The 288,358-nt window shown below is 36.1% G+C and overlaps 3 protein-coding genes across 9 annotated transcripts in view; 1 reads left to right on the top strand and 2 right to left on the bottom strand.

The window, feature by feature from the left end:
* SpdS (Spermidine Synthase) overlaps window positions 1-84,362 on the bottom strand; it is a 121,010-nt gene extending 36,648 nt beyond the window's left edge. Inside the window, exons 1-8 of one of the 6 annotated variants that reach the window (XM_090408141.1) lie at window positions 84,288-84,343; window positions 84,102-84,165; window positions 64,623-64,782; window positions 63,809-63,968; window positions 28,031-28,163; window positions 19,781-19,901; window positions 17,980-18,072; window positions 6,063-6,216 (exon numbers count right to left, since the gene is read on the bottom strand). In XM_090408141.1, coding sequence (XP_090264267.1) covers window positions 6,063-6,216; window positions 17,980-18,072; window positions 19,781-19,901; window positions 28,031-28,161 — 499 coding nt within the window. In that variant the 5' untranslated portion in view covers window positions 28,162-28,163; window positions 63,809-63,968; window positions 64,623-64,782; window positions 84,102-84,165; window positions 84,288-84,343. Of the gene's footprint in view, window positions 1-6,062; window positions 6,217-17,979; window positions 18,073-19,780; window positions 19,902-28,030; window positions 28,164-63,808; window positions 63,969-64,622; window positions 64,854-84,101; window positions 84,166-84,287 lie in introns of all 6 variants that reach the window. The other 5 variants (XM_090408140.1, XM_090408136.1, XM_090408142.1 and 2 more) reach the window with 5 other exon arrangements.
* A 9,042-nt stretch (window positions 84,363-93,404) lies between these two features.
* LOC150096524 (SCAN domain-containing protein 3-like) lies at window positions 93,405-94,019 on the bottom strand. Its single transcript, XM_090408633.1, has one exon. It carries the CDS (start codon window positions 94,017-94,019, stop codon window positions 93,405-93,407), a length of 615 nt encoding a protein of 204 aa, XP_090264759.1.
* A 20,799-nt stretch (window positions 94,020-114,818) lies between these two features.
* LOC150096523 (glycosyltransferase 1 domain-containing protein 1-like) lies at window positions 114,819-286,507 on the top strand. Of its 2 annotated transcripts, none has more exons than XM_090408433.1 (10): window positions 114,819-114,979; window positions 145,339-145,475; window positions 167,073-167,230; window positions 170,895-170,934; window positions 198,883-199,023; window positions 213,523-213,572; window positions 221,369-221,412; window positions 251,659-251,779; window positions 268,287-268,385; window positions 285,189-286,507. In XM_090408433.1, exons 1-10 carry the CDS (start codon window positions 114,894-114,896, stop codon window positions 285,195-285,197), a joined length of 885 nt encoding a protein of 294 aa, XP_090264559.1. In that variant the 5' UTR covers window positions 114,819-114,893; the 3' UTR covers window positions 285,198-286,507. The 2 variants fall into 2 exon arrangements, with proteins under 2 accessions (XP_090264559.1, XP_090264558.1); XM_090408432.1 differs by having other exon boundaries at window positions 284,085-286,507.
* Window positions 286,508-288,358: the final 1,851 nt, after the last annotated feature.

The following is a 288,358-nucleotide window of genomic DNA, read 5'->3' as shown; positions in this document are numbered from 1 at the left end:
TTCTTCACCAAGCTTTTCTTCCACAATTCTTCTCAACCGTTTCTCAATTATACTTGCATAGATCTTGCCAGGAACACTCAGTAGGGAAATACCTCTGTAATTCTCACATTCAGTTTTATTTCCATTTTTATATATGGGTATTATTAGAGAGCTCTACTCCAATCTTTGGGAATTCGTCCCTCTATCCAGGCTTTCTGAAATATGCACTGCAGCCATTGTAAGACTTTTATACCACCATACTTCAGCATTTCTGGTCAAACATCATCTACTCCTGCTGCCTGTTCACATTTCAAGCGTTTGATGGCTTTTACTACTTCAAGTATGGATATGTATTCCTGACTGTATGCCTGTTGAGTATTTTTTACCACTGTGCTATTACAGCTTGTTTCATTTAGCAATTTTTCGAAGTAATTACTCCATACTTCAAGGATATCTTTTTCTCCCATTTTCATGTCACCTTTATCATCTCTAACTCCTCTTACAGCACTCTTTCCTCCATTTCTAAACTTCTGCAACAACCTCAAGAATATCTTACCACCTTCTTGATATTTATTTTCTATGTTCTTGCCAAAATCCACCCTTGACTTTTGTTTAGCTAGTTTTACCAGTGTTTCGCTCTCTTACATTTGTCTCTGTATTTTCTAAGAGCAAAACCTGACTTATTTGCCACGAACTTTAATATTCTTTCTTCTTTTCCTTCACTGCCTCTTTAACTTCCTGTGCCCACCATGGAGTTTTGATTTTTCTATCCTTGCAGACTGCCTCACCACATGCCTCTCTGGCTGAATCAATCATGGTTTTCTTCAAGGGTTGCCACCGAATCTCCAAGGTTTGGTTCCTGTTCTCAAACTCTTTCATTTATTCTTCAATAATCTTGGTGTATTTTAGTCTACAGTTTACATCTGAGAGCTGCTCGACTGTTATTCTCTTTAAAACTTTCTTACATGTTATTCTTTTCAATATGAAATTCAATTTTATCCTGCTCAAGACTAAATAGTGATCACTTCCAATTTCAAATCCTCTGTACATGCTGGTGTCCTGTACCAGGGAGAAAACACCACTATCAAAAATAACATATTTGTCAATGAGATTTTTTTATTCCTTGCTTCTTCTCTCCATGTGAACTTGTGCACATTTTTATGTTGGAACATGGTATTAGTAATAACCAGTCCATGTCCTGAGCAGTAATTTGAGAAGTGGAGGTATTTGCCATTATTATTAGCTTTACTCTTTTCTCCAAATTTTCCCAAAATATTTTTGTATGTCTCACAATCATTTCCTACTCTGCTATTTAGATCCCCAACAAGGACCAACTTTTCTTTTTTCATTGTGCCAGTTGCTTTTTCTAAAGCATCAAAAAATTCCTCCACTTCTACCTTAGTAGAACCTTCTGTGCGACCATAGGCACAAATTAAGTCTCATTGTCCAATTCCCCATTCTGATATTTGCCTACCTCACTCTTCTCGAGACTGCCTGCCATTCAAGAAGATTAGCTTCGTATTTTGTGTTGAATACTATGGCTACTCCTTTTCCTTGATTGTCATTTCCTGAATATAACATTTTGTATTTATTGCTTAGAAATATCTCACCAGTTTTTTGTCTTTTTTGTTTCAGTCACCCCTATTATGTCGACCTGGTACTTATCTAATTTCTCAGCTAGCTCGATTTCTTTGCCATTCAGGCTTCTTATGTCGATAGTACCGATCTTTAACTCTGGTGATGTTGAGTTGGGGTGTGCTTTCAGATTTGTTCCAGTAGCTGACTTTTCGCTGTTAGCCCTGGTTCCCTGGGGAAAACAACAGGAGCCTTGTTTAACCAGGCAACACCCCAGCCGGCATGAAATTTTGTCATGTTGTACCATCATTTTGTATTTTGGTTTAAGCCAATAAGAATATAATTTGGTCGGCTAAATCCCAAATTGCCAGCCCATCCTCGTTCATTCAGTATCCAAGTAGATACCCAACAGGGTGCACCACGAGAAGGTGAGGATTGGACATTAGGTCAGCAGCCCTGGCCGGTTCTCTGCATTCCTTTAACACGTTCATTGCCAAGCTGAAAATTGGAATTTCGTGTGGTGGCCAAATTTTTTTCATTTTTTTATTTAGTTTTTATTGTGCTCAAAATAAGTTAAATATATTATTTATATGCTTTTATTATTATGTACATAGGATTTATGTACTCTAAACATCTATTACGCGATATCGCGTGATATGTAATTCGGTCAAATAAGTTATATATTTTACAAATAAAAAACTTTTAAATATAATAATTATAACTTTAATTATCAGTCTTTAATAATCACATAGAATTTTTAGAAATAACGTACAAAGTACAAATAGAAAAAAATAATTATCAAAAATCAACATAACTAAAAAAAAAAAAAAAAAAACAATACTCAAAATAAATAAAAACCAAACTTCAAGCACGCTAAATCAACGAATAACTAAACAAAATCGTCGCGTCATCGCCTTGTCCGAACGGTGCCACTGTGCACACTGGCTAACATAAACAATAGACAATGGCTGGCGGCCATCCCCACTCCACGAAAGTCGATCCCTTCCCTAGTGGCCAATATAAATATTACGCGCCTTTTCGCTGTGGCCAATATAAATATTACGCGCCTTTTCGCTGTGGCCACTATACTATTCCGCTTAGAAACTTGATAGCGACGTCCAAGCGATAACGCGTGATTGGCAATGAACGTGTTAACGGCTATGTGGAGGTCTCCTCTCAGTTATACAGCTTTGACCCTTAAGCACCCTCTTAAATTCATTCACATTATATGCACTCATTACCCAAAGGCAAATTTTTCCACTCACTGCTCTGTGAGAGAAAAATCTAGCTATTACCTTTCTTGACTGTGAACAAACTTAACTTCCATGGATGCCCCTGTGTTCTCTCCCCACCTTCCATATAATGAAAAATTTCATCAGTTGATATCCTATAACACTCATTCAAAAGTTTAGAGACCTCTATCATATCACCTGTCTATCTTTCTCCTGTTAACCAGAGTCTGCAATCCAGATTACTTGCAATCTGTCCTCATAATCTAAATTCCATAATCCAGATATAATCTTTGTAACCCTTCTTTGTACCCTTTCCACAGCTTCTTTAACCCCTTGGAACCCGGGAGACCAAATTTGTGCACAATAATCCAGGTGTGGTCTTATCAAAGCCTTATAAATAGGCAAAATGACTTCCTTATCCTTACATGTCAAGGTTCGCTTCAACATCGCAATTATCCTATGAGTTATCTGTGCAACTTTTGCTATGTGACCTTTGAACTTCAAATTCCTATCCACCAATATGCCAAGATCCCCTGCCTCCTCAGTTTCTTGTAGCATAACCTTGCTAATATAATATGCCACTGGAACTCTAATCATGCCGAAGTGCATAGCTTTACACTTACTGACATTAAACTGACAGGCATTTTAGTTTGCCCAAATTTCCAGCCTATTCAAATCATTTTGTAAGTGCTGAATATCAGTAGCATCCCTGATTGCCCTACCTATCCTTGCATCATTGGCAAACAATTGCACATCTGATGTCATTGATGTATAGATTGTACAATAGTGGCCCAAGGACTGAACCCTGAGGTACACCACCGGTCACCTTAAAGCTGGCAGATTCACACCCACTGCATGCCACTTTTTGATATCTGTCTGTCAACCATCCAAGTCAAGAGATTATATTCCAATCCCATATTCTCCAGTTTATGCAACAGCCTTTCATGTGGTATTCTATCAAATGCCTTAGAATTCAACATTATCATAGTGTATCCATTCCCTTCATCTACCTCAGCCATAGCATTGTTATAAAATATGAGCAAATTGCTAAAACATGACCTTCCTTTAGTAAACCCATGCTGTTCCTTGCAGAGTATAGCATGTTTGTCTACCCATTTCTGTATGTGAGTTCTTACCAACTTCTCTAAAATCTTCACTACCACACCAGAGATACTGATAGGTCAGTAGTTATACATCAGTTTTTGCACCACCCTTGTACAATGGAACTATCATCCATTCTTGAGCTGAGACTCAAGTTATACCGATCTGATCCTGTGGCTTCTTCTCTTTGAGAGGTTTGCAGCTGATTACTAGGGAGATAGTGATGCAAAGTGGTTTCCCGTTGCCTTCCTTGCTCAAGTTATACAAACATGTAAAAATCATAGCTAATTCTGTTGAACATTCCTTTAGCAAACAAGTTGATATTCCATCTGTCCCTATTGACAATTCCTTATCCAAGTTATGCAACAGCTTGTCAACCTCATTTTCATGAACCTCTAACTCTTCATCCAATGTAGCAGTAGCACTGTGCACATTGCTACATACACCTGGTTGATATATCTTAGCAAAGTGAGCACTCATTAACTGAACAATCTCATTAGCTTCTGACAACAGAGTACCATCTGCATTCAATGAAGTTATTCTTCCAATTGCACTATGACCACAAAATTCTTTTGCGTTGCCTTTAGCTTGCATGGCCAATTTCTTTTCATACCCTGATTTAGCTTGCCTCACAATACTCTTTACTTTTCTAGCCTGAGCTTTATATATTTCATAACCTCACTCTTATTCTCACAATATTCTTTCCACATCATCTTCTTGTGTATCTCTTGGTTAAAAGGTTGCACATCCATTTCACCCCCAACCTATTTATTCTTTGGACACTAGGGATACATTCAGATACCACTTCATTCAAGCACTTTTTCAAAGATTCCCATGCATTGTTGACATCATTTTTCCCATTCAGTAACTGATACCATGGAACCAAAGATAGTATTCCCCTAAGTTGATCATAATTTCCAGCTTTGTAGTTCAGCATGTAACCTGTTTTAATCAGAGCTTCAATACAATTAGATACTTCCCAAGAAAGTACAGCATGATCACTGTCACCAATTGGTGACAAAATAGCCACATTCTTGACAGAGACCCCCTTCTGACACTATGAGCAAATCCAAACACTCTTTGACCTCAAGTTCCTTCTTTCAAATGCTGCTTGAGAAAGTTGTCTCGCAACAATTCAATAAATTCCTCTTTCTTATGAGATTTCTCTTCTACCCAATCAATATTTGGAAAATTAGTCACCCATAATGATCATTCGTTTGGTACCCATAAGGCTAAATTGGTGATGCATGTCTTTGTTCCCTGCAACTGAGCTGCCAGGTCTGTAGTAACACCCCCCCCCCCACCATATATTTCATTCTGTTAACCTCCACTTCACACCAAATACTCAAACTCACCACTACAATGTTACCATCATTGTTTTTCTTGTGTTTCTATCCTAACTGAACTTAGGTCATCTGATATCATTAGTAGCACTCCTCCTCTCCTATCTCTACTGTCGATCCCACTTACCATATCTGATTCTGATAGCCAGGTTTCACTAATACCAACAATCTTAGGCTACATCGTATTCAATAAAGCCACGAACTCAACCCCTTTGTTCTAATGCTCCTGGCATTTGTGTATAGACATAATAAATTACAACCTAGCCTATTCTTATAATTAGATATGCAATTCTTTGGTCTTGTTCTAGAGTTTTCTCTTTTCCCTCCCCAGACATACTTAAAAGGTCTGAACCCAAAGCATATTTTTCCACATACATAACCATGTTCGAAGACATTCATATCTTTATCACGTTTGCATACCATAGCTGAACTTTCACACACATTTTTCCAATTCCTCCCTAAAATACACAATTAATCTTTCAGGAGCTCTTACAGCATGTGTTTTCACCTGATAGGCTCGACATCAGCAACATAATATTAACGAAAGATTTCTTCCACTACAGAGGGCATTTATGGAGGGCTGTACTTAAGGGATTCCAAGGGTGGAAGAATAATGGACAGAGGATGCTCATGGTACCCTTATGAAGTATCATATGAATTAACGGTCTTGTTCTTATTTGATTATCAAGTATGATACTTGATAATCAAAACTGGCTACAATGAATTTCACTGATGCTACTGGATCTTGGATGGGACTTTTGAAGTTATCTGTTAGAGTGAATGAGTTTTTATAGTGAAAGTTGAATGTGTAATTTTGAAAACAGTAACTTGCCTTTAGGATCAGAAGAATCAGTAATTATAACATCAAATTCATGCTTATGATGTTTCACAAATTCTGCACCATCACCAATGTGTAGTTTTAATTTAGGGCTTTCAAAGCCTTTTGCCATATTTGGTAGGAACTTTTTGGAAACTTCAATAACTTTCTGGAAAGAGACCAAAATATTAAAATACACACATACTAAATAGCAAAAATATAGTCAAAATTTTAATGCAAGAAAAAAATATATTTCAGCATTATTTGCAGTGGATCATTATTTAAATTCAAAGTGATACATACAGGTATATAAAAAAAAAATTAAACACCAATACATATAAAATGCAATATGCAGCTTTGCAAGGTGATTACTAGTGAGAATTATGTAATCTCTTCTTGCCACACTTTTCACTCTACATATAAGCCGACTCTACATGTCTGAATATGAAGATCAATCACAAGTTGCAAAACAAATGCTTAATTCTTTCATTTCAATGTAGTATCAAAGTACTTATTCTGGCATAAGAAATCATTGAAAGACATCTTATCAGGAAATAATAACTAAACCTAACCACTGGTTGCAAATCACTTGCCAGCCAGGTGGTAAAAAAGATGTAATCAGTGGGTTCAAGATCTGGATTGTGCAGCTAGTAGTCTAAAGGAAGGAAAAAAAAAAAAACTCAGAACAAGATTGGATTGAGTACACATTCACAAAAAGAGCTTTCTGTATGAACTCTGATTAAGGCATCTGCAGAACAAAAAAATACTTGTGGTGGATTACCATGGACATCCAGGATGCCTTATCTTAGATATCCGTGCTACTGTGCACAAACTCACAACAAATGCATGCCATAATATATGATCCATAACATCTACCACATGGTGATGAATTTCAGCCAGTGCAGTATCCTAGCAGAAATCAGACCATGCTACAACACTTATAACATTTCAAACATCGTAGTTTTTTTCCCCCAAATTAATGCTACCATCTCATCTATATGATGGTTATGAGGAAACCACTTTCTGTAGATTTATTTTCCCATATGATGTGCTGTTATCTTATTTCTAAAAACTGAGTAAAGAAGCACTAATCTGGATTGAAACGAAGGAAAAGAGCAGATAATCAAATGTGCAAAGTTTAATATTCTGTATTGTCAAAAATGGTCCAAAGGGATCTTTCACAAGAAAGAATATCAGTTGGATTGCTCTGTTAAACTACATTTGTCAGCACCCATTCATAGTGATTTACAAAAGCAAAAGATTCTAAGCACATTAAGACAATAACAAGCTATCAAACTATCATGTTTTATATTAATGGAAGCAAACAGTGAATAAGTAAGGAAATGATGGTAGCCAGTCATCAAAAGGTAAGCATTGTACTAGCATTCTTATAGTGATACTGTGCATCATTATAACCTAGACTCATTTTGTCATACACTATTAACATAATTTTGTATTGCTAATTTTTCCCAGGGGTGCTTAAGGGTCAAAGCTGTATAACTGAGAGGAGACCACCACATAGCCTTTAAAGGAATGCGGAGAACCAACCAGTGTTTCTGACCTAATGTACAATCCTCATCTTCTCGTGGTGCACTCTGTTGGGTATCTACCTGGATACTCAAATGAGGATCGGCTGGCAATTTGGGATTTAGCCGACCAAATTGTATTCTTATTGGCTTAAACCAAAATACAAAATGATGGTACAACATGACAAAATTTCATGCAACTGGGATCTCGACCAGTTCAACAAGGCACCTCATTGTTTTCGCCAGGGAACCAGGGCGAAAAGCGAAAATTCACCTACTGGAACAAATCTGAAAACACACCCCAAATCAACATCACTAGAGTTAAAGATTGGTACATCAACATAAGAAGCCTGAATGGCAAAGAAATGGAGCTAGCTGAGGAATTAGATAAATACCAGATCAACATAACAGGGATGACTGAAACAAAAGAGACAAAAACTGGTGGGATCTTTCTGAGCAATAAATACAAAATGCTATATTCAGGCAATGAAAATCAAGGAAAACAAGGAGTAGCTGGAGTATTCAACATTAAATACAAGGCTAATCTTCTTGATTGGCAGGCAGTCTCAAGTAGAGTGATGTGAGCAAATATGAGAAAGGTGAACTGGACAATGAGACTTATTTGTGCCTATGGTCCCACAGAAGGTTCTACTAAGGTAGAAGTGGAGAAATTTTTTGAGGTTTTACAGAAAGCAACTGATACAACGAAAAAGAAAAAGTTGGTCCTTGTTGGGGATCTAAATAGCAGAGTAGGAAATGATTGTGAGACATACAAAAATATTTTGGGAAAATTTGGAGAAAAGAGCAAAGCTAATAATAATGGCAAATACCTGTTGGATTTCTACTCAGTACATAGACTGGTTATTACTAACACAATGTTCCAACATAAAGATGTGCACAAATTCACATGGAGAGAAGAGGAAAGGAATAAGAAAAGTCTCATTGACTATGTTATTGTTGATAGTGATGTTTTCTCCCTGGTGCAGGACACCAGAGTGTACAGAGGATTTAAAATTGGAAGTAATCGCTATTTAGTCTTGAGCAGGATAAAATTAAATTCCATATTGAAAAGAATAACATGTAAGAAAGTTTTAAAGAGAATTTAAGTTGTAGCAGCTCTCAGATGAGAACTGTAGACTAAAATACATAAACATTATTCAAGAAAAAATTAAAGAGTTTGAAAACAGGAACGAAACCTTCAGTGGCAATTCTTGAAGAAACCCTGATTGATTCAGCAAGAGAGGAATGTGGTGAGGTTGTCTGCAAGGATAGAAAAATCAGAACTCCATGGTGGACACAGGAAGTTAAGAAGCAGTGAAGGAAAAGAAGAAAGCATATCAAAAGTTCCTGGCAAATAAGTCCGCTTGTGCTCTTAGAGAATACAGAGACAAATGTAAGAAAGCTAAATGCTGTGTAAAATTAGCTAAACAAAAGTCATGGGAGGACTTTGACAATAACATAGAAAATAAATATCAAGAAGGTGATAAAATATTCTGGAGGTTGTTGAAAAAGCTCAGAAATGGAGGAAAGAATGCTGTAAAAGGAATTAGAAATATCCTTGAAGTATGGAGTAATTACTTCGAAAAATTGCTAAATGAAACAAGCAGTGATGAGAGCCCAGTGGTAAAAAACACTGACCAGGCGTGCAGTCAGGAATACATATCCATATTTAAAGTAGAAAAAGCCATCAAAGGCTTGAAATGTGGAAAGGCAGCAGGAGTAGATCATATTCGACCAGAAATGCTGAAGTATGGTGGTATTAAAGTCTTACAATGGCTGTACTGCATAGTTCAGGCCTGGACAGAGGGACGAATTCCCGATGATTGGAGTAGAGCTCTCATACTATCCATATATAAAAAGGAAATAAAACTGAATGTGAGAATTACAGAGGTATTTCCCTACTGAGCATTCCTGGCATGATCTATGCAAGTATACTTGAGAAAAGCTTGGTGAAGAACAAGCTGGATTCAGGCCAAACAGAGGCTGTCAGGATCAGATCTTCACTTTATGACAAATAGTTGAGAAATCATGGGAACATAAGATCTGTATTTTTAAGTTTTGTCGATCTGAAAAAAGCATATGACAAGGTGCCAAGAGAGAAGCTATTCAAACGCTACAGTTATATGGTGTCAATGGGGCATTATATCAAGCAATACTTAGTGTTTATTTGAGTTGTAAGTCAGCAGTTAGAATTGAAGGAAGTACAGCAAGATGGTTTAATGTTAAATCTGTGTGAGACAAGGATGTACATTATCCCCTCTGTTAATGTCAGCTCTTTGCTTTATGCAGATGATATTATACTTCTAAATAAATCCACTACAAGTCTGCAAGATTCCCTGACTGAAAATAGGCAGAATCGTTGAAAATGTCAAATGCGTTATGAATGGAGAACCGGTGGAACAAGTAAAACATTTCAACTAATTAGGCACGATTTTTAGTGAAGGTTGTAAATTAAATATGAAAACAGACAACAGAATCAACAAAGCTTGTGTGGTAGGATGTCAATTGAATAAATTCATATGGAATAAGAGAGAAATTAGTCTGAACAGTAAATTAGCTGTATACAAGATGGTGAAAAACAGTTTCAACTTATGGATCTGAGAGCTGGGTCAGAAGTAAAACACTTTACCAAAGACTAGAGACTGCAAATATGAGATTCCTGAGAAAGGTTAGAGGCGTAAACAGATGGCATCAATGGCAATATCATATTAAAAACGGGGATATTAGGAAAGACCTTTACATTGTCAGCATCCAGGAATGCAACAGAACTAATCTCAGGTAGTATGGTCACTTAAAACAGAATGGCTGAGGAAAGATTAGCAAAACAAGTCTTCTCTGCCAGGTTAGCAGTAAAACGACCCATAGGAATACCAAGATATAAGTGGATTGATACGGTACAAAGTGTCTTAGATAATAGAAATACAAGATATGATAATGTTGGAGTCTTGACAAGTAACAGCCTGATTTGGAGGAAAATTGTAGATAGGAAGTTAGTAATGATGTAAATTTTTTATGTAGTACTATCATATCCTGTACACCCCTTGAGGGTACATGGCAGGAATTTGATGATGAAGATGATTTTTCCCAGTGAAATGATCCAAATGAAACAATTTAAATAATGGCATTCTCAATACCAAAGTTTAAGCAAGAGAGGAATTTTCTGAAAAAATTATTTACTGGTATGAGATCTAATACAGATAGGGAAATGAGATCATGTGGGAATCTACATGTATAACAACTATGTTAATGATATCAATATGCTTAATCATGCAGGTGATTATGATGAAAGGATGATTGCGAGTTTGTCAGGTTTGAGCAGCATGTGAAAGAAGGTCTGCATAAGTGAGGCATTAGGTATGAACAGAGTCTGCAAGTTGCACAACTGGTTCATACAGACTATAGAGAAGTATACAAACTCCAGGAGATAACTCATCATGTCTGTACAGAAATGCAAGGAGTATCAGGAAGAAATGAGGTTTTTGATCTTGAGTCCTCAGAATACAGGCATTGGAGACCTGGCTCAAAGTGGCATATACTAACTGATACTAAATGTAAAGGGCACAGAACAGATAGACAAGATTGGGGGGGGAGGGGGAATCTACTAATGATATTTAGCAGACTGACCCATCCTATATTGTACCCTTTATGCAAAATATAAGTGAGCAAATTTCTGATGTGTTAAAATACATAAAAAAATTATTAAAATTTTTCATGCTTTCAAATGAATGTCTTTTATGAGGTTAAGAATCTCATATGTATGCAGAAAAGAAACTTAATTCAGCTGAAGTGCATAATTAGAATGTTATAACTTATGAGACCCTTATGAATAATATGGAACTCAAATTATAGACTGCTAATAGATCTCATATGTTCCAGTATGCTACTGCCTCCATACTGAAGCATTTCAAGGTGAATGTTATCTACTCCAGTTGACATTCAACACGTTTCTAATAGCTTTTTTCCTATTTCTAATACTGAAATACTGTAACATACACACTGGCTTGCTTGACCAAGTGGTTAGCATATCCGCTGTGGGTATGGATGTTAGTGACCGTCTTCAGGTAGGAGATGATTTCATCACCCAGTGTGAGACAACTGCCTTACTTATTGGAGGAGGCTGAAGTGGCTTGAAAAAGTTCCATGTCTGGTCTCTCTAGAGCAAGATATCCAAAGCTTATGTAAAAATAAATAAAAAGAAATTGCACACACACAGGAGGGTGGTCTGAAAAGTTCTCAGCCCAACAATGAAAACTGGATTTATAATTTCAAAATTATTTTTATTTTTCAACATAATCTCCCTTAACACTAATACATTTATTCCACCGATGCTCCAGCGCCATTATCCTGTCCAAAATATTCTGTAATATTCAATAATCCTGATATCCAAAATTTTACTGCAACTTTTGTTTAGTTACTGTTACACATAATTTAGTTCTACATTTTTCCTTTTTAAACTATCAGCAATTGACTCATTAGCCAGGAACTTTCCAATACTTTCATGGATTGCTTATAGAATTTCAGCACCTGCTTTCCTGGATGAGTAATGTTTTCTTCAGATGTTGCCATTCAGTCTGAGGCTTGGATTCTTGTTTTCAAACTCCACTCGTCTTATTTTACAGGATACCAGTGGTAACGCTTACTTCCATAGCAGCTCTAAATCATCAACCAACATTCTGGAAGGTTTTCTAGATGCCCCCTCCAGCAAGTCACACCAGTTAATCCTTGGCAAAGACAACCGAGATTTTCTGCTCCTGAAAGCAGGTTTCTAACCCTGTGACTCTGAAAGAAAAAAATAAAAAAGCTATAGAACATCTTTTTTTTCTGAGTTGAGCTTAGACAATTTCAAACCATAATATATTAGTTAAGGCACATACAAAATGGGAGCAGTTGTCTTGTGTCACTCTTAACTCTTGAAATCAGTAGTCCCAAGTTCAACTGCATGGATGACCAAAGGTAGTGATTTGTTACCTGTTGCTTTCTAACAGCTAATTAGGAATAATGGCTCTGTCTGATCTCTTTCAGAATAAATGGTAATAATGGATATTTAGATAGTATTTTTAGATCTGAATCTACAGCTCACATAAGTATTTCAACTGATTATTTTCCAAAATCTTGTAAGTTTTTTTTTTTTTTTTTTTTTTTTTTTTTTTTTTAAGGAATACTCATTATTATCCTGCTCAACACTGCATGGTGGCCACATCCTATTTCAAGGATTATTCTCTTGTATCTCCAAAATCAATTTGAAGATATCACTATGGATGCTAATAAGTTTTGTTCTGCACATATTTTTATCACATCTGCTTATGCACATTGTTATATAGGAATGTAGTGTTGTAACATAAGCTCATGACAAACATCTAGCAGATATTTGCCATTAATCCTACCTTTTGCAAATTTTCTCAGTTGTTAATTAAGCAATAAGCTTCAATGTTCGTAAATGATAATAAACAAGAAATTATATCCTTGTCTTTAATCCTTTCATCATCATTGACAATGGGTCTAATAGCCATTGAATGATTGTTTCACCATTCTTAGTCATTTTCCTTTGTCCATTGCCAGGTGACTCAAATTCTGAAAACTCTTTCCACAACACTTTTTTTACATTATCTACCCACTCTTGTCTTGGCCTTTTCTGGTTATACCACTGTACCAGGCATCGAGCTTTTGATGTTTCTACTGTTATCCAGTCTTCAGGTATATCCAAAACAAACTTTAGTTTCCTTCAATTTCTTTTCTGCATTAGATTCTCTTTTCACTTTATTATAGAGTTCTTTATTTGTTGCCTTTTGCAACCTAATTCATATAACGTGTTCCTTTGAAAGCCAATTTTCATATCAATCCTTGACCATCACCCATGTCTCGACCATATAGAGCACTTGTGAACATACACGTTTCCAGAAGTCAACTTTATGGGAAGGCTCACTGATTTACTTTCACTTTTGTCATCTAAAATCTTATCTCTTTCTTTACATGTGAAGTTCCTAACCTCTTCTAGTCTGTTGACTTTTATTTACTTCATTCTCTTCTCTCCAAATATCATTGTTTTATCGATATTCATTAATCAACCCATATCTCTTTCCTTCACTTAACTTCAGCACTGATTCCTCTGCATCTTCAATAACGACTCATCTGCAAATCTTAAATTATTTATTTTTGTACCTTGAAATGAAATTCCCTTTATATTATCCTTTATGACATCCATTGTTCTTTCCAAAAGCATGATAAAGACACTTAGGGATATTGGATCTCCATTGTCATTGATGTTCTGCAATAAACATGTCAGGTTCCTATCACTCCCTAAGATCAAGTGCAGCCCATGCCACTTTCTGATCTATATTATCAAAATGATAGTCAACAAAATCCTTTATCCATCTGTAAATAAACAAAGCTTGCATGTGGAGTATCTTCATGACCAGGCTACTTGTATATAGAACCAATTGCCTTCATATCAATTGCTTTGGTATCCCATAATGTACCATACACTTCCCACTGGATGTGAATGTTATATTGCTTTGCATTGTGGAAAGGGTCACTACTCAGAGTTTGACATTTATGTGTTTCAGTAGGAGATTGATATAATCTTATCAATGCTTCACTTTTTGACTTCTCATTTTAATATTTGACATTATTCTACTTGACACTGGCACAAATTTATTTTAAGGTTTTTTTGTAGGCTATTTTTTAATCACTTCTATGGAAATGTTTATCAGAATTGCCATCAATAATACCCACACCCTCTTGCAATTACATTCAAATGCATGCAGCAGCAGCTAATGAACACCCTCTCAAAGTTCACCTCCAAACCCACAGAAAAAATTTCTCCTCTTCTTCATTTATCCCGTCCACCACATGTTTCCCAAGGAATACAAACCCACAGCTTTTCAAATCAAATGTGAATAAAGTTCATTATTGCCCATCATTGTACTAATGTACTACAGGTTGACAAACTGCTCATTGATGGATCTTCCATAAAAATAATATATAAAATAAATATGGGGGGGGGGGTCAAAGCTGTATAACTGAGAGGAGACCTCACACATAGCCTTTAAAGGAATGAGGAGAACCGACCAGGGTTTCTGACCTAATGTCCAATCCTCACCTTCTCGTGGTGCACCCTGTTGGGTATCTACTTGGATACTGAACGAACGAGGATGGGCTGACAATTTGGGATTTAGCTGACCAAGTTGAATTCTTATTGGTTAAACCAAAATAAAAAATGATGGTACAACATGACAAAATTTCATGCCGGCTGGGGTGTCGCCCAGTTAAACAAGGCTCCCCGTTGTGTTTGCCAGGGAACCAGGGCAAACAGTGAAAAGTCAGCTACTGGAACAAATCCGAAAACACATCCCCAGAGTTAAAGATCGGTACTATCAACATAAGAAGCCTGAATGGCAAAGAAATAGAGCTAGCTGAGGAATTAGAAAAGTACCAGATCAACATAATAGGGGTGACTGAAACAAAAGAGACAAAAACTGGTGAGATCTTTCTGAGTAATAAATACAAAATGTAATATTCAAGCAATGACAATCAAGGAAAAGAAAGAGTAGCCATAGTATTCAAAACAAAATACGAGACTAATCTTCTTGAATGGCAGTCAGTCTCAAGTAGAGTAAAGTAGGCAAATATGAGAATGGGGAACTGGACAATGAGACTTATTTGTGCCTATGGTATCACAGAAGGTTCTACTAAGGTAGAAGTGGAGAAATTTTTTGAGGCTTTACAGAAAGCAACTGATACAACGAAAAAGGAAAAGTTGGTCCTTGTTGGGGATCTAAATACCAGAGTAGGAAATGATTGTGAGACATACAAAAATATTTTGGGAAAATTTGGAGAAAAGAGCAAAGCTAATAATAATGGCAAATATCTGTTGGATTTTGGCTCAGGACATGGATTGAATATGAAACAGAAATGCATATCTGTTGTCTTGAGAAAACTACATGAATAGTAAATTAAATTTACTTAATAATGGATCAAACAGAAGTAATCCCTTAGAAGTGTTTACCTTTAAAAAGTTACGTTTATTTGCATCTATGTGAAGTTGAAGTACCATATAGTACTGTATTCTGTACCATACAGTATGATACAGCAAATGAAGTACCATACAGTACTTCATTTGCTTCCTTTATCTTCAAAGAAAAAAGCTCTCTAAAAAATACTTTCTAGAAATTAAAAATATTAATTTCTAAAAATTAATATTTTTAGAAATTAAAATATTGCATACTCTTCCCTAGAATTAACCATTAGATAATTTCTTGCATTTTGCATAAAAGTTCAGTCATGTATTAGATATATAGAGTGAGTTAAACGACGTCCATTCTCCTGACTAATCTGATCTTTCCAAACTTCTCAAAAAATCGGTAATTCTGATTTATTTGAAGTTATACATCCAATATAAGGAAAAATTAATTGTGTCAATATCAGTTAGTTGTAGTTATGTATATATTATGCAAACCCTCATTCTAAAATCTGATTATCCAAAGATGGGACATCAGATATCATGCAATTATTATGGTGAATTATTTTTCAAATGCAGAGATAGAAAGAATACAAATCAGGCAATCAAAATATTAAGTTTCTCAATAAACAGTTACAAGATTTCAAACTTAACTGATATAAGCAAAACCATCACACCATGTTTTCCCATGTTTAAAGCTTGGTTTACACTCATGCTGCTGTTTAAATTATTTCTCTTTGTGCTGTAGTCTGTCATTAAATATTAGTATAAATGTTGTTTTCCACTTTATGTTGTTATTACTTTTACAGGAGACTATGTCTCTGTCACAAAGACAGTTGAAAAATTATGGAAAGATAACAAGGATCTGTAAGTTTTGTATATCTGGAAAAGACATGACTAGGTGTCAAGAGATGTTCAAAAAGCTACAGATATAATATAAATGGGACATCATATCAAGCAATGCAGTTTATATTTGAGTAATTAGAATTAAAGGAGGAAGTAAAGGAGATGGATCAATGGAGCATCATATTAAAACTGAGGATATTAGGAAAGAGCTAATCCCAAGTGATAGGGTTACTTAAACAGAATGGGAAAGATTACTAAAACGAGTGCTCTTTGCAAATATGGTAAGAAAAAGACCGAGATCTAGATGGATTGAAAAAGAAATGCCTTAGAAGACAAATATAATATCTGATAATATTGGAGTCCTATCAGATAACAGATTAATTTTGAGGAAAACTGTTGATAGCAAGTTAGTGATGTAACCTTTTCATGTAGCACTATTATATCCTGTATACCCCCTCAAGGTAAGTGTCAGGACTTTGATGAAGTCCCCGTCAGGTTGAAATTAAGACAGAATAACTGATATAATAGATAATTAAATCATTTATTTCATCAATACTGTAACCTTCATATTGGAGTTATTAACCAAGATAATTAGTTTTCCATGATGGAATGGCATACAAAAAGGAACAACAGAATAAAAAACAAAAATGATGAAAGCTAATATAACAATGCAATGTATTAAATAAGGGTTTGATATTAGAAACTAGTGAAATGCAAGGAATAAGACAAAAAGAAAATTAATAAATAGTGTGTGTGGGGGGGGGGGATATTTAGCAAAAAGAATGACGAAAGTAATTTTTGCTTACATATGGTGTGCACAATACAGCTTAATATTACATAAGCAGCTGGGAGGTCTCTGGTTCTGTTTAGAAAATCAGAGAGAACTAATGCAATCAACATAAACAAGTATTAATCCACTTAATACAAAACTTAAAAATACAAGGAAAAAGGAATAATTTTCTTTGTATTCAAAAAATATGGACATTGAAATGCTTCCAAGCACGATTTTCATGAAGTCAATAAATTAGCACACTTTTCACTGCAGTTATGGATTTCACTCTACTGGGTAACCTCTACTTGCTCATGCAAGTTCAAGCCATGCACTGTTGGGATGATGTCATTTTCATATAGCAGACGACAACTTGCATGGAAATTGAGACTATGGAATTCATTACAAGATATAAAAACCTCTTATAATTCATGAATACCTTAAAGGCCTAGTCGAGATAAATGATGCATTACAAGAACACAATTCACTTCAAAACTTCCTATCTTTTCCTGATAAGTATTTACCTGTTTCTTGGTTTCTTTACGCATTTCCATCACCTAACGATATCAGCCAATTGATCTCAGATGTTGTATTTGCACTAAATCAAATAAACTGAATGACTAATATGGTAATATAATGCAATCATGCCAACTCTAAGTCATGCTCCATTACTGGTGCTGCATACAACTGCAGTCATTTAGCATGCTTCCAATTTAATTGTAACTGAAAACACGAGTTTCATTACCATTAAGCACAGTTTTGAAAACTTTATAAAAACTTTTACCCCATTTAATACCATATTTTCCTTTAAATTAGGCCAAAATCTAAACAAACCTGGTCAATCTCACACATAGTTACAGATTCCACAGATGGATGCTTAACTACTTCCCTTACCACTCCACCATCTCCACCACCAATGATAAGAACCTAAAAAATTAAAATAAAGCATTCTGACTAATAATAATTTGAACAAAGATCTTAAAATTTATTACCAAGATCCAAATTCTACAGCACAAAATGCATAATAATCAAAATGTTTTGTAATGAGGACTTATTTTATAACTGGTGGTGATAAATCAAAAAAAAAAAAAAAGTAATGGCAAAAGTTTCCACTTTTTGAAAGATATTAATACTAGTTATTGAACACTACAAAGCTCACAGATGTAAATGCCAGCTGTCTTCAGCTGACAATTGCATGTGTGAACACAATCAAATTAACAATGAAATTATAAAGTAACTTGACATTGTTAGTTCAGTTCAAAAATGTGTTAGCAAAGCTAATCTAAAATGGTATGGCCACTTAAATAAAATGGGGAAGGAAAGGTTAGCAAAACAGGTGTTTGACAACAAGATGGCATGAAGGAGAACAATAGGAAGACCAAGGTCTAAGTGGATTGATTCAGTCAGAAGTGCTTTTAAAGCATGAAATGTTAGATATGACAATATTGAAGTGCTCAAGTAATAGACTAATTTTGAAGAAAATTATGGATAGAAGAGTAATAATAAATATAAACTTAATCATGTGGTGCGATCACAGGGTACATATCAGAAAATTGATGCCTTATATTTGCATATATAAATATGTATACCTATTTTACTGAACTGTTAGGTAACTGCTGTGGATATTTTGGTTAATTAATTTTTAATCAATTTCTTTTTAAGTAATTTTGTTATAGCTGGAATAATTTAACTGGCTAGAATATTTTAAAAAGTTTCTCTGTGCTGAGTTAAACAGTTGAGTCTGAAATTAGCAATAACTTTTCCAAAGGACAAACATAATTATAGTTTCATCCCTTCATTAAAAAAAATCATGGCATTATAAACATTACCTGAAGAGAAAGATGAGCTCCAAGCATCATTCTCCTCCTGTAATATGGAGAAGAATTCAAAATTCCACTATTCAAAATTAAACAAAAAAATATTCACTATTTATTGAGGTTTGAATCCAGGTCTTTCAAAAAAAAAAACATTCTTTTGTATGTATCACAAAGGCATCTTGAATCTAAACTGATGTGGCAAAAATGAGTACTGCAGGTGAGCTAAATGGATAATTCAGTAACCTGAATAGACTTGACCATCAGGTTTCTTCCAGCTACTTTAGGCTTCTAATAAGAGTAATGATCTCAGACTGGCCTTCTGTTGTGTATATGAAATAATTGTTGTTATTTGTATGACTGTGTTCATGCAAAAAAAAAAAGTCAGGGCTGTATTTAATTATATAGCTAGAATACATACATGCACAAATATTTTTTTAACTGAAAACAATATTAACAAAGAACCCTACAGCAAATTTCTCCTCCCATCATCTTGTCCCATTCACTCCAAATGTTATTTATTACTTAATTTAACTCCAGTCGTTTTTCCACCTTTTTACCTATTTTAAACCTTTCAACTTTATTATATTTCAACTGCACAAGAATATCAGCCAGCAAGAGAAAGATGGTTCTATTACACTAGTCATGAAAGAACAGTTTCATACTCTCAAAAATGACATTACAATAAGCAAATCAAACAGGCATTTTCAGGTAGACAGCTTCATTACTAGTGGTGCAGAGCTCAAATCGAAATGAACCGTTACCATAAATAGCAAGAATTGATTCATTCAAATTATTAAATTTTAAAGAACAAAATTTACCTTGTTAGGATGCGGGTGTGAATTTAAAGGCAAAAATGCCATCATTTCCTGATAAGAAAATTCATCCGCTTCTGTACACTGAATAGCATTATCTAATACAAGAACACGGCCAAACCTCTTACTGAAATAAAATTATGAATTACATTATACAAGTAAAGCCAATGAAGTCCAAGTGTAATGATATCAAATATACATATATATATAATACATTCATGGAGGTCTTGATAGCAAGAGTGCAGAGAAAGATCAGATTATTACGAATGCCTGGCGGGCTGGATGCAACTATTTCTACTCATTTAAAACTTTCAGAACTAAGTGTAAAAATAATAAACTATACTTAAGATTTCAATGCATGAAAAATCAATGAGTATAGCAGAGCAACTTACAGGGCTCGATAGTCCAATCCAGATACATTAATCACAGCTGCATAGGTGCAATGTTAAAGAAAATAAAACTTACAAAGAGAAATCACCTGAATACAAATAATGCAACAAATAAGTCTACACAACAGAGGCACATGTGCCTGGATGTGGTGTGTGGAATTCTGATAAGATTATATATATATATATATATATATATAAATTCTGATCACACACACACACACACACACACACACTTGATGCAATGGATTAAACAAAACAAAATGTCAGTTTTTTTTTTTTTAATATACACTGATCCTACACAGAAGGTTGCACATAAGTACTGCATATGTAAACATTTGAAAAATAATAAGACTAACAATTGTGTTCACTTGTAATAGTTTTGTTCAATAACTTGCATATAAACTTGAGTCATCATACTAAATGAGTCAGTAATAACATGTTCCCCTGTATGCATTAAAAAGTGATCAAGAAATGTTATGGAATGCTTATGGAATAGAAGTAATGAGCAGATTAATGGCATTCAGATGGAGAGATCTGATTATCAAGAAAGCTGATCAGTTGTTAAAACAGGACAGAAGATATAAAAATATTGTCTAGTTTGAGTGTGTGTGAATGGATTTACCATATTGTGTATCTCAATATGAGGTGTTTACATACAGCGCCTTTTTTTTTGGGGGGGGGGGGGTCAGTACAACACACCAGCACCTTTATTAACAGTGACATATGGATGTGGTACATTTATAAATTTTTAACTTTTACACATTTACTTAGTATTGAACAAGTTCTTTAATTAAATTTGCATTTTTCATATCTATTGTTAAGATTTTTGTTATATAAAATTTTTCTTTATATTATAAAATCTTTATTAATGACTATTATATGTTTTACTTATTTCTTATATACTTGTATAATAAATTTAAGTATAAATTTATTAAGTTATGTTATACACAGGTGGTCCCCAGGTTACAATGTTACGTACTCCCAAGGCTTCCCATAAGGATAATTAATAATTAAATTAATAATTCAGGAACTAATTTCTTCCACGTATGTACACAAACCTGCAAGCCATAAGTGGCTCACTGGTGCAAAATCTTTGGACCAGGGAGTCATTTCTGCATTTAAGGCAAATTACTTATGGAATGCATTCCCGCAAGCAGTTAGGGCTATGGAAGATGATGTGATGGCCTTGAGAGTTCTGGAAGAATTATGACATCTATGATGCCATCAAGAGCATTGTAATCCTTGGGAGGACGTGAAGCAATCAACAATGAAAGGGATGTGGAACAAACTGCTAACTCAATTCCGTGATGATTTTCGTGGCTTCACAGAAGCCGATATCACTGAAGCCAGAAAAGCTGTGGTGGACAGTGGCAATGCACTGCAACTGGACCTCAACAAAAATGATGCTATTGACTTACTCGAGTTCCATTCACAAGAATTAACCGATGTAGATCTCATGGAGACAGAGAAGCAGCTGATAGAAGCAGGAAGAATCAGAAGATCCAGGGCCAAGAAAGTTTATGACAAAAGAATTAGCTGAAGTTTTTCATCTCATTGAAGCAGGATTTGCTAAGCTTGAGAAGCAAGATCCTAACATTGAGCAGTTTACAAAAAATTAGTGAGCTGATCTCAATTAGTGAGATCAGCTGCTACTAGGCCATTTATAAAGAAAAAAGAAGGACGCTATGCAAACAACCCTAGATACCTTTTTCAAGAAACAGACTTCAGTGGTAAGCTCCCTTTCTCCAGCACCAGGTCCATTCTCTCTAGCACCAGAATCTGATTCTGATTCAAATCCTAATTCTCCAGCACCATCTCTGCCATCATCTTCTGTTATTTTAATGTTAAATGTTAGCCTACCATCTTGCTTCAAAAACGCCCCTCCAGTAAGCAAGACATCAATGCAACATTAGGTGAGAGTTAACCTTTAATATTCTTTTTTGAAATTTCTCCAATCTAAACTTTTTTGTACGAGTTTGTTTTTATGTTCTACTTGTTTGAATTAAAAGAAAGCATACAATAGTGTCTGTAACTTATTATTATAGTACAGGGATATTATTATTATTATACTGTATTATTATTGCCACAAGAGCCATTATAGTATTGTTATATTATTATTACCATATATGCGTTGTTCATCAGGGATCTGAAATAAAGACTTTCTCAGAAACGTATCTCATCCGTAACCCAGGGATTGCCTGTACTTAATTTGTTCTTATTCCAAAAATATCATTATCACTATCACATTATGAAGTATAAATATGATTAATCTCTGAACCACAACTTTCCTCCAAAGTAGTTTTTTTACTTGTCAGCACTCCAATATTGTCATATTTAACATTTCAAAGCATATTGTCATATTGATTCATTCCAAAGCACTTCTGAATGAATCAATCCACCGGGAGTTTGATCTTATTCTTTCAAGCCATCTTAGCATCAAACAACTGTTTTGCAAACCTTTACTCTCCCATTCTGTTTAAGTAACCATACCACCTTAGATTTGCTTACACATTCTTGAATGCTAACAATGTTAAGTTCATTTCTAATATCTTCATTTTTAACATGATTCTGCTGTTGATGCCATTGGTTCACCCCACTAATTTTTTTCAAAATCTTCATATCTGTAATCGCTAATCTTTAATCAAGTGCTTTATTTCTAAATGAACTGTCTTCTCCCTAACTTAACTGGTTTGAACACTGTCTTGTATACTGCTACTTTGGTGTTTTGGCTAATTTCTGTCTTATTCCATATAAATTTATTCAGCTAGCAACCCACCATACCAGCTTTGCTTATTCTGTTGTCTAAAAGTTACTTTTACACAGGCAACTTTTAGCTCTCTTACAATTTTCTCTGTATTTTTTAGGGCATCTGCCAACTTACTTGTGGAAACTTCTGTTAGTATGTAGTTCTTTTCTAGAACTGCTTCTTTAACTTCTTTTATCCACCATGGAGTTCTTATTTTTCTATTCTTACAGATAACTTCACATACCTCCGTAGCTGAATCAATGTTTTTTTTTCTTTTTTTTCGGAGTTTGCCACTGGGACTCCAGGGTTTAATTATTGTTTTTGAATGGTTTCATTCTTTCATAATAATGTTTGTATAGTTGAGTGTACAGTGTACCTGTTAAAGCTGCTCAACTTTAATTTTAAAAACTTTTTTACATACTATCTTTTCAATGTGATATTCAGTTTTATCCTACTTAAAAGTGACAGTAACTTCCAATTCAAAATTCTCTGAACAATACTCTTGAACCAACATGAAGATATCACTATCAACAATGATGTGGTCAATGAGGCTTTTCTTATTTCTTGTGTCTTCTCTCCATGTGAAATTGTGCAGATATTAATGTTGGAAGATTGTGTTGGTGATGACCAGTTTTTTACTTGTCAGCACTCCAATATTGTCATATTTAGCATTTCATGCTTCCAAAGCACTTCTGAATGAATCAATCCACCTGGAGTTTGATCTTATTCTTTCAAGCCATCTTAGCATCAAACAACTGTTTTGCAAACCTTTACTCTCCCATTCTGTTTAAGTGACCATACCACCTTAGATTTGCTTACACATTCTTGAATGCTAACAATGTTAAGTTCATTTCTAAAACGTCCTGACAGAAATTCAGCAAATACTCACCATTATTATTAGCTTTGCTATTTTCTCCATATTGTCTAACAACATTGCTAGATGTCTGGTGAGGTTCATTTCCTACTCTGCTGTTTAGCTCTCCAACAAGGACCACTTTTTCTATTTTTCTTGGCAGCTGCCTGTTCTAATGACTTAGAAAATTCCTCTTCTTCCTCCTTAGAAAAATCTTCTGTGGGACATTAGGCACAAATAAGTTTCATTGTAGATTTACCCATTTTGAAGTGTGCCTACATCAATACTAGAAACTGCCTTCCAATCCAGAAGTTTATCTTCATGTTTGGTGTTGAATGCTATCACTACTCCTTCCTTTCCTTGATCATTATTGCCTGAAAATAGCATCCTATACTTATTGTTTAGAAATATCTCACTTCTCTTTTTTTCTTTTTGTCTCAGTAATGCCAATTATGTCCACGTGATACTATTCCAATTCTTCTGCAAATCTGATTTCCTTTCCATTAATACTCTTTATATTGATGGTTCCTCTCTTCAATTCTTCTGATGCTAGGTTTATTCTTTTTCTTCTTCTGGATGTTGAGTTGGAGCTTGTTCCAGTAGCTGACTTTTCATTGTTCGCCCTGGTTCCCTGACGAAAACAGCGGAGGCCTTGTTTAATCGAGCAATGCCCCCAGCTAGCATGAAATCCCATCGTGTTGTACCATCATGTGGATTTGTGGTTTAAGTCATTAAAGTACAATTCGGTAGGCTAAGTTCCAAATTGCCAGCCCATCCTCATTCATTCATTCAGTACCTAGTATATACTAACTAACACAGCGCATCACATGAAGATGAGGACATTAGGTCAAAAGCCCCAGTCAGTTTTCCACATTCCTGAAAAGTGATCTTCAGGTTTCCTCTCAGTTATATAATAATGTCATAGATATCTATACTGGTATTACTTCCTAGCCTTCATTTAGTCTGAAGACTAATCACAGGAAGTTGAACACTCACAGGACACAATATCATATTTTGCCTTGAATACATTCAATGTTGGAGTATTCATCACCTGCACTGATAATGCATTCCACTCATTAACCACCCACCAAGCAACAAAAAAAAAAATCTCCTTTTCACTTTTTTACCCACATGATCTTTGTACAGTTTCCAGGGATAGCCTCTCATTCACATCAGCCATGATCCCATGCAATAATTCCCCTGATCTATTTGATAGGCTTCTCTCACCAACTTATGTTTCAATCATAGTACTCCATCTGCCAGGCTCTCAAGACCACATTCCCTCAATCTGTCCTTATACTTAATACACCCGAGTACAGAGATAGTGTTAGTTATTTAACTCTGCACTCTCTCCAATGTTTTGTTATAACCAATCTATACATAAATCAAAATGAGGCCCAATTAGTGTCTTATACAGTAGAACTATCACCTCATCCAAACATGACAGTGTTTTTTGCATTATAGCAGCAATTTTCTAGGCAATCCTTACAACTGTCAATGTGCCCCCTGAATTTCAGTTCACTATCCACCAAGATCCCCAGATCTTTTACTACCTCCACTTTCTGAAGCAAAGTTTCTCCAATATAGTAAACCCTCATTCCATCTTCTCTGACCAAAGTGCATAACTTTACACTCATCATAGTCTCCTGATCTGTAATTCCACACATGTCTCTTGTTCTGTAAGCTTGCACATACTTAGCCATTTCTCATGTCAAAATCACATGATCACTCTCCCCAACTGGTGGCAACACCTATTACCACTGTATGAGACGATGTTATTAAATCTAACACTCAAGTCCCATGTACTGCTTCAACTAAATGCTGCATATAATAGTTGTCCCTACATAGCACAGGGAATTTATCATCTTATTCACACATTTCCTGCTTCCAGTCAAAAGTTACCTATTAATATCATCCTCTTGATCACCAGTCTTATCTGTCTGAACATTTCAGAATCATCTTCCCTTTGCATTCACAGACCTGTAGCAACATCCCACTAAATATCTAAAATGTATGATAACCCAAGCCTCACATTATATCACCTCAAAGTCATTATTCATTACTGCTTTCTTCAAGTTCCACATTGAGAGGATGCAATCTTCTGAAATCATTAGTAATACCCCACTTCCTCTCATTTTTTCTGCATTTTCAAAAAATGCTATAACCATCACATTCTATTCCTCTGAATCCATCATCCTCAGTTAACTAGGTCTCACTAACACCAATGATTTGTGGTCTTGATGCTGTATCAAGGCCACAAAAGCTCTGTACCCTTATTCCTAATACTTTTTGCATTAGTGTATAAGTAGAGTAGCTTTTCTCTGGTTCCACTTTTCCCCTACAATTCCTTATCCTCATCATTCAAGTCTTTGAACTCCTCTCATTGAGGCCATCTCTGGATTCCCATCTGTCACACCAGTTCTGGTATCTTACACTCACAGTTCCACCATCTAGTTTTCATTTCTCTAATGTGCTACACACTTTCTGCATCCTCTATATATTTATTTATTTATGCTTTTATTTGATATTTATGTATGCAATTTCTGATTCAGTTTTTGTTATAAACCAGATCCCCCCAAGTTTTTACTGAATCAGAAAAATACATTTTAATGTGGAAATATCACAAAAAAAATTATTTCAACATGAGCAAGCAAAGGTGTTAAATATTGTAGGAAGATTACTTTTCACTGGGAAAGAAAATAAATTATACTCTACAAACATTCCTGTTTTTATTTTTATCTTTGCCAACCATGAGCAATCAAGTTTGCATGTTAAATATCTACAAGGCTACTTGCATAAAGAGTTGTTCTATCATCCCATAATGCACAGCACATTACCTTCAAGAATGTATAATGCCATATATTATGGAAACAGCCAAGACCAGTTTTGACCTTTGAGGTCTCAATCAGTTGGGAGCTAAATCCATGTTAATGCTGCCAACTTACCCAATAGCAAAGTTTTACTTTTATACACACAATGGAAGTGTATCACCATATTACAATACTATGGATCAGAGATAATTTTCGGGAGGTAGGGGAGGGGGACAAATTATACTTAAGAAATTACATTTTTTTTTCTCTTTGAAGATTATTGTAACTTGATCAGTGAAGTTGACTATATATGTTGGGGAGGAAGTGGGGAGAACATAACTTCAATTTTCCTCTATGTTAATTGTCAAGTACAATTAACTTTCCTTATCAGTAAAATAACTTCCTACAAGTAGATGTAATCCAGAATATTGTAATGATATGGCATTCATTTTGCATATGGAAATATAACATCTACCACTGAGATAATCCACTATTCTCATTGATTTAGAACCCAGTGATGAGACCACCCACACAGATGCCATACATTATTCCATGTCTGAGAACAGGATGTGCTATGCATTATGAAATACTAAGGCAATTGTCAACTGCTCTCCATATAGAAATAGCCAAATAATAATAATTCACAACTTTTGTGCTGATGACTTGAAAAAAAAATAAGAATGAAAACAATATAATTTCTTGTCAAGTAAAAAGTTTAAAAATATTTAAATCATACGTATTACCTCACTATCTTAATATCTCTTATGTTATTTGCCAACACTGTTGGCTAAGCATTCCTGCTCTTTAACCAACAAACTGTTAGTTTAAATCTGACTGTGATGTGGATGTTTGTGGAAGTGTTCAAACGAAAGACAATTTTCCTCAAGTGTTGCCTAGTGCAAAACCATTATCATATATATCCCATCATCCCTTTCATGTTAGGCTGAATGGCCAATCACAGTCAAGAAACTTGGATTCTTATAAACCTACTTACTGCTTATGATAGGGCACACAACATCTGCAAACTTCAGATGTTATTGGCCAGTTTGCTCGTTTCATGAGAGGAAAAACCCTGCTACTTCTGTATGTGAGACTGGCTAATTTGCCTTCACTTAAAAAGCCCTGATAAGTTCTTTTCCACCCTAGACAAGATTTAAATCTGTTTTGCTCAGGTCTTTTCAACTGAAAGACACTGTCACTAATGACTGAGCTACAAAGGCTCTGTATGTTTCACATACAGAGCCTTCAGCATACGTGTGTGAATTTCCTCTGAAAATGAGGGTGTCCACTATAAAATGCAAGCAGAAATTCCAAACAAAAAATTCATTTTTTAAATATTTGCTTTGAAAAGTTAGAAACTAAAAGTTAAATCATTTGAAGACAAGAATTACCCTACTTATGTACCTCATTACTCTTTCAATTAAAAGTAGATTATTCTAGAAGAAAATTTTAACTCACCTTTGAAAAACCAAAATTTCTTGATAATCTGAATTTTCGTGAAATAATACTTCATCTACTGCAATTGATAAATTATGATCTCCAGTTAATGTTCCTACTTCTGTGAACCATCCTTCTTTAAAAGCATTCATTCCTGTTCAAGAAAAAAAAAAAAAACTATTATCAGAAGTCAGCAGCATCCCAAATGAATACCACACCAATTGTTATATAGTGATCTCTCAATTATTTAATCCTTCAATAACTGGAACCTAAATCAACCAGTTATCTTTGAATGGCTAAACATGACAGCTTATTCCTGGAACTAGCCAAATATTTACATAAAATAATCATTCAATGTAATTGGAGTGATTATTTAACTATCTTCATTTTATCCAACCGAAGATAGTTACATTTAACTATCTTCAGTTATCCAACTAGCAAACTGATCTCCTACTATAGTCAAATTATTAAATGGATTATTGTAATTAAATTTTCAGAACACTCCTTAGTTCAATTAAAGTTTTTAAAAAACTGTTCTAATTGTACTTTTATTTCATAATCACTAGTCAGATGTAATGGTAAGTGTTAACTGTTACTCTGTGCCCCTCCCCCTTCTCTTCAATGATATATGGTAACATTACTTGTAAAAACCAGTAGGTTTAGCTGTGAAAATAAATTAGTTCATTTTGCGACTAATGATGTGCATGCATATGCACAGACAAATACTGATTTTATTGGAAAAATTTCTTTTATGACAGCTGCAGTAACCTGTTTTATCTACAGTGCTTTATATTATGAATTAATTATTTTTTTTTGTGAGATATGAAACGCTTCACGAAAGTTGAAAGATTTGTGGAAGGAGAGCAAAACTCATGAGACAAATCATTTATACAAGACTGGAAAATGAGTATTGTTGATAACACTGAAAGTGCAGCGACAGAAGTTCAAGAGAATGTAGAAGACCTAAATAAAAAAATTGCATGCTTCCTTCACAGTAAAAAGCACGAGATTGAAAGATTGCAGAAATGGCAAGAGATCAGCCAAAATGAAAACAGGAAAAAAACAAGGCCCAAAGCCAAAAAGAAAATTGTAAGAATAATTGAATGGGTGTAAGCAAATAATTATTTACAGCAATTCTATGATAAGGGGAGTTCATGAAAATACTATAAAATCTTGTTTCCCTAGTGCAAAAATCAAAACTATTAGCAATGATCTGCTTTCTGACAGCAATTTCTGCCTGTCAGAAAGTGAAAGAATTAGTTGATTTTTGGCTGGAACAGAAGACCTGAGAAGTATTATATTAGCAAAGATGTCAAAGACTTGTTGAAGAAGCAAAAAGAAGAGCAACAGGGTGAAGTCTGTGAGATTTTAGTATGACAGCAAATAGAGGTGAATTGAGAAAGAGTGATGATAGCTAATGAATCAATACACAGGTTGTGAGAAGGAATGTTGTAAAGTTTGTGGACCTATGATCTGAGTTTGACAGACAAAGATTTGTACAATGCTAATGGCCTGCAATTAAATGGATTCGGAGTTAGGTGTTGGGAGAGAGCTTTATTCAGTTAAAGCATGGAAGGTGCAAAGTCAGGAAAATTAAAGCAATTAGGGCAGATACAGGCGAGAGTGTGTGTGAAGGCACCATGAAGTGAGTAAGTAGGAATGAACAAAAAATGCAGAATCTAGTCTAAGGCAACAATATCAAATGGGGTGGTCAATTCAGAATGAAAAGGTGGTTGAGAAGCTAAGGGGATGCTAGAGTTTCGATATACTAATGCTAAAAGCATCAGAAATAAGAGGGAAGAGTTTTTGGCATTGGTTAGTGTAACCTTGCCAAAAGTCATTGGCATTAGTGAGACTGGACTAACAGCAGATGACATAGTTACAGGAATGGGATGGGATAGATTTAGTATTTTCAGATAGGACAGTAGATAGGACAAGGGAGGTGGGGTACTGCTGATTATAGCAGATGAATTGCAGCCAACAAGATAAGGACTCAATCAGGCAGACAGTTCATTTGAATCAGTCTGGTATGGAATTGAGGCCATTAGGGCAAAATATATGAGCCTCTGTAGTTCAGCCAGTATAGAAGAAGTGTTTTGGTCAGAAAGACCTGGGTTCGATTCCCATCAGTGACATGAGGAACCTTTATCTGTCTCTTTCGACTAAAGGTGAGTTAGCCAGTCTCATATGGAGGTAGGGGGGGTTTTTTCACCCTGAAACTTGGGATTTTCATCCTCTAGAACAGGCAAACCTGCCCCGTCAACACACGTGGATTACAGTCACAAATACGTCCCAGCCATATGCCAGTCTTGAGCCTGGATAAAATTTGGAGATTGGGGAAAGCAAAGGTGAAGTACCCTGTAAAAAAAAAATCTCACCAGGAATACTTTGTGGGCAATGCCTACAATACCTATGATCAGAAATGACTGAAAAGGAAAATCAGATTAGGGCAAAATATAAAACTGGTTGCTGCTATAGGCTAGGGATGATGTGGAAGACATGCATCAGCAAAACAGTACAATGAGTGCAAGTTGAGCAATTATTGGGGACTTAAACTTTGAAGACATAAATTGGAAGGAGGAACGATCACATAGCAAGAAGGAAATTGAATTTATAATATTAAGAGAAAATTACTTGAAGCCAAATGTGATAGAGGGACTTGGGGCATGAGTGTTGAATCTTGTTATAAGATCAGAAGAACTGTCTATAACTAAGGTTTCCAACTGGGGAAAGTAATCATGTGGTCTTGACTTGGGAGGTAGCAAAACATGGAAATTCCAGTTAAGGGGTATATGTGGAACTATAAGTTAGGTGACTATGACACACTTAGGAGACAGTACCATGGCATAAAAGGTATACAAGGAAAGGATGTTCACAATGCATGGGGGAGGGTCAAGGTCCATTTGGAGGGAACAATATCTCACTGTATACTCAAGATCAGGAGAGTAAGCTAGATGAGTAGCATTATTAAGCATGAGTTGCACAAAAATATGTTGTGGAGGATATATATGAAGAAAGATGACTTATTTAAAGTACAAGGATCAGGCAAGAAAGTGACCAGCATGATAAAAAAAAACGCAAAAACAGATGAGAAGAAATTAGCTGAACAGGCAAAATCCCAAAGAGTTTTTTCATTGTGTGGCAAGTAGGAGAAAGAATGACTATGGAAGGATAACCTTAATGAGTGCAGATGGTAGAGAGATAAGAGACAAATAAAATTGTTACGCTACTGAGCGACCATTTTGCAAGGGTATATCATCAAATGAAGATATTGTTATGACAGAGGTGACAGGAACATAGGCAAACAGAGATTAATGGATTGAAGGTACTGAGCATACCTGCAGAATCTGAATGCAAATACAGCTGTGGGATTAGATCAGCTTGCATTTTTAAGAAAATGCGCAGAGCAACTGGCAATGCCTTTGACTAGGATGTTTGATTTACGAGTCTTGCAAAGTCCAAAGAGAGTGGAAGGAGGGCGAAATAATTCCTTTGCATAAAGGAGGATCTAAGTCTGAAATAACAAATTATAGACCAATCAGTATTTCAGGAATGATGGTAAAAGTACTGGAAAAGTTGGTCAAAAAGAGAATTCAAGATTGGGTGGATAAGAATATGATATTCTATGAGGTGCAACATGGAACTCTGAAGGGTAGGTAAGGCCTTAGTAATCTATTAACTTTTTATAATACAGTGACAGCTGAGTGGGATAAAGATAATGCTTACATGATGATACTGCTGGATTTTACAAAGCCATTTGATAGGATACCACATGAAACTGTTATGCAAACTGCAACAAATGGGGATTGAAACTGGTGATATGGATAAAAGGATGGCTGATGGATAGATACCAGAAAGTAGTATATGGAAGAGCAGAATCCAGGAGAAGGCAGGTGACATGGTGTGCCACAGGACTCTGTGCTTAGACCACTTTTACTTAAGGAAGATATTCAGTTGTTTGTTGATGATGCAAAGTTGGGTAGGGTAATAGTTAATCCATGTGAGGTACAGAGCTTGCAGGATGATTTGAATAGGCTGATGATATGAGCAAAATAACAGATGTCAATTTAATGTGACATCTGTTATTTTGCTCATGCATTTTGGGATACAAAGATTACAAGTTGTGTACCACGCTGATGGACGTGTTCTCCACTTCCATCAGCAACTGAGGAAGCCAGAGATTTAGGGATGGCAGTAGATGAGAGTTGAAATTTAGAGGACACATTGCTAAAGTATCACATAGCTTACCAACTTTCATATCAATAACCCTAACCATATCTAAACAGCAAAAAAAAAAAAAAAAAAAGTTCTTACAGGGATCTCTATAAAAACAATCCCATCTACTTCCTATAATGGAATAAAAGGTGCTAGCTGATTTTTTTTTTAATTTGTTTATTACTAAAGTAGCCAGGATAACTTTTTATTATTACATAACACCTTCAGGGAGTCCGAAGACTCATTGAGGGAGGGCACCTACTCTACAACTCTATCTCCACCAACCGCAAACTACCTTCATCAGCTACACCAATGCCATATACTGCCGACCACCATCACCAGTGGTATTTTCACAGACAATCACAAACATCCATGCCCACAGCAGGATTCAAATCTGCAGCCTTTTTGGCTGATGAGTAAATACGCTAGCCACTCAGTTATTGAAAAATACTAACAAACAGATATAAGGGAGTTATAGTTATCATTCCTCTTTAAAAAGCCTTAATGCAACCACATGTGGATTACTGTGCTCAGGTCTGGTCACCTGGGTTTCTTCAAGATGAGGGAATGGTAGAGAGGATCCAGAGGCGAGTAATCTGAGGATAGATTGAAATAATTGGTTGATAGACATAAAAAGGGAGGATATTCCTTATGAGAAATAGAGCATAAATACTGTGGGCACTTTTAATATGTTAGAAGGAAACAATAGTTCAGGAGCTGTTGAAAGTCAAATATAATTACTAAATTAATTTCGATGGCATAAAGATGATGCTAAAAAAGGTAGTCGTTCACTGTTGTCAAAAGAATTATAGATTCGTTTTGTGTACTGTGCATAAAACTATTTCAGGTTTCAATCTTGTGTTCCACAAAGCAGTAATTTATTTAAGATTTTTTTTTCAAAAAATAAGTAAATAAATATGAAAAATGTCCAACAGTTACATGATTCTGTTCTTTAACGATATAAAGATCTGTTCATTAACGATATAGGGAAGGATCTAAGCGGAACAGTCCATTTGTTCGCTGATGATGCAAAGTTGGGTAGGGCGATAGTGAATGCAGAAGATGTCAAAATCTTGCAGGATGACTTGGATAGATTGGAGTTCTGGGCTAAGGAGAATGGATGTCAATTTAATGTGACAAAATGTAAGGTTATGCATTTTGGGGTGAAAAGATTGGCGGCAGTTTACTGCATTGGTGGAACTGTGCTCCAGGAAATTGATGAGGCACGAGATTTAGGAGTGTTGGTGGATAAGGAATTGAAATTTAGGGGACACATTGCAAAAGTGGCCAAATCAGCTCATCAAATCACTTGGTTGCTGAAGAATACGTTGACAAGCAGAGACAAGCAGGTTATTGTTCCTCTGTATCGAGCCTTGATAAGACCCCATCTCGACTACTGTGCCCAGATTTGGTCACCTTGGTTCCTTCTTGATGGGGAGGAGGTGGAGAGGATCCAGAGGCGAGTGACTAAGATGATAGCAGGTCTATGGAATGAACCATATGAGAACAGGTTGAAGATTTGTGGGTTGCAGAAACTAGTTGATAGGCGGAAAAGGGGAGATATGATTGAGACATTCAAATTGCTAAAGGGATTCTATAGGATTAATTCAGAGGATATTTTTGAGATCAGGACTGGTGGTGGGAGAACTAGGGGACACCTATGGAAGCTGGGCAAGAGTGTGGTTAGCATGGGTGTTAGAGCTGGGTTCTTTACTCTTAGAGTGGTAAATGAGTGGAATAAGCTGCCAGAGTCTGTTGTGGGTGCTATGACGGTGAGCGAGTTCAAGGCAAGGTATGATAGATACTGTGAGAATGTCATATAGTTGTGTGGACATTATGTTTAGGGCCTCCCTCGATGAGTCTAAGGACTCCCTGGAGTCGCCCGAAATAATAATAATGATTCCTATGAATTGAAAAAAAAAAATGTAAAGGTTTACCTAGGAAAAATAAAAATGAAATTCATGCAATTGCAATTTTATCATATGTCCAAATAATAAAGAACGTCATTATAAGATTACTTGCAATGTCAAAATACTGAAACAATCAGCTAAGAATGTAGGCCTAAAAAGTCACAACTAGTATCTGATTTTAAACTCAAATTTTTATAAAAACTGCTCAGAATGTGTAAATTTTTTCTAATCAATTGAAAGATATAGAAAATCTAATGGATTTGCTACCAAACAAACAAAAAAAAGTTAAAGTATAAATGAGTTCTTCAAACTTTAATATCACAGAACTTTAGCAATCAAAAAAGTTTTGCAGAACTGATTATGTAAAAATAGTAATGCAATATATAAATATACATAATTTAAGTTGCATTAACTCTTATTTATAATAATGATTTTAATTATGACTATTTCATGAATCCATCACAATATACAAGCAAAATTCAATTCAAAATATCTCATTCAAGTACAATAAATTATACTGCACCAGCAAAAACAAGGAATTTTATGTATGTGCAAGAAATTAAAAATATTAAGCAACTTTTATACTTTTTTTTTGATAGACATATTTTCAGTATAACTGATATTCTGCTGAAAATGTGATGTTTGTTTTATTCTTCAAAAATGGATTTCAGAAGTTTATAAATTCTACATGGCAACTTTTAACTGAATTTAATCTACACACACACACACTATTTCAAATGAAATATTTATGTGAAAAATGAAGTATGCTTACCTATAGAGGCAAGTTCAAAACAGTGTTTTCATGCTTCCATTAAAAGGAAGCCTTTCAATATATACAAGTCAATGATATTTGAATTATTCACAATCAGTATTTCACACAGATACACTGAAATACCTCAATATCTATAGAACATGTATGCCTTGGAAAGAAATTGTCATGGCACAATACACCTTGCCCAAGGCACACCCATGGGCAAAGTGCATTGTGCCATGTAATGATGGATGTGTTTGTAGCTGGTATAAATTGGATAAAAATGATGCTCCCAAGTCAGTGCAACTGTGTTGGTGAAATAGCTGTGAGAATATTTGGTGAAATAGAACTCGCGAAGTTCAAAAGAAGTGTTATGACAGGATGCAATGTTGCAGGCCTATCTGTTTGGCACATTGTTGACAAATTGGGCCATCCCAGGTCAAAAATTAGTGATACCATATGGAGATGGATAATCCACCATACTCAATAAATAGGACTGTAGGACATTATAAAGGATAACATGTAAAAAAGGTCTTTCATTGGCCAACATGTTGACCATGGAGTTCTGGGCATCTACTAAGAACACAAATCTGCACAAAAATATTTAGAACAGAGGCTCACAACATGGGTTTCCATGGAAGGATTGCAATATGCAAGTCCCACATTACTCAAACATGTCCCATTGTACATGCAAAGAGCATGTACAATGGGACATGGAAGCTTGGAAAGCTGTGTTATGAAGCAATGAATCATGCTACACCCTCTACCAAGAAGAGGATGAATGTAGCAGATGCTTGGAGAACATCTCTTACCAGAGAGCCTAATCCTAACTATGAAATTCAGAGGTGGCAATGTGATGGTATGGTCCTTTTTTTCCTGGTTTGGCCTTGGATCTGTTTGTGGACATGAACATCACCACACTTGACTGGCTCTGCAGAACCCTGATCTCAAATCTCACTGAGTATCTGTGGGAATGAACTAAAGCACTGGGTGAGGTCAAGGGATGTTTGCCCCACAACAGTCCAAGACCTCATTGTATACTTACAGAAAGAATGGTCCAAATTCCCATTGATCGCTATTTTATGCTTGTGAAAATTATATCCCATAGGATTGCTGCAGTCAAAGAAGGTTCCACATCTTATTAAGTAGGCACCATGGCTGTTTGTTCCTCACACTATAGTGTCCATTTGTGACTTCTTTCCAAGCAGTGTATTCATGCATACAGTATGACATTCTTCCAACAATAAATGCTGTTCCATTAATCTGATATATTTTTATCTACATGACATTTTTAAAATAATTCACTTTCAATAGAAGACAGGGGAGTTAAAATGACTATATTTCATTATTAAAGTAATGAAGGTCATTACTTTAATAATGCACACCAACTTTCAGGTGAAAAATATGATATATTTGTTCATAGTTAGTCATGAGATCAGATTACTAACTGCATATTCTTACAAAAAGAAATAATGAAAAAATTATTTAAGATAATCACAAAAAGGGTGTTTTTATAATAGCATTCTTGCATACTGACATCATTGATTTTGAGTAAACTATGATTCCAAGTTCTGTGGAAGAAGTGGAAAAGTATAGATGTTTACGACAGGAAAGGATGGAAGTCAAGTCCTTCCCATAATTATTACTATTATTACGGGCAACTCCAGGGAGTCATTAGACCCATTGAGGGAGGCCCCAAATCATATTCATCACAACTATTTGACATTCATACAGCATCTATTATACCTCGCCTTAAACTCATTCACTGTCACAGCATCCACCACAGACTCAGGGAGCGCATTCCACTCATTCACTACTCTAAAAGTAAAGAACCCAGCTCTAACACCTTTACTAACCACACTTTTGCCCAGTTTCCATGGATGTCCCCTAGTCCTGCCACAACCAGCCCTGTTCTCATAAATATCTTCTGAATTAATTTTATAGAAACCCTTCAGTAATTTGAATGTCTCAATCATATCTCCCCTCCTCCGCCTATCAACCAATTTTTGCAACCCACAAATCCTCAACCTGTTCTCATAAGGTTCATTCCAGACCTGCTATCATCTTAGTCACTCACCTCTGGATCCTCTCCACCTCCTCCCCATCAAGAAGAAACCTAGGTGCCCAAATCTGGGCACAGTAGTCGAGAGTCTTATCAAGGCTCAATACAGAGGAACAATAACCTGCTTGTCAACGTATTCTTCAGCAATCAAGTGATTTGATGAGCTGATTTGGCCACTTTTGCAATGTGTCCCCTAAATTTCATTCCTTATCCACCAACACTCCTAAATCTCATGCCTCATCAATTTCCTGGAGCACAGTTCCACCAATCTTTTCACCCCAAAATGCATAACCTTACATTTTGCCACATTAAATTGACATCCATTCTCCTTAGCCCAGACCTCCAATCTATCCAAATCATCCTGCAAAATTTTGACGTCATCTGCATTCACTATTGTCCTACCCAACTTCGCATCATCCGCAAACAAATGAACTGTTCCTCTCAGATCCTTTCCTATATCATTAATGAACAAATTAAACAGCAGTGGTCGAAGAACAGATCCTTGTGGCACACCACTAGTCACAGGCCGTCTTGTGGACTCTACTCCTGAGTAAACCACTCTCTGATATCTCTCCGTCAACCACCCTCCTATCCATCTCACCAACCCTATGTCCATCCCCATATGCTGCAATTTACTGATTAGAATTCCATGTGGTATCCTGTCAAAGGCCTTAGCAAGGTCCAGTAGAATCACTGTAAACCCATTACCCTTATCCAGTTCAGCCGTCACTGTGTTATAATACGTGAGCAAGTTACTGAGGCATGACCTACCCTTGTATTTTCCTCTTGACTATTTTCTCTAAGACCTTGATAATGATTCCTGTTATGCTGATTGGCCGATAATTTTCAACAGCAGCCTTGGAACCACCTTTGTGCAGCAGAACTATTTTCCCCTCTTTCCACCCCCTTGGGACTGACCCAGACCCGAGGCTCAAATTAAACAAAATGGTCAAGGGCACTGACAATTCTTTAGCCGCTTCACGTACGACACGAGCTGGTATACCATCCAATCCCACAGATGTATTGACATTGAGGTTCTGTAATAGACTAGTTACCTCTACTTCATTCATCACAATTCCAGTATAAGCTGTTGGTTCTTCCATTCCTGCAAAGTCACCACCTGGATGATATACTCTTGCAAAGTGCTCGCTCAGTAATTCCACAATATTGACTGATTCGGTTACCTCCCTACCCTCAGCATTTTTTAAGATCATTCTACCATGAGCATTTTTCCTTTTACTTGCAACATACTGAAAAAACTGTTTGGGATTCTCTTTAGCCTGCATGGCCAATTTTCTTTCATAATCCGCTTTTGCTTTTCTTACCACCCTTGTTACCATCCTGGCCTGAGCTTTATACTGTTCCTGCACCTGATTGTCACCTTTCTCCTTAAATTCCCTCCACAATTGTTTCTTTTTTTGCAGCTCAAGCTTAATAGCGTTATTCATCCATTTAACCCCTACTTGATTTATTATTCGGACTCTTGGTATACAGTCAACCATTGCCTCCTGCAAACACTTCTTAACCACCTCCCATGCACTATCAACATCCAGCCCTTGCAGTTTTACATGCCATGGCACTGAGCCAAGCACACGCCTAAGCTTGTCATACTTACCAGCCCGGTAATTCCACATGTGTATGATGCTTAGCATTATACACATCCGAAAAGTGGGTGTACTTTGCATTATAGGATACTAAGGTAATTGTTGCGAAGTCATTAGCCTCTATATGTAAGTAGCCCAGTTGTGAAGATACTTCATGCACCAACTTTGTTTGCTTACACTTGGATAAAGGAATAAACTGAAAAATACTTTCTTGGCATCTTTAATTTATAACTAAGTGAAACAGCTTTCAACATCTGTCAAATCAGTTATGATTCTATACAATTGTTTTGGGCCAAAAGATGGTAGGTATGATAGGATAACACTGATTGGTGTTTTCTTTCCACACCTTTTTCCTACTAAGCATATGCTGCATGAACAGTTGATTTTTTAGCCCTGATTTTTTTTTCACATGTTGACTGCCATATGCAGCAATGCCTTCATGCCGTATACACCTGAATAAGCGTATGAGGCACATACGCTTATCCAAGTGTAAGCTTATGCGCCTCACACACACACTTTCCACTACTGCCATATGATACATATCTGTTTTTCACAGATTAACTTGTCATTATTCTGCAGTGAAACAGCTGTGTCTCATAGCAGCTATTTGAATGCATGGGCTGTATATATGTATGCTCTGGTGCACTAGAAACCATACATGTCACATTGAATAAACGTTAAACAAAAAATTACTGTCACAGCACAGTTAAGTGAAATAATTACTAGAATATGATGATTCAGCATAGTGGCCTGTGAAGATGGAAAAAAAAAAATAGTATTGTGGCTGTTAACGTGTGTGGACGAGATTGTTTAAAAGAATGTAAAATTCTTGCGATTTTGCACAGTAGGATAAAAGTTACTTTTATACCATGTTGTCAAAGTATTATTTTAGAAATTTTGTCTGTTACATGTTGGATATAAGGAAGGGTTACAATACCTTTGTATTTGTTCTTGTTCATTTGTCTTGTCTGAGGGAATTTTTTTTTTAAGATTGTAAAAGGTTTCAACATTTCAAAATTGTTGGGATACTTAAAAAGTTAGCCATTCCTCTTCTCTATATTGCCAAAGATGTTGTAAGCTTTATCGTAGTATTTTATTAATTCCTATTTTTTTATACAGAGTGGTAGTGGGATGAGGCATAGAGATCTCCCAACTGTGAACAGGCTTTCTGTATATATTGAATAAATGAGTGTTCTCTTTACAAACTTCAAGGAATATGTCTATAAATGGTAGAGCTCTGTGTTTTCCAGTTCAAGAGTAAAATGATGAAATATATCATCTACATAACCAGAGTTTTGATTTTTCACAGTAATTTTCTGTGATGTATTTCTTTTTCAAATGATTTCATAAATAACATGGATGGGAGGAAGAGACATTAAAATAACAGGGGAAGTAAGAGAGAGCATATAATATCTCTAATAACAGAGATGGGATAAAAGCAGCTTTCTTCTATGCATGATCAGGATTTCTATACTCCTCAACATTTAATCCATTCCTTAAAAAACAAGTTCATGAAATTTGCCGTTCATGCAGCAGAGAACAAACAGAACAGTCTACACACACACACACGAGAGAGATTCACATGTCAAACATGCAAAAGATAGAGAAGAAAACAGAAATATCCTACATGGACCATAACTGCTTTATCAGAAAATTCAAGCAAGCCTATTTATAATAGGATATATGATTTTGTAATTATGAATTTGTTGACTGTCTGCTGTCTTATGCTATGGTGGCACTTTAAGATACTTCTGTTATCTGCATTTTGTGTTCCATTTGTCAATGTACTGAAGATGCCTTAGATATTAAGGCAAAAATTTTACATCTAGTAAATTCAATTTTAAACAAGTTTTAGTTCCATCTTTATTTTCAAACAGGTCAAGAGTTTGTTACAGAGTTTGTTGCAAGTATACACCTGGATACTTAATAAACAAGGATGGACTAGCAATATGGGACTTAGCCAACAAAGTCATATTCTGTATTGGCTTAAACCAAAAACAAAATGGTACAGTATAATGGAATATAATGCTGGCTGGAGCATCCCCCCCCCTTCCCACTTTTGAACAGCAAGGGGATATTAGATCCCACATTGTTTTAAAACCGAATAAGAAACTCAAAGATTGGAATCAGAGTTTCACGCCGAATATAGTATAAAAAACTATTGTAGTATTGAATATAGTATTGAAAACTTGTTAATGGAACAAGCTATGTCAACAGAAGTGAATATAGGCACCATCAGTGCAAAAGGTATTGATGGAAAACATATGTAACAGAATTAGAAAACATCATGCTTATATAACTGGTGTTACTAAGACAGGTGACAGTCAGCTCAATGATAAGATACACACACACACACACACACACACACACACACACACGGCAGCAGTAATCAGATAAAGGAGTAGCTATAAAATTCGATGCCAACAATAAAGACTTGTTGAACAGCAGGCAATTTCAAGCAGTGATATGGGCAAATTTCAAATTGGGTAATTGAACAATGAGACTTAACTGGTACTAATGTCCCACAATATGCTTAAATAAGGAAGACGTGGTGGAATATGATTCAGTAGAAAAGTCAGCTGACAAAAAAAAAAAAAAAAAAAAAAAAAAACCTGGTTCTTGTTGGCAATCTAAACTGCAGAGTAGGAAATAAATACAGACATACAGAAATGTTTTAAGAAAATTTGGAGAAATTAGCAAAGTAAATGTTGAGTTACATGCTGAATTTCTGTTCAGGATGTGGACAAACTAATAAGAGAAAACACAATAAGAAATCTTACTATGTTACTGCTGAAAGTGTTATCTTCATGCTGATTTAGAACACAAGTATTTGAAATACAAAATGATCATTTTGTTCTAAGTAGTACAAAAATTAAAGTTATCTTACTGAAAAAATATTTAAGAATGGTCTAAAAAAAGAATCAGTCTTTCAGAGGTGAATGGTAGATTCAAACATACAAATATTTCAAGACAAAATGAAAGGGTCTGAACACAAGAACCTAACTTAACCAAACATTGAAATGCTCAATAGCAAACTCTGAGGACCACATTAATTATTAATTCAGCAGTTGTTGCAATTATGGCAGAAGCAGGTAAGGATACGTAGCCTGTCTGTGTGTTGAGGATATCATGTTCGAGGCTTAATGGATTGTATACTTAATGGAAAGGTTTAAAACAGATTTTAATACTTCTATATTTTGTCTCAGTCACTGAGATATCTTCAGGAATTACAAACTAATGTAACATTGTCAGTGACTGAGACGAAATATAGGAAGTATTAAAATCGGTTTTAATCCTTTCCAAGTGCTGTACACAATCCATTAAGCCTCCAACATGATGTAGCCTGTGTATTCTCTTAACTGCTGATCTTCCCAGTTTGCCAGATGAATAACCATTTCCAGAAGGAAAATCTACCATCTCCAGATAAGACCAGCTAATTGAGCTTTAGATTAAAAAAAAAAAATTAAGTTATTTGGATCCTAGGCAGGATTCAAACCCAGATATTTCCATCTAATTTGCAGGGAAGCATGTGGCAAAATAGTCTGCAAGAAGAGAAAATCCTGTACTTTGAGACAGGCTCAAGTTAAAGAGCCAGTGCTGGAAAATATATAATCATATCAAAAATTCCTGGTGAGCAAATCAACAAGTACTGATTTACTTATCAAGCATAAGAAAGATAAGCTGTATGTAAAAAGGTAGCTACAAAAAAAAGGGGGAAGACTGAAAAGAATATAAAAAGATAGTGTTTTAAAGAAGAATGTGTAGAATAAAAAGTTCTTGACTTTTCCCTTAAGAAAATATATAGAAATAAGGTAGTTATGTAGCAATAACATTTGCTTTATAGAAGTAGATGTTATTCACCCAAATGAAACTGCTATACATTGAATTCTGGTCATTGAGTGAAGTGAAGGTATGAAGATTAGAGACTGGCTGATCACCTATTTTCAAAAGTTATTTAGGACTAAAGGAGCTCTGCATACTCCATTTTATGCAAAATTAAATAACTATAAATTATACTTCAATAAAAAATTTGAGGGAAGCCTGTGTAGCTCAGTAGAAGTGGTATTTGCACTCCTCAGTGCTAAACCACCCGAACACATCGCATTCAAGTCTAGTCGCCAAATAGAGGAACTTTTACTAAGCTTTTTTAGACCAGTTCCCAAGTTAGTTAATCTCTGGCATTGGCAGTGGGTTTTCTTCTCCCAGAAACTTAGGTTTCTCATACCGTAAACTCAAGAAAATCTACCACAAAACCCACACTATTTCAGACATTAAAAATATTGTGTTAAAAGTTAGATAGGGCTAAAATGGCCTTGCCTACTCCCTATACGGAAATAAAAGGGAGTTAGCTGATTTTTGATTTTTTTTTTTAAATTTGAAAAAATTAACAGAAATTTAAATGAAAAACATTTTGGGATGACTGCTCAAAGAACAAGAAATAATTAACTAGTTATTCAAAACCTAAGGACAAATACCATTTCTGAAGATTATAACCGCAGATTAATCAGCTTATGGCAACTCTTATAACTGATGAGTAGAAAGTGAGTATACATTCAAATTTTTCTAATCACCTGCAAAGGGGTCACATGGTAGCACTCAAGAGGATAAAAGGGTGACTAAGCAAGTTGTGTTTGAAGGGAGCTCTTTTTGTAAAGAAATAAAGTTGCAAACTTGAATGCCTGTAATGTCTCAAAGATGTCATTTAGATTATTTCATGTGGGGATGAATTATTAGAAAGCTTGAAGGCTGCAGAATTTGAAACATACTGGACAGTGTTTTTTCAAACCAATGGAATGTGTTCCAGACATTTGCTAAGAGTTTACCCTCACTCTACCATGGAGCATGAAAACGGATTTTTGGTCATAACAGGAAAATGTAATCAATGCCCCATGGCAGGCCAGCTTATAAGTCTGCTCCATTCATCCATTCAGGCACAAGAATGTGCCTATCTCTACAAACTGTGGCAAGATGTCTGCAACAAGCAGGCCTGTAGTCTGTGCCCCTTTATCCACAGCTCATTGCATAGTACATTTTCAGTGGTGATGTATCCATAAAAACTGGATAAGACACCAATGGGCTAATGTACTCTTTAGAGAAGCTTTTTTTTTTTTTAGTCTTTCCTCCAATTCTAGATGCCCGATGATCTTGTGTGAAGGTGTTCATCATTGCAAGAATGTTCTTGAAAGAGATAGATACCGTGGTGGGTGATGATGTGGGGAGGTATTATGCTTAATGAACAGATTGAGCTACAAGTGCTGGAAAAATGGACTGACTGGTGAACAATATTGCAAATAAGTTCTTCAATGTCATTTTGGATTGTTCTGTGATGCTGTAGGGGAAGAATTCCTTTTTATGGATGACAATGCCAAACCAGATCACATATGAGCAGTAAAAATACTTCTGGAGACTGACAATATTAATTAAATCCAGTGGCCTGCACATTACCCAGATCTCAACTCCAAAGAACAAGTTTGGGATGTATTGCTGCTCAAAATTCCCTTCCAGAAAACAAACAAGTCCTTATCCTTGTGCTGAAAAAGAAGTCTGCATCAAGAACTGAATCACTTGGTGCCAAGTATGGTACAACATTGTGATAGTTGCATCTAAGTTCAGGACACATATAGAAATACTGAAATGTCTCTCCATATAGTTTTCTATAAGCACAATAGATTAATTCCTTAACTACCCTCTTAAGAAATTTCTGACTTTTGCCAAAAATATATTGCAAATGAATTTGTATGAAATTTATAAACAGATTTGTTAGTATGCTGGCAATAAATTTATGTCAACATTTGGCTGTAGTCATGAAAATTTTTTCATATACAGGTAAAAATGTAGTTTGTCCTTAGCTAAAACATTTCAGCTAAGTAACAATTCAAGTAAAACATTTCAGCTACTTAAGCACAATTTTTAGTGAAGATGGTAAATTAAATATGGAAATAGACAACAGAATCAACAAAGCTGGTATGGTAGGAAGACAACTTAACCCGTTAACATAGAAAGATGTCTGCGACACGTCTTTTGTTTATTGCACCAAAATTGATTTTGAATTTTGGTTTCACATATAAATACAACCGAATATAGACACTAGACAATATTGTGCCTATTTCCTTTCAGCCGAGAAAAGTTGTTAACGGCGTGTATCGGCTATTTCATTTGGTTTGCACAAATTCATCATTATTTTTCAAATAATGATGAATTTGATCCAGCAAATCACCGTCGCCAAAAACATTGGCAGAAAAACGACCGCTTTCTGATTTTTAATTGGTACGTTAAGAGGTTAATAAGTTTATATGGAATAAGAGAGAAATTAGTCAAAACACTAAATTAACTGTATACAAGAAAGTGTTCAAACCAATTTTAACTTATGGATCTGAGAGCTGGGTTAGAAGTAAAACACTTGACCAAAGACTAGAGACCACAGATATGAGAGTCCTGAGAAAGATAAGGGCATAAACAGATGGCATCAATGGCAATATATTAAAAACAAGGATATTAGAAAAGAACTTGACATTGTCAGCATCCAGGAATGCATTGGAGCTAATCTCAGGTGGTGTGGTCACTTCAAACAGAATGAGAGAGGAAAGATTAGCAAAACAAGTGTTCTCTGCCAGGTTGGCAGGAAAAAGACCCAGAGATAGGTGGATTGATATGGTAAAAAGTGCCTAGAAATACAAGATCTGATAACGTTGTAGTCTTGACAGGTAACTGACTGATTTGGAGGAAAATTGTAGATAAGAATTTAGTGGAAATATATCATGTAGTACTATTATATCCTATACACACCTTGAGAGGTATATATCAGGAATTTGATGATGCTATTACAACGTAGATCAAAAGTGGTGTTTGCTATAGTAAGGGATTCAGGAATCGTGCGAACAGTATCAAGAAAAATGGACACCCACTATTTCGTATCAAGAATTTAATAACAATGTCACAGTGTAGATCAAAAGTGGTGTTTGCTATAGTAAGGGATCTCTGTATAAAGAAAATCATTTAGGTGATTCAGTTATGTATTAGCATAAAAAACAAACATTCAGGACTAAAAACAAAAGTATAAATTATTAACCAAATGAAGTTGACATGGATGCTAAGTGCATATTAAAATGATAACACCACTACACTGAAATGTCATGGTATGAAATGCAAGGAGTGATATATTTCATTTATATCGACACTTACACGGTTAACATAACACAGCATAGTGTTCAAAATACTGGAACACCCCAGCAGGTGAACATAACTGGAGAGAGGTTATGCAAATGTCTGCCTTATAAGCATATCTGTCCATCTAGGAAGATGTGCATACATGGGAGATATATCAAGCAGTTTAAACAAACAGCACACAGCTGTTTGTTTAAACTGCTATGTGCTGTTTAGAATGTGAAAACAGTTCGAACTCAACTAGAAATTCCTAAAGCAAAAATATGGAATCTAGATGAATGGAAATTGTAGTAGCCCACTATAGTGTTTTTCCTCTGGTAGAATGAAAAAGATCTGGCAATAGTCTGGTGAATGCAACAAACATAATTACATTGTTCAAACTGAAATAGTAATGGAAATCTGATAGTGTGGAGACATGTTTCATGGTATGGAACTGCTCTATTCATTTTTTTTTTTTAATCAAACCTACTACAAATGGAGAGATGGTATTCTATATTGAGGGATAATAGGATAACACTGCACTATCTACACTTATGGCATTCAGAGTAGTAAACATCAGTTCCAGCAAGATAATGCTGTCCTCTTCCATAGACTTCATTTGTTTGGTTCGAGGATAGCAATATGACTAATGGACCATCTAGCTCTCAGCTCTGATCTGAACCCCAATGAACACCTGAGAGAAGAAGTGAAATTTTCTCCAAAGAATTTTGCTGAGTAAGTAGATAATGTATTCACTCTCCAAACAAAATACCTTCAGATATAAGATGAATTTCACTGTCCCATAAGAAACCACTGCGTGACTTATTGGAAAATGAAATTATTTGAAAACGTTCTATGCTTATTCTAGAGCATGTCTCCAGAATATGTAAAATATAAATCAAAAATATTAAAATCCTTCATCTGTTCCTGTACTATACAGTCTTCCACCATGAAAGTTTTAAAATTTTTCATGGTGAGAGTGAAGTTGTAAAAAAAAAAAAAAAAAGCCCAAACATTTCTGTACGAAGAAAAAAATTTCCCCAGGAAATTTTTTTTCCAATTTTCCATGTACTTACCAGAAGTACATGGATTAAACATTTAGCTAGATGGACTAAATGTTGAGAAAGACCATGGGTAGGCCTATGATTTATTAAAAATATATATATATATATTTTGATATTCACTTTATTTTTCATAATTTTGGCAAGGAAAGTATTCAGGAAAATACAGTGAATTCAATTAGAGGGGATTCAGAACACAATGGGAAATCAAGTGTAACATGGAAATTTATAAATCAGTGACTCATTTATAATGTTACTTAACTCGATATACTGTATATCAAGTTAAGTAACAAAGCTATCGCTAGCTTCCAATTCTGTGCACCTTGACATCCATCTAATCAATAAAAATATTATTTATGGAAAGCAATGTAGAAAGTATGAGTCTTTGTTGCTATGTACAATGCCCTTTGGATGGATACCCCCCCCCTCTCCACAAGATCATATTCTGTCTGGAGAATGACAAAGACCTTTCTAAGGCTTTTATAAAAGGCTTCAGAGAAAGCAACTGACACAATGAAAAATGAAAAGTTGGTCCTTGTTGGGGTTTACAGAGAAGGAAATGATTGTCAGACATACAAAAATATTTTGGAAAAATTTGGAAAAAAGAGCAAAGCTAATAATAATGGCAAATACCTGTTGGATTTCTGCTCAGGACATGGACTGGTTATTACTAACACAATGTTCCAACATAAAAATGTGCACAAATTCACATGGAGAGAAAAGGCGAGGAATAAAAAAATCTCACTGTCTATGTTATTGTTGATAGTGATGTTTTCTCCCTGGTGCAGAACACTAGAATGTACAGAGGATTTGAAACTGGAAGTGATCACCATTTAGTTTTGAGCAGGATAAAAATTGAATTTCATATCGAAAAGAAGAACATAAAAAAATTTTAAAGCGAATAAAAGTTAAGCAGCTCTCAGATGTGAATTGTAGACTAAAACACACAAACATTATTCAAGAAAAAAATTAGTTTTAAAAAACACTAACTGATTCAGCCAGAGAGACATGTAGTGAGGTTGTCTGCAACGATAGAAAAATCAGAACTCCGTCATGGACACAGGAAGTTAAACAGGCAGTGAAGGAAAACAAGAAAGCATATCAATTATTCTGGCAAATAAATCAGCTTGTGCTCTTAGAGAATACAGAGACAAATGTAAGAAAGCTAAACACTAAAACTAGCTAAACAAAAGTCATGGGAAGACTTTGGTAAGATAGAAAATAAATATCAAGTAGGTGGCAAGATATTCTGGAGGTTGTTGTTGAAGCTCAGAAATGGGGGAAAGAATGCTGTAAAAGGAATTAGAGATGATAAAGGTGACATGAAAACCTGAGAAAAAAGATATCCGTGAAGTATGGAGTAATTACTTCGAAAAATTGCTAAATGAAACGACCAGTTATAGCACAGTGGTAAAAGACAGACCAGGCATGTAATCAGGAATACGTACTTGAAGTAGAAAAAGTCAAAGCCTGAAATGTGGAAAGGCAGCTAGAGGAGATGATATTCTATCAGAAATGCTCAAGTATGGAGATGTAAAAGTCTCACAGTAGCTGCACAGCATAGTTCAGAAAGCCTGGACAGAGGACAAATTCCAGATGATTGGAGTAGAGATCTCATAGTACCCATATATAAAAAGGAAAATAAAACTAAATGTGAGAATTTCTCTACTGAGTGTTCCTGGTAATATTTATGTCAGTATACTTGAGAAACAGTTGAGAAGGATTGTGGAAGAGAAGCTTGGTGAAGAACAAGCTGGATTCAGGCCAAATCTGCCGGTCTGGTTGGCCGAGTGGTTAGAGTATCCACTCTCCAGCTAAAAGGCTGCAGGTTCCAAACCCACCGTGGGCATGGATGTTTTTGATTGTCTGCGAAAATAGTGGTGGTGGTCGGTGGTAGATGGCACTGGTGTAGATAAAGGTAGCTGTGGTTAGTGGAGTGGTTGAGACAGTTGTAGAGCAGGTGCCCTCCCTCGATAAGTCCTTGGACTCCCTGCAGGTGTTATGTAATAATAATAATAATAATAATAATAAATAGAGGCCGTCAGGATCAGATTTTCACTTTATGACAAATAGTTGAGAAATCATGGGAATATAGCAAAGATCTGTATTTATGTTTTGTAGATCTGGAAAAAGCATATGACAAGGTGCCAAGAGAGAAGCTATTCAAAACACTACAGTTGTATGGTGTCGGTGGAGCATTATATCAAGCAATACTTAGTCTTCGAGTTGTAAGTCAGCAGTTAGAAATGAAGGAGGTACAGGAAGTTGATTTAATGTTAAATCTAGTGTCAGACAAGAATGTACATTTTCTCCTCTGTTATTCATTATCTATATGGATCACATTATGAAGGAAAGTGGTATTAAACCTGCTATCAATACATTACGGAAAATTATGGAGACAACTACCATGTTAGAGCAAAACTTTAGTTTAATATAGACCAAAATGAATACTCGAAGTTTCGACCTTCATATGAAGGTCATCATCTGGAGCATACACATATATACAGATAAATAAGCTGCACTACAATCCACATGTTTTGCTAAAGTTACTGACCAACCGTTACAACAATTATTGGCCTGACCTCTGGTTAAAAAAAAAAAAAACATTTACTACATCAAAGCTAGAGTCCTATTATTATCTATTGGGTTACAAAATTAAATTGGGCTGGAGAGCAACATGTTTTTATTTTTATATATATAAGATTAAAATTTAACTGACTAGAACCCGAGAAAGTATAACAAAAAACCTTTAAAAATTCAATACTAGTTTCGTCAGTATTCCGACTTCTTCAGGTGAGTAAGAAATAACATAAGACTTATAAAAATAACAAGGTAAAAAACATGGACTTTCTAGCTTAATAAAAAGAAACAGAATAGTAACAGTCATATTTGAATAGGTGACCGCATGCTACTGTTGGCATGAGTAGAATGTGTCTATCTATCTATCCCAATTGCTTTAACAGGCCTTTAAGGCCCACAACTTTCCAAGCATGCTTGGATTTCGTAACCGAAATACGAGGATAGAATGGTCACTCCAATGCCTCAAGGTATTCTTGGCTGTATCCCTGTGTGTTCACGGGGCCGGTTTGCCTGCTTGCGGGATGAAAAACACCAGATAAACTGGCGGAAAAAACCCTACTGCCCGCGCCCAAGACCGGCTAACTTGGCTATGGCTGAGGAAGATCCTTCAGCTCCTCACATCTCCGACGGGAATCGAACCTAGGACATTCCTTCCCCAGGCATATGGTTGCGAAGCGCAAAGCCACTAGGCTAACCGCGTGGACGAGTAGAATGTGTGTGACAGCTAATTTTAGAGCACCAGTATTGGATTACTGCGCTATGTGAATCAGGCAAATTATAGCTTAGATTGTTGTTCAAGTGTGAAGGGTCCAGAACTATTTCTTTTGATTCTATAATACGTCTTTCAAATTCATCCTTACATATATATAAATTGGTTGTGTGGTCCCAATCAACTTGGTGTTGACGTTCTTCAAGGTTAGAGCTTGCGGAGAAGAGCACGACTGGAAAGGGTGCTCGCTCGTGTTCTACTATAGAAGATGTCACGTCTATGTTCCTCAAGACAAAGTGAAACAGATTTATCTGTCTGGTCAAAATAAGGTCGACCACAGTCGCACACAACTTTATAAACACCAGGAAAATGCAGTTGGTTGTGTTTTGGTAGACTCAGAAAAGAACGAAGTTTTGGCAGAGTAGTATAGTCTGTCTTTACATTGAATTTCTTCATAATTCTAGATAGTTTTGAGGTAAGAGAGCTGATAAATGGTAACTCTATATGAGTGATAGGGTTGGATTCATCTTCTTGTCAAGGTTGTTGGCGTGGTCTCAAACATTTAGTGATGTTACGAGATGAACATCCATTATTTAAGGTGTTTTTCAGGAAGTTAAGCTCTGTTTGTAGGTCTTCCTTCTGTGGAAGTGAGACATCTTGCTCGATGGGCAAGGGTGGAGATGATGCCCAGTTTCTGAAGAGGGAAGTGATGAGGAGCCATGCAAATATCTATCAGTGTGGGTGGTTTTCCAAAAAATTGAAAATTTAAGACAGTCAGGTGATCTACTGATCTTTTGATCTAAGAAGGGGAGAACGCCGTTAATCTCTAGTTCTGAAGTGAATTTAATGTTCTGATGTTGATTATTTAAATGGTTTAGGAAGTTTTGAAGTTCCTTCAAATCATGTTCCCAGATAAGGAAGACGTCATCAATGTAGCGTAACCACAGTTTAGGTTTTAAAGTAGCTATAGAAATAGCTCTCTCTTCAAAATCTTCTAAAAAAAATGTTAACTAAGACTGGGGATAGAGGGCTGCCCATAGCTAAACTGCTAGTTTGTTTATATATTTTATCCTCATAGCACAAATATATATATATATATATATTACCCACCCTAATCTCAACAATAATGGTGTCATAAAAATTCCAAGAATTTGATTGGCACATCTTCAGCATACTTTAGGACTTGAAGCAATTTTCAGCTTTTGATTGTAAACTATTCCATACCAATTGGATGAAATTTATATGTATAATCAGAGTTTATATATAATCCTAGTATATATATACACACACACACACAAGGATTATATATAAACTCTGATTATACATATAAATTTCATCCAATTGGTATGGAATAGTTTACAATCAAAAGCTGAAAATTGCTTAAAGTCCTAAAGTATGCTGAAGATGTGCCAAATTCTTGGAATTTTTATGCCACCATTATTGTATAATGGTGGCATAAAACATATATGTACACACACATATATATACACATACATATACACACACACTAAGATTATATATAAACTCCGATTATACATATAAATTTCAACCAATTGGTATGGAATAGTTTCCAATCAAAAGGGCATCAGGGGGCAGAACCCCCTAGTATATATACACACACTAGGGGTCTCCGTCCCCTGGTGCATATGCCCCCCCCCCTTAAGTTCCGGATTGGTAGGCCGGTTCTCCTTGAATTCTGGTGACTCGAATTTTGAAGATTTTTATGCCACCATTATTGTTGATTACCCACCCTAATCTCAACAATAATGGTGGCATAAAAATTCCAAGAATTTGATTGGCACATCTTCAGCATACTTGGTATCTAGCATACTTTAAGACTAAGCAATTTTCAGCTTTTGATTGGAAACTATTCCATACCAATTGGTTGAAATTTATATGTATAATCAGTTTATTTAAAGATACCAAGTAATTTTATATATAAACTTGGTTTTAATCCTATTTCCCAAATCAGCAAACAGACAAGTGTGTCAAGTTTGCGCCTGCATATAGTGCAAGTCTGAGGCAACTCGTGGTAACGTAGTGCCAGTCTGAGACAACTCGTGGTAAAGGTGGAGTAAGGTCTGATCACTTTCCCTAGAATTTTCCCCTAATGCAAAGCACATCCCCTCAAGATGTATGATACTATGCATTAAAGGCAAGGGTCACTACCCAGACCGGTTTCGGCCTTTATTGAGGTCTTCGTCAGTGGGAGCCAGACCTAAAAATGCCAAGGTTGAAGTAATACAGAGCTTATGAATTTTACCTAAACAAATTGCCACAAGGTGCTTTGACTTTATTAAATAATATCTCAGGATGAGAGAGAGATGCAGAAAGTTTTTTAAAGAACTGTATACACACACATTTATATATATATATATATATATATATATATATATATATATATATATAAAACAAACATGTTACTCTCCAGCCCAATTTAATTTTGTAACCTAATAGATAATAATAGGACTCTAGCTTTGATGTAGTGAAGGGTTTTTTTCCCATCAGAGGTCAGGCCAATAATTAGCAAACCACGTAGATTGTAGTGCAGCTTGTTTCTCTCTGTGTGTGTGTGTGTGTATGTGCTCCAGATGATGACCTTGATATGAAGGTCGAATCGTCAAGTGTGTTCATTTTGGATTATATTAAACTAAAGTTCTGCTCTAACATGGTAGTTGTTTCCATAATTTTCCATAATATATTCTGATCACCGTGTAAGCATGCAAGAAAGGAAACCTGATATCAAAATTGGAGATGTTAATGTCAGCTCTTTGCTTTATGTGGACAATGTTATACTTCTAAATAAATCCACTTCAAGTTTGCAAGATTCCCTGAATAACTTGTAATAGATATGGTATGAAGTCAGCAATAACAAGACAACAAAAATAGGCAGAAACATAGAAAATATCAACTGCATTGTGAATGGAGAACCTATAGAACAAGCAAAACATTTCAGCTTCTTAGGCACGATTTTAGTGAAGATGGTAATTTAAATGGAAATAGACAACAGAATCAAAGCTGGTATGGTAGGAAGTCAAATGAATAAATTTATATGGAACAAGAGAGAAATTAGTCAAAACACTAAATTAGCTGTATACAAGACAGTGTTCAAACCAATTTTAACTTATGGATCTGGGAGCTGGGTTAGAAGTAAAACACTTGACCAAAGACTAGAGACCACAGATATGAGAGTCCTGAGAAAGACTAGGGGCATGAACAGATAGCATCAATGGCAATATCATATTAAAAATGAGGATATTAGGAAAGAACTTGACATTGTTTACATCCAGGAATGTGTTAGCAGAGCTAATCTCAGATGGTATGGTCACTTAAACAGAATGAGAGAGGAAAGATTAGCAAAACATGTGTTCTCTGCCAGGTTGGCAGGAAAAAGGCCCAGAGGAAGATCAAGATATAGGTGGATTGATATGGTAAAAAGTGCCTTAGAAGATAGAAATGCAAGTTCTGATGTTGGAGTCTTGACAGGTAACAGATTGATTGAGAAGAAAATTGTAGATAGGAAGTTAGTAATAATGTAAATTTTTCATGTAGTATTGTACTATCATATCCTGTACACCCCTTGAATGTACATGTCAGGAATTTGATGAACTGATAAAGGTGAGCTAGCCAGACATACAGGGATAGGAGGATTTGTTTTTTGTCTTAAAACTCAATGTTTTTCTTTTATTTTTTTTATTATTCTGCAAGACAGGTTAACTATTAGGCAGACAAGATTTATCAACAAATCATGGCAGTAACAAATCAGAATGAATGCCAATTTACTTGGCTGTGACAACTCCTGAGTTGAGATTAAGAGTTTAAAAATGAAATTTTACATGTTTTCATTTGAAGATTTTCTTTTATACACTGAAACTAATGGCCTCATATTACACTATAATGAAATGGTAAACTATCCTTAATGTGAAACTATACATGCTTTTTATGCAAAAATTACAAAAACTTATTATATTGAAGCAATAAGTAAAATAAACTTAATTACTTGACATTTCAATCACATTAAAAAAGGTATCTAAAATACATATGTACACCACACTACTACATTGCAACTTAGTACAGCATATTACAGCATTGCTAAACTTATCATAATGAGACCTCATATGGAACGAAAAGATCTGCATAAATACAAACGTATGCACACACACAGTGTCCCTTCTACACCTAAGAAAACCAATTCCATGAGATCGTTCATTATTACATAAAACTGGTAACACGAACCATCATTTTAATGGAGGAATCACGTCATTTGTTTATCTTTCCAGAATCCTGATTTCACACAAAAACTCAAATACGAGCATTTTTTACCTAATCACACCAAAAAACTACTTTTAATAAATTTTGAATAACTCAGAATAAAGCATTTTTTTAAATTTAATTTATAAATCATATACTTGAAACACTAAATATCAATATGAAATATCAATAAGACAGAAAAAAACAGCATGGTGATATAAGATGCGATAAATTAAGATATACAACAGAACTGTTTTGATGAGTAATAATAATTATAATAAATAAGCAACAATATAAGCTAATGTATATCCAAAAAATATTAAAATTACCAAACACTGATATATTTACTGTGTCAAAGCAAAGAGAAAAATACAAAAATTCCTGGAAAGGAAGTCCACTAGTACCATAGTAAGATTAACATTAATTTTGGCATTCTGAATGACTGCTAAGTCATCACACCTAGCTTGATTTCATGGAAAATCAATCCTTTTCAATTCTTAGCAATTGTTTTGTAAAATTTTATTAGACAACTAAAAAGGTAATTCATTGGTTACAATTTTACAGTCCAAAGTGTTCATAAAGGCAGGGATGTTCTATATATAAAATTAGATCAATAGCTAAATCAATTGGAATTATTAGGTTGAATTAAATAGTCCTGTTATTTTTAGGAGACTATAGAACATTTAATAATTTTATTACCCAATTCTGGAGCAATTCAACCCTTCAAAACTTTGTTCAGAAAGACACTTGTTTAATAATAAAAGCATTCTTAAGCTACAGTCTGTCCTATGTACTATTTGGTGCCTCTAGTAGGAGACTGTTCTGGTGGACTTCAAGTCCTCATTTATTTTAATGATGAACTACTTAACCTAGAATCCCACAAAATTAGAGCTTATTTAAAGCTCCAAGGATTCCCTTCCTAGTCTGCTGAGGGAGGGATATATGAAATCCAGCAACACCTATAACTTGCCTTACATAAATGAACATGAAATAGTAGATTATGGGTCACTATGAACCAAACAGGGATAGAGGAAGGGAGATGGATTAGTGATGTCACTGCCTGAGGACATGAGCTGTTGGGTTCGAAAGTGTATTGTAGGAAAGCAGAAATGGGATTAGTGACATCATCCAGTCACTATGAACCAAATAAGAGTAGGATTAAGGGATTAATGACATCACTTGCCTGCCAAAGGTTAACCATGAACCAAACCAGAGGTAGGGGAAGCAGGAAAGGGATGACTTTGGGTTGGATTGGTGGTCATCACTTGTAGGCCTTTGACTTGAGTATGGCATTATGGGTGAGATAGTTGGTTGTCAATAGGTGACAGAACAATTTTTTGTGTGTTATTTTACATCCCAACTATTTTTTGACAGCAGTAATTTTAATGTGTCACCAAATGGCAGAATTTGATTTTTTTCTAAAATACTTCCTCAGTTTTGGCGATTCTGGTTTCCCACGAACTTATTTTATTCTGAAATAATTTGATTGTGGTGTTAAACAGAGAGCACAGTTCTTTTTTTTAATATCTATATTAATCTGTATATACTTTTGCATTTATAATTAAGCAGAAATCTGTATAATTCAAATATTTTTAAAATAAATGTCTCATTAGAATATTTTGCTGAGTATAATAAATTAGTATACTTTGATGTGATTTCTAAAGATGTTAAAAATAATTTTTCTTATTAAATTATAACTTTCTTTTACCATAATTAATATCAGCTTCTATGTGATTTTTTTAAAAAAAATCATGGGTTTGTATATCAAATTCAAATCAGATTAAGTAAGATTTTCTCTCATCTCATTGTGACTTCCAGAAGAAAGGAGTTCTTATCACACTATATATAAAATACACATAATTACAGCATAATTTGCTCATTTAAGTTAAAAATGGGTATTTTATTAGAGAGAACAGAATTTTATTTACAGGCTTCAAGAGAATAAATGATAAGTAAATTTACCTTGAAATATTTCCCATGTTTAGTCTACAGTGAATGCTTGAGAGCTCTATTCACATTTCAGATGGGAAAAAGAAGTGGTCCAGACCATTTCAATAAGAAAATTGTTCATTACTCACCAATTCTGGTTTAGAGTATATTAAAATAACTGGTCAAAAAAAAATGTGTGTCTGAAAGCATTGGAAGTACATCTGATATGGTATGTCTGGAAAGAATGAGATGCCTGGCTGAAGATTCTGAGTATTCCTTACACACAAAATAAACACGTGGTTTTTGTATAGTGCTAATAAATGTCCAAAAATAAAGAATGTTTGTCAAACTCAATAAAATCACGCAATTCTAATTTTCCATTCAAAATGCAGATGGGTGATAATTCATATTCTTTGAATGACAACAAGAATATCAGATTTGATAAAACGTGGGAAATCTGGTCTTCCTGATCATGGCTATGATGCATTTCAAAAGTGACTGCAAAAGCAGTTGATCCTTAAAGAGCACCAAAATGTGGTAGGAAGAAGTCTGATGTAATTAAAAATAGTAATAATGACTAAGATTTCAAAATATGGACTCAGTCCATATTTAACATCCAGCTGAATTGTAAACAATACAAGAAGATAAATAATCAGTTTTTTCAAAATACCAAACAGCAGTTAAATATAACTAATACGATTCCAGAGTAATAGGTGCTAAATAGTAGTCAAAAACCAACCACATAGTGGGTGCATAGTAAATACCCAGCCTGTCTGGTTAACTGAGCTGATAGTATCTCCATTCTCCAATCAACAGGCATGGACGTTTACGTAAGAAAATAGAGGATTTTCTTAACTTTGCGAGACCACAATCACCCTATTTATTGAAGGCAAAAAGGAGCTTCAAAAAGTACCGTTTGTTTGATCTCTAGAGCAAGGGAATAATTATACAATCTTATGCTACTTAAAGCAATAGATGTATAATAGTCCTATTCTTATTGCAAATACCATGAGATTAACATACTGACCACCTCAACTTGAAGATACTGCTAACATTAATCAAGTGCCATTAAAAACAGGAGCTGGATGATAATATGCATTCACCAGCACCTAGATATTCTAGGCACCTAAACAGGACTGAGCAATAAAGTCTAATGGACTCCAGCCAATTAGGCTACTGATATATTTTTTTAAATTTTATTATTTATATATATATATATTTAAGAGAGATCAGGCTAGGATCAACAGCTGGCCGAATTAGAAATGCTGAAGTATACTAGTGAATGTAATGTAGTTTGTATACATTTGTATAAATCCCAATTCTGCCAGATGTTTAGCAACAGCTACTGAAGATTCCTTATCAGTCAAACTGCCTACTCCCAGTCATCTTTCATTCCTTCCATTTCAATGCTGTGGAACAGCCCTCATGAAGCATTTCCAAAGGACAATCTCCAACAATTCAAGAAGAATATCAACACATTACTTTACTCTTAAACCTCCCCAAACACACAGCATTTGTTTGCTATAGGCTCTTCTGCTTTTCGCATGTGTGGAGGGAAAATTAAAAGTATTCCAAGTGAACTTAATGTGAAAGCTGAAATGTTGATTATTTATGAGCACGTGCTGAAAAGTTGTGATAATCACCAAGAAGGAATTGACGTAGAACCATGTAACTTACACATTTTTCTACATATTCCCTATGAAGTGTTATATACTTGTAATAATGCTGCTGCATTATTTGCAATCCTCTGAGAAAAAAAGTTGTATATCAGTTGCTTTAATATCATTTTTGTTCTAGGTTTATAATCAATTACAAAATATATATCATAAAATACATAAAAATGATTATGTAATATTAGCAAGAAACATGAAAATTAATAATACATGAATATATAGAGAACATACTCTAAACAAAAATGAAGTGTTATATATTTGTTATAATGCTGCTGCATTATTTGCAATCCTCTGAGAAAAAAAAGTTGTTGTATATCAGTTGCTTTAATATCATTTTTGTTCTAGGTTTATAATCAATTACAAAATATATATCATAAAATACATAAAAATGATTATGTAATATTAGCAAGAAACATGAAAATTAATAATACATGAATATATGGAGAACATACTCTAAACAAAAATGATAAAAAATTGATCGACTTCGTAGTTTATGATAACCTTAAAATAATGAATTCTTTCTATAACCATAAAGACATACATGAACATACTTGCAGCAAGAGGATGGCAATCAATACTGAATTACTTTATTTTAAATGAAAAGACAAAGTTCTCTTTAGATGTTAGAGTTCAGAGGATATGAAATAAGTAGTGACCACTTCCACGCTAATATAAAATTAAGATTACCACCTAAATGGCTACAAATGACACGAACAGAAAAAAAATTTTAAACATTTGTTTATGAAACTAGATTATTAAATGACAGAAATATACAATGGCTATATGAACAAATAATTAACCAATATTTAAATTAAATAAAATGAAGAAATAGAACAGCTTAATATAAAAACGATACTAAATACAGCAGCAAATGAAAGCTTAGGAAAGACCAAAAAGTCAATAAGAAAAAAACTGAAGATATGGGACAATAAAATCAAAGAAATAATCAAAATGGAAAAAAAGAAGCATATCATAAATGGTTAAGCAGTAAAAGATTAGAAGATGAAATAGAATATAAAAGAATAAGAGCTATAGCTAAAAGAGAAGACAGAAAAATCATGGAATAAATTTGTTTCTAATTAAGAACATGATTTGCAATAAAATAAACCCAACGTACAGGGCGATTATAAAATAATCGTCAAGTGTTCAGAGCCCTCTAGCGGGTAATGTATTGGACGAAACACACCAATATTCGATAGACGTACACAGTGGAACATGGGGATTCTATTTAACGAAAAAAATAGTATCAAAAATCGCCAACAGGGGAAATTTTGGCACTGTTTACTGAGTAAAATGCATTCATTTGCATTATCAGGTTTCTTGTGAGCGATCATGCAATAAAAGGAAAGCCTTAAATTTCTTATACATAGACAAACTGCTTTTCGATGCCTCTTACCTTACGTGAGTGTGCTTTGTTAGTCAAACTCTATTATCAGTGGAACAATAATGCCAGTGCTTGTCTTCGTGATTTTCAGCTTGTGAAAAATTTACGAAAAGAACCGATTAGCGTAACAAACTTACGAAAACTGATTCGGCGATTTGAAACTACTGGAATTCTAGCAGTGCAGGTAGGCAGGGGACGCAAACCAATCAATCACCAACAAGTTGAACAAGTTACAACCTCTATTGTGGAACAGGAGATGATGAATGTGCAGGGTACCAGCAGTGCATGAACAATATCCCTGCAAATGGATATCGCATACACAACGGTGTGGAAAATCCTACATCAGATGTTGAAGTTTTACCCCTATAAAATCCGTCATGTTCAAGAATTGCGACCACACGAATCAACTTATCTTTGAGATTTTTAGCGTGCATGGAAGTGGATGATGCATGGCCGTGGCAGATTTTATGGAGTAACGAAGTGCACTTTTATTTGAATGGCAATATTAACACATGCAACTGTTGCATTTGGGCTGCAACTAATCTGCACATGTCTGCAGATGCCTATCCACTCGCCCAAAGTGACATTGTGGTGCGGATTTATGGCATCTTTTATCATCAGTCCATACTTTTACGAGGAAAATCGGCATGGACCAGTGACCTGTTCCGTCAATGCTAACAGGTATGCCAACATGCTACAAAACTTTGTGGTTCCACAACTGCAGCAAAGAGGATGTCTCGATTCGACCATCTTCATGCAGGATGGTGCACCACCCCACAGGTACAGTACATGTTCCACATGTTTTGCGACAACATTTCTCTGACAGAACAATCATTAGTCGTGCATTTCCCACGCCATGGCCACCGAGACCGCCTGATCTCAATCCTTGTGACTTTTGGCTGTGGGGATTTCTTAAAAGCATTGCATATCAAGGACACGTACCCGATATTCCAACTTTGAAAGATCGAATAACGTTACACATGAGACAAATCAATTCCGATATGTTGTGCACCGTATGCAGTTCCTGGAACATCAGAATGGTGGTCATATTGAACCTCATTTGTAATTAACAATAAATGTCATGAAATTGATGTATGCAGTCTCTCATTTGCCATGTAGTCATTCATTAGTCACACCTACTAAAATTAATTTGGCAGTGCCAAAATTTCCCCTGTTGGCAACTTTTGGTACTATTTTTTTTTCGTTAAATCGAATCCCCATGTTCCACTGTGTACGTCTACCAAATATTGGTGTGTTTCGTCCAATACATTACTTGCTAGAGAGCTCTAAACACTGGACGTTATTTTATAATCACCCTGTATATAAGATTTCGAAACATTTAAGTACAGATACTACAATAAAGAGTAAAATTAAACACCAAATGAAAGTAGAATTTCTAAATTTCTATACAGGATTGTGGACAAATAAATATTTTAAAAAATATACCTGGCAAACATTTAATGAAAATGAAAAAAAACTAAAGAAGAATTAGAAATCAGTCTGAAAGAAACAAGAAATGGAAAATCACCTGGAGAAAATAAGTTAGGTTCAGAATTATATAAATTACAGGAATAAGGTTCAAAGAAAGACATTTTTAAATAAAATCTATTTAACAAGTAACCTGCCAACAGAATGGAAAAAAGCAATAGTGATGCTTATCTTTAAAAAAAAAAGGTAGTAGAGATGACCATAAAAATCATAGAGGTATCAGTATTCTAAATTCCAGTTACAAAATATATAGCAGAATTTTAAAAGTACAAAATGGATTTAGAAAAGGACAATCATGTATAGACCCAGCCTTCTGCCTAAAATTAATAATAGAGAAAAGAGAATAAAAATTTAGAAACATATATTACATTTATTGATTTCGAAAAAGCATTTGACAAAGTTAAAAGAAGTACTGAAATAGAGAGGCTTCACTTTGGCAATGCAAAATTATTCAAATATAACTGGATATTGAATCCAACACTATTTCAAAGCCGAATAGAGAAACTACAAGAGTTTCAGAGAAACTGCAAGGGTTTTATGCCGAATATAGATAGAAACTATAAAAGTTTCAGCAGGTCCAAAACTTTTCATGACAGGGGCAACTCGTAAAGGTGGATTAAGTTCTGATCACTATCTTTAGTATTTTCCCATAATGTAAAACATCTCCTAGGAGATGTATGATGTTATACATTATGGGGGGGGGGGGGTCACTACCCAGACCGGTTCCGACCTTGCATCATAAATCATTGCCCCGTCATGAAAAGTTTTGCTTGCGCTTGGACCCGCCAAAACTTTTATAGTTTCTATCTATATTTGGCATGAAACTCTTGCAGTTTCTCTATTCGGCTTCGAAATAATGTTGGATTCAATATCCACTTATATTTGAGTTAAAAGAATTTTTTTTATTTAACATATTAAAAGAAAGACAAATACCAAATAATATTCTAAAAGCTATCATAAGTATATATGAAAATATATCAAATACAAATACAAAACTTATTTATTAATTACTGACCATTTTCGAAAAACAAAACTACATTAGAGCCTACCAGTTTCGCCAGCAAACTGTCTGGCTTTTACAAGGCATTTACGGAGACATAAAAACTATAAATGTTGGCGATGTAAACCACAACAGAAGTATCTCTTCCGGCTTAGCACATCATTTCTGTACATCTAACCACACGATAGAGGTGGCAAAACAGCTCCATGCCATATCTGGATGACGACTACAGACATCGTTTATTCAAGGAAGCTACAATAGTGTTAATAACCGGTGGAAACCTCAACAGAAATCAGGGTGCAATCCTAAACAGTTCGTGGAAAAACCTGATCCTCTCTCTAAATCAATCTGACCTACAGCTAGCCAGTAACCACATTACACGTTTACAACAAACATGCATGCGTGATAATGAATAAGAACAATAAGTCCTCTCTGTCATGCGAACGTGTAACCTTAGCTACTAGTTGGTTCACAATGTTTTTTATGTTCCTTTCAATTTGCATTTACTAGTTTTTATGTCTCCATAAACACCTTGAAAAAGCCACAGTTTTAAATTATGAACTATCATATCCGAGAGAGAAACCAAGGAGTCTGATAGGGATGTCCCCTTTCAGAAACTTTCTAATATTTATCTAAATGAAATAATAATAAAATGGAATAAAAATTTCCATCAAGGTATTAAACTTCTTCCTACTGTGAACTTAAACACTCCTTTTTGCTGCTGACCAAATAATAATTACAAATTCTGAATATAACTTACAGAAACATATTTTTAAAGAAATGAAGAAATTATGAAAGAATTAAACCAGGAATCATTAATAGAAAAAAATTAAAAAATATAAGCATAAATTGATGGAACACATTGGAAGAATGAAAACAAAGATTACCAAAACAAACCTTAAATTACAAACCATTAGGAAAAAGAAAACCAGGACATCCTCTAAAGAGATTCAACGATGAATTCTAAGGTCGAAACAGGCCACTCTACCTGAATCCTTGAAAAACATGATGATTGCTCTAGGGTGTTTATCATAACTTTTCAGCCTCCAATCATAATTTTATTTCATAGCAGTCTCCATAACAAATGCTGAGCATCACATATGAATGAAGGAAAAATTATAGTTTCAATTTTCACCATGAACATGAAGTTAGCAATAAATAACATCTGAATAATAACTTTCCTTTCTCTAAATAAAGTTATTTGTTTTGATCTGGCTGGAAATTTCTTGAATATAATTTCTTTGATAATATTTTAAGTACCAAAGGAGGTGGGGAAGTGTGTGTGTGTGTTTGTGACAATTCCAGGAGCTAGTTTAATGTTGGAAGTTTCACCTTACCTCAGTCCTAAAGATATTTTTCAGGTACACCTTTGTTTGTTTACACTTGGATAAAGGATTAAACTAAAAATTTATTATAGTCTAACCAAGTGAAAAATAAACTTCCAACATCTTTCTCTAAATCCAGAGAAATTTAATAATACAGTGGTACACCAGTTGGCAACTCTTATAGGTAAATATGACCTCTCCATTGCTTCTGCCTTAGTATCACCACTCTGAGTCTGCCTCCCACTGACGAGACCTCAATAAAGGTCGAAACCGGTCTGGGTAGTGGCCCTTCCCTTAATGAATAGCAGTATACATGTCCGCAAGGAGATGTGCTTTGCATTATGAGAGATACTGAGACAAGGAGTGATGAGATCTTGATCCACCTTTGCTATGAGTTGCCAAGGGATGTACCACCTTACCTCAGTCCTGGAGATATTTTCAGGTGCAAACTTTGTTTGCTTACACTTGGATAAAGGATTAAATTAAATTTATTATAGCTAGTTTAACTAGATAATAAAAGAGGATGAAGGAAAAAAAAGTTAGCCCATGATTATTTACAGATCATTTACTTCTAGTACAATACAATGTATGATAAGGCTTTAAGAAAGATGTCAATTTTTTTTTTCTTTTACAACTAATATGCAAGGAAAATTAAAGTATTTATAGAAAACTTACTTTGGGAATTTATATAATGTCATATACAGTGAACTGTACCTGTAGTATATTCCAGCAAATTATTCCTGCTCTTTCATCCTTACATCAAGTTCTGCTGCATTTTGAAAAATTTATATCATAAACAACTTGTGAACCATACCAGAACCGAATTAAAGCCATTTCAGAAATTACTCTTGTAGTGTTCTCAGACCTGCTTTCCCTTTAATGATAAAGTAAATTTTCGAATGACCAATTATTAATGGCTGGTCACCTTCAAAAATCATGTTTCTCTTATTTATAGTGAAATACGACATGGCATGCAACCATGCGGCAGCAAGCAGCGATTCATTCGAATAAGTATAAACATTTAAAGCATTACTGTTAGTAACACAGCATCTTTTTATTAATAATCAGTTAATTATGAAAATTACAAAACTAAGCTTACATGTTATTATGCAAAAAAAAAAAAAAAAAAAAGACTGCAAGTTTAATTTTAGAAAAAATTAATTTCAAAAATTTGTAATTTATAAGCAGCAATTATTTTCTTTAATCACACAGAAGTGGTTTGATAGCTCATGACTACAAATACAATGGAAAGTTCCATTATACTGACAATAATCAGGAAACTTCCCTTAGAGTATATTAGTTTAATAATGAAATATCTACACTTACATAAATCATAGAAAATGACTTCAACTCAAAGGGTAAGACAGAAAATTAAAAAAGGAAAAAGTGAAAAATTCCCGAAATATTAGTAATTGATGAATGCATGGTTAGTAAAAACATTAAGTCTTTATAAGACAAATTCAGCAGAGTTAACATAATCTGAACCAGAATACACCTGTTAACAATAGTGGAAAGAAAGCAACCCAACCTTCATATAGAGGAAAAGTTGAGAGAGACATCTTTAATTCCAGTTGTCAGTGAAGTGTCATCCACAGCCGAGAGTCTTTGCTTCAGTCAACACAGCGAAAGCAGTAGTAGTAACTCCAGAATGCGAAGAAGAGTGCCAAAGATTCTTGCTATTCAAATATCTGCTTTGAGATTACAAAACTCTTTTAATTTTCATATAAAATTTAATCTAAAATTTAAATCCTCTTCTTTCCTAAGTAAAATAAGACTATCCTTAAAACAATTTTGCCTTACAGAAAAAAAAAAAAATTCTTTTGGTACATTTTACGTCTAAATTCACTTATACAAATGCTTTTTTTTTGTTTTTTTGTTCATTTTACATACATACAATGAAATCTCTATTTAACATTCTTCAAGGCTAAATAGAATACAAAAAAAATGTTAAAAATTGGAAATTTGATTTAAAACTACATTATTCTTTGCAATTTTTGTTTTCACACAAATATTGCATTAACTTTACTAATTCTCTTTCTGTGAATAAAAACACATTATGTTTTGTGGTGATGACAGCATATTCATACCATACTGATGTAATTATATTTCATTAAATATAATTCATCAAACACTTCATCATGGCAATAATGCAATGCTTCAATGAATTTTTTAAAACTTGACTGATTACTTCAAGCTTCTCCCATCAGCCACTATACAATTATTAATTGTAAATACGATCACCTACTACTAAAAGAATAGTATACTCTGCATTTTGGCCTTACTTCAAAAATTTAGGCGCTATAAAAAACATCCCTCTGAATTCTCTCCCCCCCCCCCCCACACACACAGTGAGAGAGCTAACATAGTGAGATTTGTTGCAAGCACTATTGAATCAGCAACAAATGATTTAACTATTAATTTAAAAAATGACAAATAGTCAAGATTTAAATAAGAAAGATAGTTTAATTGATTTAGAAATGAGAATGATTCATTTTGGAGAGGAAATCAGCTCTACTATTTCTAAGTGAAAACACTGCTACTTGAAAATGATACTGAAATTCCACAATGATCATAAATTTAGTTTTAAGCAGCTATCCTGCACCTAAAAACACTTTAAATGCTAAACATTATTAAATAGCCCTCTATTGTATTTGCTACTTTTCCCATGTGACTTGAATTTAACTCCTTTGCTGAATAAAAATGTTAAACTGAAATTTCATTGTATGTAATGAAATACAATCATTAACAGCAAAAAAATTAGCTTATTTAATACCATTTATAATATAAATAGTATATTAAAATATTTTAATACCTGTTTTCATTTTGCAAACCTTTAACTACAAATATAGAAGAAAGGTGGGAAAGCAGCAACACTTTATTAGCAATTTTCTGTGCATGATATGTATGCAAGTAGTAAAATAGATGTGCAACAATTAAAAATAACCCCAAAATAATAAATATACATCAAGGTAGCTTTCTTTCCTTTAACATCCTTTTACTAATCTTTTTAGACAAATCCTCTAGTAGATAATTTTTTTTTTCAAAGTATTTCATTCTAAGCTTGTGTTCACAAACCCATTCTCTGTTTTTAAGTCACGACTTCCTGAGTTTCCACGAGAAAAAAAAATTCTGCTGTCTCCATTTAAAAATGCTTGTTGACTTATTGGATTTAACTGATTGTAAACATATCCATTGTAAACATGGTACTGAAATCGCTTAGAACTGAGAAGGAAGGAAGGAGGGAGGGGGGGGATTAACTTCCAGTGGTGTTAAGAGAAACAATGAAAATAAGATTTGTCATATTTAACCAAATAAGAGCTGAAATCTGTGACTGAAGTCTTTCTATCCAAATTAGAAAGACAAAAACCTTTCCTATAGATAGATACTACTCCAACAAACTGGATAACATCACCATTCCTCTTCCACTTTCCTTTAAACATTTTAAAATGATATGGATGTTAACCAATAGCTGCTTGATAGTTCAGCTTCAAATGCATGATTTTTTTTTTAACTTCCTCTTTCGTGAAACAGCCTTATTCATGCCATTCCATCAGAAGGACTACTAACTTCAGGTATTCAAGAAACTTTAACAGGTTCTTTCTTCTGACTGCTTGCTCTCAACGTACTTGTGTTATAGGTTTTGCAACTCCTCCGTGGTATGATAATAAAGTGCCTCCATAGCACAAATCAGAAGAATGCCAGTACCAACGTTGCACCCTTCTCTTGAAAAAGCCTAAGTTTGATTCTCATCATGACAGGAAGAATCTTTACATGGATTTTTTCAATTGAAGGCGAGTTAGCTGATTTCATATGGGCAGGGTTTTTTCTCCTGGAAACTCTGGTTTTTCATCCCACAATCAGCCCTTCAGAACACATGTAATTTACAGACAAGAAATACTACTGGTGGTGAGCAGTATATGATGTTGATGTAGTTTATGATGGTAGTAGAGGTTTGATATAGTGGTGGAAATGGAGAATTGTAGAGTAGGTGTCGTTCCTCAATGAGTCTTCGCACTCCTTAGACATGTCATGAAATAAATAATAAAACTGAAAAACTTGTGAGAGAGCAAAACTGGTGAGCTGGTGTGTAGTAAGTGTTTTGGGAGGGAGTGTGGAGAGAAATTAAGTACAGAGTAAAGTAGAGAGCACTGATAAGAAAATGTCCATACCAGTGATAATAATGAAAGTATGGCAGAAGGTCAGAAAAACACAGAAGACCTGAATGAGAAAATAGTGCACTTAAATGTAGTCCTTCACAGAACAAAGCATGAGATTGAAAGGCTGCAAAAACATCAAGAGATTAATTAACTGAGAAGAGAAAAATGCAAGATGTCCAAAATAAAAGCATTAATAAATGAGAAAGAATGTTTTAAATGATTCTTTGATAAGAAGAGTGCTTCAAGAAGGTGCAACAAAATCTTGTTACCTGTGCAAAAATTAATATCAGTTCAGAACCCAGAAAAGCAAAGAGAAAGAATTGTTTGTTTTGACTAGCACCAATGACCCAAGAGGTGAGAAGTATTATATGAAGGAAGAGTTTAAACCATTATTGGAAGAAGCAAAAAAAAGGGTGAGAGGGTAAAGTCTATAAGTCTGCTGCCACACTATGATAGAAAACTGAGAAGGACAATGGTAGCTAATGAATCAATATAAAGGTTAATGAGAGTTTGTAAATCAAAGGATTTGTATAATGCTGATAAACTGCACTAGAATGAATTCAGAGTTAGGCTTCTAGAGCTCTGTTTCACTGAAACATGGAAGTACAACGTCAGGAAAATTTTAAAAATTAGGATGGATGCAAACAAGTCTGTATGAAGATACCCATAAAGTGCAATGAGTGTATGAATGAATAAAAAAATAAAATGTAGTCTCAAGCAACAATATCAAATGGGGTAATCAATTCAAGATTTAAAGGTTGTTGGGGTCCTAAAAGCAGATGCTACAGTTTCTATTTGTATATAGTAACACTAGAAGTATCAGGAATAAGAAAGAAGCATTTCAGGAAATGGTTAGTAAAACCTCACTGTAATTTACAGGCATTAGTGAGACCTGGCTAACAGCAAATGACACAGGAATAGGATGCGATTGGTTTAGTATTTTCAGGGAGGATAGTGTAGGCAGGATGGGGGAGTGGGATACTACTGATGATAGTGGACGAATTACAACCAACAATAGTAATCAGTCGATCAGATGGTAGTTCTTTTTTTAGGCAATCTAGGGCGAGATTCAGACCAACTGGACAAAATACAAAATTGGCTGCTGCCACAGGCCAGGGGCACTGGGATGATGTGGAAGACATGCATCAGCAGATCAGTACGAGGGCAATTAGAGTAATTATTATGGGGTGACTCCAACTTCAGAGACAGACTGGAAGGAGGAAAGATCATGTTGCAGAAAGGAAATGGAATTTATACACCTACTAAGAGATAATTACTTGAAGCAAAATGCAAAGGGAAAGAAGGGCCTGAGAGTGTTAAATCTTGTTATAGGATCAGAAGATCTATCTATAACATTGCCTCCAATTGTGGAAAGTGATCACGTAGTCTGGCTCTTTATTGAAAGGTAGCAAAATATGTAAATTCCAATTAAGAATGGATATATGTGAAGTAGCTTGAAGCAGTACCATGGCAAAAAGATCTGTAAGGGAAGAACAGCATAGGAGATAGTATCTGGAAATTGCCATGACTGTATGCCCAAGGTCAGGAGTGTAAACCACATAAAAATTAGATGGACAAGTAGAATCATTAAGTATGAGCTGCAAAAAAATAAATAAAGTTTCGAAGGGTATGTAAGGAGAAATGCGACTAGTAAACTTATGAAGAGTATAAGGATCAGACAAGAGAGATGACCAGCATGGTAAGGAAGGCAAAATCATATTATGATGAAGAAATTAGCTGAGCAGGCCAAAGGAAATCTCACAGTTCTTTCATTACATTTCAAGTAGAACTATGGAAAGATAAGTTTAATGAGTGCTGATGGTAGAGAAGCAGATGAAATATGAGGTCCAATACAAAAAAAAAAACCCTATAGCTTGAAAATGGTGAGTGGGAAGGGAGAGACAAAGATGGCTATAGAGGAAATCTATAAATCCATGTTCTAACCTGTCATCGTGAAACAAGGCTCAACTCTATCGCTTTACTCAGTATGAGTGGACAGGTGCTCAAATATAGATGTTTTCTTACCCTCAGTCGGAAAATGTTGGAGTGCAAGAGTGAATAGCGAGTTAACATCAAGTTTCTTGTGAAATTGAAGAAATCCACAACAGAAACTTTTCAATTATTGCATGAGGCTTACAGTGAAGAGTGCATGTCTCTTGCACGCATTTTTGAATGGCACAAATGATTTCTGGAAGGAAGAGAAAGCATGAAAGATGATCGCCCAGGGCATCCACACACAGCAGTTACCAATGACATTAAAAAATTGCGAGATGATTCTAAAAGACAGAAGGTTGGGTGTTCTAGCTGTAGCTGATAAAGTTCATTTTGGCAGGTAAAGTATTCGACACATTTTTAAAGAAGAACATGAAAAAGGTTTGTGCAAAAATGGTTCCAAAAATGTCAGATGAACAAAAAGAACACTGCAAGGAACTGTGTTTGTACCTTTTGCAACGCATTAACACAGAAAAAAACAAGACTGTGCCTGTATATCTCTTTTTATTTAAAAAATGGAGAAAATAAATGAACCAGATTAATGATCAGGTTCATCCATATGATCCAGAAACCAAGCAACAATCAATGCAGTGGAAGTCAGCAACATCTCCAAGACCACAAAAAGCACGCATGAATCGTTCAGGGCCATGTTGATTGTTTTCTTCGATATCCAGGATATTGTAATGGCAGAGCAGGAATCCCAGTGGCCAGAAGGTAAATCTGGCTACCTTGAAGAACTTGACAAAATTGCATAAACATGTGAGAATGAAATGACCAGAATTGTGGAGAAACGGTTGGATTTTGCACCAAGACAACGTGCCGGCCCACAACACTTGGTCTGTGAAGCAGTTTTTAGCTAATCACAACATCACTGTGCTTGAGCACCCACCCTATTTGCCACACCTGGTTCCCTGCAACTTCAACCTCTTCCCAAAGATCAAGTCAGTGCTCAAAGGAACCCATTTTTTGTCAGTAGAAGATGTGAAAGCAAAGACGATGGAAATCCTTAACAGCTTTTCAGAAAATGATCTGTAGAATTGCTTTGAATGTTGGCAGCATCGTATCAACTCGGAAGGGAACTATTTTGAAGGAGATTGAAGTAGATTTTCTGAATTTGTTAAATAAAAAGAGATACAGGCACAGTCTCGTTTTTTTCTGTGTCAGATCTTGTAGTTAAGCTACTGAGTGACTGCTTTGCAAGGTATATCATCAAAGTGAAGATACTGTTAAAAACAGACTGATGTGAGAACAGATTGAAGAATTGGAAGCACTCAGTATACTGAAATTCTGAATGCCAATACAGCCTTTACCATCGACAGGGTGTAGCATAGAGGCAGCCTGCCTCACGGCACAGCTTAATAAGTGCGCTCGTTCAGCTATATTGCGGTAGGTGCCATCGCTACACTGACAATTCCCGTTAGCGTAGCAAGTGCAGAAAGAAGTTTTTCCAAGCTTAAACTGATTAAAAATTATTTGCAAACAGCAATAACCCAAGAAATATTGGTTTGGCCTAGCAACTATATCGATAGAAGCAGACATAATTTAAATTTAGAAGACCTTATGAACAGTTTTATTGTGCGATATTCCCGTAGAGTAAACAATTAATATTACTATGTAATCATTTTGCATTAATGTTTCTGTTGTAATAAAAGCAGAATAGCAATTGGATAAATTTAAATTATGTCCGCTTCTTTTACAACAATCTGCAGGGAAACAGGCAATGCCTTTGACTAGGCTATTTAATTTAAATCTCAGCTCTGGCAAAGTCCCAAAGGAGTGCAAAATAATTTTTTTGCATGAAGAAGGATGCAAGTCTATAGTAGCAAATTACAGACAAATCAGTATCTCATGAGCTGCAGTGAAAATACTGGAAAAGTTGGTGAAAAACAATTTAGGAATGAGTCATCAAAGAACGATGCTTTTTGATGGGCAGCATGGCTTTGTGAAGAGTCAGTCATGCCTCAGTAATCTGACTTTATGGCTACATGATATACCGCTAGGTTTTGCAAAGGATACTGCATGGAACTATTACACAAACTAGAACAAATGGAGATGGATACGAAGGATGGAGACAGATACGAAAAAGTAGTATATAGCTGAGAAGGAATCTAATGTTTTGTTTTTAGAAAGTAATGTATTATTCAGGTTTTTTTGGTTTTGCTTTCTCCTTCAACATGTTGAAGAAACTTAGTGGTTATGATCACGGTTCAAAAGGGATATGCGCTTTTGGTTCAGGTCCTCTATCCATGATGCACGTAGTATTTCCATATCACTGATAGGACCTTGTCGTTGCTTTGTCACTATCATCGATTTAATGGAAGCAGATCCTTTCACAGCCTCTACTACAATTTTATCTTTATTTTTCAAAACGGTCATCGCTGTAGAATGAGACCAACCGAAGTCACGTGCAATCACATTGATGGGCTTACCAGCTTCATATTGTTTTATGACTTGCAACTTCGTTTCAAGATCAATTGCTCACCTCTTTTTCTGTGATTCTTCACTAGGTTTTTTGATTGTGCATGTAGGGGGCCATGTTGCAAAAAACAACGTGAAATATTTAATGATAAATACACAAATAACCTACTTCTCAAACCTAAAATCAACGAAAGAACTGTTGAAGACATGTGCCAAATGCCAAGGGAGGTTGCTGCTGAAAGCACTGTTGCCTCTGTGCATACTTTACCTTATGCTCTCTTGCGTCTTGTTCGAAAATATAGCTGAAAACGTTATTTATTCCCTTATAGGATCACGGATGTATCTTCGAGAAGATGTAACTCAAACAGATGCAAGTTGAGGGATGACTGTACTCGTTTCAAACTGTTGCCCTAGTGTCATGGCTAGCTGTTCTATAGTTCCATCCAGTACCCTTTTCGAAACCAAAACACATCATCAATATGCCAGGTTAGGACCACACGGTAATACTTCACACTCCATCTTCAGTAGAATTACATTCATAATGTAACACATTAACAAAATTATCCTTCAACTTAAATGCTTTTTTTTTTTGTTTGTTAACTGTCTTATGCCATTACCAGCTTTCAACCTATATTTCTCTATAATTAAATACTCCAAATAACATTGGTCAACACTGTTTTTTTAATTGTGTATTTCAAAAATGTTGAATCCAAATTCGGTAAATTTCATTTATGAGACGACAACACTTCTCACAGAATTCAATGAGCTTGCTCTCTCTCCAACTATGCCTCACTGATCTGGCCTTTTTTTTTTTTAAACGTGACTTTCACAAATGCCATCATTCTCTTCCATTTTCTGTTAAGCCAATAATAACATAAACACCACCACCTCCTTCATTCTATCCAGCAATATCCTCTGGAAATAGTGTTTCCAAGAACTACAATCTCCAGCTTTTCTAAAATATTAATGGATACCCCCAATTCTCCCTCCACCCCATTGGCACTAAGGTGCCATGAGATTTGCAACCTCTTGCATATAAGATTAATTAAAAAGGTAGCAATATTAAATTTTTAAATTGTCACTTAGATGCCCTTTTGCAGCTGTTGTTTCTCAAGGAATGTAGCCATGATTTAAATATGCATAGATAAACATGTCTGAAATTTTCTTCTATCAAGAAATACTCCAAGAGTTTATGCAAGTAAGAGCATGCTTAATGTGAATCACAAATGAGCAGTTGTAAACCTACATCAGTACTGTGGGTGAAAATAAGGACTCCTCTCCCTTTTTATATTGTACCTTTATTTTTTTTACCTGGTCTTGAGACCAAACATGGAACTTTTTCAAACTACTTCAAGCCTCCAATAAGTAGAGATGGTCTCACACCAGGCAATGAAATTCGTCTACCACCTAAAGAAAGCACTCACAAGTAAGAATATTCTAAAACAGTTCTTGCTTGTGACTTCTAATAAACATAATAACAGTGGGTTCATACCATGTGTCAAACAAGCTACTGCCTTAAAATTTACATGCATCCATACTACAAGGGGAATCTGGGCTATCTATTGGATGAAGAGAAAGTACAATATTATTATGTGACACCACCGGAGAGTCCAAAGACTCATCGAGGAAGAGTGTGTCAACAGCATCGAACGATTGAACCCCTTCCAACTACTAACCACACTCAAACTTGCTTAACTTTTTGCATGAGCCATTAGTAGCAGAGGCTCTACCAATCAACCACAACTGTAGTTGTGGTTGATTGGTAGAGCCTCTGTAGTCTGTTTATACATCACATGCATGGTAAATATTGAACACTCATTACTTTGAGTGTGAAGCAGTAGACAAAGTGTCCACTGTTTAAAGATGATAAAAAGGCTCTCATAATCTGCACATCCCATCCCATCTTCCTTTCATGTTAGGTTCAATGGCCCAAGTAACTCAGCATCTCAGAAAACTGATTAGTGCTGATAAGGGCATTCAATCTTATCTGCAGTGTCTGCTAAGTCTGTAAACTGCATGTGTTCTTCTGGCTAGTTTCTGAGAAAAGAAAAAAAAAGCCACCACCTTCATTGTGAGATGGGTAACTCACATTCATTTGATTCACTTCATTCTAGACAGATTTGAATCTAGGTATTTCCAACATAAGGAAATCATCAATACCAAATGTAAAGAGGCTACTCTGCATATCTTGTAAAATTAATCAGAGATGGTCTACAGCTTTTTGAGTGCCACTGATTTGGAGAAATCATGTAATATTATTTCTATTTAAAGCAATGATGAATTTTCTATGAAAAATTAACCTCTGATAACACATATCAATTATAAATGCAGATTTAAAACCAGTTTTCTTCTTTAGATCTTCAAGCATTTTGCTCAGTTATCACCACAAGAGTGATACTGACAGATGATAAAATGTGAAAATGTTGAAGTTGTCATAAACTTCTTCTGTTTAAAGAGAAGACAAAATTAAACCACAGTCTTGTTAAAGATATGAATTTATTTTAAAAAGCTAAACCTCTTAAGCAGTAGTAATTAGTTCCAATAAGGAATATTTCTGTTTGTAAAAATATTTAAGTAAACCTAAGTTACATATTTTGAGACAAAGAATGAAATTTGGTGGCCTTTTTAGAAATGGAACCATTTCTAAATGGAAACAGGATCACTGCATGTAAGTTGAAGATTCAGAGAAGTCTCAAAATCACCACCTTCCTTATCTGAAGGATGGAAGTAGCTGAAATACTGTTTAGTCTCTAGATCTAAGTTCCAAGATTATCTAACTTCTCCACAGTACTAAAGGATTACAACCCTTCATGGGTGGGATTCACATTAAAAATCTATTTTAAAGATTGGACTATTAATGATAGATTAGTATTCCAACATTCACAAAATTTCCCAAAATTCCATAAACCACTCAAAATTTTCATGAAATAATAACTTTTGATTAATTTATCTCCAAATAAGTACATTCTCTATCAGAACTCCAATACTGCCAATCTTATATTCCAGTCTTCTAACACAATTCTTATTATATCAATCCATCTAGATTCTGAAACAAAAAGACAAGTTTGTTGCCAGGAAAAACATCTAGATTCCTAGCAACAAACCTGTTTTGTTAACTTCTCTCTCATTCTGATTAAGTAAACAGATAAGCTCACTCACATGTTCCTGAATGCTAATGATGCTAAATTCCTTCTGATTATCTTCATTTTTTTTTGTATTAATTGGATTCTATCCCTTTTGACAAATGTTAGCACCTGTATATTTGCAGTCTCCAGTCTTTAACCAAGACTTATTTCTCACCCAGCTATCATATCTGTAAGTTCAATTTGGATTAACTTATTTAGCTCTTATTCCATATCCATTTGGACTATACTGTAAAAAAAAATCTATTTATATTTATGAATATTTTTCACAATTGCTTCTCTACATTACTTTTTCAATAGTTTCAGCTATGTACAATCAGCACTTACAATGTACCAGATAAGAAATTAATATTTATGTTATAAAAAAAAAATAAAAAAATTGTAAAGTATTTGAGATGAATTGTGCTTACCAGATATCTAATAGTCATAATTTCAATTTTTTTAAATTCTAATTCACAACTGTTAAGTGTACAGTGATATTTGTCATATAAAGACATGTAATGTAAAGCAAGTAATGAAATGTCGTCTGCAAACTTTTAATTTATATTTTTCCCATATATTTTGATCCCAGTCTTTGTTTAAGGCCTAACTGGTTGCTTTTTCCAGTGTAAGACTGAACAGGTCCAGTGACAGATTGCATCCCTGTCTTACTTCACTCTGTGTGGAACCAGTTGGTTAAAGCATCCTCAACTCATACTGCACTTTCAGATGTCTCATATAGATTCTTAATTATTCTTATAGTTTAGTTGGGAATTCCAAATTCTTTCATGGTTTCCCATAGTTCTCTTCTACAGATTGAATCAGATGCCTGATGAAAGTCTGAAATTTATATAGCAACTTTGATTGTACTCTAGTGTCTTTTCTATTGGCTGTCTTGAGGTGAATAATTGATCAATTGTGCTTCATCCTGTTCTGTAACCTGCTTGTCTAATGCTAGGTCTATATATGTGGCTTAATTTTTTTGAGTTCTTTAGTAAAAACCAACTTACTTGGAATACTGAGGAGGCTAATGCCCCTGCAATTATTGTATTCTGTTTTGTCTCTCTTTTTTTTTTTTTTTTTTATATAGAAGTTAACTGATTTGGTCCAATCAGTATGTATTGCTTCATTTTTGTAGATGATCCTTTCAAATAATGCTTTTAATGGTTTTTAAGAAGTTGTTCCTTTCCTGTTTTTAAGAATTCTGCATGCATTTGATAATACCAGGTGCTTTCCTATTTTTAAATTTATCTATGATGTGTGCTATTATTTCTTTGGTAAAGATATTTTATTTCCTCTTCTATTTCAGTGGCTGGAATAATAATATCCTGAGAGCTGTTTTTATTATATAAGTCTCTAAAGTATGCTTTCCATCTGACCATTCTTTCTGTTTTACTTTCAATCAGTTGTCCCTCTTTGTTTTTGATCATTACCATTTTTGTTATGTCTTATTAATATGATTATTGGTTTATATAATCTATGGAGGTTATTTTCTTTTGATAGCTTCTCTGCCATTTTGCCATTTTCTTCTAACCAGTTATTCTCGTCTCTTCTAACCAGTCATTTGCGGTCAGTTGGTGGACTGCAAGTGGCAGAAGCAGAGTTGTAGAGTAGATGCCCTCCCTTGATGAGTCTTTGGACTCCCTGGAGGTGAGTAATAATAATAATAATAATAATAATAATAGGAGAGGTTGGCTGTTTGGAAAGCTGCCAAGGATAGATCTATTTATTGGTAGGTGGTAGTTGTCTGTGTCTCTAGACTATGCAGAGGTCCACAGTATATGCCTTTCCCCAATCTGGCAGAATAAACAGTTCCTGGTTGTTTGGCACTGAAGATCAGGTGAAAGTTGTGGATATCTATCCAGTTAGTCAAATGTTTTCCATTAAGGTCAGCAGATTGGTAGTCCGAACATGGAGTGGTGGGAGTTCAAATCTCCTGCATAGATGACCGGATGTGTGTGTGTGGGGGGGAAACTTAGCATCTGGTTTGGCCATGGCTGAGATGGGGGTTTGTAGATTTTAAGATTGTCTATTATTCTAATGGCATATTCCAGGTCCGGTAATTGCCGAGTTGAGTTAAGTAGGCCTGAGTGCACATAAGTAGCCAAACCATGACTGAGATGGACCACTAAAACGAGGCCAGGGATCTTGAGTCTGTTTGGGGCAGTGTCAGACATCAGTCTCTTGAAGTAACAGAACATCAATATTCTTATTCTGGGATATTTTTCCAGTGACTTCAAGCTTTAGATTTTGAGAGACCTTCAATGTTCAGGGAGCATATCCTGAAGTTTAATTGCTGTGGGGACTGTAGTATATTTTTCACAGTCTTCACTCCTCCCAAGCAGGCCACGCAATCCTTGTTATTCTGGGTGATGATCGAACCAGCATGAGACTGAGTAGTGAGACAATACATAGCTGAGTAAAAAGTCCAGGAAGGACGGTATCCTTAAAACACCAGATTGGAGATATTAGCTTCATATGCACCCCCCCCCTCCCCAGGATCAGGGGCACACTACTGCTGGGTGGGGAGGAGGGGCTCATTCCCTCCAATATCATGTTAATGATTCCCTCCAATTGCCCTTTGTTTTAGGGCCATTGCTGTTAAACAGCAATGGCCCTAAAACAAACCCCTGAGACACATCCCTAGTGACTTTCCTCTTCTGGGATATTGCTCTCCCGTACACAACTTGTTGATACCTATCAGATAGCCAATCTCTAATCCAATGCACTAGTCTAATATCCAACCTCCATCTGTTCTAGTTTGACTAGAACAGATGGAGGTTGAACTTATCATGCAGTAATTATCAGAAGACTTAGCAAAGTATATTACTGTATATCTATCCTCACATCCTATGCTGCTGTCACCTTTTTATAAGTATGCAAATAACTAAAACATGACCTTCCTTTAGCAAATCCATGCTGTCCATAAAAGATAATACCATTGTCAACCCAACACTTGAACCACAACACACCTAAACATACATATTGGCCTATAATTTGAAGCTTGAATTCTGTCACCTTCCTTATGAAGTGGTATTCATAATTCAATCTGGCCTTCCTTCCACTTCTTTGGAAGTGGACCTAATGTAAGACTCACATTAAACAAATATGTCAAGGCAAATGTAAACCCCCTGTCACATTCCTTCAAAATATGCAGTGATATATAATCAAGTCTCACAGCTTTATTAATATCAAGTTTGATTAATTCTCCATATACTTCTTCACTCACAGTCAGTCTCTCCTCTTCTTCATCCACTGCTCTCAAATTCTCCATGATATCACATTCACAAGGATGGAAGACTTTCATGAATTGCTCATTAAATATCTCAATTATATCCTCCACAGCAGTTGTCCTTATACCATTTTCTCCAATCAATGCCTTTCCTACCATAAACATTGCTATTTTTGATGGCTACATATCAAAAGAACTTCATGGTTTTTTTTTTGGCTTCATTAGCTAACTGCTGCTCATACTGAACATTTGCTACCCTTATAGATTTACCCTTCTTGCTCTTCTCTGTATTCCTCATGGAATTATTGTCACTCCTTATGGTGCCTCCATAATGCCACTTTTTTCTGTATTGCATGCTTAATGTCTTCATTCATCCTACCTCATTTAACCTTCTGACCCATGGAATACATTTAGACACTGCTTCTACTAGATACTTCTTGAATATCACCCAAGCAACACTGATCTTTCTACCCAAAAACTCATACCACACTACAGTTCCAAGCTGTCTCCTCAGCTTTTCACAATCACCAGCCTTGTAGTTCCACATATACCTTTTCCTCACATGGCTGGTAATCACTGAAGTAATCACTAAATGGTTACTCTCACCAACTAGAGGAAAATTTGATATCTAATTTATGATGAGATCATCCTAACTTACATAGTCATAATCAGCTTCCTCAGATAACAGAAATCTTGCCATTTTTTGCTCAAGACATTTTTCATCTGTGTATTTATTTACTATATAAAAATTCCAAATTCTCCCAACCTTGAAATATATAATACCATCATCAGCCATTGCCAATCCACTGCTGGATGAAGGCCTTTCCAAAATAACTCCAAAACAGACAATGACTCCTTCCTTGTGTCACTCCTGCAAATCAGATGATATCTTCAATCCACTGTGATTTGTGTTGGTGTCATGGTTATTTTTGCTCTTGTGGAATCCAATCCAGTACTTTCTCTTGTCCACTATTGATCTTATCTTAAATCAATATGTGCATCCTATTGCCACTTTCAGATGTTTTGCTCTTTCTGCAATGTGAAAGACTTCAGTTTTTTCTTATCCACCCATTTGTTCTGTGATCCAGTCTTATAACACCAAGCATATTTCTTTCCATACTAAATTCAGGACATAATCAGAAAGGCCAGATATATTGTAGTTATTAAATTTAATGTGCCATTTATTGTCACCTGTTTCACCTATGTAATTTTAATTACATAGGTGAAACAGGTGCAATGAATATGGAGCTAGAGTTTTATTGTAATCTAGTTTATTTTTAAGTGGAGTCCTCAGAAGAATTTTGTTGATAGTATTTCTGCTGTAGGTATTTTTTTTTTTTTTTTTTTTTTTAGGAAGGTATTGCTGATAACTTAATTCATGTTTAAGTGCTTGCTCATTGGAGCAAATTTTTAAAGTACTGTTTTTGTGTTGGGTGGTGGTGAGAGTGTGTATACACCAAGTTGATGAAAGTACTTTGATACCTCACATACCATGTGCTGCACATTTTGCACTGCACTCAATTTCAAAATACCATGTTCAGCTGACTGAGACTTCATATGCAGGATGACAGTTGGGTGTCACATCAGTGGTCTTTCTGTCCATGAAATTTCTACCTGTCTCAGCATACTGAAATCCACTATTGTTTATATTATTCGTAGATGGAAAGTTGATGATGCTACCACAGCAGGAAAACACCCTGGAGGCTACTGGACACTCACTAACCAAGATTGAAGAGCTATCTCTGAATGTTTGAGCATCCCACACATCAGTGGCAGACCTCAGTCAACCTATAAAATGTTGCAGGAACATCTGTTAGCATCTAAAACTGACTGTTCACTGAGTCATATGCCTTAGGTTACCACAGCACAGCTGCTGCAAACAAGTTGCCCACCACCCTCAATGTCAAACAACATTTAGACTTTTCATGGTGCTCTGTCAAACAACGTTTATGGATGTTGTCAAACAACATTCAGATAATGGCATCTTTCACAGCATTTCTGGACTGTAGATGATTTGGAAGCATGTTTCACTGTCAGAGCGAAACATGCTTCCAAATGTTTCACTCTGACAGTCATGTTTGGATCTGGAGAACAGTTTTGGCAGGATGGCATCATTCTAACTGTCAAGTTTGGTGAAGGCTCAGTAATGGTATGGGCATGTTTCAGTTGGATGGGACTTGATCCAATGGTGGATGTGCCCAAAACCATGACATCTGATGGCTCTTGGAACATCTGGGCAACTCTATGCTTCCGATGCTGTGGAAGTACTTCAGCAATGACCTTGCCAGCACGGCAATGCTTCATGCCATACAGCACCGAGTTACTGAGAATGGTTTCCACAAAACAATATCGAAGAGTTCGACTTTAGAATGCCAAATTCACTTCAGACCACAGTGGCCAACATCAGGAATGGGAGTTGCTTTGCACAAGGAATGGAAGTATATTCCTGTTGCAATGTATCAGAAATTGGATGCATGCTTAGAAGGGTAGCTGCTATCATTCAGACCAACTAAGTACTAAAAATGTCATTCATAAGCTTTTTTTTTTTTTTTTTAACGCACAACTAGGTGTCCAAACATTTTGGTCAACAGTGTATATTTGCCAGTATGCTTCGACTTAGAGAAAACAGTGAAGGGAAGAGTGCCGGAAGGAAGAACGTGCAACAAGTTTATCTATATTCTGACTTTCAATTTTGAATTTTATGCATTTGTGTTGCTTGTTTATCTGGCTGAGGAAAGTGGTACCCACTAGTCTGGTACCCACTAGAGCAGATAATAAAAACATCATCAACATACCTAAGCCAGACTTTGGGTTTTAAAGTAAAGGAATCTAGAGCATGTTGCATAAAAGCTTCCATATACATTTAGCAATGGTGGGGGGGGGGGTAACAGCAAGCCCAGTGCTGTGCCTTCTTTTTGAAGGTAAGTATTTTGTGACACAAAATAGCCAGAAGACAGTACATGGGCAAAGAGCACCATGATATCAGGTGAGAAGAATTTATCCTGTAAAAGAATAATTGTGTGGAACATTTGTGAAAAGAACAGATGTCAAAAGTGACTAAGTCACTAATTAAGTATGATGTCTTTAATTTTGTTTACAAAGTATTTTGTGTTTTTAATATAGGAGAATGACCTACCATCTCAAGTGTTAATGCTAGTCTCTTGTTGATATGTTGATGTTTTCATAACCTTCAACTATTGGCTGAAAGTAATGACAACCAATTGGTACATTCTGCTTGTGAATCTTAGGCAAACCATAAATTCTCAGGAAATTCCCTGATAATTTATGGCCAATATACTAGGCTGATAGTTGAAGGTATTGACAATCCCAATAATCATCTAGCCAAAAACTAGTGTTAACACACAAGGAGTTGGTAGGTCATTCCCCCTCCTATATTAAAAACACAACACTTTGTAAACAAAATTAAGGACATCACACTTGACAAAAATGATTTATTAGTTTTGACATCTCTGCCCTTCTCACAAATGTCCCAATCAAAGACAATTCTTTTTTTACAGAACAAATTCCAGCTCAATATCACAATGCTCTCTGTCCATGTATGTATTACATTCTACCTATTTTGTATGGCAAAATAACTTTTACATTTTTACACAAAGAGAAGACAGCCATGGGCTTGCAATTATTAACCCCGCCCCCCAACTGTTAATTTTTATATGGAAGCTTTTGTACAATGTGCTCTAGATTCCTTTATGTTAAAACCCAAAGTCTGGCTTATGTATGTTGATGTTTTCATTATCTGGTTCCATTGCTGCCAGATAGACACTTTCCTCAACCACCTGAGAAAAAAACATAAATGCATACATTTCACAATTGAAATTGAAAGAACACACTTTTTTTAGATACACCTGTCACACATTTTCCTTCTGCATTCTTTCCTTCACTGTTCACCATAAGCCTACACATACACCAACTCTTACAACCACTCAACACAAAAACTAGGTGTCAGTAACACACTAAAACACAGGGTTTTGAAGATTTACTTGAATGAGCAAGCAATTAAGTGTGAATAAGTTATTAGCAATATCACCCTAAAAAAATCAATACAGCTAAAAATGTTATCAACAAAATTCTCCACAGGACTCCACTTAAAAATGAAAATAAACTACATTACAAGAAAAATGTAGCCATCCCATACATTAAAGAATATCAGATAAACAGAATACTACCAAAATACAACAGTATTGTCACCTTGAAAACTGCAAAATGAAAGAACTGATTCAACTCCTACAAGGATCTACTGGCCTATCCTGGAGGATACCATATTCACTGCACCTGTAATTTGCCTTATATAAAGCGAAAGGATGCATAATTCCTATCTGAAAAAAAAAAAAAGGAACTAATAGGATATTAAATTTAATTACTATGGTAAATCTGGCCTACCTAATCATGCCCTGAATACTCTCATGGAAATGACTAGAAAGGCACCTGTTCTTTATGCATAAGGTATTGAAAAGTCAGGAAATTAAAGCAATTATTCATAACATGGTTGTAGCCTCCATACTATATCAAAATGAATGCTGAACACCATGTAACATTAAAGGAAAAGAACATTACTAAACAGTTTTTAAAAATGCATTGTTTTTAAAAAAGCATTGTGTTTTATTGTATGATATTATTTACTATGGTTTCCTTTTATTATCACACAGCACCTCTATTAAATCCAAGGACTCACTGCAGGATTCCACTATACTATAACAAAACATCCACCCAGTTCAACTCTGCTGTTAAATGCATGTCATCTGTTTTGAAAGAGAAAAACTGCCATATCCATACACAACCAGTTAGCTCACCTTCAACTGAAAGCATGGAAAAAAATTCAACTCATAAGTACTGAATTCAGGTCCAACTAAGGGGGTAGATGTCTTAAAATATTGCTTCTCTCTTAATCATCCTTCTACAATAATGTGGATTCCTACCCTAAATAGGAAAGGTCAGTACTACTCAGGGTTCACAATCAAATATGTCCCTTAAGAAAGTTTTCCCATGCAAATTAATTAACATATCACTATAAGTATTTCAAAAAAAAAAAAAAAAAGCAGAATAAATCCATAATATACTTTTCCTTGAAGTATTTATTATTAGTTGCTACTGTCAATCTGTATTTATGATAGTGGCAAGTAAACTGTGTGTGTAAATTCAATACCTAAAATTGTTTTGTAAAGAAAATTAAGCTTCTATGAATGTTCTTCTCTTCTTTAAATTACTCAATAGTACTCTTCTCAAATTATTTAGTACTTTTCCCATAGACTACATCATAACACTAGCTGGTTTAATCTAATTACTCCCAATAAATAATATTACATTTTAATTCTATATTATTATTATTACCCCAAGACCTCATGGAGTCAAAGACTCATCTATTGCTGTCAATAGAGAGAATACTCAATAATTAAAATAAAATACACAGTACTAGTCTTCATGATTTTGATTAGGTGTTATGTGTATTCTAAAACCAAAATTAAACACTAAATACATGAAGCTCTTCCCCTGTCAATCATAAATGGTGGTTTAAATTCCACTTTAACATGCACATCTGTAAAGCTCAGTTCCAATTATGGAAGATTACTACGCTAATAAAAACTTTATGAGAGATGCTTTGCATCACCTGGTATGATTTAATATATATGCCTGAAATTGCATTTAAAAAAAAATGCATTCCGTACAAGCCTTTCTAAGAGAAAAAATAACTTCAATAGTCATTAATACAGTGACCTATACAAAGATTTATTTGTGAATATCGAGAAATATCACTCAGAAGGATAATAATAAATCCCTATTGAATGACATAAACAAACCTGCTTTAAACGTCCCATAACTGTCAAAGAGGAAGAACAGTATTCTACATGAGAGCCCTGTCAACACCTCTTAGTTTACATCCATCCCGTATCGAGGTACCAGGACTGAACTCCAACATCAACTGAGGAAAACCGGTGGAAAGTGAGAAGGGGTGGGAGACGTATAGCTGCTCTCAAAAACGTAAATGGGCCAAACTGGAAACAGTTTAGCGCAGCCGAGCAACACTAGCAATCATCAAAATCAGTTTTAAAATGCAGTTAGAAACTCACCTTCCGTATGTTTCCAAAAATAAACGTCACTCGAAACGGATTAGCTAAACAAACACAAAAGTACCTACGAAATTAAAAAATAACAAAAATATTAGTTAAAATATAATTTATTATAACCTACAAAATATTCGATATAATGAAAATAGTCAAACCACAATTTCAAAAATAAAACGCAACCCCACTTACGACAAACAACAACCAGTTGTTAGTGGAAACAAATTGCGTGCGAGTTACCAGGGTTTATTGTCATTTATAGGGACAACGCCCTCTACAATTTCAACAATATGACTTTAGACTAAATACAAAATCACAAACACAAAATTCTGACGTTAAATGCATACTAGATAAAATTTAAACAAAAAAAAAAAATGAAACTAAAAGAAAATTTAGTAGTATATCATACATAATTGTTAACAAAAGTTAACACTTATGCATCTTATATACTAAAATTTGTGAAAAAAACATTTCAGAACGAAATACAAATACATTTTATTTATGTATAAATTAAATTTTAGTCGCCGACTAGAGAAACATTCCAAGCCTCTTTCTCTCGCAGGTTTGCAATTTTTTTTATACGGTAATTTGTTTTTCCAGAAAACTTAGGTTTCTAACTACGCATGTTAAAACACGGGCCATATATCTCACGATATATATACAGTAATACAGTAATTAATCCCTCGATTAATTACTGTATATACTTTGAGTAGTTTTAATATGTCTTCCTCTTCAAACACAGAAGAAATAACGCGCATTACTATCCCTTATGTACAAGGCATCAGTGAACGTATAGCAAAAGTTTTAAAACCACTGAATATTTTTGTTGCCTTTCGACCGTTTAGAAAAATCTCCACCTTTCCCACTTCTCCTAAGGACAAGCTTCCACATCTTAATCATCCAGGTGTCTATCAGATTCCGTGCTCTTGTGGATTATCTGTCACCTCTTCTTTTTAACATCTACTCAGAAGCCATATTTCAAAAAGTCTTGGAAGAAAGAAAGGAAGGGATTAGTGTAAATGGCGAAATCATCAGTAACATCCGATATGCTGATGATACAGCTCTTCTGGCTGACAATATTCAGGATCTTCAAAATCTTTTGGAGCTAATAAATGCAGAGAGTGAAAAAATGGGATTAAAAATAAATATCACCAAAACTAAATTCATGGTCATAAGTAAGAAACCTCTTCTTAATTTAGCACTTTCTTTAAATAGGAAACAAATAGAAAGAGTGACAAAGTTTAAATATCTCGGATGCTGGTTAAATGAAGATTGCAATCCAGAAATGGAAATAAAAGTTAGAATTGAAATGACAAGAAAAAATTTTCTCTTGATGAAATCAACACTGTGTAACCGCAGTTTAAACTTAGAGCTTAGAGTACGCATGGTTAAATGCTGTGTATGGTCTGTACTGTTGTACGGTGCAGAAACTTGGACCTTGAAGACAACATTAATAAAAAGACTTGAAGCCTTTGAGATGTGGTTACACACACGAATGTTAAAAATCCCATAGACAGCAAAAACGTCCAATCAGGAAGTACTGTAACAAATGGGGAAATCACGTGAACTTTTAGATACCATAAAAAGAAGGAAAACTTCATATCTTGGTCACCTACTTCGTAATGAAAAATATAAGATACTTCAACTGATTATAAAAGGGAAGATAAATGGAAGAAGAGGACAAGGAAGATGAAGAAAATCTTGGCTGGCAGACATCAGATAGTGGACTGGTATGAACTCTGAGAGACTGCTCAGAGTAGCTGAGAATCGCTCAAAATTTGCCAAGATGGTCGCCGACCTCCGATAGGAGATGGCACTCAAAGAAGAAGAAGAAGAAACCCTCGATTAATGCGCCCCCGATTAGTGCGTCATTTTTTTCTATACCCAAATTCGAATAGTGCGCCTCTAAAATTCGATTAGTGCACCTATATACATCTTAATAATAAATGTTACAGATTTTAAAAATTTCCTATCTATACATTTTTATGGCTGACTATTTTAAAAAATCACTCACCAGAATGAAATAATTTAGTTACCGATATAAAACATTTACAAAGTTATTTTTAATGTCATACTACACTACTACACTACTACACTACTACACTATACTATGTTCCAAATTTTTACCCCCAAAATTTTTGTCATCTGCTATAGTATGCCCACAGATTCCAGACCCTTCGACACTTCTGAGCATGTCACAATAAGGAGCATCCATTCCGACAATAAGGTAATCAATCCATCTTCTGGGATGAATTGTTTATTATTACACGTTGGAAAAGTAACCTTCTCTTTTATGATCATTGTAGTTTTTAAAGTGGTAACTATTTTGCTTGTATAACAGTTGGGAAATTTTATCTATAAAGCACGTGATTTCGCGTGTTGGCGACCAATTCGTACGTCCTTCATGTCTTTCTTCCCTTCAATAATAGCGTCCAAGAATTAATTAAATCTCATTCTGAAGAATTCAGTGATTCCGTCCTGCTAAATTTAGATGCACAGTGGGAAGATCCCGAAGAACATGAAGAAAATTTAACCACTGATAGTCAGCCAAAAGAGATTTCACAGAAACAATTTGAAAATAATATTTTTCGTACAATCGAAGTTTTTTAGCAGCAATGGTTAGAGGCTGACCCTGATGAAGAGAGAAGCAGTAAAATTTGCAGAAGAGGCAATAGGGTCATACCGTGGGTTGTATGAAAAAAAAAAAAAGAAACAAAATGCCAGCCAAACTACGTTAGCTCAATTCTTTGTTAAGAAGTAGAATAATAAAATTTATATTCTGAATATGTTTTATTGTCTTTCAGCTTCATAGGCCCTGATACATATCCTAATTCTTTTATAAAAAAAAACTCAAGAGTCAAAAAAGAAATCTAAGGAACGAATTATACATTTTCCCATGGGTTATTATATTCGATTAATGCGTTTTCGATTAATGCGCCTGTTTTAAAGAACGGATTAGGCGCACTAATCGAGGGATTGCTGTATATATTGTACAACTCATATATATATATAAATATATATATATATATATATATATATAATAAAATAAATAAATCAGCTAACGCCTTTTATTCCTTATGGGGAGTAGGCGAGGCCTTTATACCATATTTAGCTTTTGGATATAGGATATAAAGGACTGAGTGAGCAGTTCAATCTCCACCGGTAGCCAATCAGACATAGCCGATCCATGTCTATCACTTATTATAGGCAGCCGCCGATGAAGAAGCTGGCAAACGAGTGCTGCCATCTCTTGTTACCTAATAACTCTAACGGGATATGTTACTGTCTGAAATAATGAGGGTACTGTGGTCGATTTTCTGGAGTTTACGGGATTAAAATCCCGAGTTTCCTGAAGTAAAAATCTGCTTTCCCGTGCCAGAGATCGACTAACTCGGAAATCGGTCGAAGAAAGGCTTAGAAAAAGTTCCCCCACTCAAGGACTCATCGAGGGAGGCTATAAATCATCCAAACAACCAGCTATCATACCTTCCCTTATCATTTAACTAGATACACTCACTACCCCTAAGGGCAAATCATTCCGCTCACCCACTGCTCTCTGGGAGAAAAACCTAGTTCTTACCCATTTGTTGACTGTGAACAACCTTAACTTCCAGGGATGCCCTCATGTTCTCTCCCCACCTTCCATATAATGAAAAATTTCATCAGTTGAAATGCTATAACATCCATACAAAGGTTTATAGACCTCTATCATATCACCCTACTTCTCCTGTTAACCAAAGTCTGCAATTCACATACCCGCAATCTATCCTCATAATCCAAATCCCATAATCCGGATATAATCTTTATAACTAGGCTGACCATATTTCGTTGAGACAAAAACGGGACATTCGAATGTGTTTGTATTCATGAAAAAGTCATGATAAAAAAAATTTATTACATAAATATATTGAGCTTACTATTATTCTCTGATAGAGGGGGACTGTATTTCAGGTAAGGTAATAAAGTCTATAATTTTGTTTTGACCACTACAATTTGGCAAAAAGTATCGCACAAAGATTGGAAAAACTTTGATGTCTTTTAATGCTTTTTGTTTTATTCAAATCCTCCATTACTTCACTCAATATGTATGGTGATAAAACATTGGTAATTATTGCTTCTGATTTGTTATGTGCTGATGAAAATTTTGGATCATAAATTTAATTTGTCAATGTCTACAAGCAGTCATTTTCGCGAAAACTTTGGCCGTGACGCACAGTATGATAAGTAACAAGAGCTTCACTTACTGCAATTTTATCTTTTTCGCTATCACCATCACGTCTTACCATAAACGAACTGATGTTTTTAACTGAATTCAGAGCCTTTTCAGCAACGTTATGCTACTGGCTACATTCATGTTGGTTGATGTCGCTTCTGCCTCCATGAGCAACGGAAAAATTAACAATACAATGTTGGCATACCACATTCTACACAGCTTGTCCAGTTTAATAATTTCGAATGCTTTCTGGAGATTGTCATTAAAACTGCAGTTTCGCCTCTTTGATATTCCAAGAATAGACTTAAAACTTTAAATAATATGAAATTTAAACCATCGGCATTGAATAACAAAGCCAACGGTTAGCATACAGAAAAGAAAAACTAACGCTACAGCAAAACAGACGCCGCGTCTGAGACGCGCAAGTGTTAACGACATGCATTTTTTAATTAAAATAAAAAGCCAAAAGGCTAGTTTTCTGGCAATTGAATAGATATTAAATGGATACTTACTGGCTATATAACAATATAGGATTCTTATCCATTTAATGGACATGCATTTTTTTTCCTCTGAATAAATCACTGCAGATATCGATATTTGGTATCGAACAATGAGGCTCCATGGTTATACAAATTACGTATCTATGATATTGATGTACGATTATAGGTTATGAATAATAAGTTATGATTGACCAATATTAAAATATGTTTATAGTTTTTATTAAAAACGGGACAAAATTGACATTTTTATTAAAACGACGGGATGGCCGGGAAATACGAAAAAAACGGTACTGTCCCGTTCAAAACGGTACGTATGGTCAGCCTATTTATAACCCTTCTTTGTGCCCTTTCCACAACTTCTTTATCTCCTTGGAAGCCAGGAAATCAAATCTGCACACAATAATCCAGGTGTGGCCTTATGAAAGCCTTATAAAGAGGCAAAATGATTTCCTTATCCTTACATATAAAGATTCGTTTCATCATGGCAATTAGCCTCTGAGCAGGGCTGCCACTCACATTTTTCGAAATTGCCCAGATTAGATCTCAAAAATTCCCCAGATTAGGGAAAAATTCCCCAGATAGTAATAACTAGGGCTCGGATTTTTAGGTCGTAAAAAAGCAAAATATACGTCCAAGTATTCACTAAAAACATTTAAAACATCCGAAATATGCTCTTAAATATGCAAAAAACTCAAACTATGCACTTAAATATGCGTTTATTAATGTATAATTCTGCATGGTTTAATTAAAACATTACACATAAATTAAAAACATAATATAAAATACAAAAAATTGACATTTAAATAGTTACCTACTAACTGACTAGAAAAATGACTTAAAAATGTGCTCATTTTTTTATTACTTTTTTTTTTATTAATACCCTCTTTCTCTTTTCCTGTAACAATGTATAATTTCATTTTTTTTAAAATGTATAAGTTTATATTATAATTGTATAATTTAACAATTAGACTTAATTCATTTTATCTTTTACCTCTTTAAATTTTACAATTTTTCCTCTCTTTTTTTATTAATTCTCTCTTTCTCTTTTCCTGTAACAAAGTATGCTTTCATTTAAAAAAAAATTATAAGTTTATATTATACGAAGAATACATGCTTAACTTACTTTAATTGACATTTCCTCCCTCTTCTTCTTCGCCAATATCTTCTGGTAATTGATCACATTCCCTTTGCTGCTTTGCGGTATTAAGTCGATTTTTATATCTATTATGAATATTTTCGGTGACTCCCAAGAAGTACACGTTGCATTTTGTCTCGCTAAGCACTGTTTTGCTAGGATTCTGCTTCTCACAGTTTCTGTTTTAAATGAATTAGCTAATTTTGTTTTTATACAGTTCACTTGTGAGAAAATTCGCTCCACGCATGCAGATGAATGCGGCAGAATAGTACGATTTGTCATAAAATATGACAGTAAACCATATTTATTATTATTCATGCCATCGTTTATGTCAGTCAATGAATGCCAATATCGAGGAATGCCAATATCTTTAGGTATTGGTAGATCTGATACTACGAGAGGATAACTTCTCCACTCATCATCTATATGATTTAACCTAATATCATCAAATAGTGAAGGGAATTGAGCAATTGATTCGTAATTTTGCATCAATGCTATCTTCATCGAAGACAAACCTTTTCTTTATTTGCGAACTAAGTCCCACAAGAACCTTTAAACAATCTATTATAATTATGGCTATTTTGCCTGCTTCAGTTTAGGAGTGCCCCTGTTTAAATGTCATTGGCTATTTACTCACGGATTCTTAGGGCATTGCAGATGTAAATTTACTAAAAAGTATATGTAACATAAGGAAGAGAAATTTACACATACCTTTTTCTGGGTGTTGCGGCTTTTCTTCTTTCTGCGATGTCCGAAAACTACTGTGTGTGTAAAGGGGGGGGTAGGAATTTGAGAGAATTAAATTAGAAAAACCCAGTTTTTTTCAGTAATATATATATAAACATATATATCATATTAGTATGTTATATAGGGTGGGGAAAAGGTGAAAGGGTTGACTTTTTTATATAGGGAGGGGGAAGGGGAAAGGGGGTTGACGGGGTACGGTCCGTTTCGACTGTTTTTGGTCGTCATCTGAACACATTGGGAAAGTGGATGCTTTGTCAGGTCGGGTAGGTGCTTCTGTTTTTGAAGTGTTTGTGTTATCGCCTATTGGTCGGAGTTGTGACCTCAATTTTATGTTGTGAAGCTTCCAAACCTCGGAGATTATGTAGGGCCTGTGTACGTTGATAGAGTTCGCGTCACATTTTATGGCTATTGTTTCCGATATTCTAAGCATTCTTTCATTGTCTTGTCTGTCTACTATGATGGCCTTGTCGATCTGCGGGGTATGTTTTTATTCAAGGGCGTGAGCAGCTATTTCCGTTTTTCCTGTGCTTTGTATTCGATTTTTCTTTGTGATGTTACGTTTTTTAGTGTTTAAATGTTCAGGAATAGGGATGTTACAATCACGGAAGTGTTCTTGTAGTCTTGCCCATAGAGACCTGATGGTGGAACCTGTGTAGGTGATATCACAGTCTTTTTGGCAGGGAAATTTATAGACTACATTGTGATGTTCAAATATTTCTTTCTGTGTGTGAGGTTCGGTGGATTTTAGGAGATTTGCCAGTTTTTGGTTTGTGGTGAATACCAGTTTGTAGTCAGTATGTTTGAAGATGTATTTATAGTATTTATGTATTTATTTGTATGCGTTTTGAGTGTATTGTAGTTTGATAATTTTTTGTGTTGGGAAGTTCGTTTTGGTACTTAGGTTGTTTTGGCGGTTTTTTGCCGTCCTGTTTGCGTAGTTAATCAGTAGTGTAGGATAGTTGCGATTTATGAAGATTATGTGTTAGTTTTTTTATTTCTGCGTTTAGACTATTCTGATTGGTTGAAAATTTGTAAGCATTTATGAATTGTGATAAGATGACAGATTTTTTAACAGAATATGGATGGTATGAGTGAAAATGGAGGTAGTTTCCGATATGCGAGGGTTTGTGGTATACTTTCGTGGCTATTTTGTTGTGTGTTCTGGTTAATGTCAAGTTTAAGAAATTGATGGATTTGTTCTATTCGGTTTCTGTGATCCACTTTCCCAATGTGTTCAGATGACGACCAAAAATAGTCGAAATGGACCGCACCCCGTCAACCCCCTTTCCCCTTCCCCTTCCCTATATAAAAAAAAGTCAACCCTTTCACCTTTTCCCCACCCTATATAACATACTAATATAATATATATATTTATATATATATATTACTGAAAAAACCCGGGTTTTTCTAATTTAATTCTCCCAAATTGCCTACCCCCCCTCCACACACTCAGTAGTTTTCGGACAGCGCAGAAAGAAGAAAAGCCGCAACACCCAGAAAAAAGTATGTGTAAATTTCTCTTCCTTATGCTACATATACTTTTTAGTAAATTTACATCTATAATGCCCTAAGAATCCATGAGTAAATAGCCAATGACATTTAAACAGGGGCACTCCTAAACTGAAGCAGGCAAAATAGCCGTAATTATAATAGTTTATTAAGAGGAGTAACATGGGAGCTTATGGGAGTATGTATGTTACCGCTAAAGTGCGAAAACCGTTAATGTGCACATTACCTAGCTAATCTGCAGATTAACTGATTTGCTCCGTTAACGTGCGGAATCAAGAGTTTTTCCGCATTTTACCTAGGTAATGTGCACATTAACGGCTTCCGTATCGTTAAAGTTCAAAAGTTTGTTTCTCTCATTTCCTTTCCCTACTCCTTCCCCCCTCTCCCTCCACTTTTAGTTTGGTTTTTTAATAAGTAAACATAATTTTATCATATGTTTTTTTTCTTAATTGTAATAATATTTTAAACCGTTTGATTCCTTGTATTATATTAATTGATTGATGATTGATTCTATCAACTAATTTGTTGATTGTTTGATTGTATTAACTTGATTCTTTAGATATCAAAAAATAAATAAATAACATTATCTTAATTTAAACATACAGAAACGTTGCTGTTGTTCCAGCAAAGATCTTATTTTCACTTTAACGAGTGCCTAGTAGGTAATGTGCAGATTACCTAGGTAATTTGCAGATTACCTAGGTAATTTGAGAAATGAAACAATTTTCCGCACATTAACGGATCACCGTAGTTAATCTGCACAATACCTAGATAATCTGCAGAATAACTGATTTCTGCACTTTAGCGGTAACATGTATATTATTTCCCAGAAATAATACACATACTTTAAACAATCATTTTTAAATCTCAACAAAATAGAGTTATCTTCGAAAGGGTTTCTAATTAAGTGCACCATTGCTCTGCCACCGAAGTAAGTATCATTGACATTTTTATAGTTGTTTTGGTTTCTTCGATCAATTTCTGATAATTTAGCTGTTCTTAAAATCTCATCTTTAATGAAGCAACTAATTAAATTGAGATATTCTTTTGATACATTTAGGAATAGTTAGTGTAACCTGAAATGCTCTGATTGAAAATCTATATTAAGTGTATTTACTTTTTCAAGAATATACTGAAGGGAAAAAAAGCATTGGTCTGGTTCCAAGGTCAGTAAGTGTATCATAAATTTTTTTGGCATTGTCATGTTAATCTGTCCTTGGTTCATTTTGAAAGTATAGAACTAATGCATCATACTGTTCTAAAACAGTTGATACCACTTTTTCCCTCGACAGCCACCTGGTTTGAGCAAGTTTGAGAATTTTATGTGTAGCTATATCAGCAGCTTCTTGAATGAGTACAAAATCTCTTTGCTGCTTAGCACTGCGGGAGAAGTAGGAGGCTAAATCCTTTAGAAAAGCTTCTAAGTATGAGGGTAAAACACTGACTGCATGACTAGTGCATAGAGCAAATGAATGACAAACGCAATCCATCACAAAAACAGATGGGACGTCATCTTTCAACAGTTTCTGAAATCCACTGTTAACGCACATCATGGAGGAACAGTTATCACTACCAAACCCAATGATATTACTAAGGGGAATGCCATGATCCAGCAGAAGAGTTCTGACAGCACTGTAAAGACTTTTAGCACTTCCGTTCTCTACACATACTATGTCTAGTAATACATCAGCTACATCTTCTTTATCTGTATCAAAATACCGTACAACAACAGCCAAGATTTGAGTGACGGAGATATCTGTACTCTCATCTAATTGAAAATTTTTGATTCTTGCATATTTCGGTAAGTTGAGACTTTTCATGAAATGATATTCATTCCTGAATAACATAAAAAAGTTTAGTTTTCTTCATTACCAACTTTCCAGCAATTTGGCTATCCGGAAATGCGCGTTTACACATCGTTACAAAATGATCAACATGAGAAAATGGGACGTTATGCTGCCGGGGCACCGTTCATAAGTTCATTTTTAAGAAACAAAATTTTTATCATGAAAACAAAAAATTCTTAGAATGACCAATGGAAAAGAAGCTAGCAATTATTAACTCACTCCTAGCTAATTGTTTATCCTCTGTTGACGCTTTCTTATTAAGAAATTGAGTAATAACAGCTGTCGACTTAGCAGACTGATAATGACTTTTATGTTTGGCAGAATCTGTATGCTTTGTTAGCGCAGATTTGTTTGCGTTTTGAAATGTAATATTACAACACTTACAGTAACTGGTATCCAGGGCCGGAGGAAGCGGGCATGCAGAGCATGCGGCGCCGCTACGAAGGGGGAGCCGTCGCCGGAGCACCGTTCATAAGTTCATTTTTAATAAACAAAATTTTTATCATGAAAACAAAAAATTCTTAGAATGATTAATATTAAAATAAATAAGGCCAGATACACCGAATAAAAATTTTAAAAAAATTGTATATTGCCGCCTCTTTGATCAGCCGGCTGTTTACAATTTTGGCAGCGAGAGCAGGCTAAATGCTTGCCTACAGATTGTTGTATCTACTGCAGTCTATCTAAAGTGAAATGGTGAACGGTTTTTATGTGCAGAAACGAATTTTCGTACAAAACATTTGTTGCTAGTTAACCAGTCATATGGTATACATCTCAGTAGGCTACTGACAGTAGCACAGTGCGGACTATTATTTCGTCTCTGTGTCGTGTTGTGTTATAATTTCTTGTAGGTATAAAATAGAACTGGAATCAAAAATTTAAAAAAAAAGTTATCCGGTGCACAAAATCGTAAGCGTCATGCTGCGAAAGAAGCAGATGTTAAGAAACAAACTGGGGCTCTTAATAAATTTGTTAAAATATTCTGATGCAGATTGTAACCAACTCGATACATCAGAAATCAGAGTTGAAGAATCGTGCACATCATCCAGTTTGAATGAAAGTATTACTGCAACTATTGAACAAGATAACAAGAAGCATAATTTAAGTGAAAAACAGTTAGGAGAAGATTTAGTTGTAGTTGACCACGAAACTAACATATTGTTAGTCTCTGTAAATTTAGAAGTTCCAGGTGAATGGGGAAATATTGATGAAAAATTACGAATTGTTTTAATTGAAGTGGGGCCTGTTCAAAAGAAAAATATAATATATCCCAGAGATACATATGGTCATAAATTTGGCGACACGTATTATAATAGAAAAATGGAATACGGTGTCAAGAACATGGCCCATTTATTCCGAAACTTTAAATTCTTTTTTTTGCTTTTGTCTCAAACCTTTCGCACCTACCCAATCAAGTAGTCTTGTAGAAGGTTATAACGATTGGAGAAATGTAAGTACAACTTTTCATAGACATGAGACTTTTAATTCACATGAAAAATTTCTTAAAATGGAAGGAAGTTGATAAAAATTAAGAAACAAAACTCCTATCGATTGCCAGACTCAATGGGAAAGAAACAGTGGAGTGTTTTAGAACGCTTCATTGAAATTATAAAATTCCTTGGTAGCCAAAACTTAGCTTTTCGCGGATCATCTGATAAATTATATGAAAGGAATAACGGCAATTTTTTAAAATTAGTCGAACTGTTTGCGAAGTTTGATCACGTTATGTAAAATCATGTTGAAAGGGCCCTACAACGAAACAATAGAATACACTATTTGAGTAAAGACCATCAAAATTAAATATTGGAAACTTTAAGTAACGCAATCAGGGATACAATTTTATTATCAATTCGAAAATCTAAATATTATTCCATAATTTTAGACGGCATACCTGATGTAAGTAAAACAGAACAAATGACCATTATTATTCGCTTTGTTTCCTGTGACAATGGAATTGTCAAGATCAGGGAAAACTTTTTAGGTTTTGCAGATATATCAGATTCCACAGGAATCTGATATATCTGCAAAAATCAAATCTGATGTTTATGTGCAACAATAATGGAACAACTGGAAAAATGGAATCCCATTGAAGACATGCGAGGTCAAGGGTATGACAATAGGGAAAATATGAAAGGAAAAAATATGGGCTCCAAAATTTGCTTTTAAACAAAAATCCTCGAGCTTTTTACGTGCCATGTGCTGCTCATACTCTAAATTTAATCATTAAGGAAGCAGCCAAAGTGAATACAGATATAATTAGTTTCTTTGCAATTATTCAAGAAATATATAATTTATTTTCATTCTCTTGGGTAATCCTTTTAAAGTTTGTAAAAAAATTAACATTGAAACAGCCATCAAGAAACGCGATGGGAATCCGTCCTCTACGATATCAGTTACGAGAAATTTACGATGCGCTTTTTGAAATTTTAAATAATGAAAATTTTAATAAAGAAACTCAGCATGAAGCGCAAACATTATGTGCTAAAATAAAGGACTACAAATTTATTTGCTCTCTTATAACTGGGCATGATTTACTTAACAGAATAAACCCTGTGAGTAAAATGCTTCAAGACAAAAATCTGAACATTACACTTGCTTTAGAATCTATCGAAAACTTGAAAATATTCTTACAAGAGTATCGATCAGATACAAATTTTAAAGAAGTTCTAAAACGGCAAAAGAACTGAGTGAAGAGGTGAACGGAGAACAAGAATTTAAAACTGGTACGGAATTCGACGACGAAAGAAGACACGGCAATTTGACTACAAGCATCATGACGAAACGCCAGAAGATAAATTTACAGTGAATGTGTTTTATACACTTCTAGACGTTGCAATGTGTTCGTTAATAGAAAGTTTTGAACAACTAAAAACATATTATGATAATTTCAGTTTATTGTATAGATTACTACAAAGTAATAACGAAGATTTACGAAAAAATTGCGATGATTTAGAGTTTCTCTTCAAGGACGGCGACAATGAAGACGTAAATGTAATAGAACTATATGAGGAGTTATGTGCTTTCTGGGATATTTTTCGGAAGGATAATTTAAATATTCAAAACCCTTTCGATATTCTTAATTTTATTGTGTCCAATAATTTATCTTTCCCTAATGTATGCCTGTGTAGCTCAGTGGAAGTGGCGCTTGCGTCCTCTGCGCTTGACCGCTTGAAGTTAGACCTAGGTTCTAGTCCAGTCGCTGACTGGAAGAACTTTTTCTAAGCCTATCTTCGACGGGTTCCTGAGTTAGTCGATCTCTGGCATGGGCAAGCGGGTTTTTCGTCCCTTAAACTCAAGAAAATCGACCGTAGTACCCACATTATTTCAGACAGTGACATATCTTGTTAGGGTTAGGTACCAAGAGATGGCAGCACTTTTTCGCCAGCCTCTTCATCGGTGGCTGCTATAATTAGTGATAGACATGGGCCAGCTACCTCTGATTGGCTACCGGTGGAGATTGAACTGCCCAGTCAGTCTCCAAAAGCTAGATAGAGTATAAAGGCCTGGCCTACTCCCTATTAGGGAATAAAAAGGCGTTATTTGGTTTTTTTTTAACTTTTCAATTGCTTTAAGAATATTATTAACCTTACCTGTTAGTGCAGCGAGCGGTCAACGTTCCTTTTCCAAGTTGAAATTGATTAAAACCTACTTAAGAACAAGTATGTCACAAAATAGGCTTGTTAGTTTGGCGTTAATAGCTATTGAAAATGATATATGTGCGGAATCAGACGTTATGACCATTATTTCTAATTTTGTGAATATGAAATCAAAAACCCTAAAATTTTAATTTAAAAAAATTCAAGTATATTTATGTAATTTAATGTATTTTTTGTTATTCTGTAAAGATGTTATTTTTTTGAATACTTATATTAAATGTTCTAATTATTTCTGAATTCTTTTCTTATTTTCTCATCTATCTTGAGTTTCTTTTATTTTCCTAAAAGATAGTTAAACTTATAAAAATTATTAAAAAATTTTTACAAGTTACTAAGAATTTAGTAACTTGTAAAATGCAAGAATTTTTTAAACTTTAGTTCAAATAAATTTTAAATTTAATTAAAATTCATTTTAATTTTGTTAGCGATTCGGGTCCGTGAGAAGGCTATAATCCCTGTATCATTATATTCAACGATTAAAGTTAAGTGGCTTTATCAAAATTTGCTTTAACTTTTGAGAATTTTTTGAATATTCCGTCAACACCCCCGGTTCGTTACATTTATTGAACCAACGTGTGGCTGCTCTGTCAAAATTTATTTAAGAAATTTCAAATAATTTAAATTTTTATTACCGTAAAAGAACCACACACGCCTGGATCGTTACAGGGGCGCTTAGGTAGACATTGCATGCGGGCGACAAAGACCCTAGCGCCAGCTCTGCTGGTATCTTTGCTGTTCACTTCTTGCTGCAGCCAATCTTTTAATTCAGGATATTTTAACCAATCTTCTTTAAACGCTTGAGAATACCACTTCTGTTTTTTCTTTGATGGCTCCATATGGTTGGGTTGGAAGTACCATAAATATGAAAATAAGTAAAAATATTGATAATTTAAACAGTTTGTCAAACACTGTACAAGCACAAGGATCTCTACGATAACACTGGAAGGGGTTGTGCTATATGTATGTAACGATGTAAAACCTGTGTGATAAGAAAGGGAAAACGAAACCTGAACAGAGCAAAAATAGTTTATATATCAGATTTATCAAAAAAATAAAAATAAAAATTAGTGAATATAACAGTAAAATATTAAAATTCAAACTTTTGTTCAAATTTCCCAAGATTTTGGGAGTTTTTTATTAAAAATCCCTAGGTAGCGGCTAAATTCCCTAGATCCTGGGAAATATCCCAAGGAGTGGCAGCCCTGTCTATTGATAATTTAAACAGTTTGTCAAACACTGTACAAGCACAAGGATCTCTACGATAACACTGGAAGGGGTTGTGCTATATGTATGTAACGATGTAAAACCTGTGTGATAAGAAAGGGAAAACGAAACCCGAACAGAGCAAAAATAGTTTATATATCAGATTTATCAAAAAAATAAAAATAAAAATTCGTGAATATAACAGTAAAATATTAAAATTCAAACTTTTGTTCAAATTTCCCAAGATTTTGGGAGTTTTTTATTAAAAATCCCTAGGTAGCGGCTAAATTCCCTAGATCCTGGGAAATATCCCAAGGAGTGGCAGCCCTGTCTCTGAGTTGTATTTGCAACTTTGGCTATGTGACCTTTGAACTTTAAATTCTTATCCACCTATACACCAAGATCCCTTGCCTCTTCAGTTTCTTGTAGCATAACCCCGCTAATATAATGTGTCCTGCCTATCTTCACATCATCTGCAAACAATTGCATCTGATGATAGACCCTGCTTGATGTCGTTAATGTATAGATTGAACAATAATGGCACAAGGACTGAACCCTGAGGTACACCACTGGTTACCTAATAACTAGCAGATTCACATCCACTGTATACCAGTATACCACTTTTTGATATTTTTCTGCCAACCATCCCCTTATCCAAGTCAAGAGATTATATTCCAATCCCATATTCTCCAGTTTATGCAACAGCCTATCGTGTGGTATCCTATCAAATGCCTTATGAAAATTCAACATTATCATAGTGTATCCATTCCCTTTATCCACCTCGTACGTAACATTGCTATAAAATTGTTATATAATATAACGTTCCATATACATATGTATATGGAACGTTATAAGTTATGGAACATTCCTGGTTAATAACATAAAAACCAGTATACATATTGTATGAAATAACAGTATATCACTGTAGAAATTTAATACGGGTCGTATGGGAACACGATGTGAATTCTTCGAGAAAAATGTCATCTTGTCACATTGATGCATATCTATACGTGCAATTGCTGCTGAACGCGAGCATCCAAAATCAACGGTTGACAATGCAATCAACAAACGGAGATATGCTGGCATCTCTAGTGAAGTAAAAGACACATGAAGGAGCCGAACATCGATGATTTGGACAGGACGGTGTTAAAACAGGTGGCACTCAAAAACTGGCTACAATAGGCACAGACCATTCGTTCTAAGGGTCCACTAACACCATGGTGAGAACTACTACAGCACAAAAAACAACTCCGTTTACTGCATTTCCACGGAAGAGCTGCAACAAACAATCCAAACATCACAATAACGAACAAGGCAGCTCATCTGGTCTGGCTGGTGCAAAAAGCATGTGAACTGGACAATTATCCAATGGAAAACAATACTCTGAATGAATCAAGGGTCTCCTGTTTCCAGTTTGATGTCATGTGTTGGTGTGAATGCAGCATGATGAACTCTTGTTTCCACAGTCTGCATACCAACATTAAAGTTTGATTGTGAAGAAGTAATGGATTGGGGTGCATTCATCTTGTTTGTAGCGGGACTACTGGTTGTTTTCCGTGGTTCATTGAAGGCATCGCAATAATTTGATATTCTGGATAATTAGGTAAAGCCTAATTACTCAGAATATCACATTACACTGTGGAGTTCTTATTGAACTGAACCGTGTTACTGTTCAGACAACTATGCTACAACTATCCTCTATGCCACAAAGCTGCAGCTGTTATGAAATGGCATGAAGAGATTAGGAGTGTTAAGCTACTGCCCTCGCCTGTGCAGAGTCCTGATTTCAACCCCATCGAACATCTGTGGGACGAATTGGTGTGGCAATTGCGGTCTACAGCAGAATGTCCTCGATCTGTCGCTTAAGTTAGTTCTGCTTTAATGGTGAAATGGAGAGAACTTCCACCAGATGTTTGGCGCATATTGTTGGAAAGCCTGCACAAATTCAAAGGATCAGGAGGAGATCAAATCTAAAGTTGTACTTAATCTATTTTAGGGTTCGCCTGCTGGTATCCGTTGTAAATTGATCAACTGTATGGACAATTTTTGGTAGATAGTGAATATATCCGTATATTTCCCTTGATGAGTCGCACTTATGCTTGAAATAATTCACACTTCTTGCACACATTCATCAACTGGCATTTCATTCCAATCATGAACTACTCAATGAGAGAAAAATATCCCTTGGCAGCATTCATTCTCATCATCCAAGGATGCTCTTTTGTCCTTTCACCCTCCATAAAATGAAAATTTTTATCAACCGATATCCTGGTGGAACCTTTCAGAAGCTTGTAAGTTTCAATCGTATCACCCCTCTTTCTCATATTTGCTAGTGTCAGCAGTTTACAAATTCTCAATCTCTCTTCATAATTAGTATTCGACAATCCTGATATCATTATTAACACTTTCATTTGCACTGTCTCCACTGTATCAGAATCACAATGGAAACCAGTAAATCCGTCCTGCCCATCATATTCTAAGTGAGGTCTTACAAAGGCCTTGTAAAGATACAAAATGACATCATTGTCTTTACATATCAAAGATCAATTCAGCATTGCAGTTATCTTTTGAGTTGTATTTGCAATCTTATGACCCCTGAACTTCTACCTATATTTACTAACATTCCAAGATCCCTAGACTGATCAGTTTCATCGAGCGTTATCTCACGCTATAATAACGCGATCTTCGATATCTAATAACGTCTAAGTGCATATCTTTGCATTTAATAGTACGTATTTTCCGTGGTCACATTTCCAGTCTATTCCAATGATTCTGCAAGTACTGCATATCAGCAGCATTCTGGATTCCCCTACCTATCTCCGCATCATCAGCAAATAGGTTTATGACGCCTATCAAATCCTTCTCAATATCATTAATGTATCATTAATGTACAGACTGAATAACAGTGGATCAAGGACTGATCTTTGTTGTACACCACTGGTTACCTTAAATATTGCAAACTCACATTGCTTATGTATTACTGTATGATAACTCTAAGTTCAGCGATCCTGTTATGCAAACTAATCGTTTATAACTCAATCCCATATTCTCCAATTTATGTACGCTTCCCATGCTGTATTCTATCAAAATCCTTAGGAAAATCCAAGAGTGTGATTATTTATCCATTTCCCTTGTTCAACTCGATGGTAACTTTATTATAGAATGTGATCAAGTTGCTAAAACATGACCTTGCCTTAGCTGTTTATTGCATATTACAGATTCTCTGTAAACCCATTTGTAAATGTGAGCCCTTACCAAATTTTCTAAAATCTTCACCACTACTCCTGACATAATAATTGATCAATAGCTGTCTTTGCACCACCCTTGTACAATGGGATTACGATACATTCTTTCCACTTCTGAGGCTCAAATTATACAGTGGTCAAAGAAATAGCGAGTTCTGCTGAACACGTTTAGTATCCGTGCTAATATTCCATCAGACCCTCAGGGAGACTGATGGGATATCTGTTCCTCAAAGGGAATGATATTGCGTATTCTATTAATATCATCATGAACTCCTTTCCCGACATAACACATTAGAGGTAATGTTCTATAATGTTGCAGTCCATTTTGCTTCCTTTTATTTTGTGAATGTGTATTATCTTGCGATCTTTTGGTATTTTGCATTCATCCCATACAATATTACACAACACGTACAGTTCGTCTATTTTCATTCAGCCACCATGTTTCAACATCTCTCTAGTGATCTCGGGCTAATTGTGTTTTTGATGTTTTGTTGCCTTTATAACCTCACCTCCAAGTATATCTTTCTCTGTGTGTGTGTGTGCTTAGTGGTGATACGAGTTCGTATTTCCATCAATTCATCAATTAACTTCTTTTGGACCTCGGCATCTCCAAGTGTCTTATATTATTCCGAGAAGGATCTTGTCCATCTCTTTCTCATTTCTTTGGTGTTCATGGAGATTTGGTCATTTTCATTTTTATGATTCTCTGTTTTGGACTCCATTGATTATTGATGTTTTTTATTCATTAAAAAAATAACCTCTGTTGTGCTATGAATTGTTCTACAAGTACAACATAAAAGTGGCTGTTCTTCCTTTACAAAAAATATCAAGATTCCTACATCCACCAAAACCTCTGCATCATCCTATAAAAAATCAGGCGTCTATCAGATTCACTGTTCTTGTGGCATCTGTTACGTAGGATAGGTCAGAAGGTCAGGAGAAATCCGCATTGCTGAATATATAAAAGACGCCGAAAAAAGGAGGGAACACAAATCAGGCTTAGCATTCCACACAGCTACTACTGGCCATCAAGTACTCTGGCAACAGACAAACATGTCATATGTTGATAAGAATTGTTTCACAAGAAAATTTAAAGAAACAGCAAAATTGCTTAGAATCCCTACACAGTGCAATAAAAATCAAGGCTTGATTTTACATCAAGTGCAGTCTGCCTTCATCAAAAATTTAACTGCCTTGGACCTCGGATATAACACACGTGAGCCACAGAACGTGGCAACAACTAGCATTGTTCCAACAAGCATACGGTAACGAATGCATCATTTTGTATACGGGTTCTCAATTAATGAACAGTTATGAAGTCAAAAAAACATCTAATTTTTTTGTTGTTGTTCTGTTAAACTTTTATACACTATTACCGCTGGTGATGTAAGTCTTACGACGAACGAAACTTGTCGGGTTTTTTAATCTTTTATTTTTAATTGTTTAATAAACATGTTGTCTCAATACGGAAACTATCTCTAGAACTGCTTATCCACAGACACCTTCGCTTACGTCTGTTGTTCTATATTTACCATAGTATTTATTGATATCCTTGCACTGTTCCTGTAGCAAAGTGGATTTGTCTCTCCTAACTGCCTTTTTCACTTCACTGCATTTTGCCCTATACTGATCCTCAATTTTCATAGAGATATCTCTCATATTCCTTAATGCTCTAGATTCTTGAATTACCTTTAATGTCTCCTGTGAGATCCACCTGTTCTTTGGTTTTCATATCTCTGGGATCGTTTGTTCCACTCATTTCTTGATTGCAGACATCACTTTGTTGTTTCTATCATCTAGTTACTTTTCCGCAATTGATTTTATTTCTTCCTCGAGCACTTTTCCTGTAATTTCCTTCCCATATCCCTCAGATATATAAGACACTGAGGGAGGATATATACTACACATCTCGTATAATTCATTGTTATTTAACACTAATGTCATTCGTGTTTTACAATCAAGTCTACCAATATCTATTTGTGTCCAGCCAATCCTTCCACCTGTCGATGATAAATATGTCTCAGATATCGATTGCTGTTATAGTGTTGTCTCCATTCAGCTTGGACTTTCTAACTTTTCTAACTCTTTTCAGATATTCAGACTCTATTTTCTTTTTGACTTCTGCTCTCAAAACGTTGTTTTCCTGAAGACTTCCTGATTATTTATACGCTTCATTATGCGACATGTTTTTGATCTTCCTTCCATCTATCAACTTTCCTTGTATATCTTTCCAATATTGAAAATATGTGAAAATATGAAGCACCACAGTTTGTCATTACAAACTATCGAAAAATGATGTCGTTCGCTGATGATATGCATTAAAAACAAAAATGACCTTAGAAGATTTCGAAAACCGGATATTTTGAAACTAAAAATACGATATAGCGCTAATGGCCTTAAAATTAATAACGATAAAACTAAATATTTCATCGTAACAGATAAGCTAGATCGCACTATTAACTATAATTGAGACGAAACAGTATCAGTAAAGTATTTTGGTTTTCATATTGACAGTAACATGGAATGGAATTTCCATTTCTCATTTTTGACAAACAAATCGAGGTTCGTAATTAACAGAATTACGATAAAAACGGCCTATTTCACAAAAAGGCTTAATAAAAGCAATAAGAAACAATTTCGATTACAAAAACAGGTAAAATAGCCGATATGTGCACTAGAAAAGTACACCCTTGCATCGCCAGTTTCATCGAGAAACCTAAAGGGAAAAAACTGATCTCACCAATACGACGCAACAACTACAATATGGATATATTAAAACTAAAACAGAAGGATGCATTCTAGCAGCTCAAGAACAGACGTTACAAACTAATGCATTCAAAGCAAAAAATGGAGAACATCAGTAATTACAGTAAATCCATATTATGCCATTAGAAAGATGAAACTATTATTCTTGGTAGATACATCACTTCGTAGACGTAATGCATAGTCATTAATTTTTGAGTCTTGATCCAATTTGTTGAGAATTTATTTTTTCTAATCTACTATGCCAGCTGTGTATCGTATCACTGGTACTACTGAGTGTTCATTACCAGAATTGTGTTCAACGCGTTAAGTTGTTTTTCTCAGAATGTTCGTGGCTCTTTTTTCCGTGTTCCTCTGCTGCTTACTGTTTAACTTTTGAGTGGAGAATATCACTCGTTACTAATATTCATAGGTACTTATAGTGTTTCATTAGCTGAAATTTCTTTTCTATATCACTCCTAGCCAAAATTAAAATTGCTTGCGTAATTGATTTTTCCTTTTCTATTGAATGAAAATGCGAATCCCTGTTCGGTAACGAGTCTATGAAATAGACTCGTTACTGCATATATAGCAGATGTCGATATGCTGTATATATATATATATATATATATATATATATATATATATATATATGGATAAAGAACGTTCAGTCCTTTATCGTATTCTAAAAAAATATTAAAAAAATGCAAATTAGGATTGTTCAGTGAGCACTTGGGCTATTGTGGGATGATTAACAGTACATCCTGCACATTGCGGTTTTAGGGCGTTTGTGTAGCTTGAAAACATCTAGTCGTCGTAGTCCACTGCCTGAGGATTACTAGGCTAGAACGGATTGCTGCATTAGCGAATACGTTTGCGGCCGTTTGATCTAGGAAGGTTGCGATATCTGGAATATCGGCTTCTCGGTGAAGCTGTGCATTCCTCATAAACCATGCAGAGTTAAACACAATGCAGATGCACTTTTTTTGCATGATTTGTATTTTGTTTTATTTTCATATCATTTATTTATTTTCTCAGGAGCTCACATTGGTGAGTACGGGCATGGCAAACCCAAAATACCTAAGCTAGACCTGATCTTACTTCATACAACATATGAAGTAAGATCAGGTACACTTGGTATCATATCTGGAGACTGGTCTTCTACTCTTCTTTCCCTCTACCCTCTCTCTTACTTGTTACTCCTTCCCCCCAGTGCTATTAGAGCAACTCGAGGGCGTGACTCTTTCCTCTCAAACTGTAGTTTCCACTATCTACTAAAAAAAGGTAAGCCTAGTTGTCTTAAGGTGGCAGCCCCACCACTAGGATACCTATCGTCATGCTAGTCCAGTGGTCACCAAAGTGGTCGATATCCACCCCCAGGGCTCGATAGAAAAATATAAGACATCATTGTACGGGTAATATTTAATTTGGTTAACTTGAATTATCTCCATCCTGAATGACAACTCAATTAAGAGTGAATCGTGGGAACAGCGACATGAATAGGACCTGTAAGATGGAGCAAGGTCGTGAAAATAGTTACGGAGGCCAATCAAGTAGGCCAAAAATGACGTATTTACCAATAAGCATCTTTTTTGCTTATCCTATTATAATTACGTAATAGTAAAATAGAGGGGTTCGATAAAAAGTCAAGAAACTCTTGAAAGGGTCGACGGTCAAAGAAGTTTGGCGACCCCTGTGCTAGTCACTTGACATAAGGAAACACATATTACTTTCAAGTCTCAACGAAATCCAAACCAGACAGAAAACATGGGAAATGACCGCAAACTGGAAAAGGTTAAGAAACTTTGGAAAAAAAAAAAAAAAAGTGGTGAAATATGCTACATGGAACATCAGAAGCATAGCACATAAAGAAGAAGAATTAGATAAAATTTTAAATGACGAAAATATAGGAATTGCAGTTCTTACAGAAACAAAAAAGAAACTTTTAAAGGAACAAAAGAAACAGCTAACTACAATATCATATACAGTGGAGTGGACAAACAAATACATGCAAAAGCTGGTGTAATGATTTGGATCAATAAATCATTTAAAGCAAAAATAACTCATTATACATACTGGAATGAAAGAATATTAGAAGTTCGATTAAAATTAAATAACAAAAATTTAACAGTTGTTGAAGTGTATGCCCCTGAAGGAGGAAAAGAAGAAGAAAATGATTACTTTTACAAAGAGTTACAAGGAATATATGAAAATTTTTTAAAAAAAAACAGACCGTATAATTATAGCCTGAGATCTTAATGCCAGAATAGGAATGAAAAAAATTAACAATAATATACAAAAATTTGGAGAACCAACAGTAAGCAAAAATGGAAAGCGAAGCGACTCATTGATTATACAATATATAATAATTTAAAAATAATGAATACATTTTACAAACATAAGAATATACATAAATATACTGTACGTGATGTGCAAGAGGAGACAAAAATCAATAATAGACTACTTTATAGCAAATGAAAAAGCAGTAAACCTCTTCCTAGACGTTAAAGTTAGAAGAGGACTAGAAATCGACACAGATCACTATTTAGTACAGGCAAAACTAAGATTTCCACCAAACTGGCTACAAAAAATATAAAAAATAAACAAACTAGAGAAATAAAATCTGATTACAAGGTAAGACTGCTAAATGATTCAAGTATAAGAAATGTATACCAACAGAGGATTAATAACCACTTAGAAAAAATACAAGAAAATGAAGGCATTGAGAAAGAATGGAATAACATAAAAGAAATTATCGCATCAGCAGCAAATGAAAGTCTAGGAACATACAAAAAAATATCATAAAAATAAAAAATTACATATCTGGGACAATGAAATAAAAACAATAATTGAAAATAAAAAGCTGGCTTTTAAAAGATGGTTAAGTAGCAAAAAACAAGAAGATGAAATTGAATATAAAAAAGACGAGTAATTACCAAAAGAGAAACCAGAAAGAGATACAGAGAAAGCTGGGAAAAATTTGTATCATACCTAGAAAATGACATATACCAAATAAGACCCAGTGCGTACAAAATACTAAAACACATGAATGCAGATATAAAAGAAACTGCAAATATAAATTGTGAAATAGATGTAAAAGAATTCTTGGATTACTTTACAGATCTTTGGATGAATAATACTGCCATAAAAAATAATTACACCAGAAACTTATAAAATACCTTAAATGATATTTTATTTATAAATGATATAAATAAAATATATATGATTACAATGAAAGAATTAAAGGACAACCTAAACAAAATAAAAAATGGCAAAATGGGATAAACTCCGAACTGTATAAATTTGCTGGAAAAAAATTTCATCAAAGATTACTAAAATTTTTAAATAAAATATATACAAATAGACAAATACCAAAAGAATGGAATACAAGCATGGTAATACCTATATTTGAAAAAGTGGATAAAAGAAAACCTGCTAACTACAGAGCTATTAGTTTATTGAATACATGCTACAAAATATATAGCAGAATACTTGATGAAAAACTAAAAATATACAGTGAAGAAATATTATTAGAATGTCAAAATGGATTTAGAAAAGGACGCTCTACAATGGATGCAGCTTTCTGTTTAAAACTACTTACAGAAAAAAACAAGAGAATTTAATTTGGAAACTCATATTTTGTTTATAGATTACGAAAAAGCATTTGACGAAGTAAAAAGATATACACTGTTTGATATATTACAAAGAATAAATATACCTAATATTTTACTACATGCAATATTGAATATATACAAAGATAATGAAATAAAAATAAAAATAAATGAAAAGTTGTCTGAAAAACAATCTATAAACCAAGGATAAGACAGGGATGCCCTCTGTCTCCAACACTTTTCAATATTTACATTAATGAAATATTAATACAGTGTAACACCTAAAACAATCAAGGTATAGAAAGTTCCCGGAATAACAAACTAAATACGCTATTATTTGCAGATGATCAGGTAATAATATCAGATAAGGAAGACAATTTACAAAGAGCAATATATAATTTGAACATTATAGTAGAAGAGTTTGGAATGAAAATTTCCACAGAAAAAACTAAAACAATGGCATTTTGTAGACAAACTCCAGTTAGAAGCAAAATAGTTATTAATAATAAAATAATAGAACAGATAAATACCTTCAGTTATCTTGGATGTGAAATATCATATGAAAGAGAAAAAGAAATAAAATTAAAAGGTCAAAATTTTTACAGATTATAGGCCTGATAAATAGAACACTCAACCCAAATATAGTACAAAAAGAAACATGCTTGAAAATATACAATACTTTAGCAGTGCCTACATTATTATTATATGGCAGTGAAATTTGGGCAATAAACAAACAAGATAAACAAGGAATAAAAACAAATGAAATGAGATTTATGAGAAGAATTGCAAAATACACATTATTAGATCAATAAAGGAACGAAGACATTTTAAAAGAACTAAAAACAAAATCAATAGAAGAAAAATTAAACAATTATAAACAAAAATCGATTGAACATATAAACCGAATGGCCAACACCCGACATCCTAAACAAATATTAAAATATAAACTAATTGGAAAGAGAAGGCAGGTAGACCTCAAAAAAGGATATTGGATATAAAAGGAGACCGGAATAGACCAATATGATCTATACCCATAATTAGTCTTATGATGATGATGATCATTTATTTATTTTTATTTTATTTTATTATTATTCTTTCATTTATTTTTATTATTATTTTTTTTTTTTGACGTTTAAGTTCCCTTTGTGTCTCCAGCTTGGCAATCCGTGCGTCTGCATATGTCTGGTCATCATTTTGTATAGAAGCAGTGATTTCCACGCCTATCGTCGGTTCAATAACGATAGAGTTGTTCTATCGTTTCGTTTGCTTTTGTAAGCAGGCATAATATACATGGGACACAAAGCAGAGTCCTTTGTCTAGATCTAAGTACTATATTCGGCGACTGGGAGCTAGGGGATGGTTCTACTTCTACTGTTTTGTGTAATAGTTTTCGCTCTTACCCCTAAAGAAATCCTCTGTAATTATAATGAAACGTTGTGTTTTTAATTAAAAAAAACTGTCAAAATATCATACACGTTTTCTGCCTTTCAAACTATATATATATATCAAAAAAAAAATCAGCTAACGCCTTTTTATTCCCGTATATACGGGAGTAGGCGAGGCCATTTAGCCCTATCTAACTTTTGGAGACTGAGTGGGCAGTTCAATCTCCACTGGTACCCAATCAGAGACAGATGGCCCAAGGCTATCACTAATTAAGCGGTACGCAGTGAAGAGAGACGGCTCAAATGTGCCGCCATCTCGTGGTCTCTAACCCTAACACAATATATTTAATGTCTGAAATAATGTGGGTTCTACGGTCGATTTTCTTGAGTTTACAGGACGAAAAACCCGAGTTTCCGGGAGGAAAAACCTGCTTGCCCGTGCCAGAGATCGACTAACTCGGGAACCGGTCGAAAAAAGGCTTAGAAAAATTTCCTCTAGTCGCCGACTAGACTCGAAACCAAGACTTCCTTCGTGCGGCCTAGCGCGGTGGTGTGCAAACGCCACATTCACTGAGCTACACAGGGAGAGAGAGAGAGAGAGAGAGAATTGGAATCAAACTGTTGCAGAGAATGTTTAGAGCGACGAAATGGCAACAGTTATTATGTGCCGTAATTTCTGTTGAAATGCCTTGATTCACTGATAACTTGAGCTCACTGTCAGTGAAGCCTATAGAATGTAAACTGACCTCTCATTTGACTTTAAAAACTTACTAAAGAACCTACTTCCTATTGGGATAAAATAAATGGCATTAGAAGTTTTCTTCTTCTTCTTCAGAGCTTTGTGAGTAATTTGAAATTTCCCTGAATAGGCTACCAACCTTTCGCAGGTACTAAATACAATACTTTATGCAGATGGTCAAGTAGCAATTTCAAATTCAGAAGATAAGCTTCAAATTGCAACTAACCATCTAAATCAAATAAATCAAATAGCAAAAAAATGTTAAATGAAAATCTCTGAAACAAAAACGAAAGCTATGCAATGTGTGGAAACACCATTCAAAATGTAAAAATTATGCTTAACAATAAAATAATAGAACAAGTCACAGAATTCAAATACTTAGGAAATATAATCTCGCAATACAATACTGATTCACAATTAGAAGCAAGACTACAAATTTAGAATAGAATGAATGGCATAATTAAAAGAAATTTTGGAAAACAAATGACTAAAGAAACTCAATTAAGATTACATAATATTACCTCTAAACCATCTCTCAAATTTTTATTATTATTATTATTATTATGCGCAACTCCGAGGATTCTTTAGACTCATTGAGGGAGGCCCTAAACATCATGTCAAGTAGAACTATTCAACATCTACACAGTATCTATCATACTTTGCCTTGAACTCATTTACAGTCATGGCACCCACAACAGAATCTGGCAGCTTATTTCACTCATTCACCACTCTCCAAGTCAAAAACCTAGTTCTAACACCCTTGCTAACCACACTCTTGCCCAGTTTACATGGATGGCCCCGCATCCTCCCACCACGAGTCCTGTTCTGAAAAATATCCTCTGGATTAATCTTATAGAAACCCTTCAGTAATGTGAATGTTTCAATCATATCACCCCTTTTCTGCCTTTCAACCCATTTCTGCAACTCACAAATCTTCAACCTGTTCTCATAAGGTTCATTCCATAGACCTGCTATCATCTTGGTCACTCGCCTCTGGATCCTCTCCACTCCTCCCCATCAAGAAGAAACCTAGGCGACCAAAACTGGGCATAATAGTCAAGATGGGATCTTAGCAAGGCTCGATACAGAGGAAAATAACTTACTTGTCTCTGCTCGTCAAAGTATTCTTCAATAACCAAGTAATTTGATGAGCTGATTTATCCACTTTTGCTATGTTTCCCCTAAACTTCAACTCCCTATCCACCAACACTCTCCAATCCCTGGCCTCATCAATCTCCTGAAGTACAGTTCCTCCAATGTGGTATAATGCTGGTAATCTTTTCACCCCAAAATGCTTAACCTTACACTTTTCCACATTAAATTGACATTCATTCTCCTTAACCCAGTCCTACAATCTATCCAAATCACCCAGCAAAATTTTGATATCATGTGCATTCACTATTGCTCTATCCAACTTTGCATCATCAGCAAGCAAATAAACACTTCATCCCAGATCCTTTTCTATATCGTTAATGAACAAATTGAACAGTAGTGGTCCAAGAAGAGAACCATGTGGCACACCACTAGTCACAGGCCGTCTTTTGGACTCTACTCCTGAATTGACTACTCTCTGATATCTCTTAATCAACCACCCTCCTATCCATCTCATCAACCCTATATCGATCCCCATATGCTGCAGTTTACTGACTAGAAGTCCATGTGGTATCCTGTCAAATGCCTTAGCAAGGTCCAGCAATATCACTGTAAACCCATTACCCTTATTCAGTTCAGCCGTTACTGTGTTATAAAACGTGAGCAAGTTCGTGAGGCATGATCTACCGTTTAAAAACCATTCTGTCCCCCATACAGTATCCCATTTTCATCTATCCATTCCTGTATTTTTCTCTTGACTACTTTCTCCAAAACCTTTACGACTCCTGATATGCTGATCGGTCGGTAATTTGCAACAGCAGTCTTGGAACCTCCTTTATGCAGGAGGTTCTATTTTCTAAAAGAGGGGAACTATTTTCCCCTCTTTCTACCCCCTCGGGACTAACCCAGACCCGAGACTCAAATTAAACAAAATGGTCAAGGGCGCTGACAATTGTTTAGTAGCTTCACGTAAGACTCGAGCTGGTATACCATCCAATCCACAGACGTATTCATAGTAAGGTTTTGTAATATACTATTCACCTCCATTTCATTCACCTTAATTCCCATATTTGCTATTGGTTCCTTCATTCCTGTAATATCACCACCTGGATGACATACTCTTGCAAAGTGCTCACTCAGTAATTCCACTACATCAACTGATTCAGTTACCTCCCTGCCATTGGGTAGGGAAGTAACTGAATGGGATTCTCTTTAGTTGCGTGGCTAATTTCCTTTCATAATTCGCTTTTGCTTTTCTTACCACACTCGTTACCCTTCTGGCCTGTGCTTTATACTGTTCATGGACATGCAGGTTACCTTTCTCCTTAAATTCCCTCCATAGTTGTTTCTTTTTTGCAGCTTAAGCTTAATGGTGTTATTCATCCATTTAACCCCTACTTGATTTACTATCCGGACTCAAGGTATACAGTCAGCCATTACTTCCTTCAAACACTCCTTTACCGCTTCCCATGCACTATCAACCTCCAGCCCTTGCAGTTTTACATGCCATAGCACTGAACCAAGCAATCTCCTAAGCTTGTCATACTTACGAGCCCGGTAATTCCACATGTACCCTGTCTTAATTGAAAATTCCACGCATTTAGTCACCTCCCAGGTCGACTTTATGATCACTCTCACCAATTGGTGGCAAGTAGTCATATTCAATACACTCAAATTCTCAGATGCAATTGCTAGATCGAGCACTCTCAAACCCCTAGTGTATTGCATTACATGCTGTCTCAGGTAATTATCCCTTAGTAACTGCATAAAATCCATTTCCTTCTTCCCATGTGTCCTCTCCTCCTTCCAATCTATTTTCCCATAGTTGAAATCCCCCATAAAAATTACCCTCCTTCCACTCAGTGCGTCTATTTGCTTATGCATACTATCTCCACCATCTATTCCATCACCCGGTCTATAGCAGCACTCAACTGCATATTTTGTTTTGCTAGTTTCAATCTCATGCCAAATTGCCTCAGATATGCTCTTTTCACTTTCGTGCAGTTCAACTTCTATTCTCCTTGGCTGCAATTCATCAGCCGTCATCAATAACACTCCTCCCTTCATTTTTTCTCTCTGTCCCTCCTGAATATGCTATACCCTTCACATTCTATCCCACTAACTATATCATCTTCAATCAGCCATGTCTCACTAATGCTAATAACCTGTGGCCAGGAAGAGCCAACCAAGGCCAAAAATTCTTCCTTCTTGTTCCTAATACTCCTGGCATTAGTATACATGAAGTGCAGCAGCCGGCTAGTCCCACCCCTATCTTTATACTAACTATCCCATTCAGATCCCAATAGCTCTAGTTTCCCTGATTCTGCACATCCACTTTCACTTCATTCAGGAACACTTTTTCCAGTCTCCGCACACCAAATCCGTTCAGATGCAAACCATCCATCTTATATAAGTCCTTTCGCCCATTAAACTCACTCCACACTACTCCTACTGCATAACCTGTGCATAGAGTCATTTGCAATTATGACCCTCCTTCTCAACTCCTCTCTGTCATACCGCAGCAAATGCAATATCAATTTGGAAATTAAACCAGGATTCTAAAACAAAGAAAGAGACAAAGATTAGAAGCAGCAGCACAGATGGCGGTTCTAAGACTTCTCCTGGGACTCACTAGATTAGATATATTATAAAAAGAAAAACGCAGAAATAATAGAACGATTAGATACAAAGAACATCGTACAAGAAATATAAGAATGTCAGCGAAATTGGCTACACTACATAGAAAGGATGAATGACAATTCCCAAACTAACATATAAATATAAACCTACAGAAAGAAGAGACCGCGGACGTCCAAGACTAAGATTGAAAGACCAACTTCATCTGCAGAGCAGGAACAAGACATAAAAAACATGTACCTGAACTGGTCAGACGACGACGAGAATATTTATTTTATTATGTAGCAGGTGTCGTGAGCGTTCCATGTGGTGATTTGTGGTAGCTGTTTGTGTAACATTTAATTTGAGAATGCTTATCGGCTGCATCTTTATTTAAATCTTGATTTTTGTTTGATGTGGATTATGGGTGTTCGATAAGTTTTTAGTGAGAAATTTGGAAAGTTTGTGGGAGCTGTTTGTAGTTTGGAAGTTGGTTAACGCTAACTTAAATACCTTGAGTTATAGAGTAGGATTTTTATTTCGTTTTATTGATATGTTATGGCCAAAATTGTGATATTTTGTCCAGGCATTTCAGAAACATTTTCTTTTGCTTGTGGTAACTTTACCACATGCAATCGCATCAGGTACTATCATGTTGCAGGTCACTTGTTATAATTAACTACGACTATGTACTTGAGTTATTTTCTTTCCTACTGGCGGTATTTCGTCTTCTAATGAGGATTTTATTACTTATTTTTTCCAGTCGTTCTTTTTTATTTGTGTGGGAATAGTAACACAGTATCTGTTTATGCGAAAAGGGCATTGTATAACTGCATCTTTAGTTTTAAGCATTGCAGAGTAAGTGTGGGACGGCATACGATCCCACAATTACCCTAGCATTTTTTCTTAACATGAACTTGGGTAATTGTGTGGTATCGTCAGATTACATCGCGTTCCCTAGATGATTGTGTTTGCAATTATACATAAAAACTTATTCACAAATAAATGCAAATATATATATATACACACACACACACCAAGAACTCATTGAGGCAGGGCCTATTTAGACACTCAAACACCTGTCACATCTCTGCTTAACATATTTCCTGAAGACACACCCACAACAGCTAACTCCAGTTGATTCTGCACTCATACTACATGCCATGAGAAAAATCTGAGTTCTACCTCTGCTATCCATAAGCTGCAAAATCTCACTTATGTCTGTACTATAAGATCCCTCTCACCAACTTGTATGTTTCTATCATATCTCTCCTCAAATTTGATGCAGATTTACTGTATATCAAATTTTGCTTTCTTTTTCTTTGGGTATTTTGAAAGTAGCAAGCATGACAAATGTTTACAGAACAAGTTCTGTGAACTGAATTAACAGCTTTCCTGGTACATAATTCTCAAAGAGCAGAGAAGGTTCAACAAATGTGCTGTTACCCTTGACATTTCCATAGCTTTTGATGGTGTCTGGCATTGAGGCCTGCCAAACAAACTGCCATTCTTTGGTCTACATGCCAACCTTCGCAATGGGGTTGCTAGTTTCTTCTCTGGTTCACTGTGTGTCATGGTTGATGGCTCCCTCTCTTCAAGCTTCACCACCAATGCAGGAGTACCACAGGGTCCTATGCCATTATCTACTCTCTTTCTTTCTTATTGTACCTAAATAACCTCTCAATCACCACTAGTCCTGTCCACAGCTTTGTAGATATCCCAAGCATCAAGAACATCCACAACTAATGCCTTAAGCATTGATCTACATACAATCCTTTAATGGAGTGAGGGCAGTCTGGTCATGTTCAATGCCACCAAAACACAGTCTTACTTCTTCTCTCTCAAAAGAAATCTCAGCTTACTTTCCTTTATCCTTATTAATATAGAAATCACCAGACAAGATCATATCTCTGTTTGGACTAACACTTACCTCTAGTCTCTCCTATCACAAACATATCACATCATGAGCTTCCTCAGCATCCAAAAAACTAGGCATTAATGGTGCTTTACATTCATCCAATTCTTTAACAATAAAATCCCAAATCTGCCTATGCCTATGCTTAGAAAACTGCTCACATGTTTGGGGTGGAGTACCCAAAACTTCCCTAAAAATTCTTGATGCTGTCCAGAGGGGAGCAATTTGGCTCATAGATGATTCCTCTTTTACAGCTTCACTTCATCCTTCATACAAACACAGCATTCCACTGAACTGGTGACTATCATTCCTCCACTTACACCTGTTAATACAAGAGCATCAGCTGCCCAGCATTTACTGTGTAACTGCAAGGACATTCAACCTGCTTTTGTCTTTTATTCCATCTACCTCCATCCTCTTGAACAGCATACTGCAAGAAGTATTTCCAAATACCTATAATCTGAAATTCATCAAAAAAATTTTTAATAAACATCTATCTGAGTCCCCACCTGCACCTCTCAGACATGGCACTATTGTGTTTAGAGCTCTTTTGACCTCTCGTGTATGTGATCTATATATATATATATATATATATATATATAAAAGCCAGCTAAGCTGGCCGAGTGGTTAGCGTATCCGCTCTCCAGCCAAGAGGCTGTGGATTTGAATCCCTCGTGAGCATGGATGTTTGTGATTGTCCACACTCCCATGGACTGGGTCACCATGGGAGTAGTAGACCCAAACCTCCTGCAATGGGAGAGGCCTTCACCCTGCAGTGGGTAGAAATATAGGCTGTTCATTTTCATATATATATAAATCCCTAAAACTTTGAAGACAACATTTCTTCAATATTTCCTCACACGCATGATTCCATAGGTCATTATCATCTTTGTTACTTGCTGCTGAATCTCTTCAACTGTCTCTCCATCTCGTTGGAACTCAAAGACAGCAATCCAGATATGGTCTTAACATAGTCTTGTAAAGTGAGAGAGTTACTACCTTATACCTACAAGTTACCATTCTCTAGCATTGCTGCTATATGATGTGATGACTTAACCACCTTGACAGTGTCTCTTCAACTCGCTGTCTGCAATTACTCCCAAGTCACTAGCTTTGTTGAGTACTTCCAGCAATTTATATTCCCATTAATATAATACTCTGCCTATAATGTTCTCCATTCAGAATAGACAACTTTGCACTTGGCAACATTGAATGATATTCATTATTATTTGCCCACATAACCAGTCTGTTCAAATCAGTATGCAGGAATTCTGTATCAGGTGCATTCATTATTACTTGCCCCTACGTAGCATCATCAGCAAATAATTGAATACCATGCTCAATATTGTTAATAAACAAAAATGCCCAAGATACTACTAGTGGTAACTACAAGTCACCTTCCTCCTCTTCATAGATTTTCCACCTAAGCCATGTATTTGATACAGATAAGTTGATGATTTTGCTGTGTGGAACTCTTCCTTGGCCAACCTTCATCAATTTTCTTCAGAAAATTAATTTAATAAATCCAAGAATTAGATTTACACTTGAAGTAAAAGATAACAATTATCTTCCTTTTTTGGCTGTTCTCATTCTGTGTTAACCTAATGGCAGTCTATAGTTTTCAGTATACAGAAAACCAACTCACATTGGTAAATATATTAATACGACTTCACATCATCACCTCTGTCAGAAAAATGTGGTGTGATTAAAACTTTACTTTGCAGAGCTCATAAAATTTGTTCTACTGATCCCCTTTTATATAATGGACTGTTATTTATCAGACTACTTTAATCTCTAATGGTTATAATACAAAAAAATTGATAAAATAATTAATAATAATAACCTTCAGCATAATCCTCCTGGAGAAGTTTTTAGATTTCAATTCCTTATGTTAAAGGACTGTCAGAGAAGATTGCAAGACTTCTTTGCCAGATTGACTTCCAAATTTCTTTCTGTTCAGTTTGTAAAGTATAAAAAAAAAATAAATAAAAAAAAAAAAACCATCTAATGCCTTTTATTCCCCTATAGGGAGTAGATAAGGCCATTTTGACCGTATCTAACTTTTGGAGACTGAGAGGGCAGTTCGGTCTCCACTAGTAGCCGATCAAATATAGCTGGCTCAAGGCTATCACTAATATCACTAATTTAAGCTTAAATTAGTGATAGCCTTGTCAAGAGTCAGCTAACAAATGCTGCCATCTCGTGGTCCCTAATGCAATATTTTCAATGTCTGAAATAGTATGGGTTCTAAAGTCAATTTTCTTGAGTTTACGGAACAAAAAATCCAAGTTTCTGGGATGAAAAACCCACTTGCATGTGCCAGAGATCGATTAACTCGGGAACCAGTCAAAAAACAGCTTAGAAAAAGTTCCTCTAGGAGGCAACTAGAATCAAACTCATGACACTTTCTTTGGGTGGTCTAGCACTCAGGAGTGCAAACACCACTTCCACTGAGCTACAGGCTCTTTATTATATTATTATGCAACACCTCCAGGAGTTCAAAGACTCATCACAGGAGGTTACTCTACTCCACTCCACTACACCTGACGCTTCCCCTACTACTTAATTCTCATACTATACACAACTACCATCACCAACAATATTATTTTTGTTTGTAAATTGTGTGTGTGTGTTCTGATGGCCAATTTGCCTGCTGTACACTGGATGAAAACCTAAGTTTTCCAGGAGAAAAAACCCTGCTACCTCTGTATAAGATTGGCTAACTTACCTTCAACTGAAAAAGCCCATATAAAGATTCTTCTTGTCTCAATTGAAAGATACAATGCACTGTCATTCTTCCAATTCCTTCCTAGTCTCTCTGAAAGACAAAAATTCTCCTCTCTCTCTCTCTCTCTCATCCTGATTTTACAAGATCCCTTGATCTTGTGGCTATGTTAATATGGACAGGTGGGGCATTCAGTTTAGATTTATCTGGAGAAACACCGAGAGTATATTTTGCTTCAAGAGTCTGATAAGTCTGGTTTAGTACATCTTGTCAATTTGACATAGAATCATTGGAATAAAGCTAAAATTCCCACACAAAAGTTATTTTCTTCTGGAAAGATTAAAGAAAGTTGTGAAGCAAACTGAAACATTCGCAGTTCTAACCTCATCAAAGACAATTGCCTTGAACTTTCTGTTTTTGGAAGTCATCCTAAATAATACTCCTCACTTATGTGTTTAATAAAATTGTAATTATTTAAATATATTTCTTTGAATTCCAATAGTTCTAGATGGAGTTATCCTCCTGCAGGTGGTAGCACATATATTGTTATGCACTTGCAACTTAAGTATTGTTTTTGACTAGGAAACCTAGCCAAAAATTCTGTAAATATTAAATACATATTTTTCCTAACATGTCATTTGTTATTCTAAATTTGTTATTACTCCTCTTCATAGATTCAGCACTACTACATCATTCTATATTACCTGTTTGTTAGCCACTCTCTCATGCACGTTACAAGTTTATTTTGCAAACCCATCCCTTTGATTTTGTATAGGAGTTGCTTAAGGTCAGATGTAAATAACTGGGAGTAGACCTCCACATTACCTTTCAGGAATGCAGAGAACTGAATGGGTCTTTTGACCTAATGTCCAATCTCACCTTCATGTTTTGCACCCTGTTGCTATCTACTAGGTACTGAATGAACAAGGATGGGCTGGCAATTTGGGACTAAGCCAACCAAATTGTACTTTTATTGGCTTAAGTCACAAATCCATATGATAGTACAACATGATGGAATTTCATGCTGGCTGGGGCATTGTCCGATTAAACAAGGCCTCTGCTGTTTTCATCAGGGAACCAGGGTGAAAATGAAAAGTCAACTACTGAAACAAGCTCCAACTCAACATCCAGAAGAAAAAGAAGAATAAACCCATCATCAGAAGAACTGAAAATAGGAACCAATCAATATAAGGAGTATTGATGGAAAGGAAATTGAACTTGCAGAAGAATTGGAATAGTACCACATGGACATAATTGGCATTACTGAGACAAAGACAAAATTTGGAGAAAAGGGCAATGCCATTAATAATTGTAGGTATGCTGGACTTCTGCTCAGGACACATCTAGTCATTACTAACACCATGTTTCAACATAAAGATGTACACAATTTCACATGGAGAGAAGACACAATAAATATGAAAAGCCTTATTGACTATGTCATCATTGATAGTGATATCATAAAGCTGGTTCAGGATACAAGAGTGTACAGAGGATTTGAAATTGGAAGTGACCATTACTTAGCACTAAGCAGGATAAAAATGGATATCACATTGAAAAGAACAGTACGTAAGAAAGTTTTAAAAAGAATTAAAGTTGAGCAGCTCTTACAGGTAAATTGTAGACTCAACTATGCAAACATTATTGAAAATTTGCGGCAGTTGAAAATCAGAACCAAACCTTGGCAAAGACATTAATTTGATTCATCTAAGGCGGTATGTGGTGAAGTTGTATGCAAGGAAAGAAAAATAAGAACACCATGGTGGCACAAGAAGTTAAAGAAGCAGTCCGGGAAAGGAAGAAACCATACCAAAAGTTTCTATCAAATAAGTTGGCATATGCCCTAAAAGAATACACAGAAATATGTAAGGGAACTAAGCTATGTGTAAAAGTAGCTAATCAAAAGTCATGGGAAAATAAATATCAGGAAGGTGGCAAAATGTTCTGGAGACTATTGAAGAAGCTTAGAAATGGAGGAAAGAATACTGTAAAAGAAATGAAAGCTGATAAAGATGACATGAAAACTGAAGATAAGGACATCCTAGATGTCCCAGTAATTACTTTGAAAGTTACTATTAAATGAAACAAGCAGTGAGTGACAGAACTGTACTAGAAATTTTCAAGAGGAATGCAAAGAGGAGCACATATCAATACTTGAGGTAGAAAAAGCCATCAAGAACTTGAAATGTGGAACGGCAGCTGGAGTAGATGATATTCAACCAGAAATGCTTAAGAACGGAGGTATAAAAGTCTTGCTGTGGCTACACTGCATAATTCAGCGGACCTGGACAGAAGGTCAAATTCCCAGTGATTGGAGTAGAGCTCTCATAGTACCCATCTATAAAAAAAGGGAATAAAGCTGAATATGAGAATTACAGAGGAATTTCTCTACTGAGTATTCTAGGTAAGATTTATGCAAGTATACTTGAAAAGAGGTTGAGAAAGATTGTGGAAGAAAAACTTGAATTACAACAAGCAGGGTTCAGGCCAAATAGAGATTGTCAAGATAAGATTTTCCCTTTAAGGCAAATAGTTGAGAAATCGTGGGAATACGATAAGGATCTGTACTTAAGTTTTGTTGATCTGGAAAAGACATATGATAAGATGCCCAGAGAAAAGCTTTTCAAAACACTATTTTGAAAATGGGGTGAATGGAACATTATACACAGCAATCCATAGTCTATATTTAAGTTGTCAGTCAGCACTTAGAATTGAAAGAAATACAGGAAGATGGTTTGATGTAAAATCAGGGGTAAAACAACAATGCACATTATCTCCACTCTTATTCATCATCTATATGGATTGCATTATGAAAGAAAGTGGCATTAGGCCTGATATTAGAATTGGAGATGTATCTTTGCTTTATGCAAATGATGTTGTACCCCTAAACACATCTAGTGCAAGTCTCCAGATTCTCTAACTAAACTGAATAACAGCTGTAACAAATTTGACATGAAAATCAGCAATAAAAAGTCCAAAGCTTTGAAAATAGGCAAGAATATAGAAAACTTCAGCTGCATTCTGAATGGGGATTCTATCAATCTATCCTATTCCCTCAGCTATACAGCTGGTGGGGGTAGCTATATGCTACCATACTATGGAGATGATTATGAGCAAGGTGGTGCCCTGTTGCCTTCCTTGCTGTAGTATATTTTATGGCTGTAGCTGTGTGTTCATGGGACCAGTTTGACTGTTTGGAGGGATGAAAAACCTGAGTTACCGGGAGGAAAAAAACCTCCACCTCCATATGAGAACAGTTAACTCACCTTTAGTCAGAAGAGACCAGATAAAGGTTCCTCACATCTCTAACAGGAATTGAACCCAAGTCTTTCTGACCAAAGGGCCTCATCTATACTGACTGAGCTACGGAGACTATATGCTACTTAGATTCTAAAGAACAAGTAAAATATTTTGGCTATTTAGGCACAGTTTTTAGAAAAGATGGTAGGTTAAATCTGGAAATAGACAACAGAATAAGCAAAGCTGGTGTGGTGGGTAGCGAATAAATAAATTTATATGGAATAAGAGAGAAATTAGCCAAAACATCAAACTAGCAGTATACATGATGTGTTCAAACCAGTTTTAAGTTATGGATCTTAGAGTTGATCAAAGACTAGAGACCACAGATATGGTGGGTCTGAGAAAAATTAGGGGGAGTTAATTGATGACATCAATGGCAGAATCATGTTAAAAATGAAGATATTAGAAAGGAACTTGACGTTATTAGCATTCAAGAATGTGTCAGCAGAGTTTATCTAAGGTGGTATGGCCACTTAAATAGAATGGGTGAGGAAAGTTTAGCAAAGCAGGTATTTGATGCCAAGATGGTAGGAAAGAGACCCAGAGGAAGAGCATTGTCTAGGTGGATTGATTTGGTCAGAAGTGCTTTAGAATAATGAAATATTAGATATGACAATATCAGAGTGCTTACAAGTAAGCACTCTGATATTGTCTAATTTGGAGGAAAATTGTGGGTAGGAGATTATTATCATGTAAATTTAATCACATAGTGCTGTCATAGTATCTGAACACTCCTTGAGGGTATATATCAGGAAATTGATGATGATTTTGTATAACAATCTCCAGTGGAATACTTTGGAATCCAGTCAAATGCTTTTGCAAAATCCAGAAGTATTATGTTCTGTCCACTCCTCCATCTAATTCTCTGTCACCCAGTTGTAGAGCATTAGGAATTGCTCACGTTCAATATTACCTACCTACCTGCCTTTAACAAAACTCCTATAGAAGATCCTAGTGCTGCCTACCCACCCTTGGATACAATTTCTAACTAGCCTTTCCATTCTTTATGACCATACCAAAGACACCAATTGATCAATAATTTGCTGCACCAGTCTTCCCATCTTTATATAATGGAATTATCTCTTTCCACTCATGTTTCCCTTTCAACAGGACAGAGGCATTGCAAACTGTTTTGATATCCTGTGCTGATATTCTATCCTCCATATGCTGTATTTGAGTAGAGCTCTTGTAATAGCTTTAATACTTCTAACTTATCCACCACTATTGTTTTCTTTGGTTCTCTCTGCTATCTAGAGAGCTAATCAATTCGCTTGGAATATAACCTTACTAAAATGATTACTTATTAACTTGGCTGCTTTATGTATATCTGATATTTTTCTTTCAGCTGTTTGCAAAGATTATTCTTCCTTTTACTTGCTACGTAATAAAATTCTTTCTGATTTCCTTTGGTATTCTGCTACCTTTTTTTCATAAGCTGAGTTAAGTTTCCTCACCATAGCCATTGCTCTCTTAGCCTACTCCTTAAAAGCACTCCAGTGTTTCATCATTACTCTTCTCATGTTAATAATAATAATATTGAAACTGCAGTAACCTTTTTTTTTTTTTTGCAGCTCTTGCTTTAAAGAAAGTACTATTCATTAATTTAACTCCCATGCAATAAACTCTCCTAACCTTGGGGATATATCTTCCTTTTGGCACTCTTCTACTAATTCCCAGCACTGTTGATTTCTCTAACATGCAGGTTCTCATACCAAGGCCTCAAGCTGTCTTCTCAGTTTTTATTATAACAGTCTGTCTTTTATAGTTTCGCATATGTCAAAGCTCTTACATGCATAGTCACCTCTCAAGTCAAAATTTCATGATTACTTCCCCTGTTGGATGCATAAATCATTTATAGACAGATTCTCAAACACTATTACTAGATCCAGTGTTATACTGTGAGTCTCTTCCATCATGTGCTGCTTAAGGTTGTTATTATTATTATTATTCATGATGCCTCCAAGGAGTCCAAAGACTCATCGCAGGAGGACACCTACTGTACAACTCTCCGTCTCCACCACTACACTGAACCTCTACTACCAATCATCTACATCAGTGCCATCCACTGGCCAACACTCCACCACAACTAGTATTTTTTTTGTCTGTAAATTGCGTGTGTTCTGAAAGGCCGATTTGTATGTATGCAGGATGAAAAATCCAAGTTTCTGGGAGAAAAAAACCCTGCTACCTCCGTATGAGATCGGCTAACTCACCTTCGATTAAAAAAATTCATATAACGATTCCTCCCGTCATGACGAGACTCGAACTTAGGCCTTTTCCAATTGAAGGTTATCCTGAAGTAATTTTATAAATTTATTTTCCCTCATCATGAATGCTTTTTCTGCTTTCCAGTCTATATCTCCATAGTTGAAATTACCCATAATCATAGCTTGTATCCATAAGATATATCTGTCTATGCAGCTCACAAACTTGTTCAGATGATCCTGATCTATAGCAACATCAGTCTGTACATCTTGACCTGTTAAACCTACACCTCTATCTTACACCATAGCTCCATTTCTTGTAAATATTACTCATACTACCACCACTACTATTGGAGCTATTACTAATTAAATCTCTGTCTGTCCTCCTCCCTGAATAAACTGAACTTATCACGTTCTGTTCCTGTAACAGTATCTTCCTCTGTCAACCAAGTCTCACTAATTCCTATACTATCAATGCTAAGAACATCTCACCTTTATTTCCTGATGTAAGTTTTTTTTCCCAGTTGGTTAGACTGTAAATTATATATTTAGTTTAACTCTTTATCCAAGTGTAAGCAAACAAATTTTGCACCTGAAGTATCTTCAGGATTGGAACAACTCGTGGTAAAGGTGGTATAAGTTCTCATCACTTGCCTTATTATCTCCCATAATGCAAAGCATTATGGGAGATAATAAGGCAAGTGCGCACATGTATAATGCTATGCATTAAGGGAAGGGCCACTACCCAGACTGGTTTCGACCTTTATTGAGGTCTCATCAGTGGGAGCCAGATCCAGTGGTGGTGATACCAAGGTGGAAGTAATGGAGAAGTCATATTTACCTATACGAGTTGCCAAAAGGTGTCACACCTTATTGTTAAATTACTTGGATTAGAGAAAGAGGTTGGAAGTTTTTTTTTTCCCACTTGGTTAGACTATAAATTATATATTTAGTTTAATCCTTTATCCAAATGTAAGCAAACAAAGTTTGTGCCTGAAGTATCTTCAGGGTTGGGGCAACTCATGGTAAAGGTGGTATAAGTTCTCATCACTTGTCTTAGTATCTCCCATAATGCAAAGCACATCTCCTTGCAGACATGTATAATACTATGCATTAAGGGAAGGGCCATTACCCAGACCAGTTTTGACCTTTATTGAGGTCTCATCAGTGGGGGCCAGACCCAGTGGTGGTGATACCAAAGTGGAAGTAATGGAGAAGTCATATTTACCTATACGAGTTGCCAAAAGGTGTCACACCTTATAGGTAACTTGTATAGGTAAATATGACTTCTCCATTACTTCCTATCATATCTTAAATCAAATCTTAAAATCCTTAACACCCTGCATTAACAACATATTCCAGTAATACATTCCATTCACTGGCAATTCTCCATGTAGAAAATTGATTCCTCATACCCCTGTTCACCACACTCACACAACATCAAGGGATGGCCTCTGGTTCTTCCCTTTACTAACTTAAACATCTCTATCATATCTCCTCTTTTCCTCCTATCTACCAAACTTCCAGAGTTCTGATATTGTCACTTTTTTCTGGATCCTCTCCATGTTTCCACATCATGCTGAAAGCCAGGTAATCTAAGCACAATAGTCTAAGTGTGGTCTGACCAGTGCTTTATACAGTGGCACAATCACCTCCTTTACCCTTGGTGTTAGAGTGCCTTGTATCATATCAGCATTATATGATAGTATCATTCCTGCAATGCAGCACTGTCAATATAGTACACAGCCTTATATTTCTGCATTCCAAAATGTGACATCTTGCTCTTATTAATATTAAAACTATAACCTTCTTTGTCCAAATCTTCCTGGAGGGAATTGATATCAGCGGTTCTACTTATAATTTTCCTCAACTTTGCATCATCAGCAAACAGCTGAAGATCTCCAATCAGTCCACATGATATATTATATTTATAAACAAGTTAAATAGCAGAGACCCAGGAACAGAACCCTAGGGCATTCTGCTGGTTACCATCCTTTTTTGAGACACAGCTCCATCATAAACAATTTGCTGGTATCATTCAGAGAACCAATCTCCTATCCATCTAACGTATACTATCTATTCCCATTGTCTGTAGCTTGTGCACCAGCTTGATGGACATAATATTCTTTACAATGGTTAGCATGGATATGTAAAGGATAGGTCTTGTTTTAGTAATTTACTTGCATTTTATGACAAGGTGACAGTGCGTTAGATAAGGAAGAATCACATAGAGTGATATTCTTAGACTTATCCAATGCTTTTGCAAAGTCTAAGAATATCACTGCATGTGATTCTTCCTTATCTAACACATTGTCACCTTGTCATAAAATGCAAGTAAATTGCTAAAACAAGACCTACCCTTTACAAATCCATGCTGATCGTTGTAAAGAATACTATGTTTATCAACCCAATGTTGTATTCTATTCCTAAACAATCTCTCTAACACCTTTACTACAACTGCAGTTATACAGACTGGTCCATAATTGGAAACTTCTGTCCTACCATTCTTGTGGAGTGGTACTATTTTGCCTTCTATCCACTCCTTAGGAACCTTATCTACTCCTTTAATTCCAGTTCAAGGGCACATCTAACCATTGTGCACATTCTTTAAGAATACATGGTGATATGTCATCCATTCCCATAGCCTTAAACATCTAACCCAGTGGTTCTTAATCTTTTCGAAGTCACGGAACACTTTTGGTTATAAGAAAAATTTGGGGAACACCAAAAGCATTAGGGTCATAAAACTAACAGTAAACATATGCATGGACTTGCCTTTTTTAAAAATGGAACTTATTTCAATGCGATACTTGAGCTTGTCTGCTTTTGCAGATTTCAGCAATATCAGCAATATCGAGCTCATACAAATATGATGTTGAAAACTGTAACAATATATTTAGTGCCTTTGTGGAGAGAGCTGGGTATTTGGCTTGGACAAAAATCCAAAATTCCTCAAGAGTTATTTCAGAAAATTTCATTTTTAGAGTACGATCCATTGGCAAGGTAACTAATTGTTCTTCTTGTAACGAAAATTCACAACTCAATGCATTAACTGTGCCAAATGGATTTCGTATCCAGTCATAATTGTGTGTATTTAAGGAAGGAAAGTAACTTGAAATCTTTTCTTCCAATATTGTTAAATGTTCTGTTATAACGGAAATAATGCCCTTGACATTTGTATTATGCAGCGATGGAAACATATCTACTGTATTTTTTTCTGATATGCGGTTTTTTCCAAAGAGATACTTTTTTATGAAAAGCTGACAATTTGTCAATGGATGTCAAAATATTTTCATTTGTTCCTTGGATACTTGTATTAATGATATTTAATAATTAAAAATATCGGCTAAATATGGCATTTTAGCAACCAAATATCATTTTGAAGATATTTTACAAAAGCTTTGAAAGATGTCATGTGACATCTTTCACCAGCGGAACACTTGTAACCAGTTCGCAGAACACAAGTGTTCCAAGGAACACTGGGAACACTGATCTAACCCAATCAACACCTGATACATCTCTTATTCTTTCACTTTCAATTCTTCTAATACTTGCCTCCCTTCTATATATTGCACGACATCATTTACACCACTATGGTTATAAAGGGCAACATGGTTTTGTGAAGGGTAGGTTTTGCCTTAGTAATATGCTGACCACTAGGCCTGGTTGGCCGAGTGGTCAGCATATCTGCTCTCCAGCCAAAGGCTGCGGGTTCGAATCCCGCTGTGGGCATGGATGTTTGTGATTGTCTGTGAAAATAATAGTGTTGATGATGGGCAGTAGATGGCGTTACCATAGATGATAGTAGTTGCAGTTCATTGTAGTTGGTGGATTGAGCGTGGAGACAGAGTTGAAGAGTAGGTGCTCTCCCTCGATGAGTCCTTGGACTCCCTGGAGGTGTTATGTAATAATAATAATATGCTTACTTTTTATAATAAAGTGAGAATGGCTACTTATTGATACTGCTGGACTTTGTAAAGGCAGCATTTGACAAGATTCCACATTGAACTCTGCAGCATAAATTGGAGCAGAGGGATGGATATGAAGCTGATGATTTGGATTAAAGAATGGCTGATGGACAGATATTGAAGAGTGGTTTATGGAGGAGTTGAGTCCAGGAAAAGCTGGTGAGTAATAGTGAACTACAGGGCTCACTTCTTAGTCTCTGTTGTTTAATTTTTTATGCATTAGTGTGCATAAAAAATTTGTGCATTAGTGATATATTATTATTATTATTATCATTTATATTGGTACTCTATTGAGTCAAAAGATTCACTGCAGGAGATCCATTCTGTCCATTAACACAATACCTATCATACATCTCCTTAAACCTATTCGCTGTTGGGCCTTGCGCAATCACCTTTGGCAGTCCATTCCACTCATGTACCACTCTCCAAGTAAATAACCTAGTCTGCACGTCTTTACTAACCACACTCTTAGACAACTTCCAAGTGTTACCCCTTGTTTTCACTCTACTTGCCCATATATTGAAAAATTTCTTCTGTGTCAATCTTATAGAATTCCTTTAATAACTTATAAGTTTCTATCATATCCCCTCTCCTCTGCCTATCAGGTAACCTCTGCAACCCATACACCCTCAGTCTATCCTCATAGGGAACATTCCACAGACCTGTCACTGGATTGGTCACTCATCTCTGAATTCTCTCCATCACCTCCTGATCCCCAAGAAATGCACATGACCAACTCTGTATGCAGGTCATTGTGGCCGAATCATAGCCTTATAAAGAGGGATAAGAACCTCCCTGTCTTTATTTGTCAATGTGTTCTAAAGCATCCAAGTAATCCTCTGAGCTATTTAGCCAATTCTTGCAGTATGTTCGCTGAATTTCAAGGCTATATCCACCATCACCAGTGATGCCTGTGGCAAGTGTCTAACTTGCACCTCCCCCCAACCCAAAAATGACAAAAATGTTATACGTTTTGCACCTCGAATCTAGTTGCGCCCGTGGCAGGCGCCTCTTTTGCCACGCCCTCATGATGGCACTGACCATCACCCAAGATCCCTAGCTAGGGTTACCATATGTCGGCATTTATGCAGACATGTCTGCATTTTGAAGTGCCAAGTCAGAAAAAAATCTCATATTTTTGTGTGTTCTAATAAGCATACTCATCACATCTAATTAATGAAAAGCTTATAAAGGTAAAGATTTCAAACATGTATTTATTTTTGTGTTAGATGTTTGTGTCTGAAAAGAGTTGGTCAGGCGATGGGGTGTCAGCATTTTGGCATTTTAGAATATGGTAACCCTATCCCCATCAATTTCCCTGTAAACTAGTACCATCAATATGATATGAAGTGTCAAATTGGCAGTGTGATATGACACTGCCAATTTAATTTAAATCATCCTGTAAGATATCTATATCATCTTTATCAACTGTTGTCCTCCCTATTTTTGCATCATCTGCAAACAGCTGACCCCCCCCCTTCCAGATTTTCTGTCATATCATTAATGTACAAATTAAAGGGTAGTGGTCCTAATAAAGAGCCCTGGGCACTCCACTGGTGGCTGTCATTTGCCTTTATTCCACTCCACCCTCTGATGGTTATCAGCCAACCCCTCTCCCCAATCCATGCCACCAGTCTCATATCCATTCCCATTTGCTCCAACTATGTAATATTTTCCATGCAGTATTCTGTCAAATGCCTTTGCATAGCCCAGCAGTATCATGGTGTAGCCATTTTCTTTATCCAATTCTCCTGTTATCTTATTATAAAATGTGAATAAATTACTGAAGCAGGACCTACCTTTTACAAGGCCATGCTGGCCTCTTACAGAGTATCATGTTCCTCTCCACATATTCCTGAGCCAGCTTGGTTGGCTGATTGGTTAGAGAATCTGCTCTGCAGCCAAGAGGCTGCAGGTTCAAATCCATCTAGGGCATGGATATTTGTGATTGTCCTACTAACCATTTACCATATGTACTGCTGTAATCTCTGTCTCCTGGCACAATATGACCACAAAAATCAAATCAAACTCATTCCTGAATTTTACTTTTAACCAACTTTGCCAATACTTTAACCACCACTCCAGAGATACCAATCAGTCTGTAATTTGCTACTTCTGTCTTAGAGCCACCTTTATATAATAGAATTAACCTGCCCTCTTTCCACTTCCTTGGAACCTTGCCAGAGCTGAGAGATTAAACAACTTCATCATAGGCACTCCCAGTTCACTTGCATATTCTTGTAGCATATGAGCTGACATACTGTCCAGGACAACTGCTGTATTTACATTGATATTTTTCAATATACTGAGCACCTCTAGTTCATCTACCTCAATGCTGACATCAGTCTATGTCAACTCAGTAAATTCAGAGTCATCGCCTGGATGATATACCCTTGCAAAGTGATCACATACTGAACTATTTCTGCTTCTGTCACTTTCCTACCATCAGCACTGAGTAAAGTTATCTTTCCATAATCATTGGAGAAAGTTACCATGCAGTCTTGTCCTGGGAGGTTGCCCAACATGTGGAAATTTCAGATAAGAAAGGGTTTATGCAGAACTACAATGCTGCCAATTATGACATTTTGCTATGCAGCAAAAAAACTTTTGGATTTACTTTGGCCTGCTCATTTTTTTCTTTTAGCTAATTTCTTTTTAGCTAATTTTCTCTCGTAATCTTATTTAGTCTTCCTTATCATACTAGATACTCTTCTTGCTTATGCTTTATTCTGCTCATGGGCATGCTGATCACTTGTTTATATTCCTTCCACAAAGCTTTCTTTTTTTGCAGCTACTGCTTTATTTTGCTAATCATCCCCTTAGTCCCTATGCTGCCAATTATGACATTTTGCTATGCAGCAAAAAAACTTTTGGATTTACTTTGGCCTGCTCATTTTTTTCTTTTAGCTAATTTCTTTTTAGCTAATTTTCTCTCGTAATCTTATTTAGTCTTCCTTATCATACTAGATACTCTTCTTGCTTATGCTTTATTCTGCTCATGGGCATGCTGATCACTTGTTTATATTCCTTCCACAAAGCTTTCTTTTTTTGCAGCTACTGCTTTATTTTGCTAATCATCCCCTTAGTCCCTATCAGTTTATCCTCCAGATCCTGGGTATGCACTCTGATACTGCCTTGCTCAAACAGTCCTTGACTTCTTTCCATGCAGTTTCTTATGCAATGGCACTGCTCCAAGTTGCATCCTAAGTTTGCCATAATTGGCAGTCTTGTAGTGTTCTGCATAAACCCTTTCTTGACTGAAATTTCCACATGTTGAGCAACCTCCCAGGACAAGACTGCATCGGCACTTTCCCTGATAGGAGGTAGAGTTGCTACTGTAGTTATAGATGGATTTCCTGGTGTTATTACCAGATCCAACACTTTCAAACCCCTGTACCTCATGTGCAGTTTCAGATAATTATCCCTTAGTGACTGTATAAATTCTAGTCCATTTTCCCATGTGCCCTTTCCTGCTTCCATTTTACACTGTCTACCAATAATTGACTGGATACCAGTGGCGGCCAGTGAAAATTTTAAGTGAGGGTGCTGCATATACAAAAAAAAAAAAAAAAAAAAAAAACTTTTTTTTTTCCTAGTCAGTAACGAATTTATTAATAAATAAATTTACATATTAAAAATATTTCATCCTCACCACAAACAAACACCAATAATAAAAGTTTCGTATCAATAGCAATGACAAGGCAAACAAATATCGGTGTTAGATCGCATTGCATTTGTTTCGTATAACGATAATTGAAAAAATATTATTCTTTTCATATTTTCAACAGTGACACTCGTCATAATTCAGCCTTGTATCTATAATAAATAAATAATTATATGTTATTTTAACAAAATAAAACAAGATTTTAAAAAAATAGTTCACCATGCACACGCACCAATAATAAACGTTTCATATCTCACAGAAATAAGGCGCATGAGCATACTAAAAATACACTGCCGTTTGAGCAGTTACGGTTGGGAATGACGTAACATGCAATGACAAGCGCAAACTATCGGTGTTAGATCTCAGTGCATTTGTTTCGTAATCTAAAGCGTTAATCGAACAATTCCAATTATTAAACTTCTCTATTCAGTCAATGTCAAAACATAAGCTGTAACCTTTAACATGTTGTATTGCATTTATATAATGTTGTAAGCATTGTTATTATTTATAAACACAAACAAATTTTAATATTTTAATTTTTTCCTTGGGGGATGCTGCAGTGTCACAGAGCTTATGTACAGGCTGCCACTGCTGGATACCTTAGCAATTTACAATTAATACTGGCAGACAAACCCTAATATTGGGTATGTCTACCTTTGGCTTTGATCACCTCCTGCATCCTTTGAGGAAGGCTTTCCACCAATGTGTAGTAGACATCAGGCGGAATTTGTCTCCACTCCTCCTTCAAAGCAGCACTGAGTTCAGAGACAGCTCGAGGACGTGCTACTCTGGATCTCAATTGCTGTTCCAATTGCCGATTGGGTTGAGGTCAGGACTCTGCATAGGCCAAGACAATTGTTTAACATTCATCTCTTCATACCATTCCATAATAGTTGCAGCTTTGTGTCATGAGGCATTGTAGTCTTGATAGTAACACTGGTCCCATAAAAACCCCACAGTGTAGGCAGCACCTGATTATACAGAATATCAAGGTATCGACTGCCTTCATGGAACCATAGATAACGACCAGCAGTCCCATTCCAAACCAGCTGAATACACCCCACACCATTACTCCTCCACCACTCTGGTAACAAGCATTCACCAGGCTATCTCCACATCCATACCCTGCCATCATACTGCAAACAGGTGAACCTTAATTCATTGCTCCAGAGTGCCATTTTCTACTGGTCAATTGTCCAGTTCACATGCTCTTTTGCACTAGACCAGATAAGCCGCCTTGTTCATTGTTGTGATGTTCGGCTTGTGTGCCATTGATCCTCCATGGAAACCCAGTAAATGGAGTTCTTTTCATATGGTATTAGTGTTCACCATGGTGTTACTGGTGCTCTGGAACGGAACTCATGGATGGTCTGTGCCAATTGTAGCCAGTTTTTGCATATCACGTGTTTTAACATCCTCCTGTCAGTCATTTTTGGCAGTCACCCTGGGTGTTTTCCTGCAATAGTGATGCCAGAATGTCTTCATTTGTTGATCACATTGCCATCCATTGATTTTGGATGCTCCAGTTGAGCGGTAATGGCATCCATGGACACGGCACCAATGTGACAGCCCACGATGACACCTCTCTCGAAGTCACTGAGTTCATGTCGTGTTGCCATGCCACATGTATTCAACTGCTACGATGAAATACTGCTCCCTACCATCTATACACCAGTTTTTATGTTATCAACAAACATGGAATGTTCCATAACTTCATATCTGGACAATTATTGATAGATAGTGCAGTTGAAGTCTCCGATGATAATTGCTTGGCCTGCACTCCTTTGTGCTAATATGCTGATACATGTCATCCACATCTTCTTCTGGACCTCCAGGTCTATAGCAGCAACAAATAATATATTTTGTTCTATTGGCCTCTATCTCACATCAGACACTTTTAAATGAATCATTTCCATCAGGTCTATGATCTTCCTTAACTTCTTTTTTTGGTTAAAGTTCTTCAACTATCATTAATAATACCACTCCTCCTGCCGTATTTCCTCTGTCTTCTCTGAAAATATAATATTCATTATGTTCTATCCCTGTAATTACATCATTCTCTGACAAAATAGACTCATTGATGTGAACAATTTTTTGCCAAGTTGAACTGCCTAATACCAAAAAAGTTGTCTCCTTTATTTCTGATGGTTCGGACATTCGTGTACATGCATTTCAACATTCCCTTGGCCTACAGTAACCTTTACATAATCTCATTACCTGCCCATTCAGGAATGAATGGGCAGGTAACAGGCATATAAGTAATAATTTAATGGGAAATATTCTGTTTGCTGATGATGCAAAACTGGGAAGGATGATAGTCAATGAAGGTGATGTAGAGATTCAGCAGGATGACTTAAACAACCTGCCAGTATGGGCATAGAATGTGGCCAAGTGTAAGTTGGTGTGCGATAGGCAAAAAATAGTGGAGACATACTAGAAGCATATAAGTTATTAAAAGGGGTTTATATTGCATTGATGCTGAAGACTTCTTTTCAATATCTGTTAGGTAGGAAGAGAACAAAAGGTCACCCCTGAAATTGTAAAAGAGTGTGGTTAGCAAGTATTTTAGGATTAGATTTTTTTGCTTGGAGAATGGATGGAATGGATTGACAGAGGTAGTTATGAGTGCTTTGTCAATGAATGAGTTTAAAGTGAGGTATAGTGGATATTGTGTGAATAATGGGGCTCTTTCAGTGAGTCTTCTGATTTCATGAAGATGCCTGAATAATTATTATTTTGATTCAAGACCTCCATGTAGTCACAAGACTCATTGCGAGAGATCCACCAGACACGTGTAAGTCACGTGTCTGGTGGATCGTAGACACGTGCAAGTATACCAATAATACAGGTAACTCATATAACGCAGTTTTGATATAACGCGGTCTACAAATTGTAGTAACCCTTGTTCAATGCGGTGCTTATACAATGGTTTCGATGAAAACATGCACTACAAATTGTAGCAACCCTTTATCTTTTCATATATTTTTCATCCCATGACTTAAAAATCAAATTTTATCTTCGTTAAATTTGCGTCTGCCCGTATCGTGCATGTAGTTATAAATAGTGAATGTATATTAGGGGAAATACCCTTTAGCACACATGTACATCAATTTTTTACTGTATAAAGTGTTTATTGTTGAAAATTGTCTTCGTTTTCTGCCAGGAAAGGGATTTAAAAATCATAAGTGTGTTAATCTCAAGCTGAGCACTTTATTTACTGGTGAGTTACATACAATATGCAATGCTTTAAGTAAACATTTTATTTTTATAGTAATGGCCACTTAGAGGGCTTTTGTGATATGGTTGAAAACAAAATCAGTGAATTAATTGATTGAGAAATAGATTTAAATGAGGAGGAACTAGAACAATTAATAGATGACGTCGAGCCAAATGATGGGAAAAGTTCTGCTGAAGATTCTGATTGTGATGAATTTATTAAAGAATTCAATTTAAAGAGGCTAGCAGAAGGATTGGACTTGGCAAGAAAGTTAGGAAGTTATTTTACGGATAATGATCTCTCAGTGGAGAGCTCTGGAAAATTCACGAGACAATTGGATATTTTTTTAGCTCCATATTATGAACTTAATAAAAAACTGTAGCATAGTGGTAAGCAAGGTCTTATTACTGACTTCTTGATAACTAAACCAACTGACGTATGCAATGAGAATTATACAAATGATGTTCAAGAGATTTCAAGTGATGATGACGTCCGGCCACTCGTAAATAAAGAACATCTGCAAAATCTTTTTTGAAGACAGTGATGACGATTAAAATATGCACTTTATTTTATTTTGCCTAAAGCGTTTATGTATAATGGGCAGTGAAGTTTACGTACAATTTGTATTTTTATAAGTTTATACTATGTATTTGTTTCATAGTTTATGTGTTTTCTTAACTTACATGAATTACCTGAATTAAATAAAAATATTTTTTGTTGGATATGTCATTGTTGTTTATATAATTTAAAAAAAATGATTTCGGAACATAATCCTATTTTTTCTATGTGATTTGAGTCTTGCATAACGTGATTTATATAACACGGCATTTCTGTGGAACCTAGCATCTGAGAGTTATACGAGGGTTACCTGTATTTAGAAATTGAGAACATTTTAGAAATTGTGTCAAAGATATCCATTAATCATACAGCTACTCCATTCTATATATCTCTGTCACTTGGTTTATTCACTAATTATATCATTAAGCCTTCTGCTCAAGGTTGTTTGATATATCAATACATCATTTCCTCTAGTATTCCAAGCACTAAGGATAATTTGTGAAGAGACATTTTTATCAAGCCTTCCTGCACATTCAGGTGATTATGTAGACTATATTGCAGGTTCATTTTGTACTTCATTTTATTGGACATCATCTGTTAATTTTCTCAACTATGGTATATTGTTAACAGACAGACATTATACTATCATGACCTCATGTCGTCTTACTGTTTCAGTGAAATCAAACACTTAATTAACATTATCTTTTGTGTACGTTCTTTGGATTAGCATGCAAGATAAAAAATTAAAGAAAATTTGGATTTCTTTGATAGGTGAAAATAAAAAAAATTAATAATAAATTATTATTGAAGACCACCCTGGAGTTGTGAGACTCACTGAAGAAAATCCATTTTATACAACAGTCTATTCTACCACTCCTTAAATTTGCCACCTCTCAAGAAATGCATTCATGCTCCTACAAAAATTTTGTCCATGGACAAAATTTCTGTTTCTCACTCCTATTTTATTCACTACTCCCATGCATAACTTCCAAGAACAGCCCATTGGTTATCTTCAGTTTCCATCCAGTAAATAACTTAACAGTTTCAAGCAGTTGTTGTCTCTGTCATATCACCTTTTCTATTTACCAAATTCTGCAGATGGCATGCCCAGTCTGTCCTATCATTTTTGTTACTGACATTGTGCCTCATCTATGAAGTTTTTTCATTCTCTACAAATCCTGGTGACTAGATATCAGCACCATAGTCTAGATGTGATCTGATCATGTCTTTATACAGTAAAACCACCATTCCCTTATCTCTTCTCAATATTGTCCGCTTCAGTATATCGTAGCAGTCCTCTGGGTTGGCTTTCCTTGTCCAATATGGTTCCTCCATTAGATCCTTGTGTGAATCCCAGAATTCAAAACATCATACTTAACTGTTGTTATTATTACACAGTCACCTCAATAGAGTCCTAAGACTCATCAGGGAAGACGCAGACTATCCACAGAGTATCTATCATATCTCTCCTTGAATTCATTAGCTGACTCTGACAACCCATTCTCTTCATCACCATTCTCCAAGTAAAAAATCTAGTTCCCACATTCTCACTAACCACGCTGTTATCCAATTTCCAGGGATGATCTCTTGTCATGCTCTCTCTCTCCCAGGGGCAAATGCTGGTCTTGAAATTCACGCTTGCTCTTGTTATCATTTAGGGAGTGAGAAGTGTGATTGAAATCTGATTAGCAGAATAATGAATTACTGACCATTTAAAACTATATATTTAGAAATTTATGTACATTTAATAATACAAATACAACATTTATTTTACAAATGATATTCTATCTTTTTCAATTTAGCTACTTGAATACAAATTCTACCCTGCAGTTCTTATTTATGAACTGGTCAATAACATCGTCATAAAAAGTTGGTTGTAACTTAATTTTTCCAAGCAACATACACACTTGTAAAGGCTGGCTGAATGAGAGCAGAAATGGCTATGTGCACGCATGAAATCACAGTGCTGCAGAGAAGACCTGGAAGCTCCTACAACCAAGCAAGCCAAGGTAGCTTTGACTGGAGCAAGCATTGACCTTCAATACACAATGCAAAGCTCAATTATTGTCCAACAAGCTTAAGACATCTTAACATTAACAAATAAATATTACTTTCTTCTCAATTAATGCGCTTGCGCAGCAAGCATGGAGAATTCGCCTCTGCTCTCTCCCAAGTGCTGAAATATTTCTTCTGTATTAATCCTATAAAATTCTTTAAGTAAATTAAATGTTTCTATCACATCCCCCTCCTTTTTTTCTCCTATTAACCGAATTTTTCACCCCACAAATCCTCAATTTATCCTCACACGGAGAATTCCATAACCACTCACCATCTTGATTACTCTCTTTGCCAATTCATCTCCAAGAAACCACTGAAACCCAGGTAATCAGACTTGAGCACAGTTATCAGATGTGGTTATATCTAAGCTTTATAAAGAGGAATAATAACTCCCTTATCTCTGCTTTTTAGTGTGTTCTTCAATAACCAAGTAATCCCATGAGCTATCCTTAGCTCACAGCTCTTCAACTCTCTATCTCTACTACCACTACTCTCAAATTCCTGACTTCATCTATTTCCTAGAGTGCAGTTCCCTCAATGTGGTACACAGCTTGTAATCCTTTATATCCCAAAACGAATAACTTGACACTTTTCCAAATAAAATCACATCCATTATGTTTTGCCCATACTTTCAGCCTATTTAAATCATCCTGCCAGCTCTCTACATAACTTAATTAACTATTACCTACCCAAATTGGCATCATCAGCAAACAACTGAATATTTCCCTTCATGTACAAATTAAACAGCAATGGTCCAAGTACAGAGTTTTGCAGCATACCACTCTAGTCACCTGCATTCTCCACGATTCTGCTTCTCCATATACCACTTTTTAGTATCTATCCATCAGCTACCCTATATCCACATCACCAGTTTGATATCCATCCCCATTTGTTCCAGTTTGCATGACAGAGTTCCATGCAAACTGGAACTCTGTCACACCCTACTGCAAAACCACAACATCAGTATTGTTATTAAAATTTGTGATTGGCTTCTCTTTATTATTGTTATTCATTATCCTCATGGAGTCATGAGACTCATCACTGGAAGTGCACTTTAGATAACATTTATCATACCACTGCTTCAACTCATTTACTGTCTGAACTCTCACCACGCTCTTAGGCAATGCATTTATATTCCTACCACTCTTTGAGGGGAGGGGGAGAGCTAGTTCTCACTCTCTAATTTAACAACTTCCAAGGATTGCTGCTTGTCTTTGTTTGTTCTGCCATGTGAAAAAATCTTCCAAAGTGTGACCATCTGATAAATACTTTTCAGCAGCTTAAATGTATCAATCACATTACCTTTGCCTTCCATTTGCCAAACTCTGCATATTACTTGCCTTCAGGCTGTCTTCATAATTTTACAGTCCAGATATAATTTTTGTTGCTCACCTTTGTATCTTTTCTAAAATTTCTTCATTCCTTTCAAATCCTGGTGACCAGTCTTAGCACAGCAGTCCAGATCGTATCATCGGAGTCTTTTACAAGGGCATCATGACCTTTCTTTTCTAGTCAACATCCTGCTCAGTATTATAGTACCTTCTAGGTTGTCTTCACTAACTCTGCAGTATATCCCTTAAACTTCAAATTTCTATGATCACCCTATCCATTACTTACTTATCCTCTTTGTGCCCTTTGGCACATAAGACTAAGATCCTTTCTTTTCACAACTTTCTGTCCAGAGCCAGTGTTCTCACTTCTAACCAACTCGACCATCCAGCTTCATTTCTCTCCTTCATCATCCTTCACCATGTTTACTTCCCAGCTGAGATAGTCACTGTCTGGTGTCTTGCAGAGTATTCTGTTCCGTTCATCAGTTATGGTTTGTTCAGGATTCTTAGTTTCCATAATCATTTAGTTTTTATTGGAAAGGGGGATTAGCCCTTTGCCAAACCCTCCTCCTGTCTCAACCCATAGATGGCTTGGGCAGAGTTACCTATCCATTATCTGCAAATAATTGAATACTGCCTGCAAACCAAAGACAGTATCATTGGCATAAAGATTGAACAGTAATGAATCCAGTACTAAGGCCTTTGTGACCCCAGTTTGTAGCCTTCCTTTTCCCTAATACTGTTCCTTATTTTCAGTTTCTCTAATTAAGAGAGTGATTTTTTTTTAAATAAGAAGAAATCATCAATATACAGAGTCCGTTAAAAAAATGTATGCACACTTTAACAGATGTCATCTCTGGACATTTTTCGAAGTTGGATTGAATTACGGTATCAGTGTGTAGTATGATGTTCTCTCAAAAAATGTCGTTACTCACACGAATACTAGCATCAACATGTGACCGCTAGGACAGTCAAACAAAATGGCCGAGGCATGATTGTCGTTTGAGGAATGCAAGACCATTTTAAAGTAGTATTTCAAATTTGAGAATGTTGAAGTTTAACGACAATGGAGGTGTGAGTTTGCAACACAACCTCCAACGTGCTTAACAATTGCACGTATTCGTGATAAGTTTGAGACCCATGGTACCGTGCACAAGGGAAGATCCGGGAGGCCTGCACAGCAACGAGTCCTGATTCCTCGGCTATGGTGTCGACTGTCTGACTGTCCTACTGGTCACGTGTCGTTGCTAGTATTCATGTGAGTAATGACATCTTTTGAGAGAACATCATACTACACATTGATACTGTAATCCGATCCAATTTCAAAAAAAGTCGAGAGATGACATCTGTTAAAGTATGTATATATTTTTTTGACAGACTCTCTCTCTCTATATATATATCTATGAAAAAGCTGATTATGATGACATCTTAACAAAAGTTACCTACCTATCATAGCATTTGATGTTTACTGTAGAAAAAATTTATCTTCCTGAATTGAAATTAGTGTATTAAAATAAAAGATTTATTATGGTAAAAATTTGAACTAGGAAGCTTTGTATATACAGGGATTGTTATATTAATGCGTATACAGTAAGGTTTTTAGCTTAAATGCCATTTTTCAAATACACTGGTGCACCAAAGCGATTTTTCACTATTTTTTTATATAGAAGTTTTCCTGCACATTGATAACTTCCAAAAAAAAAAAATAATAATAATAGAAAAATAAGTGATGTCAAAGAGAAAAAGAGTAAGAAAGAAGGGATTGAAGTAGTGCTTATGAATTGACAAGCCAGTGGTATGAGTGTGAAGAATGAGAGAACAAGTGGTGTGAAAGACACAGATGGAAATAGGGATGAACAGAGGACACAGCAAGAGAAAGGTCTGCTCAAATTGTGCAGATGAGGCTAATATTATTTATGCAGGCCAGCATGAATTTATTAAAGGGCACTATTGTTTTAGTAATCTAGTTATGTTTTACAATAGAGTAACAAGAACAGTGGATGAGAAAAAGGCATACACTGTTTTTTTGGAATTTTCCAAGTCATTTGGCTGGGTGCCACATGATAATTTGATTTTTAAGTCGCATCATATGGGTTTGGATATAAGGTTGGTGGATCGGATTGGTGATTGGCCCTCTGACAGATATCAGAGAGTTTTATATTTGAGAGCAGTATCAGGAAAATAGGAAGGTTACAGGTATAGTTCCACAAGATTCAGTCCTTGGACCATTGATGTTCAATCCTGATGTAAATGATATTGTCAGAGGACTGCATGGAGATGTTCGATTGTTTGCAGATGATGTGAAGATTGGGAGGTTTATTAGTAATAATGCTGATGTTTTGGCTCTTCAAGAGGATTTAAATAAGCTGGAAAAGTGAGGAAAATGAATAGGGATGTCAGTTTAATGCAATGAAATGTATGGTTTTAATATTTGGGATCCACAGATGGGATGCTTTATTCTCACTTGGCAGAGTTATGGTGGAAGAAAGGGATCTTGGGCTGATTGTGGATAGAGATTTTAAAGATTCAAGGACATATGCAAAGGTTGTGAAGACATCCCAGGAAATTGCAGCAATGTTGAGAACATTGACCACAAGAGATGTGTGCTGGTCCCATCCCATTGTATAAAGCTTTGATCACACCACATCTGAATTTCTCTGCACAGATCTAGTCACCTGGTTTTGAAGGGGATGAAGTAACCTTGGAGAGGGTGCAGAAATGGATAACAAAAATGATATCAGGACTGTACAATGTTGATTATGGGGATAGACTTAGGGCAGACTGCAGAGTTTGGTGGATAGAAAGCAAAAGAGGGAATATGATCAAGATATTTAAGCTGTTGAAGAGTTATTATTGTATTAACATTGAAAAGATTTTTCATATGGTAGGACAAGGGAAAGGAGCCATCCCTGGAAGTTGCAAAAGAAGGTGGTGAGTAAAAGGGTAAGAAGTAAGTTTTTTGTATTGAGAATGGTAGGAGCATGGAATGCATTGCCTGAGAGGATGGTGAATGTGCATACTGTGTATGAGTTTAAGGAGTGCTGTGATAGACTTTGTGTTCACTAGTGTTGACCTCCCATGATGAGTCTTGTGACTCCATTTAGGTCAGAAAATAATAATAATAATAAAAAAGAGGAAGTAAATATGTAAGTAGACAAGAAAGGAATGGGATGGGCTGGGATGCAGTGGTTTGGAAATGATTCCGGGATGGATCATGAGGAGAGGAATGGTTCAATGAAGGCTTGCAGAAGTCGAGCCTCCAAGCTTTTCTTGAACCATTGAAATGAACTGCTATTTTTATATATGAATGCTGGAAGTTTCAGAAACAAAGAAAATGAAATTGTTACATGGATTGAATTTGTTAACCAAAAATTGTTGGCATAAGTGAAACATGGTTGGATGAGGATGACATCCTGACAGGAATAGAGATGAAGGATATGATGTTTTTCATGAAGACAGAAAAAGGAGGATGTTTAAATAGACATTTTAAGAAACAAAGAAAAAAATAGATGGAGAGAATATTTTTATAAATTTCTAAATAGGAACATTACTTCTGCAACTGAAAATTATATACCATCTGCTACTATGGAAGATAATCAAGACAAGAGGTGATATAGTGCATTCATTCATGAATAATAACTCCCCAAGAATAAATAAAATTCCTGCAGAGTTGAAAGCAAAAAGAAAGAAACTAGAAGACAAAATATATGAATTTATTATAACCATATGGAAGAAGGAGCAAATGCTAGAAATGTGGAGAAAGGGATTAATCCACCTGATATATATGAAAAGAATGATAAAATGGTTTGTGAAAATTATGGAGGTATTTTTCTATTATGTACAATATACATAAGTCTTTACTTCTGTTTTGAAGAACAAATTAAAACCATTTGTGGAGAAGATAATTGGTATTTATCAGACAGGTTTTAGGAAAGACAACTCAACAAATAATCAAATAAACATGGCTGATTGATTATTAAGAGAAATTTTGGGGATTTGATATAACATGATACCATTAATGGCGAACAATTATGATATGCTTTGGAATACCAGTAAGCTAGTAAGACTTACAAATTTAACTTAAAAATTCAGAAGCACATATTAAAATATAATATGATTTAAAATATCCCTTTCCAATTTCTATTTCCAACTTCAAGATTCAAATAAGGTGCTAGTCTAGCCCCAATCCTTTTAACTTAGCTATGGAACCCATTATCCATTTGTTGCCACTAGATAGATACTAAAGTCCGTCAAATAAATGAATTGGTGCAAATAGTAGCATAGCACAACAAAATAAAAATAAAAAAATATATTTAGAATTAGATAAATTATCATGAGATAAAGCTAAAACTTAATAAAAAAAAATCAAAAAGAGGATTATTAGCAGACAGAATCAGAATCAAACTAATATGATTGTGAAAATTGGAATCCTTGAAAGAGGGAAGGTGAAACAATTTAAATATTTAGGGAGGGGGTGATGCTCACAAGCCAACTAAATGAGATTGGAAACTCAGAATTGAATGAAGAAAGGTGGTCAGGGCTTTTATTCAAGCTCGTGTATTCAGGCCAAAAGATATTGGAAGATGACTATAGTACAAATATACAAATTGATAATTCATCCAAGTTTTGAGGATTTGATCTCAACTTTTGCAAGGGAAATCTTTAGAAAAATATTTGGCCCAGTGAATGATAATAGTTTCTAGAGGATCAGATACAACCACCAGTTATCCCATCTTTATAAAGAATCTTCAGTATCTAGTTTAATCAAGCTCAAAAATGTTAAAGATACCAAGCAATTTTAAACCTGGTTTTACTCCATTTTTTTCCAAGTAAGCAAACAGACAAAATGTCCAGTTTGCGCCTGCAATATATGCAAGACTAGCTGATCCCACAGGTAGTGCAAGACCAAGGCAACTCGTGGTAGAGGTGGAGCAAGCTCTGATCACTAATACTTTCTACAAGCTCAAAAAGTTGCAGTGGGGAGACCATTTTTCAAATGGAAAATGACTGTATTCCTAAGAATACTATAAATAATAAAATTTTTGGCAAAAGATAAGAAGGAAAACCAAGAACAAGATGGATGAATACTATTAGTCATGATAAGAATATCATATTGCAGTATCAAACTGGAGAAGTAAGGTTTTTAATAGGCAGGGTTGGGAGCAACAAATCTAGTAGGCCAAAGCTCAGTTTAGTGTGTATAGCCCATAGAAAGAAGAGAAGTTTGGATAACTTTATAATGCATTATTATATATATCTTGTCATTGCCACTTCTATGGAGTTACTAAACTTAACCACTCTATCTGAGATACTTTTTTAAAAATTCCTTTATAGTCAGTTTAAAACTACTTTAATGTTTTTTCATGAAATGGAGGAGATACTAGGTTTCACATCATGCATTTTGCATCCTCAGAGGATATTGCTTTTTTGTACTACATGAAAGAAGGAAAGTCTGGAGGAAAGAAAGAAAGATGGTAGCAGGAGCTTTGTTATAGAGACCAACGATGGCTTCGCATCACAATAGGTCATTGGAAGCATAGGCTCTGTTCACTTCTGCTAGTAAAACTCATTCCTATTTGAAAAAAAGCTGATTATTCTCATCAGTTACTTCTGAATAGTTATAAGCGTTCCCTCTCTCTCTCTCTCTCTCTCTCTCTCACACACACACACATTATATTATTGAATGATATACTCATATTTTAATGTACTTGCTTCCTATTAAGATGTGACAGTTAAATTTATTGGATTGAGTAAGGGCAAGGAAGCTCTTAATCATTTGTTCATTTGATAATTATGCTGAATAAACAGTTAATTGTTTTTGCTTGATGTGTGAATATTAATTCTTTGATTATGTGTATCAGAATATCATAATAAATATATCAGTTGACAGATTTACACAAAATAGGATATGTATATATACTTTTTTAAGCTGCATGAATGGAACATTAGTCATGAAAAAAATCATTTTATCACACTAGTATAATAATGTTTTTTTTTAACTCATTAATTATTATAGTGTAATTTATCATGTGTTTAAATTAATATACTGTAATTTACTTTATTTAGGTTGCATATAGAAAGAAGTGGTAGAACATGTGAACTTCATGATCCTTTGTGTAATTGTTCTGTTTCCTCTTCAATATGGAAGAAAGCTGATGCAGTACTTGCAATAAATGCTTGGCACTGTGCTGATATACTCACAGGTTGGATATAATTTTTGCCCCTTTAGTTAAGATCTTATATCACCCTTTTTTATGAGAGAAAATTAAAAATTGGAAATGGCTGTTTAGTGCTAAAGTTGCTAGACAGCAACCCTGCTACTGAACTTCAAATGGAGGTTCTCTCCAGTGGTCTAATTTTCTTCTTTCCCTCTTGCATAATTCATGAATTGGCTTGTGAGCACATGGAATCAGCAGACATAATATTCTTGTTTCTTGGCCTTAACTGCCATGTCATTAGTTTTAATTAACCTTAGTTATACCCAGTGTTGCCAAATGAAAATTACTAAAAACAGTTAAATCTTAAAAAAAAAAAAGCTAAAAAGAGCTAAAATAAAAATTAGAAGCTAAAATTTTAAAAATAGTAGCTGATACTTTTAAGTTATTCAAGTTGAAGTGATACTTGCATACAGTGGTGCACCCAGGGAGGAGGCCAAGGGGCCTTAGCCCCCCCAAAAAAGAAAAAGTTAAAATACACTAAAAAAAATTTTTCAAAATACTTTTCCTAATTAAAATTCTTTTTTTTTTATTTATGTTGTGTCGTGTCTTCTATTTCTATACTACTTATGAATTAGCAGTCACATAAGGTGAGAGTATCCTATAGCAGTGTTTCTCAACCTGTGGTCCGTGACGATGGGACAGTGGTCCACAGGCAGACTTAAATTAACCAAATAAATCTATATATTTTAATTATCCAAACAAAACAAATTAAAATTGAATAAGTAAAAATTATTAAAATAAAATGAATACTTAAAAAAAAAAATAGCGGCAGAATGTTCATTCCTTGAACATTCTGCCACTATTTTAATTTGTGGTGACAGAATGACGAGTAATAAAAGAGGAATTAAGTGAACGACAATATGGTTTTATAGCTTCCACTTTCCCTTGCTGTTTCGTCAGATTTGAAGTGAACATGTGTTGCCCACATCACCACATGTCAACCAATTGCTTGTTGTTTATTGATTTTTATTGTTGAAGGGTTTCCTCCTTCAACCAAGGCTCAATATATTGTCAGAAGTGCTAAGTAATACTTGGACAAAGTGTGTTGTGAGTTAACCCCAGTATTTATATATTTTTAGGAAATCGCGCGACTGAAAGATAAAAGCAAGCTGCCAGTTGAGTTGAGTTGAAATGCTAACCCTCTTCAAACGAATTCCATATGTGAAACTGCCATAACAATATTCACTATATATATATTTCTAAGTTTTAACAAGTTTACGAATTTTAACACCTTCGGTTGAACTTTATTGCTGCTTTGGGGAAGGCGAACTCACACACATCTAATTAATAACAATAGTTTTTAGTTAGATACTGTGTTTGCCAGTGCAACATATGGTTTTGCTTGAGTCTAAATAGCATAGTTTCTGTATGAAAGGACATGTGATTCATTAATTAGTGTCGTTTTATCCCATTTGTCTCTAATTGCACTATTTGTTGAGAAATATATTACACAGATTGCTGGTACCTTATTCACTGATATAATAAAAGTACTTGTTTTTCTTGCCTCTGCAATATAGTGGCTATTGGGAATGGCGTGTTGTTTACCGGGGAGCAAATTACTATCTCCCACTCTGAACGTGTTTCAGTTTTTTTTCATTTGTGAGGTATATGAGAAACATTTTAATTTCTTTTTTCGAAAAGTAAAATCAGGGGTACAAGTTATATGCGAGGACAAGTTATATTCGAGTAAGTACGGTATTTCAATTATGGATAAGTACATTGGTACCTTTTTTAAACGGAAAAATAGCTCGGATGACAGCGATAATACAAAACGAGTTTGTAATGACAATTTGCGTGTAGTTTCTGAAGAGAAAGAGGTCTGTAAAGAAACACAGAATTCCCATCAGTAGCAATGCGATAATATTAATACGCTGAACGAAAGGAAAGATTTTCTGACTTGCTGGACACTCATTCAAAGGTAAATACAATTTTTTATTTTGTAGGAACATTTTTCTGTTTTGTGACTTTTCTCCCTTTACGGTAATTATGCCTACATTATTGTGTTATTATTCAACAATTGTTTACAGTTTTGAATGTGTATTATTATTATTATTATTATTATTATTATTTGACACCTCCAGGGAGTCCAAAGACTCATCGAGGGAGAGTATGCCAACAGCATCGAACGATTGGCCCCTTTCAACTACTAACCGTGCTCAAACTTACTTAACTGAGCCATTAGTAGCAGAGGCTCTACCAATCGACCAACCTTTATATATGTGTATATAAATCAATATCAACAGTAGCCTGATTACGAACACATGATGAAAGGGGCAGGGAGGTTTGGAGCTTCCCCGGATAGTATTCAAAAGGAAAGGTAAATACAGTTGGTTATTTTGTATAGGGTCCCGAAACTTATTAGTTTAGAATTTAACCACTGGGAAAGCGTTTGAGTCCACCTCAAAACTCTGAAACAGAATTTGGAAACATATTTTCCGAATAACTTTTATAAGAAATTTCTGTAGGTTCACGATCCATTTTAGGCTTGCAGTCACGAGAACGACCTTTCATTATCGAAAAAAAACAGCTAATTGAGCTTTCAAGTGATAGTGGGCTTAAAATGCAATTCCGTGATCATAGTTTGGCTGAATTCTGGATCTCGCCTTCACTGAGAAGTGAATTTCCCGAATTATCTGAAGAAGCATCGAAAATCGTCATGCAGTTTTCTACAACCTATCTTTGCGAGAAAGGATTTTCATTGCTCCTTCAAATAGAAACAAAATACAGAATTCGTCTTAGTGTGTGTGTGCACTGATCTTCGACTGAAGTTGACCAATATTGAGCCAGATATCCAGCATCTCTGCAATGCCGAGAAGCTCATCCATCTCATTAAAAGTAAATAGTAAATAATTATATCATATTTATTTGTTTAATAAAAATTAAAACTTTGTTTGATGATAATACACTTTTACTCGTTTACTTCCAAGTTAATTATGTTTCCATATATATTCAAAACATGCTTTTAGATTCATTATGTTATAAATGGCACAGTTTTTCCCAAATGTTGGTAATCCCCACATACGTTTTTAAAAAAATTGCATAACTTAGTGGTCCATAGAATTGTTTTAGGCATTTTACTTGTCTTTGGGCTTAGAAAGGGTGAGAAATGCTGTCCGAGCTGGGCCAGAGAGGATCATGGGTATCATGTATTGGCGAATCATTGCAGATGCTCACTCATAGGTCGTGTGCGATACGCTCGTATTTTGTGCTATTTTGCATTGAGTTTGTTGAATAGCATATCTTGAACTTGAAATATCTTTCCATCTCTGAACATTTAAACTTACCGTACGTAAATTCTTCGGTAACAACATTGAAGTTAAGTTAAAGTTAAAATTTTAAAGTTAAATTTGTAAAAGATTTTATTTTGTTTTTTGTGTTTTAAATTATGGCTGAAAAACATATGCAGAGTATTTTATTGGACTATTTCAAAAAAACCAAAAAAGGATGATTCAAATGTTAGTAGCAATGCTGGCGCTATTAATATTGTCAATACTGATTTGGATTCGGTTTCCTCAGTCGTAGGTCTGACAAAACCATCGAATTATCCAGAAGAAAGTACTTCCTTAGTTATTAATAATTCTCACGACATCGCATTTTTGAAAGAACAAACATTTAATTCTGATGATAATTTAGATATTGTGAAAAAGTTGTGGAAACCAGAACTAAATTTTAATTTTACTGCAACCTGTGCTGCAGTTCACAACTAAAGTTTTCAATACACATGGTTTGAAAATTTTACATGGCTTGTGTACTCTCAAGTTGAAAATAGTGCATACTGTAAATATTGTGTGAACTATTTACAGTATGCACTATTTTCAACTTGAGAGTACACAAGCCATTGCACCTGCTAATGTTGGAAAATCTAAATCTGGAGTACCTGGGCAGTTAGTTATGCAAGGTTATAATAACTGGAAGAAAGCCATTGAAAAATTTAATAATCATCAAAAAACAAAATATCATATAACGGCTGTTATGACTTATGAAAGGCTAAACAATATTTGAGATGGAATATGTATTCCAATCATTTGACAAATTGATGTAGATAGTGCATCATAAGCTGCAGTTAATTGGAAATGATTAGAGCCGATTATAAAACGAGTAATTTTATGTGGTCGGCAAGATATACCCTTAAGAGGACAATGTGATTATGGAAAATTTTCATTTGAACAGGGGCAAATTGCCAATGAAGGCAATTTTCGAGCCTTGTTAAGAACGAGAATCGATGTGGGCGACAAAAACTTGGCTGACCATTTTAAACATTCTGCCAAAAACACTCCTTACATTAGCTGGAACATACAAAATGAAATGAAATTATAAATGCATGTAATGAAAGAATTTTGAAATTTTTGAAAAAAATTTCGCCGAATTAATTTTTTCGACCGTTTGGTCGAAAAAATTAATTCGGCAAAATGTTTTTCAATTCTTGCCGATGAAATTTGTGACATTTCTACCACTGAATATCTTTCCTTGTGTGCCAGGTATATAGACGAAGAAAATGACAACAAAGTTTGGGAACAATTTTTACAATTTGTTCCTTTAACAAGCACTACAGGAAAAAACTTATCCAACAAAATATTAGAAAGCTTAAATAATTATGGCATCGATTTGTCATATTTACGTGGGCAAGGTTACGACGTTGCCGCATCAGTGAGTGGAAAGTTTTATGGTGTCCAATCTCACATATCAGCTATATATCCACAAGCTTTATATGTTCATTGTGCATCACATAGTTTGAATTTGGCAATTGGAAATGTTGTATCTGTGACTGAAATAAGAAATTGAATTGGCATAATTGAAAAGGTACACAATTTCTTCAATACTCCTAAGAGACAGGAAGCCCTTGTTGACAACATTGATAAATATACACCGGATACTAAGAGACAGAAACTATGCCAAGTTTGCCCAACTAGGTGGGGTGGAACGCCATGAAGCCATCATGACCATGGTGGAATTATATGATGCAGTGATTCATAGTCTTGAAACAATCATTTCTTGGGAAGACAGAGACTCATCCTCTAACGCAAAACTTTTGAATAATTCATTATGTGAATTTGGTTTTATAATATCTTTATTTAGCTTGCAAAAAATATTTGCGTACACCTTACCATTGTCTAAAATAATGCAAAAATCTGACAGTGACCTCTTAATTGCCCTAAATTTTGTTCATGATATTGTAGCTCAATTAAATACCATTCGTGAAACACCAGTGTCTTCATTTAAAGATATTTACGATGAAGCATGTATAAAAGCCAATAATTTTAATATTGACATTAAAAAGCCAAGGACTACATCAAAACAAACATTAAGGTTCCAGCCGATTCTGTAGAAGAGTATTTGAGGAGAACTATTTTCATTCCATTTATTGATCAAATATTGACTCAACTTCAGGATCGTTTCACTCTGCACTGCAACATTTTGAAAAAATTTTTTTCTCTTCTACCAAATGGAAAAGATGCTCCAACAGGAAGTGCAATAGAAGATTTTTCGTCAGTTATGTGAATTTTATGCCGGTGATTTGCCTTATACAAATCCAGCAATTTTGAATGCCGAATTCAAGTTGTGGTATAAGAAATTTGAAAAACCATTTGCAATAGATCCATGCAAAAAATGCCATTGATGCAGTTTCAAAGTGTGATAAAATGATATATCCTAACATCTGTAACTTATTAAAAATATTTGCAACGCTTCTGGTAACAACATACGTCAGTGAAAGGTCATTTTCTAACTTACGCCTTTTAACAACCTGTTTAAGATCTACCATGACACAATCACGATTGAACGGACTGGCTTTGCTGTATATACACAGAGAGATTAATGTAACCACGGCTGAAATAATTCAAGAGCTTTGTAAAAAGAAAACTGGATTTTATTCTTTAAATACATTTTTATAATCACCTAATTAATTTTATTTAATGAATGAAATTTAACGAATTTTAGTTGAACAGATAAAAATATTTTTAATGCAAATTCATTGCATTAAAAATATTTTTATCTCTTCAACTCGCCCCCCCCCCCCGCAAAATTAAATATTCTTAAAATATTCAAGTTTTCAGGCAACCTTTGTTTAAGCTGTTTGAAGAGACCAAGAAGAAATTGTCTTGCTCTACTTCTAAGATTTCACTCATCATTTTGTGTTATTTTCTTTTGTATCATGAACTCTGAAATTTTTCTTTCAAATCTGTAACCAAGATTTGGACTGGGAATCCAAATAGTCATCAATCTCTGACTGAAGAGCTAATCAAATGAGAAAGGTCTTCAAATAATCTCATCTTATCCGCACTGTTAGATTCGAAAAATTTGTTAACTTGCTGAACTAGAACAGGATGCAGAAATAAAAGGTACAACAGATTCCTTTCATCTTTGTACATCTCCCACAAAATTTGAGCTTTGTAACATTTCTCAGTCACACTCACGACTTCGAAGTGAGTTTTTAATTCCAACCACTGTCTGAGAATTCTGTCTACAGCAGGTTCAATGGAGAGCCACCTTGTTGCACAATTGCTTACAATTTTCAGAGGAGCATAATTTTCGTTGATAGTTTGATACAGCTCTTTGTATGCTGCTTGTCTTGAAGAAGAATGTGAAAACCACTTATATGTTTCGGCAACTAAAAATTCTAATTTTCTTGGGAGAGATTCTGCACAAGTGTGAGACATTGCCAGTTGCAATGTCTCACACTGCATGATGCATACTCACAAGTGTGAGACAGTATAATGTATGCACAATGAATGGCATACACATCTAATTAAAATTAAGGAGGGAATATATGCCTTCAGTTGTTCATAAACACCTTTATTGACACCAACCATAACACTGGCATTGTCTACCAATTGCAATGAGATTTTTAATGTCCAGTTTCTTGGTCAAGAGCTCTTTTTTCAATGCAGCCACAATACCACTAGCGTCACACTTTTCTAGAACCACGATGCTCAGAAATGTTTTCATAATTTTGTTGAATTTCTTGCTATAATAAATGATGGCCATTCCTAAAATCTTATTCACTGTGATATCATTCGATTCATCTGTTAGCAAGCTGAAATTTTCATCTCCAATTTCCGCAATTAGATCTTCTTCAAAATGCTCATTTAGAATATTTTTTACAGTTGCAGAGCACTTAGTTCGGTGCATTTTTACCTTTGGCATAATTTGACTGTCTGGGATGATATTTTTGAAAAGATCTACTAAATGATCGCAACTGTTGAATGATGAATGACAACAAAGAAATAATGTTAACCTACCTTCAAAGTTTGCGGTCTCATCAGACTTTTTCACAAGCATATTTTTAATAGGAATAGCCTTATATGGAACTGCAGCAAGATGTTTCTTAGTTTCGCTATGCTTTACAAGCTGACAATATTTAGCAGCTATATCACATCTGCAAAACTTGCAGTGGCCTTTTGTAGCATCACCAGGAACTTCACACAACCATTTACTAAAAATTTCCATTTGCAACCACTCCATTGTAAATGTTTGCTTGTAAGCTTTATTTTTCTCTTTGCTCATTTTTGAAGAAGGGTATATACAACTCTTTACTGCAACGAATTACAATCAGTCTTTGAAAACTTCCCACTCGCTATCGTAACTACCAACCAGAACACTGTGCAAAGACACTAATTTGTAGCAGTGCTATCAACTTTAAGGTGACAAAATGGCAGACTGTTGGGCCATGTGACTGACTGACATCATCATGTGTTTGAAACGTGTACGATACTCGCACCAAATGTGCAATACAATTTCTTATCAAATGCAAACATCTGGAAAACTTTTAAAACAATTTCTTTAACAGTAAGTTATAAAAACAACTAAAAAGAGCTGAAACTAGTTCTGAAGAAGCTAGATGCTAGATTAAAATTTTTGGAGCTAGGGAAGAAAAAGAAGAACTAGATCTAACTCCAAAAGAGCTAAATTGGCAACACTAGTTATACCCACTAGACTAGCTGCTTACAATTTAAGTAACCTATTCTAAGGAAACATAAAAATGATAAATGAAATAAAGCACACCTTCCTCAGGGGTGAGTTAACTCATGCTATCTCCAAAGGTATGGTACGGATACATCATTAATGGTCAAAAAGCATCTTGATGATGATGACTCTTCAAGTGGACTATAATGAAACCATGAAGTAACTTCATGGTTTAATATAATGTAGATGAAAACAAAAATATAATTTCTTATATACTATAATAATAATGCTGAAACAAATTATTATTATTATTAAGAGAGACCTCCAGGGAGTCTGAGACTCATCGAGGGAGGCCACATACTACACGCACCAGCTATCATACTTATTATTATTATTATTATTATTACCCCAAAACCTCATGGAGTCAAAGACTCATCTGGGAGGTCCTTTTATCACACACACAGCTCATCATACCATGCCTTGAACACATTCAAACTTCTTGCAGACATTACACTCCCAGGCAAGGCATTCCAATCATTCACAACTCTGCACGAAAAAAACCTGCCCCTCACTCCCCTACTCACACCCTCTTTATACAGTTTCCAGGGATGACCTCTGGTTCTCCCACTATTTTCTGTAGAACTTCTCCAGCATTGATCCTATAACAACCCCTTACCAACTTGTAGGTCTCTATCATATCTTCCCTCTTCCTCCTGTCCACCAGACTCTGCAGATTACATCTTCTCAATCTTTCCTCATACTCGACATTCCGGAGGTCAGAAACTACCTTAGTCAATCGCCTTTGGACCCTTTCCAACATCTCTTCATCCTTCTGAAAACTAGGTGACCAAATCTGGGCACAAGTCCATGTGTGGCCTAAACAAAGCCTTATAAATGGAACAATAATCTCTCTACTTATACACGTCAGTGTCCTCCACATCACTCCCAGAAACCTTTGTGTTGTCTTCACAGTTTTGGCTATGTGTTCCCTAAATTTCAGATCCTTATCCACTATCACCCCTAGATCTCTTATTTCTTCCACCTCCAACAATATATCCTCATCAAGCATAAATTCTGCATCCCATCTCTGTTTTCCAAATTTTAAAACCTTACATTTTGCAACATTGAACTCACATCTCCATTTCCGTGCCCAATCACTCAATTTATTCACGTCTTCTTGTAAGGACACAACATCTTCACTACTCTTCATGGTTCGTCCCAACTTTGCATCATCTGCAAACAACTGAATATCTCCATCCAAATCTTCACCTATATCGTTAATATACAAGTTAAACAGTAATGACCCCAAAAACAGACCCCTGCGACACTCCACTAATGACTTTCCTTTTCCTGGATATCGCTCTCCCATACACAACTTGTTGATACCTATCAGATAGCCAGTCTCCAATCCAATGCACTAATCTAATATCCAACCCCATCTGCTATAGTTTGACTATCAATTTATCATGAGGTACTCTATCAAAAGCCTTTGCGAAATCTAAATATATTATTATGTATCCTTCTCCTCTGTCCAAGGAAGCAGTCACTTTATTGTAATAAGTAAGTAGATTATTAAAACATGACCTCCCTTTAGAAAATCCATGCTGTCTATCAAAGATAATACCATTGTTGTCAACCGAACTCTGGATCCTAGTTCTTACAAGCTTCTCCAACAACTTAACCACAACACCTGACACACAGATAGGCCTATAGTTTGATGCTTGAGTTTGATCACCTTCTTTATGAAGTGGCACAATTGTTGTTGAAGTCATTCACATTACTTGTACTCACAACATACAATGGCAATCCATTCCAATCATGCACTAGCCTATGAAAGAAAAATCTAGTCCTCATCCCCTTCTTAGTGGCATTCATTCTCAGCTTCCAAGGATGCCTTCTTGTCCTATCCCCACCCTTCATAAACTGAAAAATTCCATCAATTGAAATCCTGTATGACCCTTTCAGAAGTTTGTAAGTCTCAATCGTATCACCCCTCTTTCTCCTGTTTACTAGTGTCAGCAGTCTACAAATTCTCAGTCTGTCTTCATAATCAGTATTCTATAATCCTGATATCATTTTTAACACTCTCCTTTGTGCACTCTCCAATATTTCAGAATCACAACATAGACCAGACCTGTACACAATAGTCCAAGTGAGATCTTATCAAGGCCTTGTAAGGAGACAAAACGACATCCTTATCTTTACATGTGAACCTTTGTTTCAGCATTGCAATTATCTTTGGAATTGTATTTGCAACCTTTGCTGCATGGTCCCTGAACTTCAAATTCCTGTCTATTAACACTCCAAGATCCCTAGCCTCATCAGTTTCTTATAGTATATAATATGACAGTAGATATGTAATCAATGTAACCGAAGTGAATTACTTTACATTTACTGACATTGAACTGACATCCATTTTCCCATGCACACAATTCCAGTCTATTCAGATCATTCTGCAAGTACTGCATATCAGCAGCATTTCTAATTACCATACCTATCTTTGCATCATCAGCAAATAGCTGTATGTCACTTGTCAGATCTTTCCCAGTATCATTAATGTACAGATTGAATAACAGTGGACCAAGCACTGATCTTTGTGGTACACCACTCATTATCTTAAATCTTGCAGACTCACTACCCCCATATGCCAATTTTTGATATCTGTCAGTCATCCATATTCTCCAATTTATGCAACAGTATACCATGCTGTATGCTGTCAAAAGCTGTAGCAAAATCCAAAATTTCCATGGTGTATCCATTCCCCTTGTCTAGTTCAACGGTAACATTGTTATAGAATGTGAACAATTTGCTAAAACATGACCTTCCCTTAGTAAATCCATGCTGTTCATTGCAGAGTAGAGATTGTCTATCAATCTATTTCTGAATGCGAGCCCTAACCAATTTTCCAAATTCTCCACCACCACTCCTGAGATACTAATTGGTTGATAGTTGGATACATCAGTTTTTGCACCACCCTTATGCAATGGAATTACCATACATTCTTTCCATTCATGGGGAATCTTCCCTGTTCTGAGACTCATATTAAATAGCCCAGTCAAAGGAATAGCCAGTTCAGCTGAACACTATTTTTGCACATGTACTGATATCCCATCAGTCCATATCCCATACATGATATCCCATGAATAAGAATTCAGCAGTCCCTATTGCTGAATTCTTATTCAATTTGTGTAACAGTTCTAATACCTCCTCCTCATCACACACCTGAGTTTCTTCATCCAGTGAAGAGGTAGCAATGAGCTCAATGTTGCGTATACGAGATTGATAGCTTTTAACAAATTGGGCACTCATTAGTTGAACAACATCTTCTGCATCTGTTACCCTCATGCCATCTGCATTTAGAAGAGTTATGCTTTCATATTTATTATTTCTTTTACTTGCAGCATATCAATAGAATTCTTGTGGATTGTCTTTAGCATGCAGAGCCAGTTTCTTTTCATACTCAGCCTTTGCTTTCTGTACAACAGTTGTGACTATTCTAGCCTGCTGCTTATAATTTTCATAACAGACATTATCCTTATGCACACGGTATTCCTTCCACATCATCCTTTTCTTATGAGTCTGTTGCTTATTAAGGTTACACATCCATTAGACTCCTACCCTGTTTATTCTTCCAACGCTCAGAACACATTCTGATATTGCATCATTTAGGTATTTTTTTTTTTAAATGCTTTCCATGCACTGTTGATATACTTCCCATCCAACAACCAATTCCATTCCACTGAACTCAATGGTATACTCCTCAGTTGGTCATAATTTCCTACTTTGTAGTTCAGCATGTAACCTTTTCTGAATGAGACATTCATAAACTGAGTCACTTCCCAAGTAAGTACCGCATGATCACTATTACCAACTGGAGGCAGAATAGTTACGTCTTTAACTGAAATGCCCTCTGACACTATAATCAAATCTAACACGTTTTGACCTCGTGTTCCTTCCGTCACATACTGCTTGAGGAAGTTGTCAGCTCAATAAATGCATTTTCATTCTTCTCATGAGATTCTACTGCTATCCAACTCCAGTCCAGTATTAAAGATCAGTATTATTATAGTATACAAGAAATTATAGAAGGAATAATAAAGTTATTCCTTCAAAGGATAGGAGGAATAACAAAGTTGCAAAAGGGAGTGGTGAGTAAAAGTGTAATAAGTAAATTTTTTTGCATGGAGAGGAGAATGGAATGCACTGCTTAAGAGAGTAGAGAACATATAGACAGTAGATGAGTTTAAGGAGTGGGATGATAGACTTTGTGTTGATCTCCCACGATGAGTCATGTGACTCATCATGGGAGGTCAGGAAATGAATAATAATAAATTTTTGTTTTTAATTTATGTTAAGAATAGGACTACTGTAGTGAGGAGGACCTTCTCAAACAGAGATAAAAAAATGAATTCTTTGATAAAGCCACACTGGACTATTGTGTTCTGATCTCATTGCCTGTGTATGTTAATTAATCAGCTACTTAATTGAATGAGAGTTTGTGAAAGTACTGATTTCCTTTATTATTATTATTATATGACTACATGGGGTCAGAGGACCTATCACAAAAGGTCTATACACTTTCATGCCAAAAGATCATTGAACCATGCCTTGAACCCATTCACAGTTTCTGCACTCACCACACTTTCAGGCAATGCGTTCCACTCACCAGTCACTCTCCACACAAAGAACCTGCTTCTTACTTCTCTGCTCATACCCTCTTATACAGTTCCATGGATGGCCTTTAATACTAGTCTTGCCGCTCTCTACTCTATGAAAGATCTTCTCCACATTAATCTTGTAACAACCCCTCACCAACTTATGTCTCAATCACATCCCCTCTTTTTCTTCTATTCACAAGGCTCTATAAGTTGCATTCCCTCAATCTCTCCTCACATCTGAGATTCTCCATGGACTTGACACCAACTTAGTAAACCTTCTCTGTGCTTTCTCCAATACATCCTTATTCCCCCCAGAAAACCAGGCAACCAAATAATCTGTGCACAGTAGTCCATATGTGGCCTAATCAAAGCCTTATATAGGAGAACCATAACCTCTTTTCCTCTGCATGTCAGTGTTTCCTCATGATTGCCATTATCCATTGGGATGTTCTTACAATTTTAGCAATGTGACCTCTAAACTTCAAGTCTCTATCCACCATCACTCCCAGATCTTCATCTTCTCCACCTCCTTCAAAATTTCTCCATTAATTGTATACTCTGCATCTCAACCTTGCCTACCAAATTTCAAGACCTTGCACTTTGAAACATTAAAGTCGTTTTCCCCACTCACATAGTCTATTAAGATTCTCCTGCAAGGCCACAATGTCTGCTCTATTTGTCATCACCCTTCCCAACTATGCATCATACCTTGACTTAAGCTGGTTGCAATGTCATTAACATACAAGTTAAACAATAATAGTCCCAAAACAGATCCAAGTGGCACTCCTCTAGTGACTTTCCTCTTTCCGGATACTGTTTCTCCATATACAACCTACTAATACCTGTCTGACAGTCAGTCAGCTGTCCAACTTACTAGCATATTATCTAATCCCATATGTTTCAGTTTAGCTACCAGCTTGTCATGTGGTGGTCTTAAAAATGCATCATTAATTCGATGATGCATTCCCTCAAGATATGTGATATACTGTCAGTCAGCTGTCTAGCTTACTAGCATGTTATATAATCCCATGTGTTTCAGTTTAGCTACCAGCTTATTAATTAATTAACATCAAGTTTACTTAATTCCTCATATACTTCCTGCTCATTCACCATCGGTCTCTTCTCTGCTATGCATTCTACACTCCAGCTTCTCCTGATGTTGCCTTCATGAGGATGAAATACATTGATAAACTGATCATTCAATAATTCAACTATATCCAGTTACATACTGCCTAAGATTGTTGTTCCTTAAGAACTCAAAAAATTCATTTTCCTTATTCCCTGGAAATGGAAGGGGGTAAAATTGTTCCACTGCATAATGGTGGTGATAAGGCTGTAGCTTCAAACTATAGGCTGGTCTGTATACCTGGAGTTGTGGTGAAAATACTGGAGAGATTGGTGAGAGGTAGGATACAGAAATGGGTTGATAACAGCAGTATTCTCTGTGGTTATCAGCATGGGTTTGTTAAAAGGAGATCATGTTTCAGTAACTTATGTACTATAACAAGGTTACAAATATTTTGGACAAGGGAGATGTATATACAGTAGTGTACTAGGATTTTGCAAAAGCTTTTGATAGACTGCCAGATGACAAGCTGTTAAATAAATTGAAACAGATGAGATTGAATAACAGACTTCTGAGTTGGATCAGTGACTGGCTGTCAGATAGGTATCAGAAAGTTGTATATGGAGGGTGCAGTATCACGAAAGAGAAAGATCACTACTGCTGTAATGCAGCGGTCAGTTTTGGGACCATTGTTGTTAAATTTGTATGTTAATGATATTCTTCTTCTTATTGTGCTATCTTCTATCGAAGGTCAGCGACCATCTTGGCGAACAAACTGCAGTCTTGTGCTAATCTGAGCAGTTGTGCGCTGCTCCTTCCTGTCCACGTCTTGATGTTGTCAAACCATGATATTCTTTTTCTTCCTCTAGTTCCTTTGCCATCAATTCTTCCTACCAAAATAGTTGTAGAAGTTGGTATTTGCTGTTTCTCATGATGTGGCCAAGATATGATGTTTTTCGTTTCTTGATTATTTGTACAAGATGTTTAGCTTTGCCAATGGATTTTAAGACCTCTTCATTGGTAATTTTTTCTGTCCATGATATCTTTAGCATTCTTCTGTATAGCCACATCTCAAAGGCTTCGATTTTCTTGATGGTTGTCGCCTTCAATGTCCATGTTTCAACTCCATAGAGCAGAATAGACCACACGTAACATTTCAGCATTCAGCATCTGACTTCCATGCTTCGGTCTTTATTGCAGAATAGTGGTCTCATTTTCATGAAGGACTGTCGTGCAACTTCAATCCTTGTCTTTATATCTATTTCTGGATCCCACCGTTCATTAAGCCAACAACCAAGATATTTATATCTTGACACTTGATCAATATTTCTCCCATTGAGTGTCAGTTTCATTGATGAGGCTGGATGTTTGCTGATGATCATGTATTTTGTCTTGTTGATGTTTATATTTATTCCCATTCTTTGGCTTTCTATGTATACTCTGTCAATGAGTTTTTGGAGATCCATAATGTTATCTGCAATTAGCACGGTGTCATCTGCATATCGTAGGTTGTTAACAATCTTTCCATTTATTGTGATTCCCTCTGGACATTCTTCCAATGCTTTTTTAAAGATTACCTCTGCGTATATGTTGAACAGGAGTGGTGAGAGCACACATCCTTGTCTCACTCCTCTTTTGATGTTAATATCACTGGTGGTAATGTTGTCTAATTGAACGGTAGCTGACTGATTCCAATACAGATTTGTTATTAGTCTTATGTCTTGTTCGTCTAGCCTTATTTGTTAAAGGACTTCTATTAAGTTAGTGTGTCTGACTTTGTCGAATGCTTTTTCAAAATCTATGAAACACATAAAGACAGATTTCTGTTTTTCTATGCATTTTTGTATCAATATTTGGGTACAGCAAAGGGCCTCTCTAGTACCAAAACCATTCCGAAAGTCGAATTGTGTTTCACTTAGAGTTTCTTCACTTTTTCTATAAATGCGATTCTGAATTACTTTCAAAAATATTTTTAATGTTTGGCTCATTAGACTAATAAGTCGGAAGTCACCACAGGAATTCACTTTGGGTTTCTTTGGGATAGTGATAAATGTAGATTTGAGCCAATCTGATGGAAATTCATCACTTTCATATATTTCATTAAATAGTTTTTCAAGAAGTTTGATGTTATCTGGTTCTATTAATTTTAAAAATTCTGTTTGCACACCATCTGGTCCACTGTCTTTTCCTGTTTTACTTGTTCGTATAGCATTCTCTATTTCGCATTTCATGATTGCTGGTCCTTGAATGTTATCTTTTATATTTATAGGCTTCTGTCTAGTATCATTGAAAAGTTCTGTTACATATTTTATCCAAATCTTTGCTTTATTCTCTTCTTCTAGACCTATTTTTCCATTTTCGTCTCTTAGAGACACTATTTGCGTTTTCCTCAGTTTTCTGGAAATTTCGTTGATTTTCTTATACAGATTGAAATTATCATGTTTCTTCTGAAGCAGTTCAATTTCAGTACATAAATTTTTCATCCAATTTTCCTTGGCTTCTTTTATTTTTTTCTTGATGATGTTATGTGTTTCTGTATACCTGGCTAAGTCTTTATTTTTGTACATTCTTCTTGTATCAATAAGAGAAAGAATCTCATCTGTCATCCATTCCTGTTGTTTTATATTATTCACATAACCTACTTCTTCAATACTTGTTGTTACGATGGCATTCTTTAAGCTATTCCAAAGAGATTCCACACTTTTATTTTCTTCTATGGTAATCTGTTGTAATCGCAGGTTAAGCTGTGTCTTGGCACTTTTATTTATGTTCGGGTCTTTCAGTTTTTCTACATCAATTTTCTTTTTCTTCTTTTGTGATTTTTTAGCTGATTTTAATCTAAAACTGCAACTATGGGATTGTGGTCTGATGAGATATCTGCTCCAGGATAAGTCTTTGCACTCTTTATACTACTGTGGAATCTTTTATTTATCAGTATATAATCAATTTGATTTCGGACAATGTTATGTTGGTTATCTTGAGGCGATTTCCAAGTGTACAGTCTTCTGAGTGGAAGTTTAAACCAGGTATTTGCTATTGTTAGATCTTCTTCCTGACAGAACTGGACTAGGCAATCTCCTCTGTCATTTCTGGTGCCTAAGCCATGTTCGCCAACAATTTCTCCATCTTCCTACCCCCTCTTCCTACTTTTGCATTGAAGTCACTCATCACTATGTTTATATCATGTTTCTTTGTTAGGTTTTTAATCTCTTTTAGGTGTTCATAAAACTCTTCAACATCTTCTTCACTTTTGTCAGCTGTGGGTGCATAAGCTTGGATGATATTTATGTTAACGGGGTTTCCCTCAAGTTGTAACAGCATTATCCTTTCGGAAAATGGAATCCAATTTAGTACTGATTTATTGATTTCTTCATCTACTATTACAGCTACACCATGTCGATGTTTGTTCTCATCATTCCCAGAGTAATACATTGTTGTATTATCTTGTTGACACTTTCCAGATCCTGGCCATCTTGTCTCGCAAATTCCCAAAATCCGGATGCCCAGCCTCTTCATTTCTCTTGTGACATTTCTTAATTTGCCAGCTTCATACAGAGTTCTGACATTCCAAGTTGCAATTTTAAAAGTGGACACCATTTTGAGCCCGGAGATTCTTCGCACCCCTGTCCCATTTAAGGGACGCCGGGAACTTGGGGCCAATTGTAAGGGTTTGCTCGCCATAGTGGTTGTTCTGGAGATAAAGTAGAGCAGTAGTTTCTCCGTTTGCTTTCTGCTCCACAGTATTACAGACGTACACAATATAATCATATTGCCATCTGCAAATCTCTGATCACAAGCTTTTCCGTCATCATTTGGCTTCAACCTTGTGTCAGTACTGACAGTGCTGCTTCCCAATATCAGGGGCAGTGACCCCAGCAGGTACTTATTTAATGGCGGCACTACTCACCATGTCACCAAGTTGTCATTGGGCTTTGTGAGGTTTTAAGTGAGACAGAGTTGCCACTTCTGCTCCCCCTGATAGCTCAGTCGCTGTTGGTCCACGGCTGCTTATTCGCCAGATTGCTCTGCTTATATCGCAGCTAGCCTCCATATCTGAAGGCTGTTCCCCGATTCGCCACCTGGAGACACACCCGGTATAGTCAGCTCTGCCCTGGGTTAATGATATTGGGATGGGTTTAACTAGTGATATGCAGCTGTTTGCAGATGTTGCAAAACTGGAGAGAGCAATGCAGAGTAAGGTTTTGAGATTTGGTAAGCAACGATGGGATGCAAAGTATACACTTGATGGGGAAACTTTAAAGGAAGTACAGGAGATGAGAGATCTAGGAGTAATGGTGGACAAGGACCTGAAATTCAGGGACCACATTGCACAAGTTATGAAGACTTCACATTGGATAATGGCAATGATGCAGAGGACCCTGACATGCAGAAATAGAGAAGTTATGATGCCATTGTATAAGGTCTTGATTAGGCCTCATATGGATTACTGTGTGCAGATTTGGTCACTGTGTTTTCATTGTGATGAGGATATGTTGGAAAGGCTCCAGAGAAGATTCATAAAAGTGGTCAGTGGTCTTTGGAATGTGAAGTATGAGGACAAATTGAGAGAATATATGTTGCAGAGCCTCATGAATAGGAGGAAGAGGGGGTGGTATGATTGAGACATTACAAACTAGTCATTGTTATCAGGTCGATATGGAAGAGATCGTTCATAGAATGGGAGAGGGGGTAGAACAAGAGGCTATAGCTGGAAACTGTTTAAGAAAAGGTGTGAGCAGAGGAGTGAGGTGAAGGTTCTTTGCATGGAGAGTTGTGAATGTAGACGCATTTAATCAGTTCAAAGCACAGTTAATGAGCATTGTGTGCAATAGTGTTTACTTCCCACAATGAGTCTCTGACTCCATGGGAGGTCAGTTGTTAATAATATCCTTAGAATTGGTTACCAATCTGCAAGTATCATCAACTAGCATCATCCTCCCATAGTAATTTTTCCTTTTACTTGCCACATATTGAAAGAACGCACTAGGATTTTTCTTAGCTTGATTGGCTAATTTCTTCTCATACTCCACTTTTGCTGCCCTTACCAACTGAGTCACCTCCCTAGTCTGTTCCATGTACTTCTCATGCAACTGATCATTATTAACATTCATCTTGTGTTGGCTCCACAGTGCCTTCTTCCAGATTTCATGCTTAATCTCTTCATTCATCGATTTTACTCCTATCTTGTTTAGCCTTTTCACCTTTGGAATACACTCAAACATTGCTGCTTTATATAGCTCTTGATCAATGACCATGCAGCATCTATATCCTTCCCACTCAACTCCTCTTTTCATGCTATAGCTCCTAGGTATCTTCTCAGTCCATAATCACCAGCTCTTTAATTCCACATATATCCTTTCTTTATAGAAGTTCTCGTGTGACTGGCTGCAACCCATGTGATCACTTTATGGGCACTCTTCTTCAACTAAGGAAGATTACACTCCATTCACAATCATATTCTCTTATGATAAAGCCAGATCTAATACTCTTAACCCTTGTGTGCCCTCTGTTACATATTGCCTAAGATTGTTGTCCCTTAAGAAATCAAAAAATTCATTTTCCTTATTCCCTGATGCTATCTCTTCATTTCAATCAATATTGCCATAATTGAAATCACCTATAATGATTTCCCTTTGCTTAGTGACTAAGCCAAGTCTTCACCGTCTACATTCCCTGCCCTATAGCAACACACCACCAAATATCTCATTCTCTCAACCTCCACTTCACACCATGTGGCTTCAAAACCACTGCCACTTTTTTTTCCTTGTAAGTCATCCTTCTACGGGCATAATTCTCCTGCTATCATTAGCAGCACTTCCCCCACCCCTTCTTGCCTTTCCTATCATCCCGAAAAACATCATATCCCTCCATTTTTATTCCCATCAAGGTTTCACTTGTTCCATCTATTTTCTGGTATCTATAATCTTGAGGAATTACAAACAAAAGTCATCCATTTGCAACTTGGGTACATATTTGGTACATAAAACTAAGGAAGAAATTAATTTTTTCGTGTGTGAACACATTTTTTTAAAAGAACACTAAAAAATAAATAAATTTCTCCATATTTTCTGCTGCAAGCAAAACCCATTCTAGGCTTTAGTTACTTGAAGTAACTAAAGCCTAGAAACCTGTAACTTCAAGCCATTTCAAGAAATAAAAGATAAGAAAATTTTTGATCTTTTAAACAACGATTTTAGGAAGCAAGCTTGTGCTTAAAAAAAAAAGATAACAGTGCACCTCATCAGAGGACATTTTGACTTAGAGAAGAACCTAGTTTCAGTAATTTTATCAAATTTAACTATTTTTTTTATGTACCCAAACCATGGAGATCAAACATGGTACATTTTTTCAAACCACTTTCTCCAGTGAGCAGATTAGTAGTCTAACAACTAGTCATTGAATATCACACTACTATCCAAAGACTTCTTAACCATCCATGCTACATATTTGAACTAAGTATGTTGGCAAGGGGAGATTTTGGTTTATATTAAACTAAAGTTTTGCTCTAACACGGTAGTTGTCTCCATAATTTTTCATAATCTATTCTCATTACCATGTATGCATGAAAGAGAGGATACTATTCACTAGCTTACCACACTGGTTTACTATTCAAACTATTAAACTTTATCTTTACATCTTAATTTTAAAAAAGCAAAAAAGTATAGTAATTATATCAAATAGGTTAACTAGACATATTAAGAAGAGAAAAAATTCAGCTGAGTATGAGATAGTGAAGTTTTGTATGCATATGCAAACCTGCATTAGAACTGCTAGCTAGAAAATGTAGGAGTAAACTCTGTGCCTCTGTTAGATTAATTTTTTTTTTTTGGGGGGAGGGGGAATGCAGGTTATCAGATTTCTATCAGATTAAATTTACAGGACTATTTGTATACTGTAGTTCTCTTTGTTATACTCTGTGCATATATGTTATGACTGTTGATTAAATACAAGGTGGCCCATAAATCACAGAACATGCCATACAAAGGGTTAATTTTTGTGAAGCAACTGCACAAGTTTTTCAACATTACCAGCTTTTTTTTTTATTAGTTATGAAAAACAACATACATCATGTAAATGCCTTCCATTTTTGGCTTCACAAAGACGGACCCTCTCTACGGAATGTTCCATCACTTATTGGCATCCCTGTATATTTAGTTATGAAGTTTGAGTGTTTTTGTCTAAAAGGTTAATTCATCAAGGAAATTAATCTGCATATCTTCACCACTCATCATACACATTACGCAGAATTAGGATATAAGTACATTATTAAAAGTATCATATAACATGTAAATTTATTGCATACTACATACATAGGTTAAAAAAGAATGGACTTTAAGCAGGCTACATAATTTCCTGCAGTAATGCTGTGCTGTTATCCATTTATTGACTCAGCAGAATTGCTAAAGCAAAATGGCATAATCTAAAAACCTCACCTTGTTCAGTTTCAATAAATTTCTGAATGCAGGTAAGTGATCTGTTAATGAAATTTATTAATTTCAGGTGTAACAGTTTAATGATTTTAAATTGTTGTACTTGAAACAGGTACTTTTTCAAATATTTATGCTTGTTACTTGACATGCGTTTATAGAGTGTTTTTTTAAGCACTGGATGAAAGTAAGATATCTCATACATATGTATTAGATTGAATGGTTGACACATCAAAATATCAGGATAGCCAAGTAGCTCAAGAGACTTATTCATATCAGAATTAATGACAAATAAATATTAAGAAACCTCTATAGGAAAATGAAAAGGAAAGAAAAGAAAAACATCTCATAAAACACAAATGCACATAAATGGAATTATGACTCATCCTGTTTAAAAATTACTGTATATCATTAAAAAAATTTATGAAATTTGAATGCAAGAAGTTAAGGTGTTATTGTTTACTTATGTCATATTTCAGCTAGGTAGTATGCTGCATTAGTGAAACCTATCTCCTTTTATATTCCATAGATTGTCCTCTCCCCTTTATGTTAATATTTGGTGGCACAGATATAAATGAATATTCCAGATCATTTACTTGCCTTGAAAAGATGACATTTATTGTTAATAAAGCAGAGTATGTTGTGACCTTGGGACATTCTGCAACCATTAAATCAAAGCAGTTATGGGTAAGTACATTGGTGAGATTATTGATAAGATTATTTTTAGTGAACTGAGCAGAGTTCTTTGAGTATCAAGTACAAAATATTATTATTATTATCCCAAGATCCCCATACACACACAGATCATCATACCGCACCTTAAACACACTCAAATTCTCTGCAGACATCACACTCTCAGGCAAGGCATTCCAATCATTCACAACACTGCATGCAAAAAACTTTCTTCTCACGCCCTCCTTATGCAGCTTCCAGGAATGATCTCCTGATCTCCCGGTTTGCTGTAAAACCTCTCCAACATTGATCCTATAACAACCCCTTACTAACTTGTCTCTATCATATCACCCCCTCTTCCTCTTATCCCCTAGACTCTGTAAATTGCATCTTCTCAATCTTTCTTCATATTCAACATTCCATAGATCATAAACTACCTAAATAAGTCATCTCTGGACCCTTTCCAACCTCTCTTTATTCTTTTAAAAACCAGGTGAAGAAATCTGTGCACAGAAGTCCATTGTGTGGCATAATCAAACATTATACAATGGAATCAGTGTCTTCCGCATCATTCTCAGAATTCTTTGTGTTGTCCTTACAATTTTGGCAATGTCTCTCCTAAATTTCAGATCCTTATCCACTACCACCCCAAGATCTCTTATTTCCTCCACCTCCAACAATATATCCCCACTAAGCATAAATTCTACATCCCATCTTTGTTTCTCAAATTTGAAAACCTTACATTTTGCAACATTGAACTGTTATTCCCACTCCTGTACCCATTAACTCAATTTATTGAAGTCTTCTTGTAAGGCTACAACATCTCTACTTTTCATAGTTTGTCCTAACTTTGTGTCATCTGCAAACAACTGACTATCTCCATCCAAATCTTTGCCAATATCATTAACATACAGGTTAAACAGCAACTGCCCTAAAACAGATCCCTGAGGCACATCACTAATGAGTTTCATCTTCCTGGATATTGCTCCCCATACACAACTTGCTGATACCTATCAGATAGCCAGTCTCCAATCCAATACACTAATCTAATATCCAACCCCATCTGCTCTAGTTTGACTATCAACTTATGCAGTAATCTATCAAAAGCCTTTGCAAAATCTAAGTATACAATGTGTATCCCTCTCCTCTGTCCAAGGAAGCCATCACCTTATTGTTATAAGTCAGTAGATTACTAAAACGTGACCTCTCTTTAACAAATCCATGCTGTCCATCAAATATAATACCATTGTTGTCAACCCACTTCTGGATCCTAGTTCTTACCAGCTTTTCCAACAACTTAACCACAACACCTGACACACAGATAGGCCTATAATTTGATGCCTAGTTCTTTCACATCTCTTATGAAGTGGCACAATCTTGCCCTCCTTCCACTCATTTGGAACTCGACCTAGTGTGAGACTCGTTTAAAAAAATATTGTATATAAAAAAATTATAAAAATATATAAAAAAACATCTGCCTTGACATTAAAAAGATATGTCCAGGCAGATGTCAACCCCGTGGCACATTCCTTCAGAATGCATGGTGATATATGATCAAGTCCCACAGTCTTATTAAATCAAGTTTGCTCAATTCCCTATACACCTCTTGCTCACTTACAGTCAGTCTCTCCTCCCCATTATCAACTGCTCTCAGTCTCTCCATGATGTCAAATTCACAAGAATGAAAGACCCTTTATGAACTGCTCATTAAGTATCTACTATATCTACCACTATATCTTCTGCAGTAGTTGTCCTTATACCATTTTCTCCGATCAGTGTCATATTTCCATAATCCATAACCTCAGATCCATAACCTTAGAGATCATAACCGCAGAAGGCCGATCTCTGTGTCCAGGTTTAGAAATATTAAACCCAATTCCCTTTTTCCCTTTCGGTCTACAAGGGGACCAGCTTTTTTCTCACAACGTCCCGCTTCAGAACGGATTTCTCCTATCCCTTAGGACCCACTGACCCATGTTCAACTACTGTTCACATAGAACCCTTCTCCACCTCATATTTATATATTTGAAAGAAATAATTTCAAATTTTCAAATTCATATCAGAATTAATTCTGATGTGAATTTAATTAATCTTTGTAAGACTTACATTAATCTGTTTAGGAAAATTTACTAAATTAGATGGATTAAAAATTCATATTTGCAAGTTATATCCTGATTATGAATGGATCATTTTTTTGCTTGTTTATCCCAGATATTATTTTACACAATATCCAGGATAATAAACAAACAAAATTTACCCATTCAAAATCAGGATATCAGAGTGTTATCTCTGTTTGCTTCTTTCATTTTCAAAGTATACTGTGCATACTCTAAGCATATATAAAGTATAAATTGTTCGTATTTGGTCTAATGTATTAAAACTGAAAACTTTATTAATAAGAGACCATATGATTTAATGAATAAAATACAAAATTGCCAACCAGTTTCACTAGCTACTGTCTAGCATTATCAAGGCTGTACTGGTGTAAATACAAATGCATCAAGTTATATGAATACATAAGCGTTAGTACCTATTGGGCCGTTGCATTTGATAATTCTTGTTTGGAAGTGCACATGCGTTAGTCAGAATCCGGTACATGACCATGTGTTGTGTGGTTTTTCGCATATTGTAGTTCTGTTAAACTGAGAGAATTGATGAATAGCACCCTGATTTCTATTTAAATTTCTGCCTGTATGTAGCACCACTGCTGATTCTTTAAAAGTTCTGTGTCTGTAGTCATCCTCGATGTAAGGCATAGAACCGTTTTTTCAGTCTATAACGTGATTGGATGTTGTCAAAAAATGTGAGCTAAACCTGATGTGATTATTCGGTTGTGATTTACGTCTCCCACATGTTCTTTCTGTCTTATTTCAAGACTTCGAGAGGTCTGTCCAATGTATGATAGGCCACACGTGCATGGAATTACATATACTCCAGGATGTTTGAAGAATGGGACTTCATCTTTAGGTGATCTTAAGACCCGTCTGATCATAGTAGTTGGTTTAAAAACCACTCTGATGTTACGAGCTTTTAACATTCTAGCTAATTTTGTGGATACTGAACTAATATATGGGATCACTGCTGTGGACACATATTGGGAATCAGTTGCACGTTGTTGGAGGTTGTCTTTGAATAGAAATTTGTTTAAAATGTTGGTGGGGTATCCATTCAGAGATAGTCTTAGCTATTTGACAGTTCTAATCATACATCATCTTCTTTTGAAATAAACTTTAAGGCTCTATTGCGGAGCATATGAATGATGCTGTGTTGTTGTGATCGATGATGGTTTGACGAATAATGTAGATATCTTCCTGTATCTGTGGATTTCTTGTAAATGGACAGTTGGACATTGTTATATTTTCTCTTCACCAGTATGTCAAGAAAGGGTAGTTCATTGTTCTCTAGTTCCATAGTAAATTTGATCTTATTGTGTAGTGTGTTGATTTTATTAAGAAACACTAGGTTTTCCATGGTATCTTTCTGAGATACATATATAAAGTATCTCATAATTTCAATTTAGAGTAGCAAGTATAAGTTCTCAGTTTCAAAGTACTTTAAGTACTGTCCAGTTCAGTGTGTGTGTGTAATAAAATAAAATGCATGTATTTTTTACTATCTTTTGGCTAACACTATATATAGTACATAAATGAGAGATATTCAAGTTTTTTTTTCTCTTTAGCCTTTTCTGAATAATGAAAAACTGAAAGAAATTCCTCAAGGTAAGATAATACATTTTATTTATTTATTTTTTTGGGTGTCTAAATTATTATTTTATTATTTTTATTAACTACAGACCTTCATCGAGTATAAAATCTCATTAATGGAAGTTCTTACTAAATGTGCAAATCAAACTGTGTTAGCTAATACACTTGCCTTTTATTCCCAACTTTCTAAAGATCTGACACTAGCTCAGTTAATTTTCTCTAGACTCTTGTAAAATATCTTCATCTCCTCCAGAATCATGTGAGCAAATCTTTGCATAGTAGTCCATCATTGCCATTATCTGTTGTCTTTACAGCTCTAGCAATATCATTTTGGCAGTTAGATGACTGTTCAATGGTGAAAATCTTCTCATCTGTGATGAGGATCTCTATGTCTGATGTTTGCATACTGCTGGAGAAGTTCCTTTGATTTTATCCTTCTGTTGCATAAGTTGTGGTGTTCCTTCAATTTCAGTTAATTTCTTCTTTATTTAGCATCAGTCTCAGCTCCTCATCTCCTCCACTTTATTCATTACATCCCACCAAATTTATATGCATTTCTTTCTTATTTTCAAATTCGAAAACCTTACACTTTGCAACTGAATTGCCATCCCCATTCACGTGCCCACACAACCAGTATATCAAAATCCTCCTGACACACACTGCAACAACTATTTCTGTCTTCATCTCTCTCTCTCTCTTCCTAACTTTACATCATCTGAAAACAACTAACATCCTCATTTAAACCTTTTCCAATACCATTAAGATTCAGGTTTAGCAGTTATAGTCTTAAAATATACCTCCATCCTTCATGCACACCACTAGTGACTTTCTTATATTGGAAAACTGTTTCCTCATGCACAGCTTGCTAATACTCCACGCTGTCAAAGGCTTTTGCAAGCACACTATTCTGTATGCATCCTCCTGTGCCAAAACATCTGTCATCCTGTTGTAATACATAAATAAATTGCTGAATTCTTAATCCACTTCTGTATCCTATTCCTCCTCAATTTCTCTAGCACCTTAATCCCAATTCCAGATATGGCTGGCCTGTAATTTGAAGTATTTGGGAGTTTCATCCTCCTCCCCTCTCTCTTTCTGAAAAATTTAGTTTGGTGATCCTGTTTTCTATCTCTTTTAGGTGAATCGCACCCGCAAAAGGTCATAAAACTGTTGGAACTTTTTCAAGCCACTTGAACAAGTTCCAGCATATTATTCTCATACAGTTGTTGTATGGGGCATTGAAAACCATCTACTACCTAAATGGTGGAATTCAAACCCACAGCCTATGTTGGAGAACCGATATGCTATCTTCTCAGCCAACCAACCAGGCAGTGGTATATGGGTTAGTTCTCTCTCTCGTGTTGAAAGGAGGATTTGTTAAGAAAAGATCAAGAATGTTGGGAGGATACCAAAAATTTTTCTAGTATTCTGATGGTAATTCGTAATTATAAATTATAAGATATTGGTAATTATAAATTATAATTTGCATTTAAAGTTATAAAAATGTATGTAATTTAAATTTCGCCATTGTCTTTTAACTGCCATATTTTTATAAGGGTTACTTAAGAGTCAAATCCAGATAATGGAGGAGACCTCTATATTGCCTTTATGGAATGCAAAGCATTGATTGGAGCATCTGACCTAATGTTTAGTCTCCTCATCTTCACATAGTGCACTTCGTTAGCAGGTATTCAATGAGTACTAATTGAATGAGGATAGGCTGGCAATTTGGGACTTAGCCAAAATTGTACTCTCTATTAACTCAAACTATAAGATTTTGTGTTGGTTAGAGCAACACGAAATCTTGTTTGCCCAGTTAAACAAGGCACTTATTGTTTCATCTGAAAACCAGAGTGAACAGTGAAAAGTCAGCTACTGGAGTAAACTGCAACTCAACATCTAGAAGAAGAATCTCAGTGTCAGAAGAACTGAATATAGAAACCATCAGCATAAAGAGTACAAGTGGAAAGGAAATTGAACTTACAGAAGAACTGAAAAAATATTGTGTGGACATAATTGGTGTTACAGAGACAAAGAAGACTAAAACAGGTGAGGGCTTACTAAATAAGTATATTCTATACTTATTTAGTAAGCCCTAAATAAGTATATTTAGGTTATTGTTGTTGTCTTATCCTTTGAAGTGTCTTAGATGTTTCCATGTGCTCCTTGAACTGCTTTGGCTATGTCGATTATTATGTTTCTATAGAGCTGTTGTTCAGGATTAGGATCTATTTCTAGCAAGGCTGCTGTAATTGCTGGACAGGTAAAGATATGAGTGGGTGTCAGTTTGGTGACACCCACTCACATGGGGCAGTTGTTGCAGTTTCTATATGTTCTCGTATCATCTGTATTGATCTTCATTCCTTTATAATGTCCTGTTCGTAGTCTTGCTGTTGTGATGTTGGTCTTTCTGTCAGCACCGACTTCGGGAATTTGATGTTGTATCACTGATTTCAGTGGAATTAGTTAATCTTTTGCTAGCGTGTTAGCATCAGCAAGAGTTATCATGTGAGTTTCTTGGTAGAGTTCTCTGGCCTCTTTTGCTAATTTATCAGCTGCTTCATTGTAATCAATGCCTACATGAGCAGGAATCCATTGTAAAATGGAATTTTTTCCTAAACCCTTTAGTTGATTCAAGAGTTTATGGGTGTCTTGTATGAGCTTGGTATTGCCATTTTTGATTGCCTCCATAGCTGATCTTGAGTCACTGTAAATTATAATTCCCTCAGATTGTTGAGATGATGATAATTTTAAGTAGGCTTCAAGTGCTTTATTTATTGTGTAAAGTTCGCTGGTAAAATTAGAAGCAATTCTCCCAGATCCAACTTTTATTGAAAATTTTTCACCTTTCGGGAGTAGGAGGAGAACACTAGCACCTCCATTAATCATATTGGTGTGTGACGACCCATTGGTATAACAAATAACCTGTTTGGAGGATGAAAGAAGGTTGATAGTATTTAGGCCTTTTTCTTTGAGCATTTCTTTTGAATCTTTTTTGTACAGAGTTTGTTAAGGTTTAAAGGACTGGAAAATAGAGGTGCTTTGTTTATGTGGGCATTTAGCTGATCAAGACCTGTTTCCTTCCTGATAGTGTCATCATATTGTAAAGTTGATGATCTATGAAGTCTGCATTTTTGATTCCAATGTTCATAAGTTTTTAGGGAGATATGATCGCTTTGATAGCTTCTGATATTATTTATGAATTTTATGGTGGCAAATTTTTGTCTGCCCTCTGGCAGGTTGAGCCCACATTCCTGTTGGGCTCTGATGTTGTTAGTGGATGAGACTGCACCAATGATAATCTTGGATGCTTTTGCTTGTATTTTGTCTAATTTTTCCTTTACCGATGAGGCCGAAGGTGACCAGATAGGTGCTGCATATTCCATTATTGGTCTTATTAGTGTAGTGTAAGTAGTTTTGAGGATTTTTGGCTTTGCTCCCCAATTTGTTCTGCAAAGCCTTTTCAATATATTTAATTTTTTTAGAGCTCTGTTTGGAAGTGTTAGAGATGTGTTGTGCAAAACGTAATTCCTGATCAAGCATAATATCAAGGTATTTTGGATTTGTGACATTTTCTTGTTGTTGATCATGACTTTGGGATTGTAAGATTGTCTATTTTTCCTGTCTGTATTAAAGGGGGCTTAGTTTTATTTTGTCTGGATTGATTTTGAGTTTAAGTTCATCTGACCATTTTTCTAATCCTCTCATGGATTTGTTTAGAATCTCCTCTGATTCTTTGATTTTAGCACTAGTGTGCCAGATGGCTATATCATCTGCATAGCAAGCTACTTTGGTGTCTTCTATAAGGTAGGGATGAATGTTATTGACATATAAAAGGAATAGTAAGGGACTGAGTACAGAGCCCTGGGAACACCAGCCCAGGTTCTCCGCTCTCTTGATATTGCTGCATTGATTCTAACTTTGATCTTTTTTCCTCTAATTCCAATATCATGTACTGTTTGTATTAATTTTTTGATCCAAACACGATCGAAAGCAGCAGTCATATCAAGGAATATGGCAGTTGTCTTTTTTGTTGGTTTTTCCTGAAATTAGTCTATTATTGTTTGGCAAAAGTGGAATAATTGATCTGTTCGTGAATGACAGGCTCTATAGGCAGTTTGGTAGTAGTTAATTTTCTTATTTTTTGTCAACAAGCGCATGAGCCTGGAGTGTATGATTCTTTCAGTAATTTTACAGAGTATGCTGGTTAATGTGATAGGTCTATAGCCTTTGACATTCTGCAGCATTTTTGTCAGGTTTCAGGATGGGTACAATAACTGATTTTTTTCCATTCTTTTGTAAGTTTGCCTGTTCACCAAGAGGTATTGAGAATGTCCAGAAGTTGTTCTTTGGCGTTTTTGCCAAGGTGTTTGATCATGTGACCAAAGATATGATCATTACCAGGAGATTTATTAGGTGAAGTGTTTTCGATTGATGAATTTAGTTCACTTAGTGTAAATTCTTCGGAGAAGATGTCATTAGTTTGATATGTTCTTGCTTGTTTTAGTATTTTACTTGTGAGTTTATTGAGGGTCTTGTCCTCTCTGCTATACTGAAGTTTGGAGTTGTTTGAATAGGTTTTTGCCAGTGTGTTTGCAATTTCTTGATCTGTAATAGCTTGTTTCCCAGCATTTATGATGATGTTTATATTCGGTTGGGTCTCTTCTTTGATATTGTCTAGGATTCTAATAATGTTCCAGTGTTGGCTGTCTTTTCTTGGGTCCAGGTTACTGCAAAGCCATGCCCATTTCTCTTGTTTGCACTTCCAAATTTCCTGCTCTGTTTTGTGTGTTATGTCTATTAATTTCTTTTTGGATTCATCAGTTTTATTAATTCGTAATTGTTCATTGATATTGTCTGTTTCTGTAATCATTGAATCAATATTGTGATCTTTCCAGTATGATATCCATGAATTTTTCCTTTGCCTCTTGGTACTGTTGCTTTGGCAGCTTTATTGATGTGTGAAGTAAGGATTTGTAATTTTCTGTCAAGGTTTCCAGAGACAGGTTCATCTTGACAGAGGCTCTCCGAGATTTGAGTAAACCTTGTCAAGTCAGCTTTACTGAAGTTCCATGTCCTTTTGATTTGCTGTTCTTGATCAATCTTGAAGTTCAGTGTTGTTATTATGGGTCTGTGGTCACTGATGGCATTTCCCCAAATTTTCCATTGTGCACTTGATGCAATGCTGTAATTAATAGCTGTGATGTCAATAGCAGATTCAGTTCCCAGAGTTTTAGAGAGATAGGTGCTCTGTCCATTGTTAATTGTTGTGAGTTCCAAATCTGTAAAGAGGTCTTCCAATTGTTGACCTTTATGGTCTAAATCAGGGGAGCACCATATTGGGCTTTTTGCATTTAGGTCACCAAGTATGATGGTTGTATCAGTTGGAGCTTCGCTTAAATTTTCAATGATGTCTGTATCAATATTTGTATTATCAGGCATTTGTGATTGAAATAGAATGGTTTGGTAGGTGTATTTCGACAGCTTGAGCTTTCTTCGAACTGTTATTATTTAAATATTGATTTAGAGTGATTTCTTTGAATTTGATTTCTGGGGTCTTCAAAAGGATAGCAAGTCCACAACCTGCTCTTTCCTCTCTATCCTTCCTAAGAACTGTGTATCCTTTGATGCTGAAGTTCAGATTTTTGTTCAGTTTTGTTTCTTGCAGACAAGCAATATGGATATTGTTTTTGTAAAGCATGTATTTAAGTTCATCCATTTTTCTCTTAGTACCATTGATATTGAGTTGCAAAATGTTAATATGGGTCCTCATAGCATATTTCTCATCAGTAGCCCGGACGCGGTAGCATTGGTTGATTTCTTTCTATGACTCTTCATTGGGAAATTGGATGCCTTTGCCACGTTATATTTAGGTGGTGTGTGTGTGATTGGAATGGATTGCTATTGGATGTTGTGAGTACAAGCAGTGTGAATGAATTCAAGAATAAGTATGATAGCTGGTGCATGTAGTATGTGGCCTTCCTTGGTGATTTTTATTGTCTGAATATAATAATAATAATAATAATATTATTATTAACAGACAATAAAATCAAGGTAAAGAAGCAGTAGTATAGTATTCAATCCCAAACATGAAGAGGAACTTCTTGATTGGAAAGCAATTAAAAGTAGTGTTATGTGGGCAAACTTAAAAATGAGGAAATGGACAATGAAACTTATTTGTGCCTATAGATCTCAAAAGGTTCTCCTAGGGAAGAAGTGGACAAATTTCTCAAGTCATTAGAGCAGACAACTGATGTAAAGGGTAAAAAATGAAGTTGGTGTTTGTCAGATATCTAAACAGCAGAGCAGTAAATGAATACCAGACATATAGAAATGTTTTGGAAAAATTTGGAGAAAAGAGAAAGACTAATAATGATGGTAAGTACCTGCTTGATTTCTGTTCAGTACATGGATTGTTATGTGCACAAATTCACATGGAGAGAAGATGCAAGAAATAAGAAGTCTCATTAGCTACGCTGATAGTGAGGTTTTTCCATTGGTTCAGGACACAAGAATTGAAATTGGAAGTGATTACCATTTAGTTTTGTGCAGGATAAAACTGAATTTCATTGTGAAAAGAAGAGTGTGTGTGTGAGAAAGTTTTAAAACGAATCAAAGTTGAACAACTTTTACAGATGAATTATAGACTTAACTCTACAAACATTCAAGACAAAATGAAACTGATCAAAAACAAGAATAAAACCTTGGATTATTTTTGGAAGATAGACTGAAGGAAATATTGATTGATTTCATCTAGAGAGGCATGTAGTGAAGTTGTCTGCATGGACAGAAAAATGAAAACACATGATGGACACAAGATGTTAAAGAAGTGGTTCTGAAAAAGAAGAAAGCATACCAAAAGTTCTAGCAAAAAAGTCAGCAGATGCCCAAAAAATACAGAGAAAAATGAATGAGAGCAGAGCTGTGCATAAAAATAGCTAAACAAATAATGGGAAGACTTTAATAAGAATATAGAGGATAAATATCAGGAAGGTAGCTAAATGTTCTGGAGGCTATTGAAAAGCTTAGAGATGGAGGCAAGAATACTGTAAAGGAATCAAATATAAGTGACATGAAAACTGAAGATAAGAATATTCTAGATGTATGAAGTTATTACTTTCAAGGACTGTTAGATGAAAGAAGCAATGACAGAACAGCAGTAGAAAATGTTCAAAAGGAATGCAAACAGGAATACATATCAATAATTGAGGTAGAAAAGTTATCAAAAACTTGAAATGTGCAAAGGCAGATGGAGTAGATGATATTCAACCAGAAATTCACAAATAGGAATGTATAAACATTTTGCAGTGGCCACACTGCATCATTTAGAAGGTCGAATTCCAGATGAATAAATTTATATGGAATAAAAGAGAAATTAGCCAAAGCACCAAACTAGCACAATACACTCTTCAAACCAGTTTTAAGTTATGAATCTGAGAGTTGGGTTTGAAATAAAGCACATGATCAAAGACTAGACTCCACAGGTGAAGGTTCTGAGAAAAATGAGGAGATTGAACTGATGGTCAATGGCAGAATCATATTAAAAATAAAGATATTAGAAAGGAACTTGACATTATTAGCATTCAATAATGTGTCAGCAGAGCTAATCTAAGGTGGTACTTAAATAGAATGAGTGAGAAAAGCAGAACAGATGTTTGATGCCAAGATGGCAGGAAAGATTCCCAGAGGAAGATCAAGGTTTAGGTGGATTGATTCAGTCAAAAGTGCCTTAGAAGAACAAAATGTTAGATATGACAGTATTGGAGTGCTTACAAATAATAGACAAATTTGGAGGGAAATTGTGAGGAAGAAATTAATAATCATTTAAACTTAATCATCTAGTGCTGTCATAGTAACCTGAACATCCCTTGAGAGTGTGTATATAAGGAAATTGATGATTTTTTTTTGGTTAAATAATGATTTGCCACAATAAAGTGAATGCAGTGTTAGTGCTAATGGTTTCGATTCTCCAAAGAGAGTAATCAAGGCTGTTTAACCTCAAACTTGTGATGACTGGTAATCAATCAGCTAGTCTTCACTCTTAGCCAAACTACAATGCAAAACGATGGTCTAACATGACATAATTTCATGCCAGCTGAGAGGTTGCCCGAAACAAGGCACCCGTTGTTTTTGCCAGGGAACAGGAAAAATCAGCTACTGGAATAAATCCTGAAACACATCCCAACTCATACACGTGGATAGGCTTATGTGTTCATCAGACATGTTGCAATAGGTTTCACAGTATGATAAGAACACAGATGGTTAAGAAAATAACTATTTATTAACTTAAAGCTAATATTTCGCTGGTATTATATCCAGCATCTTCAGAGCACACAACACAAAGTTTGTTACAAATGTAAGACAACCACAATCCGGTGTAACATTGGGGGCTAGTATAAGTGATTGCAGCGTGCAACACAAGACTAAAGTCCTAATACGGCACCATCTAGGTAAAAAAAAAAAAAAAAAGGTTTTGAAATAGTAGTCAAAAAAAATTCAAATTGAAAAATATAAATTAAAAAATATTAATTTGGTCTTAGGATGACAGTCTCCCAAATCTTTGGTAGATTTATACAGCCATACTTGTTAAGGTTTGGAGTATGTTTTAAGGCTTCTGTTGATTCCAGGAACAACCTCTCTGAATTGTAGAAGCTTCTGTGCATTACTTTTGTTTCTTTCCAATTGATCTTGTGTGCAGGGGTATCCAAAGCATGGTCTGCCAGACCCGACTTACCATAGCGAGAGTGTCGGATATATTTTTTGTGTTCACTGAGGCGGTTGTCCACATTTCTTCCTGTCTGTCCGTAGTAGGCTTGATGGCAAGAACAGGGCACTTCATAGACACCTGGATGTGATAAAGGAGTGCATTTGTCCTTAGGTGAACAGATGAGAGTTGCTAATTTTATATAAGGTTTAAATACTGTGCGTAGTTGGTGTTTGTTAAGCACCCTAGATATCTTTTCAGATGTGCCTTTAATGTATGGGATGGTGATGGTTTTGTTGTAGTCTTCTGTGGTAGATAGAGATAAATCCCCTCTATCTACCACAGAAGACTACAACAAAACCATCACCATCCCATACATTGGAAGTCAACTGAATACATTTATATGGAATAAACAGAAATTAGAAGCACAAACACCCCTTGAGGGTATATGTCAGGAATTTCATGATGATGATGATGATGATATATTTAATAGGTTATATTTATGTACCCATATTTATTAGGGGGTTGGGTGGTCTGGAAAGTTCTGATAAACACCTTGAACCGAAATGATATTAAAGCACTTGATGTAACCACAAGAAAGAGCATACAGTAGCAGAGTTATGGAGGTAACTTATGTTATATTCTTATATCCTCTTATGTTCTTTCTTATGGTTGTATCAATTGCTTTAATATCATTTTTGTTCTAGGTGTTTATCAGAACTTTCCAGATTCCTCACACACACACACACACCTATATACAGGGTGTTCGGGATAAATTTGACATATTTATAATTAATTATATTTTTCCGTAAGATACATGTATTAACACACACTTCTCTTCATTTAAAAGTTTGGACCCTTCTTCATTCATATACAAGATGTCAGAAAGGATGGATAGCTGGAACCCACCTGAATCATGGAAGAGAATAACTTGTATCATGATGATTCGTGCCCGCCATCAAAATAAGGATATTACGACTGCTGCCCAATGCTCCCTGAATACAGTAAAAACAATCAGGCATGAACTAGAGACTTGCAATGGTGACTACGAGGATGTAGCAAGAAGAAAGATCCCTAGCAGACGATCTGATTGCGTTCGTACAGCAGAATTCCTCGCAAATCTGCAGGAACAGGTGTTGAAGAACCCTGGCATTGGAATTCGGGCTTTGTTCGTGGAGTTGCTAACTGTAGTCAAGCCCTGGATAACAAGGGTAGCCAATGGTAGGCCGTATGTATGGCAGCAGGATTCGGCCCCTTGCCACACCTCTGGGAAAAGTCAAAAATGGTTGTCTGAAAATTTCTACGACTTCACCAGTCCAAATGTTTGGCCTCCAAACTCCCCAGACCTTAATCCCATGGATTATTTTGTATGGGGCGCAGTTGAAAAAGACACCAATCGCACTTCCAGTAATACAAAAGCCCAGTTAATGGATAAAATTAAAACAGTTTTTGCGGCCCTTCCCAGGGAGACTGTAGCATCAGCTTGTTCGAGGTTCCGAAGCAGAATTGAAGCTGTGATCGATGCTAATGGTGATTATTTTGAGTAAATCTTGTTGATAGTATTGTAATTAACTCTGCCTGTAATGTTTTTTTGTCAATTCATTAAATTTAATAGATACAAAGAAGATTTTCTTTTTCCTTACGAAACTGTCAAATTTATCCCAAACACCCTGTATATATATATATATATATATATGCGTGTGTGTGTGTATTTATTATTATTTATATATAATAATAAATATATATATATATAATGTAATAACATATATTTTGACAAGCTTAAGAAGAAGCTCAAAGCTGTGCCGTGGCACAAAACCCTGCAAGAGAAGGATGTTAGTGGTGCATGGGAGATAGGTAAGAGGCATCTAGAGAAAGCAGTATTAAATTATATACCTAAGTTAAGGAGAGTTAATCAGATAGATGGATGAGTAATATCATTAAACATGAGCTGCAGAAAAAGTAAATGCTGTGGAGGGTATTATTATTATTATTCAGGCACCTCCATGGAGTCTAAAGACTCATCGTGGGAGGGCCTTTTTAAGAAACACAAGTCTATCAAGACTCATCGAGGGAGGTCCCTCCTAGGAAACACAAAGTCTATCATACCACTCCTTAAATGCATTGACCGTTCTCGCTCTCACCACTCCATCAGGCAGTGCATTCCATGGTTCAACCACCCTCCATGCAAAGAAACCATTCCTCACCCTCTTTCACACAGTTTCCTTTTCTAATTTCCAGGGATGGCCCCTTGTCACGACTCCTTCCCGCTGTTCAACCAAGCGAAAGAATTCCCCAGTGCCGACACTGTAACCACCTCTCAACAGTTTAAAAGTCTCAATCATATCACCCCTCCTTCTTCTATCCACCAAACTCTGCAGTCCACACTCCCTCAGCCAATCCTCATAACTAACATTGTACAGTCCTGACACCATCTTTGTTATCTGCCTTTGTACCCTTTCCACAGTTAATTTATCCTATTCAAATCCTGGTGACCAGATCTGAGAACAATAGTCTAAGTGTGGTCTGATTAAAGTCTTATACAACGGAATGATAACCATGTGGAATGACTTTTAATGGGATTATATTGATCAAGTGCATATAATAAACAACTATGTTATACCAACTATAACATAGTCGAGTTGAGGGATCTAATAAGGGTCTTCCAGATCACGGGCAAGATTAGTCCTTGGTTCCTGTTAAGGTTTTGTATATTCAACCTCTCAGTTTACCGCAAACCCCAATACAGGATGTTATTTACATTTCACTTCCTGCCACCACATTTCTCAGAAACTTAGTATTGTACACATGTTGAAGAACCGTGCCTCTCTCCTTACAACAGATCAACAAGACCTCCAGGAAGAACTATCCCTGATATCCACCAACCTTACCATGAATGGATTTCCTCGAAGACTCTTCCACAAGATACTTTTCTCTGAACCCCGATAAAGACAACAAGATGATATACGTTATATTTCTACCATCATCATTCCATACTTAGGGACAGTTTCCAATAAGATTGCTAGACTCCTTAGACCACGTAAAATAAGAGTGACCTTTAAACCTACAGAAACGATTAGACAATTCTTAATATCTCCAGAAGATAGCCATCCTTTCTCCAAATATGCTGGAGTTTATAACATACCCTGCTTGTGCAGCTTGAATTACATTGGCCAAACTTCAAGGAGCCTTGAAATTAGGCAAAAAGAACACATAGGTGACGTCAATAATAACAGAGAAGAAAAATCGGGGTTAACTTTTCATTTCTCAAGAACGAACCATACCATAGAGTGGGATAGAAGCACAATTCCTTACATGGAGGAGGACTTCCACTCCTGAATTTTTAAGGAGGCCACAACAGTTGCCTGCTGTATACAAAACCTTAACAGGTACCAAGGACTAATCTTGCCCGTGATCTGGAAGATCCTTATTAGATCCCTCAACTGGCCAGAAGTGAATTATAGTGCCAACTATAGAATGTTCCTAAATAACAGCAAGTGATATCATGCACACTCTATGCATGTATTGTATGCTCTGTTCTTTGTTTAATATAATTGGAATCGGTTGATTATAGTTCGTAACAGTTTTTTACTTTTTAGTGCCTTACATCAGTTATGTACCCTGAAGATGCCAACAGCCTTAGTTGGTGAAACTAGTTGGTATAACATAGTTGTTTATTATATGCACTTGATCAATATAATCCCATTAATAAAAGTCATTCCAGATCTTTTTGGTCAAGAAAATTAAATGTTTTTTAACATGGAATGATAACCATTTTATCTCCGCAGGTCCTTCTCATTATTGCAGCAATCCTCTGCGTTACCTTCACAACCTTTGCAATATGTGCCCTAAATTTCAGGTTTCTATCAATCATCAAACCCAGATCTCTTGTCTCTCCTACTTTCTCCAGTTTAACTCCTCCCATAGAGTATGCAGCGTCCATTCGATGTGTCCCAAACCTCAAGACCTTACATTTTGCTGCATTAAACTGACATCCCCATTCATTTGCCCATCTATCTAGCATATTCAAATCCTCTTGCAGGGCTACCACATCTGCACTATTACTAATAACCCTTCCCAGCTTCGCATCATTCGGAAACAACCGAATATCCCCTTGCAATCCACGGACAATGTCATTGATATAAAGGTTAAACAATATAGGTCCCAGTACTGAGCCCTGTGGAACCCCACTTGTAACCTTCTGCCTTTTTTGATATTGCTCCACCATACACAACTCTCTGATACCTATCGGGCAGCCAATCCTGAATCCAGTTGACCAATCTGACATTCAGACCCATGTGCTGCAACTTGAATATTAGCTTATCATGTGGCACCCTGTCAAATGCCTTTGCTAAGTCTAGGAAAACGGCAGTATATGTCTTTCCCTCATCTAATGCTCTTGTAACTTTATCATAAAAGGCTAGCATATTGCTAAAACAAGAGTGCCCCTTCACAAATCCATGTTGACTTTCACTGATAACATTACCCTCATCTGCCCAATGCTGTATATGGTCCCTCACTACTTTCTCCAAGATCTTACTAACTACTGATGACACACAAACTGGCCTATAATTAGACACTTCCAGTCTGCTGCCGCCCTTATGCAATGGAACTATCTTACCTTCCTTCCATTCCATGGGCACCTTTCCAGTAGCCAGACTTTCATTGAAAAGCCAGGTCAAGGGCGCTGTCAATTCCGCATTCTCTCAAAACTCGTGGTGAAATACCATCCAGTCCCACAGCTTTACTAACATCCAGAGTACTCAGTATGTGGAACACACTCTCCTCCTGAACCTCTAACCCTCTAATATTCTAATTTACTCCTCCAGGATGAAATAGTCCAATGAAGTGTTCATTGAACAATTCCACTATGTCCTCTGCATCAGTCACTCTATTCCCATTTTTATCCCTCAGTGTCATTTTTCCACAGTCATTTCTTCTCCTACTGGCCACGTACCTAAAAAAATTCCCTAGGATTTTCCTTGGATCTAAGGGCCAATCTTTTTTCATATTCTAGTTTCACCTTCCTTACCATACTAGTCGCTCTTCTGGCCTGTGTCTTATATTCTTCATGCATCTTCTCTTCACCTGTCTCCTTATATATCTCATCCATAGCCTCTTTTTCGCATGTAGCTCCTGTTTAATATTGTTTGTCATCCACTTTACTCCAAATTGTGTTCTTTTCTTCACTCGTGGAATACAGCTTACCATTGCTGCTAACAAATATTCCTTCACAATTTCCCAAGCACTAATGATATTCCGTTCTTCCAGTTCCTCCCTCCATGAAACTTCCCCAAGTTGACATCTAAGACTATTATAATCACCTGCTTTATAATTCCACATACGTTCCCGTCTCTTTGAGACTCCTGCATGTCTATTTTCCAAGTCAAAACCATATGGTCATTCTCTCCAACTGGTGGGAGAGATGTCATCTCAGTTATTATCAGCTCTTTTGATGCTATAACCAAATCCAAAACTCTCAAACCTTTTGATCCCTCTATTACATGTTGCCTAAGACATTTGTCCCTCAACAATTCTAGAAATTCCATTCCCTTATCGCTACATGCATCTTCCTCTCCCCAGTTTATACTACTGTAGTTAAAATCTCCCATAACAATCATTCTTCTTGCACTTGCCAAACTCAACCATCTAAACATTTCCTGGTCTCCACCCTCTGTACTCCTGGGTCTGTAGCAACACCCCACTAAATATCCTGTCTTGCCCACCTCTACCTCACACCATATGCTTTCAAAATCATTAGTGTCACTGCCTTCCAAAGTCTCCACTCTTAGAGGACATAGGTCGTCACTTATCATAAGCAGTACTTCACCACCATGCTTTCCCTTCCTATACTGCCAAAAAATGCTGTACCCAGCAACTTCTATTTCTGTTATTATACCCTCTTCTGTCAACCACGTCTCTGTGATCCCAATAATCTTTGCCAGGCTGATTCTATCAGTGCCACCAATTCCTCTCCCTTATTCTGAATACTCCTGGCATTGGTATAAAGCATAAAAATGCTATTGTTTCTATACCTAGCATTATCCCCTCTAGACTCCACTGGGTTCAGTGTTACCTGATGTCGTCCCCCTTCTCCCATTCACACAAGAGGCCACCCCTGCTACCATCCACACTGGGACACACTGACTCGTTCAGCACAGCAATCTCTCCAGATGCCTACGTCCTTCCTCATTCAAATGCAGGCGGTCTCTCGCATACAATTCCTCTCTGATCTCAAACGCACTCCAAGCATCCACATATTCGAATCCTCTCTTCTGACACATTCTCGCTATTATGCCATTCAATATCACTGCTCTTCTACTCAGCTTGACATTATCATACCTAGGCAACACGCACACTATCTTTCCTCTCTGCGTCTTCTTTCGTTCAGCCTCAAGCAAGAATCTCATATCTCTCACTGCCGTATTTACACCACCGCTCAAGTCATTTGTTCCCACCATCAATCATCTCATCCACCCTTTCACCTCTCTTAATTGCCATAGCCACACTTTCTATCATTCCTCCTGGCAAAGACTCCTCACGCATCCTATCTTGAACACCACGGATCATTGAGTCCCCATACGTTACACCTCTTGCCACCATATTCCTCGATTGCTCACATGCATCCCTCACTCTCTCTTGTAACAGTTTCTCTCTGTGCTTCCCTACTTACCTACCTTCCTGACATCATTTGTGCTCCCTTGCATTCCTCTCATTCCTTCTCTCCTGCTGTTTCCATTCTTTCGTCTTCCATCATTCCTATATCTGACACTCATTCCCTCTCTTCCACTTATCCTATTCTCACCGCTTCTATCATTCATACAACTCTCTCTCATTCCCTCTCTTCTACTGTTCTTATTCTCTCTTCTGCCATTCCCATAACTCTCTCTCAATCCTTCTCCTCTACTATTGTTCCTATTCTCTCCTTTTCTCTCATTCCCATAACTCTCTCTCACTCCTCCTCTGATTCACCTTGCATTCGTCTCTTCCATTTGCTTAATTTCATCTTTCACACCTCTCATCTCATTCCCCAGACATTCCACCTGCTCTTTCAGCTCATCTATCTCTCTCTGTAAGTCAGGCATTCTTGTTTGCCATTCATCCTCCCAATTGAGATATCTCCTAAAACTTCAGAATCATTCAACCTTCCCATACTCCCCACTCTTATTATTTTATTCATACTTCTCTCGCCCTCTATCATACCCGTCATCTCTCTACGTGGAGAATCTCCCTTCTCTGACTCTACGAGGTCAGTCATGGTCATTTCTAAATCACCAAGTTCCTCCCATTGCCTGCATTTTGCGCATATACGTTTTTCCTCTATTTTTTCTCCTGCCACATATACAATCGCCGGGACGCATACATTCCGAAAGTCCCGCATGCTACAAAATCTTGTATGATATTGTGCAAAATAGAGTCCTTAAATGGGGGGGGGGGGGGGACTTGGCGATTCGCCATTTGTAATTTGAACTGCCGCTGCCGCCATTATTCAAAATAGTGTCGCTAATTAGCGTAAAAAAATAAACGCTAAATAAGTATCAGGAGTATAACTATAAGAAAAGTACAAACAATTTCAAACAGAACATTTAAGTACTTCTTCTTCTTCTTCTTTGAGTGCCATCTCCTATCGGTGGTCGGCGACCACCTTGGCAAATTTTGAGCGATTCTCAGCTATTCTGAGCAGTCTCTCAGAGTTCATACCAGTCCACTGTCTGATATCTGTCAGCCAAGATTTTCTTCGTCTTCCTTGTCCTCTTCTTCCATTTATCTTCCCTTTTATAATCAATTGAAGTATCTTATATTTTTCATTACGAAGTAAGTGACCAAGATATGCAGTTTTCCTTCTTTTTATTATTATTATTATTATTGTTCCGGGAAACTCCAAGGAGTTGACAGACTCATTGAGGGAGGCCCTAACATCATGTCAAGAACAACTATTCAACATTCACACAGTATCAATCATACCTTGCCTTAACTCATTCATGGTCGTAGCACCCACAACAGACTCTGGAAGCTTATTCCACTCATTTACCACTCTCCAAGTAAAGAACCTAGCTCTAACACCCTTGTCAACCACACTCTTGCCCAGCTTCCATGCATGGCCCCTAGTCCTCCCACCACCAGTCATATTTTCAAAAATATCTTCTGGATCAATCTTATAAAAGCCCTTCAGTAATTTGAATGTCTCAATCATATCACCCCTCCTTCGCCTATCGTCCAATTTCTGCAACCCACAAATCTTCAACCTATTCTCATAAGGTTCATTCCACAGACCTGCTATCATCTTGGTCACTCGTCTCTGGACCCTCTCCACTTCCTCCCCATCACGAAGAAACCCTAGTGCTCATAACTGGGCACAGAAGTCCAGATGGGGTCTTATCAAGGCTCGATACAGAGGAACAACAACTTGTTCGTCTCTGCATGTTAAAGTATTTTTCAGAAGCCAAGTGATTTGGTGAGCTGTTTTAGTTATTTTTGCAATGTGCCCCCTAAACTTCAACTCCCTATCCACCAACACTCCCAAATCCCTGGCCTCATCAATCTCCTGGAGTATGGTTCCACCAATGCGATATACTGCTGCTATTCTTTTCACCCCAAAGTGCATAACCTTACACTTTGCCACATTCAATTGACATCCATTTTTCCTAGCCCAGTCCTCCAAACTATCCAAATCATCCTGTAAAATTTTGACATCCTGTGCACTCACAATTGCTCTACCCAACTTTGCATCATCAGCAAACAAGTGAACACTTCCTCTCAGATCCTTTCCAATATCATTGATGAACAAATTGAAAAGCAGTGGTCCAAGAACAGAGCCCTGTGGCACTCCACTAGTCACAAGACGTCTTTTAGACTCCACTCCTGAATAAACCACTCTTTGATATCTCTCCTTCAACCACCCTCCTATCCATCTCACCAACCCTATATCTATCCCCATCTGCTCCAGTTTACTGATTAGGGTTCCATGTGGTATCCTATCAAAGGCCTTGGCAAGGTCCAGTAATATCACTGTAAACCCATTACCCCTATCCAGTTCAGCCGTCACTGTGTTATAAAACGTGAGCAAGTTACTGAGGCATGATCTACCCTTCACAAAACCATGTTGTCCCCCTTACAATATCCCATTTTCATCTATCCAATCCTGTATTCTATTCTTGACTAATTTCTCTAAGACCTTGACAATGATTCCTGATATGTTAATTGGTCGGTAATTTACAACAGCAGTCTTGGAACCACCTTTATGCAGTGGAACTATTTTCCCCTCTTTCCACCCCCTCGGGACTAACCCAGACCCGAGACTCAAATTAAACAAAATGGTCAAGGGTACTGACAATTCTTTAGCTGCTTCTCGTACAACACGAGCTGGTATACCATCCAATCCCACAGATGTATTGACATTGGGGTTATGCAATAGACTACTCACCTCCACTTCATTAACCACAATTCCCGTATAATCTACTGGTTTATTCGTTTCTGCAATGTCACCACCTGGATGATATACTCTTGCAAAGTGTTCACTCAGTAACTCAACTATCTCAACTGATTCAGTTACCTCCCTGCCATCGGCATTCTTTAAAATCAATCTGCCATTTTCATTTTTCCTTTTACTTGCTACATATCTAAAAAACTGTTTAGGATTCTCTTTAGCCTGCACATGGCCAATGTTCTTTCGTAATCCTTTTTTGCTTTTCTTACCACACTCATCACCCTTCTGGCCTGCGCTTTATACCGTTCATGTGCCTGCCGGTCACCCTTCTCCTTAAATTCCCTCCATAGTTGTTTCTTTTTTTGCAGCTCAAGCTTAATGGTGTTATTCATCCATTTAACCCCTACTTGATTTATTATTCAGACTCTAGGTATACAGTCAGCCATTGCTTCATGCAAGCACTTCTTAACTACCTCCCATGCACTATCAACTTCTAGTCCTTGCAGTTGTACATGCCATGGCACTGAACCAATCAAACTCCTAAGCTTGTCATACTTTCCAGCCCGATAATTCCACATGTACCCTGTCTTAATTGAAAATTCTACACCTTTAGCCACCTCCCAAGTTAAGACCCTATGATCACTCTCACCGATTGGTGGCAATGTGGTCATATTTGTTACAGCCAAATCCTCAGATGTAATTACTAGGTCAAGCACTCTCTGACCCCTAGTATTTTCCATTACATGCTGTCGCAGATAGTTATCCCTTAATAACCGCATAAAATCCAGTTCCTTCCGTGTGTCCTCTCCTCACTCCAATCAATGCGACCATAGTTGAAATCTCCTATAATAATCACCCTCCTTCCACCCATTTCTTCTATTTGCTTGTGCATACTGTCATCACCATCTTTTCCATCACCTGGTCTATAGCAGCACCCAATTGTATATTTAGTTCTGCTAGCCACAATCTCACACCAAATGGCCTCAAATGTGCTCTTTTCTCTATCCTGCAATTCAACTTCTATTCTCATTGGCTGGAGCTCATCAGGTATCATCAACAATACTCCTCCCCCCATTTTATTCTCTCTGTCATTCCTGAACACACTATACCCATCACATTCAATCCCGCTAGTTATATCATCTACAGTCAGCCATGTTTCACTAATACCTATAACCTGTGGTCTGGAAGTGCCAACCATGGCCAAAAACTCTTCCTTCTTGTTCCTAATACTCCTAGTATTAGTGTACATGAATTTAAGACCCCCATTAGCCCCAACCCTACCTTGATGCCTTATATTAACTATCCCACTCAGATTTGTTGTCCTTATTTGCTCTGGCATATTATATTCATTCTTACATTCAGCTGCCTCCATAAGGACTGTATATCTACTCCCCCCCCCCCTTAACAAATCTAGTTTCCCTGAATTTGCACATCCACTACGTTCAGCAACACTTTCTCAAGTCTTCTTACACCGTAACCATTCAAATGCAAGCCATCCATCTTATATAGATCCTTTCGCCCATCAAACTCACTCCACACATCCACAAATTCCACACCACTCGTCATACATAACCCACGCATAAAGTCATTCGCAATTATGGCCCTCCTTTTAAACATTTCACTGTCATACCGTGGCAAAAGACTAATCATTCTAACTCTCTCACTCTTTTCTTTTGCTACCTCAAACAGTTCATTCAGGTCTTCTATCATTTCCATTTTATCTCCTTTCAAATCATTCGTACCTGCACAACAATCATTTCTTTCACCCTTTCCTTTTGCTCTCTAATAGACTCAGTTATGTCCTTTATGGTCGCACCAGGTTGGTACGATTTTGTCAAATCCTCTACTAACACACCTCATACTAACGAGTCTCCATACAGCACTCTATCCTTCATTTTGTTCATGTTCACATTCATACGTCTATTTTTCCTGTCATACCTTTTATTATTGGTTGGTTCATTCAGTCTACTTTTGTTCATGCACTCTAGCTGCTGTTTTGCTCTTTCTATCGCACTATTCAACAACGCGATCTCACTCAATGCATCTATCTCATCTTTTTTATTCTCTGAGAAACCATTTATACTATCATTCACACTCTCGCAATTTTCATGTACAACCTTGCCGTTTCTTGTCATATCCCTATTTCCTTCATTCTGAAGGTTGACAAAAATATCACACTCACGATCCGAAATACACTTCAATTCCTCATTCTCCCTACATTTTCTACACACATTCAATCCTTTATTATCATCTAACCACACTCCGACCGCACTCCGCAAAGCGTACATTTCACAGCTAGTACACTGTCTCATTTCTTTTATACTACCATTCTTTGATAAGGATGGCGAACCATCATTACTGGCCGCCATTTCCTTCACACAGGTGCCATACTTATTTGCAACGTGTTTTGTCAAATTATACGTTGTAACACACCAAAAACAGACGCACTAAAGTACGCAAGGCAAACAAAACAAAACTACACAATATTAAGTAATTTGTATCGATAACTGAAAATGATACTTATCTTATCTGGAGCTTGCACGAACACTACACATTACGAATTCATCTAGCGGCGACTTCCCGACATAGATTATGTTATAAAACACTTTAGTACACTAACCACGCTAATAAAGCTCCAATAATATTATACCAAAATTACACACTTAAGTCCATTAAATTGAATCCAAAACATCAATAAATCAACAAAAATCACAAATCTCTCAGGAGCTCTCCGATAGCACGTCCGTTCACCAGCTAGCCTCGACACCCAAAAAAAAACTTCTCTAAAAGTTCACGTGATTTCCCCATTTGTTTCAGTACTTCCTGATTGGACGTTTTTGCTGTCCATGGGATTTTTAACATTCGTCTGTATAACCACATCTCAAAGGCTTCAAGTCTTTTTATTGATGTTGTCTTCAAGGTCCAAGTTTCTGTACTGTACAGCAGTACAGACCATACATAGCATTTAACCATGCGTACTCTAAGCTCTAAGTTTAAACTGCGGTTACACAGTGTTGATTTCATCAAGAGAAAATTTTTTCTTGTCATTTCAATTCTAACTTTTATTTCCATTTCTGGATTGCAATCTTCATTTAACCAGCATCCGAGATATTTAAACTTTGTCACTCTTTCTATTTGTTTCCTATTTAAAGAAAGTGCTAAATTAAGAAGAGGTTTCTTATTTATGACCATGAATTTAGTTTTGGTGATATTTATTTTTAATCCCATTTTTTCACTCTCTGCATTTATTAGCTCCAAAAAATTTTGAAGATCCTGAATATTGTCAGCCAGAAGAGCTGTATCATCAGCATATCGGATGTTACTGATGATTTCACCATTTACACTAATCCCTTCCTTTCTTCCTTCCAAGACTTTTTGAAATATGGCTTCTGAGTAGATGTTAAAAAGAAGAGGTGACAGCACACATCCTTGCCTTACTCCTCGTTTGATGTTAATGGAGTCTGTAATAATGTCATCAACTTGAACAGATGCCTTTTGGTTCCAATATAAGTTTCAATGATCCTGATGTCTTTACCATCTAATCCAATTATTTTTAATAGTACAATCATTTTAGCATGTTGGACTTTGTCAAATGCTTTCTCGAAGTCGATGAAGCAAATGAATATTACCTTGTTTTGGTCAATACATTTTTGAAATAAGATCTGAGAAAGAAAACGGCCTCTCTTGTTCCCAAGCCGTTTCTAAAGCCAAATTGGGTATCACTGATGGTGTCTTCACATTTTCTGTATATTCTTTTTTGAATTATTTTCAGAAACATTTTGAGAACGTGACTCATTAGGCTGATCATTCTATAGTCATTACAAGTTTTCGCATTTACTTTTTTAGGTAGCATGATGAAGGTTGACTGTAACCAGTCTTGAGGGATTATGCCTGTATTGTAGATCTTATTAAATAGCTTTACTAATATGTTAATGTTGTCACCTTCTAATAACTTTACTATTTCTGACGGTATTCTATCTGGTCCTAGGGCTTTACCATTTTTAGCTGAGTTCAATGCACATTCTACCTCTGATTTTAGACTGCATGGACCTTCCATGTGTTCATAAGTATTTTCTGGGTTCTGTCTGTCATCAGTAAAGAGTTCTTCTATATATTTCACCCATTCTTGTATTTTGTCATCCTTTTTGGATATAATTTCTCCCTTTTTGTTTCGAAGGATACAGAATTGTTTTTTCTTATATATACCTGAGGTCTCTTTCATCTTTTTGTGTAGATTAAAATTGCCATGTTTTTCCTGTAGAATTTCTATTTCTTTACATTTTTCATTCATCCAGATTTCTTTTGCTTTTTTGATCTTGTGTTTAATAATTTTCTGAACCTCTGTATATTTTGTTGGATTATGATTTTTATATGATCTGTGTTGATCCATGAGAGAAAGAATTTCATCAGTCATCCAATCTTTCTTTTTTACTGCTCTATTAGGACATAAGGTATTGGTACATTTCTCTATGAAGACAGATTTCAATTTGTCCCACGATTCATCAACCCTCATGATGTCATCATTCTTGATAAGTGCTAGCTCTTGATTCAGATCTTGACTCAATTTGCTTCTTATCTCTGTGTTTTTTAATTTTCCCAAATCAAACCTTTTTTGTTGATGTTTCTTAAGCATAGCTTTCAGTCTAAGTTGTAACTCTACCACCAGTAGGTTATGATCAGAAGCAATATCTGCACTAGGATAGGTTTTTGTACTCTTTATAGAACTTTGAAATCGTTGATTAATTAGTAAGTAATCAATTTGGTTTCTGACTATATTCCCATTATTATCCTGTGGTGATCGCCAAGTATACAATCTTCGAGGTGGTAGCTTAAACCATGTGTTTGTGATTATTAGCTCCTCTTCCTGGCAGAATTGAAAAAGACGGTCACCTCTCTCATTTCTTGTACCCAATCCATGTTCGCCAACTACATCTCCACTTCTACCTTTCCCAACTTTAGCATTGAAATCACCCATGACTATGTTAATATCATGCTTTTTTGTATTTTTCATTAGTTCTTTTAATTGATCATAAAATTCTTCAATCTCTGTATCACTCTTGCCAGCAGTAGGGGCATAGACTTGTATAAGATTAACATCTAGTGGTTGTCCTTTCAGTTTTAATAACATCATCCTATCTGAGTAAGGGATGAAGCTCAACAGTGACTTATTGATCTCTTTGTTTATTATTATTCCAACTCCGTTTTGATGGTTGTTTTCACAACTTCCAGAGTGATACATTGTCATGTCATTGACTTGAGTTTTGCCTGATCCTGGCCACCTAACTTCACTCATTCCTAAAATTCCAATTTCAAGTCTTTTTATTTCTTGGATAGCATTTCTTAGCTTACCTGCTTCATTCAAGGTTCTGACATTCCAGGTTCCTAGTTTTACTGAGCGCACCATGTTGAGCCCGGGGATTCTTCGCACCCCTGTCCCATTTAAGGGACGCCAGTAACTCAGGGCCATTTGTGTAGATTTGCTCGCCATGGTGGTTATCCTGGAGAGAGAATAGAGCAGTAGTTTCTCCATTTGCTTTCTGCTCTGCAGTATTACAGACGTACACAATAAACTGTATTGCCATCTGCAATTTTCTAATCACAAGCTTTACCATCATCATGAGACTTCAACCTTGTGTCAGTACTGACAAAGCTGCTTCCCTTTGCCAGAGGATTGAATCCTTTATTTCTCCTTGTAACCCTAGGTAGGGACCCTAACCAGGTACTGACAGCCGGAGCCAGTTGAGCCCAGGTTGTTTATAGAGGTCTGCTCCTCTGAAGATTCTTCTGCACATTTCACTGTTGGGATACAAATCCTCTTCCACTGATTTGTCCGTTGTTCTTCACAGAGGTCCATTAGCATCCTTGTAGGGAGTATACTCTACAGAAGGTCCCAGGGAGCACGACGTGGACGTGGACTTGCCTCACTCCCTCACATTTAAGTACACTAGATATAAATAAATAAATAAAATGAAATAACTAAATAATGAAAACTTATCCTTCGTCTTGTCTTCCACCATTATGCATTCGATTCCGACCCCATCTTCTCGGTAACCAAAATACCCAATATCGCGACAACAACTAACTTCAAAAAACAACCACTGACGGATACTCATATTCCAGAAAACAACTTAGCACTACAAAACGTAGAAAAACGGTCTATTCACCAATTAATAAGCACTTTCTTCAGCACAGCTCAAATTCCCCGCCACATGCTACGGTGACTTTTTAACCCAGAAAGAATTAAATAACCTTTTTTAACCTAGAAAGGATATATAAGGAGAAAGATGACCACCAAGCTCGTGAACAGTACAAGGATCAGTCAAGAAAGCCATCTATATAGTAAGGAATGCAAAATCATATTATGAGTAGAAATATATATACATGTTTGCACAAGAATAATGTTTAATTTGCCAGATATTTCGGTCTGAATATTACAGACTATCTTCAGTGGCTACATAGGAATAGTTTTAAAAAAACAAAGTGGAATATGAACAATTGATCATTCACACATAAAACGAGCTGCGTGATGTCACTAAGTATTAAAAGAGTAAACATTTTTAAAGTCATAATTAAAGATATTAATTCAGAAATTCATATAATAATCTTAAATAACATTAGACTAATATAGGAAATTTACAAAAAAAATAATAATAATAAATAAATGTGTTATCCTGATTAAACTTTCCCAAATTTTTGATATACAGTCAACACGATTCAAGTTAGGACATTGAAGTAAGGCATCCACACTTTCTTTAAATAAACATTCAAATTTGTAGCGACATCTGTGTAGAAGGAGAGAGTCTTGGACCAAAGGATGTTGTGCTTGTTTCTAATCCATGCTGAGCTGAAATATTTGGCAAATTAAACATTATTCTTGCGCAAACGTGTATATATTTCTAATCATTATGTCACAAGTATCATTAAAAAATCAAAATTAAAAAATCACATATTATGAGGAGAAACTAGCCAATCAGGCCAAAGGAAATCTTCTTTTGCTATGTGGAAAGTAAGAGGAAGAATGACTGTAGATAGATAACCTTAATGAGTGTTGATGATGATGTGACAGAAGCAGACAAAGTAGTTGAGCTATTGAGTGACTACTTTGCAAGGGTATAATCATAAAAGTGAGGTTCCTGCTGTGACATATCTGACATGGAATGGTGTGGAAAACAGGTGGATGAACTGGAGGTTCTTAGGATATTGTTGAATCCCAGTGTAAATTACAGCTGTGGGATTAGATGGGGGTATCAGCTCACATTTTACAGCAATGTCGAAGGGAACTGGCAATGCCTCTGACTAGGCTCTTTAAGTGTCAACTCTGATATAGTTATTTTGCCCTCCTTCCACTCCCATGGGAGTGGAAGGAGGGCAAAATAATTCTCTTGGATAAGGAGGTTCTAAAACTGCAATAGCAAATTATAAACCAATCAGTATCTCCAGAGTGGTGGTAAAAATATTGAAAAATTGGTCAACAGAAGACAGTTCAAGAATGGGTGGATAAGAATATGATACTCTTTGAGGAGCAACATGGTTTTGTGAAAGGTCAGTCATGCTTTAGTAATTTACTAACTTTTTATAATAGAGTGACACCTGACTTAGATAAAGGAAATGGCTACACGATGATTCTTCTAGATTTTGCAAAAGCATTTGATTGAATACCACATGGAACTCTGCACAAATTAGAACAAATAGGGATGGATATGACATTGGTTATGTGGATAGGATGGTAGCTGCCATGGACAGATATTAAAAAGTGGTATATGAAGAAGCAGAATCTAGGCAAAAGCTGATGACTAGTGGTGTGCCACAAGATGTGATGGTAGAACAACTGTTTAATTTATACATAAATGATATGATAGGCAAGGTATGATAGATACTGTGAGAATGTCGTATAGTTGTGTGGACATGATGTTTAGGGCCTCCCTCGATGAGTCTAAGGATTCCCTGGAGTCTCCCATAATAATAATAATATAGGAAGCAACCTGAAAGAAAATATTCAGTTCTTTGCTGATGATGATGAAAAATTAGGCAGAGTAATAGTGAATCAAGATAATGTGGAGAGATTGCAGGATAATTTAAATAGGCCGATAGTATGGGCAAAAGATAATGGGTGTCATAACTACCATTCAAGAACCTTTAAAGAAGCAGCTACAGTCGCCCGTAAAACTGAAAACCTAAACAAGAATCAAGGTCTAATTTTACCAGAAATTTGGAAAACTTTTATCAGATCATTAAACATCAAAGAAATGAACTTTCATAACAATTACGTAATGAACCATAACGAATAAATCATTTTAACAAGACACGCACATTGTCACGCACAATACCAATGTTTTGTATGAATTAGAATTATCAGTTATAACCTAGTCTGTAACCTTCATTTTAGCTTACTAGTTTGTATTCCCTGAGGATGCCAATAGAAAAGGATTGGCGAAACATGTAGGAGGATAAAATAAAGCTACTTGACAAAGATTATAAAAAAAGTGTAATAGTCTATTGAATAATTGTCAAGAAAAAATTCAACATAATGGGTGTCAGTTTAATGTCGAGAAATGTAAACTTATGCATTTTAGGATAAATAGATTACAAGCTATGTACCACATTGATGGCACTTTACTCCAGGAAATAGATGAAGCTAGGGATTGAGGGGGTGGTGGTAAACAGAGAGAGAGAGAGAGAGAGAGAGATGTAGTTTAGAAGAGATATTGATAAGGTAGCTCATATGATTACTTGGCTATTGAAGAACACAGTAACATGTTATATTCTTATATCCTCTTATGTTCTTTCTGAAGAACATAAGAGGATATTAAGAATAAGAAATAAATAGAGAATATAAGGAAGTTGTTATTCCTCTTTATGAGGCGTTGATATGTTCTCTTTTAGAGGTCTACTTGGGTTTCTTGGAGATGAGGAAATGATGAAGAGGATTCAGAGGCAAGCAACGTAGATCATGAGTAGTCTGGGGAACATTCCCTAGGAGGATAGGGAATGTTCCCCAGACTAAGATTGAGGAGTTGATGTGCATAAAAGAGGAGATATGATAGAAATATTTAAGTTACTTACAGAGTTTTATAGGATTGATGCAGGGGAAATGTTTTAGACTTTGAGAGGCAGAACAAGAGGTCATCTCTGGAATTTGAGTAAAAGTGTAGTTAATAGGGATGTCAGGATTAGATTTTTTTACTTGGAGAGTTGTGAATGAATGGAATGGGTTGCCAGAGTCAGTTTCTAACTCTTCTCTTTGTCTGTTATTGGGTTCAAGGAGAGGTCTGATAGATTGTGTGGATAAATTGGTAGAACTGTTCAAGAGAACTCGCAGTTCTCTTGAACAGTCTGTTTAATTTAAGTGTCTACATTGTTGGAGATATGAGCAAATAGAATTGGACAAGATAGTTTCATTGCATAAAGAAAATTTCAAGACAGCGGGATTCTAACCTGCAGCCTTTTGGCTTGAGAACAGATATGCTAACCGCTCAGCCAACCAAGGCAGTAAGAAGTAAGTTTTTTTTTATATATGGAGAGTTGTAGCAGCATGAAATGCATTGCCTTAGAGGGTGGTGAATGTGCAGACTGTTGATGGTTGATTTTAAGGAGTGGTATAAAATCAACCACTTTACGTTGACTAGTGTTGGCTTCCCATGATGAGTCTTGTGATTTCATGGGCGTCAGGAAAATAATAATAATAAGAAGAATTGAGGATGTTCAACTCCATGTAAACATTCCTTATTTTTCCTTTAAATAAATTTTTTTTAGTCAGTAAGCTGTTCTTTTCTTGAATTTTAATGAAAGCTACTATAAATTGCAGTAAATAAAATACAAACTTTTTTTTTAACAGCTGTGATAACAGCACCAAATAACTTCAGGATTAAGAAATTCTTGGAGGAAACTAAAGATATTAAGCCAAAAAACATCTTTTTAATTCTTGGTGGCATCAGACCCGTGAAGAATCTTCTATTTTTACTTCCTGAGTTTTCTGGTAAGCATAAATATAGTTTAGAATGTACTCTGCATATTATCATTATTATAGTTTCTATAATAATAATAATAATTTGTTTTCATTTAAGCATTCAAGCTGATATGAAACTAAATAAATTCCAGGATGATTGTTTTAATTTATTTCTTTATTTTTCTAAAAATTTGATGTAATCTTGCTTCTCAGTTTCTTAATCACCTGCTTTGTAATTCCACATATATGTCCTTCTTAACTGAATTCTTCATGTCTGACCATCGTGTGATCTTTTCCTGGTAGATTGTCAGACATGAGAATTCGGTTAAGATGGGCATATATGTGGAATTACAAAGCAGGTGATTAAGAAACTGAGAAGCAAGATTACAACAAATTTTTAGAAAAATAAAGAAATAAATTAAAACAATTATGATAAACAATGTAGCACTTTCCTCAAGCAAAGGCAGTGCTACGTTGTTTATCATTAAGTTTTCTGATATTATTACCAGATCCAGCACTCTTAGACCTTTAGTTCCTCCATTGCATGTTGTGATTAACAAACTCTAGACTAGATAAAAAGAATGAAATATAAGCAGTATGTGAACATTTTTTTTATCTCACAACAGAATAATCTCAAATGAACTGCTCTCTGCATCATTGTCCTCCTCCTGATATCTCATTAATGCCTATAACATTTCCGAACTTGAACTAACCACTGCCGAAAACACATCTCCTTTATATCAGATACCTAGGTAATTGTTATACAAAAACTACATTTATCCCTTTCATCTCATAGCTTCCCTTATGCCTTGTGTTGATTTTCTCACTAAGTTAGGAACTGTTGTAATAGATAAGATATGAAGGTCAGCAATAACAAGACAAAGACAATGAAAATAGGCAGAAACATTGAAATTATCAACTGCATTGTGAATGGAGAACTTATGGAGAAAGTAAAACATTTCAGTTATGTAGGCATGATTTTTAATGAAGATGGTAAATTAAATATGGAAATAGACAACAGAATCAGCAAAGCTGGTATGATTGGAAGTCAGCAGACTACATTTATATGGAATAAGAGGAAATTTGTCAAAACATTAAATTAGCTGTATACAAGACAGTGTTCAAGCCAATTTTAATTTATGTATCTGAGAGCTGGGTTAGAAGTAAAATGACCAAAGACTAGAGACAGCATATATGAGAGTCCTGAGAAAGATTAGGGGTGTGAACAGATGGCATCAATGGCAATATCATATTAAAAATGAGAATATTAGGAAAGAACCTGACATCGTTAGCATCCAGGAATGTGTCAGAGCTAATCTCGGGTAGTATGGTCACTTAAATAAAATGGGAGAGAAAAGATTAGCAAAACAATTATTCTCTGCTAGGTTAGCAGGAAAAAGACCCACAGGAAACCCAAGATGCAGGTGGATTGATATAATAAAAAGTCCTTAGAAGACAGATATATAAGATCTGATAATGTTGGAGTCTTGACAGATAACAGATTGATTTTAAGGAAAATTGTCGACAGGAAGTTAATAATGATGTAAGTTTTTCATGTACTACTATCTTAATATTCTGTACACCCCTTGAGGGTATGTGTCAGGAATTTGATGATGAAGTTAATAACTGTGGGAACCACATTTAGCATCATGATTATTCTCCTACCTGCTCACTTATAGGTTGCCTGCATCCATCCTAAACTCTAATTCACTGACTTTCACTTCCAAGATCTCACTGACCAATACTTTCTTAGGATAAAATTTCTTTACATGTATCTATTCCTCTTTTCATTCCTCTCCTCACATGTCCATCATCTGTTCTTTTCGGTCACGATATAGCAGTCTGCGATCTCAATGATTTGCAACTTCATGAATGATGTCACAACATCCTGTATCACAAACAGCAAAGAGCAGTTTTGTAATGGCAGACACTGTAACATTTGTCATTGCCAAATCAATGCATTGCTTCTTTTTGTCTCTTGATACCTATTTAATATATCTGCAGAAAAGTGTGTACATTTTCAGTGATGCAAGAATGTATTTATATTTTGCTGATTCCTCTGCTGCTAAATAAAATGTCATATCCATCAGTGACCCTAACTCTGAGGCACAATTCAGCTTAATAGCCTCATTAGTCTGCTGCCAGTAGTGAAACTACAAATAGTGCTGTGGCATTCTCCTTTGGACAGAATATTACTCTGATAGACAGCTTAAAATCTTATTAACATATTTATATGATATTATATATATATTTTATTCTGTTTTAATAACTGAACTAGTAAATAAAATTTTTCCACAGACAAAATTATATAACGATGTTTAAATGAAGGGGTACTTAAGAGTCAAAGGAGGTTAGCTGAGAGGATACCTCCAGATAGCCTTTCAGGAATATGGAGAACCAACTAGGGCTTCTGACCTAATATCCAATCCTCACCTTCTTGTGATGTACCCTGTTAGGTATCTATTGAATGGATGAGGATGGAATGGCAATTTGAGATTTAGCCAACAAACTGTATTCTGATTGGCTTAAACCATAATGTAAAACGGTGGTAAAACATCACAAAATTTCATCCTGCCTGGGGTGTCACCAGGTTAAACAAGCCTCCCCTTTTGTTGATTCATTGGGAAACCAGCAAAAAGACAGCCATTGTGACAAATCCCAGAACATATACCAACTCAACATCAGCAGAGTTCAAGTTTAGCACCATCAATATAAAAAGCATCTATAGAAAAGAAATGGAACTAGCAGAGGAATTGGAAGAGTACCAACTCAACATAATAGGTGTTACTGAAGCAAAGAACACAAATACATGAGATCTTTCTAAGCAGTAAATACAAGATGTTATACTCAGCAAGACAGTTTCACACAAATTTTAACTTATGGATCTGAGAGCTGGGTTAAAAATAAAACACTTGATCAAAGACTGGAGACCACAGATATGAGATTTGTAAGAAAGATTAAGGAAGGGAACAGATGGCATCATTCACAGTATCATTTTAAAAATGAGGATATTAGGAAATAACATGACATTGTTAGCATTCAGGAATGTGTTGTTAGTAGAACTAATCTCAGGTGGTATGGTCATTTAAACAGAATGACAGAGGAATGATTAGCAATCAAATGTTCCATGCCAGATTGGAAGGAAAAAGACCCAGATCTTGGTGGATTATTATCATCATCATCAAATTCCTGCCATGTACCCTCAAGGGGTGTACAGGATATGACAGTACTACATGAAAAAATTACATCATTACTAACTTCCTATCTACAATTTTCCTCCAAATCAGTCTGTTACTTGTCAAGACTCCAACATTATCAGATCTTATATTTCTATCGTCTAAGGCACTTTGTACCGTATCAATCCACCTATATCTTGGTCTTCCTCTGGGTCGTTTTGCTGCCAACCTGGCAGAGAACACTTGTTTTGCTAATCTTTCCTCTCCCATTCTATTTAAGTGACCATACCATCTGAGATTAGCTCTGCTAATGCATTCCTGGATGCTGACAATGTCAAGTTCTTTCCTAATATCCTCATTTTTAATATGATATTGCCATTGATGCCATCTGTTCACGCCTCTAATCTTTCTCAGGACTCTCATATCTGCAGTCTCTAGTCTTTGGTCAAGTGTTTTACTTCTGACCCAGCTCTCAGATCCATAAGTTAAATTATTATTATTTGGTAACATATTATTATTTGGTAACCTCCATGAAGTCAACAGACTCATTGTGAGAGTCCCACTCAACTAGCAACATGTCTATAGTAATGAGTTTTGAAGTTATTTACACTACCTGCATTCACAACACACTCAAGCAGTGCATTCGCTCACTGACAACTCTCTGCGTAAAAATCTACTTCTCACTCCCTTCTTCACCACATCCCTATACAACTTCCAGGAATGGCCCCTTGTTCTTAAAATCCCTTAACTAACTTGGTCTCTATCATATCTCCTCTTTCCCTCCTATCCACTAACCTCTAATCCACATTCTCTCAAACACTCTTCATGACCCACACTCCATAGTCCTGATATCACTTTGTTTATTCGTTTTTGGATTGTCTCTGGTGTTTCCACATCACAATGAAAACCAGGTTACCAAATCTGAGTACAGTAGTCCATATGGGTCTGACCAATGCCTTATATAGATGCACCACCACCTCCTTATACCTACATGTCAGTGTACTTTTTATCATAGCAGCAATATGATGCACAGTCTTTTCAATACATGCAATGTGCCCTTGGAACTTCAGTCCACTGTCCATCATCATTCCAAGATCCCAAATCTCATCCACTTCCTGAAGTACAACTCAACTAATACAGTATGTCTTATGTCTTTGTATCCCAAAGTGCAACACCTTGCATTTATTAACATTAAAACTAAAATCCCACTCATTTGTCCAAGCTAAAGGCGTATTCAAATTTTCCTGTAGAGAATTAACATCAGCATTACTCCTGATAATTCTACCTAACTTTACATAAACGAAAAACATTTGAAGATCCCCAGTCAATCCACAAGAAATATCATTAACAAACAAGCTAAACACTAGGCAGCCTAAGAACAGAACCCTGAGGCACTCCACTGGTCACCTTCCTTTTCTGTGAGACAGCTCCATCATACACAACTTGATGTCATTCAATCGAACCAATCTTCGATCCATCTAACCAATATACTATTGCAGCTTGCACACCAGCTTATTATGTGGTAATCTATCAAATGCTTTTGCAAAGTCCAAGAATATCACTATATATCATTCTCCCTTATCCAACACATTCGTCACCTTATCATATAACATAGGCAGATTGCTAAAAGAAGACCTGCCCTTCACAAACCCACGCTGACCATCATAGAGAATCTTATGTTCATAAACCCAATCCTGTATTCTATTTTTAACCTATTTTTCCAAAACTTCATCACAACTGCAGACACACAGACTGGTTTATAATTGGCAACTTCTGTTCTCGAACCATGTTTGTGGAGAGGTATTATTTTGCCTTCTTTTCACACCTTAGGAACTTTACCCAAGCTGGTGTGCAAGATTCTCATTAAATAACCAGAAAAAGGGGATGGCTAACTGTTTTGCACATTCTTTAAAAATATGTGGTGTTATGTCATCCATTCCCACAGCCTTATTAACATGATATACCCTGATGAACTGTTCATTAAGTAATTCCAGTATATCATTTGCTATGGTTACTCTGCTACCTTAACTATTCACCAGCATCAACCTGCATAATTATTTTCCCTCTTGCTTGCTTGTTACATAGTAGAAAAAATCTTTCGGATTAGCTTTGACCTGACTGGCCAATCTCCTCTCATATTCTACTTTTTCTTTCTAACCATGCTTGTCATTTTGCTGGCCTGCAATTTATGCATGTGTTCACTGCAAACTATCTTGTACTTTTTCCATAATAACTTGTTTTGTAACACTGCTTGCTTGATTTCAGTGTTCATCCATCTTACTCCTACTCTATTTATTTTCTTAACTCTTGGTATGCAGTTATGCATTGCTTATGTTAGATACTGCCTTATCGTTTTCCATGCACTGTCAACATCTTTTCCACAAACCCAAAATTCATCAATCCAATATACTTATGCTAGTTGACTAAATAGCTTCTCATAATCACCCACCTTATAGTTCACATATAGACCGTCTTGATAATAACTTTTTCCTGTTTGACTACCTTCTAAACCAATACCTCATGATTACTTTCACCATTATGTGGCAGTTGATGATATCAACAAATCTAACACCAATAAACCTACTGTTGCTTTCATCACATGCTACTTTAGATAGTTATCCCACAGAAACTCGATAAATTCACTCTCCTTGTTACCATACACTATTTCTTCTTTCCAATCCACCTTCCTGTGATTAAAATCTCCCATTATGATTATCTTACTTTTACTTGCCCAACTAATTTGTCTAAACATTTCAAAATCAGTGCTCTCCACGTTCCCTGACCTATAACAACATCCTAGTAGATATACTATTCTGTTGATCTCAACTTCATGCCAAACAGCTTCAAAATCTTCATAAGTACTACTACTATTTTCCACTTCTGCTCTTGAAGGACTTAATTCCTCTGATATCATTAAAAATGCTCCCTTTCCTTTCTTCACCTTCCTATCCTTACAGAAAATTCTATATCTTACCATTTCAAGACTTGACAGTATATCATCCTCAGTCAACCAAGTTTCACTTATGCCAATTATCTTTGGGCATGCAGATTTGATCAATACTGCAAACCTCAGCTCTTTTATTTCTTACCCCCCACATCAGTATACAAGCATGACAATTCTCCATTCTAAGGCCATCCCATCAACACAGTCACTCTGTACTCTCTGTTATAGTACACTTCTCTCTTCATTCTGACCATCCCTGGTTCCCTGACTCTGATTTTCATTCATTTTCTTATCATTCCCACCATTTTGAAATTCATCACTCCCCTGCCATAATCACTTCCTCACTTTTGTATTCATCTTCTTCCCATCCATTCATATGGAGTAATTACTTTGAAAAACTGCTAAATGAAACAAGCAGTGATGACAGCACAGTGATAAAAAACACTGACCAGGCATGCAGTCAGGAATACATACCCATACTTGAAGTAGAAAAAGCCATCAAAGGCTTGAAATGTGGAAAGGCAGCAGGAGTAGATGATATTCGACCAGAAATGCTGAAGTATGGTGGTATAAGAGTCTTACAGTGGCTGCACTGCATAGTTCAGAAAGCCTGGACAGAGGGACGAATTCCCGATGATTGGAGTAGAGCTCTCATAGTACCCATATATAAAAAGGGAAATAAAACTGAATGTGAGAATTACAGAGGTATTTCCCTACTGAGTGTTCCTGGCATGATCTATGCCAGTATACTTGAGAAACGGTTGAGAAGTATTGTGGAAGAAAAGCTTGGTGAAGAACAAGCTGGATTCAGGCCAAATAGAGGCTGTCAGGATCAGATCTTCACTTTACGACAAATAGTCGAGAAAGCATGGGAATATAACAAAGATCTGTATTTAAGTTTTGTCGATTTGGAAAAGGCATATGACAAGGTGCCAAGAGAGAAGCTATTCAATACGCTGCAGTTATATGGTGTCAATGGGGCATTATATCAAGCAATACTTAGTCTTTATTTGAGTTGTGAGTCAGCAGTTAGAATTGAAGGAAGTACAGGAAGATGGTTTAATGTTAAATCTGGTGTGAGACAAGGATGTACATTATCCCCTCTGTTATTCATTATCTATATGGATCACATTATGAAGGAATGTGGTATTAAACCTGATATCAAAATTGGAGATGTTAATGTCAGCTCTTTGCTTTATGCGGATGATGTTATACTTCTAAATAAATCCGCTACAAGTCTGCAAGATTCTCTGACTAAATTGAATAGCTGTTGTAATAGATATGGTATGAAGGTCAGCAATAAAAAGACAAAGACAATGAAAATAGGCAGAATCATTGAAAATGTCAACTGTGTTGTGAATGGAGAACCTGTGGAACAAGTAAAACATTTCAGCTACTTAGGCACAATTTGTACTGAAGATGGTAAATTAAATATAGAAATAGACAACAGAATCAGCAAAGCTGGCATCGTGGGAAGTCAATTGAATAAATTCATATGGAATAAGAAAGAAATTAGTCGGAACACTAAATTAGCTGTATACAAGACTGTGCTCAAACCAATTTTAACTTATGGATCTGAGAGCTGGGTCAGAAGTAAAACACTTGACCAAAGACTAGAGACCGCAGATATGAGAGTCCTGAGAAAGATTAGAGGCGTGAACAGATGGCATCAATGGCAATATCATATTAAAAATGAGGATATTAGGAAAGAACTTGACATTGTCAGCATTCAGGAATGCGTTAGCAGAGCTAATCTCAGATGGTATGGTCACTTAAATAGAATGGGAGAGGAAAGATTAGCAAAACAAGTGTTCTCTGCCAGGTTGGCAGGAAAACGACCCAGAGGAAGACCAAGATATAGGTGGATTGATACGGTACAAAGTGCCTTAGACGATAGAAATATAAGATCTGATAATGTTGGAGTCTTGACAAGTAACAGACTGATTTGGAGGAAAATTGTAGATAGGAAGTTAGTAATGATGTAATTTTTTCATGTAGTACTGTCATATCCTGTACACCCCTTGAGGGTACATGGCAGGAATTTGATGATGATGATGATGATGATTCTTCCCATCCCTCCACAACTTGCTTCTCACTCTCTCTTAGTCATACTAATTTCCTCTGCACTCTTTTCAAACAACGATCACTCCAAATTATTATTATTATTCTGGCCTCCAAGGAGTCAAAAGACTCATCGAGGGAGGTCCTTCCTAAGACATAAAGTCTGTCAAGACTCATCGAGGGGAGGTCCCCCCCGAGAAACACAAAGTCTATCATACCACTCTTTAAACTCACTGACCGTTCTCGCTCCCACCACTCCATCAGGCAATGCATTCCACGGCTCAACCACCCTCCACACAAAGAAACCACTCCTTACCCTCTTGCTCACAGTTTCCTTTCATAACTTCCAGGGATGGCCTCTTGTCATCACTCCTTCCCGCTGTTCAACCAAACGAAAGAACTCCCCAGTGTCAACCCTGTAACCACCTCTCAACAGTTTAAAAGTCATATCACCTCTCCTTCTTCTATCCACCAAACTCTGCAGTCCACATTCTCTCAGCCGATCCTCATAACTATCCTTGTACAGTCCTGAAACCATCTTTGTATCCTTTCCACAGTTAATTTATCCCCTTCAAATCCTGAGAATATAATGAGAACCATCTGAGAATAATAAAATCTGAGAACAATAGTCCAAGTGTGGTCTGATCAGAGACTTATACAACAGAATGATAACCCTCTTATCTCTGCAGGTCAGTGTACTTCTCATAATAGCAGCAATCCTCTGTGTTACCTTCACCACCTTTGCAATATGTCCCCTAAACTTCAGGTTTCTATCAATCATCAACCCCAGATCTCTTGTCTCCTCTACTTCCTCCAGTATAACTCCTCCCATAGAGTATGCAGCATCCCATCGATGTTTCCCAAACCTCAAGACCTTACATTTTGCTGCATTAAACTGACACCCCCATTCATTTGCCCATCTATCTAGCTTATTTAAATCCTCTTGCAGGGCTACCACATCTGCACTATTACTAATAATCCTTCCCAGCTTCGCATCATCCGCAAACAACTGAATATCCCCCTGCAATCCACTGGCTATGTCATTGATATAAAGGTTAAACAATATAGGTCCTAGTACTGAGCCCTGTGGGACCCCACTTGTAACCCTCTGCCTCCTGGAAACTGCTCCACCATACACAACTCTCTGATACCTATCAGACAGCCAATCCTGAATCCAGTTGACCAATCTGACATCCAGACCCATGTGCTGCAACTTAAATATCAGCTTATCATGTGGCACCCTGTCAAATGCCTTCGCCAAGTCTAAGAAAATGGCAGTATATGCCTTTCCCTCATCTAATGTTCTTGTAACTTTATTATAAAAGGCTAGCATATTGCTAAAACAAGAGCGTCCTTTCACAAATCCATGTTGATTCTCACAGATAACATTACCCTCATCTGCCCAATGCTGTATACGGTCCCTCACTACTTTCTCCAAGATCTTAACAACTACTGATGACACACAGACTGGCCTATAATTAGACACTTCCAGTCTGTTACCACCCTTATGCAATGGCACTATCTTACCTTCCTTCCATTCCCTGGGCACCTTTGCCAAAGCCAGACTTTCATTGAAAAGCCATGTTAAAGGCACTGTCAATTCCCTAGCACATTCTCTCTAAACTCGTGGTGAAATACCATCCAGTCCCACAGCTTTACTGACATCCAGAGTACTCAGTATCTGAAACACACTCTCCTCCTGTACCTCCAGACCTTGAACCAGTCCTATCCCTCTAGCATTAAAACTGACTCCTCTAGGATGAAATACTCCAATAAAGTGTTCATTGAACAATTCCACTATGCCCTCTGCATCAGTCACTCTATTCCCATTTTTATCCCACAATATCATTCTTCCACAGTCATTTCTCCTCCTACTGGCCACATAGCTAAAAAATTCCCTAGGATTTTCTTTGGATCTTAAGGCCAATCTCCTCTCATATTCCAGTTTCGCTTTCCTTACCACACTAGTCACTCTTCTGGCCTGTGTCTTATATTCCTCATGCATCTCTTCACCTGTCTCCTTATATCTCTTCCATAGCCTCTTTTTCGCATGCAATTCCTGTTTAATATTGTTTGTCATCCACTTTACTCCAAATTGCGTCCTCTTCTTCACTCGTGGTATACAACTTACCATTGCTGATAACAAATATTCTTTCACAATTTCCCACGCACTAGTGATATCCCGGCCTTCCAATTCCTCCCTCCATGAAACTTCCCGAAGTTGACGTCTAAGACTATTATAATCACCTGCCTTATAATTACACATAAGTTCCCGTCTCTTTGATACTCTTGCATGTCTATTCATTTTCCAAGTCAACACCATATGGTCACTCTCTCCAACTGGTGGGAGAGACGTCAACTCAGTTATTATTAACTCTTCTGATGCTATAACCAAATCCAAAACTTTTGAACCTCTTGTTCCCTCTGTTACATGTTGCCTAAGACATTTGTCCCTCAAGAATTCTAGAAATTCCATTCCCCTATTGCTACATGCATCTTCCTCTCTCCAATTTATACTACTGAAGTTAAAATCTCCCATAACAATCATTCTTCTTGCACTTGCCAAACTCAACCATCTAAACATTTCCTGGTCTCCACCCTCTGTACTCCTGGGTCTGTAGCAACACCTTACTAAATATCCTGTCTTGCCCACCTCTACCTCACACCATATGCTTTCAAAATCATTAGTGTCACTGCCTTCCAAAGTCTCCACTCTTAGAGGACATAGGTCATCACTTATCATAAGCAGTACCCCACCACCACACTTTCCCCTCCTATCCTGACGAAAAATGCTATACCCAGCGACTTCTATTCCTGTTGTTATATCCCCTTCTGTCAGCCACGTCTCAGTGATCGCAATAATTTTTGGCCAGGCTGATGCTATCTGTGCCATCAATTCCTCTCCCTTATTCCAGATACTCCTGGCATTAGTATAAAGCATATAAATGCCATTGTTTCTATACCCAGCATTATCCCTTCTAGACTCCACTGGGCTCAGTGTTACCTGACATTGTCTCCCTTCTCCCAAGTATCTATTCCTACAAGAGGCCACCCCTGCTATCATCCTCCCTGGGACACACTGACTCGTTCAGAACAGCAATCTCTCCAGATGCCTACGTCCTTCCTCATTCAAATGTAAACGGTCTCTCGCATACAATTCCTCTCTTTCCTCAAACGCACTCCAAGCATCCACATATACCAGCCCTCTCTTGTCACACATTCTCACTATTATGCCATTCAATAACACCGCTCTTCTGCTCAGCTCATCATTATCATACCTAGGCAACACGCACACTATTTTTCCTCTCTTTGTCTTCTTCCATACAGTCTCAAGCAAAAATATCATATCTCTTGCTGCCCGACTTACATTACCACTCAAGTCATTTGTTCCTACCATCACAATCATCTCATCCACCCTTTCACCTCTCTTAATTGCCATAGCCACCCTTTCTATTGTTCCTCCTGGCAAACACTCCTCATGCATCCTATCTTGAACACCATGGATCATTGAGTCGCCATACATTATATCTCTTACCATTCCCTCACTCCTATTGTTTCCATTCTCTCCTCTTCTTTCATTCCCATACCTCTCTCTTCTACTGTTTCCATTCTCTCCTCTTCTAGCACTCCCATACATCTCTCTCATTCCCTCTCTCCTACTCTTTCCATTTTCTCCACTTCTAGCACTTCCATATCCCTCTCTCATTCTGTCTCTCCTACTACTGTTTCCATCCTCTCATCTTCTAGCATTCCCATACCTCTCTCTCATTCCATCTCTCTTACCGTTTCCATTCTCTCCTCTTCTAGCACTTCCATATCTCTCTCTCTCATTCCGTCTCTCCTACTGTTTCCATCCTCTCGTCTGCTAGCATTCCCATACCTCTCTCTCATTCCCTCTCTTCTACTGTTTCCATTCTCTCCTCTTCTAGCACCCCCATACCTCTCACTCCTACTCCCTAAATTCTCTCTCTCTCCTACTCTGATTCGCCTTGCATTTATCTCCCATTCTCCTAATCTTATCTTTCATACTTCTGCTCTCATTCACAAGACATTCCACCTCCTCTTTCAACTCATTTATCTCCCTCTGCAGGTTAGTCACTCTTAATCTAAATTCACTCTCCCAAACAAAACCATCTCCTAAACTTTCACAGTCACTCACACTATCAACTATTATTTTCTCATTCTCTCCTATCACACTACTTGTCTTCCTACATTCATTCCCCGTTCCTGGAGCAACAAAGTCGGATATCGATATATCTAATGTACTTATTTCCTCCAACTGCCTGCATTTTGCGCACATACGCTCTCCACTCTCTTTAACAAGCCACATATGTAATTCCCGAGATGCATACATGCCGCAAGTACTGCATGCCACAAAGTCCCTTATGATATTGCTAATAATTGAGTTCTTAAATGGCGGAGGACTTGGCGTTACGCCACTTGCGACTACTGCTGAATCCACCATCATTCCTTACTGCCTAGTAGCGTAATCTTTAATAATTATTCAATTAATAAATAAGAGGAAAAAAAGTACAAACATCAGAACATTTAAGTACTAAATATAATTAAATAAAATGAAATATAACTAAATACAGTAACTTAGCTTCGTTTTGTCTTCCACCGTTACGCGTTCGATTCCTACGGTACCAAAATATATTATATCGCGACAGCAACTAACTTCCAAAAAACAACCACTGAGGTACACTCGTATTCAGAGAAACAATTTAGCACTCAAAAACGTAGAAAAACGGGGGAAAAAGCGGACTATTCACCGATTAAAAATCACTTTCTTCTGCACAGCTCAAATTCACCACCACGTGCTACAGCGACGCCAGTGCCACTCGTTTTACTGATTAATACCAAACCTATTCAAATGCATGCCATCATCTTTGAACCATTTTAACTTCCCTTTGAATTTATTCCATACATTCACAAATTGAACACTCCCTGCCTGACACAATTTAGCCATTTTGCCATTCAGTATCATTGCTCTCCTTCTGAATTCACTACTGTCATATCTGGGCAGCAAATTAACCACTTTCCCCATTACACCATTATTCTTCACTTCCTGCAACAACTTCTTCAAATCCCTTTCCACATTCTTTGTTGGACTATTCAAGTTATTTGTGCCCACCACTTCCACTAATTCGGATGCCCATTCCTTCTATGCAAAGCATCTGATATTCATTTTATTATACCACCTGTAAAACATGTCTTGTGCACTTTATCTTTTACCACACCTTTAATGATTGAGTCACCATATAAAGCAACCCTATCATCCTTAGATATTTGCTTCTTATTAACTTCCTTGTCATTTACACCAGTTATACTCTTCTTTAAATTTATAATATTGATGTTTTGACAGATAATATATTAATTTGTAGGAAAAAGTTTGATAGGAAGTTAGCAATGATGTAACTTGTTCATGTAGTACTATCATAATAGCATGAGAGTTTCTTAGAAAATAGGAACTGCATTTTCAATAGAGAACCTATAAAACAAGTAAAATATTTCTGCTCTTTAGGCACAATTTTTACTGAAGATGGCAAATTGAATATAGAAATTGATAACAGAATAAACAAAGTTGGTATTATTGAGAGCAAGTTTGAATAAATTGATATCAAATAAAACAGAAATTAGCTAAAGCACTAAACATATAGTAAACAAAACAGTGTCCAAGCCAGTTTTAACTTATGGATCTGAGAGTTGGGTTAGAAATAAAACAATTGATCAAAGACCAGAGAAACAGATAAGTGAAAGTTCTGCTGTATCAGTGATCGAAACATATTAAAGATAAGATGTTAGAAAGGAAATTGACATAGTAAGCACTTAAAAATGTAAGCAGAATGATTTCTTAAAATGGAAGAAGGAAGGTTATCGGAAGAGATTTTTCATGCTAGGATGGCACGATGAAACACAAGAGAAACATCAAGCTCTAGGTGTATTGATGTAGTTAATAATGCTTAGAAGGCTGATGTGTAAAATTTGACAATATTGGAGACCTGACAAATAAAAAAAAAATTTGAAGAAAATTATTGATAGAATTGAGAGGATACTAGTAATAACATAAACTTATCTTGTACTATCACAGTATTCTGTACAGCCCTTGAGGTTACATATCTGGAAGTGATGATGATGTTTATGATTATATACGTATCATTTGTTGTCAGAAGATGAGAGTTGCATTCTCATTGCATTTTAGTAAATATGGTGGTAAGTCTTTGCCACCCCATAGAAGTTTATTATAATACTAATGCAAATATTCCATTCTGTTTTTAATGAATATACAGTATTTCTAAAGAATTTTTTATATGTTCTTTTTTTTTTATTTTTACATTCTCTCCTTAGCATGGCATCATCTCCATAATGATGATTGGCTTGTCATTATAGGACCCAAGGTATTTTATGACATAATTCTCATTTTTAATGTTATGTTGCTTGATTCATAATCCGCTTGTATTGTTTATATTATAGTAAGGATGTTCTTTTTAACTTTTTTACAAGCTTTATTATAAAAAATTAAATTTTGTGTATTTTATACAAATGTTACATGGCATAATTACTATAACACATCCCGAGCCAAAATATTATGACACCTGTCTACCTAGTAGTGTATTGGGCTTCTTTTGGCCAAGATAACCACTTGCACTTTTCTTGGCATTGATTACAATAAACCACAGAAGGTGTCCTGGGGTATTCTGGAGCAACTAAACAGAATAACATCTGGGATGTTATTCTGTCTAGTTGGTCCAGAAACACTTGCATTGACCAGCAGATGCTACATTACACATGATCTTACAAATGTTCAGTGGGATCAAATCAGGAGAATTAGGTGGCCAGAGGAGAACATGGAATGCTTGTATATGTTCTTCAAACTATGGCTGCACAATGCAAGCCTAGTGTCACAGGGCATTCTGTCTCACTGGAAGAGTCCAGATCCATCATACCTCATTGTCATCATATAGGGCAGTACTCTATGATGCCTAGTCTGAAGCAATCCTCAGGTAAGAATTAACAGACAATGGATATTTAGTGGAGAAGAGAGGACTCAGGGATATCCAATAGAACAATCCCCATACCAAGATACTGCAACTGACCTGTTTCCAGATGACCATGTAGTTGTTGGCCAGAAACAGGCTAGGTAGTTATAACGTTTTGAGTGTATAATTCTGCATTGGCAAGAACTTAGTTAGATTGTAATGAACATATTCAGGAGGCTCATCATCATCAAATTCCTGATTTGTACCCTCAATTGGGTGTACAGGATAATTATGATAGTACTACATGAAAAAGTTACATCATTATTAACTTCCGATCAACAATTTACCTCCAAATTAATCTATTATCTGTCATGATTTCAATATTATCAAATCTTATATTCTGCCTTTTAAGGTGGTTTTTACCGTATCAATCAATCTACATCTTGATCTTCCTTTGTTTCCAATAAAACACATGATCAAAGACTCCAGTCTTTGATCATGTGTTTTATTTCTAGCCTAGCTCTCAGATCCATAAGTTAAAATTGGTTTGAACATGTTGATATACAGCTAATTTAGTGTTTTGACTAATTTCTTTCTTATTCTATATAAATTTATTCAGCTGACTTCCTACCATACCAGCTTTACTAATTTTGTTGTCTATTTCGATATTTAATTTACTATTTTCACTAAACATTGTGCTTAAATAACCAAAATGTTTTACTTGTTCTATTGGTTCACCATTCAGGATACAGTTCATGTTTTCAATGTTTCTGCCTATTTTCATTGTCTGTCTTTTTATGTGACACACCTGAGTTTACTTCAAACCATCTTGCTGTATCTTCTTCTAGTCTAATTGCTGACTTTGCTTGTCTCATTTACACCATATAACTGTAGCATTCTAAAGACTTTCCTCTTGACACCTTGTCAAGTGCCTTTTCCAGATCAACAAAACCAAGATTTCTCAATTTGTCTTAAAGTGAAAATCTGATCTTGACAACCTCTATTTGGCCTAAATCCAGCTTAGTCTTCTCCAAGCTTCCATTCCATGATCCTTCTCGACCATTTCTCAAGTATACTTGCATAAATCTTACCATGAACACTCAGTAGGGAAATACCTATGTACTTCTCACATTCAATTTTATTTCCCTTTTTATAAATGGGCACTATGAGAGCTCTGCTCCAATCATCTGTAATTCAACCCTCTTCCCAGGCCTACTGAATTATGCAATGCATCCACTGTAAAACTTTTATACCTCCATATTTGAGCATTTCTGGCCAAATTTCATTTACTCCAGCTGTTTTTCCACATTTCAGGTTTTTAATGACTTTTTCTACTTCAAATATGGATATGTATTTCTGACTGCATTCCTGCTGGGAGTTTTCTACCATCATGCTGACACTGTGTTTCATTTAACAGTCTTTCAAAGTAATTACTCCAGACATATTGTTATCTTCAGTTTCCATATCACCTTTATCATCTCTGATTTCTTTTACAGTACTCTTTCCTCCTATAATAATAATAATAATATTTGAACTCTGCTAAGAGAAGTATTTTAAACAGTGTGTAGTGGCTTTTTTTTCTTCATATAATTGTGTGGTCATTTTTTTTTCAAGCTGGATACAAGTGTTCTTCAGTAGTGTTTGTTGTAATTTTGTTCATTTGTGTTCTTACTACTTGTTTGTTCTTACTGCTTCTGCTTTTTTGAAAATGCATTCATAACACACATGTATGGGACAGGAAGATTGAGTTCTTCCCTGGATTCTTCCCAGTAGATGCACTGCATGAATTGTTTCATATATGTATCAAAAAAGGTGAAAGATTTGTCGACTGTTAGAGTGAAAAAAAGCAGGAAAGCAATTAATGTATGCGAAAAGTGTAATGCTAGGTTAGAGCATTTCAAAATATGAGCTAGCATCACAGGTAGTAAACAAATATTACAATCAAGTGCTAGCCATAATAATAAACAGAATGTAGTGGAAGAGCTCAGACAAAAGTTGATAAAAAATGAAATGAAGCATCTGGAAGATGAAATTAAACATCTAAAAAAGAGATGGACTGAAGTGAATGAGAGGAGGAAATTAGTATTATTGAGGAATAGTCAAAGGATAATCATATAGCATTGTATGAGGACTGAATCATTAGAGATGTGATAAATAATAAAGTACACAAAATATGCTTTCCTGGTGGAACATTGAAGAAAATAACTAATGCTTTGCAGAAAAGGAAAGTGCAGGCATCAGAATTAATGGTAGTCATGGGCACAAATGAATTGGTGAAAAAAAGGAATGTTGATAGAGACTTGAAGTTGTTGTTGGAAGTAAAAGATAATAGTGTTGTTGGGAAAATCATTAGCATGTTGCCCAGTTGAGAAGGAGAGTGAAGAAGATAACAAATAGCATGATGGCATAGTTGTGTGAGGCAAAAGGAGTTCAATTTATGAATCTGTGCAGTGAATTTGAAGGGAGACGTTGAAATGATTTAAAGTTGATGGATTTCATTTGAATGTGTTTGGTGTTTGACATTTAGAAAAGCTCTTGCTTGCTTGCTGTGAAGGCACAGAATCAAGAAGTTAATGTAGCTAACAATCAAACGGGCTTATGAAACAGGACAGCACAAATAAGTGGGTTGTATAGCAAGAGGAAGATGGATATGAGATTGAAGATATGATTACAGCAGGACAAGGTGATGGAATACTTAAGGGTGAGGATGGGACAGGTATGAATGGCAGTCAGAATCAGGGAAACGGGAGTGGTCAGATCAAAAACAGAGATAAGTTTTAAAAGAGGTAAACCGTGAGTAGACATATCGGTACACAATAAATAACAGAAAAAACTCACGTAGAAAGATTATTTATTAGTATAATTTTCGCCTGTGTGTCACAGGCATCTTCAGTACATTAAGCTCCAAATTAAACACGAACTGAGAATTCCAAAAAGTGCCACCTAAGTAGCTGGTGTAAGATAACTAAAAAGGTCAATAACTTTCCTAAAAAAAAAAAAAAAAAAATTAATACAATAAAAAGTTAGGAAAGATTAGCTGATTTGTAAAGTACTATCTCCCATAAAGGGGATAGACGTAAGCCGTCGGATCTGTTTAAGTTAGGAGAATGAAGTAGAATTTCACATGTTTCTTTATAAAGGCGTTCCATGAGAAACTAACTTTTGTGAAGAACTCTTGTCTTTCTCCAATGAACTCTGTGTCTAGTGAAGATGGCGTGTTCAGAAAGTCCAGACTTTTCAGGTTTAAAGTATTCAATATAAGATTGGTGTTCTTCTAGCCGAATAGAGGCAGATCTTCCCGTTTGTCCGAAAAGATAATCCACAAGAGCACGGAATCTGGTAGACACCTGGATGATTAAGATGTGGAAGCTTGTCCTTAGGAGAAGTGAGAAAGGTGGAGATTTTTCTAAACGGTCGAAAGGCAACAAAAATATTCAGTGGTTTTAAAACTTTTGCTATACGTTCACTGATGCCTTGTATATAAGGGATAGTAATGCGTGTTATTTCCTCTGTTTGAAGAGGAAGACATATTAAAACTACTCAAAGTTCTTTGAGTAGTTCATTGGAGAAAGACAAGAGTTCTTCACAAAAGTCAGTTTCTCATGGAACGCCTTTATAAAGAAACGTGAAACTCTACTTCATTCTCCTAACTTAAACAGATCCGACGGCTTACGTCTATCCCCTTTATGGGAGATAGTACTTTACAAATCAGCTAATCTTTCCTAACTTTTTATTGTATTAATTTTTTTTTTTTTTTTTTTTTTTTTTTTTTTTTTTTTTTAAGGAGAGTTATTGACCTTTTTAGTTATCTTACACCAGCTACTTAGGTGGCGCTTTTTGGAATTGTCAGTTAGTGTTTAATTTTGAGCTTAATGTACTGAAGATGCCTGTGACACACAGGCGAAAATTATACTAATAAATAATCTTTCTACGTGAGTTTTTTCGTTATTTATTGTGTACCAAAAACAGAGATGTTGTATAGCAGCTAGAGGTAGAGAATATATACCACTATAGCAATCCCATCTTTGAGGCAGAAGGATGTTATATTTATATACAAATGTAAGAATCATTCGAAATCAGAGAACTGAGTTCGCTGCATCAAGTCAGTATGGCCAAAGATAATCAGTAGTGGAAGAAATTAGGTAGAATAAAAGGACTTAAAGGCCTTCATAGGACTTCAGTCTTCATTTATTCTACTTCATTTCTTCCATTTATTGTTCCTTGTGTATGTGTTTTTGTGTATGTTATTACAATTTTAACATTGTATTCCTGATGATGTCTCTTTGACTGAGACAAAATATTGAAATTGATTAAACTGGTTTACTTATTTCTCTTTGTGCTCTAAATTATTCCATTAAAATTCAACATGAAAGTTGTGGTTAGTAGGGGTGTGGGGACTATATTTTTTGCTTGGAGAGTTGTGAATGAGTGAAATGGGTTGCCAGAGGCAGTTGAGTGTTTTTTGTGTTAATAGGTTCAAGGAGAGGTGTGATAGGTTGTGTGGATAGTTTGAGTTTCCTGTGATGAGTCTTTGGACTCCATGGAGGTGCCCGTTCAAAAATATTAACAAATTTTAATAAATTAAAAGATGCCAAGAATATAATTTCTTGGCATCTTTAATTTAATTCATGACATGTAGTTGCTAATGAGGTATTAACACTATCACTGATTGGTGAGAGTGATTATGAAGTACTTGTTTCAGAAGTGGTGAAACAAGAAATATATATGTGGAATTATAACATTGTGATAATGGGAAGTTTTGTAGTCAACTGACTTGGATACATTGGGATGATGACCCATGCAGAAAAGATGTTGACTGCGCATGGGAATACATAAGACAGTATCTGACACAAGCAAAGCATAATTCATACCAAGAGTTAAGCAAGAGTAAATAGAATAGGAGTAAAATTGATGAACAGTGAAATCGAACAAGCTATGTTGGAAAAGAAAATGTTATGTAGGAGGTACAAAACAGTTAGTCCTGATCAGGTGAATTCTTCTCCTATATGGCAAGAGGAAGAATAATTATGGCAGATTGACTGGTGGATAGCCATGGCAGGCAGCAGAATTTCATTCTGCATATGCACAGCATCATTTACTGGTGTAAATGATGTTGTGCATATGCAGAAGGGAGGCAAGTATTAGGAGAATTGAAAGTGAAAGAATCAGAGGTTTATCAGGTATTGTGATTGGGTTAAATGTTAATAAGGCTGTGGGAATGGATGATATATCACCATGTATTTTTAAAGAATGTGCATAACAGTTAGCTTGTTCTTGACCTGGTTATTTAATGAAAGTTTTGCAGCGGGTAAGCTTCTTAAGTAGAAAGAAGGCAGAACAGTACCACTCCACAAGCATGGTCCTAGGACAGAAATTTCCAGTTACACAGAAGTCTGTATAACCATGGTTGTAGCCAAGGTATTGGAGAGATTGGTTAGGAATAGAATACAAGATTGGGTTGATGAACTGACCTGGAATCTTCAGTCATTTGCTGATGATGCAAAGTTAAGGAGAATTATAAGTAATATTGCTGATGTTAATTCCCTTCAGGAAGATTTGAATAGAATTTTGGCTTGGATAAGTGAGTGGGGTTGTAGTTTTAACATTAATAAGTGCTGCTTGGACAGATGAGTAGGGGCCATAGTTTTAATATTAATAAGTGCGAGATATTGCATTTTGAAGTGCAGAAATATAAGGCTGTGTAACTATATTGATGGCACTGTGCTGCAGGAAACTGATGAAATTCGAGATCTAGGAGTGATGGTTGACAACAGTCTGGAGTTTAGAGTGCATATTTAATTTAGGGGACAATTGAAATTTATTGAATTGAAATTTAGGGGACACATTGCAAAAGTGGCCAAATCAGCTCATCAAATCACTTGGTTGCTGAAGAATACGTTGACAAGCAGAGACAAGCAGGTTATTGTTCCTCTGTATCGAGCCTTGATAAGACCTCATCTCGACTACTGTGCTCAGATTTGGTCACCTAGGTTTCTTCTTGATGGGGAGGAGGTGGAGAGGATCCAGAGGCGAGTGACCAAGATGATAGCAGGTCTGTGGAATGAACCGTATGAGAACAGGTTGAGGATTTGTGGGTTGCAAAAATTGATTGATAGGCGGAGGAGGGGAGATATGATTGAGACATTCAAATTACTGAAGGGTTTCTATAAAATTAATTCAGAAGATATTTTTGAGAACAGGGCTGGTTGTGGGAGGACTAGGGGACATCCATGGAAACTGGGCAAAAGTGTGGTTAGTAAAGGTGTTAGAGCTGGGTTCTTTACTTTTAGAGTAGTGAATGAGTGGAATGCGCTCCCTGAGTCTGTGGTGGATGCTGTGAACAGTGAATGAGTTTAAGGCGAGGTATGATAGATACTGTATGAATGTCGAATAGTTGTGATGAAAATGATTTGGGGCCTCCCTCGATGAGTCTAATGACTCCCTGGAGTTGCCCGTAATAATAATAATAATAATAATAATATTGCAAATTTTGCAAAGATTGCACATCATATTGCCACCATGATAAGACGTACACTAACATGTAGGGATAAGGAGGTGGCTGTGCCACTGTATAAAGCACTTGTGAGACTACACTTGGACTACTGTGCTCAGATATGGTCACCTGGTTTTCATTGGGATGTGGAAACATCAGAGAAGATCCAGAGATGAGTAACTAAGACAATATCAGGGCTCTGAAATGTTGCCTATGGAGAGAGGTTGAAGGAATTTGGATTGCAGAGTTTGGTGGATAGGAGGAAAAGAGATGATATAATAGAGACGTATAAGTTAGTGAGAGGATTTTATTGGATTAATCTAGATTGGATTATAAAAAGAGTAGAAGGCAAGAAGGGGAGGAGCTAGAGGCCATCCCCTGGAAGTTTATGTAAGTGTGTGGTGAAGAGGGGTGTGAAGAGTAGATTTTTTTTACATGGAGAATTGTAAGTGAATAGAACACATTACTAGAATATGTTGTTAATATAAGGAGTGTTTAAGGATTTGAAGATTCAGTATGATAAAATATGTTGTCAGTTGAAAGAACCTCCGATGATGAATTGTCAGACGACTTCATGGAGGGTAGCTCCATAATAATAATAATAATTATTATATTAAAGATTAGTCTGTTTTTATTTTCACTTTTATTGCATAAAAAATTCTCAATTGCTTTGAAAAGCAATTAATATTTTTTCCTATTTTTTTTTCTTAACTCTCTTTAGCGAGATGAAGCATATTATACTACTGTGGTGGAAACTATAGCAAAGTAAGATTAAAAATTACAAGTAAATGTTGTGAACCATTTTCTGTTAATGATGACAATGATTGTGAATCCATTTAGAAAGTTGAATTTGTTACAAATATGTGAAAGAAAAATATGTACACAAATAAATTATAACTGATTCACTTCCTTACTGGTCATAATGCTTGATATTCTTCCCTCTTGTTTCATTTCCAAGGTAATGCAGTCATAAGAATGATGCAACAGTTGAATTTTTATAGAAAACATAGAGTTGATAGGATTTTCTGAACTCTTCATGTAGCGCTTAATATTAGATAATCAGCAGAAAACATTGATTCTTTTATTACAATGGCACTGCCCCTGTATTAAACATGTTTATGTCAGAAAGAGTATTAATTTGACATGGCTGGTGCTTTTTTGAGGGTAAGTATCTACGTGATTTCTTTTGGCATTTTGGCTAATTTCCTCGTATAATCTGATTTGCTTTCCTAACCATATTTGTTACTCTTCTAATCTGCTCTTTACTACTCATTGTACTTCTCTTTATATTCATTCCATAACATGGAAAGGATTTTACAAGTGACATACAGCTGTTTGCTGATGATGCAAAGATAAGTAGGTTTGAATAAGCTGGAATTGTGGGCATGGGGAAATGGATGTCAGTTCAATGTCAGTAAATGTAAAGTAATGCACTTTGGCATGATTAAATATTCAATGTCATATTATGTTGGTGTGATTATGCTAGGTGTGATCAGGCTAGGGATCTTGGAGTGTTAGTAGATAGGAAGTTGAAATTCAGGGACCATGTAGTAAAGATGGCAAATACAACTCAAAAGATAATTGCAATGCTGAAAAAACTTTGACATATGAAGATCTGGATATCATTTTGCCTCTTTACAAGGCCGTGATAAGACCTCACTTGGACTATTGTGTGCAGGTCTGGTTTCCATTATGATACTGATGCAGTGGAGAGTGTTAAAAATGATATGAGGATTATGAATTAAAGATACCAAGAAATTATATTCTTGGTTTCATCCGTTATCCAAGTATAAGCAAACAAAGTTTGCATGAATTCATTTCATGACTGGGCTACTTATATATAGACGCTAATGACTTCACATCAATTGCCTTAGTATCCTGTAATGCATTATAGAAAGGGCCACTACCCAGACCAGTTTCGACCTTTATTGAAGTGAAAATAAATAAATAAAGGGTGCTCATCATAGACCTAGGGTAGTTGGTATAAGGGTGCAAGAGAGAGAGAGAGAGAGAGAGTCTGATAGTACTAGGAGAAAGAAAAGACAGATATATAATATGAGAGATAGAGAAAAGACCTCAGCTTTTTTATATCATATAGCCAAAGGCTATCAGTTTTCCTTTTTCACCAATCTCATATAGATGAACGACCAAAAGACCAATTGTAACTAAAGCGCAAAGATGACTGATACCCAGGTGGCTAGCCTTATCTGAGTTAACCACCTTGAGTTGGCCTTCTCTGCCTGGGATTGTTCTCCATTCTTTTCTGCAATTGACTATAAGACCACATTGAATTATTAAGAGGATGGAACTATTTAAAAACTCTCTCATAGCAAAAACAGACAGAATTTTATCGCCCCCTGGTGGATATTGCATAACGTGGGTGGTGTACACATTTGGGTGGTGTACACATTCAAAAATTTGGTATCTCCTATAATTATCAGCTTGTTTACAAATGTCCCGAGACAAGGAATTTTGAATCTCCTAGAAGACCTCTTCCCTCCAGACATCTTAGATCTTTTTAAACAGTGTATAAACAATAGTTTTTTCACCTATCAAGACAGAATCTGGGAACAAAAAGAAGGACTGGCCATGGGTTCATCATTATCACTGGTATTAGCAAACCTATTTATGGAAAAATTTGAAAACAATGCTCTAAAGAATTACCATAAAAAACCAAAAATATGGCTACGCTATGTAGACGATATTTTCATCATATGGAATGGAACAACAGATGAACTTATCAATTTTAAAGATCATCTCAACAATTTGCACAACACCATAAAATTCACTTTAGAACAAGAAGAAAATAGAAAACTTCCTTTTCTAGATATTCTCTTAGAAGTTAATGAAGAAAATAAACTCTCCTTCTCAGTATATAGAAAGCCGACCAACACAGGAAGATTTCTAAATGCAGCCTCACACCACCATCCATCACAAAAAATAAGCTTAATTAAAACTCTTCGAGACAGAGCATACAATATCTCCAGCACACAAGAAAGATGTAATGAAGAACTAAAATACTTAACACAAATCCTCCAACAGAATGGGTATGAAACAAAAACCATCAAGAGAATCCTTAAAATGCCTCCAACTAACAACACAATAAAACAGGATTACAAAAACGCAATCTTGCTTCCTTATATCAAAAATGTTACAGATAAGCTAGCCAAATTAATGAACAAACACAACGTAAAAGTAGCCTTCCTTCCTATGGAAAAAATCTCAAGATTCCTACATCCACCAAAACCACCTCATCATCCTGTTTAAAAACCAGGAGTCTACAAAATCCATTACTCTTGCGGGATTTGCTACGTAGGATAGACAGGAAGATCTGGAGAAATAACGCATGGCTGAACACCAAAAAGATGTACAATAAAAGAGAACAAAAAACGGGTCTTGCTTTCCATACCACTTCCACTGGACACGATGTACTCTGGAAAAAACAACAATGTCATACATAGAAAACAACTGCTACATAAGAAAATTTAAAGAAGCTGCTAATATGCTAAAAAACCCAACCCAATGCAATAAAAATCAAGGTTTAATTCTCCAAGTGTGGTCAGCTCTAATAAAAAATCTACCTCAATCTGAGCTCAGACTGTATGAACGAGAACAAGAACAAGTGACATCGTCCAGTATTGTTCAACATCAATAATGTTTTATATCTGCATTCTGTTATTTGAGTTTATGAATAGCCAGACGGTTATGATTTGTATTTATTAATTTCTCTTGTTTAAACTTTAAGTTATACTATTTACCCCTGAAGATGTAAATCCTACGATTTACAAAACTTGTCGGGAACTATTATTTCAGTATGTTGTATAACTGAATAATAAAAAGTGTGGTGTAATCACCAAAATATGTCTTTTGAACCAATTAGCCACAGAAGTCTACGCCTGCAATCTCCTCTAATGCTTCTTTCTAAATACAAAAATCGTCTGACTGAACAATAAAATTTCCACAGTACAACATTATAAAGCATTTGGATGTCATATTGCTGGTTTTCAAATCCATGTTTCTTTCTAACCTTCTATAAATGATATTTTAATTCATTAATTATAAAAATCAAAATTCTCTTCCTATTGCTGACAGGTGGTGGGTACTGCGAAAACATAACCTGTTCTGTTGTAACTAACGGAATGCCCAGCACATTACACAATATGTTCCAAATACACAGGGCAAGAGGGCAGCTGTAGAATGCATGTTCTACTGTTTCCAATACATATGTCATGGATTGGATCTCCAATGTTAAAGTACCTCCATTTGACGGTATTGACTGGAAGGCAGCTACATGCAATTCTCCAAGTAAGATCCCTCCTGTTAGGATGTCCTTGGAACTTCAATAAGTTATGAAACAAAGTGTTGCTGTCAGTACCCAACTGTGGAAGTTCACGGTGAAAAAGATTAAAGATTTCTTTATACCAAATTTTACTTTTTTTAATGGAAAGAATATCAATGCCAGAGTGTTGTAGCAGTCTTAGAATTATCACAGAGTATTGTAGTATTTAGGAACAATCTCAGCTTTTGGACCTTTAAAATCATTTACTCCAAACAGGTGAAGATGAATACCCCAGGTAGTACAGGAGAAGGCTTGCACATGTATGATTGGTGTGCAATATTTTATGGATTTTTGAAGCTGTATTGCTTAAATAGCATAATTTTAAGACTGGAAGTTCAAATCTTCCATGCTTCTTTAATGGTTGAAGAAATTCCTTTTTAACTTCTTGGTATGAACTGGACCAAAAAAATTGCACAAGGTTACTGTATAATTGCTTTTCTTCAGCTTCTGTGATGTCTGTAATATTTATTATGTACAACTGAGCAGGAAAGATTATGGTTTTGAGTGCTATGACTTTAGAAGAAAAAGGAAAGTGGCCCTATTTTCCAGTCTTCTAAGGTTTCAAAGTTTTTATATATAAGTTCTTGAACTGGTAATATTGGGTGAGTGGAGAAGGGGATTCCAAGTATAATGAGGAGTTCTCTCTTAGGGTTAGTCCAAAAGGAATGCCTCCAAGATCCCACTTTCCAAAAACGTTTCATTTTGTCTTTTCTGCATTAGTAATTAATTCATTTGGTGGGCACTTTAAAAAGATATATATGGAATCATTATCCTTCAAAGTACCCACTACATCATTGGCATATGCTAATACCTTATTTTCTTTCATAGTTGAAGGAACTGTTATTCCTTGCCCAGCATGTGTATTGTTGACTTCCTATAAGAAAGGTTCAAGAACCAATGCAAAGAGCAGTGGACTAAGAGGGTAGCTTGACTCCTTTTCAAATTTTGACTGGCTCTGACAGGAACCATTAATAGGAAGTGGGTAGGTGAATTGGCATAGGCTCCTTTGATAAATAACAGATAGCAGCTTTTTACCTACACCAATTTGCTGGAGGATGTGGAACAGAAAGGGATGCCAGACATTATCAAATGCTTGAGTAAGGTCTACTGATAGCACTGCCTTCGACTGCTTTTTCGTATTAACTAAGCAGATTAGATCATGTAGCAGAAACAGATTAAATTCTACTGCTCATCCTGGAACTCCATACACCTATGCGCCTTTAATTATTTATCTCATTCCCACTTTGAGCCTGTTATTGATAATGCAGAAAAATATCTTGTAGTTAGTATTAGATAAAGAAATCGGTCTCCAGCTGCTGATTAAGATGTGATCTCTGTTAGGTTTTGGAATGACGATGGTATGACTTGCTACAAATTCACTTGGTATGTGTCCTGACAAGAGAAAAGAATTAAATAGTATAACTCGAATGGGAAGAATAAAATCCCAGGCTTCGTGAGAAAGTTTTATCCCTAGACCATCAGGTCCTGGGGATTTTCTTGTTTGGCATTCTTTATAGGCTATGGTAACTTCAGATATTGTTATGGGTCTGTTAAGTCCAGCTTGGATATGAACAGGAAATTCATTAATGTTCCAAGAATTATAATTTCCAACAGTACTATTGTCTTTGAAGACAATAGTACTGTTTGAAGACAACAGTACTATTGTCTTTATTATTATTATTATTATTACGGGTATCTCCATGGAGTCAGTAGACTCATCGCGGGAGACCCAAACTAGCAAAACAATATCTGTCATATCTCTTCTTGAATTCATTTACAGACGACTCACAACTAAGTCAGGCAATGAATTCCACTCATTCACCACCCTCCAGGCAAAAAACCTTGTTCTGACACCTTTGTTAACCACACTCTTCGTTAATTTCCAGAGATGACCTCTTGTTCTTCCATCACTATCACACAGCTGAAACATTTCCCCTGCATCAATCCTATAAAAACCTTTTAGTAATTTGAATGTTTCTATCATATCCCCTCTTCTTCGCCTATCAACCAATCTCTGCAATCCACAAGCTCTCAATCTATCATTGTAGGGAGTATGTTTTATATCACTCACCAACTTGGTCACTCTTCTCTGAACCCTCTCCACAGCCTCCTCATCTCCAAGGAATCCAGGTGACCAGACCTGAGCACAGTAATCCAAATGTGGAAGTATCAATGCTTTATAAAGGGGAATAATAACCTCTTTATCTCTGGATGTCAGTGTGTTCCTCAACAACCAAGTAATCCTGTGTGCAATCTTGGACACCTTAGCAATGTGTCCTCTGAACTTCATCTCCCTATCTACCAATACCCCTAAGTCTCTAGCCTCATCAATCTCTTGGAGTACCTTTCCATCGATGTAGTACACAGCTGGTAATCTTTTAATCCCAAAATGCATGACTTTACACTTTTCAACATTGAACTGACATCCATTTTCTTTTGCCCATTTTACCAGCTTATTTAAATCCTCCTGCAAACTTTCAACATCAGCTTGATTTTTTATTGCACTACACAACTTTGCATCATCAGCAAACAACTGAATATCTCCCTTTAAGCCGTTTCCTATATCATTTATATACAAATTAAACAACATTGGCCCAAGCACAGAGCCCTGAGGCACACCACTGGTCACCTGCCTCATTCTGGATTCGGCTCCTCCATACACCATCTTATGGTATCTCTCCCTGAGCCATTCTCCTATCCATATCACCAATTTAATATCCATTCCCATCTGCTCCAATTTGCGTAACAGTGTTCTATGGGGTATCCTGTCAAAAGCCTTAGCAAAATCCAGAAGTACCACTGTGTAGCCAGTTCCTTTGTCCAACTCAGATGTTATTCTATTATGAATAGTTAATAAATTGCTAAGGCAGGATCTACCTTTAACAAAACCATGTTGGCCTCTATAGAGTATCATATCCTGATCCACCCATTCTTGAATTTTGTCTTTAACCAACTTTTCCAATACTTTTACCACTACTCCTGAGATGGTGATTGGTCTGTAATTTAATACCGCAGTTTTAGAGCCACCCTTATGCAAAGGAACCACTTTGCCTAACTTCCACTCCCTAGGGACGACCATACCAGAGTTCAAACTTAAATTAAATATCCAAGTAAGAGGGGTTGACAATTCATTTGCACATTCACGCAGCACCCGAGCTGATATTCCATCTAAGCCTACCGCAGTGTTTGCATTTAAGTTTTGCAATATATTTAATACCGCTGATTCTTTAGCTTCAATTCTCACATTAGGTATTGCTACGGGTATAGAGATGTCCTCACTTGGGTGATAGACTTTTGAAAAGTGATCACTCAGTAACCCGACTATTACATCTGATTTTGTCACCTCAATACCATCAGCACCCACTAAGGTTATCCTTCCGAAGTCATTCTTCCTCTTACTTGCCACATAGCGGAAGAACTCTTTGGGATTACCCTTGATCTCTTTGGCTAAGGTCTTCTCATAATTTGATTTAGCTTTTCTTACTATGCTGGTAACCTTCCTAGCTTGAGCCTTGTACTGCTCATGGGTGTCCTGATTGCCTTTCTCCTTGTAAATTCTCCATGACATTTTCTTTTTTTGCAGTTCAAGCTTGATACTACTGCTCATCCATCTAATGCCTGCCTTGTTTGACCTCCTGACCATGGGGACACAATCTGATATTGCTTTCCTCAGATACCCGCTGATTTTATCCCAAGCACTGTTAACATCTTTCCCTTGCAATATGTTCTGCCATGGGATGGCTGCAAGCTCACTCCGAAGCTTGTTATAATTGCCTAACCTGTAGTTCCGTACATACCCCTTCTTAATAGAAAAATCCACAGATTTTGCAACCTCCCAAGTCAATACCACATGATCACTTTCACCAACTGGAGGTAACGAGGACACCTTACTTATGCATATAACCTCTGAACCAATAACCAGGTCCAACACTCTCACACCACGTGTCCCTTCAGTTATGTGCTGTTTCAAGTAATTATCTCGTAGAAGATGTATGAACTCCATTTCCATTTTGCTACGTGATATTTCCTCCTTCCAATTGATATCACCATAATTAAAATCCCCCATAATAATCACTAAGCCTTCACTCATTGCACTAAGTTGCTGATGCATGAATTCAATATCTCCCCCCGTACTCCCTGGCCTATAGCAGCATCCAACTGTATATTTGGTTGCGTTGGTCACTATTTCGCACCAGACTGCCTCAAATGAACTCTCATTCACATGTCTATCATCATGATATACTACTTTCTTTGGCTGCAACACATCAGCTATCATCAACAGTACTCCTCCTCCTGTTCTATCTTCTCTATCCTCCCTGAAAATACTGTACCCATCACATTCAATTCCAGTGACCACATCTTCTGCTGACAGCCAAGTTTCACTAATGCCTACAACTTTTGGTGAGATTTCACTGACTAATGCCAAAAATTCTTCTCTCTTATTTCGAATGCTTCTAGCATTGGTATACAAAAATTGCAGATTCCCTCTAGATCTTGTACCGGCTTTAGAACTGATATATAAGTCACTAACTACCGTAGTCCTATGCCGATTTTTATCCCCTCTCTTCTGCAATTTATTCTGCCTATAAGGATCAATAAATACACAATCAGTGCTAAAGTTTCTCTCTCTTACATTCAACCTTTTCAATATTAGTTTCCCTGCCCAATAACTTCAACCTGTTCAGAAAACAATAACTTCTTCAATCGCTTATGTCCTTCCATGTTAAGATGCAGGCCATCTCTAGCATACAACTGCCTTTTTCCTTCAAACACACTCCAAACATCAACAAACTCCAGACCTCTTTTTTTTGCACATTCTTGCAATCATATCATTCATTATCATTGCTCGTTTACTTAACTCGTAATTGTCAAAACGAGGCAGCACACACACAATCCTCCCATTGACACTTTTCCTCTTCACAATATCTAATAATGTTCTTAAATCTTTTCCTACCCGATTTATACTACCTCTCAGGTCATTCGTACCCACCATAACTATCATCTTGTCTGCTTCATGCCCTCTCTTTATTGCTAAAGCCACTCTTTCTATTGTCCCATCAGCCAAGCACTCCTCATGCATACCACTCTCCATACCCTTAATCATAGAATCACCATATATTTTACCACTCTTAACTTCATTCAAGTCCACACTCATGGACTCATTCTCTACGCTATTCAGCATGACTCTCCCAGCTTCATTACTCAACTCTCTATTACTTACCCCCCCCCCCACTCTCACTACATCTCATCTCTTCTAGGCCACTTGTGGTTTTATTTTGTTGACTCCCAATCACTCCCATACTATTTATTACTGAATCATTCACCAAAGACTCACCCATATGTAATCCTGTTCTAGTTACTTCAGCTAAAGTAATCTCTATAGTCCTAATTTCTCTGTTTAACACATTAAACTCAGCTTTAACTTCCAGTATCTCCTTACCAATCACTTCCACATGAAGAAGATGAAGGTCATTTTTCATTTTCATAAACTCCCGCCGAAGTTCTTCCGCTACGGTCCCTATGTCAGCTTCCATTCCTAAAATGTTGTCTTCAAACAGATTTTTGTAGTTTTTTTTTTTTTGAAAGGAGTCAAGAATGTCTTGAGTGGTGGACATGTCTTAATCAATAATGCAGATTTGAGTGATAGTCCTTTCTTTGTGGAATTTAGTGAATTGTCTTTTGAAGAATGCAGCTGAAGGGCAATCTGCTAAGTGCTGTTGTATTCTTATTTTAAAATTTCTTTTACTTGTTTCTGCCTTTCCACTTCTATCTCTATGTTAGTATTTCTGACAATGTTGCTATATTCTATACCATTGCATTGGTTTATTACGAACCAGCTTCTCTCTTTTATATAGGTCTTTCAACTTTTTTCTTTTGAGGAAAGCCTGTTCCTTTCTCCATTTCCATCATATTTTGTTTTATTGCGTGTTTGAATTTTAACCACATATCCCAATTCCAGGTAACATTATTCCAATTTGAACAGAGGGTCTAGAATTTGTTGAAAAGAACAACAAAAAATCTGGTGGAAATCTTCATGGTCCAGAATTGATCTGTACTTGTTCCATGCAGTGGAACTTAAGTAAAACTGGGTTATCATCTGACATCTTGATGTCAAGATGTTTCATCTGAATTATCCTATTTATAAGGGAATATATATTGGTGCCTATTTATAAGGTACCAATACCTTAATTCATGTATGTGTAAGCCTGGAGATTGGGAATCCTCCATGTGTCTACTAGTTGAGCATTGTTGAGAACATGTTTTTAATTGTGCATATCCCACTTTTCCACTCCTGGGGGTATCCTCCTATTTTGTCTAATATGGGGTTTTAAATACAATTCCAGTCTCCAGCTGCTATGATGTAGTGAGCCCTGTATAAATATGGCTCCAATTCCTGGAAGAATTTTCATCTAAATGTTCCACTGGATGGAGCATAAACATTTATAAACCTTATTACACATCCACAGTATTTCCAGTCTATTGTCAAGATTCTCCCTTCTGCATCCCTTTGGATATTACAGAATGGCCCAAGGAGGGGGACGAGAATAAGAACTCCTACCCCTACCTCTATCTGTTAAAGTTTTTATATCTTTATATCCAGAAGTATGTTTCATGGAAAAAACAGAAACCTGATATTCTGGTGTAGAATAAGTTTCCTATAGTTTCTTGTTTAATTTGCCTTTGGAATCCTCATACATTTAATGAGGCAATGCAGAAAGGAGAGGCTATGATTAGTGAAGTGTCACTCGTAAGTCTTGTATAATTTGGATGAACCTGATGAGGTCTTTAATCTGTGAAGGAGCATTTGTGTAGCCTGCCTGTTTTCCAGTTTTTTACAACTACTTTCCATTATTTCAATTTCATGCCTAGCATTCTTGATTTGGAAGCTAGTTATTTTATTTTCATGTAGATGGTAATCATATTGAGAAAACCTTGAATCAGTCAACTTTATTATTTTTTCTTTAATTGTATTTCTTGCTTTTCCTTTATTAGCATGAGATGGTTCTTCATAGTTCGTAAACTCTTCTGAGCCTGAAAAGTTTTCATTTGACGATCCACAATTTTCTTCATCTTTACATTTTTTATGACTTCTTTTTCTTTTAGGTGTAGTTTCTTTTTTCTTTTTATTTTTTTTTGTTAATTCATCTTTCCTTTTTGATGATCTTGTCTGCATATTAAGCTCTTTCAGTTGTCTTACTTGCTTTTCTGTTTCTTCTCCTGTTTCTCCTTGTAGAACAGTTTCATATTTTTGCATTTTGTCTTGTATCTGTTCAGTTGTTATACTAGATTCATTATTGGTAATTTCATTTGATGTTGTGCCTTCCATATTTGACTGAAAAGTGACTCCTGTGTTCTGTAATTTTGGGGTTAATTTCTAGCTGATTTGATCATGCACTTCTTGTGATTTATCAAGTGTAGTTTGTTTAAAAGCACTGTCATTACTAGACTGAATTGGAAGATCTGGGAACTCTTCATTGTGCCTCTCTGATATATATATACGGTGTTCTAATTGGCTCTATCGGTGCTCCCACTCTTCCAGCAGAAGTTCTAAAAGGACAGGTGTTAACATGGTGTTAAGAACTTTCACATTTCTGACAGGGTTTGAGACACTGATTAGTTACATGTCTGATCTCCATGCAGTTGAAACATTTAGATTTGGGGCAGTTACCACTTAAGTGATCATGTGAACCACAATTCAGGTACTGCTTTTGTACTCCGGGATAGTTTACCATAACTCGGGTTGTACCAGTGTTGACAAAATTTGGTACGGGCATCTTCATATCCATCGTGGAGGTGACATCATCAGAAAACCAGTTTGGATCTTCACCTGATAAATCTTTTTGTGTGTTACTAATCTTACTCCATTTCGAGATTGTCTGTATAAGAATTTCATTACTGTTCTCTATATATTCCATTGGATATCTTTCGATTTTTACTGTTTTTACATGGCTCCCGACCATTACAAGAATAACTATGCTGAAGAAAGTTTTTCTTCCTGAGAAGTGACTTTGAAAGTAAAACCCTGTAATAGTTTGTCCCTTGTTTCCACATCTTTAACTACAATTAACTAATTCCCTCTGCCATACGGGGTTAAAGAATAAATCTTATTGGCACCAACTATTTCTTTTAAAACCTTAACCACCCATCTTGCTTCTTCACATCCTGGAGTTTCAATTCCTAGAGTTTGTTCCCTTGGAGAAATTGATACCATTATCTCAGGTGGGAAAAAAAGACTAAAACCTCTGCATATGATTGTAAGAGAGAAGCAAAAAAAAAATTTCAGTTGTAAGACTGAGAATCAAATAATCCCGTGATATAGAAATAATTCTACACCACCAACAAATGCTCTGTTTGAGCTACTATGAAATGGTGGCCAAAAGTAATCCCATAATGCAGATATTAACTGCACTACCAGAAATCTTAATGTTTACTTTAAAAAAAAACAGGTGCTAGTGGGGTCAAAACCATCACTAGCACCAGTAAAATAAAATCAAAGTGAAAAACAAATGAACGAAAACCAAAGTACTTATCTTGCCGAAATCAGATGTCATCAGTGGGAGCCAGACATAGAAATGATACCAAGGCTGAAATCATATTTCCATATACAAGTAGCTAAAAGGTGTCACATCTTATTACTAAAATACTCTGGATTAGAGATGAATGTTGAAAGTTTTTCCACTCTTGATTATACTATGAATTAAAGATGCCAAGAAATTATGTTCATGGTTTCTTTTATTCAGTTGTAAGGAAAGAAAGTTTGATGGTGAAGTCACTTCATAACTGAGCTACCCATATATAGAGGCTAATGACTTCACATCAATTGCCTTAGTATCCCATACTAAGTGGTTGCTTTCCCATAATGCATTGCATTTTGATGTGAAGTCATTAGCCTCTATATACAAGTAGCACAGTCATGAAGTGACTTCACATGCAAACTTTGTTTATTTACACTTGGATAAAGGATGAAACCAAGAATTTCTTGGCATCTTTATTTCATAGTAGAACCAAGTGGAAAAACTTTCAACATCCATCTCTAATCCAGACTATTTTATTAATAAGGTGTGACACCTTTTGGTTACTTCTGCATGGAAATATGACTTCTGCATTACTTCAGCCTTGGTATCACTTCTGGGTCTGACTTCCACTGATGTGCTTTTGTGCAGAAGTGGTTGCTTTCCCTGGGATATGAGCTTTTGCTCTCCTAAGGTTTCTTCCAGATCTAGCTCCTGTTGAAGGGTGGGTTAAGATTTTGGAGGAGTTTTAACTTGAGAGAGCAACTTGGGTCTCTGGGGATTGGCATTTTCCTACAGGGCCTCTATCAGGATCATGTCGATGGGTGCTTTTCCCTGGAATATGAGCGGCTCTGCTCAGTGGTAGGATGAGCCTGTCACTGAGTTGGACGATCTCTCAGTCACTTGTAGGGAGTGGTCTGGGATATCGCTAATTTTTAGAGATGGCTTTACTTATACAGTGAAGTGACTGTTTTCCTTGAGATATGAGTAGCTCTGCTCAGTGGTGGAGTGGGCCTGCCATTGGGCAGAGCCACTGCTGAGGGTTCTCAGTAGTAAGTTGATCCTGTCACTGAATGAAACTACTGCTGAGCTAAATGATTCTTCAGGTCACTCATTGTTGAGTGATCTGAGAGATCGCACAAGTTTTTGGAGGTATCCCCACACCTAAACATACTTCAATAAAGGTCAAAACCAGTCAGTGTAGTAGCCCTTCCCATAATGCATTATACATGTTTGTAAGGATATGTGCATTGCATTATGGAATGCTAAGGCAATTGATGTGAAGTCATTAGCCTCTATATACAAGTAGCCCAATAGTGAAATGACTTCATGTGCAAACTTTGTTTGCTTACATTTGGATAAAGGATGAAGTAATATCTTGCCATCTTTAATTCATAGTATAACCAAATGGAAAAACTTTCAACAATATCTGGTAAATGCCAGCTAATGAAAGAGGTGCCAGTTTAACTTTTTTAGATGCATCGAGTGAGAAATTTTGTTGATAGGAAAATATGTGAGAATGAGATGATACGGCTTCAAAATTCTCCCAATCGGTTCTGAGATGCCAGAAATATAAGGGATTGGAACCATGCAGTCTGTTGAAGAATCCTGAGGTGTTGGAACATAGGAGTCAATTATCTGCTGGATTTGATTAGGGTTGTAACTATTAAATTCTATTAACTTTTTGATAGTAAAAAGTTCTTGTTGTAAGCTTGAGGGAGAGGAGCACACTTTATGTGCTCTATTAATTAAAGACTTCATAACACCAATTTTTTGAGAGGTGTGATGAGCAGACTTTTGTTGAATGTATCTTCCAGTAAAGGTAGGTTTTCGATAAACACTAGTTGATAATTACCAGAGGCTGTGCATGTAAGAAGGATGTCCAAGAATGGTACACTACCAGCCTTTTCTTTTTCCATGGTGAACTGAATGTGTGGGTGAAGACTATTGATTTGTTGTAGGAGTGTAGTAAATTCCTCTTCAGCATGTGGCCAAATAGCAAAGATATCATCAACATAACGAAACCAAAGAGAGGGTTGGGGATGAATGGATGAGAGCAAGGTGTCTTCCAAATTGTTCAAAAAATAGTTTGCCAAAGGTGGAGACAGAGGGCTACCCATGTCAGTACCTTCAACTGGTTTATGGATCTTGTTTTTCCAGCTGAAATATCCTGATTGTATAATTCTTCTTCTTCTACAGCTTCTCCCACTTAAGTGGGGTCACTGTTTGTTATGAGTCTCCTCCACACCTTCCTGTCTTGGGCTGTCACCACATCCAAGTTCTTCATCTTCAAGTCCTCTTCTACCAGCTCCCTCCATCTCTTCTTTGGCCGCCTACGCTTCTGCCTTCCTTGCACATCCATCTGCATGACCCTTCTTCCCACATATTCGTCCTCCCTCCTCATCACATGACCAAACCATCTCAACCTTGCCTCCTGTATTTTCGCTCCTAAGTTCGTAACTTTCACTGTTCCCCCTGACATAGTCATTTCTCAGATGATCCTTTCTGGTCACACCGCACATCCACCTAAGCATTCTCATTCTCTGCTACTTCCATCCTGCTGATGTTATCCTGATTGTATAACAAATTCAAAAATCTTTGCAATATCCAGATGGTAATCATCATATAGTAAAATGACAGTGTCAGATAATGGAATATTGATAAAGAGAGAGGGAAACAATATCAAAACTGAACAAGTCAGACTCTTGTATTTGAACATCCTTGATTTGTTCAAGAAAATGTGTCGAATTTTTGATGAAAGATCTGGGTTGTCCAATATGGGCAGTTAATGAACGTGACATAAATTTAGCAATTCTATAAGTGGGAGAGTCAATACAATTCATGAATGGTCTTACTGGATAATCTTCTTTATGAATTTTTGGGAGGCCATATAAACGAGGAGTTCTTCCAAAATGAGTGCCAACTTCTCCACGGTATTTTGATCCCAACATAGTATTGACACTAAACACAATATCCATTGGGATAAAGCTTGTCTTCTCCATAGATGCAAGTTTAAATACGAACGCCTTTTCAAAGAAAGTTGCAAAGCCCTATTACATCGGCCAAATTTGAATCAAAATGATTGTCTCTCTCTCCCAAACGTTTGGGAGATTCTTACCTTATGTAATAATCAAATAAATAGTTTTTAAGAATTATTTAATAATATTTTATTAATATTAATTTCTAGCATGCGGCAACAGTTTTTAAGTGGTAATCCGCCGACTGTTATGTACTTTGGATTCCATTCCTTTAAACTGTTTGTTGTCTACACCATTGGTTCCCAACCGGTGGTACGTGTACCCCCAGGGTATGCGCTGGGCCATTCAGGGGTATGCAGAAAAACAAGTAAAGTAAACAAAATGCAAAATGTTAGTTATGGAACAATAAATGTCAGTATTTAAAAACAGCTATTTTAAAAACAAGGGGTACAATTTATAGAAAAGGGGTACACAAGTGGAAAAAGGTTCGGAACCACTGATCTACACTGATGGTGTACTGTTCATTTCAGTATGAAATATTTGTACCTTTATTTCATTAGAGTTAATTACTGTGGTTATCGTGTAATTTATTATTATTATTATTATTATACAGGTATCTCCATGGAATCAGAAGACTCATCATGAGGCATCCACAATAACCTTTTTGCATACAATACCTATCGTACCTCTCCTCAAACTCATTCATTGTCGGAACACTCAAAACTAATTCTAGCAATCTATTCCACTCGCTCATCATTCTTCAAGCAAAAATCTAATCTGCACCCTTACTAATCTTACACTACTTCCAGAAGTGACGGAGTGACCTCTTGTTATTTCTCTGTATTCATCATGATTTGAAAAAATTCCTTTGTATCAGTCTTATAGAAATCTTTTAATGATAAGTTTATATTATATCACCTCTTTTTCTACCTATTAACTAAAATTTGCTGCCGACACACCTTCAACCTATCTCCATAGGGAGCATTCCACAGAGACTATGATTTGGCCACATCATGACAACTGTGCATAGATTTGGTCACCTGGATTTTTTTGAGGTCATTTGTTTCTGAATCCTCTCCACCACTTCGTGACCTCAAAGAAATCCAGGTGACCAAATCTATGCACAGTTGTCATGATGTGGCCAAATCATAGTCCTATAAAGAGGGATAATAACCACCCTATCTTAACTTCTCAATGGATTCTTGAGTATCCAAGTAATCCTTTGAGCTGTTTTACCAACTTTGCAATATGTCCTCTGAACTTCAGCTCTCTGTCTGCCATTACCTCAAGTCCAATTCTGCTTTCTTGCAATCCAGTACTGTCAATGTGATACACAGTAACACAGTATGTAACTGTTTCAATCAGAATACATAATCAGACATTTTGCAAGATTAAATTGATAGTCATTATCCTTTGCCCACAGTGACAATTTATTTAAATCATCCTGCAGAATATTTACATCACCTTTATTAATTATTGTCTTCCTGTTTTGCATCATCAGCAAACAACTAAATATACTCCGCCAGTCACCTTCATTCTCTTACATTCTACTCCACCATATGCTACTCTGATTTGTCTGACAGCCAGTTTCTTTTCCATCCATGTTACCAGCTTCATATCCATTCCCATTTGCTCCAACTTATGTAATAGTTTTTCCATGCAGTATTCCATCAAATGCCTTTGCAGATTCCAGCAGTATCATGGTATAACCATTTATTTTATCCAATTCTGTTGTCACTTTATTATAATATACAAATAAATTACTAAGGCAGGACCTACCTTTTACAAAGCCATGCTGCCCCCACAGAGTATCATATTCCTGTCCACCCATTCCTGAATTTTACCTTTAACCAATTTGTCAGATACTTTAACTACCACTCCTGGGATAGTAATTGATCTGTAATTTGCTACTTCACTCTTGGAACCACCTCTATGTTATGGTACTATCTTACTCTCTTTCCACTCCCTTGGAACCTTGCTGGAGTTGGCATACACCAAACAATTTCATCAGAGGCGCTGCCAATTCTCTTGCACATGTCAACATGCCATCTGGTCCCATTGATTGATGTATTGAGCACCTCCTATTAATCTATCAGTTCTGACATCAGTGTCTGTCACATCAGCAACTGCAAAATCTCCACCTGGATGATAAACCTTTGCAAAATGGTTATTCAGCAACTACTTCTTTTACCTGTCACCTTCCTACCATCAGCATTGATTAAAATCATTCTACAATAGTCATTTGTCCTCTTACTTGCTATACACCATTTTGATGGTGTATAGCAAGTAAGAGGCGAAAAAAAACTCTTTCAGATGTACTTTGGCCTGCTTTGCTAATTTTTTATCATCATCTGATTTGACTTTTTTTACCATACTAGTCACCCTTCTTGCTTGCATTTTGTATGCTGATCACCTTTTTCTTTATTTTCTCTCACAGTGTTTTCTCTTTTTGCAGCTCTTGCTTTATATCTCCACTCATCCACATAAACCCCTACATGGTTTATCCTCCTGAGTAGTATGCAATCTGATACTGCTGCTCTCAAACAATTCCTGTCCGCTTCCCATGTACTGTTGACATTCTTTGTTTCTCATTACTACAAGATACCTACTAAGTCTCTCTTAATTGCCAGCTTTATAGTTGAACATAAATCCTTTCCTGACAGAGAATACCACATGTTTAGCAACTTCCCAGAACAAGACTTCATGGTCACTCTCCCCAATTGGAGGCAGAATATCTACATTGGTTATGGATATATCTTCTGATGCTATTACCAGATACAGCACTCTCATACCTCTAGTCCTCTCCATGATATGCAGTTTCAGGTAATATTTCCTTAGCAACTGTATAATTCCAATTCCATCTTGCTATGCTGCCTTTCATCCCTCTAGTCTATATCCCATAGTTGAAGTCCTCTATAATAATTGCTTGGCCTGAACTCATTGTGCCTATTTGCTAATGCATGGCATCCATGTCTTCCTGTGCCCCTACCAGCACACACACATGCACACTGTAGTAGCAGCCAACAGTATATTTTGTCCTATTGGCATCTATCTCACACCAGACTGTCTCAGTTGAACCATCTCCCCCAGACCTAAAATCCTGTTTAACTTCTAATTTGATGAGTTCTTCAGCTGTCACCAGCAATACCTCACTTCCTGTCCTGTTATCATATCTACTATCATATAATTCTCCTGCAGTGTTATATTGTATGTAAATATTTCTTAACTGTTTATTATGTGTGTTGCTTATATACTGAAGCATATAAGTTTGCAAAATTATGCAAATTTACATGCTTCAATATTTACTAAACTTCTATATGGCATTTCATATACACCTGAAAGTGTGAAATTGTTTAATTCATTTTTAGTAAGGGAAGTGGACTGATAATAACTTGTGCTTTCGATGTTCAAAAGTCTCCTGTTCATTAATTTCTTTCCCCTAAGTTAAATTTCACTGACTTTTTTTTAATGCCCTAAGAGGGTTGAGGTATGTCAAATAATATGAGATAAACTTATAGCAGACTTTTGATTTTATTTGTGGTGAAGAATTGTTGATTTTAAATAGATATTCTTGTTATTACTATGTTAACAGTAATTATAAGACACTGCAGAATTTAAAAAACATAAATTTCCAGTTTCACATTTAAGTGATTCTTCTATCTCTCTTCCTCTCCTTTTAAGTTGTCTGGGTCTCCAAAATATTTGTATCTTTGAAAAAGATCATGATATTTCATCTGATGCATCATCTAAAATGCTAGCTCCTTGTGAAGCACTTCTTGAGGAAACTTGGCAATATTTCTTCTGAAGAAGATAAAGCTGTGGTCTCAAAATTTATAAGGAAGTTGTTAAAAAATTTAGTTCAACCTTTATTGAGGTGATATAAAATTTGATAGAAATAAATATGACAGAGCATCCTGTAAAAATTAATTCAAGATAAATCAATTTTTAAAGATTCGTGTCATATTAGACACTATTTATGTATGCTGACAAATTTAAAAAGCATTTACAGCAGTATTTGCAAGCAGGAATTATACAACCTTCATAAAGTTTGTGGAGTAATTTGTTTCTTCTGCTGGAGAAACCAAATGGGAAGCTCAGATTTGTTTTAGACCTGAAGGCTGTAAAGTTACTGGACATACTTTCCTGTTTGCAGTATAGAAGAATTATTAGCATCTCTTGTAGAAGCTTCTGCAGTCTCAAAATTTGATTTGATAGCAGCTACTATCAGATCCATGTGAAGAAGGAGGAGCATAGACATTATTTTGGCTTTATAATACAGTGGGCTAAATGGGAATTAATCAAAATGTCCCAGAGTGCATGAAATTCAGCTCATTCCTTTCAGACACTAATAAATATAGTCTTCTTCGATATATTGGAACAGGACCTTAAAGTACTTGCTATTCTTGAATGTCATTTTGTGCTTTGGTCATATTAGAAATTGAAATAGAATTAGGCCTGGTAGGAAAAACATCTTCTCTTATTTCATGTAATACTCATAAGACAAGTGAGGAGATTTGTTAGGGCAATAAATTTATATTATAAGTTATTGTTCTGTATATCTCAACCATCTCAGTATTCACAAAAAATTTTTGATTCACTGGATTCTATAGTTTCTCTACCCTTCCAGCTTTTCATCCTATAAAGAGGACATATGGCCAAAAGAATACACTCATATACACCAAGCAATTAAGGCCTCATAACCACGTTAAGTTGCTTTCGGGATTCAAGATTCTGCTGATTTCTAACATTTCTAACAAAAGACTAGACATTTCTTGTAATGCTTGGGAGGAGACAAAGAACAAGATGCCAATAAGTCAGTTCTGTCTTTCTTACAATAGTATCATGATGTTTTTTCAGCTGTTGTGAGAACTATAGTATAGGCAGAATGCATAGCTGAAGTTCTTGTCTTAAGCCACTTATGATATAATGAATTTTTTTCTCTTTTTTATTTTTTATTTTTTTTTAATTTTATTTTTTGACTTCCTTGGCACACTTGTTGAAGAGAGCAACAGTTGGATAATTGTTGGAAATTTTGAGTAAAACTGGGAATAAACACCTGCTCCAACCAAATAACGGTAAGAATTATTTCTGTTATTTAGTTAGAGAATGGAAGTAGAAAGGATAAAGAGGAGTAACAGGCACACATTTGACACCCTTATAATGGTGTCATAAGACTAAGAATTGGGTGAAGGGGTTTTTTCCCCATAGTAAACGAAACTTGAATGAAGTCATGCTCTGAGTAATCGAGAGAAGAACTATTATAAGCAGTGTATTTGGTGAAATGGTGTTAAGTGAAGGTCAAGGGCATTAGCAGGATGGCAAAAATTATGTGGTCTGGTGGGTAGATGGATTCTGTCCTGAGTTGGTAGGATTGGAAAAAGGAAGATAAGTTGAGTTATTGACATTGAAGTCTCCGAGAAAGAGAACTTCTTCATTTGAGTAAATTTAGACTGCTGTAAAATTAAGCTTAGAGATAGGCCATTATAAATGTCAGAATGTTTTCAGAAGAATTTCAAGAACAATAAAGTTTGGTAAGAAAATTTTGAACCAGAGTAGATCATACTTGTAGGAATTTGGGGTTTGCCATTCTCTGACATTATTCTCATTATCATTATCTGACCTCCATGAAGTCAAAGGATTCATCACGATTAGGTCTACTCTCATGCTTAAAAGATCATCGAACCATGCCTTGAACCCATTCACAGTTTCTGCACTCACCACACCTGAAAGTGTGGTGAGTGCAGAAACTTTCAGAGCAAGAAGAACTCACACTTTCAGTGTGAGAAGAACCTGCTTCTTGCTACCCTGCTGACGCCCTCCTTATACAGTTTCCAGGGATGGCCTTTATTCTATGAAATATCTTCTGCACATTAATCTGGTAACAATTCCTCACCAACTTATACGTCTCAATCATATCCCCTCTTCTTTCTCTATTCACAAGGCTCTGTAAATTGCATTCCCTCAATCTCTCCTCATATGACCTGACACTAACTTAGTACACCTTCTCTGGACCTTCTCCAATACATCCCCCTCCCCCAAAAACCAGGCAATCAAAAACTGTGCACAGTCATCCATATGTGGCTGTCAATGTCTTCCTCATTATTGCCATAATCCATTGGAATGTTCTTACAATTTTAGCAACGTGACCCCTAAACTTCAAGTCGCTTTGTGCCATCACTCCCAGATCTCTCATCTCTACCTCCTTCAAAATTTCTCCATGAATTGTATACTCTGCATCGCAACCTAGCCTACCATATTTCCAGACCTTGCACTTTGCAACATTAAACTGATAGCTTCAATCATTTACCCACTCACATGGTCTATTCAGATCTTCCTGCAAGGCCACAATGTCTGTTCTACTTCTCATAGCCCTTCATGAAATATCATTTCTGATGAATGTGCACACACATGCTATCCTTGTGGCATAATGAATTATGTAAAGTTATTTTGGACATTTCTGATGATGGTAATTGTTGAAGTACCTCAGGTTCTGTTAGGAATAACAGTTCCGGTTTACTTGACTATAAGTGAATATTTAAACTGTGCCAGTATTATTATTAATGTTTGTAGTTTTTTGGTTTAGTTTTTAGTTTTTTTATTTTTTTGGTTGGATTTTTGTTATTTTTATGTTTTTTGTGATTCAAAGTAAATCTGTATTTGAATGTTGTTCTTGGAAGGTGAGAGACTCATGAACACACCACCGACACAGAGGGAACCCAGTCTTTGGTGGTGCCAACATTACCTTTACAATTCGTTCTGCATGCTGTCATGCTTGAACCTCCTCTCCAAACATGAACTGACTGAATAAGTAGTGACAAAGGAGAGATTATTCACTAGCAGGTTGAAAAGACTTCCAATTCATTACTTTCAAGTTCATCCCATGTGCTATCTAGGGTGTGGCTTGAAGTACCATTTTACTGCTATACCTGAATGGGGGGGGAGGAAGACCCTACTCTGTATTTAGCATGCCTCTGAAAGACATCCCCTGCATTGCATATGAGAAGAGAAAAGAGGAGGGAAACCATAATCTAGTCTAGAAACAAAACTTGGAAGCAAGCCGATTCAGGCTTTTAATAAACAATGAAAACAGCATGATAAAAAATTATTTACTGCTTTGGTGGTAGATAATTTTCACTTACATATACCACCTGCACCTAAGGTCACATCAGAGGGAAGAAACTAAAAGTTAAGAGATAATTAAAATGCTGTTAAGAGATAATTAGCTGTAACAGCCTGTAATCGTGGGAACTTGAGAGATGTTTGATCTCTTTTATTTGTGGTTTGTAGTGCTCATGCAGTACAAAACACAAGCAAATAGGGTAACAGCATGGTAAGGAAGGCAGAAGCAGATTATGAGAGGAAATTCCAAGAGTTCCTTTGATCACAGGCTGTTACAGCTAATTATCTCTTAATTGCTTTTAAATGCTATGTGGCAAATGAAAATAAGAATGATTGGATAACTTTAATTAATGATGACAATAGGAACATGATAGAAGCTGAAGAAATACACAGTGTGTCTGTTCAGTAATGAGAGCAATTATTATATGAAAACAAAGAAGTATATTTGGAATTGTCAATTACATAGATTCAAAATAATCTCCCTTCAACTCCACACAATGTTTACATCTGTTGTATAGGTGTTTGAAGGCATGGTGAAAGTCCTGAATGGGAACTTCCTTCAGTGTCTGGGGCACACTGTGTTGGATGTCCTCACTGTCACTGAAGCACTCCCCTTTCAAGGCACACTTAATCTTTGAGAAGAGTGTGTGAGCCAAATTTAGCAAATAGGGGGGGGGGATGTTCAATCACACACTTCGAAGTAAGAAACTACTTCACAGGCATGTTGTCATTCAACAGAAACCAATTGTTGTGGAACAGTTCTTTATTGACATGTCACATGTGAGCATACAGATGTTGCATTACTCATAAATAATACTGATCATTCACTGTGGTCCCCTCAAGAACAAATTCGCAGTGGATAATTTCAGCGGCAGTGAAAATAACAATGACCATTGTCTTGATTTGGCATTTTTGTAACCTTTCTTCTACTGGGAAGAAGACATTACACACAATTCCATGCCCTGGTGTTTTGTTTCTGGATCAAACTGAAAATACAAACTTTCACCACAGGTGACAATTCTTTGCAGTCCATCACAATCTTGATCACCTGCATGGATAAAATTTTGACAACATGCAACCTGGTGCTCTCTCTCTGTTCACTTGTGTGTCAACGTGTACAGCACACACACCTCAAACAAGTCTTCCTCTTGTACAAATCACTTTCTGAGATTAATCTGGCTATTTCCTTAATGACACAAAGCTGCACAGTAAGTAGCCTAGTGGTTATTCGCCTGTCATGGGCAACAATTTCCCTAGCTTTTTACTACATTTTCATTTGTCCTTCAGAAACTGGCAGTTCACAGCATAGTTCATCCTCCAAGGACTCCATTCTCTCTTTAAACATTGAAAACTAGTGGAATACTGAGGTGTGCACAGCTCAGATATTCATTGCCGTAAACTTTTTTAGGTCTTGGTACACCTTCTGCAGCAGTTTTTCGTAATTTATTATTATTATTATTATTATTATTAACATCTCACCTTCATGGAGTCAGAAACTCATCATGGAAGGTACACACTATTGCACACAATGCTTATCCAACTGTTCTTTAAACTGATTCATTGTGTCTACACCCATAACACACTCAGGCAATGCATTCCACTCACCAACCACTCTCCATGCAAAGAACCTACTCTTTACTCCTCTGCTCACACCCGATGGTCTCTTGTTCTACCCCTCCCATTCTATGAAAAATCTCTTCTATGTCAACCCAATAACAACCCCTGACTGGTTTATGTCTCAATCATATTCCCCCTCTTCCTCCTATTCACAAGACTCTGCAACTTACATTCTCTCAATCTGTCCTTGTGCTCCACATTCCAAAGACCACTGACCATGTTTGTGAATCTTCTCTGGATCTTTTCCAACATATCCTCGTCGCCATGAAAATCCAGTGACCAAATCTGTACACAATAATCCATATGAGATCTGATCAAGGCCTTATACAATGGCATCATAACCTCTCTATTTCTGCATGTAAGGGTCCTCCACATCATTGCCATTATCCGATGTGATGTCTTCACAACTTGTGCAATGTGGCCCTGAATTTCAGATTCTTGTCCACCATCACTCCTAGATCTCTCTCATCTCCTCAATTCCATTAAAGTTTCTCCACCAAGTGTATACTTTGCATCCCATTGTTGCTTACTAAATCTCAAAATCTTACACTTGGAAACATTGAACTGATAGTTCCACTTACCTGCCTATTCATGCAATCTATTCAAGTCCTCTTGTTGTAAGTCCATAACATCCACTTGACTGTACATTGCTCTCCCCATTTTTGCATTATCTGCAAACAGCTGCATATCACTAGTTAAACCCATCCCAATATCTTTAACATACAAATTGAACAACAATGGCCCCAAAACTGATCCCTGCAGCACACAACTAGTGACATTCCTCTTTTGAGATACCATACTCCCCCCCCCCCCATATACAACTTTCTGATATCTATCCAATAGTCAGTCACTGATCCAGCTCAGAAGTCTGTTATCCAATTCCATCTGTTTCAGTTTATTTAAGACTTGTCATGTGGCAGTCTATCAAAAGCCTTTGCAAAATCGAAGTACACCAATATGTATGTGTCTTCCCTGCCCAAGGTATTTGTCACCTTGTTATAGTACATAAGTAAGTTAGTAAACATGATCTCCCTTTAACAACCCCATGCTGATAACCACAGAGAATACAGAAATGGCTGTTATCAGCCATTTCTGTATCATACCTCTCGCCAATCTCTCAAGTACCTTCACTAAAACTCCCGATATACAGACCAACCTATAATTTGAAGCTACATCCTTATCACCACCTTTATGCAGTGGAACAATTTTATTCTGCTTCCACTACCTCGGAACTTGTTCTGTTGTAAGACTTTTATTAAATAGGCTTACGAATGCTACTGCCAATTCCCTGGAACATTCTCTTAAGATGTGTGGTGATATGTCATCAAATCCTAACACCTTATTAACATCAAGGTTATTTATTTACTCAAATACCTCGTGCTCACTCACAATTAAGCCATCCCCTCCTATGTCCTCTACATTTAATTTCCTCATTTAACACCCTTATAAAGTGATCACTGAATACCTCAAAATGTCTTCTGCAGCATTTACCATTCTACCTCTTTCACCATTAACTTCATCTTACCATGATCATTCTTTCTTCTACTTGTCACATATCTAAAAAAATTCTCTAGGATTTTTCTTTGCCTGATTTGCCAATTTTTGTTCATAATCTACTTTTGTTTTCCTTACCGAGTCACTCTCCTGGCTTGTTCTTCATACTCTTCATGTGAATGATTATTACCATTATTCATTTTGTACTCCCACCAAGAGTCTGCATATGACTAGCCACAACACAGATAGTTACTTCATGATCACTTTGACCGACTGGAGGAAAGTGTGAAACCTCTCTCACAATTACATCCTCTGATGAAATCATAAGATCTAGAACTCTTGATCCTTACTTGCCCTCCTTTACATGCTGCCTGGGATAGTTATCTCTCAAGAACTCAAATTCATTTTCCTTATTCCCAAATGCTATCTCTTTATTTCAACCTATACCACTGTAATTAAAATCACCCATAATAATTACCCTTCCTTTGTTCACTAATCCAAGTTGTTTATGCATTTCTTCATCAACACTCTCCACATTCCCAGGTCTATAACAACATCCATCAGTAAACTTTTACCACACTCACACACTCTTACTTCAATGGTTGCCACATAAAAACTTCTAGTAGCAAGACTTATACATTGGTCAAACATAACTTGTAATTAGTTTACGGAATTAATAACACATATAAAGTATATTAATTAAAGGTAACTTTAATGAATAACTTCTATATTTCGGCAACGTCACGTTGCCATCTTCAGGAACATAAAGATATGGTATGTGCACGCAGGCACTAACAAAAGCAAATGAGGAAGAAAGCAAGAAACTAATATTGTTCCTAAAGTCCTAATGGTGCCCGCTGGCAGGCTAATTTGGTTGTCTTGGCAGTTGGGCTGAAGTTCTCATAATGTAAGTCTCCCAAATTTGGGGTAGTTTCATGCACCCAAATTTGTTGAGGTTAGGAACGTTTTTTAGAGCTGCTAATGATTCATTGAATAATCTTTCGTATTTAAACTTCTGCGGTGTATTATTTTTGTTTTCTTCCAATGAATTCTATGGTGGGTATCTAAGGCATGGTCTGCCAGCCCAAAGCGGCTGTACTGGTGAAACCGGATGTAGTCTTTGTGTTCTGAAATCCTGATATTTTCTGTTCTGCTTGTTTGGCCAGAGTAGGACAATTTGCAGCTGCAAGGGACCTGGTATACACCAGGTAGGTCTAGGGGAAGTGGTTGGTCTTTGGTAGAGCGGATAAGGGATACCAACTTTTTATATGGTCTGTAACAAGAAGTAAGGTCATATTTTTTAAGGATATTGGTTATTTTCTCAGAGGTGCCCTGGATGTAGGGGATGGTGATAGATTTGGTGTAATCTTTATTGTGGAGGGGGGTTGTGGTTTACTGGTTTTAGTATTTTTTGGATTTTTTTGGAGTTATAGCCATTGGCTAAGAAAGTGTTGAGGATGTGGTTTAGTTCAGTAGTTAGGGCCTTGTCATCTGAGCAGATTCATTTTGCCCTGTTATATAGTGTTTTTATAACCCCATATTGTTGTGAGGGGGGGTGGATTACTGGTGAATGTATCTGCCAGTATGGGTGGGTTTTCTGTAAACAGAGAAAACCAAAGATCCATCAAAATGGTGAGTGATTAAAGTGTCTAGGAAGGGGAGGGTGTTGTTTTCCTCTTTTTCTAAGGTGAACTGGACTCTGGAGTGTTGGTTGTTTAAGTGTGTTAGGAAGGAGTGGAGTGTGTCTGAGCCATGTGGCCAAATAGCGAACACATCATCCATGTAACGAAGCCAAATAGTGGGTTTTTGTGGAGGCGGAGTTTAAGGCTTTCTCTTCAAAGGTCTCCATAAAGAAATTGGCCAAGGGTGGGGAAAGTGGTGAACCCATGGCTGTCCCCTCTATCTGTTTGTAGAACTTTCCTTGCCAAACGAAATAGCCTGAGTTCATTGTGAACTGAAATAGGGCTGAGATATCAGGAGGGAACTTGGCTTGGATGAGCTCTAGGGTTTCTTTGAGTGGGACATTAGTGAATAGGGAGTAGACGTCAAAACTGACCATTATGTCAGTGTGTTGGAGTGAGAGGCTTTCTATACTGGCTTTAAAGTGGGCTGAGTTTTTTATGTGATGGTGTGTTGCCAATATAGTGTGTGAGCATTTTGGCTAAATGTTTGGCTAATTTATATGTGGGGAATCAATGCCATCCACTATGGGACATAATGGCACATTTTGTTTATGTATTTTTGGGAGTCCATATAATCGTGGGGGGGGGGGTCTAGAGTTATAAGGTTTTAGTTTGTTAGTGACTTTCTTAAGGAGTCTGTGGAGAGTTCTAATCTGAGAGCTGGTAGGATTATATTCAATAGGGAGGTAAGTAGTACGGTCTAGTACTAAAGCATTAAGTTTACCTTTGTAGTCCTTTTGATTGAACACCACAGTGGCGTTTCCCTTATCCGCTTTGGTGATTACTACTTTTTTGTTATTCTTCATTTCTTGTAGGGCTGCATATTCATCTTTGGATAAGTTGGTTTTTGGAGGTTTGGCTTTAGTGAGAACACTGACTACATTCAGTCTGACGTTGTTGGCAATATGGTTAGGAAGGTTGCGAATCCCACGTTCTATTTGGATCATGATTTCCTCGGCAGGTATTCTTTTAGGAGCTAGGGCGAAATTGTGACCACGTGCAAGTGCGGTGAATGCTTCAGGCTTTAAAACTACCGACGAGAGGTTGACTACAGTGTTGAGTGGTGGCTGTGGTAAGGAAGTAGAATTCTTTATCAGGTTTTCATATTTTTTCAAGTGCCGACTTCGTATTTTTTCGAATTCTTTTCTTGCTGATGCGCATGAGACGTGATAAAGTATCGTCCATAGATCATGGCCGAGTGTATTCGAAAGCTCTTCCTCTAGCGCCCGTAAGATTTTGTTTTCGTCAGCAAGGAGAACACGCATCGCGGTAATTTGTTCTCTTAACAGGGCTTCAGTACTTCTTGGTACTTCAGCCCAACTGCCAAGACAACCAAATTAGCCCACCAGAGGGCACCATTAGGACTTTAGGAACAATATTACTTTCTTGCTTGTTTCCTCATTTGCTTTTGTTAGTGCCTGCGTGCACATACCATATCTTGATGTTCCTGAAGATGGCAACATGACATTGCTGAAATATAGAAGTTATTCATTAAAGTTACCTTTAATTAATATACTTTATATGCGTTGTTAATTCCGTAAACTAATTACCAGTCACATAAAAACTGCTGCATGACCCAACTCGAAAGTTGCACCTTCGATTACAATACACTCTGCAGTCAAAACTATAAACGCATTTATTACTTTTATTCATAGGGCTGTCTTATAAAACAATCAATCTCATTACTTAACAGACACAGTGCGTAGTTGTTGCAAAGTGCTCACTCTACAAGAATGTATGTAATCTGTATGTGGAGATATCGCAATGCCTGATGTGATTGAAGTGGATGAACTGTATGCAGGTACAGTCATGGGATTGAATGAATTATTAATTCAAAAGTTATAAGAATGTACAAGAATATTGATTGACCAGGCTCTTAATTTAAATCTCAGCTCTGGTGGAGTCCAGAGCAGTGGTGGAGGGCAGATTGTTCCTTAATGAAGGAGGCTCCCAGACAGAGGTAACATAATTTAGACCGGACAAGGCAAATTTCTTAGTGACAGAAGTATCAGAAAATTTGATTAATAGCACAACTCAGGAATAGATAGATAGATAGGAATATGATACTCTCTGAGAAGGACAACATAGTTTTGGAAAGGGCGTGTCTTGCATTAATAATTTACTCACTTTTTATAATGCAGTAGAGATGCACTTTAGGAAGAAAATATTACAAATTGTGTATTACACTGATGGAACTGGACTTCAGGGAATGATAGTGAAAGGGATTTGAAGTTCAGTCTATTTTGTATATTGCATAAGTAGACAATATAATCAAAGGATCACATGGATGTTGAAAAACATGCTGACAAATGACACTAAGAAACTTATTGTCATAAGTCTTACAGATAAGACCTTACAAATAAGAAACTTATCTGTAAGGTCTTGGTACATGTGGATTGATGTGCACAGATGTGGTTGCATTGGTTTCTTAGATATGTAAAACTGTTGGAGAAGAACCTGACATGACTGATCTGTAGAATGCTCTGCTATGATGATAAACCAAAAATTTGTAGATTACAAAGCATAGTGAGAGGCAGAAAAGAGGAGATATAGCAGAAACATATTACTAAAGGGATTTTATAGGACTGATGTAGAAAAATTTTTCAGTACGTGACAAGAAGGGAGAGAGCAAGGATTGGAATAATACTTTTTTGCTTGGTGAATGAGTGGAACTGGTTGCAGAAGTCAGTCTTGAGTGCTCTGTTAGTCTCTCTCTCTCCCCCCCCCACAATGAATCTTCATTCTCCATGGAAATTCTTGTGTTATATTAATAATCACTTGGTTGAGTGATAGAAGCTTTGTAGCAGGTTTGTTATTATTTCTGTAAAGTTTGCAATAGTAGTAGTAGTAATAATAATGGTATAGTACTTTGTTTAAAGTTATTAGTGGTGTTGGCTTATGAGAAATCTGAAACTTCTCTTATAGAAATTAAATAACTGATTTTATAATGCAGTTTCAGGGTAACTCATGGAAGTAGCATAATAGTGTGGGAACTCAGAAATTTTCGTTGACTGGAAAATTTCTTTCACTGCATACAAACCTTATTTGCAATTCAGTATAGATGAAACTTGAATTTTTTATAGGACATTTAAGGAATTCCTGTACATCCTTAATTTCAGAGAAATTATTTATGCAGCCATATTCCCATAAGCAAATGTAATATATTCAAAGCACTGCTTTTAATTTAACATTCAATTTAAATATTGTTTCATTTTGGATGAAATCTATTCTTCTAGTTTTTTGTGATTCAGTGTTTATCTGTTTTATAGACATTCTGGTGTCTTACTTCTCCCTGAATTATCACGGTCAGATGCACATGCAGCTATAAAAGATAGCACAGCTTTGATCAATTCCTCGAATAGTGAATCCATGTGTTCTTCCATTTTAGAGGTTTTATACTTTTTTATACTTTATACTTTTTATACTCTTTATACTTAATAAAAATTTGCAATTTCAAAATGTTTTGCTGTGTGATTTATCACATTGTTGTCTACATGATCTATTGACCAAACTTTTTATTAATATAGTATCACTTTGATTTAGAATAATGATTGTAATGCCAGTAAACATAATTATCATTTCCTGATATCTACTCTCAAGAGAAGCACCAGCAGAATCGTTATATTTTAATTTCACCTTAAGAAAAGTACACAAATATCTGAAACCGCAGTAAAAATCCATTATTTTCATGAAAACATCATAGCCTACTGAATTCTCACTGTAGTAAATGTCATTATATCAAATCCACTTCATTTGTCAAGTATATATATGTGACTCAAGACCTCTATGGCAGGTTCGGCTCATGTCATCTAGAACAAAACAGATAAATGTTATTCATAGTCATATCATGATAAAACTACATCCAACTTTTGAGTCTGACTTTTGCCACAACTGGATATACGTTATTGAGACTCTGTATTTGGTATCCTTACAGAAATTTACAAAAACTGTTTCAGTTATTTTTAGGCTGTTTTCATATGCAAAATTTGGTAAAATGTTTTAAAATTATACAAATGAGAAATAAAGTTAAATGAAATTTTTTGGAGGGGGATTTACATCTGTGTTCACTAAACTCAGCTTTGGTTACAGTCAAATAATCTTTTAATTGCCAAATTTAGCAAAATGTTTCAGAATGATGGTGAGGTTCTGCTCTGGCCAGATAGAATTTAGTAAAATTTTCTATTTAGGATCTCGAAAAGATCCTAAATAGAATGAAGTTTTTTTTTTTAAATTATCAAGTTTTGGATTCAGACCATTTTTTGTGACAAAATTAAATTATTTGGTTATACTACTTTAAAAAAAGTGATTCTGGGCTTGTGGTTATTTAAATTTAAAGGATAATACCACTTATATTAGAAATTTTTTCACATCCTTGAATAAAAATAACATCAAGTATGGGATAGTTAGTTTAAAGTGTCAGGATAGTGGTGGGCTTAAGGGGCTTTTGCACTTTATGTACACTAATGCCAGGAGTATTTGGAACAAGCAGGAGGAATTTTTGGCATTGGTTGGCTCATCCTGGCCAAAGGTTATTGGCATTAGTGAGACATGGCTAACAGAAGATGATATAGTTAGTGGGATAAAATGTGAAGGGTATAGTGTGTTCAGGGAGAATAGAAAGAAAAGAATGTGAGCAGGAATGTTATTGATGATAGCCGATGAACTGCAACCAAAGAGTAGAAGATCAACTGCAGGACAGTGAAAATAACACATCTGAAGCTATCTTATGTGAGATTGAGGCCAACAGAACAAAATATACAATTGGATGCTGCTATAGACCAGGGGATAGAAAAGATGATGGAGATAGTATGCATCGGCAAATAGACTTAATGAGTGGAGGACAGGTAATTATTATGGGGGATTTCAACTATGGGAAAATAGATTGGAAGGAGGAGAGAGGACACATGGGAAGAAGGAAATGGATTTTATGCAGTTACTAAGGGATAATTACCTGAGACAGCATGTAATGGAATATACTAGGGGTTTGAGAGTGCTCGATCTAGTAATTGCATCTGATAAAATGTCTATAAATGAATATGACCACGTTGCTACCAATTAGTGAGAGTGATTATATGGTGTTGACCTGGGAGGTGGCTAAATGTGTGGAATTTTTAGTTAAAACGGGGTATATGTGGAATTACAGGGCTGGTAAGTATGACAAGCGTAGGAGATGCTTGGATTGGTGCCATGGCATGTAAAACTGTGAGGGCTGGATGTTGATAATGCATGGGAAGTGGTAAAGGAATGTTCAAGGGCAGTGATGGTGGACTGCATACCTAGAGTCAGGAGAGTAAATTAAGTGGGAGTTAAATGGATGAATATCATCATTAAGCGGGAGCTGCAAAAAAAAAGAAAAAGAAAGAAACAACTGTGGAGGGAATTTAAAAAGAAAGGTGACCTGCAGGTACATGAACAGTACAAGGCACAGCCCTTCTGGGCTGTGCCTTGTACTGTTCATGTGTGATAAGAAAGGCAAAAAGCAGATTATGAAAGGAAGTTAGCATTGCAAGCTAGAGAGAATTCCAAAACAATTCTTTCAATATACTGCAAGTTAAAGAAAGAACGTATATGGCAGAATGATTTTAAGGAATGCCAATGGTAGGGAGGTAACTGAATCAGTCAATCGGTTATCTCCCAGATAGTAGTTTATTCAGGAGTAGAGTCCAAAAGAAGGCTTGTGACTAGTGGCATGCCACAGGGCTCTGTTCTTGTACCTCTACTGTTTAATTTGTTTATTAATAATATAGGAAAGGATCTGAGAGGAACTGTTTTGCCGATGATGCAATGTTGGGTAGAGTAATAGTTATTGACAAATTTAACTGGATGATGGATTTTGACATCATCCAGAAAAATTTTGATGATGTCAAAATTTTGCAGGATGATTTGGATAGATTGGCAGACTGGGCAAAGGAGAATGGATGTCAGTTTAAGGTGGCAAAGTGTAAGGTTATGCATTTTGGAGTCAAAAGATTACCAGCTGTATACCACATAGGTGGAACTGTACTCCAGAAAATTGACAAAGCCAGAGACTTGAGATTGTTAGCGAATAGGGAGTTCAAGTTTAGGAGGCACATAGCAAAAGTGGCTAAAGCAACTCATCAGATCACTTGGTTACTGAAGAATACTTTGATGAGCAGAGACAAGCAGGTTATTGTTCCTCTTTATCAAGACTTGATAAGACCCCCATCTTGACTACTGCCGCACAGATTTGAGTGCTAGATTTCTTGTTGATGATGAGGAGGAGAGGACCAGAGGCAAGTGACCAAGATGATAGCAGGTCTATGGAATGAACCTTATGAGAACAGGGTGAAGATTCGTGGGTTACAGAAACTGGCTGATAGGTGGAAAATGAGTGATATGATTGAGACATACAAATTACTGAGGGATTTTTACTAGATGAGTTCAGAGGAAATTTTTCAGAACAGATTTGGTGGTGGAAGAACTAGGGGCCATCCATGGAAACTAGGTTTTTTTTTGAGAATGGTGAATCAGTGAAATAGGTTGCCAGAGTCTGTTGTGGATGCCATGACTGTGAATGAGTTCAAAGCAAAGTATGATAGATACTGCGCAAGTGTTGGATAGTTCTAAACATGATGTTTAGGATCTCCCTCGATGAGTCTAAAGACGCCTTGAAGTTGCCCATAATAATAATATCTTAATTTTTAATATTGTTTTTCATATTTCATAGATCTATTTGTTCACTCCCTTAATTTGCTCAACTTTAATTGTTTTATTTTCTAACTCAACTAAACTCCTGTATTATTTGATGTGCATCTATTTATCTCACCATACCAGTCTTGTTTAATTTGTTCTCTTTATTAAATATGTTCCTAAATTGTTGAATTGTAAAAGAAAATGCTACAGTTATAATACAGGACTGTAATTCATTTTTCACATGGTTTTTCTATTGATGCAGTTAGTAGGTATCCATCTGAGTATGAACAAACAAGAGCGGGTTGACATTTGGGAGGTTTTCCTCCTAAACTGTATTCTGTAGTGGCTTAAACCAAAATACAATTATGTTACAAGATGATTATTATTATTATTAAGAACCTCCTTGCAATAAGTCTTGTGACTTCAAGGAATCCCATCCAAGACCAGACAAAGTCTAGCACACCTCTCAAGCTCAACCATTCATATTTCCACCACCCTGTCAGAAGTGCATTCCACAGTTCAACCACCCTCCATGCAAAGTAACTCATCCTCTTGCTCATGACTTCCTTTCACAGCTTCAGTGAATGGCCTGAATGATAAAATATCATGCTAGCTGAAGTATTGTCTAATTAAACAAGACCCTGCTGGTTTTCATCAAAGAACTAGGATGGACAAACTCAACATCAGCAGAATTCAAGATAGAAACCATTGCATAATCAACCGAAAAGAAATGGAACTAACAGAAGTATTATAACAACATAATTTAGTACAGCAGGTAGGAGCATGCTGTACCAAAACAAAGATGACAAGAACAGGTGGGATTCTTCAAACAACTACTACAAGATGTTATATTCTGGCATAACCAAGGAAAGTAATGATCCAAGAAAGGAAGTAGCTGTAGTATTCAACACTAAATATGAGGATATGACAATTGTACTTAATTGTGTCTATTATCCTACAGAAGGTTTTGTTAAGAAGAAGCAGAGAAATTTTTTGAATCATTAGAGAAGCAGTTGACAAATCAAAAAAAAAAAAGTTGGTCTTTGGAGATTTAAACAGTGTGAAGTGAATACTTGACTTAAAGAAATATCTCAGGAAAATTGGGTGGGAAAGCACCTCTGTAGTGCAACTGGAAGAATGACGAGACATTGTGTCCTTCAGTTGAAAAAGGGGCAAGTTCAGTTCTCATTATGACAAGAGGAATCTTGATATCAGCTTTTGCAATTGAATGTAAGTTAGCCAATCTCATATGGAGAGTGGTAAGAGTTTTTATTATTATTATTATTACAGTAGTATCTCGCTAATCCGAACTAATAAAAACCGTGCTCGTTCGGATTAGTGAGTTTTCGCCCAAGAGACAACAATAACTAGTGTTTAAGACAAAAATAATCAGATTCTAATGGTACATCAGTTTAATTCTGGAAATAAATGAAGTAACTCATAGAAAAAAAAAAAAAGCTACTGTACTGTAATGTAAAACTTAAAAAGTAATATAAGTTTATTTTAGTAAAAAATTTAGTTTGTATATATCTTTATTGTTGAGGATTTTGATTTAATAAAATTGCATAGTTCAGTACATAACTTAATTTGCGTAAAAAATATCACTTTCTTGTACACAACACACAAAACAAAGTTTCACAAAATAACACAAAAAAGTTTTTTTTTTAATTTCTCTGTAAAAAAAGTCACTGATTTTCTTTCGCTTCTTGGAAGTTAAACTTTTTTCGAATGCTTCTTCTCGGAGCTGCATTAGCAAAAAAACTTTGTGGAATGGCGTATCATTCTGATTACCCCATTCTATACACACATTAAAACTGTCACCTGCCTCTTCATGCTTTACTTTTTTTTTTCTTTGAATTCTTTATCGTCATCATCGTCTGCTAATTCATTCTGTAGCGTCATATTTATAATTTAAGCATCTGATTTGATTTAGAGTTCACTTTCGGTTCTACCTGTAATCCATTCCATAACATCTGTTTCTGAAATTTCAACATTTGGATTTATATTTTTAACCAAATTATGCATGTTTTGAATTTCTGGTTTTTGTGTATCACCGTAGTTATCTTCGTAAATTCTAGAAGACCACAGTTTTCTCCGTGATACTCGAATTGCTTCAGGTTTGAGAATTCCCAAGCAACATCAAATGAGAATGCTACATCCTTCAAATTCATATTTTTTATTGATGTGGTAATGTCATAATTTTGGGAAATTACATTTAAAAACAGGTCTTTACGATCTTTTAATTTAATGGATTGTATTATGTTCTGATCCATTGGTTGCAACAATTCAGTACAGTTAGTTTGGAGACAAAATAATAGCACACAAAATAATAATATATAATAAATATAATAAAAATAATAAATAAAACTTTTTTTTTTCTTTCAAACCGCAGTTCAGATTACTGGAGGGTTCGGATTAGCGAGATACTACTGTATTACACCCTCCATGGAGTCAACAGCCTCATTGTGAGAGGTTCATTCAACTGACAACATATTTATCATATAGAATCTTAAAATCCTTAACACTCCTTGCATTAACAACACATTCTGGTAATGCATTCCATTCACTGACAATTCTCAATTTAAAGAATCTACACCTCGCACCCTTCTTCACCACCCTTTTACATAACTTCCAGGAATGACCTCTGGTTCTTCCCCTCTCACCTTCTACTCTTTTTATAATCTCCTCTGGATAAATCTGATAAAATCCTCTCACTAACTTAAATATCTCTATCATATCACCTCTCTTCCTCCTATCCACCAAACTCTGCAACCCACATTTCTTCAACCTCTCTCCATAGCCAGCATTCCAAACTCCTGATATTGTCTTAGTCACTCATCTCTGGACCCTCTCCAATGTCTCCACATCATTGAAAACCAGGTGACCAGATATGAGCACAATAGTCCAAGTATGGTCTGACCAGTGCCTTATACAGTGGCACAACCACTTCCTTATCCTTGCATGTTAGAGTACTTCTTATCACAGCAGCACTACGATGTGCAACCTTTGCAACACTAGCAATATGCTCACTAAACTTTAGTCTACTGTCAACCATCACTCCCAAATCTCTAATCTCATCCACTTCCTGCAGTACACCACCATTGATATAGTACAAAGCCTTATATTTCTACACTCCAAAATGCAACACCTTGCACTTATTGATATTAAAACTACAGCCCCACTCCTTACCATAAAATGCATATAAATTCTAAAACAGGACCTACCCTTTAAAAATCCATGCTGACCATCATAAAGAATGCAATTCCATCAGCCCAATTCTGTATTCTATTCCTTACCAATCTCTCCACACCTTGACCACAACTGCAGTTATACAGACTGGCCTATAATTAGAGACTTCTGTCTTAGAACCATTTTTCATTCCACATACAGGCAGATCAGCTAAAAAACACACTTAATTTATGCTTTGGCTTAATGCAGTTAAGTATTAGGTACAAAAAGAAGGTACAGCCATGGGCTTACCCCCCCCCCCACCCATAGCTAACTTTTACGTGGAAGACTTCATGCAACAAGCTCTAGCGTAAAGTGTCTCAGGTATGATCCAGAAGAAAAAAAATTAAGAAATTTACTCAGCTCATCCAAAGATCCTTTTCCATACCTTGCCCACCCAGGGATTTACAAAATTCAGTGCACCTGCACCTACCCTACATAGGTGAAACGGGGTTCACCATCCCTAGAGGAAAAGACAAACATAAATGCCACATTCCACTATGGAAAAATGAACCTGTCAGACCATGCGCTTCAGACATGTTACAGAATCAACTGGAAAGGCACCGAGTCCCTATGTTGCACCAAAACCTGGTTTGAAAGAAAGTTCAAAGAAGCCTGTGAGATGCTGAAACATTATCCAAATCTGAACAAGAATGATGGATTAATAATTTCAAGAATCTGGAGAACCCATCTTGAAACCCATATAAGCATCCAGAACAACCTCAAACAGAAGAAAACCCTAATAATATAAGAGGACTATAAAAATTGTTTAATATAGTTCTACTATAAAACTGTTTTTTTTTTTAAATATATCATCTGTATATTATTATACTAATATGTATAAAAAGTTTATTTTATTTTGCAAATTAATTTTCATTTTTGTATATATTTTATTTAATTTTTTATTTTATTTTATTTTTCTTTTCACCAGAGGTCAGGCTAGGGTAAACGATTAACAAAGAATTTAGATTTCTCTTACTTTTGTGTAGTGTCATGTAGCTTGTGTCCTGTACATACGTATGTTTTCCTGATGATGACCTCAATACAGAGGTCAAAATGTTGAGTGTTATTTTCTTAATTATAATGTAATTACTCCAACACGTGTGTTTTGGTCTCCATAAATTCTTCACTTTGAATGCTGACCACCATGTAACCTTAAAAGAAAGAAAAGCAAGAAAGATTACTAGCATGGGAAGAAAGGCAAATTCAGATTATGAGAAGAAGCTGGTTAAGCAGGCTAAAGAAATCCCAGAGAGTTCTTTCCAATAAAAGGAAGAATGTGCCAAATAAAAGGAAGAATGATTATGGAAGGATAACTGTAATGATTGCTAATGGTCACATTGTGACAGAAGCAGATGAAATGAAATAATTGAGTTACTGAGTGACCACTTTAGAAGGGTTATCCTCACCATCTAAGTGAGGATATTGCTGGGACAGGAACTGAGGTGAGAATAGAGGTTGATGAATTGGAAGCACTTAGGATATTGGAGAATCTCAATACATATATGGACTTGGGATTAGATAAGATATCAGCCTGCATTTTATGAAAATTTGCAAGATGGTTGGTATATTGCCTTGGACTAGGCTGTTTAACTCAAGTCTCAGCTCTATTGAAGTCCTAAGAAAGTGGAAAGGAGGGACAAAGTAGTTCCTTTGTATCAAGGGGGACTCCAAGACTGGTAGAAAATTATAAATCAATCACTATCTCAGGAATGACTGTAGTCTTTGATCTTTCAGCAACTTTTCCAAAGTTGGTCAACGATCAAAGACAGAATTCAGGAATGGATGGATAAGAATGTGACACACCACTGGCAGGGGTGGGGGAGACATAGCTTTGTGAAAGGTTGGTTATGCCTTTGTAATTTATAAATTTCTATAATTATGATGTGTGAGTTGGATAAAGATGATACACAATGATACTGCTGCATTTTTTTTACAAAGGCATTTGACAGGATACCACATGAAACTCTTTTAGACAAATTGAAACAAATGGGAATGGATACAGTGGAGCTAGAGCTTTTGCCATCTGGGACGGTCCCTGAGTTTGCCATCCCTCTTAATATACACCAGAAATACTACAAAAAGTAAAAACGATGTATAGGGAAATAAATTAAAACACTATGTTTATTTTTGAAGTAAAACTTTAATTTCAACATTCTAAAAGGTTATTTTTCTTGCTTTTCTGTTAGGAAAATCGTTGATGACATTGGCAAAGTCTATTTCATAGTAATGTAGGTAATTCTTAATCAATTTTATTTAGAAAAACTCCTCTCACAACTGGCAACACTTACAGCAATTGTGAGGAAAATTCTCAGTAGTATTACAATATTTAGAAATGAGTTCTCGAGACTGTATTTTAGAATTAACTGCAAAAGTTCAAAAAGGTTCATAGTGCTGCCCAGGATGGACTGCCCCCCCCCCAGCTACACCTCTGGATGGATATGGATACAGAGTATGGGTGGCAATGAACAGATACCAAAGTGGTATATGAAAGAGCAGAATTGTGTTGCAAAACTTTATGCTTGTTTACACACACACCACTGTTTAATTTGTACATAAATGATATAGGTATAGTTTGAAGTGAAATATTCAGTTTTTGTTTTTTTTTGCTGATGATACAAAATTGGGTAGTGTAATAGTTAATCAAGATGATATGAAGAGCTTGCAAGATGATTTGAATATGCTGACAGTAGTGGCATGAGATAATGGGTGCCAGTTTAATGTAGAAAAGTGTCAAGATATGTATTTTGGTATAAAAAGATTACAAGCTATGAATCACATTCAAGGAACTGTACTCCAGGAAATTGATAAAACTAGTGATTTGTTGGTGGTGTTAGATAGTGAGGTGAAGTTCAGAGAGCATATTTCTTAGGTGGTCAAAGTAGCCCATAGAAATACTCAGTTATTGAAGAACACACAAGTATAGAAAAGGAAGTTATTTCCTCTTTATGAAGCCTTAATACATCCACATCTGGATTACTATGCTTAGATCTGGTCACCTGAGTTTCTTTAAGATAAGGATGTGGTGGAGAGGATTCAGAGGCAAGTGACCAAGGTGGTGAATAGTCTGTGGAATGCTTTCTGTATTAATGGATTGAGTGATTTGTGGATTGCAAAAGATTTTTAAGTGAAAAGGGATTGCTTACATTGAGGCTATCCCTGCATCTTATCTTGTCTTCCTCTGTCATTTATCTCACATTGATCCTGGTATATTACACTCATAAGCTCACCATCTTGTTTACATTTCCCTGACTGGCTGCTCACTTTTATCCTTTCATCAAATTCTCTCTCCTATCTTCAGTTTTATCTCATCCATCAACATGCTCCAATCATCTCTTCCTTCACATTCTAGTTATGTCATTTGCAATCATTCCTCTACTCTCATACCTTGTCATTTGCACTTTCTCACAAATCGTTTGTTCCTACCAGCAGAGTTGTCTCTTCTGGAATTTCTTCTCTCTCCAAAGCCTTAGGCACAGTCATCACTCCTCTCAGACTTTCAACACCTGCTTCATTTTCACATCTTTCACCACTGAGTCTGCATACAGTGCTACACTACGTTACACTATTCCACTGCAATCATTCATCTTTGAGTTACCCCCACTGCCACCTTCCTTCTTAGACCTCCAACAACCAATCTCTTATCTAAATGTCCTCTCCCACTCTGTCTGCACATGCCTTAATTCGTTCCTCAGCCTTACCAATTCTTTTCTAACATCCTCATGTATGTTCATAGCTTCAATTTTAGCTTCTTTACCATTCTTCCCTCATTCATCTTCTGTTCCACTGTCCAGTGGCATAGGAATGCTATGGCATTAGGACAGTTGCCAAGAGTGCTAATGTCAGAAAGGCACCAGTATTATATACTAGTTATGTCCGACTAAAAAAAATGCACAGCTATGAATTTTCCAAGTGTGCCAAAATTTTCATTCACCACATTTGCACCATCTTCACTATTTCCAACCTTTGTATTGTATCGCCTTGCATCATTCATGCTGTTATCAGATACTTTGTTCACCAGATTGCTCAAGGCTTTTTTTTTATATTAAAAAAAAAAGAACGGGGCTAGAATATTTTTTTATATTAAAAAAAACATTCTAGCCCCATTCTCATCCTCAGTCACTGTTCTCTGATTCCTTTTATAATATTCTTTTCTCCACTATTCTCTTCTTCTTTGGTGCATCAATCTGAAAATTGGTAAATATAGCAGCACATCACAACATCCTGTCTTGTGACTTCCTTTTTATCTCTTCATAACTCTTAGCACTAGTTAGCATCATTATTTTATTTATATATGAAATTCTTGGTCTGCCTCATGGCCTCTTTCCTTCTACAGTCCCCTCCATTATTTCTTAATCAGTCCCCCATGCCTCAAATGGTGTCCAATTAATCTTTTTCTTCTCTTATTGATGTGTTTCATTAATGACTGCTCTTCATGAACTATATTCAGAACTTCTTCATTACTTTTCTTTTTTATGACTTATTTTTCACAGTATTAACAACACCACAAACACTTTTATCAACAAAGATGTTTTATTAACGCCTATATTTCGCTGATTTTCAACTCAGCATCATCAGAGCACCACACACAAGTAAACGCGACAGTGAGTGAGTGAAACAATATAATTGCAAAAGACAAAAGATCTAAAGGAGTGTCCAAAGTGTGGTCTGCCAGTCCTGCGGACTGGCAGACCATGCTTTGGACACTCCTTCACACAGGATTAGATGGAGGAAAACGAATGTGCTATTTAGGAGTCGTTATAGATCTGAAAGATTATTTTTTGAGTCAGCAATGGCTTTGAAGAATTCTCCCAACCTTAACAAATATGGTTGCATTAATTTGCCAAAAATTTGGGAGACGGTTATCCTGTGTAAAACTCCTGGATAACTGCTGTTTTTTTTTTTTTTTCGTTAGAGGGCGCCAAAAATAGGACTTTAGATCTTTTGTCTTTTGCAATTATATTGTTTCACTCACTCACTGTCGCGTTTACTTGTGTGTGGTGCTCTGATGATGCTGAGTTGAAAATCAGCGAAATATAAGCGTTAATAAAACATCTTTGTTGATAAAAGTGTTTGTGGTGTTGTTAATATCGTGAAAAATAAGTCATGAATAACCATCAACACCTAAGCTTATCTGTTAGATTGACGTTTCTTTTTTGTCCAACTAATTTTCATCATCTTTCTCCAGTGCCAAATTTCAAATGCCTCCAACTTTTTCATGTCTTGTTTTGTTAGAGTCCAGGCCTCACAACCATATAATGCAATGCTCCATATGTATGTTTTCACTAGCCTTTTTTTTGAGCTGGATGCTAAGTCCTTTACTGGTAAAATGTTTCTTCTGTTATAGAATGCTTTTTTGGCTGGGATTATTCGTGCTTTAATATCTGATTGGTTTCTTCCATCTTCTATGATAAGACTTCCAAGATATTTAAAAGAGGATACCTATTGTAGTAGGTTATTATTTATTTCCAGGTTTATTTTCATTGGATTTGCTTTACTTGTAATTAATAATTTTGTTTTCTTATAATTAATTTTTAGGCTGTACTGTGTGAAGATTTCTTCCATCTTCGTTAGGGTGGCTTTCAGTTTGTTTTCGTTATCAGCTAGAACTGCTATATCATCCGCAAACCGTAGCCAGTTAATATCAATTCCATTTATCTTAGTTTCGGTTTCTATTAGTTCTTTCAGTTTATTTATTGCATCTTCAATATACAGATTAAACAATATGGGTGAAGGAGAGCACCCCTGTCTTACACCTCTACATATTTTTGCTATTGCGGTTTTTGTTGTATTGCTGGCTGCTTCTCCACTATTACACTTTTAAACCTTCAGAATATTTATGTTCTATTTTCTTACCAGTCTTCCTAACTTTTCTTTTATACATAATTTGCGATTTTTTAACATTTTTATCCGTGATCTCCAAGAGCACATGCTGACTTACTTGTTAGAAATCTTTTGATATGATTTCTTATTTTCAATGACTACCTCTTTAACTTCAGATATATGAAGCTCTGATTTTTCTATCCTTGCAGGCTACTTTACCACATGCTTTCCTAGCTGAATTAATCAGTGTTTTCTTCATATTTTGCCATTGAATCTGTAAGCCATTGTTCTAGTTTTAAAACTTTTATTTTTATCCACAGTTTAGATATTATTATTATGATTCAGGACCTCCATGGAGTCACAAGACTCACTGTGTGACATCCACTCTAGAAAACAGTCTATCATACTACTCCTTGAACCCACTGCCCATTTATGCTCTCACCACTCTATCAAGCATGCATTCCACGGTTCATCCTACCCTCCATGCCAAGAAACTACTCCTTACTCTCTTGCTCACGACTTCTTTTTGCAACTTATCCCTTGTCTTCACTCATTCTCCCTGCTCCACCAAATAAAAGAAATCCCCCAATGTCAGCCCTGCAACTACCTTTCAACAATTTGTCTCGTTCATATCACCTATCTTCCAAATATATACCAAATATCTTCTTCTATCTACCAAATTTTGCAGTCCAAATTCTCTCAGTCTATCCTCATAACTAACATAACTGATGTACAGTCCTGATATTATCTTTGTTATCTGCTTCTGCACTCTTTCCACGGTTTGTTTACCCCGTTCAAATCCTGGGGACCAAATTTGAGTACAGTAATCCAGGTGTAGTCTGATCAAGGCTTTATACAGTGGAATGACAACTCATCTCTGCAGGTTAACATCCTTCTTAGTAATGCAGCAATCCTCTGGGTTTGCTGCATCACCTTCACCACCTTTGCAGTATGTTCTCTAAATTTCATGTGTATCGATCATTAGTCCCAGATCCCTTGTCTCCTCCAGTACAATTCTTTCACCAGAGTATGCAGCCTCCCATCAATGTATCCCAAACTTCAAGACTTTACATTTAATTATTATTATTATTACATGACACCTCCAGGGAGTCCAGTGACTCATCGAGGGAGGGCACCTACTCTACAACTCTCTATCTCCACAACTCAGTTCACAACTGCAACAACTCCAACCAGTAAGTGACACTCCAATTCATTTTCCAAACTGTCCAGTTTATTCAAATCCTTTTGCAAGGTTACTGCATCTGTACTATTACTAATAACCCTTCTCAGCTTCACATTTTCTGCAAACAACTGAATATCCCCCTTGCAATCCATTTTTTTTTTTATTCATATGGAGTTTCCTCCCTTTTTCTCCTCCGTCCCAACTGGGGCGAGTTGAGCCCCCTCATGGGGGGGGGTTAAGTATTTATGACTGTAGATCCGTGTGTGTTCATGGGGCCGGTTTGCCTGCTTGTAGGATGAAAAACCCCAGATAAACTGGTGGGAAAAACCCTGCTGTCCACTCCCAAGACCGGCTAACTTGGCTATGGCTGAGGAAGATCCTTAAGCTCCTCACGTCGTTTACGGGAATCGAACCTAGGACACTCCTTCCCCAGGCATATGGTTGCGAAGTGCATAGCCACTAGGCTTACCGCGCTGACTTGCAATCCATTGACAATACAGGACTGATGACCAACCTGTGTGTGAAAAGTGCAACATACATCTTACTATTTGTCATGTTTTGTTGGAGTGCCAGCACATTACACAAGAGAGGAATAAAATTTTTACCTGTCAAGACAAGCTAAATAGACTCTGGCAGATGTTATCAGACTCAAACAGATTGCATGTTTTTTAACCTTTCACAAAGAATTAAAGAATTAATTTGTACATTAAAGAATTAATTTGTACAACACATTCGACTGTAACTTTATTTACAAGGGTTGTTCGATAAGTCCATGCAAAAATGAAGAAAACATAATTTTTTTGGGACAAACATTTTTTATTTTTCAACACAGTCTCCTTTGAGGTCACCTGAGTTTCTTCAAGTATACACTTAGTTTCTTCCTCGTATGCACTTAGTCCAATGATGCTCGAGTTTTTTAATCCCATCTACATGCTATGATTTATCCAACTCTTCAAAATAAGCAGTTGTTTCGGCAATCACCTCATCGTTTGATGAAAATCTCTTTCCTGCCAGCCATTTTTTTCATGTTAAAGATGCCAAGCTATTTTAAACCTGGTTTTACTCCATTTCCCAAGTAAGCAAACAGACAAATAAGTCAAGTTTGCACCTGCATGTATTGCAAGGTGCAAACATTGACCTATAAAGTAGTACAAATCTAGGCAACTTGTTCCTGAGATTTTTATTTAATAAGGTCAAAGCACCTTATAGTAACTTGTTTTGGTAAAATACTTATAAGCTCTGTATTACTTAACCTTGGTATTTCTAAGCCTGCCTCCCACTGATGAGACCTCGTTGAAACAGCTTGCCTCTAATGCATAGCATCATACATATCCTCAAGGAGATGGGCTTTGCATTAAGGGTAAATATTAAGAATAGTGATCAGAGCTTATTTCACCTTTACCATGAGTTGCCTAGACTTGTACTACTTTACGAGTCACCTAGACTTGCAATACATGCAGGTGCAAACTTGACTTATTTGTCTGTTTGCTTACTTGGGAAATGGAGTAAAACTAGGTTTAAAATAGCTTGGCATCTTTAACATATATTATACCCAAGGTAAAAAACTTTCTACATTTTTTTCATGTTTGGAAACAGATAGTAGTCTGAGGGAGCCAAATCTGGAGAGTGCTGGGGGGGGAGGACTTTGTAGCATAAATCGAACAATTTTGCGGTCACAATTGCAGAAGAATGTTGAAAAAGATTATTTTTCACCAAGTGTGGTCATTTTCCTTTATTTTATTATTTAAACGATCCAGCAAAGACTCATAATACACTCCGGTAATTGTTTTGCTTTTTTCTAAGAAGTCTATGAAGATTATTCCATGAGCATCCCAGAAGATGGTGGCCATAACCTTTCTTGCTTAAGGAACGGTTTTAGCTTTCTTTGGTGCAGATTCTCCACTTGCAACCCATTGTTTTGACTGTTCCTTGGTCTCAGCATGGTAGTGATGAATCCATGTTTCGTCCACTGTTATGAAACGACACAAAAATTCCTCTGCATTCCATTGAAACAGCTTCGAGCTGTCCTTGCAACAGTTCACATGTTGACGCTTTTGATCCAGTGTGAGCAAATGCAGCACCCATCTTGCAGATAGTTTTCTCATATGTAAATGTTCATGTAAAATACTATGTATGCAGTCATTTGAGATATTGCATTGCTTAACTTAATTTTTGTACATACATACATGTTATTTTCTAATTTATCTTTGACTTTATGTACTGCTATAACCTTTGCTGTAATTTTATTTATATGTAGATACTGCATTGCTTAACTTAATTTTTGTACATTTATATTATTTACTAATTTATTTTTGACTATTTATGTATTGCTGTAGCCTTTGCTATGGCACAGCTGCTCTTGCATCAATAAACCATAAACCAATCAACCATCAAACCTCTTTTCAGTTTGGTTGTTTGTTTTCTGCATGATGAACTATCCACTAGTAATTCCCCCACATCTATTGCCATACTAATCAAGGTGCAGCTGATCTCTCTGTCTGGAAAAATTTTATTATTTCCAAACTGGTCTCTTACATTTACAAACAGTATTCCTTGTGTTTGCATATACCGCTCTCAAAATTCCAATGAATACATGCCTGTTCAGTTATATTCTGTTATGCCTTGATAACAGTTAATAAATCTGCGGTTCCCACACTTCTCTTTCATTGAATTTAAATTATTGAATTCCAAAGAGATATACAGACCAAAGACCACTGAGTCTTTGGTCTGTAACAAATGTTTACTTTGTAAATATATCACCTTCATTATTTTTGCTTTTCAGATATAGTCAATGAAACATATTCACATAACTAAGAACTCACCAACATTTTTTATAATGTAACAGGCCTGTTATGTTATTGTAAAAACTTCCTTTTCTAAAGTTCTTATTATAATTAATTGAGTCAGTGCCAAACATGGATCTAATATTTACTAATATCACATAAATCATTAAAAAATTTTCTATTTAGCATTTTTATTCTTGCTGATGAACTTCTCTTTGTCTTCTAGGCAATGGACTTAGGTACTCCAGTTATTGCACGTGATATACCTGGAAATAGAGATTCTGTTGAAAATGGAAAGACAGGATTACTCTATTCCACACCAAATGTAAGCATTGTGAATTATGTGTGGATATATTTATTTGAACTGTTCATTCACTTAATTATTAACTCTTTACTGGCATGCCACACAATTGTTGTACTAAAACAGTCTGATATTTGTTACCATGTTAAGTGATCATTTAAGTTTTGCTAACAAATCATTTTAAAACTCTAGGTAGGTTCTTCTTTGTTCAGTGATCATATTTTACAACACAATACCCATAAAGAACATTCAGCAACCTGCTGCTTCTGAGTTCTGCTAGTGCAGGGTTTCCCAAACTTGCTCACGTGGAGTCCTAAAGCAAGCAAAATTTTTTTGCGGAGCCCTCACAACTCAATCTTTAAAATAAACATGAAAAAAAAGAAAAAATCAACAAACATTCACCATTTTACAATTCAATAGGTTGAGCATTACCATCACTCGTTACATTTGAACTACTTGTACTCTCATTCCCTTTGTTAATTTTCACCCACTTATCCATTTTAAAGGGTAGAATGCTACCCTGGGCACTCATGTACTAATACACCTCGCTATTGCTTCTGCCTGGTATCTCCACCTCTGGACCTGGCTCCCACTGAAGAGACCTCAATAAAGGTCGAAACTAGTCTGGGTAGTGGCCAATCCCTTAATGCATAACATTATACATATCCACAAGGAGATGTGTTTTGCATTATGGGAAATACTGGGATAGGAGTGTTGTTAGCTTGGTCCACCTTTGCTACGAGTTGCCCGGTGTTGTACTACCTTACCCCAGTAAGGTAGTACAACACCATATTCAGTCCTGAAGATATTTTCAGGTGCAAACTTTGTTTGCTCACACTTGGATAAAGGATTAAACTAAATTTATTATAGTCTAACCAAGTGAAAAATAAACTTTCAACTTAAAAATAATAGAAAGAAATATGTAATCAGGGGAAACCACAAACACGAACTGATGAAGTTGGTGTAACATTCACCAACAAATATGGCAGAATTACAACATGTGTCTAATGATTAGAATCTTCCATAAAACTTTTTCCTGAATACCTTCTATACAAATTAGAATTTTTCACAAATGATTACTCAAGGTTTCTATCGACCCCACCAGCAACACAGTAGAATGAATACAAAGTACAGTAAAGTGAATGGGAAAATCAAAAATCTTAAACTCTGCCCCTGAAATCTCTGACCAGTCTTTTGCTATAAAATTTTACATATCATGCATAATGGAGGCAAATGGCAGCTACCTGTGTTAAGGTGTCTGCTGACTCAGGAAAAAAAAAAAAAAAAAAACTGCTCTCAAAAAAAAAGCTATGAAACAAACAAATATCACATTCAATTCATTAATTTAAAATGAATGTTTTTCTCATGGAAAGGCTTAGACGTTGGTTATACATTCTTACTAAATAGCTTAAGGAAATTACAACGTACAATAGAATATACATTAAAATAAATTTTAATACACTTCCAATATTTCGACGTCATGTTGCCATTATCACAAGAACTTAAATACAAGACGCATGCAAGCACAACACACACTAAATGAGGAACGAAGCAGGAAACTATTCTTTCTCCTAAAAGTCCTGATGGTGCCCCTAGTGGACAATATTGGTATTCTTGGCCGATTGGGCTAAAAGTCTTCTGATGTAGGTTTCCCAAATTTGGGGCAGTCTCATGCAACCAAATTTGTTGGGGTTTGGATTGTTTCTTAGGGCTGATTCCATGAATAGCCTTTCGTATTTGAATTTACTATGGTGTATTATCGTGGATTTCTTCCACCGTATTCTATGGTGGGTATCCAGTGCATGGTCTGCAAGACCAGAGTGGCTGTATTGGTGAAAAACAGGTGTAGTCCTTGTGTTCTGATATTAGCTGTCCTGCCTGTTTGGCCAAAGTAGGACAGCTTACAACTGCAAGGGACTTGGTATACACCAGGTAGATCTAGGGGGGGGGGGGAGATTGGGCTTTAGTGGAGCAGATAAGGGATGCGATGCCAATTTTTTATAAGGTCTGTAACAAGAAGTTAAGTCATGTTTTTTTAAGATTTTTGTAATTTTTTCCCAGATGCCTTGGATATAGGGAATGGTGGTAGATTTAGAGTATTCCTTGTTGTGAAAGGGTGGTGGTGGGGGGGGGGTTATTGGTTTCAATATTTTTGGGATTTTTTTGGGGGTGGTTTAGTTCTGTGGTTAGGACATTGTCATTGGAATAAATGAATGTTTGTAAACAAAATTCGCGAAGCCCTAGAATTTCTTCGCAGCCCCTTAGGACTCTGCAGAGCCCACTTTATTCTACTGTTGGGAAACCTGCCAGTGCATTGATGGTTAAACCTGGTTTCCACTGTTTTCATTAGTGTCAATATCAATAGTAAAAATTCTCCTACTGGAGAAACTTCAGCTGAACTGAAGAAAGTTTTTTTACATGTTATTAAATTCATATATATAGTGTTCACTGAAGTTGAAAGAACATTTTATTATTATTATATGGTATCTCCATGGAGTTCTGGAGACACATTATAAGAGACCCACACCAACCTTTATACACACAAAAACCTATCATATCTTTCCTTAAACTCATTCACTCTCAGGGCATTCACAGCTAATTCTGGCAATCCATTCCACTTATTCACCATTCTCCAGGGGGAAAAAAAAAACTAGTCCAGACATTCTAACTAACGATACTGTTGCACAGCTTCCATGGATGACCTCCCCCCTTAGTTCTCTGACTATTTGTAATACAGTAGAATCCACTTACATGTATTGTGATCACGGATAATATTATCAATCAGCTATTGTTATCAAAATCAGTCAGTCCGAAAACACACTATTTAGAATGAATTTAAAATAATCTGTCTATTATAATCAAAGTTCTGGTTATTGCTATCAAAATCCTCGAATGTTTAGCTTTTTACATCTCAGAATTAAAAACTACAAAATCATGCTCATGCTACACCCTCTGTTCAAAAAGAAATGGAAATTTTCGAAAATAGAAGAAACTAGTGGCACCACCTGTTGTATCTTTTTGTTGTCGAAAGCGGTAGCCTTCATTAATGTTGTGTCAACTGTTTACAACATTTGTTTCATTACAAGCCGAGTTATAGTGCCAAGAGTGACAGTGTTTTGACGAATGGTTGAAAAATGAGTTTCAAACAGAGAGCTGCGACTGACTTTTCTGTTCACCTTTGTAATAGTTTTACCGAAATGCATCAAATGCTTCAAAAAGCATATGGTGATGAATGCTTATCCCGTACTCAAGCTTACAAGTGGTTTAAGCGATTTCAAAGTGGTTGTGAGATGCTTGAGGACAATGAAAAGCCAGGGCATCCAAAAACTGGACTGAGCGAAGTTGACATCAAAAAGTGAGTGATTTCATCAAATAAAACCTAAAATCATCTATCAGATTGATTGAAGATGAATTGGGGATTCCAAAATCAACTGTGCACAACATTTTGACCAAGAGTTTGGACCTTCGTAAATTGAATTCACGATTTGTTTCTCACAAGTTGACTGACAACCAAAAAATGTATCGAATTGAACACTGCAAGGACGTCATTAAAACTGCTCATAGGGCCTCAAACTTCCTTGAAACAATCATTACTGGTGACGAAAAACAAAGCACCAGAGTGCTGAGTGGAGACCACCAGAAAAGGGGCATCTGAAAAAAAAGTCGTTTGGAGAAGTCAAAAGTAAAGATAATGCTGATTTGTTTCTACGATTCCAAGGGTATTATCCACAAAGAATTTGTTCCGCCTGGCCAAACAGTCGATGGTGAGTTTTCTTTTGAAGTTTTGAAGTGATTGATAGCAAGAAATTGTCACGTACGGCATGAATATCGTGATGCAGGTGGCTGATCACTTTTGCACGATAATGCACCATCTCATCTCATCATTCGAACATTGTGAGACAGTTTTTGAGCAAAAACCAAGTTTGTGTGTTGGATCACTCGCTGTGTTCACCTGATTTAGCACCTTGTGACTTCTTTCTCTTTTCCCGACTTCATTTGCCGATGAAAGGAAAGCAATATGACACCATTGAAAACGTTCAAGCGGCAGTAACCACGACCCTCAACAGTATCCCAAAAATTGATATAAAAAACTCATTTAATGAATTAATTGACTGTGGCAAATGCTTTATCGAAGCTGAGGGAGAGTATAAGAACCAGGCAGAGAGTGCCGGTCTGGTTGGCTGAGCAGTTAGCATATCCGTTTTCCAGACAAAAGGCTGAGGGTTCGAATCCTGCCGTTGGATGTTTGTTTGGGAAAATACTAGTGGTGGTCGTCAGCAGTAGATGGCTTTGGTGTAGATGACGAAGATAGTTGCGGCTGGTGGAGTGGTGGAGACGGAGAGTTGTAGCATAGGTACCCTCCCTCGATGAGTCTTTGGACTCCCTGGAGGTGCTATGTGATAATAATAATATTGATTGAAATAAATTATTTGAATAATTATAATTGGCCTGTGTTTTATTTTCTATCAAAAGTTCGTTTCTTTTTGGACAGAGGGTGTATACACTATTGTATCCTTATCCATTCACTGTTGGACCTTTAATCAATTTTTCCAGTACTTTAACCACTACTCCATATACATTACTTGGCCTGTAGTTGCTACTTACATGTAATGGAATTATCCTACCCTCTTTCCATTCCCTAGGATCCTTGCTAGAACAGAAACTTAAATTGAACAACTTCATCAGAGGCAATGCCAATTTTCTTGCTTATTGATGTAGTATATGGGCTGACATGCCATTCAGTCAAACTGCTGTATTCACATTGATATTTTTTAATATGATGAACACCTCTGTTCATCTGCCTCAGTTTTGACATGCATCTCTATCACATCAGCAACTGCAAAATCTCCACCTGGATTATACATCTTTGCAAAATGATCACTCAACAACTTAACTATTTCTTTGCCTGTCACTTTCCTACCATCAGCATTGATTAAAATCATCCTACAATAGTCATTTTTCCTCTTACTTGCTGCATAACAAAAAAAACTCTTTCAGCTTTACTTTGGCTTATTTTGCTAATATTTTTATCATAATCTGATTTGTCCTTTCTTACCATACTAGGCACCCTTCTTGCTTGCACTTTGTACTACTCGTGAATATGCTGATCATGTTTTTCTTTATATTCCCTCCACAGTATTTTCTTTTTTGCATCTCTTGCTTTATATCGCCATTCATCCACATAACCTCCACATGGTTTATCTTCCTGACTGGTGTGCAACTGATACTGCTTCTCTCAAACAATTCCTGTCCACTTCCCATGTACTATTGACATTCTTTCTTTCTAGTTTCTCAGCCAGATTAAATAACTTCATCAGAGGCAATGCCAATTCTCTTGCATGTTGATGTACTGCATGGGCTGACCAGACACCTCCGAAGAGTGTCTTAATTACCAACTATATAGTTCAAATATAAATCTTTTTTTGACATGTTCAGCAACTTCTCAGAACAAGACTGCACGGTCACTCTCCCCCAATAGGAGCAGAGTGTCTACCTTAGTTATAGATATATCTTCTGATGCTATTACCAGATCCAGTATTCTCAAACCCCTGGTCCCCTCTATTGTTTCAGGAAATTATCCTTTATCAGCTGTATAAATTCCACTTCCATCCTCCATGACCCCTTTCCTGACTCCAGTATTGTCCCCATAGTTGGTCTCCCTTAATAATTAGAAATTAAAGAGGATTTTAGGTCTGGAGAGAAGGTTTATATGTGGCTGTCTGGTGTGAGACAGAGCCTAATAGACCAAAATATATTGTTGGTTCCTACTATAGACTGGGAGTCTACAGGAAGATGTAGATGCCATGCATCAGCAACTTTGCACAATAAACAAAGGCATCTTAATAAACACAATAAACAAAGGCTACAGGAAGATGTAGATGCCATGCATCAGCAACTTTGCACAATAAACAAAGGCATCTTAATAAACACAATAAACAAAGGCACAGATATGAGAGTCCTGAGAAAGATTATAGGCATGAACAGATGGCATCAATGGCAATATCATATTAAAAACGAGGATATTAGGAAAGAACTTGACATTGTCAGCATCCAGGAATGTGTTAGCAGAGCTAATCTCAGGTGGTATGGTCACTTAAACGGAATGGGTGAGGAAAGATTAGCAAAACAAGTGTTCTCTGCCAGGTTGGCAGCAAAACGACCTAGAGGAAGACCAAGATATAGGTGAATTGATACTGTACAAAGTGCTTTAGACGATAGAAATATAAGATCTGATAATGTTGGAGTCTTGACAAGTAACAGACTGATTTGGAGGAAAATTGTAGATAGGAAATTAATAATGATGTAATTTTTTCATGTAGCACTATCATATCCTGTACACCCCTTGAGGGTACATGGCAGGAATTTGATGATGATGATGATGACAAAGGCATTTACATCTTCCTGTAGACCCCTAGTCGATAGTAGGATCCAACAATATATTTTGGCTTATTAGGCTCTGTCTCACACCAGACAGCCTCATATAAACCTTCTCCCCAGACCTAAAATCCTCTTTAATTTCTAATTTTGGTGGTTGTAGTACTTCAGCAATCATCAGCTATACCCCACCTCCTGTCCTATCCTCCCTGAAAATACAATACCCTTTCCATTCTATTCCTGTAACTATATCAGTTTCTGTCAACCAGGTGGCCAAGTCTAAATTACCAAAAACTCCTTCTCTTATCTCTGATTCTTCTAGCATTTGTGTACATGCAATTCAACATCCTCTTGGAACCATAATTACCCATGAGTAATGTCATTACCAACTCATTCATATTTAGAACCTGTGAAATCCCATTCAGCTGTGCATAATCCTTTCTACACACACCACACACACACACACACTCATTTATCCCAGGGGTGTCCAGAAGCATGATTGATTGCATGTCCCCTGTTACGTCGCTGCCTCGTCACTTTTACTTTTATTCTTATGTTATATTATTCTATATGTATTATTTATCTCTCATGCATATCAGTTATTTCATTGCTGACAAATTTATATTTTGTTTAGAACGACTGCGCCAGCCAGCAACTAAATTCTGATACTCAAATAAATAACGCTAAACAACAAAGGGATCACATGATGTGCAGTCGTGGCTCCTCCCCCTTTTCTTTCTTACGTAAATTGCTTCCCCCTTCACTCATACACGTCCGAAAGTTTTATAAGTGGTAATTCAATCTCAGAGACAACAGACTCATGAACTTTGATATAAAGAAATACATTTATTATAAACACTTGCATAGATACATTTTAAGTAATAATTTCAATGCTAGAGAGTCTGAACTCCCCCCCCCTTTAGGTTAAGATATCCAAAATTTCAAGTCTTATGTATAAATGAAACAATCCCATATCTCTGTTATATTATTATGTTCAGACTCGATTATTCCATAGGATTACTCAGTGCTCATTTTCTAAGCATAATTATATACAATCTTTATACAAAGTATGTCAGACGCATTCAGTCTTGTATTTTAACATGGAAAAATATTCTAATTAGTGCTCAAGCTCTATTCCCCCCCCTCGACAACTTAATTAAAATTCAGGCTAATATCTAACATTATATTATATAGCTTCTTCCTGAAAAACAGTTCAAAGGTTAGGTTCCTTTCTCAGCACAAGCTTAGAGTGGCACCAGCTTATTTGACATAGACAGATCAGTCCAAGCAGTCTTTTAGGCACTATGGGTAAGTTAATGTGTGGAGCTCCTTAAATCCTTGGCTCCTATTCCTTTTACGATTACAATTCTATAACAAGTATGAAAAATTGTACATTACCATCTTGTTCTTTTCATGGGGTTTCCGTGACTTCTCTCCATGCTTTTACTTCCGATGTGCAAGACTTCCGTATTTTCTCACCATGTGTTTCTGTGGCATCAGCGACTTACTTCCACTATCTTCGAAGGTTGCCCTTCGCTGACTTCACGTTGGCATAGCTTACCAATGGCTCTCTACTGGAATTCTGACTTCATTCCTTTGGTGGCGTTATTCGACTCGGTACAACAGCAACCGGGAGATTGTTGCTGGGCACCGGCGACAAGCTTCCGTAGCTATCCAGGATTGGACGGGCACACAGGAACAGAAAACGAGAGAGTGTTTGAGTCTCGTGCCGCGCCTTATATTACAAATGCGAGCACCCTCTCTCGGTGACTACGTCATACTTTTAGCCACGACCAATTGGTCACCCCAACTCCGAACTATTTTGACATGGTTCTAATACATAGATCTCTTATGCACATTTAATAATAACAATTTCAGTCCTGAGACACAGTTTCCCTTTGCTTATTTTACACAGACATTATCAATTCTAAATACAGATTTTCTAAGTTTATTTAATATTAACAATCTCAGTCGGTTTGATATACTTTTGAGTGAACATATGTACAATACTCTCTTAGCCCTTTCTCTGGAGGCATAAGCATGTCTTTATCCTTAGGTCTAATTGTCACTGTGTGTTAGGTCGGAAACAAGATGGCTTACGAATAGTGAGTCAGCTCTTTTTCTGACACAACAACCCTAATATTTCTAGTTTCCCTGGTTTTGCACTTTCAACCTCTGGCTAAACAACATTTTCTCGAAACATTAACTTCAAAGCAATTCAAAAGTAGTCCATCAGACATATATAATTCCTTTTGTCAATCAGTTTCACTCCATATATCTATAAACTGCACTCCATTCCTCCTGCACAACCTTCTCATCGACTCATTATCAGTCATGGTCGTTCTCATCTGTGTCCTATCAGACCAAGGCAGCATACTCCCAATCTTTACTTCCTTACTCTTTATTATCAATTCTTTCAACAACTCTTTCACATCCTCTCTCTTTCTCACTGCATATTTCTCACCTTTCAAATCATTTGTTCCTGCCAAAATAATCAACGTTTTCATTTCTCCTCTCTGCAAACTAACAGCTTCACTAACATCCCTGATTTTATCCCTATAACCATTTTGGTAGTTAAACAATAAGTTGATTCATTCAGACAGTGGAAAAATAGCAAATATCTATATAGTAAACAATATAGAATTATGATGAAATGAAATATTATTATTATTATTATGTGACTCCTCTGCAGTGTCCAAAGACATTGCAGGAGAGTACTCCACACAATTTGCTGTTCACACTACTTAGTCTTCCATCTACACACATGTACAATGTCTGCTGCCTACTACTAGTATATTTTGTGTATAAACTGCATGTGTTGTCAGCTAGACAACACATGCTATCTCATCCAGATTCTCAAGGCAACAATGATATTATGGTGAATGAGAGGTGTTTTAGAAATTCATTAGAACAAATTACATTAACTAGCAGAGCATCAGTTTTCATGTCCCAAAATCAATTCTTTGCTGAACATGCTCATTTATTTTAAATTTATTATTATTATTTAAATTAAGGGGATATTAAATCCCACATTGTTTTAAAACTGAATAAGAAACTCAAAGATTGGAATCAGAGAGTTTCATGCCGAATATAGTAAACTATAATAGTATCGGCAATTACTAGTGTGAGCTAATGCAAGTAGTCCTAGTACGTAGTACAATCTCGGGCAACTCGCAGCAAAGGTGGTAAAGTTCTGATCGCTATTCTTGGTATTTTCCATAATGCAAAAACACATTTCCTAGGAAATGTATGCTGTTATTACATTATGGTGGGAGGTCACTACCCAGACCGGTTTCAGCCTTTTTTGAGGCTTCATCAGTGAGTAGCTAGACCAGATTAATACCAAAGGGTATTGCGAGTTGCCCGAGATTGTACTACGTACTAGGACTACTTGCATTAGCTCACACTAGTAATCGCCGATACTGTTATAGTTTACTATATTCGGCATGAAACTCTCTGATTCCAATCTTTGAGTTTCTTATTCAGTTTTAAAACAATGTGGGATTTAATATCCCCTTAATTTAAATAATGTTTATATCGCCGAAATGAAGCCTATTGGCTCTTTATATTTAAGTAACTTAATGGTTTGACAACTCGTATAGAGTATATAAGTTCTTTTTGCTATACCCTTTGGTATTAATTTGGTCTAGCTACTCACTGATGAAGCCTCAAAAAAGGCTGAAACCGGTCTGGGTAGTGACCTCCCACCATAATGTAATTTTGGTTATTGATGGCTTTCTCCATTATTTTGGAAATGTTTGGAGATGGCAGTTGGTCAGTAGTTTGACAGTAGACTTCTATCTTTTTTTTTATATGTATATAAGAATAGGCTGGATATGTGAGTGCATCTAAAAGTTAGGATAATAATAGATTATCCTAAGTTAGGATAATTATAGATTATACCAGCTATGTATAATAGATTATAGAAACAATACAGGATATTCATCTCCAGGTGCTCCAGGACATAATCTGGAGCACAATGTTAAAGAACAAATGGAGAGATGGCATCAGGACCTGAAGACTTTTTAGTGTCCAAGTTAATTAGTAATTAACTGATGTCTTTTTAGTCCAAAAAACTACATGAGGTATATGGTGTTCAGATTCCAGTGTGGTAGGAGACAATTTCCATTGGTGATCTTTATCCTTGGATGAAGTAACAGTGATGGCATCAGGATGAAAGAAAGAGAGAGGTGGAAGTGCAGGTGAGCAAAGGCTGCAACCAGTGGCCTTAACAAGGGACCAAAAGGGCACAGCTGCCATTTGAACAGGAGACAAGTTTTTTTGTTGTTAGCCTTTATGAAATCAGATTTAGATCTACAGATGATTGTTTTGCATTTGTTGCATGCTTTTATATAGGCAAGGTATGAAGTTGGAGTTCTTGATGCTAGCCACCTGTGGTAAGCTGAATTTTTTTTTTGTTCTTCGACTGCTTTGATACACTTCATGCTAAACTATTGCTTGGAAAACAGACAAGGATTCCAGGTAGAATGGGGAATGAGGGCCTTCATCCCAGTAAGGATAATTTCTGTTACTCATTTGGAGCAAGTTAGGGATGAGCTGAAGCAATAGTCAAACCATGAAAAGAAGAGGTTCTGGAGATCATCCCATTTGGTACCTTTAAAGTGCCAGAGGATGCGAAGTCAGGAGTAGCTTGAAGAAGGGCATTCTATGAGAGAGAGAGAGAGAGAGATGAGACTTGCATAAGATTGTGATCTGAGTTGTCAAAAGTGGATGTAACCTCTTTTCCAACTAGGTAAGTGGCGTTGGAAATGGGGGAGCCAGTTGGAATTATGCACACTGAGGTCAACTAGGAAAATGACCGCACTATTTGGATGGCTAGATTGCAGATGTTTTGAGTTTTATGGAGAGGAGTGTGTGTGTGAAGAGGTCTCTAAGTAGTTATTGAAGTTTGGAGAACAGTAAATGCAGAAGATGAATATTACTAGATGGGAAAAGGAAACCTTGAGCTAGAGGAGATCGAAAACAAGGAATTCTAAATTAGCTACTCTCTGGCATGCAATGTCAGATTTCACAAAGGTGAAAGGAATTGTGAAGTGTGAAATTTGGACATAGACATGGGACATGGACATAGAGGTGGACAGTAATGGATGAAGATGCTATTTCAGTTTCTGTCAAAAGTAGGCGATTCTGGTCTGGATGACTGTAAGTGATGGTGAAAGTTTATCTTGGTGCCATGAATGTTAGCGAAATGGATGTGAAAGTGAGTTTTTTAATGAGGAGATTCTGGCATGGTTGTATATAGTGATGATTACATTATATATATTTTATCAGACTTAGTTTATGAGGGAGATTGCTTTTTGTGGCAGTGTCACTATCATTTGTTTGTGGTTAGATGAAAGTATAGATGGGGATGTTCACCAAGAGTTTATAGACTCAAGGCCATGACATCTATACAGAGAGTGACCAGTCTCCTCACCATAATGTGGTGTCAACAGTGCCTCCCCGTATACCATTAATCAGACTCCCTCTCCAGGCACAACCTGGCAAAGTAAGTGACAGCAGTAGTATGTTCCAGTTGATCAGGAAGTCTCCTGACCTGTTACTGACAGGTTTGGGACCATACACTAATTGTCAGCCAGCCTGTGGCACACTGTTTTAATTGATGTACCCTTGAAATGGAGAAATTTATGTATTACATAATGGCGATCAGCTGTAACTTGCATTTTGTATGTTTCCTTTGAAAATAAAGCAACCATTAAGATCTTTACTTACGTTATTATAATTAAAAGAAACACGTATTAACCACAGTGAAAATTATTTACTTGTAAATATTTCATCCTAAATATCTTACGATATCATCAGTACAGTAGTTTAAACAATAATAGGAATAATATACAGTTAAGGCACATGATTACAATAGAATCTCATTAAACGTGCGTAACGTGTTACAGAAGTTAAAAAAAAAAAAAAAAAAACTAATAATAATTATTTTACATAATTTTGTATTATAATTTCCCATACTTTAGGAATAGTAAGAACATCGTTGCGGTTTAAATTTGGTCTGTGTAGTAGGGCTTCAGAACTTTCTTTATATTGTTAGATGTTGAATGAGGCCTGCCTTTACTAGACACATTCGTGATCTAACAATGAAAGGAGCTTTAAACCAGAGAAGATACCTGTACTGCTGATCAAAATTGTATTGGAAAGAAATAAGGAAGGGGGGGATAAAGTAAATTGTAATATATAATTGTATATTGAGTGTAAAGTGTATCATATAATTGTGTATTGAGTGTGTATCTAATTATTAAGTGTATATCCATTTACTTATTGAAAGGGAAAGATTGTGAAATATTTAATATGTGTAATTTTAATAAAGGAAAATAATGTGTATAAATCAAAATAAAGGAATGGCATGTGTAAGCTACGGCAAACAAAGAAAACGTGATGACTAAAAGCCTAAAGGGCATGACCTTGACAAGCCCATATTGGAACCTTACAAGCAAGGATTAGCTAATTCTCTGAGAGGAGCTCTCTCGTGGGTTCGCAATGAAGCAATTTGATGTGACCGTGAATATAAGCTCCTGGGAAGAAAAAGGTGAATAATCGAAAGAAAAAAAAAAGTGGGAGACAGAGGGTAAGGGACACGAGGTGAGAAAACAGGGAAAGAAAAGGAGGTAGGAAGTGAGGATGATCTTCGACTAGAAAGGGAAAGCTCGGGTCTAAGTGAAACCCGAACTGTGATGTTTCCCCTTGAAGGATCCAGAAATCCCAGACAAGCACCTGAGATGTTCCCAGCTGACGGCGAAATTTCAGTGCATGTGAATCCATGAGATGGGAAGGAAAAGCATCTGCAGTGTGAACCAGGATGCACACATGACTCGCACGTGGTGATTCAGTGAAATGGTGAGCATCCAGAAACGGTAAGGCAATTTTGTCCTTTCTAAAGTTAAGTGAGAGCGCTGAAGGAAAACACGTTAAGCAGTGTTGCTAAAAGGAAAACTGAAACTAATTTATTTCTCGGAGTAACTTTAGGAACATTGGACTAGTAGTCCGAAGAGCCATGTCAAGTGATTCTTGCTCGATCTAGTATGCAAATGTTACCTTAGCTCGTTTCCCTGAGATTTTGTCTAGATAAATTTGTATTAATTGCCCAAGTGCATGCCTTTCTTTGGGAATGATAAATGTGTTAATTTGGGAGATTTTCATGTGATATTGTTTGAATGTGGTGTAATCTAATTAGGATAACAGAAGGATTGATTATTTCATGTTTAATGTATTTTTATTAGTGTAAAATAAAACTTTATGTTTTGTCATTTGAAATGCTGGTATTAAATTTGTGTTTGAGACCGACATTTGCCACACACTAAACTATGAACCGTGATAAAGGGGAAAGAAAGATATAACCAAATAAGAAAGAGAAGGGGCCACGACTGCAACATTTTTTGAGAGCCCCCGAACATATCTAAGGTATAATAACTCTAACTGGCACAGTATAAATATAAATTTATTAGGGTTTGTACCCAGGGATAACCCTACAATCTCTGACCACAAAGAAAGTAGTTATAAGACACATTCAGAATTAAGTAATATTAACACCCCTAAATACGATCTAACAATATAAATGTTCATGTTTATATAAAGATCTATGTAAAAGTTTAGACTTTTCCCAATGGATCCTATGGCTTGGATTTTCAATTCCGTGTGAGGGAGGCCAGATTTCTGTGGTTTAAAAAGATGAATGTGGTCTTGATGTTCTGAGATGCATTTCTGAACAGACCTACCTGTCTGTCCAAAGTAAGACAATTTGAATGAGCATGGAATCTCATAAACGCCAGGCAACATCAAAGGTGAGAGTTTGTCCTTAGGAGGTACTTGTTACAACTTGTTACCTTACAGTTGTTAATTTACAACTTGTTACCTTAGAAGGTAACAAGTTGTAAATTTGGTTGATAGGTTTGTAAGTAGTGGCAAAATTGTATTTCTTCATAATTTTAGAAAGACGTTTGGAGATGCCTTTGACGTAAGGTATGGACTTCTTCTTGCCTGGTATGATGTGTGGTTTTAATTGTAAACATTTATATAAAGAAAGTTCTGAAGCCCTACTACACAGACCAAATTTAAACTGCAACGACGTTCTTACTATTCCTAAAGTATGGGAAATTGTCATACAAAATTGTGTAAAATAATTTTTTTTTTCACTTCTGTAACACGTTACACACGTTTAATGAGATTCTATTGTAATCATGCGTCCTAACTGTATGTTATTCCTATTATTGTTTAAACTACTCTACTGATGATGTCCTAAGATACTTAGGATGAAATATTTACAAGTAAATAATTTTCACTGTGGTTAATACGTGTGTTTCTTTTAATTATGATCTCACTACAGGTTTCGTTATTTAAAAAAAAAAAAAATTTACTTACGTTATACAACAGTTATATCATCCAAAATTTTTGATGATAAATTTTTTTCAGTAACTAATTTTTGTCCTTTGTCCGCTCATTAGCCGAGTTGTTACGTGCTCCACAACCATATGCCTGGGAAAGGAGTGTCCTGCGTTCGATTCGCGTCACTGACGTGAGGAGCTAAGGATCTTTCTCAGACATAGCCAAGGTAGTCTTGGGCATGGACTGCAGGGTTTTTCTCGCCAGTTTATCTGGGATATTTTCTCCTGCAAAGCAGGCAAACCGGTCTTAAAAACACAACGCTTCACAGACAATTATACATGGTTGAGTGTGGGAGTAATGATCCCCACCTCGTAGTGAGTTATGAAACCCAAAAATGGGAGGCCAAGGCCCTACATGGGGCTGCAGTACCAAAGAAGAAGAAGAAGAATTTTTGTCCTTTGTGCTTTCACCACCCCTTACTTCAATTCAACATCCCTTTTTTTTTCATGAGGCCACTACCTATCCCCTGGATTGTTCCAGCACCGAAGGGGGTGGGACAGTACCACCGACTTTGGGAACCACTGTTATACATGATTTAAAAACAGTCGGGATAACTTCAAATTTTTAAATTTTAACTGTTGACTTTCAGCTCAGATATACACTATGTATTGCTCAATATAATTCACTTACATCATATAATTATGTTTTTTTAAACAGCTTTTCCCTTGGAGGAGCCTTGTCATATGTCCTTTCCATATCTATAGAACTTAAATGCAGTTCATTGTCACATTTGTGAGAGTTCTCAATTATTTGTGTTAAAGCAAAAATCTGATTATAATTGAATTTTCAGTATTCACAGTGTAAGTATACAGTATTGCATAAACTGCTATGCATACTATGCATATTTTCAGTAATGAAATATTAATACTTTCAGTCATTTGAACTTTATTTAATTTTCAGATTGATATTAACTGAAAATGCTACTTTTCTTCTCCTTAGGAATTTCTGGAAGCACTAGAACTTGTGTTATCTAATGAAGCATTGAAAAAGGAGATTATAAATAATGCTAAACATCAAATTATGGAAAAGTTTAGTGTACATAATGAGGCCAGAACTTACACTGAACTTATTAATAGCATGCTATCAAAATAACAGTAGGATGAAACATATGTTTGTATTTATGAGTATGCATGCAAATATTATTTCATCTTCATGCCAAGGTTCATTTGAGCAAGTAACAAAATTTATTTCCCTTAAAGGTACAAGTACATAGTAGTTTTTGGAGTAGGATTGTGGACCTATAGCATTATTGGCCATGTGTTATCCTCATATTGCTCACTTATTACAAAACTGCCTGCATTTATGTGTTTGCCATTGCTTTCCTCTGTTTAACTTTATTACAGCAAAATGTGTGCATTAAATTTTGTGTGAAACTTGGTAAAACAGGAATAGAGACTTATACTTAAAATCCAAAGACTAAGCAGCTGGAAATCATGAGGCTCTTCAAAACCAGAAGTACCCAGATGAGTCTGCAAGATGACTGAGGTGCCTGTTGTTTCCCCTTGCCTCATCATTCATGGAGTCATGTGTTCTAACTCTGGATAAGCTGTCGATTACACTATTTCAAACACCTGCAAGATGCCATAAAACAAAAAACATCCAGAACAAGGGAATATGAAAATTGTCTTTTCCATTCTTGTGTCCAGACGTTTCTAGCATAGAATGGCATTTCCATTGTTTCACACCCATCATATTCTTCAGACATGGTTTCCTGAGATTTCTTCTTCCTGTAAATAGAAGTTTCACTTGGTGTGATTTGAAGCCATTAGTTTGATTATAAAATAATAATTAAAAAATCATGACATGACGTGAGAATTGAACATAATTATAAAATATCTCATGAATTGCTTCAGGAAGTGAATTTATTGTTTTGGTACCAGCATACATATATACAAAGAGGGGGGAAGACTGAAAAGTTCTGATAAGTATGTAGAACAAAAATGATATTAAAGCAATTGATATAGCCACAAGAAAGAATATATCTTAAAAATCTTGAACCCCCATGTTTCATCGAATTGTAATAATTTGTTCTTTTTCTTTTAGGATATATAAGAAGACATGGCAGATGTTTTGAAGAAATTCAAAGACACAGAGGTTCAGGCCATCATCAAGTTTTGTGTGCTGCAAGAAAGTTTGCAACTGAGATCCACCAAACTTTGTGCAAGACTTTAGTGAGAATGTGCCTCAACCACAGTTGCCAGATGGGTGGCCAAGTTATCCTGAGATAACAGATGTCCCCAAGTCAGGAAGACCTTCCGCAGCAATCATACCTGAAAACACTGATGCAATGCATACCATGAACCTTGATGATAGATGAATACCAGCCAAAAAACATTGCAAACACTCTGTGAATATCCAGAGAACGAGTTGGGGTCATTATCCATCAACATCTGGACATTGAGTAGCGCTCAGCAAAGTGGTTCCCAAATGTTTGAATGCTGACCAAAAGAGAGAATATATGCTGTCTTCTCAAGGGATTTTGGATCATTTTGAGAAATCAAATGCAAATATTTTTGCTAATATTGTGACTGATGATGAAACTTGCCTTCATCACTGTGATCCAGAGACCAAACAACAGTCAGTTGAGTGGAGATGCAAAGGTTCTCCATGGCTAAAGAAGTTCCACATTCAAAAGTCAGCAGGAAAGTTCTTGCCATTGTCTTTTGGGATATGGATGGTGTAATCCTTGCCACGTACCTCAAAAAAGGTGAAACTGTTACATCAGCAGTTCAGTCAACAACTCTGGAGTAATTGAAGGAGGTACCGAAGGAAAAATGCCTTGGGAAACTGAGTAGAGGTGTCTTGCTTTTGCAGAGCAATATACTTGCTCACACTGCTCATGAAATTTAACAGACAACACACAACTTGGGCTTTCAATGCCTTACCCATCCTCTTCGCTACACCTGACCCCATTCTTGACTATTTCCTATTCCCAAATTTAAAGAAACACTTGAAAGGAACAAAAATTACCACAGATGATGAAATCATATCTGCAGATGATGGCTGATTTGTGCAACAAGGGAAATACTTTTTTCCCATGGGATTGCAAATGATGCAGCAGCATTGTAACAAGTGTATGACACTTCATGGGGAATATGTAGAATAATGTGTAAGTTACATGGTTCTACCTCAATTCCTTCATGGTGATTATCACAACTTTTCAGCACGCCCTTGTATTTAAGGGGCTAATTCAAAAATAAACATTAGAAGGAAGGAAGGTTTCTATTCCATTTTATCACTGTAATCTGGAAACTTTTGGATCATCCATTTATATATAGAGAAGATGTTTGAGACAGGATTTTATTTTATGTACAAATGCCAGAATGTCTTGCCATTGTGAAGACCATAGTCGCTGAAAAGTTGTGATAATCACCATGAAGGGATTGAGGTAGAACCATGTAACTTACACATTATTCTACATATTCCCATTAATATAATAAATTTAGTTTAATCCTTTATCCAAGTGTAAGCAAACAAAGTTTGCGCCTGAAAATATCTTCAGGACTTAGGTAAGGTGGTGCAACACCAGGAAACTCCGAGCAAAGGTGGACCAAGCTCTCATCACTCCTTGTTTCAGTATTTCCCATAATGCAAAGCACACCTCCTTGCAGACATGCATTAAGTGAAGGGCCACTACCCAGACCGGTTTCGACCTTTATTGAGGTCTCGTTAGTGGGAGGCAGATCCAAACGTGGAGATACTAAGGCAGAAGCAACAGGAGAGGCCATATTTGCCTATACAAGTTGCCAACAGGTGTACCACCTTATTATTGAATTACTCTGGATTTAGAGAAATGTTGGAAGTTTATTTTGCACTTGGTTAGACTATAATAAATTTAGTTTAATCCTTTATCCAAGTGTAAGAAAACAAAGTTTGCGCCTGAAAATATCTTCAGGACTGAGGTAAGGTGGTGCAACACCAGGCTTCACATTTGAGTCTGCCTCCCACTGACGAGACCTCAATAAAGGTCGAAACCGGTCTGGGTAGTGGCTCTTCCCTTAATGCATAGCAGTATACATGTCTGCAAGAAGATGTGCTTTGCATTATGGGAGATACTGAAACAAGGAGTGATGAGAGCTTGGTCCACCTTTGCTCGGAGTTGCCTGGTGTTGCACCACCTTACCTCAGTCCTGAAGATATTTTCAGGTGCAAACTTTGTTTGCTTACACTTGGATAAAGGATTAAACTAAATTTATTATAGTCTAACCAAGTGCAAAATAAACTTCCAACATCTACATATTCCCCATGAAGTGTTATACACTTGTTCCAATGCTGCTGCATCATTTGCAATCCCATGAGAAAAAAGTGTTTGTTACAAAGCAGGAAGAATTTTTTCCATGTATATAGACAGCTTTTTGTAACAAATTTGTCATTTTACATATGTTAAATTCGTCATTTTGCTTATTCCTGCCTTCAGGATAATGTAAACATTTGTAAACAGTTATGGATGGTCAAATAAAGTATTATTTAAAAAAAATAAATAAAAAATATGCTAATGCCTTTTATTTCCTTATAGAGAGTAGGCAAGGCCTTTATACCCTATCTAGCTTTTGGAGACTGAGCGGGCAGTTCAATCTCCACCAATAGCCAATCAGAGATAGCTGGCCCATGTCTATCACTAATTATAGCAGCCACCGATGAAGTGGCTGGCAAACAAGTGCTGCCATCTCTTGGTACCTAATCCTAACAAGATATGTCACTGTCTGAAATAATGTGGGCACTACGGTCGATTTTCTTGAGTTTACAGGATGAAAAACCCACTTGCCTGTGCCAGAGATCAACTAACTCGGGAGCCGGTCGAAGAAAGGCTTAGAAAAAGTTCCTGTAGTCGGTGACTAGACTTGGACTTAAGTCAAACTTTGAGCAACCAAGTGCAGAGGATGCAAGCGCCACTTCTACTGAGCTACACAGGCCTAAAGTATTATTATTATATTATTTCTGGATCTCCATGGAGCAAGTAGACTCATTATGATGAGTCTAGTTGCTCCATGTGTGTGGTCTGGGAGAATATGGCTTCCCAGAGGAAGCCATATTCTCCCGGACCACAATTCATATCATACCCAGTCTTGAAAACATTCAGTAGTGGACATTCATTTCACTAATGCACCACTCATATGCTGAAAAATCTTTTCACTTCCTTCTTCACACGACCCTTAAACAGTTTTCAGGGATAATCTGTTTCTTCCCCTCCATTTAATACCTTATTCATTATA

Source organism: Typopeltis vanoorti, chromosome 18, assembly GCF_054136105.1.
Source record: "Typopeltis vanoorti isolate ZY-2024b chromosome 18, IOZ_Tvanoo_1.0, whole genome shotgun sequence".
NCBI classification, from domain to species: domain Eukaryota; kingdom Metazoa; phylum Arthropoda; class Arachnida; order Uropygi; family Thelyphonidae; genus Typopeltis; species Typopeltis vanoorti.
This window is presented reverse-complemented; position numbering and strand designations above follow the sequence as displayed.

Bases quoted from the DNA above. Each gene is read 5' to 3' on its own strand.
- LOC150096524 (XM_090408633.1), bottom strand. From the start codon at position 94,019: ATGAAAAGTCTCAACTTACCGAAATATGCAAGAATCAAAAATTTTCAA.
- LOC150096523 (XM_090408432.1), top strand. From the start codon at position 114,894: ATGGCCAAAATTGTGATATTTTGTCCAGGCATTTCAGAAACATTTTCT. The intron at 114,980-145,338 runs GTACTATCATGT...TACTTTATTTAG, and splicing joins ACCACATGCAATCGCATCAG to GTTGCATATAGAAAGAAGTG. The intron at 167,231-170,894 runs GTAAGTACATTG...TTTTCTCTTTAG, and splicing joins TTAAATCAAAGCAGTTATGG to CCTTTTCTGAATAATGAAAA.